Source organism: Oncorhynchus mykiss, chromosome 5, assembly GCF_013265735.2.
Source record: "Oncorhynchus mykiss isolate Arlee chromosome 5, USDA_OmykA_1.1, whole genome shotgun sequence".
Classification (NCBI taxonomy): domain Eukaryota; kingdom Metazoa; phylum Chordata; class Actinopteri; order Salmoniformes; family Salmonidae; genus Oncorhynchus; species Oncorhynchus mykiss.
The window spans coordinates 24,192,728-24,474,506 of record NC_048569.1 but is presented as its reverse complement, the minus strand read 5'-3'; the positions used below and the strand labels follow the sequence as shown (position 1 = coordinate 24,474,506).

At 42.3% G+C, this 281,779-nt stretch overlaps 2 protein-coding genes across 8 annotated transcripts; one reads left to right on the top strand and one right to left on the bottom strand.

Moving 5' to 3' along the window:
- Positions 1–901: 901 nt before the first annotated feature.
- Positions 902–20,435, bottom strand: LOC110523479 (interleukin-31 receptor subunit alpha). 3 transcript variants are annotated; one of them, XM_021602200.2, is made up of 16 exons: positions 20,270–20,435; positions 13,514–13,567; positions 12,955–13,011; positions 12,721–12,838; positions 12,411–12,562; positions 10,609–10,754; positions 10,164–10,305; positions 9,927–10,012; positions 8,580–8,784; positions 8,160–8,339; positions 7,868–7,999; positions 4,555–4,716; positions 3,220–3,363; positions 3,013–3,106; positions 2,804–2,885; positions 902–2,693 (listed from the first exon to the last, which is right to left on the bottom strand). In XM_021602200.2, the coding sequence occupies exons 1-16, from the start codon at positions 20,307–20,309 to the stop codon at positions 2,109–2,111; spliced, it is 2,379 nt and encodes a 792-aa protein (XP_021457875.2). In that variant the 5' UTR covers positions 20,310–20,435; the 3' UTR covers positions 902–2,108. The 3 variants fall into 3 exon arrangements, with proteins under 3 accessions (XP_021457875.2, XP_021457876.1, XP_036833002.1); XM_021602201.2 differs by lacking the exon at positions 20,270–20,435 and adding an exon at positions 19,347–19,853; XM_036977107.1 differs by lacking the exons at positions 4,555–4,716; positions 20,270–20,435 and adding an exon at positions 19,347–19,854.
- A 27,612-nt stretch (positions 20,436–48,047) lies between these two features.
- mast4 (microtubule associated serine/threonine kinase family member 4) lies at positions 48,048–220,100 on the top strand. 5 transcript variants are annotated; one of them, XM_036977104.1, is made up of 29 exons: positions 48,048–48,512; positions 93,993–94,140; positions 99,144–99,268; positions 140,969–141,000; positions 178,174–178,262; positions 187,274–187,343; positions 188,845–188,923; positions 190,078–190,217; positions 193,208–193,283; positions 193,619–193,828; positions 194,301–194,402; positions 194,863–194,995; positions 199,916–199,977; positions 200,064–200,155; positions 200,589–200,797; positions 201,039–201,177; positions 201,613–201,745; positions 202,003–202,168; positions 203,579–203,680; positions 204,699–204,821; positions 204,930–205,045; positions 207,623–207,744; positions 207,987–208,195; positions 208,411–208,614; positions 209,331–209,557; positions 210,815–210,937; positions 211,492–211,628; positions 213,007–213,191; positions 213,367–220,100. In XM_036977104.1, the coding sequence occupies exons 1-29, from the start codon at positions 48,276–48,278 to the stop codon at positions 217,233–217,235; spliced, it is 7,659 nt and encodes a 2,552-aa protein (XP_036832999.1). In that variant the 5' UTR covers positions 48,048–48,275; the 3' UTR covers positions 217,236–220,100. The 5 variants fall into 5 exon arrangements, with proteins under 5 accessions (XP_036832999.1, XP_036832997.1, XP_036832996.1 ...); XM_036977102.1 differs by having other exon boundaries at positions 190,060–190,217; positions 208,414–208,614; XM_036977101.1 differs by having other exon boundaries at positions 190,060–190,217.
- Positions 220,101–281,779: the final 61,679 nt, after the last annotated feature.

Sequence of the window (281,779 nt, the reverse complement as noted above, 5' to 3'; positions counted from 1 at the left end):
ACCCCATAATGTTGCTAATTTATCATTTAAAGTGAAATCACTTTTACGTAAGTATTTAGACCCTTTACGCAGTACTTTGTTGAAGCACCTTTGGCAGTGATTACAGCCTCGAGTCTTCTTGGGTATGACGTCCCAAGCGTGGCACACCTGTATTGGGGCGTTTCTCTGCAGATCCTCTCAAGCTATGTCAGGTTGGATGGGGAGCGTTGCTGCACAGCTATTTTCAGGTCTCTCCAGAGATGTTCGATCAGGTTTGGGCTCTGGCTAGATCTCTCAGGGACATTCAGAGACTTGTCCCTCCTGTGTTGTCTTAGCTGTGTACTTAGGGTCATTGTCCTGTTGGAAGGTGAACCTTTGCACCAGTCTGAGGTCTTAACTTGCTCCACAGCACTTTTCATCAAGGATCGCTCTGTACTTTGCTCTGTTCAGCTTTGCCTCGATCCTGACTAGTCTCGCTGCCTCTGAAAAACATCCACACAGTATGATGCTGCCACCACCATGCTTCATCGTAGGGATGGTGCCAGGTTTCCTCCAGACGTGAAGCTTGGCATTCAGGCCAAAGAGTTCAATCCTGGTTTCATCAGACTAGAGAATCTTGATTCTCATGGTCTTGAGTAATTTAGGTGCCTTTTGGCACACTCCAAGTGGGCTGTCGGACCTTTTACTGAGGAGTAGGTTCCGTCTGGCCACTCTACCATAAAGGCCTGATTGGTGGAGTGCTGCAGAGATGTTCGTCTTTGTGGAAGGTTCTCCTATCTCCACAGAGGAACTGTGGAGCTCTGTCAGAGTGACCATCGGGTTCTTGGTCACCTCCTTGACCAAGGCCTTTCTCCCCTAATTGCTCAGTTTGGCTGGGCGGCCAGGTCCAAACTTCTACCATTTTAATAATGATGGAGGCCACTGTTCTTGGGGACCTTCAATGCGGCAAAAAAATGTTGGTTCCTTTCCCCAGATCTGTGCCTCGTCATAGTCCTGTCTCGGAGCTCTACGGACAATTCCTTCGACCTTATGGCTTGGTCTTTCCTATGACATGCACTGTCAACTGTGGGACTTTTCTATATAGACAGGTTTGACTTTCCAAATCATGTCCAACTCGTTGAATTTATCATGGGTGGACTCTAAGTTGTAGAAACATCTGAAGGATGATTCTGGCAAACAGGATGCATCTGAGCTCAATTTTGAGTCTCGTAACAAAGGATCTGAATACTTATGTAAATTTGCAAACATGTTTTCGCTTTGTCATTTTGGGGTATTGTGTGTAGATTGCTGAGGAATTGTTTTATTTAATCAATTTTCGAATAAGGCTGTAACGTAACAAAATGTGAAGAAAGTCAGGGGGACCGAATACTTTCTGGAGGCATTGTGTGTTTTATATATCACACACACACACACACACACACACTGTAGAGAACATGTGTTCAAAAAGGTGTTGGCTCACTTTTATGTACTTGTTAAAGATGTTGGCAACTAAAGTGTGAAAATTATGAAAGAGGATATCGCAAACAATGCTTCAATGTTTTCTCTCTATTTTGTATGTTCGTCCTGAAACTGTACCTTTGACAAAGTACCTACTATATTTCAGACTATCCTAACCAAAAGAAATCCAATAAAGAGACTTTGCGTCAAATAAGTCTCAACTATACTTGTAATGCCATGTGATGGTATTTGTTTAATCCATTACCAAATCCATATGAAACATGGGGTAAAAGCCTGCTATAGATTATATTGATGTCTTTGTTAGTGAACCTGTCCAACATCAGAAATATGGACCGTCTATGTCAGTTTACATAAACTGAGAATAAAATGGTCTCTGATTCATGATTTTATTAAAAACCACAACAAAAAAACAATTGGGAAATTTCTGCTCCTCAAACAATCCCTTAATACACGTATTGATAGGATAACAGCTTTTTAAAGTTCCTGTATGTCATTGAAAGGTTTCTCATTCCAGAGTTATGACGATCCAATAATGTCCAGAACTATAAGTAGGCTAGTCAACAGGGTGACACTGATGGGAGCAGCTGGCTTTTTTACATAGATGAAAGGCCTGAGAATTGTTCCACAGCATCTGTGAGAAAGGCAGATTCTAGAATCTACAGTCAACATTCTCAAAGAACTGTGTAATACACCTCAGTTGGACTTGTGCTGCCTTGGGACAGGTGAAGGACAGTATCATGGAGGGACTGGTGTATGTAATCTGACTCTGGTCTGGTCAGGGGTGAGTCTGTGTACACTGACTGGCTTGACTGGCCATGGGGTTCCAATGTTATAGTGGCTGGAACACATTGTGTCATAGCCTGTTGGAAGAGTTCCATGGTCGTGTAATCACTCATAAAGGACAACTGTTGGCACTGGTGGGCCACCGCACTAATGGGGACAGGGTCTGTCTGTCTTGTGTCTGTGGTAGGTTTAATGGTGTCAGAAGTGGGATCTTGAGCGCTACTGTCTGTGGCTGTGTTTCTTCGGCACAAGCCCACGTTGATTTGAGGGTCTACTTTAGTGGGCTCGGTAGAGTCTGCGGTTGTCTTTGAAGGCCCTCGATTCTCCTCATGTTCTCTGAGGTGTAGACATGAGTCGGTGTTGCTATGAAGGTTGCTAACGGGAGACGTTTCTTCTCTACTGTCAACAATGTGCAGACTGGCGTCCCCCTCCTCTTCCTCTAACTTCTGTCTGTTGATGGGCTCCAGGAGTTCCTATGAGAATCAATCAATCTTTATTGTTCCAGAGGGAAAAATCTAACAGCAACATGGCATGATCTTAGACATAAATGCAATAAATCTGTCATGCGTCACAATTTTCTTACCAGCTCGCAGACCCCATCTATTTTCTGGATGGCATTGCTGTTACCAGGATTAGGGATACTTGGCCAAAGTAGTCTCTTTGCTCTGAAAGTATAACAAATGACCATGTAATATTTGAACGTTTCCATTACTTGAATTCCACTGGGCAACATTTAATAGAACAACACTAACATAAGAATACACCTTTGACTTAAAAACGTGACGACCGTACCTTTTTAACAACAAAGAGCCGAGATTAACCACAAGTAAGAGTAAAGTTGCTCCAATAACGACCCCTGCTATCATACCACCAATAGACAGGGATACTGGGGAGGGAAAGCAGGCAGCACAGGTCCTTTAAATTAATACAAAATGGCATTCCAAATGTGGGATATCAGAGATTACAATACAACCATTGATGAAAGATCAACACGCAAACCTGTTGACTTGGTTTCGAAGTATACAACTGAGCTTCTCACTCCCATTCCTGCAGCAGTGAAGGCAGACAGCTGGACTTGGTACACAGTATTGCTTTGTAGGTCCACCAACTCGTAGCTGGTTGAACCAGCATCCACAGTGATGTCTGTTACAGCGAAAACAATAGTCAAAGTCACTGAAGCATCAGAATAAATAGCAGTAAGACCACAATAATCATTTTAAGGAAGTTAAGGCTTGAGCCTTTTGGGAACTAGACATGGTAGTAAAAATATCTGATAGTGTGCAGGAAGTCTTAACTTCTAAGAATAACTACATACAGTGCATTTGAAAATATGTTAATAAATCCTCAGTCTACACACTACCCCATAATGACCATGTGAAAACAGGTTTTTAGACATTTTTGCAAATGTTTTAAAAATTAAAAACACCTAATTTACATAAGTATTCAGACCCTTTGCTAAGAGATTTGAAATTGAGCTCCGGTGCATCCTGTTTCCATTGATCATCCTTGAAATGTTTCTACAACTTGGAGTCCACCTGTGGTAAATTCAATTGATCGGACATGATTTGAAAAGGGATACAACTCTCTATATAAAGGTCCCACAGTTGACAGTGCATGTCAGAGCAAAAACCAAGTCATGAGGTTGAAGGAATTGTCTAGAGCTCCAAGACAGCATTGTGTCGGTACAGCTCTGGGGAAGGGCACCAAAAAATGTCTGCAGCATTGAAGGTCCACAAGAACACCGTAGCCTCCATCATTCTTAAATGGAAGAAGTTTGGAACCACCAAGACTCTTCCTAGAGCTGGCCATGCAGCCAAACTGAGCAATCAGGGGAGAAGGGCCTTGGTTAGGGAGGTGACCAAGAACCTGATGGTCACCCTGACAGAGCTCCAGAGTTTCTCTGTGGAGACGGGAGAACCTTCCAGAAGGACAACCATCTATGCAGCACTCCACCAATCAGGACTTTATGGTAGAGTGACCAGACGGAAGCCATTTTTCAGTAAAATACACGACAGCCCACTTGGAGTTTGCCAAAAGGCACCTAAAGGACTCTCAAGACCATGAGAAACAAGATTCTCTGTTTTTGCTTCGTCATTTTGGGGTATTGTGTGTGGATTTAATCAATTATTTTATTTAATCCATTTTAGAAATAAGACCGTAACGTAACAAAATGTGGAAAAAGTGAAGGTGTCTGAATACTTTCCGAATGCGGATATTAGCCAACTATAAAACAGTCTACACACTGTACTTTACTTTGCTTTAATTCTGTGAATACTCACTCACTGCAAGTCTCAATTGCCACCTTTTTGTGAACATCAAATTAATCAATCTTACTTTTTTCAACGTCTATCCTGTCATCCGGGCTCTTTGTGTAGTGGAGGATGTAGCCCAGCAGGAAACCTCTGGTGTCCTTCTCAGGGACTGATGTCCACTCCAGCACCATGGAGCTCTGGGTAACATTACTGCTGCTGATGTTCCCTGGGGCACTAATTGGGGCTGAGAGGAAAATACACTGAATATAATCACAATGCATTTCTGAATAATTGGTGTGTGGGTGGTTGGTTGATTGGGACATGCAGGTACTCACGGTGTCATGTACTCTATGCTCACTGTAACAAGCTAGTAAGTACATGAAATAGTTCCCTGTGTCTTTGCTTATGATATGTGTTTGTGTGATGATCAGATGTTGATTTGATGTCCCTAAATCTGAGGGTGGTGGTTTAAACCTAAACTCGCCACCCTAGGATTTACTTGGGACATATAGTTAAATGCACTAAAGAGGAACAATGGGTACATATTGAAGATGTGCATGCTCACCACCAGAATCTTTTCATGTGTCTGTTTTCAAAAGATGGAGCTAAGAACATTATCTTCGTAGTTAAGAACACTATAACTCCATGGGAAAAAATGTCACGGATTCTACAAAAAACAATATTACTTCCTAAAAAAAAAAAACCTATGGAACAACCCTTGGATAGCTTTTCAGAATTCACAGATAAGGTGGAAAAACTAAAGGCATAGAAACCGTAAATGACGTTGTAATAGGAACCGTCACCCCAGTCTGAGGTCCTGAGTGCTCTGGAGCAGGTTTTCATCAAGGATCTCTCTGTACTTTGCTCTGTTCATCTTTGCCTCAATCCTGACTAGTGTCCCAGTCCCTGCCGTCCCCACAGCATGATGCTGCCACCACCATGCTTCACCGTAGGGATGGTGCCATGTTTCCTACATATATAATGCTTTGCATTCAGGCCAAATAGTCCAATCTTGGTTTCATCAGACCAGAGAATCTTGTTTCTCATGGTCTTTGGGTCCCTTTTGGCGAACTCCAAGTGGGCTGTGATGTGCTTTCTACTGAGGAGTAGCTTCTGTCTGGCCACTCTACCATAAAGGCCTGATTGGTGGAGTGCTGCAGAGATAGTTGTCCTTCTGGAGGGTATCCCATCTCCACAGAAGAACTCTAGAGCTCTTTCAGAGTGACCATCAGGTTCTTGGTCACCTCCTTGACCAAGGCCCCTTCTCCCCTGATTGTTCAGTTTGGCCAGGCGGCCAGCTCTAGGAAGAGTCTTGGTGATTCCAAACTTCTTCCATTTAAGAATGACGGAGGCCACTGTCTTCTTGGGGACATTCAATGGTTTAAAAAATGTGTTCCACATTTTCCACACCTTCCACAGAGCTGTGCCTCGACACAATCCTGTCTCAGAGCTCTATAGGCAATTCCGTTGACCTCATGGCTTGGTTTATGCTCTGACATGCACTGTCAACTGTGGGACCTTATATAGACAGGCATGTGCCTTTCCAAATCATGTCCAATCAATTGAATTTACCACTGGTGAACTACACTCAAGTTGCAGAAACATCTCAAGGATGATCAATGGAAACAAGATCCACCTGAGCTCAATTATGAATTTCATAGCAAAGGGCCTAAATACTTACAGTACCAGTCAACATTTTGGACACACCTACTCATTCAAGAGTTTTTATTTATTTGTACTATTTTCTACGTTGTTGAATAATAGTGTAGATGTCAAAACTTTGAATTAGCACATGGAATCATTTAGTTACCAAAAAAGTATTAAAATGAAAATAGATGAGATTCTTCAAAGTAGCCACCCTTACTCTTGGAATTCTCTCAACCTGCTTCATTAGGTAGTCACCTGGAATGCATTTCAATTAACAGGTGTGCTTTGTTAAAAGTTAGTTTGTGGAATTTCTTTCCTTAATGAGTTTGAGCCAATTAGTTGTGTTGTGACAAGGTAGGTGTGGTGTACCGAAAATAGGGCAATTTGGTAAAAGACCAAGTCCCTATTATGACAAGAACAGCTCAAATAAGCAAAGAGAAACAACAGTCCATCATTACTTTAAGGACCGCCACATGAAAGGAAGACCCAGAGTTACCTCTGCTGCAGAGGATAAATTCATTAGAGTTAAATGCTCCTCAGATTGCAGCCCAAATAAATGATTCACAAAGGTCAAGTAACATACATCTCAACATCAACTATTCAGAGTAGACTGCGTGAATCAGGCCTTCATGGGCGATTTGCTGCAAAGAAACCACTACTAATGGACACCAAAAATAAGAAGAGACTTGCTTCGACTAAGAAACACGAGCAATGGACATTAGACCAGTGGAAATCTATCTTTTGGTCCGATGAGTTAAAATTTGAGATTTTTGGTTCCAACCCCCGTGTCTTTGTGAGACACAGAATAGGTGAACGGATGACCTCCGCATGTGTAATTCCCACCCTGATGCATGGAGGAGGAGGTGTGGGGGTGCTTTGCTGGTGACACTGTCAGTGATTTATTTACAATTCAAGGAAACTTAACCAGCATGGCTACCACAGAATTCTGCAGCGATACGTCATCCCATCTGGTTTGCGCTTAGTGTGCCTAGCATTTTTCAACAGGACTAATCAAATTTTATTTGTCACATCACATGCACCAAATACATATGTAGACCTTACCGTGTGTAGACCTTACTTACAAGCCCTTAACCAGCAGTTAAGGGCTTAATGACTCAAAACACACATCCCAGGTTGTGTAAGGGCTATTTTACCAAGGAGGAGAGTGATGGAGTGCTGCATCAGATGACCTGACTTCCATAATCACCCGATCTCAACCCAATTGAGATGGTTTGGGATGAGTTAGCCCGCAGATTGAAGGAAAAGCAGCCCACATGTGCTCAGCATATGTGGGAACTCCTTCAAGACTGTTGGAAAAGCATTCCAGGTGAAGCTGGTTGAGAGAATGCCAAGAGTGTGCAAAGCTGTCATCAAGGCAAAGGGTGACTACTTTGAAGAATCTCAAATAACATTTTGATTTAACACTTTTAGTTACTACATAATTCCATGTGTTATTTCATAGTTTTGATGTCTTCACTATTATTCTACAATGTAGAAAATAGTAAAAATAAATAAATAACCCTTGAATGAGTAGATGTGTCCAAACGTTTGACTGGTATTGTATGCAAATAAGGTATTTCTGTTTTTGAAATGTTTTATACATTTGCAAAAAAATCTAAAAACCTGTTTTTTGCTTTGTCATTGTGGCTGTAACCTAAGGCTGTAACCTAACAAAATGTGAAAAAAATCAAGGGGTCTGAATACTTCCTGAAGGCACTGTACATTTAAAATATGTATTTCAGACTCACATCCTTCAGTGAAGTAGGACTGGATGCTCCCGTAGGTGCTCTCGCTGTTGTTGATGAACTTCAGGTTGCAGGGCTCTTTGTCTGGCCTCGTGTGCAGAGTGAAGGTATACCTCTTATACAGCTCTAATGGCTCTTTAGTTCATACAACAACAAGAGTGGTTTTAAATGGGGAAACGTCTTTTCATCAAGGCAAACTGAAAGTACTGGTCATGATAATATGATGTATCAATCCAAATATGTGAATCCTCTGTTGTTCTCATGTTAACACAGGAGAGTGATGTATGTACCTTACCGCGCAATGGTATGACTTCATAATTGTTCTCATCCTCATAGAAGGACTTGTGAGCAGCTTTGATTCCTCTCGTCCACCACTCCACTGAGAAGCAGGAGTAGGTTTTGATCAGGTCATCCACCCAGGAGACAGTAAAGGACGTGTTGCCATTGAATGTCAGATTCAGCTTCCCATATAAGTCTGTAGAGAGAAACCAAACAACACTTCATAGTCCTTTCTCCTGCATCTGAGAGATCTCAGACATCCACTTCAAGAGACTGATACCATGCTGTTACACAGGAGAGCAACTAGTAATGCATTTCTAATGCAACAACATAACTTACTCATAATACTGCTCAAGCAAAATAGTGAATACATTCTGACGGCCATAGTCTGATTCCTATATTGGAGGATAACATAAGAGTTGATAGGTGTTTCTACCTTTGTCGTCCAGTGGCCATATAGTGCTCTGTGCTGCAGGTGAGGTCCCAGCCCCGTTGAAAGCTGTGATTTTGAGGTGGTAGGCTGAGTGAGACAGGGTCACTATGAGTAGGTGCCTGCTGGTGTTGAAGGTCTCAATAGGGTCCTCTCCTGAGGCTTTCCCCACGGAAACACTGTAGCCCTCCGCTAACTCACTGGCTGCAAACTACAGGACAATGGTAGGATCAAGCTTTATACAATACGTATTACAGCAACACCAGGATGGGCCTCAATTCGTCGGGGCATGAACTCTACAAGGTGTCGAAAGTGTGCCACAGAGATGCTGGCCCATGTTGACTCCAATGCTTCCCACAGTTGTCAAGTTTGCTGGAAGTCCTTTGGGAGGTGGACCATTTTTGATACACACAGGAAACGTATATAGGTGCGCCTGACACCACTACCATACCCTGTTTGAAAGGCACTTCTATTTTTGTCTTGCCCATTCATCTTCCGAATGGCACACATACTGTACACAATCCATGTCTCAATTGTCTCAAGGCTTAAAAATCCTTATTTAACCTGTCCCCTTCATCTACACTGATTTGAAGTGGACTTAACAAGTGACATCAATAAGGGATCATAGCTTTCATCTGGATTCACCTGGTCAGGCTGTCATGGAAAGAGTGGGTGTTCTTTTTCATTTTTATACCCCTTTTTCTCCCTCATTTTGTGGTATCCAATTGGTAGTTACAGTCTTGTCTCATCGCTGCAAAACCCATATGGACTCGGGAGAGACGAAGGTCGCGAGCCGTGCATCCTCCGAAACACGACCCAGCCAAGCCACACTGCTTCTTGACACAATGCCCGCTTAACCTGGAAGCCAGTCACATCAATGTGTCGGAGGAAATGCCGTACACCTGGCAACCGTGTCAACGGGCATGCGCCCAGCCCACCACAGGGTTCACTAAAGCGCGATGGGACAAGGACATCCCAGCCTGCCAAACCCTCCCCCAACCCGGACGACTCTGGGCCAATTGTGCCCCGCCTCATGGGCCTCCTGGTCACGGCCGGCTGCGGCAGAGCCTGGACTCAAACCAGGATCTGTAGTGGCACAGCTAGCACTGCCTTAGACCACTGCACCACTCGGGAGGCCCAGAACGGGTGTTCTTAATGTTTTGTATGCTCAGTTTATAGTGTAGTGCGATAAACTATTCACTTTGATAAATGTATACCTACATCAGTTTACTCAAATGTACTATTTTCACATTCTATTAACATTTTTCACATTGTCACAAACTTACTGTTTTCACATTTGTATTTGAAATGTTCATATTGTAAGGTTAAGTTACTCATGGGGAAATTAATTACCTTCCATTTTATGATCACTAATCTCCTCCCTTTGGTTTGTGGACGACTATCTTTTACCATCTCAATGACAGGCGTGTCAGTAAGTTCTTAGAAAACAGAAGAAAATAAATGGACACATATTTAGCTTATTTCATGTTATAAATCAGTAGAGTGGACAATTGATTAAGCCTATTTTGGTAAGACCATTGAACAGATTTCTGGATCCCAGATTATGTTTTAGGTAAAAGGTCAACTCACCGGGTGGGACTGTGAAAACCTCGCTCCAAGGGCACTGGGTACATTCGTTGTTGGCCACACACTCTATCTGCACCTCATAGGACAGTGAGGAGTTAAGATTACCCACAGTGCACCTATTTCTATCCTTGGATTGCACTGGTGGCTATAGAGAACATAAATGAGAGGTTAGGTCTGTATAACTTATTTCTCTAACGATTCTGCATTGGTCTTTTCCAGTCTTGGACTACTAGGGCTGGTTTTCCTGACACAGATTAAGCCTAACCTTAGACTAAAAAGTACTTTCAATGGATCTTCTCCATTGACTAACCTTAATCTGTGTCCGGAACTAGTGTCCGGGAAACCGGCCCCAAGAGTTTCACTATTTATGCCAGCTTGTTTCAATTCTATAATCTAGCTCTATATGAGCTGTAGGCAGTACATTTCATATCTGACTTTTGAATCCCACCTCTTTCCATTGCGGGCTGTTCAGCTCCTTGTATCTCACAGAGTAAAGAGGGATATATTTGGTCTCCTCCTTCCTCCAGGAGGCCTGGATATCCAGCTGTCTTGAATGTCGATTCAAGTGTACATTAGATGGGGGGCCGCATCGAACTGCAATTTTTAAGATAGGCTATGTGATTAATTATCATTGTAATACCGTTATACTAAACTCAGCAAAAAAAGAAACGTCCCTTTTTCAGGACCCTGTCTTTCAAAGATAATTTGTAAAAATCCAAATAACTTCACAGATCTTCGTGGTAAAAGGTTTTAACACTGCTTCCCATGCTTGTTCAATTAACCATAAACAATTAATAAACATGCACCTGTGGAATGGTCGTTAAGACACTAACAGCTTACAGACGGTAGGCAATTAAGGTCACAGTTACTAAAACGTAGGACACTAAAGAGGCCTTTATACTGACTCTGAAAAACACCAAAAGAAAGATGCCCAGGGTCCCTGCTCTTCTGCGTGAACGTGCCCTAGGCATGCTGCAAGGAGGAATGAGGACTGCAGATGTGGCCAGGGCAATAAATTGCAATGTCCGTACTGTGAGACACCTAAGACAGCGCTACAGGGAGACAGGAATGACGGCTGATTGTCCTCGCAGTGGCAGACCACGTGTAACACCACCTGCACAGGATCAGTACATCCGAACATCACACCTGTGGGACAGGTACAGGATGGCATCAACAACTGCCCGAGTTACACCAGGAATATACAATTCCTCCATCAGTGCTCAGACTGTCCGCAATAGACTGAGAGGCTGGACTGAGGGCTTGTAGGCAGGTCCTCACCAGACATCACCAGCAACAACGTTGCCTATGGGCACAAACCCACCATCGCTGGACTAGACAGGATTGGAAAAAGTGCTCTGCACTGACGAGTCGTGGTTTTGTCTCACCAGGGGTGATGGTCGGATTTGCATTTACCGTCTAAGGAATGAGCATTACACCGAGGACTGTACTCTGAAGAGAGACCGATTTGGAGGTGGAGGGTCCGTCATGGTCTGGGGTGGTGTGTCACAGCATCATTGGACTGAGCTTGCCATTGCAGGCAATCTCAGCGCTATGCGTTACAGGGAAGACATCCTTCTCCCTCATGTGGTACCATTCCTACAGGCTCATCCTGACATGACCCTCCAGCATGACAATGCCACCAGCCATACTGCTCGTTCTGTGCTTGATTTCCTGCAAGACAGGAATGTCAGTGTTCTGTCATGGCCAGCGAGGAGCCCGGATCTCAATTCCATTGAGCACATCTGGGACGTGTTGGATCGGAGGGTGAGGGCTAGGGTCATTTCCCCCAGAAATGTCCGGGAACTTGCAGGTGCCTTGGAGGAAGAGTGGGATAACATCTCACAGCAAGAACTGTCAAATCTGGTGCAGTCCATGAGGAGGAGATGCACTGCAGTACTAAATGCAGCTGGTGGCCACACCAGATACTGACTGTTACTTTTGATTTTGACCACCCCTTTGTTCAGGGACACATTATTCCATTTCTGTTAGTCACATGTCTGTGGACCTTGTTCAATTTATGTCTCAGTTGTTGAATCTTGTTTTGTTCATACAAATATTTACACAAGTTAAGTTTGCTGAAAATAAACGCAGTTGACAGTGAGTGTTTAGATGTTTAGATGTTGTATGTAACAATATAGAGGAAGGACTGGTCATATCACATATTCTGGTTGCTGTAAACCCATAGGCTGCACTACTATCACATAATGGAAGGGAAGTGATGCATGCTGGAGGTAATTAATATAAACGTACCCAATTGTTGAGGTGAACCTCTGAAAACAGTCTTTGTGCAGCTCTTCAAATCACTCTTGTCAAATACATGAGCTGTCATGTTAAACTTTTTGGACAGACGAATAGTCTGAGACGTCTCCGATATGTTTGCATGCATTCTGCTACGTGTTTTCCTGTGAAGAATATCAAATTGAATAATATTTAGTAGTTAATTAATTTGCTTTAAAAAAAAATCTCTCCTCTTCAGTCTACAGAGCACCCTAAATGCAAACAATCAAATTATATAACCTCAGAGATACATTAAATTAGCCTTGTGTTCTACACTACTTACTGTTCTATACAGAGTGTGTATCTTTGTGTTTGGTGTTTTATAGGTGTCCACACACATTTCCAGCCGATCCTACTTAAGCTCAGATGTTTACCAAAACAATCTAATTCACTGACTCCCTCTGAAAGGAAAGGTTCAAAAGAGCAAATCGATTATATTTCATTATAATAACATTTCATCAACTTCATCAACTGCAACTGAACCACAACTTGGTTTTTGGAATAGTTGTGCCATTACCTTGGGATGTGACACAGTGTCCATAACATGAAGAGATGTTCTTGCACTTACAGGTCACTGAAATGTACACTATTGTCAATACATCATGTATCCTAACATAATAAACATTTCATGATGTTACAACGGATATACTTTGTAAAATAAATCTCACATACTGAATGTGAAAATGTAAATGACAAACTTTTAAATGGTTTATGATGTTGTGCAGAGTGATGCTATAACTACGTGGCACAGAAGGAAATGGTCTAATTGTTACAGCAATACCATATAAATTGTGTAGTGCTGTTACTGTAGCCATATCCTCTGGGTGCCAACTCTGATGCCTAAAATAAGATCAGCTTTGTTGCATAACACATGCAAGGGGGTGATGGGTCAATTAAAACACGTCTTACTTTTGCCGCCATCAAAAAAGACCACTGGACATACAGTATATATTAAATGTAATATCAGATGTTTTCCTATTACCAAACCCTAATTGGTTGAGAACTTTTGTAGGAAGCGTGCACTGCAATTCTGTTGTTTTAAACTGTTTTGTCTGGAAAGGATAGTTGAAACGTACCTGGAGAAACTTGGAGAAGGGAAGAGAGTGGGATAACATATCCAAAGAGAACACCTAAACAAAGAGAGACAGCACCAGGGCTCAACATTAATGCTTGTCCCCGGGACAGGTAAAAAAAGAATGTTGGACAAGAAGAATATAAATGTAAGTTGTCTGAATGGACAAGTTAAATAAAGCACACAAAAAAGTGCACTCTTCTCCCAGTCTCTGCACTTCGTAGTTGAATGTTGGTGAGGTGTAGCCTACAATGCTCCAAGGGTTAGTGCTGTCCAGGATCCTTGGGACATCCCTACCCCAAACCCTACCGCTACTCCATTCCCTAACCCAGTGGCGTACAAACCATAATTTTTTGGGTTGGGGAACAGACAGTATTTTGCATTTTTAAGGATAATTTCTTGCAATTCTACACATATTGCCACGGGGCAGAGAGAAACATTCGCAATTTTCTAGCTAATCTCATGCTATTCTACACATTTTGCCATGCAGCTAATCTCATGCTATTCTACACATTTTGCCATGCAGCTGAGAATTTAAAAAAAGATTTACAGCTAATTTCTTGTAATTGTAAAAAAGCAAATCAATAGAGTAGCTTTTGGAGCTGACTGCCCGGGGACTAGGAGCACATAGTGTATGGAATGCTACAATGATAAGGCCTATACGTTTGATTGTTTTTTGGGGGTGGGGAGGCCTCCTGGAGGTAGGTCCTCCTGGGCCCCAGCTGTGCTAGTCCAGCCCTGCTTATTTCAATTTATTTTCTTTACTGATAGCCTATTGGAGGAGAGATTTTGCTTGCTGAATGTCAAATAGGCTACATACGTGGAAAGGAGGAGACCATATTTTCCTAAAGTAGGCATATCTTGACAAATTACAACATGTGTACCTTTCTGGACATTCTAAATTGTCAAGAATAGACCCAAACTGTTCCAAATAGTTGCATGATCAAGTCTAGGGTGTTTGCTGTAATTTCGACATGAAACAAAACAGGACGTTTGAGTGGTTATTCAAATTAATCTACATCACTGCAGAATACAGAAAATAATTGTGAACTCATTTGAGAACAAAAATACATTCCTCATTGCACTGTTATTGAAATGTTCTTGTCTAAAAATGTAGGCCTAGCCCCAATCAATAGTGGAGCTTTGTGTACCTGGGTACCACAGAGCGCATCCTGGAGGAACACACAGATCTGCTATTTTGTTCTTGCATTTGGACAGGTAAATATTTAGCCTACAGCCCTAATATTTAGCTAATGAATGGCCTAATATCTAGCTAATATTTACTTTATCTCTCCCAGCTGTTCACATGCAAAATAGGCAATTGGCTACGTAAGCCTCTCCTCAATAGGCCATTCCTCTTCTTGCGAAATACCAGGAATAGCTAAAGAACATTTCAGTTTATGTGACAAAACAAGCAATATACAATGAGTGTACAAAACATTAGGAACACTTTCCTAATATTGAGTTTGACCCCCTTTTGCCCTCAATTTGTCTGGGCATGGACTCTACAAGGTGTCGAAAGCATTCCACAGGGATGCTGGCCAATGTTCAAAGCGTAAAAATCCTTCTTTAACCTGTCTCCTGCCCTTCATCTACACTGATTGAAGTGTATTTGCCAAGTGCCATCAATAAGGGATCATAACTTTCACCTGGATTTACCTGGTCAATCTATGTCAGTAGTTCTCAACCCCAGTCCTCCAGTACCTCCAACAGAACACGTTTTTGTTGTAGTCCTGGACAAACATTCCTCATTAACTCATTGAGGGCCTGATGATTAGTTGACAAGTTGAATCAGCTTGTCCGGGGCTACAAAACAAATCTGTACTGTTGGGGGTACTCTAGGACCGGAGTTGGGAACCACTGGTCTATGTCATGGAAAGTGTTCCTAATGTTTTATACACTGTGTATAGTAGAGAATCATTGCATCATAATCGCTGTGAAATATATTTTAAATAACCAAAAATATTCTATTTTCAGCTGTTTGAATCTGGTGTACAAAACCGAAAGTAAGACAAAAGACTAAACTTAAGAATGGGAAGCATAGAAATAGCACATATCATAACAGATCTACCACTTATTCAACTTGCTATAACTCACATACTGTAATCTATGTAAATTTGGTTGGGTCGTCCAAAAAGTTACATATTGCAGCTTTAACTGTCGGGGAAAGTTGAGGAAAGAAAATGTGTTGGTGGGATAATTTTTGTCCAGTTATGATAACATTGTTGCACTGCAAATGGGCCTAGTTGCAGAGCACAGACAGAAATGAGCACAGTGAAAAAGAAGACACAAAGGAATCGACAACCATTAGAAAAACGAAAATAATTTGCAAACCTCTTGAGCAATGAGTATACGATGTGCAGGCTAAACTGCATTTGTTGTTGAATTACGACATTTAAATAGTTCCTATATTATGTTGCATTAGGCCTACATGTACATTGAAGTATTATTTGCAGCTGTCACAATGAATACACCCTTGTGTTACCACCCAGGTAGCCTAGTGGTTAGAGCGTTGGGCTAGTAACAGAGGTTGCTGGATCGAATCCCCGAGCTGACAAGGTACAAATCTGTCCTTCTGCCCCTGAGCAAGGCAGTTAACCACATGCCGAAGACATGAGTGTTGATTAAGGCAGCCCCTCTTTGATTCAGAGGGGTTGGGTTAAATGCGGAGGACACATTTCAGTTGAGTACATTCAGTTGGACAACTGACTAGGTATCCCCCTTTCCCTATTAATAGGCAGGATGCAGTACATTTCAGTCACTTGGCAGAGGCTATTATCCAGAGTGCCTTACAGTAGTACGTTTGCATACTGGTCTCCCGTGGGAATCTAACCCACAACCTTGGCGTTGCAAACACCATGCGTTACCAACTGAAACCACACGGGACCGTTGATCAGGTGATTGACAGGTGTTGGATTGTAGGGTGATAAATTATCAACTGTACTCTAGTGTAGATGCTCACCAACACTTTATAGTAATGTGGCGGCAGGTAGCCTAGTGGTTAGAGCGTTGGACTAATAACCGAAAGGTTGCAAGATTGAATCCCCGAGCTGACATGGTAACAATCTGTCCTTTCTCCCTGAACAAGGCAATTAACCCATTGTTCCTAGGATGTCATTGAAAATAAGAATCTGTTCTTAACTGCCTTGCCTAGTTAAATAAAATGTAGCCTACAGTTTATCGTTATTGGTGTTAGCTTGGATGGGTGCTGTGGATCTCCACTATCATCTGGGCTTGATCATGTGCCAAGTCTGTAATACACCCGTGTCACCTGGCGACTGGTTCAGACATAAAACATTCTCCATTCAGGCTGCAAAGGTTTCAATTTTGCCCTTAACTAAATTTAATGCTGAGAAGCCGGAAAGGAATAAGTCCTGGATGTTGTGTATTGCATTAAGCCAATCAGGTTGCAGCCGTCTGTTGTTTACTCCTGGCTGAACGCAGGGTGCAACACAAAGTAGGGCCACTCTAGATAGTGAGGTGGTTACCAGCTAGCATAATTCTCTGGTTTGTAAAGTTTGAAAAAGATGCTAGAATCCAACCTGATTCTCCACATCGTCTGCTAAAATATGCTACCCAATGTCATGCTTGATGAGTGTAGACATTTATAAGTGAAAGTGAATCATTAATGTTATAAAACACAAAGTTGAAATAAACTAGGATGGTGAACACCAAGTCTGTGTGCATGACCGGAGAGGCAATGGCATGACCACTGCTTGATAGATTGTTTACTGAGTTGCTACAGATTGTTAACGCAACGGCAGTGACTGGGCCATTGCTACAGCAGTAGCCTGTGTACCAGTTTCTTTAGCTAACCCACTCCCTGTACTCCATGTCATGTATTTGTGCCAAAGACACACTGGCCTTTCTGCCATCTACAAATATGAACATTCTATCATTAATGAGCTCAGGGAGAACAGAGGATTTGATCCAATCACACTCATAGCTATCCCCCAATCACAACGATTATGCAAATATTAGCATCCGTTTTTTGTTTGTCTAGACAAAACCAGTCTGTCAAAAGTTGGTAGCGCACCATTAAATTCTATAACTAAATAATACATATTGCAATTCCAACCATAAAACGTCTTAACAACGTGCCTAGCTAGCAGCTAAATGTTTGTTTTTAACTTTGTTATATATTCTAAGTCTATTTTTGAGGATCCATATGTTGTCATGGAAAATATTTGTTATTTCCAACAACCAATGAGCTCCACCGTAAATCCAGCTTGACTTTAAAATTGCTGAAAGGCCAGTCTCTTCAGCAATGACAAGGAGTGGAATTCTAAATGTATGAAATGTTCCACGGGTGTAAAGTGCTTCAGTAAAATTACTTTAAAGTACTAATTAAGTCGTTTTTGGGGTAACTGTACTTTACTTGACAATTTTTTTAACAACTTTTTTTTAACGACTTTTACTTCAATACATTCCTAAATAAAATTACTCCATACATTTTCCCCGACACCCAAAATTACTATTTCATTTTGAATTCTTAGGAGGACAGTTAAATGGTACAATTCACACACTTCTCTAGAGAACATCCCTGGTCATCCCTACTGCCTCTGATCTGGCGGACTCACTAAACACACATGTTTCGTTTGTAAATGATGTCTGAGTGTTGGAGTATGCCACTGGCTATCCGTAAAAAAAATTGGTGACCTCTGGTTTGCTTAATATAAGGAATTAATTTTGATACTTTAGTATATTTACGCAATGATATTTACTTTTGATACTTAAGTATATCCAAAACCAAATACTTTTAGACTTTTACTCAAGTAGTATTTTACTGGGTGTCTTTCATTTTTAGTTGAGTCATTTCCTATTAAGGTATCTTTACTTTTACTCAAGTATGACAATTGGGTACTTTTTCCACCACTGAAATGTTCAAGTGATTATCTCTAACGACCAACAAGAATTTATGTTTGAAATGTGTGCCTTTTTTTATGCAATGTGTATTTCAAAAAATATTGTCAAGTCATGAATTGTATTTGTCTAAACATCTGACTGTTGCCATGGTTACTCCATGATATCAGTCTGAAAGAAGTCACTGTAAAAAAGACGCAATAGTCTCCAAAAGCCAGAATGTTGAATAAAATTATATTTAAAAGTACTTTACCAGTTGTCCATGCTGTTGGTCCTTTTGGAAGTGGAGAGAAAATGTCCACAGGAAAGTATTATTAGCCCGACTTTTTGGGGTACCGATAAGTCTTTGTCACGTGCGAATTGAGTAAAAATAAAAACCGGAAATACAAAAGAATATACAGACCAGCATACTGAAGGTCGAGTTAAAAAACGCTTCCCTGTAGATATTTTTTTATCTGATGACCTCCAACATAGGGTCAAAATCGGTGCGTACAGGTAAAGTAAGGTGAAATTAAGTTTGTTCAACATTCTGACAGTTCAAATTACCTAGCTAAAACTACAACAACCTCATTGGCATACAGTAAATTGGAGGATGGGATACACCATACGATAGATTGGTGTCGGAGACTGTTCAGGAATGCTGAGCTACATGTTAGAAACAAGTGTGTAGAACTTTATGAATTATTGAAAGATTATATTAAACCTAAAACAAACAACCAAAAAAGCAATATGATATGATGCAAAACAACTTGACTGTATCTCAGAAACGAGAAAGTTATGTATTTTAAGCTAAAGAAAGTAAAGAGAGTGGAATGTTAGCTAAAGAGGCTGGCACTCAGACTATTACAGCACCACATTTACATGACAAAAAAAGATTACCCCAAATTCCATGATCGTCACAGCCCTACTGAAACATGAATATGTTAGTCTTACAATGTTATAGATACACATGTCTTTGTAAGGTAGCTAGCTACCTTGCTTTGAAGTAGCCCACTTGAGCCATTTGATCCCTGAATTCATTGAATGAGCTAAAGTTATACCCAGTAGCTCTCCAGATGGAGGTTTGTGTTTATGTGTTTAAACAGTTGCCTACCAGTGCAGTTATTTAACTTTGTGGAGGCACAATGGCAGGAGATTGTACATTGGATCAGCAGCCTTCCAGAGTCAATACCACATAATGCTTCATTTTTCAAAGACACCGCCAATTATTTATCAGGGAAATGGGGTTAAAAGTCATGGAAAAGTCATGAATTACATCTGTCAAAATGTGTTTGAACACTGAGAAAACCAACTATCTTGTAAAAATGTGTCAGGTAAAAAGCTTTTTTATGTCTTAAAGAGGCGGTGTTGTATTTTGAGACAGGCTTGAAGATACAAAGTTGCCAATATGTATAGAGGCCTGCATTTTTGTCTGAGGCTCTGAATGGTAATAATAATGATAATAATTCATTTTATTTTTGTAAAGTGGTACATACAACAACATTTTCAGTCACCTTTTTTGGCCCATGGTATTACAGACTTTGAAAAAATATATCAATTTACAAGATACTAGAGCTTTCGGAAAAGTAAAAAAACAATTATTCTTAACTTTAGAAAAAGTTAATGTCAAGCCCTGCCAACAGTTAGCCAAAACACACAATCGAAGATCATCATCATTCCTGGAACAAGTGACTACTTAAAATGTTATACAGTATGCTCAGTATAGTATAGTATGAGAAAACAGTTCAAATTTCCTAGCTAAAACTACAACAACCTCATTGGCATACAGTAAATTGGAGACTGGACGATGGGATACACCATACGATAGATGTATTCTTCAGAATGATTGGTGTTTGAGATTTTTTAAATTTGTAATCTGTAACATTTTCAAACATAAAATAGTGAGAAAAGTACTTACCAAAGATTAAATAGGGCAGAGGTTTATGGAGACAATGCATTGTTGCCACAGCATCCAATTCATAGTTATGTTTTATCCCTCGCCTGGTTTGCTGTCTGACAGCCACAAAAATCTGTGGGAGTTTTAAAGTGACTTCATGAAAAAACAATGTGGAACAGTAGCTTACCATTTTTCATGTGCGTTCACCACCCACACACACACACACACACACACACAGCGAGAGAGAGAGAGAGAGAGAGAGAGAGAGAATGTCTATTATCACTAACACGACTATGGCTCTACAGAAGAACAGTTTCACTTCTTGAAATTCACAATATAATATTTTCACAATATTTTTATGGATTTCGTTTTTCTTCTTCGTTTTTTCCAGTGACTGAAATTAAATATATTAAGATTGGGTTATTTTTTTATATAAAAAAATATATTTTTCCAGATAGATGAAGGAATTAAGAAATATCAACAATAAGTCCTTTAAATTACTGTACATTCATAAATACATCTAGAAATAAATCAACCGACCAATAAAAGACAGGTTCATTATAGGTTCATATCTTGAATCATATTTATCCTCTTTCAATCTATCCTTGTATTGTATTGTATATGTGCATTGCATTTTCTGCCGTTCCCACATTCTCAAAATAGTCTTAGTCTTAGCTTAATACAGTATGGTGAACCTGTTATGCTGTTATGTTATGCTTAAGTGTTTTCAATACACAGCAACTAACTGGATGAATTGACTACTCTGCTGTATTCAGAACAAATTATGGGTAGGAACTGGGTGTGACTCAGAGCAAGACAAAGAAATGCATATTAGCCTAAGTTTCAGCTATTTTAGGATTTTTCTCTCTGCTTTCAAGGAATTGTATTGACAATTCTCTGAAAGACTTAACGAATGCCCACTGTCTTTGGTAATAACACAACACTGTGTGTGGTAAAAATATCCTTCTGTGCCCCAACGAATGGTGATATTAATTAGTGAGTTGTGTAAGTGGAGGGGACACACGGGAAAGAACACCTTCCTATGAAACACATCATCTCAACTGACTGTTCAACCAGCCTTTTTCAGGATCTCAAGATCATTGTCTTAGTGTTTGAATTGTTGCCAAATTGACACACACACCCATAGACTGAACTGTCATTACAGTGAGCGCACACAGGAAGAGGCACATTCACACTTCACTGGCTTCAGTTAGCATGAAGAGACCACTACAGGAGCTCATGAGCTCAGTCATCATGTATTAGACAGTAATCTACTGGAGCATGAACACTATACACACAAAGTGGAAAGTTGAGTTATTAAACTGTTCTATATTGTTCACGTACTTCCAATTAATACCAATACAGACCTAATGTTGTCCACCCAGCCGGCTCTCTCTTAGCAATTGAGCCACGGGACGAGGTTAATGGATACTGACCTGCCATCTAAATTCTATGTACACACTGTACTTGATGGGTGTCCCTTTTTGTTTCCCTTGAAGGTCTACTTACTGTAGATCTGTTAAATTGCTAAAACATATTTTTCTGTGTGGCCATTCTTTTGCTGGCTGGTCTGGTATCTTGAAGCTTAAGCTTGAGCATGCTTGGTAGGATCAGCTATTTGTCCCACACTTGTTTCCAGTTAGTCAAAAATGAGAGATACATTTCCCTTTCATATCACACTTGTCAGTCTAACTAAACTGGGGTTTCATATAAGAGGAGATCACATACTCTGATAAGGTTCTGAGAAAATCAGCCATTTCCCTGCGTAGTGCGCTCTGCTCTCTTCATTGTGAACTCAAATACTTCTGCATTAGCTTACAGGGGAGAATGAAGTAAAGAAATTAGTCATTTTACAGTAATTACATTTTTTCCAAATGTTGTTATTGTAGCTGGTCCACACGTTTATTGTCGATTGGTGGAAGAAATAACCCTGAAAGCACAGATTTTAATAATGTCATTTAGGGTTAACATGTTTTTTTAATGTTGAACCCTGAAAATCAAATATGTTTTTAGGGTATCCAAAAATTGGGAACCCTAACCAGCAAGTATAAGATTAGAGAAGAGGACCGTCGCTGAGGTACGCTGAGGTACGCTGAGGTACTCAGTCAAGCAGGAAATGAATGAAAGAACAGAGGCAGTGTGGGCGTAGAGAGGAGGGGCTGCAACAGGATTAGTTTGCTAGCTGTTTTCAAAGTCAAATCTGTGTGACTATCTAACATTACCTGAGATTGTGTAGTTTCAATGGGTGAAGTTTTGTGTCAACTGGAGGGGTGCCCATGTGAATCAGAAGTGTCCGTTGCGACAGAGGCAGGTTGAAGTGGCCAGAGTCAGAGTAGTGCAGAAGGTGTCGTATGCTGAGGCAGTGATGAAAGTAGAGGAGGATGGGTCAAGGTGAGTGATCCTGCCAGGGCGGCAGGTAGCCTAGTGGTTAGAGCGTTGGACTAGTAACCGAAAGGTTACAAGAACAAATCCCCGAGCTGACAAGGTAAACATCTGTCGTTCTGCCCCTGAACGAGGCAGTTAACCCACTGTTCCTAGGCCGTCATTGAAAATAAAAATTTGTTCATAACTGACCTGCCTAGTTAAATACAGATAACATAATATAAATATGTGCCAGCTCAGAGGCAGGGTTGGGGAGTAACAGATTACAAAACTGTAATCTGTTACCAGCAAAAATATTGTAATCAGACACTTTTGAAAAACAACTTCTCGGATTACTTTTAAATTCAGAAAGGATGTTTGCGGAAAAACATCTTTGACACTTCTCAATAACATTAAAATCATAATTTAAAAAAGAAGCATCTGAGCGAGTCTGACCACAAGTCAGAGACCACTATGATGACGCAATGTGTTTGATCAATCGTGGGAAAAGAGCAAGAATAAGCTTTTGTCGGGTACAGTTCAAGCAATGTCTTCCAATGGTGTGACTGCTGTCGGCATCCAAATATCATCCAACTTGAGTAAACGCTTGGAGGTACGGATGACAGCAGTGGTGTAGTCTACGGCGATATGGATATCACTTATTATTGATATCTACATAGTACATTGATGTGAATCACACTGCTGCTCTCTCATTTAGCTATTTGCACCTCACAGATTGTGGTTGTGGATGGCTGTTCACACATCTAAATGTGCATTTGAACCCATTAATGTCTGAATTCAAGAAGTTTAAGATGCCTATAAATCATTGTTTTTGGACACATGCTTAAACTTGTACACTTTTGATAGACTTAAAGGGGGCAATCTGTAGTTGCCACATCCATTTTGGACATATAAATTATATATATATATATATATATATATATATATATATATATATATATATATATATATATATATATACACAGTGCCTTGCGAAAGTATTCGGCCCCCTTGAACTTTGCGACCTTTTGACACATTTCAGGCTTCAAACATAAAGATATAAAACTGTATTTTTTTGTGAAGAATCAACAACAAGTGGGACACAATCATGAAGTGGAACGACATTTATTGGATATTTCAAACTTTTTTAACAAATCAAAAACTGAAAAATTGGGCGTGCAAAATTATTCAGCCCCTTTACTTTCAGTGCAGCAAACTCTCTCCAGAAGTTCAGTGAGGATCTCTGAATGATCCAATGTTGACCTAAATGACTAATGATGATAAATACAATCCACCTGTGTGTAATCAAGTCTCCGTATAAATGCACCGGCACTGTGATAGTCTCAGAGGTCCGTTAAAAGCGCAGAGAGCATCATGAAGAACAAGGAACACACCAGGCAGGTCCGAGATACTGTTGTGAAGAAGTTTAAAGCCGGATTTGGATACAAAAAGATTTCCCAAGCTTTAAACATCCACAGGAGCACTGTGCAAGCGATAATATTGAAATGGAAGGAGTATCAGACCGCTGCAAATCTACCAAGACCTGGCCGTCCCTCTAAACTTTCAGCTCATACAAGGAGAAGACTGATCAGAGATGCAGCCAAGAGGCCCATGATCACTCTGGATGAACTGCAGAGATCTACAGCTGAGGTGGGAGCCATTTCTTAAAGATATCCAGAAAAAGTGTTGTTTAAAGTTTGCCACAAGCCACCTGGGAGACACACCAAACATGTGGAAGAAGGTGCTCTGGTCAGATGAAACCAAAATTTAACTTTTTGGCAACAATGCAAAACGTTATGTTTGGCGAAAAAGCAACACAGCTGAACACACCATCCCCACTGTCAAACATGGTGGTGGCAGCATCGTGGTTTGGGCCTGCTTTTCTTCAGCAGGGACAGGGAAGATGGTTAAAATTGATGGGAAGATGGATGGAGCCAAATACAGGACCATTCTGGAAGAAAACCTGATGGAGTCTGCAAAAGAACTGAGACTGGGACGGAGATTTGTCTTCCAACAAGACAATGATCCAAAACTTAAAGCAAAATCTACAATGGAATGGTTCAAAAATAAACATATCCAGGTGTTAGAATGGCCAAGTCAAAGTCCAGACCTGAATCCAATCGAGAATCTGTGGAAAGAACTGAAAACTGCTGTTCACAAATGCTCTCCATCCAACCTCACTGAGCTCGAGCTGTTTTGCAAGGAGGAATGGGAAAACATTTCAGTCTCTCGATGTGCAAAACTGATAGAGACATACCCCAAGCGACTTACAGCTGTAATCGCAGCAAAAGGTGGCGCTACAAAGTATTAACTTAAGGGGGCTGAATAATTTTGCACGCCCAATTTTTCCGTTTTTGATTTGTTAAAAAAGTTTGAAATATCCAATAAATGTCGTTCCACTTCATGATTGTGTCCCACTTGTTGTTGATTCTTCACAAAAAAATACAGTTTTATATCTTTATGTTTGAAGCCTGAAATGTGGCAAAAGGTCGCAAAGTTCAAGGGGGCCGAATACTTTCGCAAGGCACTGTATATATATATACAGTGGAAGTTGGAAGTTTACATACACTTAGGTTAAAACTAGTTTTTTAACCACTCCACAAATTTCATGTTAACAAACTATAGTTTTGGCAAGTCGGTTAGGACATCTACTTTGTGCATGACACAAGTCATTTTTCCAACAATTGTTTACAGACGGATTATTTCACTTATAATTCACTGTATCACATTTCCAGTGGGTCAGAAGTTTACATACACTAAGTTGACTGTGCCTTTAAACAGTTTGGAACAATCCATTAAATTATGTCATGGCTTTAGAAGCTTCTGATAGGCTAATTAACATCATTTGAGTCAATTGAAGGTGTACCTGTGGATGTATTTCAAGGTCTACCTTCAAACTCAGTGCCTCTTTGCTTGACATCATGGGAAAATCAAAAGAAATCAGCCAAGACCTCAGAAAATAAATTGTAGACCTCCACAAGTCTGGTTCATCCTTGGGAGTAATTTCCAAATGCCTGAATGTACCAAGTTTATCTGTACAAACAATAGTACACAAATATTAACACCATGGGACTACGCAGCCGTCATACAGCTCAGGAAGGAGACGCGTTCTGTCTCCTAGAGATTGACGTACTTTGGTGCGAAAAGTTCAAATCATTCCCAGAACAACAGCAAAATACCTTGTGAAGATGCTGGAGGAAACAGGTACACAATTATCTATATCCACAGTAACAAAAAAAGAACTGTTTGGCCATTATTGACCATCGCTATGTTTGGAGGAAAAAGGGGGAAGCTTGCAAACGGAAGAACACCATCCCAACCGTGAGGCACGGGGGTGGCGGCATCATGTTATGGGGGTGCTTTGCTGCAGGAGGGACTGGTGCTAATAGATGGCATCATGAGGATGGAAAATGATGTGGATATATTGAAGCAACATCTCAAGACATCAGTCAGGAAGTTAAAGCTTGGTTGCAAATGGGTCTTCCAAATGCACAATGACCCCAAGCATACTTTCAAAGTTGTGGCAAAATGGCTTAAGGACAACAAAGTCAAGGTATTGGAGTGGCCATCACAAAGCCCTGACCTCAATCCAATAGAACATTTGTGGGCAGAACTGAAAAAGTGTGTGCGAGCAAGGAGGCCTACAAAACTGACTCATTTACACCAGCTCTGGGCCAGAATTCACCCAATTTATTGTGGGAATCTTGTGGAAGGCTCCTCGAAACGTTTGACTCAAGTTAAACAATTTAAAGGCAATGCTACCTAATACTAATTGAGTGTATGTAAACTTCTGACCCACTGTGAATGTGATGAAAGAAATAAAAGCTTAAATAAATAATTATCTCTACTATTAATCTGACATTTCACATTCTTAAAATAAAGTGATGATCCTAACTGACCTAAGACAGGGAATGTTTACTACGATTAAATGTCAGGAATTGTGAAAAACTGAGCTTAAATTTATTTGGCTAATGTGTATGTAAACTTCCAACTTCAACTGTATATATTTATAAACTGGGTGGTTCGAGCCCTGAATGCTGATTAGCTGACAGACGTGGTATATCAGACCGTATACCACAGGTATGACAAAACATGTATTTTTATTGCTCTAATTACTTTGGTAAACATTTTATAATAGCAATAAGGCACCTCGGGGGTTTGTGGTATATGGCCAATATACCACGGCTAAGGGCTGTATCCAGGCACTCCTCTTTGCGTCATGCTTAAGAACAGCCCTTAGCCGTGGTATATTGGCCATATACCACACCCCCTCGGGCCTTATTGCTTAAATATATATACAGTTGAAGTTGGAAGTTTACAGGTACACATCCAATTCACTCAAATTTTGTCAATTTTAGCCTATCAAAAGCTTCTAAAGCCATAAAATCATTTTCTGGAATTTTCCAAGCTGTTTAAAGGCACAGTCAACATAGTGCATGTAAACTTCTGACCCACTGGAAATGTGATACAGTGAATTATAAGTGAAATAATCTGTCTTTAAACAATTGTTGGAAAAATGACTTGTATCATGCACAAAGTAGATGTCCTAACAGATTTGCCAAAACTATAGTTTGTTAACAAGAAATTTGTGGAGTGGTTAAAAACGAGTTTTAATGATTCCAACCTCAGTGTATGTAAACTTCCGACTTCAACTGTATATATATATATATATACACACTACCGTTCAAATGTTTGTGGTCACTTAGAAATGTCCTTGTTTTGAAAGAAAAGCACATTTTTTTGTCCATTAAAATAACATCAAATTGATTTGTTAATGACATTGTTAATGTTAGAAATGACTATTGTAGCTGGAAATTGCAGATTTTTTTATGGATGATCTTTTTATGGATTATCCATTATCAGTAACCTTCACTCCTGTGTTCCAATGGCACGTTGTGTTAGCTAATCCAAGTTTAGAATTTTAAAAGGCTAATTGATCATTGGAAAACGCTTTTGCAATTATGCTAGAAGCAATAAAGATTAAAGAAGCAATACATTATTAAAGAAGCAATAAAACTAGCCTTCTTTAGACTAGTTGAGTATCTGGAGCATCAGCATTTGTGGGTTTGATTACCCGAGGCTCAAAATAGCCAGAAACAAAGAACTTTCTTCTGAAACTCGTCAGTCTATTCTTGTTCTGAGAAATGAAGGCTATTCCATGTGAGAAATTGCCAAGAAACTGAAGATCTCGTACAACGCTCTGTACTACTCCCTTCACAGAACAGCGCAAACTGTCTCGAACCAGAATAGAAAGAGGAGTGGGAGGCCCTGGTGCACAACTGAGCAAGAGGACAAGTACATTAGTGTCTAGTTTGAGAAACAGACGCCTCGCCTCACAAGTCTTCAACTGGCAGTTTCATTAAATAGTACCCGCAAAACACCAGTCTCAAAGCCAACAGTGATGAGGGTACTCCGGGATGCTGGTCTTCTAGGTAGAGTTGCACAGAAAAAGCCATATCTCAGACTGGCTAATAAAAATAAAATATTAAGATGGGCAATAGAACACAGACACTGGACAGAAGAACAAAAAAATGTGCTTTTCTTTCAAAAACAAGGACATTTCTAAGTGACCCCAAACTTTTGAACGGTAGTGTATATATATAGTACCAGCCAAAAGTTTGGACAAACCTACTCATTCAAGGGTTGTTCTTTATTTTGACTATTTTCTACATTGAAGAATAATAGTGAATACAGCAGAACTATGAAATAAAACATATAGAATCATGTAGTAACCAAAAAATGGTTAAACAAATCAAAATATATTTTATATTTGAAATTCGTGGTATACAGAATATAGCCCTATTTGGTAAAAGACCAAGTCCATATTTTGACAAGAACAGCTCAAATCAGCAAAGAGAAACGGCAGCCCATATGTCACGTCCTGAACTTAGTTCCTTTTTTATGTCTCTGTTTTAGTTTGGTCAGGGTGTGAGTTGGGGTGGGCATTCTATGTTTTGTAGTCTAGGTTTTGTATTTCTATGTGTTTGGCCTGGTATGGTTCCCAATCAGAGGCAGCTGGCAATCGTTGTCTCTGATTGAGAACCATACTGTTCCCACCTGTGTTTGTGGGTAGTTGTTTTCTTTCTTTGTGTGTCTGCACCAGACAGAACTGTTTCATTTTGTTGTTTTTTTGTTCTAGTGTTCAGTTTCTTTATTAAATCTACCATGAACACGTATCACGCCACACCTTGGTCCTCTTCACCTTCTTCCACCTATGACAACCGTTACACCATCATTACTTTAAGACATGAAGGCCAGTCAAGCCGGAAAATGTCAAGAACTTTGAAAGTTGTGTAATGGGAATTTTAATGTTTGTGCTTTTCTTAATACTAATTTCCGTGTTCTATTCATGTCCATATTGACTTATTATGGACAGAGCATGACCTACTGAGACAGTGCCAACCCAGTTAATACATATTGAGCCCTTCAATGCATTACATATCTTTATGTATGCATATGCATTACGAATCTTAAAATAACATACATTTAATAAATATTGAAGCAGAAAGTGAATATCCAACAGAGATTGGTAATAAAAATAGAGTAACTTTTTGAAAGTATACTAAAATGAAAACAATGCCTTCCAATATGGAGATCATGTTTTGTTTTAAACCTTGCAATCGGGGGAAAGCAGAATATTGTTTGAGAGTGATTTGTTTAAGTAGTAGATTGAGAAGGTCTTCCTATTGGGAAGAAGGGAGTCCTAGTTGAAGGAAACAGATTATGGAGATAAGTGAAAGTAACAAAGTGAATGGTAATTGGCTTTCAGATAGCAAGCCAATAATGCAATATTTTAGTAATTTGAAGGAGTAAAACAGAGGGATTGAGCATTGGGACTGACATTAAATTAGAGGCTGCTCACTCTTTAAGGCCTGATCCACTGCTCTCGTGTTTAAGTCATCTATTTCTTTAGTTAGAGAACCTTCCTGTGGAACAATAGATAGCCGCCAGTACACACTGAACCCAAACAGGCTGTGAGAGATACAGTGGGGACATTTTTGACAGTTTGTACATAATTGTATGTCAACGCAACAGGTCAAAAATATGAAGATTACAAGAGAAGTCTTTACTTTAGAAGGTGCCCAATTCAGCTTTACGGGACACTATCATCTGATATGTCCTGAAGTATAAATGTGTCTGAAGTATAATCCTGTATACGCATGGGTTTATTTAGACTTCCTACCCAAAATGCAGTAAACTCGATTAATGATTAACAATTTTTAGGAATGATTAAAATGTAGCATAGTGAAAACTAAGTACATGTTTATTTTCTTCCAGGACTGATGGAATGTCCGCTACCAAGTTTATTTGTGTTTATCAATGATTCTGTATCTCTCACTTTGAAAGGCTTCCTGAGGCAGGTGCCTTGGGAGAGCAATTAAAAGTTTCCAAATCCAGCTGTTAAGGGACCTTCCAAATTAAGCAAGGCCATTTTGTTTGTGTTTACCTTACGATTTTTGCCACACACATGCCAGCACACAAACACACAACCCACCTGTTAATTAATTTTTGTTACAATTGTTAGTGATTAATACTTGATTTAGAAGTGTGGGGTCTTTTAATTTGGTTTTAGTGGGTTTTTCACGGGTTAGAAAGGATGCTGTACACAAATGAAAGTTTCTATGGTCAGATGGTTGCACACATGTAAATTCTCTTGATTAGAAGAAATTTACTGACAAACCGCAATGTTAACCTGATACACGAAATGTTTGAAATGTCTTTAAATAATGTCTGAGTTTCATTAAAACAAACACTCACTTAATAGGGCTGACTGACATCTGACCTCTGTTCTGACTTCCTGGTGATGCCTGATGACCCTCACTAGAAAGACAGCAGACATTTTATTTTATTTATGGGATATGTAAAAACAAATAAATAAGTAGAAGTTTAAAATGTATCAATAGTCATATGTGTGATTCGGACAACGAGAATGACAGAGAGAGAGAGCTGTCTCTAGTCTATTTTACCATTACCTTGTGGGATACCATTATTTCCTTATGGAGTTATCAAGAGAGAATTCAATTTGTTATTCTAATTTGTTTATTTTGATTTAACAGGCAGTGTTTTTTGTTTTTTTTTGGATGCATGAATCACAATGTGAGTTGTGTCCAAAGGGGGAACTACCGGTCTCCTGGGGCCCGTTGTTAAATGTGCAAAAGGTTTTCTTCATATGCCTGCCTGGTAAAGGAAGAAAGAGATGTTGGTAATGGGTGACAGTTACTCCAAATGAACTGACGTTTTCCCCAACCTCGAGTGTATTGCTGTTTTCTTTTCTTCGTTTTTATCTTGCTTCAATAACAAATCTCACCAGATTGGGTCTTTTATTTTTTTTATTTTACCAGGCAAGTCAGTTAAGAACAAATTCTTATTTTCAATGACTGCCTATGAACAGTGGGTTAACTGCCTGTTCAGGGGCAGAACAACAGATTTGTACCTTGTCAGCTCAGGGTTTTGAACTTGCAACCTTCTGGTTACAAGTCCAATGCTCTAACCACTAGGCTACCCTGCAGCCCCAGGTCTGCTGGATGGTCGGGATTTCTCCCTAAGGATTAGCCCTCTGACTCCCTGATCCGTAACTCACCAAGATGATAGGGTAGTATAAGCCAATTCAACTGTGTGTTATTCTAAACTAAACAGTTGTTCTGGTCTATCCTCTTTCGAGGTTATAGCGAAGGTGACCACAGATCGTATCTAGATGCATGGAAGATAATTCGGCCGAGAAAAGTGTGAACCTCAACACCACCTCTAACCGGCTGAAAATGGTGAAAATGGCAGAATGGTCCTTCACCACTTCTACCGTGAGACCTGAGTCCGAGCCAGCAACCTTTACACAGCATCGAGTCGACGCCATCAACTGCCTTTTCTCTCATGCTTTTTCTCTCAGGAGTGCAACATGGGTCAATGTGGAGTGAGCACAGAGAGAGATCCAAACCAAACTTATCTCGTGCTGCTGGTGTACTGGTAGGAAAATGGACAAAGACATAATGGACTGTAAGGTGAGAGACATTATCAAGGGCCATTCACTTTGTTTATTTGGGATATCAGGTTGATTGTGGAGGTCTGCACACTGCAAAATGTATAGTAATTTAAACTAAGAATGCATTGAAATACCAATATGTCATTACCATAAGTGATGAGAAAGGTTAGGGTCTTAAATTGAAGTGATAGAACAAACGTGAAGCACTAAGGACATCATTCCAAATTTGGTTTAGATAATTTATCAATAGTTATAATTATGATTTGGAAAGGCAAGGCTAGAGCTGTGCCCTAGAATCTACAGATCCCTTGTGTGCATTTTTGATACTCACTCCCATTTAATAGAAGTATAACCTTTATTATGATTATAGTATTACCATACTAATTGATTGTACAACCCAGAATGAAGGGTTTGAAATTAAGAAATGAGAAGAGTCACTAGATTGTAGCTTGGGCTAACCTTTCCCCAATCTCATTCTTAGCAAGGTTGGTGTGAAACTGTTATAACATGTGTTCTCTTTCTCTTCCTTGTGAAATGTTATTAACATGCTATAAGGCGATCTGCGCCTCTCTGGCTGTTAAGATTTCAGCAGCTATCATGTTTTCTGCTCCTCCAGAGGATGGTGAAACTAATGAGCTGCCAACTCTGGATGAGCCCCCGTTTCCATCTGTAGATACGGATGATGAGTAATGATTGAAGGTTGTTTTCTTTTAACAAGTTGAGGGTAAGGTAATCTAAACCCTTAAAAAACAGTTTGAATTATGTGGAACACTGAGCTGATGAGCAAGCACCAACGTTTTGAAGGTCTTAGCAGAATTGTTAAATAACAGGGTTTTATATTTTGACTAGGTTGATGTCCCAGGGACAGTTAGTGAAAAACATAGGTCAATGCAACCCAATTGTGGTAAGAAATATGGAAACAATGGTTAACATTGAGAAATGTATTCACCTCAGAAACTACAGATCCCTTGTGTGCATTTTTGATACTCACTCCCATTAATAGAAGTATAACCTTTATTATGATTATAGTATTAACATACTAATTGTATTGTACAACCCAGAATGAAGGGTTTGAAATTATGAAGTGTTTTTGTGTTGATTTCCCTTACTTTAATAGGAGTGTAGAATATTTTGATATAGAAGCTTAAATCGAAATGCTTACATACCTCTTACATTACAATTGTGACGAGGATGTCATTTAATGGTAATTTGAATGTTTGTGCTTTTCTTAATACACATTTCTGTGTTCTATTCATGTGCTGTTCTATAAACCAATTTCTATGTTCATGCAACTGGCTGACTGAACGAAACCTCACTATCAGTAGCTGCAATTTGGCAGTACGCCTAGACCTTGTTTTGAGAACGAAAGAGATCTCAGTTTCAAGGTCTCAGCTTAAAGAGAAGAAGCCTCGCGAGGTATTGGTCTGTCACGTGAATGTAACAAATGATTCACGAATTATGCTAAATCATGCAAATATAACTTGTCTGTGTATAGCCATATATAATACAACTGCTGGGACTGCCCAGGCAGAGCTCCTGATTTACATGTGTGCTATGGTGCTTTGAGTTGGTTGGAACCTCTCCATCGCGCTGACAATAAACATTGATTCATTTAAGATTGACTTACCGGGACTGTGCTTATTTATTTTTACTATTTTCTACATTATAGAATAATAGAGAAGTCATCAAAAAGTTACTGATTACAATTTTGGACAAGTAACTAGTAACTGTAACAGATTACATTCAGAAAGTTACCTACCCAACCCCGCACAGAGGGATATGCCAACGGGTGATTTATGCTTTAGTAAGGTTGATTTCTTAGCATTCATAGGAATGGTTATCAACTGTACTGTAGAAATGAAAAGTAAACCATAGAAAATAGATGTTATGGTGGCAGCTGTATTTTGGTATACAAGATTTGACTTCAGAAGAGTTACAGGGTGTGTTGAGTGGTGATGTCCCATCCTCCCAGGCCATTAGCATAGTGCAGGAGCAGATAGGGTAAAGGTAGTGGAATGGGGTAGTGGGTTTTTAATGAGTGTAGGTGGCAGTTGCATAGAAGTACCTGGGTGTATGAGATTTTACTGCAGAAGAGTTTTAAGATATTTTTTTAATGAAAATGTTTCTGAAATTGTGGTGTGTAGGTTTGGTTGGTTTTGCAATTTCTTCTTTCCCCTCTTCCTTTTTATTTTTGTATCACAAATGTAACATGATTAAACACACACACAGTAGGTGGCGGCATGCACAAAAAAAATGTGGGAACAACATGATACCAAAGATGAAGAAGAAGACCATTGCTCCAGCTAGCTAGCGTTCCCCAGGTTAGTTATAAGGGCCACCAACAAGTAACGTTAGTTAGCTAGCTACCTAGCTAGCTGCTTTACTGTTAGTCAAGACAGGGAGCTTATATTGAAAGCCACCAAGCTAAAGGCTAAAGCTAGCTATCTATCATATCAAACAGGTGTCCGTCTGTATACTTTACAAGCAGGGCCGTATTAATGCAGGGGCTTACCGGGGCTGTGCAGTAATGTCTCCCTTTTTCCACCAAAGGAAGCGCAGATAGTTTTGGTCAGTCTCAGGCACATGGAATTGGTAAAACATCTTCTCAATGTCACACATCAATGCAATAAGGTGCTGTCAAAAACACATGAGAACACCATTCAGCTTGTTCATCAAATCAGGCCCTGGAAGCAGATGGTAATTTCAACTGGTTCCCTTGTACTTTGCAATGCAATTAACTACTATGTTTAGCTTATCTGGCTTTTTAGGATGATAGACGCCATGATGAGCTGTAAACCATTTCTCGCCTTAATTTCCATCATCTACAACTTCTTTCGCGTCACCATTTTCAATGACCTCATCCATGTACTTGACACGTTCCTTAAAGCTTTCATCCTTTAACAATGGTGAGTTGTTTGTTGTCGGGTAGATTGGGTCTCTCCTTAAATGGCAAGGGTATTTCATAGTGGCCATGACTATTTTTCCTTATACCATCATTCAGCTTGTTCAGGAAGAGGATGTCATCCTGAGACACTGTCTTGCCATCTTCACCAAAGTCCTTGAAATCGTTCTCCAGAATGTGAATAGCATCTGCAGGGGTTAATGAGGGGATCTCTTTGACAATGACCCAGTGACACAGACTTGCAACGTTTGGTGTATCGAGAAAAGTCGATGAGCGCCCCTCAATGACTATTTTGAGCGCCCCACAAAATAGCCTCCAAAATCTACTCAGAAAACTGGATGTAGTCTATCACAGTGCCATCCTTTTTGTCACCAAAGCCCCATATACTACCCACCACTGTGACCTGTGTGCTCTCGTTGGCTGGCCCTCGCTTCATACTCATCGCCAAACCCACTGGATCCAGGTCATCTATAAGTATTTGCTAGGTAAAGCTCTGCCTTATCTCAGCTCACTGGTCACTATAGCAACACCCACCCTTAGCACGCGCTCCAGCAGGTATATTTCACTGGTCATCCCCAAAGCCAACACCTCCTTCGGCCGCCTTTCCTTCCAGTTCTCTGCTGCCAATGACTGGAACGAATTGCAAAAATCACTGAAGCTGGAGACTTATATCTCCCTCTAACTTTAAGCATCAGCTGTCAGAGCAGCTTACCGATCACTGTACCTGTACACAGCCAATCTGTAAATAGCACACCCTACTACCTCATCCCCATATTGTTATTTATCTTTTTGCACCCCAGTATCTCTACTTGCACATCATCATCTGCACATCTATCATTCCAGTGTTAATGCTAAAGTGTAATTATTTTGCATCTATGGCCTATTTCGCCTCTATGGTAGACTTGTTTACGTGTTGCTGTGCGTTTTGTTTCCAAACTTACTTTGCTACCTGACAACTTTACGGTTTTTATTTTTTAATTACTGTTTATATTTTTAGTTTTTCCTCACTCAACTTTTTTTTTCATTAAACTTTTTCACTCCGGATGCTTTATCTGGACATGGTTCGTCAGGATGTCCAACAGCCGAAGCAAAGCAGTAACATTAACATGATGCCTTCTAATTTCAGTCGCTGTACTCATAATATACAGGAGAACGATCGCCTTACGGCGAGGATAGCTGTGCTGCAAGCCCAGCTTCAGACGCAATCGTTAGGCAAGGGTAATTTCAGTGTAGGAAAGGATGAAACAGCGTCTGCACCACCAGTAAGTACAGATAGTAACGTTAGTACAAATCCCCTCGCAAGGTCCCCGCAGCCGGACAACTTTCTCATGGCTTCTGGAGGGAAATGCTGTAGGAATTCTCAACCGGTGTCGCTCATTCAGCCGACAGAAACTTTCAACCGGTTTTCCCAATTAAGCAGCGAGTCGGAGTCTGAGGCCGAGCCTTCTCTGGTCTCTACTCCTCCCGTTACGGGGTCTGAGACGCCGTAGCTTCCCACCATTAGCTCTGACAAATTGAAAACCCTAGTCATTGGCTACTCCATTAACTGTCGTATTAGACTTAAAACTAATCATCCAGCATACACTGTTTACCAGGGGGCAGGGCTACCGACGTTAAGGCTATTCTGAAGATGGTGCTGGCTAAAGCTAAAACTGGCGAGTGTAGAGAGTATAGAGATATTGTTATCCACTTCGGCACCAACGATGTTAGGATGAAACAGTCAGAGGTCACCAAGCACAACATAGCTTCAGCGTGTAAATCAGCTAGAAAGACGTGTCGGCATCGAGTAATTGTCTCTGGCCCCCTCCCAGTTAGGGGGAGTGATGAGCTCTACAGCAGAGTCTCACAACTCAATCGCTGGTTGAAAACTGTTTTCTGCCCCTCCCAAAAGATAGAATTTGTAGATAATTGGCCCTCTTTCTGGGACTCACCCACAAACAGGACCAAGCCTGGCCTGTTGAGGAGTGATGGGACTCCATCCTAGCTGGAGGGGTGCTCTCATCTTATCTACCAACATAGACAGGGCTCTAACTCCTGTAGCTCCACAATGAAATAGGGTGCAGGCAAGGCAGCAGGCTGTTAGCCAGCCTGTCAGCTTAGTGGAGTCTGCCACTACCACGGTCAGTGTAGTCAGCTCAGCTATCCCAATTGAGACCTTGTCTGTGCCTCGACCTAGGTTGGGCAAAACTAAACATGGTGGTGTTCGCCTTAGCAATCTCATTAGAATAAAGACCTCCTCCATTCCTGCCATTATTGAAAGAGATCATGATACCTCACATCTCAAAATAGAGCTACGTAATGTTAGATCCCTCACTTCAAAGGCAGTTATAGTCAATTAACTAATCACTGATCATAATCTTGATGTGATTGGCCTGATGAATTTACTGTGTTAAATGAGGCCTCACCTCCTGGTTACACTAGTGACCATATCCCCCGTGCATCCCGCAAAGGCGAAGGTGTTGCTAACATTTACGAGAGCAAATTTCAATTGACAAAAAACCCCCGCCGTTTTCGTCTTTTGAGCTTCTAGTCATGAAATCTATGCAGCCTAATCAATCACTTTTTATTGCTACTGTTTACAGGCCTCCTGGGCCACATACAGCATTCCTCACAGAGTTCCCTGAATTCTATTCCGACCTTGTAGTCATAGCAGATAATATTCACATTTTTGGTGATTTTAATATTCACATGGAAAAGTCCACAGACCCACTCCAAAAGGCTTTCGGGGCCATCATCGACTCAGTGGGTTTTGTCCAACATGTCTCTGTACCTACTCACTGTCACAGTCATACTCTGGACCTAGTTTTGTCCCGTGGAATAAATATTGTGGATCTTAATGTTTTTCCTCATAATCCTGGACTATCCGACCACCATTTTATTACCTTTGCAATCGCAACAAATAATCTGCTCAGACCCCAACCAAGGAGCATCAAAAGTCGTGCTATACATTCTCAGACAACCCAAAGATTCCTTGATGCCCTTACAGGCTCCCTCTGTCTACCAAAGGACGTCAGAGGACAAAAATCAGTTAACCACCTAACTGAGGAACTCAATTTAACCTTGCGCAATACCCTAGATGCAGTTGCACCCCTAAAAACTAAACTAAAAATATTTGTCATAAGAAACTAGCTCCCTGGTATACAGAAAATACCCGAGCTCTGAAGCAAGCTTCCAGAAAATTGAAATGGAAATGGCGCCACACCAAACTGGAAATCTTCCGACTAGCTTGGAAAGACAGTACCGTGCAGTATCGAAGAGCCCTCAATGCTGCTCGATCATTCTATTTTTCCAACCTCATTGAGGAAAATAAGAACAATCCGAAATTGATTTTTGATACTATCGCAAAGCTAACTAAAAAGCAGCATTCCCCAAGAGAAGATAGCTTTCACTTCAGCAGTAATAAATTCATGAACTTCTTTGAGGAAAAGATCATGATCATTAGAAAGCAAATTTCGGACTCCTCTTTAAATCTGCGTATTCCTCCAAAGCTCAGTTGTCCTGAGTCTGCACAACTCTGCTAGGACCTTGGATCAAGAGAGACACTCAAGTGTTTTAGTACTATATCTCTTGACACGATGAAAATAATCATGGCCTCTAAACCGTCAAGCTGCATACTGGACCCTATTCCAACTAAACTACTGAAAGAGCTGCTTCCTGTGCTTGGCCCTCCTATGTTGAACATAATAAACGGCTCTCTATCCACCGGATGTGTACCAAACTCACTAAAAGTGGCAGTAATAAAGCCTCTCTTGAAAAAGCCCAACGTTGACCCAGAAAATATAAAAAACTATCGGCCTATAACGAATCTTCCATTCCTCGCAAACATTTTAGAAAAAGCTGTTGCGCAGCAACTCACTGCCTTCCTGAAGACAAACAATGTATACGAAATGTTTAAGTCTGGGTTTAGACCCCATCATAGCACTGAGACTGCACTTGTGAAGGTGATATCCCTCTAGCAGTGTGGGGCTGTGCTTTGGCAAAGTGGGTGGAGTTATATCCTGCCTGTTTGGCCCTGTCCGGGGGTATCATGTTCGGATGGGGCCACAGTGTCTCCTGACCCCTTCTGTCTCAGCCTCCAGTATTTATGCTGCAGTAGTTTATGTTTCAGGGGGCTAGGGTCAGTCTGTTATATCTGGAGTACTTCTCCTGTCTTATCCGGTGTCCTGTGTGAATTTAAGTATGCTCTCTCTAATTCTCTCTTTCTCTCTTTCTTTCTTTCTCTCTCTCTCTCAGAGGACCTGAGCCCTAGGACCATGCCTCAGGACTACCTGGCATGATGACTCCTTGCTGTCCCCAGTCCACCTGGCCGTGCTGCTGCTCCAGTTTCAACTGTTCTGCCTGCGGCTATGGAACCCTGACCTGTTCAGCGGACGTGCTACCTGTCCCAGACCTGCTGTTTTCAACTCTCTAGAGACAGCAGGAGCGGTTGAGATACTCTTAATGATCGGCTTTGAAAAGCCAACTGACATTTACTCCTGAAGTGCTGACCTGTTGCACCCTCGACAACTACTGTGATAATTATTATTTGACCATGCTGGTCATTTATGAACATTTGAACATCTTGGGCATGTTTTGTTATAATCTCCACACAGCACAGCCAAAAGAGGACTGGCCACCCCTCATAGCCTGGTTCCTCTCTAGGTTTCTTCCTAGGTTTTGGCCTTTCTAGGGAGATTTTCCTAGCCACCGTGCTTCTACACCTGCATTGCTTGCTGTTTGGGGTTTTAGACTGTGTTTCTGTACAGTACTTTTGAGATATCAGCTGATGTAAGAAGGGCTATATAAATCCATTTGATTTGATTTTGATTTGATTTATTGCCTTACCTCCCTAATCTTCTACATTTGCCCAGACGGTACATAGATTTTTCTATTTTGTTATTGACTGTACGTTTGTTTATGTGTAACTCTGCGTTGTTGTTTCTGTCGCACTGCTTTGCTTTATCTTGGCCAGGTTGCAGTTGTAAATGAGAACTTGTTCTCATCTGACCTACCTGGTTAAATAAAGGTGAAATAATATTTTTATTTTTATTTTTTTAAGTACACTACAGAGTACATGTAATATCTGCATAGGTCATGTGGTTTGGTAATAAGAATGCCCCTCACCCCACAGGTGTGATTACTCCCTCTGAGGGTTTAGAGCTTTAGGTAGTCACCTCATACAAGTACTTGGGAGTATGGCTTGACGGTACACAGTCCTTCTCTCAGCACATATCAAAGCTGCAGGCTAAAGTTAAATCTAGACTTGATTTCCTCTATCGCAGGTATTCTCAAACTGGGGTACTCGCAAAGCAGTCGGGGGTACGCCAAATAAAAATGTGATTCACATTCAAATATGTATATATATTTTCAAACAGTACATTTATATTTTCCAACAGGGCTATACATTTGGGTGAGGTTTTTTCTCTCGCATGAGTAGCCTTGTTTCACTGCCAAAAATAAAATAAAATCATCTAGTGTTCAGCGAAATAACAACACAATGTCAAATACAGGTAGCCTAGTCAATAGTTAACATCTAATCACATTAACCGTTACTCTCTCGCAGGAAACCTTCACTCTTGCGCAGACATTTAGAAACGAAACATGACTATTTGAAAAATATGCCACGGGAGTTTTTTGAGCGAGAATAAAGACGACTATTGAATAGTAAGACATGTATAAAAGCAACAGATACGATTAATAAGAAGGGGCTAGAAGCTTCTTATATGGTGAGCTACCGAGTGGCTAGGACAGGCAAGCCCCATACTATTGTGAAGAATTTGATTCTTCCTGCTGCAGCAGATATGGCTGGGACAATGCTGGGGGAAAAGGCCCAAAAAACTATACAGATAATTATCTTCATCAAACAACACTGTTTCATGACGCATCAGTGACATGGCAGGATATGTTTTGAAACAATTACTGCTTTGCATACAAGCCAGTGAATTATATGCGTTACTGCTGGATGAGTCAACAGTAGCCTGAATGATCTGAATCTAGGATTACAGGGACTCTCCACAACTATATTCAGTGTGCGGTACTTACTTGTAATGATTGTGTACCTACAAAGTATGTTACCCATTCTGACAATCTAATCATTAGCTTCTGAACGCTCCATCCAAGTGAGATATCTGTTATAGGTTGTAGTTAGTTTTTATACAGGATGTAGCTATTTAAAGTGAAGTATAACTTTATAGTTGCCGATCAATTTCTATATAATTTGTTATTACTCATTACCAAGTGAAAATACTTACAAACAAAAGATGAGCTTCTACTTTAGTCTACTTGATAAAATACCTTATATTTCTAACAAAATAATAAGTATTTTTGTTGTTTGATTAATAATTTGATCTGTAGCCTATAGTAGGGTGAGTAACCTAGATTGCTCGCTAATTTAGAAAAATGGGATTGTCTTTTTAACATTACAAGTAACAATGGAAATCGACAACTGTCTCATCCATTTCTTTATTGTAAGCATTTCCCATCCTGGTGCCTGAGACCATGTGGGAATCTGTGGCAGAGAAGAGTAATTTTTGAAAATTTAGCATAACCCCAATTATCATCATCACAATGTCTATATTTTAGGCATATAGCTACGTAGGCTTAGCTAGTTGTTGTGCTATCCAGCTAGCGATAATAGTGCTTGTGTTGATACAAGTATCTGGCTAGCTAATGTTAACATTCTGGGTGTCTCACGGAATACCCTAGGGCACATTTACACTGTGAACAAGGTTCAAGGAAGATAAGATTATCGAGCCCAGCTAATGTTAACTAGCGAGTAGAGACCATAGCAAATTTGCCAGCTTTAGGTAGCTAGCTAATCAAGGTTAGAAAACTAGCTAGCTAGAGTGCAAGCTAATCCCACCCAACAACTCAACAGATTGCATGGAAAGTAAATTCTGTAGATGGTAACTAGCTAGCCTAGTTGGTATGGTAGGCCCTTTTCCCACATTTGGCATGACCACATGAAGCACCTTTGGCACTGATTACAGCCTTGAGTCTTCTTGGGAATGACCCTACAAGCTTGGCACAGCTATATTTGGGGAGTTCTCCCATTCTTCTCTGCAGATCCTTTCAAGCTCTGTCAGGTTGGATGGGGAGCGTCGCTGCACAGCTATTTTCAGGTCTCCTCCACCAAACTTTACAGTGTACATTCATGCAGGTAGTGTTCTCTTCAGGTTCAAGTCCGGGCTCTGGCTGGGCCACTCAAGGACATTCAGAGACTTGTCCCAAAGCCCCTCCTGCGTTGTCTTGGCTGTGTGCTTAGGGTTGTTGTCCTGTCGGAAGGTGAACCTTCGCCCCCAGTCTGAGGTCCTGAGAGCTCTGGAGCAGGTTTTCATCAAGGATATCTCTGTACTTTGTTCAGTTCATCTTTCCCTCGATCCTGACTAGTCTCCCAGTCCCTGACGCTGAAAACATCCCAACAGCATGATGCTGCCACCACAAGGCTTCACCATAGGGATGGTGCCAGTTTTCCTCCAGACGTGAGGCTTGGCATTCAGGCCAAAGAGTTCAATCTTGGTCTCATCAGACCAGAGAATCTTGTTTATCATGGTCTGAGAGTATTCAGGTGCCTTTTGGCACACTCCAAGCGGGCTGTTATGCGCCTTTTATTGAGGAGTGGCTTCCGTCTGATCACTCTACCATAAAGGTCTGATTGGTGGAGTGCTGCAGAGATGGTTGTCCTTCTGGAAACTTTGTTTTTGGTACCCGTCCCCAGATCTGTGCCTCGACACAATCCTGTCTCGGAGCTCTATGGACAATTCCTTCGACCTCATGGCTTGGTTTTTGCTCTGACGTGCACTGTCAACTGTGGGACCTTATATACTGTTGAAGTCGGAAGTTAACATACACCTTAGCCAAATACATATAAACTCAGTTTTTCACAATTCCTGACATTTAATCCTAGTAAAGATTCCCTGTTTTAAGTCAGTTAGGATCACCACTTTATTTTAAGAATGTGAAATGTCAGAATAATAGTAGAGAGTTTGATTTGTTTCAGTTTTTATTTATTTCATCACATTCCCAGTGGGTCAGAAGTTTACATACACTCAATTAGTATTTGGCAGCATTGCCTTTAAATTGTTTAACTTGGGTCAAACGCTTTGGATAGCCTTCCATAAGCTTCCCACAATAAGTTGGGTGAATTTTGGCCCACTTCTCCTGTCAGAGCTGGTGTAACTGAGTCAGGTTTGTAGGCCTCCTTGCTCACACACACTTTTTCAGTTCTGCCCACCCATTTTCTATAAGATTGAGGTCTTTGTGATGGCCACTCCAATACCATGACTTTGTTGTCCTTAAGCCATTTTGCCACAACTTTGGAAGTTTGCTTGGGGTCATTGTCCATTTGGAAGACCCATTTGCGACCAAGCTTTAAGTTCCTGCCTGATGTCTTGAGATTCTGCTTCAATATATCCACATAATTTTCCTACCTCATGATTCCATCTATTTTGTGAAGTGCACCAGTTCCACCTGCAGCAAAGCCCTCCCACAACATGATGCTGCCACCCCCGTGCTTCACGGTTGGAATGGTGTTCTTCTGCCTTTTTCCTCCAAACATAACGATGGTCATTATGGGCAAACAGTTCTATTTTTGTTTCATCAGACCAGAGGACATTTCTCCAAAAAGTACGATCTTTGTCCCCATGTGCAGTTGCAAACCGTAGTCTGGCTTTTTTATGGCAGTTTTGGAGCAGTGCTGAGCGGTCTTTCAGGTTATGTCGATATAGGACTCATTTTACTTTGGATATAGATACTTTGTACCTGTTTCCTCCAGCATCTTCACAAGGTCCTTTGCACTTTGCACTTTTCACACCAAAGTACGTTCATCTCTAGGAGACAGAACGCGTCTCCTTCCTGAACTGTATGACAGCTTTGTGGTCCCATGGTGTTTAAACCTGCATACTATTGTTTGTACAGATGAATGTGGTACGTTCAGGCATTTGGAAATTGCTCCCAAGGATGAACCAGAAGTGTGGAGTGTCTACAATTTATTTTCTGAGGTCTTGGCTGATTTCTTTTGATTTTCCCATGATGTCAAGTAAAGAGGCACTGAGTTTGAAGGTAGGCCTTAAAATACATCCACAGGTTCACCTCCAATTGACTCAAATGATGTCAATTAGCCCATCAGAAGCTTCTAAAGCCATGACATAATTTTCTGGAATTTTCCAAGCTGTTTAAATGCACAGTCAACTTAGTGTATGTAAACTTCTGACCCACTGGAATTGTGATACAGTGAATTATAAGTGAAATAATCTGTCTGTAAACAATTATTGGAAGAATGACTTGTGTCTTGCACAAAGTTGAGTAGTTGAAAAGCAAGTTTTATTAACGCCATTAAGACTTCAATGTCCAATCCATTGAATTAATGTTTAATGTTTATTTAATATTTTCTAAGGACATGATATTCAGGAGATTTTGCCCTTTTAATTTATTTAAAAACATATATATATTTTTTTTGAATTTTACCCCTTTTTCGTAGTATCCAATTGTTGTAGTAGCTACTATCTTGTCTCATCGCTACAACTCCCGTACGGGCTCGGGAGAGACGAAGGTTGAAAGTCAACCAACTGCCGCTGCTTCTTTATCACAGCGCACATCCAACCCGGAAGCCAGCCGCACCAATGCGCCGGAGGTAACACCGTGCACCTGGCCACCAAGGCCCAGCCCGCTACAGGAGTCGCTGGTGTGCGATGAGACAAGGACACCCCTACCGACCAAGCCTCCCTAACCCGGGCGACGCTAGGCCAATTGTGAGTCGCCCCACGGACCTCCCGGTCGCGGGCGGTTACGACAGAGCCTGGGCGCGAACCCAGGGACTCTGATGGGACAGCTGGCGCTGCAGTACAGCGCCCTTAACCACTGCGCCACCCGGGAGGCCCCTGTTTTAATTTATTTTAAGCTGTGGGGAGAAAGGCCTCTTCCCTCGAGAGTGTTTTTTGCTAGATAAAGGAAGTGGTTCTTGCAGCTGACTCCCTTTCTGCAGTGTTGGCCTCTGACTAGCATCCACCAGCATATCCTTCAGAAGCACGTTCTGAAACACAGCTTTTCCTGCGATGTTTGCAGAGGTAAGTATTCTCTGACGTTCTCACTAACTGCTACACTGAAAGAAGTGTGTTGGTGACACTATAATCTTTTGTAATTTGCGTTTAATTTAGCTGATAGTCCTTGCACATCCAACAGCACATGTGTTACACATAGGTTTATCAGCATTGGAGACAAGGACTATAGCAAGTACAGTACTTTGCTTCCTGTGGGGCATAATGCAACAACAAGCACTTTCCATGCCTGATGGTCCTTGGCAACATTTTCTGCTTTCCACCAATATAAGCCCATGGCCTTCAATCTTTTGTGGTTAAATCAGAACTAGTGGTTAAAGTTTAAAGGACACCAAAACCATGATGTCCTGTCTAATTTTGTAATGGCCAATTGACAGCAGTATTCCATTCAGAAACCAGATCATACAGACCTAGCATTACCTTAATATATAACTTACAAATGTCTGAGGTGATCACATCAGAGCCAGAGCAAAGTAGCAGTCGAGGATAAATTATCACACTTGAGGATGAAGTTCCTAACAGAAATAAAGCATGGAAAATATACAATACCTAAAATAAGAAATTGCATTTTATTCACACCAACTGACATAACTGTAACTCTCAACTCAATAGAGTTGATCGTATTTTTTTTGCACAGCTAATACAAGCAAAAACAGTAGAACAGTAAAAACAGTATCACAAAATAAAATACAAAACATCCATAAAAGCATTGATGATCGAGGGTCTCTGTACATACTAGCGTCAAGTGCTAACCAGAACAGTATTGTCCTCACTAAAGTGACTGTGAGAGGAAACTACTAGACTATTGAGACGCAGCCACAGTATGTGTCCTCAAGGTGAGGAGGTGTTGAAGGTCCCCCCGAGGGGAGGGGAAGAGGGTGAAGTCAGACAAAGATGAAGACGCCGCTCGGTTTCAGTAGTAACAGCAAACACAATAAGTCGAGCTCCGGGTGCTTACGCAGGTACGAGGCATGTTCTGCCTTCAACTCCTCCTGTAACACACAGATCAGGTCAGTTTGGAAACTTATTGGTTAGTGGTTTAAGTGTAAGGGGCTAGGTGAGAGTAGGAGGTAATGGTAGGGTATAGGGAAAGACAAATATGTCACATTTCAGTCCAGGAACTTGGAGTGCATCTGCATGTCCTCCTCTCACACCAGACACCTCTTCTCAAACACTTGCTTATCATCCCTCACCTCTGACACACAACCATGTAAATAGGGAGAACATTCCTAATAGTGTGTGTGTGTGTGTGTGTGTGTGTGTGTGTGTGTGTGTGTGTGTGTGCGTGTGTGCGTGTGTGCGTGCGTGCGTGCGTGTATTTGAGGCAGGAGCAGTAGGAGCATCATGTTGATGGGAGAGCCCACCTGCACTCAGTTGGCCACGTACCTAAACAGAAACAGGTTATGAAATCACACAAGTTACAAGTGCAAACCAGAAGATCTATGTTAAATAGACACTACTTGTCCCTATTACCCACACTGTATTTTGCACATATTCTATTGGTTGACACTACCCCCTAGTGGACAACATGATAGCACAAATGTCAACAAGCAGACCATTGAGCATTGCACCATAACACCATATTCAATATGACAAATAATAAAAGCATTTCTCCCTAACTTTCCTCTGAAAAGGGGATCACAGGTAAATGTAAAAAATAACAAGATTACAAGAGATGTTGAATGATACAATAGTTTCAATAAACACAACAACATTAATTTAAAAAAATGTGTCCTCTAAAAACTCAATATCATTGAGTTATCATCATTGCTAAGCACAAAAAGGTGTAGGACATTACAAGCCGTGGCAGTATCTTTGCCTCAGCAGTGTAAGTGTTCGCCTGCAGAAATGATTAGCATGTAAACTGGAAAATTGTATTAGGCTCTGTGCACTTTCCACATAAGAAGATATTTGGTAATGTAGCAGACAGGCAGTTTAGCAAGCCATAGTCATGGTGAACTTCAGACTTCAGACAATGTGCAGCGCACTGTATGGTGTTGTTAAAATCAGCTTATGCTCGGGGCTAAGAGACCAGACTAGGAAGGAACACAACACAGTGTAGCTAGCCTGGAATCCAAATTGAATTCAATAGTGAAACTATAGCGAAACAAACAGTGGTTTCCGTTAGGATCCCAATCTAAAGGGTAGCAAACATGGTGATTCAAATGAGTTGGATTAGTGCGCGGGGGGGGCTCCACAGGGGTGCACATTTTGTTCTGGCCCAGCACTAACACACCAAATTCCTCTTCTCATGGTCTAAGACTAAGTTGATTGTTTGAAATGTGCTTAAGTGCTGGGCTGGAACAACATATTGCCGACCTCAGTAGGTCTCAAGGACTGGAATTGGAAAGCCTATAAACAGTTGCCTTATTTGGTGATGTCATAGCTGAATCACCTTTGGACCAGTACATCAAGTAAATAAGAGAGGTCTCTATAGTACAACTGCAAATCAACTAAATTGGTATTCAGAACTAGTCTGGTCTGGCAAACAGTTGTAGTGTACAACTGTGGAACAGGGACTGAGAGAAGATAGAAAACAGACACATGCAGAGGGTAGATGACAGGTTTTAAAGCAGTGTTTCCCCATCTCTTGCGTACCAGGAACTTGTAAACTATGACTTAATTTGGGGTCAGCATTTGGTAGGTACCAGTCCCGGTTTTCAACCCTCCAGAGATTGAGATTGGACCTCTTCTTTAGAATAAGGTTTTTCAGTATTGGGGGCTTGGTGATTTGTATGGTATTTGCATAAACAAAACAGGTAGGACAGGACGGATACAGTTTCCCAGAGAGAGTTCTGTCAAAGGCTAATGACTACACCCAAATAACAGCATGTTTACCCACTTCTAGAGGCCCTGGAGCTGGTTGCATCCATCTTGTGTAAAGATTGAAAATCATGATTGCGGCAACAAGTCCTGGACATCACACATTATTACTCAATACCTCGAATTAATCAGACCCCAGTTTTTCAGTTGTTTATCACTATTTCAAACGATCCCAGTGCCCTATTCTCCTCACCAGTGTATGTGTGTGTGGGTAGCACTTAAGAGCCATCTAATTCATTTTAGTATGTGAGTCAGAAATCAGAAACAAAACACATCAGCAAACAAAGTGATAAAGTAGTTTAGCAAACAATAATAATGGGATAAAAAAGCATTGAACAATCTAAACGAAAAGCACACCCAACACAGGCCTGAGAGACTGGGGGGAGCTGGAAGTAGAAACAGCATGTGGTGGAGTTGAAAGTAGAAACCCATTGAAGGTGCACTTTCTCCCAGTCCCATAACATATCAAGGTTGAGACCCTTGGGAGAGGTCATAATAGGCCCTACAGAGTGGTCAGGTACTACCCTTGCAAGAACGGACTGCTGCTAAAATGTGGCCAAGTTCATGTCTGCGTGTCAACAGGAGCAAAACTCACAAAAGTCTATTTCATTTGATTGAGTATTACACATCGGGGCCAATGCAAGAGGCGCACAGCGGGCCAGTTCCCATGTTTTGGTAGGCGGAGTTATGAAATGAATCCAATTCCAGGCGCTTTTTGCCAGACAGATTGCACTCAGCCAACGATGAGACAGACGGCTGTGTCGTAGCCCCTGGACCTCACTGAATGGAACTTTCCAACGGTGTCCGTGCAACACCGTGCATTCAATCCTCAACATGACTTCAAAGGACAGGTGTGCAGGTAGACATTAGCCTACGCGGTGACTTTGACATGCTGGCGTGATAGGTGTCTGTAGACTACATTTAAACATTATGGAGGAACAACACTTGTTTGGAAACGACAGCGGGAGCCAGTCCTCTTCAGGGTCTGAAACCTTGTCAGAGGGAGAAGGCATACAAGAAGAGCACCAAAATGACGATGATTTCAACGGCCAACACGCTTCAGACTTCGAAACTATAAAAGCAGAAGGGAAAGAAGAAAATAGTGTGGCAGACGACGAGGTGGAAACGGGGAAGAAAGAATATGGGGAAGAAGGAGACGACGAAATGGTAAAGAGTGCGAACGTGTAATTTATCCATTAAACGTTTAAATTAGCCTATATAATGTCAATGGTTTTGGGTGAAGTGGCTTGAAGGGCAAGAGAGTGTGTGTGTGCGTGCCTGCCTGCCCTCGCAATTGATAACCATGCCTTGCTGCGTATGTGCACTGATGTGGGAAATACGAAATCAAGTTGCTTAATATTCTGCTAAAATATTATTTAGACTACAGAGGGATCTACATTACATGACCAAAAGTATGTGGACACCTGCTTGTCGAACATCTCATTACAAATTCATGGGCATTAATATGGAGCTAGTCCCCCTTTGCTGCTATAACAGCATCCATTCTTCTGGGAAGGCTTTCCACTCACTACATGTTGGAACATCACTGCGGGGACTTGCTTCCATTCATCCACAAGAACATTAGTGAGGTTGGGCACTGATGTTGGGCGATTAGGCTGGCTTGCAGTCTCAGTTCCAATTCTTCCCAAGAAGTTTGATGGGGTTGAGGTCAGGGCTCTGTGCAGGCCAGTCAAGTTCTTTCACATCGATCTTAAACCATTTTTGTATGAACTTCGCTTTGTGCACTGGGCTATTGTCATGCTGAAACAGGAAAGGGCCTAACCCAAACTGTTGCCACAAAGTTGGAAGCACAGACTCATCTAGAATGTCATTGTATGCTGTAGTGTTAATATTTCCCTTCACTGGAGCTAAGGGCCTAGCCCGAACCATGAAAATCAGCCCCAGACCATTATTCATCCTCCACCAAACGTTACAGTGGCACTATGCATTCGTGCAGGTAGTGTTCTCCTGGCATCCGCCAAACCAGACTGCCAGATGGTGAAGCGTGGTTCATCACTCCAGAGCAGTGATTCCCAACATTTTTTGGTTACTGTACCACCAACTGAGTTTTGCTCTGCCTGAAGTACCCCTTCATGTGCATTTTACTAGTAGACCTATAGTCTCATTAGTCTTCCCAAGTACCCCCTGTGAATAGGCCAAGTATTCCCAGGGGTCCTTGTACCCCTGGTTGGGAACCACTGCTCCAGAGTCCAATGGCAATGAGCTTTACACCACTCCAGCCAACGCTTGGTGTTGCACATGGTGATCTTAGGCTTGTGTGCCGCTGGTTGGACATGGAAATCCATTTCATGAAGCTCCCAACAAACAGTTTATTGTGCTTACTTTGCTTCCAGAGGCAGCTTGGAACTAGGGAGTGAGTGTTGCAACTGAGCACAGACAATTTTTAGACACGGTCCCATTCTGTGAGTTTGTGGCCTAGCACTTACAATTGACCGGCGCAGCTCTAGAAAGGCAGATATTTGACGAACTGACTTGTTGGAAAGGAGGCATCCTATGACGGTGCCATGTTGAAGGTCACTGAGCTCTTCAGTAAGGCCATTCTACTGCCAATGTTTGTCTATGGAGATTGGATGGCTGTGTGCTTGATTTTTAGCGACAGGAGTGGCTGAAATAGCCAAATCCACTAATTTGAAGGGGTGTCCACCTACTTTTGGCCATTTAGTGTCTCATTTTACGTTTATGCCGAGCTGTCCACAGTTGTCATTTTAAATTATTTTTTTGATTAGTGATACTCCCAGTAGCCTTATAGTGACACAGTAGGCTGATTGATTCATATGGTTAGCTGTCAGGGGGATATTGGAAGTCCCCAAGACAATTAGTTAGGGCAAATTGATCTCTCGCCAGTTCCTGGTGTGTTGTGTGATAACAAAGGCTACTTCATGTTTCAGTCTTTTTTTCATAGCAACCTGCAAAGCATCCCTAATGATTACTGTATATGACATGGCTCAGCTTTGGGAAAAATGTCAGCATGAAGTCGGCTGGGGATATGGACTATGTACTGAAAGGACAATTCATATTCACAACACGGAGATTCTTCCATTCAATTCTGCTCACTCGCCAGCCATGCTCAATACGCAATATGCACAAGGTCCTCAACAGCTGAGCAATATGCAATAGCCTACATTCTGAATATCCACTGCTTTGCTTTGTTGTCGTAGAGAGAAGTTATTGTTTGACGTTCCCAGGTTATCCTTTGGTGTTGGGTAAATATATCCAGGCTTTGTCGAAGGGAAGAGCACCCCCTGAGACTTTAAACATAAATCTGTAGCCTTGTGTGTGTGAGTGCTAAGGTTGGGACGATACTCATTAGTATAATGTTAAGAAAACAAAACACAAGGTGGATTAAACTTCTTTAAGAAAACAGCCCAAATGTTGGAAACATTTATTTATTTTCCATGCAATATTTTATATACACCTCAGGTTATTAAATATTACGATACTGGTATTGTCCCGGCACTAGTGTGTATGAAAAATAAGCCCTCTCTATATATTGATTGACAACCATTAGGTAAGAGTTAGACATTAAACTCCTAAGATGTGCATTGTTTGAGGAAATAGAAAATACTCTTTGCCTGAGGCTTGCCTGGCAATGATGCTACTGAGAACGAAGTGAATTAGGCAGACAAATCTCTTTTAAATAGCTTAATTGGATTGCCTTCCCAGTTCAGACTGGTTTCACTGGTTCTGATCAGCTCAATTGGTTTAGAGTTTAACCTTGCTGATCTAACCAGGGGGTGTGTTCAGGATCTGCAACATTTTAAACACTTGTCTGAGTCACCATTCACTCATTGGCTGGACAAAACTACTGTTGAATTCCAAATCGATCCTTAACCCCACCACTTAAGGGTTAAGTACTCCTGTAGATCTGAAATGACTGGATAGGTTTAAGCAATATGGCAAAATTTACACCCTGCCAATTGTAACGCAAGGTAAAGCCAATGTTGCTTAAACATATGATCCTTAAAGATCTACAGGATAGGTAGTGTAGGAGATGGGATTAGATTTTGAATATTGCATATAAGTCACCTCTAAAACCCATCTTTTGCTGCTCAGACCTCCGATCAAACAGGTGTAGGTGGAAATGGCCCCTAAGCGCTGATTCAGGGTCAGTTATATTTTTTCCCTGCCTAATGTCTAAGGCTTATATTGGGAGTAGGGTAGTCTGATAGTAGATCTGTATTTAAGGGTGACTCCTACCCAGAGCTAATTCAACTCGTCAATGCACCTTTACCCCTCTAAATCTGTCAGGTGACCACCGTTGGGGACATAGCCTAACCTCTAACCCCTGATCTGTGACTTACGTCATACCCTTAAGGGGGTTAAAGAGGGAAAGGCTTCTGGGAAGAGTGGCTTATGTGTCATCTCCTCCGGCTGGTTTTGTGTTGGACTGAGGGCCTCTATTCAAACGGAACACATGCTCTAGCGGTGTTTATGCACTCTTTGTTTACTAACAACTGCTCACGCATGCACACACACACACACACACACACACACATACTTCTTATTCTAAAAATGGGTAGCATCTATCGGAGTCTTAACTGGTAGTAGCAGGTTTTTACAGTACCCCAAAATCATTATTTTATTTGGGGAAAAGACTACTGAATGACAAAGGAAACACAAACTTTAATTGGACTCTGTGTTTATATCAGTCCAGCTGCATCTTCTTAGCAGGACTGTCTCTGTCTACACTTACCTCATGTAAACTGCGCCTGGTGGTCCGGCCAGATATGGCTACAGTAATGGATGTTTGGCATATAAGGAAAGGTCCAGGAAAAAGGAGGCTACTGTGTTGGAAAGAGTCCTGGTCAAGAAAACCCACTTCTCATTTGGAAGGAGATGTTTTGATTTGATTAAATATGGGCGGACTTGGCAGACCTTGTAGTCAGTCACAACAGGAATACTGGAATGGGAATAAAACTGATCCCGGACCTCTGCAATTATAGCGCAGACTATTTCACACAATGTCCTAAAATGAAGTGAAGGATTTGAAACATCTTGGTGGGATGATTGAGAAAAGGATGCTTTTACCTTTTGAATTTCAATACCAGATGAGCACAGTGTTAGTCAACTCTATCACAATGCCATCTGAAAGTATCCTCCTTTCAACACTAGTACTGAAATGTTTTCCGGGTGTTTACAACAGCCATGTTTTTTTCATGTCTGTTGGCTCGTTCCAGATCAGAACAGCTTGTTTTCTGCTCCTCAATCCCCCTGTATGCCTGATTTCCCTTGTGTGAGAGAAATGGACTACGTGTTGATTCTTATTTGTACACTAATCATGTTGTGGTTTTTCCTTTTGGGATTCTAATGAGTTGTGAAAGGTTAAGGAGAGGAGTGTAGCCCATCACACAGCTCTTTCCAAGTCCATCATTTTTCTCCAATCTGTCGCACTTCCAAGTGATTGTAATATTCAAGTAATGAATTGACAATGAGAGACTGGACCCAGTTTCAGAATATTCACCATGTTGTATTGAGGCTAGGAACAGCAAGTGTTTTACATCATCCAAGGTGTGCCTGATTTGTTATTCCATTGCCTTATATGTCTTATGTAATGGTCTGGGGGGTTGAACTGCATTCTTTTCTTGAATTTCACCATAAACACATGTCCTTTAAGGAAGAAACTGAGGGAAAGAGGATCAAATTGCAGGATTTAGCTTTTCTTTCACCCTAGAGATAAAGCTTAAAATGTGTTGTGTACAGAACACCAAGTTAATAATCCTTCTCACTCTCTCTCTCTCCCACTGTACATCATCAGTCCCAATTGTATCCATTTCCCCCCAAACACTGATGAACTCCTTGTTGTGATGTCATTACTGCCTGCCTGTAATTACCCAGCCCGTTGTTTTAGCAGCTAGCCAGTCGGGGCTGTCCATAAGGCACATCCAGTGTCAGTGAATGGTTAAGAGGATTAACTGTCAATCTATTTAAGAACGCCTCTGGCTCTCTATGGTGGGGGGTGATGTCATTACAGGATGGAACTTTAATTTCTGCCTTTTCATCCAATCCAACACTGGTCCAGTTCTAGTCCACACTACAGTCCTCACACACCTCACACACTGCAATGGCAGACTTTTAAAGTGATATTACAGAGGGACGGTATTAGACTATCAAAGATCATGGCCCTAAGGCGGAATTGGACCATAGGTGATTTACCTTCTTCTGAAGGTTTTAAGGTAAGACCACACTATTAATAGAACATGTATTATCTCCAATAATACATGTATAATATTGTACCTCTCTGGGTAAGACACTATATATTGGATCGGTTGGTTCCGACAGGAGTGTTTTGGTTGGTGGCTAGTGGTGCTTCTCAAGCCCTTGTTTTGTGTGGGCTGTGGGCTCTAGCTGTGTTTTTACTGTCTACAGTACACTACAGCAGTTGAATTTTAATCTGCTGCTGGGGTCTACCTAGATGTTGGCGCTTTTTGAATTATTTATGCCTTGTTATGTAATCGCAGCTTGATATCCACATTCAATTTGATGGTCTGTTAAAAGATCTGTCTAACTTAGTTTTTCAACCTACCTGGGTAAAGAGAATTTCAGATGTGTATCTGTCTGTTCTCTTTCATTCTCTTTATCATGTGGGTGTTGGTGTTGGATTGAGGCATGATATATATTATAAACTTGGTAGTTCGGGCCCTGAATGCTGATTATCTGAAAACATTTTATTTTTATGGCTCTAATTATGTTGGTAACCAGTTTATAATAGCAGTAAGGCACCTCAGGGGTTTGTGGTATATGGCCAATATACCATGACTAAGGGCTGTATCCAGGCACGCCGCGTCGAGTCATGCTTAAGGACAGCCCTTAGCTATGGTATAATGACCATATACCACACCCCTTCATCCCTTATTGCTTAATAAAAAAATTTAATAAATCCAAGATGGACTATAACTTGTTTTCCCCTCATCCTATGGTTTCGTTCAATCTAAAGTCAGATGTGACGATTACCACAACAGAAGTCTTGTCATACAAAACAAAGTTAATGATTCGTCGTCCTCAGGCAAAGAATAGAGGTAATAAAAGTGCCAGCTAGAAGAAGGTTTCCAGTCATACTGTAGCTTGCTAGCATTTGAGGACACTTGTTTTGCCTGAAGTCCTATCATTCATATGACTTTACCCATTTATTTAGAACATATGCTGCTTCCTTTATTAACCTGCACCAACAGAAGTAGCTAGCCAAGTTTGCCAGACTATCAATATTTGTTTTAACGACAGTATACAAACACTCGTTAAAGCCTTTGTCCAGACAGCAAAGTCAAGAGTGAGCTGAATAGAACTGGTAGGCTAATTAATGAAGGGATACCGGTGGAGACGTACATAAGGCCTTGTCCTGGGAAACATGTCCGGGTCACTACATGATAAGTGATGTCAGTTTGTAACTGTATAGGCCTGTGCAGTGAGAATGTACTGTTGACGTCGAGTTAAGCTCTGTGGGCCTTCTGCAGTCACATTTTACTTAGTTTTTCCTGTCCCTCACTATATTTAGTATTCACCGTCTTTGTTAGGATAATTTATTTCTAAGTAAGTAGAAGGTCATGATGTAATGGCTATTACCGGCATAGGCCTATATCCAAGTATCACATAGGCTATTGTAGCTATCTATTTTAAAAGTTTAAACATACAAAACTGACACATTTCGGGGTCTGACTCCTAGGTCGGTATTGATGTTACATATATCTTAAATAGCGTCTTGGGGCTACTGAAGCCAGTTTGGATAGGAATACGAACCCTATAGGAAAAGGTCTGTTTCTGTTCAGCATTAGATAATGTCAACACAGGAATCTGAATCCCCATTGAGAAGGAGAAGGGTGTAAGGGTTCAACGCCTGCTGAAGATCTTACTAGAGAGGACATGGAGTTCCACTGTCAATGCACCAGAGGTTACAAAGTGAACAGGGGGCCATTTGGAAGTGGAACCTCTCTTGAGGATTCCTATTGCCCAAAGGGACATTGGTTTTGTGTGACTTGAACTTATGCGTGTTGATGTTGTTTTTCAGACCAAACCTCTCTGACCTCTTAGGAGGGTGTGTCTCTTTTGCTCTCTCCTGTGTGTGTGTGTGTGTGTGTGCTTCAGCAAATAGTGGAATGGGGTGAGAGTTGAGGCAGACAGATGTTGGGTGATAAGGTCGTGAGGAACGTGGTGTGTTGTGCTGGAGACCCTGAGAAAAGAGGTCTGAATATCCTCCTCACTACTACCAGCGGGACTGTGTGGACTCCCAGGTGGTTGAGGAAGGGAGATGTACTGGAGTTGTATTCTTTATTACTAGGTTATTAATACCATATGACTGAACTGTTGCACATACACTAAGTACACACTGTGTGTGGAAGTCTTGAATGTATAGTTCACTCAACTCTTTTAGTGTTTTTGTTTATTAATCCACCAAAAAATGTGCATGTCAGCATTCAAGTTTTTCAAGATATAGCACTTTCAGCACAGAGCAATAACTGTGAATTATCTGTGTATAGTGTCAGATTATTATTTTTTTTTTTTACCTTGATGCTAGTTTTGTGACAGTAGCATTGAATTTACAGCACCAGTCAAAAGTTTGAACAGCTACTCATTAAAGGGTTTTTCTTTATTTTTACTATTTTCTACATTGTAGAATAATAGTGAAGACACACTATGAAATAACACATGAAATCATGTAGTAACCCAAAAAGTGTTAAACAAATCAGAATATATTTTAGATTCTTCAAAGTAGCCACCGTTTGCCTTTGATAGCTTTGCACACTTTTGGCATTCTCTCAACCAGCTTCATGAGGAATGCTTTTCCAACACTCTTGAAGGAGTTCCCACATGTGCCGAGTACTTGTTGGCTTCTTTTTAGTGACGCACCGATATAACATTTTTGGCCGATTCCAATATGTTCCTTGACCAAAAAAAACAATACCGATATTTAACATTTTTAAGCATTCTAGTACAGTTATAGTTAACACACACACACATGGACGCAGCGGTCTAAGGCACTGCATCTCAGTGCAAGAGGCGTCACTACAGTCCCTGGTTCGAATCCAGGCTGTATCAAATCCGGACGTGATTTGGAGTCCATTAGGGCGGCGCACAATTGACCCAGCGTTGTCCGGGTTTGGCCGGGGTAGGCCGTCACCTGTAAATAATAATTTGTTCTTAACTGACTTGCCTTGTTAAGTAAAGTTTACACACACCACACTGACCAAAAAGTTATTTTGTTGGCATATGTCCCCATTTATCAGGAAAAACATAATCAAAACCTATTTCTTTCACTTAATTGCTGTGCTGTTTCGTTGTTCAGTTGTTTCATTCTCAACCAGGATTTCTATGGAACGCCATTTGGGTCTTTGCGTGTCAAAAAAGATACATGTCAAATAACACTATTTGATGTGTCGAAAAACACCATTTGACCAACCAGGACCTGAATATGACACATCACAATTTTTCAATTTTTATTTCACCTTTATTTAACCAGGTAGGCTAGTTGAGACAAGTTCTCATTTGCAACTGCAACCTGGCCAAGATAAAGCAAAGCAGTTCAACACATACAACAACACAGAGTTATACATGGAATAAACAAAACATACAGTCAACAATACAGTTAAGTCTATATACAGCATGTGCAAATGAGGTAGGATAAGAGAGGTAAGGCAATAAATAGGCCATGGTGGCGAAGTAATTACAATATAGCAATTAAACACTAGAATGGTAGAATGTGCAAAAGATGAATGTGCAAGTAGAGCTACTGGGGTGCGAAGGAGCAAGATAAATAAATAAATACAGTATGGGGATGAGGTAGTTGGAAGGGCTATTTACAGAAGGGCTATGTACAGGTGTAGTGATCTGTGAGCTGCTCTGACAGCTGGTGCTTAAAGCTAGTGAGGTAGATCTGAGTCTCCAGCTTCAGGGATTTTTGCAGTTCATTCCAGTCCTTGGCAGCAGAGAACTGGAGGGAGAGGCGGCCAAAGGAGGAATTGGCTTTGTGGTTGACTAATAAGATATACCTGCTAGAGCGCGTGCTACAGGTGGGCGCTGCTATGGTGACCAATGAGCTGAGATAAGGTGGGGCTTTACCTAGCAGAGAATTGTAGATGACCAGGAGCCAGTGGGTTTGACGACGAGTATGAAGCGAGGGCCAGCCAACGAGAGCGTGCAGGTCGCAGTGGTGGGTAGTATATTTGGCTTTGGTGACAAAACGGATGGCACTGTGATAGACTGCATTCAATTTGTTGAGTAGAGTGCTGGAGGCTATTTTATAAATGACATCGCCGAAGTCGAGGATAGGTAGGATGGTCACTTTTACGAGGGTATGTTTGGCAGCATGGGTGAAGGGTGCTTTGCTGCGAAATAGCAAGCTGATTCTAGATTTAGTTTAGGATTGGAGATGTTTAATGTGAGTCTGGAAGGAGAGTTTACAGTCTAACCAGACACCTAGGTATTTGTAGTTGTCCACTAATTCTAAGTCAGAACCGTCCAGAGTAGTGATGCTGGACGGGCAGGCAGGTGCGGGCAGCGATCGGTTGAAGAGCATGGATTTAGTTTTACTTGCATTTAAGAGCAGTTGGAGGCCACGGAAGGAGAGTTGTATGGCATTGAAGCTCGTCTGGAGGTTTGTTAAGTGTCCAAAAGAAGGGCCAGATGTATACAGAATGGTGTCGTCTGTGTAGAGGTGGATCAAAGAATCACCAGCAGCAAGAGCGACATCATTGATGTATACAGGGAAGAGTCGGCCTGAGAATTGAACCCTGTGGCACACCCATAGACTGTCAGAGATCCGGACAACAGGCCCTCTGATTTGACACACTGAACTCCATCAGAGAAGTAGTGAACCAGGCGAGGCAATCATTTGAGAATAATAATTTAACTTGTTTATAAAAATGTTTACGTAGTTATTACACCATCACTCGTATTTCATGTCACAACGATTCATTGATACGCATACTATGATGCTGGTAAAGTTGTCTTGCGCACCTACAGTGCTAGTCATGACGAAAGCTAGCTAGCTCATGGATGCTAACAATGTTCTTTCCCCAAAACATAGCAAAACGACAATCTGTTTCAGTAGATATAGTTAGTTAGCCAGCTAACTATATACACTGCTCAAAATAAAGGGAACACTTAAACAACACACTGTAACTCCAAGTCAATCACACTTCTGTGAAATCAAACTGTCCACTTAGGAAGCAACACTGATTGACAATAAATTCCACATGCTGTTGTGCAAATGGAATAGAAAACAGGTGGAAATTATAGGCAATTAGCAAGACACCCCCAATAAAGGAGTGGTTCTGCAGGTGGTGACCACAGACCACTTCTCAGTTCCTATGCTTCCTGGCTGATGTTTTGGTCACTTTTGAATGTTGGCGGTGCTTTCACTCTAGTGGTATCATGAAACGGAGTCTACAACCCACACAAGTGGCACAGTTAGTGCAGCTCATCCAGGATGGCACATCAATGCGAGCTGTAGGCAAGGTTTGCTGTGTCTGTCAGTGTAGTGTCCAGAGCATGGAGGCGCTACCAGGAGACAGGACAGTACATCAGGAGACGTGGAGGAGGCTGTAGGAGGGCAACAACCCAGCAGCAGATGTACATGTGTCTGCTCAAACGGTCAGAAACAGACTCCACGAGGGTGGTATGAGGGCCCGACGTCCACAGGTGGGGGTTGTGCTTACAGCCTAACACCGTGCAGGACGTTTGGCATTTGCCAGAGAACACCAAGATTGGCAAATTTGCCACTGGCGCCCTGTGCTCTTCACATATGAAAGCAGGTTCACACTGAGCAGATGTGACAGAGTCTGGAGACGCCGTGGAGAACGTTCTGCTGCCTGCAACATCCTCCAGGCAGTGGGTCAGTCATGGTGTGGGGTGGCATTTCTTTGGGGGGGCTGCACAGCCCTCCATGTGCTCGCCAGAGGTAGCCTGACTGCCATTAGGTACTGAGATGAGATCCTCAGACCCCTTGGAGACCATATGCTGGTGCGGTTGGCCCTGGGTTCCTCTTAATGCAAGACAATGTGGCTGGAGTGTGTCAGCAGTTCCTGCAAGAGGAAGGCATTGATGCTATGGACTGGCCTGCCCGTTCCCCAGACCTGAATCCAATTGAGCACATCTGGGACATCATGTCTCGCTCCATCCACCAACGCACCACAGACTGTCCAGGAGTTGGCGGATGCTTTAGTCCAGGTCTGGGAGGAGATCCCTCAGGAGACCATCCGCCACCTCATCAGGAGCATGCCCAGGCGTTGTAGGGAGGTCATACAGGCACATGGAGGCCACACACACTACTGAGCCTCATTTTGACTTGTTTTAAGGACATTACATCAAAGTTGGATCAGCCTGTAGTGTGGTTTTCCACTTTAATTTTGAGTGTGACTCCAAATCCAGACCTCCATGGGTTGATAAATGATCAATGGAAATCGAATTTTTGTGTGATTTTGTTGTCAGCACATTCAACTATGTAAAGAAAAAAGTATTTCATAAGAATATTTCATTCAGATCTAGGATGTGTTATTTTAGTGTCCCCTTTATTTTTTTTGAGCAGTGTAGATAGGGTTATTTTAGATGATACCTAATTCATAAAAGTTATTTGATTAACGGTGGTCGGACCCACCTATGTTAAGCTAGACACAATAAGTATTAGCCACGATAATGGACTTTGCGGTTAGCCTTCAAAATAAGTTTGTCATTAGCAGTAATGCAAATGAATACAGATAGTGGAATTGTGCCATAATTTAATAGATTTAATTTGTTGAAATCACACTGTATAGAATTGTATTGGGGTAGTACTTATTTCACTGTAAAGCTTTACCTATGGATTGTGGATCAATGACATGGGTTATCAGTTTACTCAGTGACACCCAGAGAACATTTGCTCCGTAGCTCTTATTGCGGGACAATGAAACAGCTGTGACCCTTTCAAAATCACTTATTCCACAACTGTACACAAGCACATGGGCTTCAGTGCGGGGTAAGAGTCCAAAAAGCTACTGCAGTTTGCCTTACCACTGACTCCTGGACATCAAGGGTAACCACTTATTACATGTCGGTTGCATGTCACTTCATTGAAGATTTTTCGATGTCTAGCTGTCTTCTGGACTGCTTTGAGTTCATCGACAGACACACCTCAGAGAACTTGGCAGAAGAACTGTCGAGTTCTCGACAACTACTGTGATTATTATTATTTGACCATGCTGGTCATTTATGAGCATTTGAACATTTTGGCCATGTTCTGTTATAATCTAAAACCCGGCACAGCCAGAAGAGGACTGGCCACCCCTCATAGCCTGGTTCCTCCCTAGGCTTCCTAGGTTTTGGCCTTTCTAGGGAGTTTTTCCTAGCCACCGTGCTTCTACACCTGCATTGCTTGCTGTTTTAGGCTGTGTCACTTTGAGATATCAGCTGATGTAAGAAGGGCTATATAAATACATTTGATTTGATTTGAGTGGCCAGAGAATGGCAAGTAGATGGAAAAGTGGTCTGTTGTGTTAGCGACAATGCAGCTAACATAACCAAAGCCATGAACATTTTAAAATGGACCCATCATCCATGTCTTGCCCACATAATCAACCTGATTGTAAGAGATGCTCTGAAGGTGAAAGCAGCTGTGGAATAGGAGGAGCACAGTAGGTGCTGAAAAACTAAAGTCTACACAACGCCAGTTGGGGATGCCTGAGCTGAGGCCTAAACAAGACTGCACTACAAGGTGGAATTCAACATGTTATATGCTGAAGCGGTTTCTTGAGTCACAGGATGCCATCATCTCTCCCCTGGCCATTGTCCATGCACCTGTTGATGCACTGACCCAAGAGGAATGGGAGGTGGTGGAGGAGGTGTGCCGAGTCCTGAAACCCTTTGAGCAGGTCACTGTGGAGATCAGTAGAGGTACAGTAAGCAGTTATTAATACATCATTATTTAATCCAGTATTATATATGTATATGAGCAGTAGATGAGAATGTAGTATCAGTAGACAAAACATGAACCTGAACTAATAAGCTACTGTTCTCTCTTTTCAGTTATGTAACAGCCTCAAAAATGATACTCCTGTGTAAGGGTCGGCAGCCAATTACAGCCAGCTGCCAGAGAGAAGCAAATGTAACCACAGAGTTGATGGGCACCCTATGTTGATCAATAGACAGAAAGTTCCACATTATGGAATATAATCACGCGCTCTCAGAAACCGCTGCACTTGAGCCAAGGTTTAAGAAGTTAGCCTTCAGTGATGCCAGAGCGATTGATGAGGCACTTCAAAGAATAACCTCAGCAGCAGGGAGGGACAGCCCCAGCAGTCAGCTGGCTCAGGCACCAGGGCAATAGGAAGAAGAGGGAGCAGAAGCACCAGCCGTAGTGCCACAAATATCTGTTGTTTGGATCCTGTTCGATGAGAGAGCAGCTGGTGATGCAGCGTGAAGGAATCCCTCAGCAGATGCTATAATGGAGGTCCGATCCTATTTGGAGGAGCCCCTCCAAAGAAGTGCAGATCCTCTGAGCTGGTGTCAGAACAAGACCCCTGTCTACCCATGGTTTACTAAAGTAATGACAGGGAGACTGTGTAGTGGCCACATCGGTTCCTTCTGAGGGTCTTCTCAAAAACGGGACAAAAAATGACTGGGAGAAGAAACCGCATCAGCCCCTCGAAAGGCAGCTTGCATTTCTGAATGCAAATCTCTCATAAAAGAGATATAATAATGGCAATAAAGAAGAGAGTAAAGAGGGACCCGTTTAATATTTTAAGTCGGATGCTGCAGTTTTGCACAGGTATTTTTCTTTGATATGCTGCAATATTCTATTATTATGTTGTTCAGATTGTATTTGTTTTGAATTGTTACATTTATATGCACTTTTTTATTTACATTAAAGTTTTACTTTAAATGCACATGTGTAATAGCATCCTCCTTTTTTACATTTATTTCAATTTGTGGGATACTGCAGTTTTGCAAATTGTTATTTTTCTTTATGGTGCAACATTCTATTATGCTGTTCAGATTGTATTCATTTTGAATGGTTAGATTTATATGCACTTTGTTAATATACATTAAAGTTATACTTTTAAATGCAAATGTTTAATAGCATTTAATAGCACTTTTTCATAACAAACCAATGCATTTTTAAATACATTGTGGTTAAGGTAGAGTATATCATTTAATTAGAATTGTTTTCACACCAATCATAGTCAAACTATCACAAACTGTTTGACTTGAAAAAATACAAAACATATTTTTTTCAAAGAGCCGTTTGGGACCCAAAAGAGACGGCTCTTTTTGGTGAGCCGGCTCACTGAAAAGAGCCGGGAATGCCCATCACTAATAGGATCCCCTAGGAAACACTTTTCAACACTTTAGTTCCTACCCTTAGTGCCCACTATTATATTCTAACTATAGAATTAGAATAGTCATTTATATTTCCATGATTCCAACAGTTTTGCTCTAATTCGCAAGTCAAATCGCAATTGCAACATTTGGTTAAAAATACAAATTTGTCCTAGATTATTTGCCCATATCGTGCAGCCCTATGTGGAAATTGTGGTGGCAGTGGTGTAAAAATACCTAAGTACTACTTGAGTTGTTTTTTTGTTTCTGTACTTTACTATTTTTATTTTGACAACTTTTACATTTACTTCACTACATTCCTAAAGAAAAGACTGTACTTTTTACTCCATACATTTTCCCTGACACCTAAAAGTACTTGTTACATTTTGAATGCTTAGCAGGACAGGACAATGGTCCAATTCACTCACTTGTCAAGAGAACATCCTGCTTCTGATCTGGAGGACTCACTAAACACACATGCTTTGTTTATAAATTATGTCTGGGTGTTGGAGTGTGCCCCCGGCTATCCGTAAATCAAAAAAAGAAAATGGTGCCATGCTTAATATAAGGAATTTGAAATGATTTAATATTTTACTTTTGATACTTAAGTATATTTAAAACCAAATGGTTTTAGACTTTTACTCAAGTAGTATTTTACTGGGTGACTCACTTTTACTTGAGTCATTTTCTATTAACGTGTATTTTACTTTTATTCAAGTATGACAATTGGGTACTTTTTCCACCACTGCAATTGAATGCAGGAAATGCAGAAATGAGTGTGCTGAAATTTGTTTTGGTTTAATTGAACAGTATAACACAATCAGAATGGAGAAAGACTCATTGAAATCACGTAGAATGTATATGTTGCCACCCTAGGATCACTCACTACTCATAAAGCACCCTAGGATCACTCACTACTCAAAGCAAATGTAGGACTTCATTATTCAAAAACAAACAAATACTGTCATACTGTCCATTTTTTTATTTAAATACAGAGATATAATAATTTGGCCATATCACCTAGCCTTACTACGTTATATACAGTGCCTTGCGAAAGTATTCGGCCCCTTGAACTTTGCGGCCTTTTGCCACATTTCAGGCTTCAAACAAAGATATAAAACTGTATTTTTTTTGTGAAGAATCAACAACAAGTGGGACACAATCATGAAGTGGAACGACATTTATTGGATATTTCAAACTTTTTTAACAAATCAAAAACGGAAAAATTGGGCGTGCAAAATTATTCAGCCCCCTTAAGTTAATACTTTGTAGCGCCACCTTTTGCTGCGATTACAGCTGTAAGTCGCTTGGGGTATGTCTCTATCAGTTTTGCATATCGAGAGACTGATTTTTTTCCCATTCCTCCTTGCAAAACAGCTCGAGCTCAGTGAGGTTGGATGGAGAGCATTTGTGAACAGCAGTTTTCAGTTCTTTCCACAGATTCTCGATTGGATTCAGGTCTGGACTTTGACTTGGCCATTCTAACACCTGGATATGTTTATTTTTGAACCATTCCATTGTAGATTTTGCTTTATGTTTTGGATCATTGTCTTGTTGGAAGACAAATCTCTGTCCCAGTCTCAGGTCTTTTGCAGACTCCATCAGGTTTTCTTCCAGAATGGTCCTGTATTTGGCTCCATCCATCTTCCCATCAATTTTAACCATCTTCCCTGTCCCTGCTGAAGAAAAGCAGGCCCAAACCATGATGCTGCCACCACCATGTTTGACAGTGGGGATGGTGTGTTCAGCTGTGTTGCTTTTACGCCAAACATAACGTTTTGCATTGTTGCCAAAAAGTTCCATTTTGGTTTCATCTGACCAGAGCACCTTCTTCCACATGTTTGGTGTGTCTCCCAGATGGCTTGTGGCAAACTTTAAACGACACTTTTTATGGATATCTTTAAGGAATGTCTTTCTTCTTGCCACTCTTCCATAAAGGCCAGATTTGTGCAATATACGACTGATTGTTGTCCTATGGACAGAGTCTCCCACCTCAGCTGTAGATCTCTGCAGTTCATCCAGAGTGATCATGGGCCTCTTGGCTGCATCTCTGATCAGTCTTCTCCTTGTATGAGCTGAAAGTTTAGAGGGACGGCCAGGTCTTGGTAGATTTGCAGTGGTCTGATACTCCTTCCATTTCAATATTATCGCTTGCACAGTGCTCCTTGGGATGTTTAAAGCTTGGGAAATCTTTTTGCATCCAAATCCGGCTTTAAACTTCTTCACAACAGTATCTCGGACCTGCCTGGTGTGTTCCTTGTTCTTCATGATGCTCTCTGCGCTTTTAACGGACCTCTGAGACTATCATGGTGCAGGTGCATTTATAGGGAGACTTGATTACACACAGGTGGATTGTATTTATCATCATTAGTCTTTTAGGTCAACATTGGATCATTCAGAGATCCTCACTGAACTTCTGGAGAGAGTTTGCTGCACTGAAAGTAAAGGGGCTGAATAATTTTGCACGCCCAATTTTTCAGTTTGATTTGTTAAAAAAGTTTGAAATATCCAATAAATGTCATTCCACTTCATGATTGTGTCCCACTTGTTGTTGATTCTTCACAAAAAAATACAGTTTTATATCTTTATGTTTGAAGCCTGAAATGTGGCAAAAGGTCGCAAAGTTCAAGGGGGCCGAATACTTTCGCAAGGCACTGTATGTATGTATGTATGTATGTATGCATGGCAGAGCGGAAAGCCCTGTTGAAGTCCTGAGGATGGGGGTTACACAGGGTTGTAACACAACACCATGGTAAACACCCCTCATTCCCAGAACCTCACCCCACTACAGGGGTCATAGACTCCAGGAGATTCTCCTATGACATATGACACGTTGTTGACACGTGTGTTCATCTATGCAGTTCCGTGTCACATATGAATGTGAGGGGCGACACTCCATAAGATAAGTTATATTTTAGGCAGGTCTTAAACATGGTGACTTTTCAGTCAACAAAGACCGAAGTCCTGCAGGTAGCCTCGGTTAGAGCGTTGGGTCGGTAACCGAAAGGTCGCTGGTTTGAATACCAGAGACAAGGTGGAAAATCTGTCGCTGTGTACTTGAGAAAGGCACTTACTCCCTGAGAGTGGGGTTGTTTGGATATGAAAAATTATTTCCATTACACTCTTGTGTATAACAGGACGAATATAAGCACCCCCCTAATAATAATATTGTTGCTATTATTGTTGTAAGGAGTTCAGTGCAGCGTGCAGTTTGACCTCTAGTGCCTTTACTGCCCTTTACAAGTCTGAGTTTCCTTGTGCTGGTAAGTAGGCGTTTATTAGCTTGCATTGTGTGAAGGTAAATAAAACGGATGAGCCTGCAGTCACCGCAATGCTAGTCATCCATTTATTTTCCTTGTCCTCTGTTCAACCCAAATGTCAGCCATTGTACTGGTGGGTTGATTCATGGCATGTTCCTACTTTGAGGCACCATATATTGGTGTATCTGTCTGAGTAGCTGTCCACTTTGTCTGTGTCTTAGACCCTGTGCCACAGGGAGTGTTATTTAAGTCCTAAGTCTGTCTGAAAACCTCACTAGGAATGTTAGATGAGGCTGCACTTTGTTTCCTTTACAACAGAGGTGATGTAATAATTGTTAGAATTGTCCTGAGCATTTTACTGCAGGATAATTATTGTGTGTGTGTGTAACTGCTCTTTTATATGCTGTGCAGGATAATTACTTTCTCTTTTGTTCCATGTGTGAAATGACTCTTTGGAGTGACTATTGATATGAGTGAAGTACTTTGACATGATCCAACTAATGAAGTGAGGGAGGGGCAAAATGAAAAGCTGTGGGGAGAGTAAGAATAAATAGTTTTGGGGAGGAGGAAGTAACAATGCTCTCAGAGCGTAAAGTGCTACGATAACTTCAGCTCAATGAACAAGGTTGTCTCTTGTGCTTTATCTGATAATGTGATAAGTCTGATTTCAGAACTGCAAATCGCTTCATTACTTCAGGGCGAGAGAAGATATTGTTGATAACACTTTTCCGCTCGTGTCAGTGTTGTAGGTGAATTGCGGGCGGCAGGTAGCCTAGCGGTTAGAGCTTTGGGCCAGTAACTAAAAGGTCTCTGGTTCGGAAACCCGAGCCGACAAGGTATAAACGAGTCTCTTCCCTTGAGCAAGGCACTTAAACCCCATTTGCTTCAGGGGGGCTGTACTACTATGGCTGACCCTATAAAGCACCACATTTCACTGCATCCAGTGTATGTGGCAATAAAAAATAACATTGTGGATTAGGTTTGCCCTGGGTGTGTTGACTGCTGTGTAGGGGAACAGTTGGCTAGGGTTATAAGCTGGTCAGGAGTGGTTTAGGGGGAATCTAAGTGCTATCTGAATTTGCAAGGTGCAGACTGACGGAACCCAAGTGACTGTAGGCTAAAGCAAGTGTGTGCTGCTACATTCTTTTCACAGGTGGTTTGTCTGTTGCGTGGTCAGAGTACTGTGGGTTGGGTTATGGCTAGCCTGCAGTGTTTTCAGGGAACCATGTAAGGTTGTGCCTAGACAGTGGTTAACTTGTGGGTTAGAGAGTCTTGTCATGGCCAACCAGTAGTAGTAGCCTGTGCTGTGTGCTCTCATGTTACAGCTTCTGTGGCCTGTCAGTCTGGGGCTATTCTGGGGGTTGGGACAGCAGCAGCAGTAGACCTGGCTGGCAGCTCCTCAGGCTCACCAACTCTGTCTGACTGGCCTCAGAACAGCTATAAGCACAGGTGTATGTATTCCTGCGTTTCAGCAATATGCATGTTTGTATATGCCTGCCTGCCTCTGTGTGGCACATAGAGCTCCTCCTGTGCAGTATCAGATGGAAGATGGCTCAGACAGGGGAATGTGAGAAGGGGACACAGTCAGAGTTGCTGAAGGCTCTAATGGAGGACTCTGGTTAAAGGGTGATGTCATTTTCTGTATCCCAAATGGCACCCTAACCCCCATGGGGCTCTGGTCAAAAGTAGGGACCATGTAGGGAATAGCATGCCATATGGAACGTACACAGTAGCCCTGATGATTAATTGGTGATCTGGCCACACTGGGATTACAAGGGGCACGGAGTGGAAAATCGGTCTTTAATCACTGGCATACTCACTGGCTTACTCTTGGGATGTGTGGAATATTGAGTGGTTGAAATGCCAAGTTTTCATAGAGTTTATGGACTTTCATAGAGTGTTTTGGTTGGTCCACTCAACCAAAACAAGTAACCAAAGCAAAGACAAACCAACAAAGTATCCAAGTGCAGAGCAAGGAAAGTGTTGTCTTAGTCCTGAAACATTGGGTTAATAATTTTGATTGAAGAAGGCCTTCAGTGATCATCATTGAGGGTTTCAATGGGATGAGAATATGTTGTCTTTATTAGGCCAAGTTCCTTTTTGTTTTTAATGATAGTTATGGAATAAATCCACATTTACAAAGCTCTTTCTGAAGTGGTTTTGCCTAGTGGCTGGAAAATATTGCTGAATGGCAGGAAATGTTGCTCTTCAGCCAACCGTTTGTGCCCTTTTGCCTAGATTTTTGGGAGTAATCATCTTCTAGCAGAGTTGGGCTGTGGTTGGAGTGGTATTCTGGCCATATTACCCCCCTGGGTGTTGTCAATCTTGAAGGGAGGATGCCCTGGCTATAGAAAATATGTCCTCTTGGTTCAAGCCAATTGTGTAGTTGCGAACCATGTGTCTGAGAGTAAAAATACACCCGTTGGTGTTTGGCTGAAACAACTACTCTCACTGGCTGTCATGAACTTTAGGACAGATTCTGCTAGTGAAATGTCATGGGCAGCTTTTTTCTGTTCTCTTGTTCATCATTCAATGTGTTATTATGCACATGAGGGCTATTGCTTCATTTTGACCACTTGTAAAATCTAAGTCTAGGAATGATGAAAGTATAGTATGTGGTTTGAATGGCTCAGTGAGTTTGAACACGCTGGGAACACTAGGGGTGTATTTGTTGGATTCTGTGGCAAAATGTTTTGTCTGTTGCAAATCTTTACTTCAAAAGCAAAACATTTTGCAACAAAAAGTAATGTTTTTATATTGGACAAATTCAGGTAGGTTAACAGTCTCGTTGCAAAATGGTTTGCAACAGACAATGTTTTTCAGCTGTCTGCGACTAATAAATACACCCGAGGGTTGTGGTGGGTATGATTCCTGCATGGGCCCCACAGGCAGCACAGGATTCACTGTGTCTAAGCAACAACAACAGGAACTAATAACATCTTCCTGACAAGCAAACACTACAAATAAACAGAATTATAGCCCCTCTGACAAATATGTAATATCTAAGGGTGTAAATACATCCACTTTTTTTGCAGCAGAATATTTTTCTATGTGAAAATCACTTGTCTGGTGGTCAGATTGGTTGTGTAGAACTTGCAGTAGCCTAGATAATGGCAACATCTGAGAGAAGTTAACTTTGTCAGCCACATCGGAGCGCCTGATGATTTCTGAAGCGACTTCGCCAATACTTGAAAAAAGGTCTGCCATCGATAATGACTGTTAGATATTGTGTTGCAGTGATGTTTGATCTGAATGGTATTGGTTCTGTCTGACAGACTTCTCTTCCGTTCTGTGCAACAGAGTCAGGGTATATGCAGCAGTTTGGGCCGCCTGGCTCGTTGCGAACTGTGACTATTTCTTCTTAACAAAGACAGCCAACTTCGCCAAACGGGGGATGATTTAACAAAAAGCGCATTTGCGAAAAAAGCATAATCATTGCACGAATGTACCTAAACATCAACATCAATGCCTTTCTTAAAATCAATACACAGATGTACAGTGCCTTGCGAAAGTATTCGGCCCCCTTGAACTTTGCGACCTTTTGCCACATTTCAGGCTTCAAACATAAAGATATAAAACTGTATTTTTTTGTGAAGAATCAACAAGTGGGACACAATCATGAAGTGGAACGACATTTATTGGATATTTCAAACTTTTTTAACAAATCAAAAACTGAAAAATTGGGCGTGCAAAATTATTCAGCCCCTTTACTTTCAGTGCAGCAAACTCTCTCCAGAAGTTCAGTGAGGATCTCTGAATGATCCAATGTTGACCTATATGACTAATGATGATAAATACAATCCACCTGTGTGTAATTAAGTCTCCGTATAAATGCACCTGCACTGTGATAGTCTCAGAGGTCTGTTAAAAGCGCAGAGAGCATCATGAAGAACAAGGAACACACCAGGCAGGTCCGAGATACTGTTGTGAAGAAGTTTAAAGCCGGATTTGGATACAAAAATATTTCCCAAGCTTTAAACATCCCAAGGAGCACTGTGCAAGCGATAATATTGAAATGGAAGGAGTATCAGACCACTGCAAATCTAACAAGACCTGGCCGTCCCTCTAAACTTTCAGCTCATACAAGAAGACTGATCAGAGATGCAGCCAAGAGGCCCATGATCACTCTGGATGAACTGCAGAGATCTACAGCTGAGGTGGGAGACTCTGTCCATAGGACAACAATCAGTCGTATATTGCACAAATCTGGCCTTTATGGAAGAGTGGCAAGAAGAAAGCCATTTCTTAAAGATATCCATAAAAAGTGTCGTTTAAAGTTTGCCACAAGCCACCTGGGAGACACACCAAACATGTGGAAGAAGGTGCTCTGGTCAGATGAAACCAAAATGGAACTTTTTGGCAACAATGCAAAATGTTATGTTTGGCGTAAAAGCAACACAGCTGAACACACCATCCCCACTGTCAAACATGGTGGTGGCAGCATCATGGTTTGGGCCTGCTTTTCTTCAGCAGGGACAGGGAAGATGGTTAAAATTGATGGGAAGATGGATGGAGCCAAATACAGGACCATTCTGGAAGAAAACCTGATGGAGTCTGCAAAAGACCTGAGACTGGGACGGAGATTTGTCTTCCAACAAGACAATGATCCAAAACATAAAGCAAAATCTACAATGGAATGGTTCAAAAATAAACATATCCAGGTGTTAGAATGGCCAAGTCAAAGTCCAGACCTGAATCCAATCGAGAATCTGTGGAAAGAACTGAAAACTGCTGTTCACAAATGCTCTCCATCCAACCTCACTGAGCTCGAGCTGTTTTGCAAGGAGGAATGGGAAAAAATGTCAGTCTCTCGATGTGCAAAACTGATAGAGACATACCCCAAGCGACTTACAGCTGTAATCGCAGCAAAAGGTGGCGCTACAAAGTATTAACTTTAGGGGGCTGAATAATTTTGCACGCCCAATTTTTCAGTTTTTGATTTGTTAAAAAAGTTTGAAATATCCAAAAATGTCGTTCCACTTCATGATTGTGTCCCACTTGTTGTTGATTCTTCACAAAAAAATACAGTTTTATATCTTTATGTTTGAAGCCTGAAATGTGGCAAAAGGTTGCAAAGTTCAAGGGGGCCAAATACTTTTGCAAGGCACTGTATATATTTTTAAACCTGCATATTTAGTTAAAAGAAATTCATGTTAGCAGGCAATATTAAACTAGGGAAATTGTGTCACTTCTCTTGCATTCATTGCACGCAGAGTCAGGGTATATGCAACAGTTTGGGCAGCCTGGCTCGTTGCGAACTAATTTGCCAGATTTGTACGTAATTATGACATAACCTTGAAGGTTGTGCAATGTAACAGGAATATTTAGACTTATGGATGACACCGTTACATAAAATACAGAACGGTTCTGTATTTCACTGAAAGAATATACGTTTTATTTTCGAAATTATAGTTTCCGGATTTGACCATATTAATGACCTACGGCTCGTATTTCTGTGTTATTATGTTATAATTAAGTCTATGATTTGATATCTGATAGAGCAGTCTGTCTGAGCGGTGGTAGGCAGCAGCAGGCTCGTAAGCATTCAAGCATTGCGCTGTTTATGACTTCAAGCCTATCAACTCCTGAGATTAGGCTGGTGTAACCGATGTGAAATGGCTAGCTAGTTAGCGGGGTGTGCGCTAATAGCGTTTCAAATGTCACTGAGACTTGGAGTGGTTGTTCCCCTTGCTCTGCAAGGGCTGCGGCTTTTGTGGAGTGATGGGTAACGATGCTTTGAGGGTGGCTGTTGTCAATGTGTTCCTGGTTTGAGCCCAGGTGGGACGAGGAGAGGGACGGAAGCTATACTGTTACACTGGCAATACTATAGTGCCTATGAGAACATCCAATAGTCAAAGATTAATGAAATACAAATGGTATAGAGAGAAATAGTCCTATAATAACTACAACCTAAAACTTCTTACCTGGGAATATTGAAGACTCATGTTAAAAGGAACCACCAGCTTTCATATGTTCTCATGTTCTGAGCAAGGAACTGAAACGTTAGCTTTCTTACATGGCACATATTGCACTTTTACTTTCTTCTCCAACACTTTGTTTTTGCATTATTTAAACTAAATTGAACATGTTTCATTATTTATTTGAGGCTAAATAGATTTTATTGATGTATTATATCAAGTTAAAATAGGTGTTCATTCAGTATTGTTGTAATTGTCATTATTATAAATAAAACAATTGGCCGATTTTAATTGGTATTGGCTTTTTTTGGTCCTCTAATCGGTATTGGCGTTGAAAAATCATAATTGGTCGACCTCTACTGTCTGTAGGTCGGCTATAGCAAGTCTCTCTGCTGTTCAGTGGTTAGTGCTGTGGAGTGGTGATCATTCACTGAGAGAGCAGATATCATGAGTAAATTACTGTAAACAAACAGGCTTTTCTTCACCAGATGGTCAAGGTACTCTTGTAAGAGGAAGGCAAGAAAGTACAGTACATTAAAAAGCCTTAGAGTTAAGAAAAATAAGCACCCGAGTGTATTTTTCTATGAGAGCAGTTGATTTATTCAGGCAAGCTGAGCAAATGTCCAATGCAGACAGTCACTTCTGATAGGTGGGGGAATGGGATATGGTAGCTGCACAGACTGTCCCTTTTGCCTGTTTTAAATATGGCTCATCTCGGCTTTTACTTCTGTCTCTGTTTGTCTTTTTAGATCTCCATCCTCTGTGTGTTCAGTCTCTGGGCTCCTGGAATTGTAGTTAGAGAAAAGTGTTCTAATAAATATCTGAACGGGCAAACACAAGGACACCCGTCCGAGGAGTGCTGTGCATGCGGTCTCTCTCTGTAGGCTCAGGTGGTCAAGGTTAACGTTGGAAGTACCGGGCTGGCTCCACTGTTTGTTCTGCCATGTGCAGCATTGCTTTTCTCTGATCCCCTTTAGAGTGATTAACTGTTTCCTCTCCTGCTAGGTCAAGATGACTTTGTTTATAAAACAATCTCAGCCAACCCCTTCTGTACTGCATGTCTGCCTGTATGTCACGTCGTTCAAATCACTTTCCTTTAGTTTTTTGTATTATTGACTCGGTCTTGGCCTCTCTCCTCCTTTATTACTCTCTCCCTCTCCTTTTTCTTATTCCCCTTCTCTTCAGTCTTTGAGGTATGTCTTGGCGCTCTTATGTTCTCTGCTCTTGATATTTTTTCCTGTCTGGGCTTTAGACAAGCCATTTACTGTGTTGGGCTTTCAACAGCTAATCAGTATACTCATGTCTTCATCCGGAGAGGTGCAGCGGTCTAAGGCACTGCATAGCAGTTCTAGAGGCATCACTACAGACCCTGGTTCGATCTTGGGCTGTATTACATAGGGCGGCGCACAATAGGCCCAGTGTCGTTCTGGTTCTGGTTTGGCCAGTGTATGCCGTCATTGTAAATGAGAATTTGTTCTTAACTGACTTGCCTAGTTAAATAAAGGTTAAATAAAAACATTGGACACCGGTGAGGTCTAGAATGTTATATGCAAATAATTGCTGCAGCAGATTTCCTCTGTTAGACCTACACTTCAATAACCACCATGTGAAACTGATGGTTTGTTTGCTCATATTTGTCGGTCCACTTTGAAATGTTAATCTGGTAGATGATGTATACCACAAACCTCTATGAACAGAATCTTAAGGAATGCTACTGTTTACATTTCTAAATAGTATTATGAATTTTAAGGTTCTGTTTTATTGAGACATAGAGGGGAGACTGAGGACTGACTGAAGGGGGAAGAAATCGATAGTTACATATCGGCTATTATTTTTGACGATATTGCAATATTTTTGTGATTAAAAAAAAAAAAAAAAAAATTATGGCTGTTCCTGCACCAAAACGTCAGTACTTTTCTTTCATAGCTTGTTCTCAATATTCTTTATAAATAGGAATTTGTTTTCAGCACTTTTATTTCCATTACCGATCAAAGCTTGTTTTCTCAAGGCTCTCTTGTCCCTCTGCAGCACACACACGGTGAGCAATATGTTTGGGACAACGAATCGCAATAAAATCACAGTATGGAATCGTAGTACATACAATGCATTCAGAAAGTATTCATAACCCTTCACTTTTCCCACGTTTTGTTACTTTACAGCCTTTCTACAGCCATTCTAAAATGGATTCAGTTAATTGTTTTCTTCATCAATCTACACACAATATCTCATAATGACAAAGCTAATTCATATAAAAAAAACTTGCTATGAGACTCGAAATTGAGCTCAGGTGCATCCTGTTTCCATTGATCACCCTTGATGTTTCTACAACTTGATTGGAATCCACCTGTGGTAAATTTAATTGATTGGACATGATTTGGAAAGACACACACCAGTTTGAGGTCCCTGGAAATTTCCAGCCCTGGAAGACATACAGTACAGAAATGAGAGCCTGTACCTGGAGGTGAACCCTTCAGTGTGAACTAATGTTGTGGCAGTGTTATCCACTACTCGGGCAGGAATATGCACTCTATCAGATGGTGGTGCTTTCTTCAGCAATCCACTAATATGCTGTTGGCTACATGGTGACCCTTACGTCATCTGAGAGGTAGTCCACTAAATGCGATCCACCAACTGTCATAGGCAGACAATTCACTTCTGGCCATATAGGCTGTAAGGTTCCAGTGACCTCATCTACAGAGTTAGTCAACAGAGCTGGCCGCCTCCTCAAGCAGTTCACCCACTTCCACTCACTCCGCTTGCTCATGAAAGAAGCAGTGTCTCTGCTTTGCTGTGGCAACAAAAGACTGTTGGTACTGTCCACTGAATATGGAGGGGGGAGGAGAGGAGCCCGTGAACGATGTTGGGTGATGCATGGCTCAGAGCAGCGAGCTGCACTCGAATGCAGGCGGAATAGAATGACAGGTCAAGGGTCGTACAGACGTCAACTGTTCACTGTGTTCAAATCCCACTTGTTTTTTGAGTAGTTTTGAATACAAATGCTTCTGGGAATACTGACCTGATCTATTTTAATAACAAAAAATAAACAATGTTGACTTCCTGTAGCACAGTTTTGTATCTTTTGAGATACAGTATGTAACATCAGTAAATTACAGGTCTGTTTGGACAAACTAGATCATTTAACTTTAACTACCACCTTGACACAGAACTGCTCTATGACATGACTTTTATGACATGTGCAGATGGAAAACGTTTGACTGCTTTTCTTTCTGGATTTGTAGCTGTTTGGTCCTGGTTACTCTCTTGAGCTGAGCTACATACCACATTTTTGAGGGTCGGCCTGAGCTTGGAATTATTTGACCTCAGAGGTTATGGTTAACTTGTCCATGTCCTTAGTCCATGTCCCTCAATAACAGATTTGTCAATTACTGAACAAGACAGACAGGCAGATTGTTGACAGTTGTCATAACCCTGCAGGGTGATAAGGTTTTACCGGTAATTGTTTTAAGAAAGTAGTGTTTTATCCCTAAACTGCTTAGAAGTCACTGAGTAATGAACCGTGTCTCCTAAATTACACAGCACCCTGTTACATTTCTGTCATTCATCTCTGATTTCTCTTGAACACCTGGGCTTTCAAATAGTCCCAAATCCTTCTCACACGCTTCATGATAGGCTGGGACAGGAAAGCACCGGGTTGTGTTTATTATGCACCAAACAGAAGAAATCTGTCTGAAATAGGTAGGGACAACTTGGACTTGTCCAATAAGAAACTCCTTATTGTTTTCCATTGCAGCAGTTCATTCCAAAAGGTGCTTTGTTTTGGTTTAAATGCGTTGTTTTTAGAGTGGGCTTTTGAAGTTGTTTTGTTTATGTTGGAAAATAAAAACGTGTGAGGGATGGGTGGGATTACAGACTAGTGACATGAATGCAATTTACTGTAAACAATGTTTAATCACCTACCTGAATGTTGTAGTAGAAGTATTGCTGTTTGACATAATAGACTGGTAATTGGTTAGTTGATTGATCCTTGAGACAGCATTTCTCTTCGCTCTTCTGAGTCAGTGCAACCTGCAAAAGCATGCTCTGGATAATTTATGGGATAATGTTAAAATGACATTCTTTATTAAGTTCTTCATAGACATGAGTATGTGGGGAATTATTTATTTTTATTTTTTATTTTTGGTAAGGTTTATGTTCAGTGGGGAGAACAAGTATTTGATACACTGCCGATTTTTGCAGGTTTTCCTATTTACAAAGCATGTAGAGGTCTGTAATTTTTATCATAGGTACACTTCAACTGTGAGAGATGGAATCTAAAACAAAAACCCAGAAATTCACATTGTATGATTTTTAAGTAATTAATTTGCATTTTATTGCATGACATAAGTATTTGATCACCTACCAACCAGTAAGAATTCCGGCTCTCACAGACCTGTTAGTTTCTCTTTAAGAAGCCCTCCTGTTGTACACTAATTTCCTGTATTAACTGCACCTGTTTGAACTCGTTACCTGTATAAAAGACACCTGTCCACACACTCAATCAAACAGACTCCAACCTCTCCACAATGGCCAAGACCGGAGAGCTGTTTAAGGACATCAGGGATAGAATTGTAGACCTGCACAAGGCTGGGATGGGCTACAGGACAATAGGAAAGCAGCTTGGTGAGAAGGCAACAATTGTTGGCGCAATTATTAGAAAATGGAAGAAGTTCAAGATGATGGTCAATCACCCTCTGTCTGGGGCTCCATGCAAGATCTCACCTCGTGGGGCATCAGTGATCATGAGGAAGGTGAGGGATCAGCCCAGAACAACACGTCAGGACCTGGTCAATGACCTGAGAAAGCTGGGACCACAGTCTCAAAGAAAACCGTTAGAAACACACTACGCCGTCATGGATTAAAATCCTGCAGCGCACGCCAGGTCCCCCTGCTCAAGCCAGCGCATGTCCAGGCCCGTCTGAAGTTTGCCAATGACCATCTGGATGATCCAGAGGAGGAATGGGAGAAGGTCATGTGGTCTGATGAGACAAAAATAGAGCTTTTTGGTCTAAACTCCACTCTACATTTTTGGAGGAAGAAGGATGAGTACAACCCCAGGAACACCATCCCAACCGTGAAGCATGGAGGTGGAAACATCATTCTTTGGGAATGCTTTTCTGCAAAGGGGACAGGACGATTGCACCGTATTGAGGGGAGGATGGATGGGGACATGTATCGTGAGATCTTGAAGCATTGAAGATGGGTCATGGCTGGGTCTTCAAGAATGACAACGACCCGAAACACACAGCCAGGGCAACTAAGGAGTGGCTCCGTAAGAAGCATCTCAAGGTCCTGGAGTGGGCTAGCCAGTCTCCAGACCTGAACCTAATAGAACATCTTTGGAGGGAGCTGAAAGTCTGTATTGCCCAGCGACAGCCCCGAAACCTGAAGGATCTGGAGAAGGTCTGTATGGAGGAGTGGGCCAAAATCCCTGCTGCAGTGTGTGCAAACCTGGTCAAGAACTACAGGAAATGTATGATCTCTGTAATTGCTAACAAATGTTTCTGTACCAAATATTAAGTTCTGCTTTTCTGATTGTTGGTAGGTGATCAAATACTTATGTCATGCAATAAAATGCAAATTAATTACCTAAAAATCATACAATGTGATTTCTGGATTTTAGTTTTAGATTCCGTCTCTTACAGTTGAAGTGTACCTAAAATAAAAAATTACAGACCTCTACATGCTTTGTAAGTAGGAAACACTGCCGATTTTGCAGGTTATCAAATACTTGTCCTCCCCACTCTATGTGTGTGTACAGTTGAAGTCGGAAGCTTACATACACTTAGGTTGGAGTCATTAAAACTTGTTTTTCAACCACTCAACAAATTTCTTGTTAACTAACTATTGTTTTGGCAAGTCGGTTAGGATATCTACATTAGAGGTTGACCGATTTTAATCGTAATGGCCGATTTTAATTAGGGCTGATTTCAAGTTTTCATATCAATCGGAAATTGGTATTTTTGGACAAAAAAAAAAAAAAAAAAAAAAAAAAATATATATATATATATATATATATCTCACACACACACACACACACACACACACACACAGTGGGGCAAAAAAAGTATTTAGTCAGCCACCAATTGTGCAAGTTCTCCCACGTAAAAAGATGAGAGGCCTGTAATTTTCATCATAGGTACACTTCAACTATGACAGACAAAATGAGAAAAAAAATCGGGAAAATCCCATTGTAGGATTTTGAATGAATTTATTTGCAAATTATGGTGGAAAATGAGTATTTGGTCACCTACAAACAAGCAAGATTTCTGGCTCTCACAGACCTGTAACTTCTTCTTTAAGAGGCTCCTCTGTCCTCCACTCGTTACCTGTATTAATGGCACCAGTTTGAACTTGTTATCAGTATAAAAGACACCTGTCCACAACCTCAAACAGTCACACTCCAAACTCCACTATGGCCAAGACCAAAGAGCTGTCAAAGGACACCAGAAACAAAATTGTAGACCTGCACCAGGCTGGGAAGACTGAATCTGCAATAGGTAAGCAGCTTGGTTTGAAGGAATCAACTGTGGGAGCAGTTATTAGGAAATGGAAGACATACAAGACCACTGATAATCTCCCTCGATCTGGGGCTCCACGCAAGATCTAAACCCGTGGGGTCAAAATGATCACAAGAACGGTGAGCAAAAATCCCAGAACCACACGGGGGGACCTAGTGAATGACCTGCAGAGAGCTGGGACCAAAGTAACAAAGCCTACCATCAGTAACACACTACGCCGCCAGGGACTCAAATCCTGCAGTGCCAGACGTGTCCCCCTGCTTAAGCCAGTACATGTCTAGGCCCGTCTGAAGTTTGCTAGAGAGCATTTGGATGATCCAGAAGAAGATTGGGAGAATGTCATATGGTCAGATGAAACCAAAATAGAACTTTTTGGTAAAAACTCAACTCGTCGTGTTTGGAGGACAAAGAATGCTGAGTTGCATCCAAAGAACACCATACCTACTGTGAAGCATGGGGGTGGAAACATCATGCTTTGGGGCTGTTTTTCTGCAAAGGGACCAGGACGACTGATCCGTGTAAAGGAAAGAATGAATGGGGCCATGTATCGTGATATTTTGAGTGAAAACCTCCTTCCATCAGCAAGGGCATTGAAGATGAAAAGTGGCTGGGTCTTTCAGCATGACAATGATCCCAAACACACCGCCCGGGTAACGAAGGAGTGGCTTCGTAAGAAGCATTTCAAGGTCCTGGAGTGGCCTAGCCAGTCTCCAGATCTCAACCCCATAGAAAATCTTTGGAGGAAGTTGAAAGTCTGTTGCTCAGCAACAGCCCCAAAACATCACTGCTCTAGAGGAGATCTGCATGGAGGAATCGGCCAAATTACCAGCAACAGTGTGTGAAAATCTTGTGAAGACTTACAGAAAACATTTGACCTCTGTCATTGCCAACAAAGGGTATATAACAAAGTATTGAGAAACTTTTGTTATTGACCAAATACTTATTTTCCACCATAATTTGCAAATAAATTCATAAAAAATCCTACAATGTGATTTTCTGGATTTTTTTCCTCATTTCGTCTGTCATAGTTGAAGTGTACCTATGATGAAAATTACAGGCCTCATATTTTTAAGTGGGAGAACTTGCACAATTGGTGGCTGACTAAATACTTTTTTGCCCCACTGTATATGCAATAGTTTGGGCCACCTAATTTGCCAGAATATTACATAATTATGACATAACATTGAAGGTTGTGCAATGTAACAGGAATATTTAGACCTATGGATGCCACCCGTTAGATAAAGTACGGAACGGTTCCGTATTTCACTAAAAGAATAAACGTCTTGTTTTCGAGATGATAGTTTCCGGATTCGGCCATATTAATAACCTAAGGTTCGTATTTCTGTGTGTTATCATGTTATAATTAAGTCTATGATTTGATAGAGCTGTCTGGCTGAGCGATGGTAGGCAGCAGCAGGCTCGTAAGCATTCATTCAAACAGCACTTTCGTGCGACTGATGGCAGCAATTCTTGCATAATCAATGCTTGGACATTGTCAGAATTTGTGGGTTTTTGTTTGTCCACCTGCCTCTTGAGGATTGACCAGAAGTTCTCAATGGGATTAAGGTCTGGGGAGTTTCCTGGCTATGGACCAAAAATATCGATGTTCCCCGAGGAACTTAGTTATCACTTTTGCCTTATGGTAAGGTGCTCCATCATGCTGGAAAAGTCATTGTTCGTCACCAAACTGTTCCTGGATAGTTGGGAGAAGTTGCTCTCGGAGGATGTGTTGGTGCCATTCTTTATTCATGGCTGTGTTCTTAGGCAAAATTGTGAGTGAGCCCACTCCCTTGGCTGAGAATCTACCCCACACATGAATGGTCTCAGGATGCTTTACTGTTGTCATGACACAGGACTGATGGTAGAGCTCACCTTGTGTTCTCCGGGCAAGCTTTTTTCCAGATGCCCCAAACAATTGGAAAGGGGATTCATCCGCTCAGCAAGGAAGAAGCCACTGCTCCAAAACCACCATAAAAAAGCCTGATTACGGTTTGCAACTGCACATGTGGACTAAGATCGTACTTTTTGGAGAAATGTCCTCTGGTCTGATGAAACAAAAATAGAACTGTTTGGCCAAAGTGACCGCTATGTTTGGAGGCGAAAGGGGGAGTGCTGCAAGCCGAAGAACACCATACCAACCGTTAAGAACGGGGGTGGCAGCACCATGGTGTGGGGGTGCTTTGCTGCAGGAGGGACTGATCCACTTCACAAAATAGGTGGCATCATGAGCTAGGAAAATTCTGGATATATTGAAGCAACATCTCAAGACATCAGTCAGGACATTAGCTTGGTTGCCGGTCTTCCGAATGGACAATGACCCCAAGCATACTTCCAAAGTGGTGGCAAAATGGCTTAAGGACAACAAAGTCGAACTATTGAAATGGCCATCACAAAGCCCGAACCTCAATCCCATAGAAAATTTGTGGACAGAACTGAAAAAGCGTGTGTGAGCAAGGAGGTCTACAAACCTGACTCAGTTACACCAGATCTGTCAGGTGGAATGGGCCAAAATTCACCCAACTTTGTTGGAAGCTTGTGGAAGGCTACCTGAGACTTTGACCCAAGTTAAACAATTTAAAGGCAATGCTACCAAATACTAATTGACTGAATGTAAACTTCTGACCCACTGGGAATGTGATGAAAGAAATCAAAGCTGAAATAAATCATTCTCTGTTCTATTATTCTGTAATTTCACATTCTTAAAATAGTGGTGATCCCAACTGACCTAAGACGGAATTTTTACAATAATTAAAAGTGAGGAATATTTTAAAACGGAATTTAGATGTATTTGGCTAAGATTTATGTAAATGTCTGACTTCAACTCTATGTATGTATATTTAAAAACATACACATGACAGTATACAGCCACAAACAAACATCAACAACATCATACCTGCCCAGACCCACTTGTTCACGCCCGCTGCACCATTTTGTTTCTCTGTCGCCCACACACTTTCAACATTTAGATTATAAAACATTTGATCTTTCCATTGTTGATTTGGTTGATTTCCAGTTTTAAAATATGTTTTTTCAAGATGATTGACGAGAAAAGTATCGTCGAACCCATCGGTTATCTCACTACACCCTCATATGCATGTCTTGAAATATGCAGACCAATAGATTAGAAGTATATTTGCTTTGTAATACTTCTGAAGGCCAAATTTCTAACTCCACCCATAACTTTTGGGACTTTTATGGCATTCCCAGAAGGGATAAATTGAGTCATTGTTAGTTTTACACTGAAGACTCTGCCCTTGTGCTGTAGAATTTGTGAATTTTGTCTCTTGTATAATAAATTCAACACATTAGTTTATACTGGATAAGCGTACATTTTCATTAACTCTCATTAGTTATGCTCCAACATTCGCTTCAGCTTGTGTTCTTCTCAGTTCTTGTTAAGTCTTGGTTCCAATGGTTTGTATTGTTTTCTAAGAGATTGTCAGTTGGATAGGCTCTCCAACGTGTTGAATGGCTTACCGATCATATGAATGTCCTTTTCCGACTCAAATAGGATTCCCTCAAGATTAGCCTGATGGCCAAAAGATTTGAAAATATCCACATTGGTCAGTCAAAAATGTACTTTTAATTATGTCATGAAAATACATTAATTTCCTATTACCAAGTCATTTACAGTTTCTATGCCTTTAGTTTTCCATCTGGGCCAATGTATCAGTGAATTCTGAACAGTTATTCAAGGATTGTTCCACAGGGTTGTGTTTTTAGGGAGTGATATTAGTTCTTCTAGAGTAAGTTTCATTTTCCTACGTATTGTTATATTGTTCTTAACTATGAAGTTAATGTTCTTAGCTTTATCCTTAGAAAATAGACACTTAAAAAGATTCTGAGGATGAGCATGATGCATGTCTTCAATATGTTCCTCTTTAGTTCATTTAACTATATGTCCCAAATAAAAGCCCTGGGTTGCGAGTTGATACAATTCCAAGTCTGGAAGGTGAAACCCCCCTGACTTAGTTAGGAAGAAGTAACATTTTCAAGAATATGTCAAATTCTACGTTTTATTTGACAACATAAAGTCTGACCGAGTATACATTTTTTTAAAAGAATGTCTTCGGTGGATTGATTTGGTATTACCAAGAATAAAAATACAAACTTTAGGAGCCATGCCATTCTCAAGAGAAGTATTCTTTCTGTAAGATTTATGGCTAGATTATTCCATTTAATTAGATCAGTTTTCAGATTATGTTATGGGATAGTTATTTTTATATTTTTGTTGTCACTTATTAAGCATCCTAAGTATTTTATATTTTTTGTGTTCCACTTAAAGGATTGCTGTAGATCATGAGTTATTCTTTTTATTTTTCCTACTGCCATTAGTTCATTTTGTATCCTGAGTATTCTGAGAATATTTTTAGAAAGTGGGGCATTGAGTTTTTAATGCTGGTCAGGTATATTAGAAGTTTATTTTAAATTCATGTTTACCAATACCAATGTTTGCCTGTTACGTTTAGGTCCTGTCTAATTCTTTCTGCAAGCGGTTCAATTGCCTGTGCAAACAGGATGGAGAGAGGACATCCCTGTCTTGTGCCCCTCTCTAAAGCAAATTCATCAGATAATGTATTATTTGTCTATATTTTTGCCTTAGGACATTTATATAATATTTTTTATTACATGTATTTCATCCGGAAAGTTGAAAAGTTTTGAATAGAACGGGCCATTCAAGATTGTTGAAAACCTTTTCGGCATCAACATCCATTATTGATAAATCTGTCATGTTTTTTTGCGTATTGTATTTAACTGAAACATTTTTTTTGTAATTTTTTTTTAACCTTTATTTAACCAGGTAGGCTAGTTGAGAACAAGTTCTCATTTGCAACTGTGACCTGGCCAAGATAAAGCAAAGCAGTTTGACACATACAACACAGTTACACATGAAATAAACAAACATATAATCAGTAATACAGTAGGAAAATCTATATACAGCATGTGCAAATAAGGTAGGATAAGAGAGGTAAGGCAATAAATAGGCCATGGTGGCAAAGTAATTACAATATAGCAATTCATCACTGGAATGGTAGGATGTGCAGAGGATGAATGTGCAAGTAGAGATACTGGGGTGCAAAGGACCAAGATAAATAAATACAGTATGGGGATGAGGTAGATTGGATGGGCTATTTACAGATGAGCTATCTACAGGTGCAGTGATCTGTGAGCTGCTCTGACCGCTGGTGCTTAAAGCTAGTGAGGGAGATATGAGTCTCCAGCTTCAGAGATTTTTGCAGTTCGTTCCAGTCATTGGCAGCAGAGAACTGGAAGGAGAGGCGGCCAAACGTGGAATTGGCTTTGGGGGTGTCCAGTGAGATATACCTGCTGGAGCGCGTGCTACGGCTGGGTGCTGCTATGGTGACCAATGAGCTGAGATAAGGCGGGGCTTTACCTAGCAGAGACTTGTGGGTTTGGCGACGAGCATGAAGGGCCAGCCAACGAGCCAGCCAACGAGATCATACAGGTAGCAGTGGTGGGTAGTATATGGGGCTTTGGTGACAAAACGGATGGCACTGTGATAGACTGCATCCAATTTGTTGAGTAGAGTGTTGGAGGCTATTTTGTAAATGACATCGCTGAAGTCGAGGATCGGTAGGATGGTCAGTTTTACGAGGGTATGTTTGGCAGCATGAGTGAAGGATGCTTTGTTGCGAAATAGGAAGCCGATTCTAGATTTCATTTTGGATTGGAGATGTTTAATGTGAGTCTGGAAAGAGAGTTTACAGTCTAACCAGACACCTAGGTATTTGTAGTTGTCCACATATTCTAAACCCGAACCGTCCAGAGTAGTGATGCTGGACGGGGTGGGCAGGTGCAGGCAGCAATCGGTTGAAGAGCATGCATTTAGTTTTACTTGTATTTAAGAGCAGTTGGAGGCCACGGAAGGAGAGTTGTATGGCATTGAAGCTCGTCTGGAGTTAGTTAACACAGGTCTAACGACGGGCCAAATGTATACAGAATGGTGTCGTCTGCGTAGAGATGGATCAGAGAATCACCAGCAGTGAGAGCGACATCATTGATGTATACATAGAAGAGAGTCGGCCCGAGAATTTAACCCTGTGGCACCCCCTTAGAGACTGCCAGAGGTCCGGGGACAACAGGCCCTCCGATTTGACATACTGTACTCTATCGGAGAAGTAGTTGGTGAACCAAGAGAGGCAATCCATTTGAGAAACCAAGGCTGTATGCCAATAAGAATGTTGTGATTGACAGAGTCGAAAGCCCTAGCCAGGTCGATGAATATGGCTGCACAGTAATGTCTCTTATCGATGGCGGTTATGATATCGTTTAGGACCTTGAGCGTGGCTGAGGTGCACCCATGACCAGCTCTGAAACCAGATTGCATAGCGGAGAAGGTACAGTGAGATTCTAAATGGTCGGTAATCTGTTTGATAACTTGCCTTTCAAAGACCTTAGAAAGGCAGGGTAAAATAGATATAGGTCTGTAGCAGTTTGGGTCTAGATTGTCTCCCTTTGAAAAGGGGGATGACCGTGGCAGCTTTCCAGTCTATGGGAATCTCAGACGATACGAAAGAGAGGTTGAACAGGCTAGTGATAGGGGTTGCAACAATTTCTGCAGATAAATTTAGAGGTTCCAGATTGTCTAGCCCGGCTGATTTGTAGGGGCCAGATTTTGCAACACTTTCAGAACAACCGCTATCTGGATTTGGGTGAAGGAGAAGTGGGAGAGGTTTGGGCGAGTTGCTGTGGGGAGCGCAGGGCAGTTGACCGGGGTAGCCAGGTGGAAAGCACGGCCAGCCGTAGAAAAATGCTTATTGAAATTCTCAATTATTGTGGATTTATCGGTACTGACAGTGTTTCCTAGCCTCAGTGCAGTGGGCATCTGGGAGGAGGTGCTCTTATTCTCTGTGGACTTTAGTGTCCCAGAACTTTTTTGAGTTTATTACAGGATGCAATTTTCTGTTTGAAAAGCTAGCCTTAGGAAAGCTAACTTCCCTGAAAAGTTGCATATCACGGTGGCTATTCGATGCTAATGCAGACCGCCACAGGATGTTTTTGTGCTGGTCAAGGGCAGACAGGTCTTGAGTGAACCAAGTTCTATATCTATTCCTGGTTCTACATTTTTTGAGTGGAACATTCATATTTAACAAGTAAGGCACTTTTTTAAAGAATAACCAGCTTTCCTCTACTGACGGGATGAGTTCAATGTCATTCCAGCATACCCCGGCCAGGTCAATTAAAATTCCTGTTTGCTGATGTGTTTTAGGGAGCGTTTGACAGTGATGAGGGGTGGTCGTTTGACCGCAGACCCATTACGGTTGCAGGCAATGAGGCAGTGATCGCTGAGATCTTGGTTGAAAACAGCAGAGGTGTATTTGGAGGGTGAGTTAGTTAGGATAATATCTATGAGGGTGCCCGTGTTTATGGATTTGGGGGTTTTACCTGGTAGGTTCATAGATCATTTGTGTGAGATTGAGGGCATCAAGTTTAGATTGTAGGACTGCTGGGGTGTTAAGCATGTCCCAGTTTAGGTCACCGAGCAGCACGAGCTCAGAAGATAGATGGGGGGGCAATCAATTCACATATGGTGTCCAGGGCACAGCTGGGGACAGAGGGTGGTCTATAGCAAGCGGCAACGGTGAGAGACTTGTTTCTGGAAAGGTGAATTTTTAGAAATAGAAACTCGAATTGTTTTGGTACAGACCTGTAAGATAGCATGCAGAGTTCCATCTCTGCAGTAGATTTCAACACTGCCCCCTTTGGCAGTTCTATCTTGGCGGAAAATGTTATTGTTAGGGATGGAAATTTCAGGGTTTTTGGTGGTTTTCCTACGCCAGGATTGAGACACCCGGGTTGGCAGAATGTGCTTAAGCAGTGAATAAAGAAAACTTAGGGAGTAGGCTTCTAATGTTAACATGCATGAAACCAAGGCTTTTACGGTTACAGAAGTCAACAAATGAGAGCACCTGTGGAGTAGTAGTAAGGGTACGGCTAAAGACTATAAGAACTGGCCGTCTAGCACGTTCGGAACAGAGAGTAAACGGAGCAGGTTTCTGGGCACGATAGCATAGATTCAAGGCATAATGTACAGTCAAAGGTATGGTAGGAAGAGAGTACATTGGAGGTAAACCTAGGCATTGAGTAATGATGAGAGGGATATAGTCTCTAGAGACATTTAAATCAGGTGATTTCATTGCATATGTGGGAGGTGGAACAACATTGGTTAAGGCATATTGAGCAGGGCTTCAGGCTCTACAGTGAAATAAGACAGTAATCACTAACCAGGACTGCAATGGACAAGGCATATTGATATTAGGGAGAGGCATGCGTAGCCAAGTAATCGTATGGGTCCAGTGAGTGGTTGGGTTGGCTGGGGACACGGCGATTCAGACAGTTAGCAGGCCGGGGCTAGCATAAGGGCCTTAGATGGACGTCGCGATGGGGAGGAAGTCTGTTTTTGCCTCCTCTTGCGGTGACGTCTTGGAATTAGTAGACCAGTCTTGGAATTGGTAGGGTTCCAAGTCCAATTAGCAAAATGGGTATAGTGGTCCAAGAAACTGGCCGATGGATCAGCTAACAGTCCAATATGCTCTAGATGGCTAGCAGGCTGCGGTTAGCAGAATGGGCCTTCAGGGGACGTCGTGCCTGAGGGGCCTGTTGGGATCCGTCGGCGGATTGTCGGTATTCCAGTCGTGAAGGATCGGCAGGGTTCCGTGCCCTGTTCCGGCAGTAGAAGGGGTCCGGATATTGTAGCCGAGGAGTGGGCTTCAGGAGTAGCCCAGGAGCCATAGCCGGGAGATGGGTCTAGCATGGGCTAGCTCCAGGCTAGTTGGTGCTAGCTCCAGGACAGACATGTTAGCCAGGAGTAGTCAGCCCGGGTTGCGGTTAGCTTGCTGCGATGATCCAGTTGAAAAGGTTCAGAGTTTGCTGTAGGAATCCTAGGATATGGAGAGAAAAATAGGTCCGGTATGCTTTGGTTTGAAACGCGTTGTACCAACTGGCGAGAGCTTTCTGAGCTAAAGGTTAGCTGATGACCTCTAGCAGTGGTTAGCTGACTGATAGCTGATAGCTAGTTAGCTAGCTAGCTTCAGTTGATGTATTCCAGTTCAGAGGTAAATAGAAAAAAAACAGATCCACACCACATTGGGTGAGGCGGGTTGCAGGAGAGTATTTTGAAGTTGAGGTTTAGGAAAAATATTAAAAAGAATGTGAAGAAAAATATATAAAAATATATATACATGGGACAAGACAGACTCTGACTGCTATGCCATCTTGGATAAGAATGTTCTTGTATTTGTAAGTTAACATTTTTCATAAACCCTATTTGATTAATAAGTACGATAAGACTTTTGCTAATGAGCATTATTATTTATTTTATTTTCACAATTTATTAAACTAATGGGTCTGTAGTCACTAGGGGACTCTCCAGATTGTCCTGGTTTTAATAGAATTGAAATAACTTTTATTATTTCAAGGGAAATGGATGTTTCCGATTCAAGCTCCTGGCTATTGTCAGTCATCTTTTTCTCATACTGTAGCACAATGTATTATTATTATTATTATTATTATTATTATTATTATTATTATATAAATAGAAGTTGATCCAGTGGTCAGAATATGAATCATACACCGCCCCAATGCATTCTGGTTGTTTTATGACTCAATTTGTTTTTATTGAACTTGGTTGTACTCTGGAGCAGAAAGTCTGGCCGCAGCCCAAATATGACCTAATTTAATTTTACTGTGGTTGTTTAAAGTCCATCTGTTAAGTCTTATCTGCTTTTTCACCACTCTGCATCTGGTTAATAATCAATAGGTAATGAATAGGGGATATTTGAATACTCACAATGGCGGAATGGCACCCAAATATTATTTGTCAGCCATATTTTATACACAAAAACTGCCTGTACCTCATTGTTTGTATATGATATTGCTGCGGAATTGAATGGTAGGAATGCACATGCAGAAACAGACCTACATAACAATATATAGAAATAATCAAATATTTCAGTGATCTTTTTATTGAATCGCATTACCTTTTCAAAACTTTAACCAGATACTAAACCAGGACTCCAGCCCTGTTCCTGGAGAGCTACCCTCCTTTTAGGTTTTCGTTTCAACCCATCAAGCAGCTAATTATTAGAATCAGGTGCGCTAGATTAGGGTTGGAGTGAGAACCTAGCTCTTCAGAAACAGGATTGGAGAGCCCTTAAGTTCGGCCCATGGGCCTCCAGTTAGGGAGCACTGCCCTTCACCCTAAGGCCTAGCTGGATCAATTTGGGATTCTGTGATGTGTTATTATAAGATATTAGTTAAGGTTTACTAAAGTTCAAGTTGTCACGAAGACCTGCTGTTTTCAAAAAGTGAAATAACACAAAGGTAAACAAAGAACAGGATGGTTGTATTTGGGGAATCTAACTATTGATCCTTTGATACTACCGTTCAGGCCAATAAAGACCGTTGTCTGGCTGTGGTGGAGAGGGACGATAATTTGAGAGCACCATCTGTGTCAGTGAAGAACACTAAATACTCTATCTTTGAGACCTCTTCCTCTCCATATTGTTCTTTACATAGGTGTTACCTACAGTACACACCCGCCCATTGTCTGTTTCAAAAACAACATGCATTGAAGATTGGTGTAATATGTCAGAGCATATTCTTATGTAATCACATCATAGTTGATCTCCTATTGTATACATTCAGATATCAACACAGCCTTGTGACATGAAATTCAACCCCTTGTTTATGGGTATTACTGTACGCCTATATGCACCTAAGCTGTGTTCGAATACCCATACTAACATCCTGTATACTACATACTTAATGAGTATATACTATTAGTTCATTTTAGTATACTGTAAATGAGCTGTATCCTTTCAGTTGTGCATTCTAGCCTTTCACCTGTCTACTGGAAGTTGATGCTGTTGCTATGCAACTTTTTACTAGCTTGTTAGCATAACAAATTACTAGCTAGACATCTTACGACTTCATTTACAACGTCCATTGAGAACGCCTAACGACTATACCGCTGAGCTAAGAATGACATAAATAATCAAAACAATGAACGTTGTATAGCATATAGTTATTATACTGTTCAATGTATTAGTAGCCGAATATACCTGTACATATTGCTGAAATGATATGCTATGCGGTTTGTAAGGATAGCGTAGCTAACATATTGTCAGCAAACATAACGTGTGACTTATTTGAAAAGTCGATACTTTATTACATTGCTCAACATTTTTTAAACATTTGCCATAATTAGTTAAAGCAATGAATTTGTATCTGCTCTCGTCAGACTTCTGCTCCTTTGTCAAATAGCTCTTACACAGCCTGGAGGTGTTGGGTCATTGTCCTGTTGAAAAACACATGATAGTCCTATTAAGCGCAAACCAGATGGGATGACGTATCGCTGCAGAATTCTGTGGTAGCCATGCTGGTTAAGTTTCCTTGAATTGTAAATAAATCACTGACAGTGTCACCAGCAAAGCACCATCACACCTCCTCCATGCTTCAGGGTGGGAATTACACATGCAGAGGTCATCCGTTCAACTACTCTGCATCTTACAAAGACATGGGGGTTGGAACCAAAAATCTCACATTTTAACTCATCAGACCAAAGGACAGATTTCCACCTGTCTAATATCCATTGCTCGCGTTTCTTGGCCAAAGCAAGTCTCTTCTTATTATTGGTGTCCTTCAGCAGCAATTCCTCCATGAAGGCCTGATTCAGTCTCCTCTGAACAGTTGATGTGTGTCTGTTACTTGAACTCTGATGCACTTACTTGGGCTCCAATTTCTCAGGCTGGTAACTCAAATTAATTTATCCTCTTTAGTAGCGGTAACTCTGGGTCTTCCTTTCCTCTGGTGTTCCTCATGAGAGCCAGTTTCATCATAGCGCTTGATGGTTTTTGCGGCTGCACTTGAAGAAACTTTATAAGTTCTTGAAATGTTCCGTGTTCACTGACCTTCATGTCTTAAAGTAATGATGGACTGTTTATCTTTGCTCATTTGTGCTGTTCTTGACATAGCCCTATTTGGTAAAAGACCAAATTATTATCTTCTGTATATTACCCCTACCTTGTCACAACACAACTGAAGGAAAGAAATTCCACAAATTAACTTTTAACAAGGCACACCTTGAAACGTGTTCTAGGTGACTACCTCACGAAGCTGGTTGAGAGAATGCCAAGAGTGTTTAAAGCTGTCATTTTTTTTTTTTTTTTTTTTTTACCTTTATTTAACTAGGCAAGTCAGTTAAGAACAAATTCTTATTTTCAATGACGGCCTGGGAACAGTGGGTTAACTGCCTGTTCAGGGGCAGAACGACAGATTTGTACCTTGTCAGCTCGGGGGTTTGAACTCGCAACCTTCCGGTTACTAGTCCAACGCTCTAACCACTAGGCTACCCTGCCGCCCCCTCAAGGCAAAGGGGGGCTGCTTTGAAGAATCTCAAATATAAAATATATTTAACACTTGTTTTTGCTTACTACACGATTCCATGTGTTATTTCATAGTTTTGATGTTTTCACTATTATTCTACAATGTAGAAAATAGTACAAATAAAGAAAAACCCTTGAATGAATAGGTGTGTCCAAACTTTTGACTGGTACTGTATTTTTCAATACTGTATCAATCAATCATTAATTTGTTCATGTCATCACACAGCATACGAGTCATTCATGATTTGAAATGCAATCAAGCATTTTAGTTTTAAAATAAAGCAAGTCTTGAATAATTCGCTTTAACAGTAAATGAACTGTTCCTTTTCGGGAAATTGCATTCATGAATGAATGCGACTGTTTAGTTTTTGCGGTAATAAAGGTTTAACAATGTTTTTTTTTACAACATTCTGGTATACTTATTTATTTAGTGTTTACATTTGTTCCAAGCCGTTGGTATTGTAATCTAACAGCACCTGCTTGTCACACGGAATATGCACTCAGTGCTGGCTCCTTACCTTCTTTTTCTTCATCTCCAGTATTTTCCACAACTGTCTAATGTATTCCTCACATCTGACTCCCTTTTACCTAGGTATTTTTTACATATATAGACGCACCCTATGTGTTTTAATAAAATCAACTATATGCATTGAGCTTGTCTGATGCTTTAAGCTTACGGTTTGATGAAATACGACGAATGCCTCGGATGCCAGAGATCTACAGTGCCTTGCGAAAGTATTCGGCCCCCTTGAACTTTGCGACCTTTTGCCACATTTCAGGCTTCAAACATAAAGATATAAAACTGTATTTTTTTGTGAAGAATCAACATCAAGTGGGACACAATCATGAAGTGGAACGACATTTATTGGATATTTCAAACTTTTTTAACAAATCAAAAACTGAAAAATTGGGCGTGAAAATTATTCAGCCCCTTTACTTTCAGTGCAGCAAACTCTCTCCAGAAGTTCAGTGAGGATCTCTGAATGATCCAATGTTGACCTAAATGACTAATGATGATAAATACAATCCACCTGTGTGTAATCAAGTCTCCGTATAAATGCACCTGCACTGTGATCGTCTCAGAGGTCCGTTAAAAGCGCAGAGAGCATCATGAAGAACAAGGAACACACCAGGCAGGTCCGAGATACTGTTGTGAAGAAGTTTAAAGCCGGATTTGGATACAAAAAGATTTCCCAAGCTTTAAACATCCCAAGGAGCACTGTGCAAGCGATTAATATTGAAATGGAAGGAGTATCAGACCACTGCAAATCTACCAAGACCTGGCCATCCCTCTAAACTTTCAGCTCATACAAGGAGAAGACTGATCAGAGATGCAGCCAAGAGGCCCATGATCACTCTGGATGAACTGCAGAGATCTACAGCTGAGGTGGGAGACTCTGTCCATAGGACAACAATCAGTCGTATATTGCGCAAATCTGGCCTTTATGGAAGAGTGGCAAGAAGAAAGCCATTTCTTAAAGATATCCATAAAAAGTGTCGTTTAAAGTTTGCCACAAGCCACCTGGGAGACACACCAAACATGTGGAAGAAGGTGCTCTGGTCAGATGAAACCAAAATTGAACTTTTTGGCAACAATGCAAAACGTTATGTTTGGCGTAAAAGCAACACAGCTGAACACACCATCCCCACTGTCAAACATGGTGGTGGCAGCATCATGGTTTGGGCCTGCTTTTCTTCAGCAGGGACAGGGAAGATGGTTAAAATTGATGGGAAGATGGATGGAGCCAAATACAGGACCATTCTGGAAGAACCTGATGGAGTCTGCAAAAGACCTGAGACTGGGACAGAGATTTGTCTTCCAACAAGACAATGATCCAAAACATAAAGCAAAATCTACAATGGAATGGTTCAAAAATAAACATATCCAGGTGTTAGAATGGCCAAGTCAAAGTCCAGACCTGAATCCAATCGAGAGTCTGTGGAAAGAACTGAAAACTGCTGTTCACAAATGCTCTCCATCCAACCTCACTGAGCTCGAGCTGTTTTGCAAGGAGGAATGGGAAAAAATGTCAGTCTCTTGATGTGCAAAACTGATAGACATACCCCAAGCGACTTACAGCTGTAATCGCAGCAAAAGGTGGCGCTACAAAGTATTAACTTAAGGGGGCTGAATAATTTTGCACGCCCAATTTTTCCGTTTTTGATTTGTTAAAAAAGTTTGGAAATATCCAATAAATGTCGTTCCACTTCATGATTGTGTCCCACTTGTTGTTGTATCTTCACAAAAAATACAGTTTTATATCTTTGTTTGAAGCCTGAAATGTGGCAAAAGGTCGCAAAGTTCAAGGGGGCCGAATACTTTCGCAAGGCACTGTAGATAACCAGAAGGAACAACCTGAACCTGACCCAACTATTCTCCTCCCGCTCCTGCTGGATTTAGTAGATTCTGCCATTATTCTCCGGAAGTTGCAGGTAATAGGCTACATGAGGAGTCAGCAGCCTTTCTCATGTTGAATGTCAATTTGTCATACCATTTTTTACCGATCTGCGTGCCAGTTATGGATTTCGTATACACATTTTTGTGGAACAGTTTAATTGAATTTGTCTTCATATCTTTAAATTATTGTAATGCGGTTAATCAACTTTCTATCCAAATCCTAAATGAAAATGATACAAACCTAACTTCTGTTGCCAAGTATGTAAAAAGTCTACATGGTCGACCAAGATTTTTTTTGTGTTGTTGTCGGGGACAGCCCTACTACTTGTAGCAGTCATTATGCTATAGAAAATTAACACAGGACTCAACAGTCTCAAGCCCATCTGCTAGTGATTAGCCAGCTAATCTTTATATTTCAAGTTTAGCTAACTCGGGTCTATTTGCTTGTTAATAAGGTTGAAGAGTTGAATTGTTGTGAACACACCCTTCTGTCTGTTTCCAACTGTTTGAAAAGCATGTTAGCCTGTTCACTTTGTTCAGACGTTGAAATCAAGTGGCCTACCTTATTGAGACTGAGTTGCCAATTCCTTATTGTTTTATGCAAAGGAGACGGGACCAAAAATACAACGAGAACAAGTGGACATAAATGATCATAAAAACGAAAAATAACAAAACCTTGATTCTTGCGATACAGGCATTTGGAATATCGCTCAAAAACATATATTTGAATTAATCAAATGAATTTGATATATCACCCAGCTCTTGCCATGACCCACCAGTGTGGTTCTTGATCCACCATTTGGGATGCATTGAACTAACCTAACATCCTACTTTTCTCTCCTGCAGTTGGATAACATCCTGTACCCTCCGTCCATGCCTTTCCGCAAGTCCAGTAACCCTGAGGTGATCCACGGCCTCGCCCTCAAGTTTAAGAGGCAGCTCAGTGAGGACGGTAACAACCTCCGCAGGGGAAGCCTAGGAGGCGCTCTCACAGGTAACAATCATATCTACCCTGCAGGTGCACATACAGTACATGCACACATAGAAATGCAAGCATATACACACACACGCATATGCAAACGTGTACAAACGTGCACACACATAAACACGAGCAAGAAGATGCTTCACTCTGACCATTTCCCAGTGAATTCGATATGAACGGTGAGCCATACAATATGTTTTGTTCGGTTGTTTGGTTAGTAATGCAGTGAGGAGTGAACTGGGGCTGTACTCTGACCGGGGCACTAAGTAGGGATATCCTCTCCTGGCTGGTGTGTAATGAGTACTGGGGAGGAAGCCATTTCACTGAGAGGAAGAAAGGATCACCATTTTCCTCCCTGTCTCTGTCAGTCATCCTGTCTCCCCCAGGCTTTACAGCAAGGCACCGGATGCCATTGGGAGGGGACATGTCTTAGAACACCGGGGTCGTATTCAGCAGGGCATATTGTTGCATAACACTTTTCAACGGGAAACAGAAATCTGTGTTCTTAGTGGACAAGTTCAGGTTGTGCCTCCCAGTTTTTAAAAAAGTTTTAAAAATATTTCTCCCTACTGAACAGGACCCAGGTAGAGAAGCAGATATGTGTCCTAAATCTGTGATGAGGTAGATAACTGTTGCAGAGGGAAAAGGCATTCATGGAGATGTCCAACTAAAACAATTGGTGACTACTTATGGTAGGCAGTCTGAAAGAAACACACACACACACACACAATCCATTTACAAAATGATGTTGCATGGTTTAATAACAGGAGAGAAACAAACCCCCTACCTGAAGTATTCTCAAGGTAAGTGCTTTTGTGCTGTGAGGTCACCATTCATGGAGATGGGTGAAAATCCTCTTCAGCATAACATCTCCATCGGCCTCTTTTGAAATGCATGAGGCAAGGCCCATTTGAAAGGCAGGACATTTTGGTAACGCAAGGCTCATGCATGTGTAATGCGCCTAGGCTTACTGTAGAGTCTTGTCACACAGCGCTCAATAGCCTCTTTTCATGAGCCAGGCTATTATACTCGTGAAAAGCGATTGGGAGAGTAAAGGAGATGGAGCATATGGTTATTTTGACAGATAGGAAAGGCTAAATAGTTTGAGTTGAGTGTAAAGCATGATGCATGGACAACCACGTCACACACACTAAAGTAATAGGCAATAGGCAAACAGAACATTTTGGTTTCACCATGGTATTACCTACACTTGTTGGTTGTGATTTAGTTGAATAGCTTCTCAGGGAGGTGTTGACGCTTGTTTTGACGTTTCATTTGAACTCCTCTGTTGCTCTCGTTTCCATCGCCTCATAATTTCCAAAGTTTAGGCACCCATTTCATCCACCCATTTTATTGAATTTTGTCTTCACAGCACTGTTGAGTGCAGACAATTTTGTCAGTGCCAGCATGGCAGACAGAACCAACATAATAAGACACATTTGCTACTTCAGCCACATATTTCAAATCCCAAATTAGACAAAGGCGCTTCTCTGTAAGTGGTTGAATTCTTACTTGTCAGAGCGGTGTGCATCATGTTTGCAAGGTGTATCAAATGTGATCAGACTCTTCATTTCACCTGTCTAATTGCATCCTACTTAAAGGAATGATCGGACATTTTAGCTAGCTGTCTGAGTTGGCACGATTCGTCAGTGTTCATGTTTGGCTAGGTCTTTCTTAGGCTGTAGACTAAAGCAGATCAGGTGACGTGTTTACCAAGAATATCTAAATGCAGTGAGTGAGAAAGGGAACGTTATGCACTCTATCGCTGTCTGACTGGCTTCAATGGGCAGAGCTGGAGGGACGTAGACCATATGTTGAACAACATGGAAACATGTATTTTATTTTAGGTCATCAAATTCCAGTCCTTTTGAAGGCCACACCTGCTGACATTGTCCCCCTGGCATTTTTGTGATCAGCTAATGTTATTGATTTGCTAGAGTCCACACTCCTCCTTACCAAGGTCTCAGTCTGTGATCAAAAGGCAAGATCAAGGACCAAACCCCATCTTACACCATGGTCCCCCAGGACCAAACCCCATCTTACATCACGGTCCCCAAGGACCAAACCCTGTCTTACACCACGGTCCCCCAGGACCAAACCCTGTCCTACACCATGGTCCCCCAGGACCAAACCCCTGTCTTACACCGCGGTCCCCCAGGACCAAACCCCATCTTACACCACGGTCCCCCAGGACCAAACCCCATCTTACATCACGGTCCCCAAGGACCAAACCCTGTCTTACACCACGGTCCCCCAGGACCAAACCCTGTCCTACACCATGGTCCCCCAGGACCAAACCCCTGTCTTACACCGCGGTCCCCCAGGACCAAACCCCATCTTACATCACGGTCCTCCCCAGGACCAAACCCCATTTTACACCACGCCCCCCCAGGACCAGACCCAGTTTAAAACAGGGCCCCTCCAAGGACCAGACCCAGCTTGCACCACGGCCCCCCACCCAGGACCAAACCCCAGCTTGCACCACGGCCCCCCCAGGACCAAACCCCAGCTTGCACCACGGCCACCCCCCCAGGACAAGACCCAGCTTGCCCCCCCCCCCCCCCCCCCCAGACGAGGTGAGCGGAGTGTCTCCCTCCCTTCTACCCACTCCTCCCTTTCACTCCTCCACTCTGCCAGGACTGTTAATCCTCCAATCTTGGCCGCTGATTTGCTGTGCTTCCTTCAACAGGAAATGGAAATAAACACACACATGGAAGTCTAGAGGGGATGAGAGGGATGATGAGAGGAGCCCGGAGGGTTACACACAATTCCAGGGAGACGCTTTTCGAATTACTGCCAGGAGCGTCAATGACATAAGACCTAGTGTGACACAATAATCCAGACTACAAGGGCGCACACACACACACACGTTATTTGGGCTCGACGCTGCGTAGCCGATTCATAACGGAATAAAATGTGGTTGACGGTAATCGTACCACCTGTGGACCTACTGCCATCTAGCGACTGTTACTGGGAGAAAACACCTGTGGACCTACTGCCATCTAGCGACTGTTACTGGGAGAAAACACCTGTGGACCTACTGCCATCTAGCGACTGTTACTGGGAGAAAACACCTGTGGACCTACTGCCATCTAGCGACTGTTACTGGGAGAAAACACCTGTGGACCTACTGCCATCTAGCAACTGTTACTGGGAGAAAACACCTGTGGACCTACTGCCATCTAGCGACTGTTACTGGGAGAAAACACCTGTGGACCTACTGCCATCTAGCGACTGTTACTGGGAGAAAACACCTGTGGACCTACTGCCATCTAGCGACTGTTACTGGGAGAAAACACCTGTGGACCTACTGCCATCTAGCGACTGTTACTGGGAGAAAACACCTGTGGACCTACTGCCATCTAGCGACTGTTACTGGGAGAAAACACCTGTGGACCTACTGCCATCTAGCGACTGTTACTGGGAGAAAACACCTGTGGACCTACTGCCATCTAGCAACTGTTACTGGGAGAAAACACCTGTGGACCTACTGCCATCTAGCGACTGTTACTGGGAGAAAACACCTGTGGACCTACTGCCATCTAGCAACTGTTACTGGGAGAAAACACCTGTGGACCTACTGCCATCTAGCGACTGTTACTGGGAGAAAACACCTGTGGACCTACTGCCATCTAGCGACTGTTACTGGGAGAAAACACCTGTGGACCTACTGCCATCTAGCGACTGTTACTGGGAGAAAACACCTGTGGACCTACTGCCATCTAGCGACTGTTACTGGGAGAAAACACCTGTGGACCTACTGCCATCTAGCGACTGTTACTGGGAGAAAACACCTGTGGACCTACTGCCATCTAGCGACTGTTACTGGGAGAAAACACCTGTGGACCTACTGCCATCTAGCGACTGTTACTGGGAGAAAACACCTGTGGACCTACTGCCATCTAGCGACTGTTACTGGGAGAAAACACCTGTGGACCTACTGCCATCTAGCGACTGTTACTGGGAGAAAACACCTGTGGACCTACTGCCATCTAGCGACTGTTACTGGGAGAAAACACCTGTGGACCTACTGCCATCTAGCGACTGTTACTGGGAGAAAACACTTGGGGAAAGAAATTTATGAAAGGAGAAAATATTTCCCCTGGAAATATGTATTTATTCAGAGCTTGTTAATCTTAGGATTCTATTTATCAAACATCCCTTCAACATGCCCTTGCTCAGACACCATCTCCTCCTTTTTTATTTAATAATGTATTAATCTATGGGATTGCTTTCTTGTTTGAGGTATACTATAATATATATACACACACATATATTGTTTTATATCTCGTAAATCAGTGTAAAAGTATCCTTCCTGTATATAATCTGGGTCTTTGTGCAAGTTCAGGTATGCCTCGTGGTTGTGTAATGTTTGTAGCGTCACTGATCTCATAAGTGGATTGACTTTCACTGCTGCCTCATTTACCCCCTGTGAGCCTACTCTGTTTTAAGGAGAGGAGAAAGACCAGATGAGTTCATTTCTGTAAAGCACTGTGATAATGTCATTTGTGTTTTGTTTGACCTTGTGTTTATTATCCGTTCACATGGGAAGTGGTGTGAGTAGGCCACAGGTATCCTCGTAGTGTGACTGTATCTTTGGCTTCTAGTATTTTTTTCCACTCAAAGTAAAATCAGTAACATTTTTCTGTTTTTAAGGCTAATTTCCTACAATTCTACACATTCTACAATGTCTTATGCCATGTTCTTATGCTCTGAGTGAGACAAACCTAATGAAATCAGTGGAGCCCCATGACATTCTCGCAGACTGTCGAGTTTTTATTTGGGTCATTGTTAGTTCTCAAAGATTGTCTTGTTTAAAATAAATATAGCTCCATTATCTTTTCTACATACTTCATATCTGATTTTAGTAGTTGAAGTTTACACAGAACGTTTTGGGAGTGGTGGCAACACTGCTGCTGAATGAATATAGAGGAAACACTAGTTGTCTGTCTTGTCCTACAGGAAAAGTATCTTCTCTCTATAGATTAACTACTGTTGTGTGTCTTGTCCTATAGGAAAGTACCTGCTGCCCTATGTGTCCCCCCAGCAGGCATGGCAGACCCCCTCAGAGACCTCCAACCTGGTGCGGATGTGCTCCACCACCCTGGGGAAGTCCGCCCCCTCACTCACCTCTAGTCTGGTGAGTACTTATGGGTCATGACATCCCATGATTCCTCACTCTGTCCCCCCATGCTTTGATGTTGAGACCAGGATATTGTTAATCAGGGCTTTGATTGTTGTATTTATCAGACGTTTTTGGCATACAAGCCATTCAGCATTTCAGTACAATGAATACACAGCAACTGAATGTCAATCAGTAAAAATGTCAAACAAAATGTTATTTTACCTTCCTCTCAAGGTTCTAGTAGTAGTGATTCATTTTTTGTCAGAGCCTTAGTATTCAGGCCCTTAACGTCCCACAATCAATGCGCAGTTGAAGATGATTCCACAAAAAGAGAAAATCAAGGTGATTCTGTGAAGTGGTTTTAAAGGAGATCCGTCTGAGGTCTTGATTGTAGCAGAGATGGACTAATCCCTCAGTCTGAAATGACCTCAGTCACCAGTGACTAGTCTCACTTCGACCTTCAGCGTCAACGACCCTTTAAGTCAGATATCACCCATCTCGCCTGTGTCCTTTCAGATAACAAAATGATAGCCAGCCCAGTTTTACTTTTAATGGGAAAGGATGTCATTCCTGTCCCATTTCAAACGAGTGCGAAGTCATTGGAGGTTGAAGCTAAGCCAATTCTGTCCAGATATGAGTCACCCAGTCCAGCCCAGGGGTTTTATCTGTTTGTGTTTTCACCTGGACAAATGAAAATAAATATATATATATATACAGCCTCTACATTGCTTTCCAACGAAGGTGCATAAACGAGGGAGGAATCAGACATTTGAAATACAGTTTTCATTAACTCTTGGATACAATGGAAGTTGGGCAGAAAAATACTTACAGTATTTATTAAAGCCATGTTTCAGAGTACTTATTAAAACTATGTGTTTCAGAGTACTTATTAAAACCATGTTTCAGAGTACTTATTAAAACCATGTGTTTCAGAGTACTTATTAAAACCATGTGTTTCAGAGTACATCTTTCATTAGTGTTTTCCCAAATCATGTCATGTCATGAGATTTGCTTTCATCTGAATGTGGAGATTCAGAGAAGGCCCATCTGTGTGGATGTTTCTGTAAACCAAACAATTTATAGCATTACAGACAGCAGTTTGGATCTGAGCAAATATCGAACATGCTGAATGTTCAATAACAAACTAGATTGGTCCAAACACACCAAGACAGTCTGAAGAGGGCACGACAAAGCCTATTCCCCCTCAGGAAACCAGAAAGATTTGGCGTGGGTCCTGAGATCCTCAAAAGGTTCTACAGCTGCAACATTGAGAGCATCCTGACCGGTTGCATCACTGCCTGGTACGGCAATTGCTCAGCCTCCGACCGCAAGGCACTTCAGAGGGTAGTGCGTACGGCCCAGTACATCACTGGGGCAAAGCTGCCTGCCATCCAGGACCTCTAAACCAGGCGGTGTCAGAGGAAGGCCCTAAAAATTGTCAGACCCCAGCCACCCCAGTCATAGACTGTTCTCTCTACTACCGCATGGCAAGCGGTACCGGAGTGCCAAGTCTAGGACAAAAAGGCTTCTCAACTGTTTTTACCCCCAAGCCATAAGACTCCTAAACAGGTAACCAAATGGTTACCCGGAGTATTTGCATTGTGTGCCCCAACCCCTCTTTTACGCTGCTGCTACTCTGTTTATCGTATATGCATAGTCACTTTTAACTATACATTCATGTACATACTACCTAAATTGCCGCGACCAACCAGTGCTCCCACACGTTGGCTAACCGGGCTATCTGCATTGTGTCCCACCACCCGCCAACCCCTCTTTTTACGCTACTGCTACTCTCTGTTCATCATATATGCATAGTCCCTTTAACCATACCTACATGTACATACTACCTCAATAAGCCTGACTAACAGGTGCCTGTATATAGCCTTGCTACTCTTTTTTTCAAATATCTTTTTACTGTTTTATTTCTTTACTTACCTACACACACACACATCCCTTTTTTTCTGCGCCATTGGTTAGAGCCTGTAAGTAAGCGTTTCACTATAAGGTTGTATTCGGTGCAGGTGACAAATAAACGTTGATTTGATGTTTCTCAACACTGGGGGGCGCCAGTGTGCTGTTTAGAGTTTGCCAGCAGACACTCATTGTTTGAAGTACATGCATATCAGAGCCTTGATGAACACATGGGTCTTTGTGAATGAGATTCAATGTGCTTCTTCAATATACAGTGTTATGTGGACACATGAAAAACAAACAAGTATTCTCTGTATATTAATTGAAAGAGTATTCATACAGTATTTGAGTATTTGGCACAGGGATGTATAAACATCCTGTACACATGCCTGATCTTGTCTTTTTCCAAACACAATTTAACAAATAATCAATGAAAATAATTAAGATATTGAGTAAAAGTTCAACAGGACTTTACCCAAAGACATTGAACCCGTAAGAACCCAAAGACACAGAACCTGTAAGAACCCAAAGACACAGAACCTGTAAGAACCCAAAGACACAGAACCTGTAAGAACCCAAAGACACAGAACCTGTAAGAACCCAAAGACACAGAACCTATAAGAACCCAAAGACACAGAACCTGTAAGAACCCAAAGACACAGAACCTGTAAGAACCCAAAGACACAGAACCCACTAAAGATCTCATGGCATTTATCACCCTCGTTGCTGTGAAAAAGAATATGTTCTCAGTCAACTTACCTGGTAAAATAATTGTCAATAAAAATACGAAAGATCACAGTATGGTCAATGTTTGGTCCTCATAGTGTTTCCCAATCCTGGGTTCTGGGGACCCAACAGCTTAATTATCAGTCAATCAGTTGAATCATTTGGGTTTGTGCTGGTTTGGTAAACTGTCATAATATCAGGTCCCCATCATATCTGTTCCCCGTCATATCATGATATCAGATCCACATTAATATCAGGTCCCCAATGCGTCTGGTCTCCATGAGGTCATGCCCCCTCCCCAGAGGTGAGTGTGGAGTGGTGGGTGAAGAGCCTCCCTGGAGACTGCCACATCTTATTAGATTCTCCTCAGACCCTGTAAACAGGAGCCCAGACACCATGTAGCAAGGGCTGATTGAAATGAATGATTGCTGAGGCCAGGGTCAATGCAGCACAAACAGAAAGTCATTACACAGGGCTGAGATAGGAGCCGCCTTCTCATCTATTGTTTCTCATGGGTGGCTTATTTGTGCGTGTGCCGGTTTACGTGGTCATTTTTGTATGTGTGTATGAATATTTGTGTGCATGTTGAGGGTTGTATATCTGCATGTTAGTAGGTATGTATTTGTATAACTGTCAGTGATCTGTGTTGTCTGATTGGTGTGTAGCTTGAGGTATCAGTCCACGGCACGACTGATGGTAATGTTTATCCTTATCGGTCTGTTTGCATGCCTCTGTGTCTCCCTAGCCCCCCTGAAGAAATTAAATGCTGCTCGCCACTGCTTACACAGTCCGGTGTGGACGCGTCGAATCGCTGATGCATGGCCACATCCTAATAGCATCTTTTAGAGTGGATAGTGCTGTAGTAAATTCTCAGGTGAACGCCATCTCTAGAGTCATGGTATTATTTTGTCTGGAAACTGGGTGCATAATAAATGCTGGTGATTCATATTTGACCCTGAGAGAACAGTCTGTGTACAGTACTGTTGTCAGGGACAGTTGTTTTGTTTTTTATTTTCGTGTTTGTCAGGGACCATGCACAACTTGTTGCACCTGAGATGGCTTTCTGTGGGACTAGATGATTGTGGATCCTTGCTACAGAATTCCAGATCACAATGTCTGAAAAGTAGGAAATATTATTAACCAGGTTGCTATTGGTAAATAAAAAGTGTGCTCAATGACTTACTTGGATTTTAAGAGGTATATTAGAATATGCATTCTCAGTCGGCAGGTATCCTGAGTTTTGGGGACTTGAATCAAAGTTTAAAAACTAATCAATCTCATATGAAAAGCTGTCTTTGTTCCATCAAATGAAACATTTCCCTGCAGCACTGGGCTGTTTAGCCCCAGGGACCATGTTACACAATTTTTATATATGAAAAAACACATTAGCCTTCTCAAAATCATCTTCTGTTCTTTTGGAAGATCCTGTCAGGGCTGTCCATGTCAGCTTTATATGTATCCAATCTCTATATAGGCTTTGGCCCATGGATCTCATGCTAAATTGTAATATTCTTAGGAGAATACAAATTATCATCAGAATCATTAGAATTATTCATTCATTACGGCGGGGTTCTCAAAAGGGTCATTGGAGTTTGAAGCAGGAGTAGGAACCGGTTCAGCTAACAAAACTGGGAGAAAAAAATAATATATATATATTTATATTTATATTTGAGAAACCAAAATCGGAACCATGAACGAAAGTAATCTTTACTGTCCTGAGCAGAACAGTTATTTTAAAAGCATGGGAACCGGTCAATGTTTTATGTTCTGGGCATTTTTTCTTCAGCCCTACACAAAACGCAAACAAATGACCTATGCAAAGCCCTCACTGTCTGCCTGCCAGAAAATCTTTGCCAGTGTGTGTGCCAGGGTTTCCGTTAAGTAACGTGACCGGGAAGATTTCAATTTACCGGGCGTTGGAGAATTTTGCCGGACATTCAGAACCGACCTGGTGTAGCCAGCACCATCAGTAAATTAGGAGTATTGGCCAAATGAGCCACATTTACATGTCCTTAAACCGCCTATAACAAAAACACTTTATTTTGTTTCGATGTGTAGAATATATAAAACTTTATGGCCTATTATTTGTGTTTTCTGTTTTCCTAAAACAATACAGTATGTCAACATCACTGTTAAGCTGTCAGAGATTTGAGCACTAAATGCATCAGGGCTTTGGCTGCATAGACCTATAGGCTTAGGTGTCCACTGTATACAGTGGAATGTATCATTCCATGAGACTGACCAGGTAAATCTAGGTGAAAGCTATGATCCCTTATTGATGTTACTTGCTAAATCCATTTCAATCTGTGCAGATGAAGGGGAGGAGACAGGTTAAAGAAGGAGTTTTAAACAGTGAAACAATTGAGACATGGATTGTGGAAGTGTGCCATTTGGAGGGTGAATGGGCAATATTTGAACGTGATATGGTAGTAGGTGCCAGGCGCACTGGTTTGAGTGTGTCATAACTGAAACACAGTTTCCCGTGTGTATCAAGAATGGTCCACCACCCAAAGGACATCTAGCAACTTTACACAACTGTGGGAAGCATTGGAGACAACATGGGGGCCAGCATGCTTGTGGAGTCCATGCCCTGACAAACTGAGGCTGTTCTGAGCGCAATAAGAGACACATTCTATGTTTAAAGGCACTTAAATATTGTCTTGCCCATTCACCCTCTGAATGGCATGCAACTCAATATTAGAAAGGTGTTCTTAATGTTTTGTGCACTCTGTGTATATACAGTACCAGTCAAAAGTTTGGAAACTCCCAAGGTTTTTCTTTATTTTTATTATTTTCAGCATTGTAGAATAATAGTGAAGACATCACAACTATGAAATAACACAGGGAACCATGTAGTAACCAAAAAAGTGTTAAACAAATATATTTATATTCTTAAAAGTAGCCACCCTTTGCGTTGATTGACAGCTTTGAAAGCTCTTGGCATTCTCTCAACCAGCTTCACCTGGAATGCTTTTCCATCAGTCTTGAAGGGGTTTCCACATGCTGAGTACTGCTTTTCCTTCACTCTGCAGTCCAACTCATCCCAAACCATCTCAATTAGGTTGAGGTCGGGTGATTTTGGATGCCAGGTCATCTGATGCAGCACTCCATCACTCTCCTTGGTCAAATAGCCCTTACATAGCCTGGAGGTGTGTTGGGCCATTGTCCTGTTGAAAAACAAATGATAGTCCCATTAACCTCTCTGGGATATGTGGGGCTAGCATCCCACCTGGCCGAAAGCCAGGGAAAATGCAGAGCGCCAAATTCAAATAAATTACTAAAAAAATCAAACTTTCATTAAATCACACATGCAAGATAGCAAATTAAAGCTACACTTGTTGTGAATCCAGCCAACATGTCAGATTTCAATAAGGCTTTTCGGTGAAAGCAAACAATGCTATTATCTGAGGATAGCACCTCCGTAAACAAAGATAAATCATATTTCAACCCTGCAGGCGAGCCATATTTCAACCATGCCTTTGACGAGCTTCTTTTGTTGGCACTCCAATATGTCCCATAAACATCACAAATTGTCCTTTTGTTTGATTAATTCCATCAAAATATATATCCAAAATGTCAATTTATTTGGTGCGTTTGATCCAGAAAAACACCGATTCCAACTTGCTCAACGTGACTACAAAATATCTCAAAAGTTGCCTGTAAACTTTGCCAAAACATTTCAAACTACTTTTGTAATACAACTTGAGGTATTTAACGTAAATAATCGATACAATTGAAGACTGGATGATATATGTTCAATACAGGAAGAAAACAAACTGAAGCTAGCTTTCTGGGCACACGCCTCTATCTAACAGTACACTTCAAGTGACCCTCGTTCAAGATTGTGTAATGAAGAAGTACGACCAAGGAATAACCTCAACCAATTTCTAAAGACTGTTGTCATCCAGTGGAAGCGATAGGAACTGCAAGAAGGTCCCTTAGAAATCTGGATTCCCAATGAAAACTCATTGAAAAGAGTGACCTAAAAAAAAAAAATCTAAATGGTTTGTCTTTGGGGTTTTGCCTGCTAAATAAGTTATGTTATACTCACAGACATGATTCAAACAGTTTTAGAAACTTCAGTGTGTTTTCTATCCAAATCTACTAATACTATGCATATCTTATCTTCTGGGGATGAGTAGCAGGCAGTTGAATTTGGGCATGCATTTCATCCGGACGTGAAAATACTGCCCCCTGTCACCAAGAAGTTAACTTCAGAATTGGTGGTTCCCCTGCGGGATGGTTGAGCTAACGTAGGCTTATGCGATTAGCATGAGGTTGTACGTTACAAGAACATTTCTCAGGACATAGACTTATCTCTGATATTGGCAGAAAGCTTAAATTCTTGTTAATCTAACGGCGCTGTCCAATCTACAGTAGCTATTACAGTGAAAGAATACCATGCTATTGATTGAGAAGAGTGCACAGTTTTGAACATGGAAAGTTATTAATAAACAAATTAGGCACATTTGGGCAGTCTTGATGCAAAATTTTGAACAGAAATGCAATGGTTCATTGGATCATACTAAACTTTTTCCACATTCACTGCTGCCATCTAGTGGCCAATATCGAAATTGCACCTGGGCTGGAACACTGCATTATGGCCTTTCTCTTGCGTATCAAAATGATGGTACGAAAAAAATACAAAATTAGTTTTTTTCTTTGTATTATCTATCTATCTATGTATTATCTAGAATGCGAAGAGTTTCGAAAGCGTTCATCAAGGTGTTATGTCATAGTTTTGATGTCTTCACTATCATTCTACAATGTAGAAAATAGTAAAAATAAAGAATATCCCTTGAATGAGTGTGTCCAAACATTTGTCTGGTAGTGTGTGTTTACACATATAAACTCAGCAAAAAAAAGAAACTGCCCTTTTTCAGACCCTGTTTTTCAAAGGTAATTCGTAAAGATCCAAATAACTTCACAGATCTTCATTGTAAAGGGTTGAAACACTGTTTCCCATGCTTGTTCAATGAACCATAAATAATTCATAACGACCGTTCCAAAGGTGCATGTTTAAGACACTAACAGCTTACAGACGGTAGGCAATTAAGGTCACAGTTATGAAAACTTAGGACACTAAAGAGGCCTTTCTACTGACTCTGGAAAAACACCAAAAGAAAGATGCCCAGGGTCCCTGCTCATCTGCGTGAACATGCCTTAGGCATGCTGCAAGCAGGCAATGGGACTGCAGATGTGGCCAGGACAATAACTTGCAATGTCTGTACTGTGAGATGCCTAAGACAGCACTGCAGGGAGACAGAACGGACAGCCGATCGTCCTCGCAGTGGCAGACCACGTGTAACAACACCTGCATACGATCGCTACATCCAAACATCACACCTGCGGGACAGGTATGGGATGGCAATAACAACTGCACCAGTTACACCAGGAATGCACATTCCCTCCATCAGTGCTCAGACTGTCCTCAATAGGCTGAGAGAGGCTGGACTGAGGGCTTGTTGTAGACCTGTTGGATTAACTTTTTCAATGCTAGTGAAGGATACTATAGTTATCACATTTCACATTGGATTTATTAACTACAAAATGGTAATATGGCTTTAATTTTTTTATTCTGGTGCCGCTCGGCCAGAAAACAAAGGAACACTAAACTTTTTTTGCGTTCAAACCGGTTGAACTTTATTTTGCTTGTCGGAACAGTGCAGAACTGGGAAAAAAATGTTTCTGTTCAGAACGAAACGATTGAAGAATTATTTCTGTTCCAATCCCTGGTTCAAAGTGCTACAGTAAGTTTTAACATGAGAAGCTCAGCAAGGCGTGTCTTATGAACACTTCCCATCACTCACTCACTCACTCACTCAGATGGCCTTTGGATATCTTTGGTCACATCGAGCCCAGAACTCATTAAACCTCGCTCTTAATTACGCCAATTAGCAACAGCATTATAGAACAGTGGTCTTGTTGTCTGGTAATGGAAGGCAGCCAACACTGACAGTGCTGTACCAATGGTAGCATGTTGGTGTTTGAGACAATACAACTTGAGCAGTTTGAGATATGCTCTTGGTCTGGTGGATTAGTGTTTGAGGAGGTTGATTTTGCCTTTTTGCTTCAGTTTGAGAGATGATTGAAATGTGTGATAATGACACTGTGTTTGTGCTAATAATTAACATGTATTATCCCTACTCTCAATATTGTTGTTATTGTACAGCAGTGATTTTGGAAGGCAACTCCTCAAGCTCTTCTCTGTTTGTATTCAAGCACCTGTTTCCCAATGGATCCTAGTTGATATTCTTTCAAAGGCAGATTTCCTATCAGGAGCTGAATTTTGCATCAGCTCTGTAAAATGTTCCCTGAGCTTACCTTGAAGTATGGCTGGTAATTAACTCAATAATTTACTCATTATATCTGCAGTTTTTCCTTGGCATTCACTGGTACGGTGGTATTAGCTTTCAATATATCGTCTTCCTGAGTGTCTGTCACTTTCATTGAGCCACACTAGAAATATGTCACCTACGCTCAGTCTGGCCCGTCTTCCTCACCTCCCAGCCCCCCCAGTGCCAGCTCTACCATGATCTCCCTCTATCAACCATGCCTTGCCCCCCCCCCCCTCGCTTCGCAGGTCTGCTGTTATTGCTTTCTCGCTTTTCTCCACCTTCATGCTTTTCCGTCATGCACCCGGGTGTGCAGGTCTCCTTCCCTTTTCGCATGGCACATCCCTGTTGACCATGATTAGGTTTGACAGGAAATCAATAGGTTTCTCCTGGCCTGAAATGGAGATAAGATTGTCATAATCCTGATGTTGTGGCTGTGTGGACTGGAATTCTCCTTCATTATTGTAGTCACTGATGTCCTTTGGAGATATCGTTTCTCCTGCATTGGGTCTGCAGAGGTGATGTCAGAGCTGAGATGAGTTGTATTGGACACAGTCCAAGGTGTGCTTTGTGTACAGCAGGGATCATCAACTAGATTCAGCTATGGGCCTATTTATTTATTTATTTTTCCTTGAGCGGATGGTCAGGGGGCTTAAACGTCATTCCAAAAATGTGGATACTACTCTAACACAATTTCAAACATTGCTTACATTTGTATACGCTCACATATACTGTGTCTCTCTATGCGTGGGGATACTTTGGAACAGATTTCCAAAATGAAAATCACTGTTTTTAGTCTCAAAACATTGAGGGCTAAATAATGTCAGTATGCATCTCTGTGCTCGTATTCAAGTTGAACATAGCTACTGAATGTTTTTTAAATGAATGCTTGTATACATACAAACCCTAGCATGTCCTTTCAGTCCCATTCTCAAGGTCACCTTCCAAGGTCATGTTAAGCCCATGACCTCACATGTCCAGTAATCTTAGAATACAGTACATTACGATTATGTGACATGTTACTGTGTGTACATACATGCACAGAGGTAGGATGTAAGTGAAAACTGTCAATTTCAATGAAGTGGCTGCTGTTGAGAGGTCAGACCCCTGTCAAACTAATCTGCTGGGCATAATACAGTAGGTTCAGAAAGTATTCAGACCCCTTGACTTTTTTCACATTTTGTTATGTTACAGCCTTATTCTAAAATTGATTAAATTGTTTTTTTCCAAATTTTTCATACAATACCCCATAATGACACATATATATTTTAATTAAGAATAAATCAAATCAAAGCATATTTATTTATATAGCCCTTCGTACATCAGCTGATATCTCAAAGTGTTGTACAGAAACCCAGCCTAAAACCCCAAACAGCAAGCAATGCAGGTGTGTTGAAGCACCCTGGCTAGGAAAAACTCTCTAGAAAGGCCAAAACCTAGGAAGAAACCTAGAGGAACCAGGCTATGAGGGGTGGCCAGTTCTTTTCTGGCTGTGCCGGGTGGAGATTATAACAGAACATGGTCAAGATGTTCAAATGTTCATAAATGACCAGCATGGTCAAATAATAGGTCTGGGACAGGTAGCACGTCCGGTGAACAGGTCAGGATTCCATAGGCACAGGCAGAACAGTTGAAACTGGAGCAGCAGCACGGCCAGGTGGACTGGGGATAGCAAGGAGTCAGTGACTCAACCTACTCAAGTGACGCACCCCTCCTAGGGACGGCATGAATAAAAAACGGAAAAATCACTTTCACATTAGTGTTCAGACCCTTTACTCATTACTTGGTTGAAGCTCCTTTGGCAGCGATATAAAGCCTTGAGTCTTCTTGGGTATGACGCCACAAGATTGGCACACCTGTTTTAGGGGAGTTCTTCTCTGCAGATCCTCTCAATCTCTGTCAGGTTGGATGGGGAACGTTGCTGCTCAGCTATTTTCAGGTCTCTCCAGAGATGTTTGATCGGGTCCAATTTTGGGCTCTGGCTGGGCCACTCAAGGGTATTCGGAGACTTGTCCCGAAGCCACTCCTGTGTTGTTTTGGCTGTGTGCTTAGGGTAAATGTTCTGTTGGAAGGTGAATCTTTACCCCAGCCTTAAGTCCTGAGCGCTCTGTAGCAGGTTTTCATCAAGGATCTGTCTGTACTTTGCTCTGTTCATCTTTCCCGCGATCCTGACTAGTCTCCCTGCTGTCACTGCCATGCTTCACCGTAGGGATGGTGCCAGGTTTCCTTCAGAAGTGACGCTTGGCATTCAGGCCCAAAGAGTTCAATCTTGGTCTCATCAGACCAGAGAATCTTGGTTCTCATGGTCAGAGTACTTTAGGTACCTTTTGGCAAACTCCAATTGGGCTGTCATGTGCTTTTTACTGGTTATTGTCTTCCGTCTGGCCACTACCATAAAGGCCTGTTTGGTGGAGTGCTGCAGAGATGTTTGTCCTTCTGGAAGGTTCTCCCAGCTCCAGAGGAACTCTGGAGCTCTGTCAGAGTGACCATCGGGTTCTTGGTCACTTCCCTGACCAAGGCCCTTCTCCCCGATTGTGCTAGGAGTCTTGGTGGTTGCCAACTTCTTCCGTTTAAGAATGATGGAGGCCACTGTGTTCTTGGGACCTTCAATGCTGCAGATATTTTTTGGTACCCTTCCCCAGATCTGTGCCTCGACACAATCTTGTCTCTGAACTCTACGGACAATTCCTTCGACCTCATGGCTTGGTTTTTGCTTTGTAAAAAGGTGTGCATTTTACAAATCATGTCCGATCAAGTGAATTTACCACAGGTGGACTCAATCAAGTTGTAAACGCATCTCAAGGATGATCAATTCCAACAGGATGCACCTAAGCTCAATTTTGAGTCTCATAGCAAAGGGTCTGAATACTTACGTGAGTAAGGTGTAAAAATGTCTAAACCTGTTTTCACATTGTGAGAATGGGGTATTAAATGCGGAAGACACATTACTGTTGAATACATTCAATTGGACATCTGACTAGGTATCCCCATTTCCCTTTTATTGTGTGTAGATTGAGGTAAACATTTAATCCATTTCACAGTAAGGTTGTAACGGAACAATGTGGAAAAAGGCAAGGGATCTGAATACTTCCTGAATGCACTGTTTCTCTGTTTTGGGATTCTAAAATGATATTAATCCACATTTTGACATTGTGTTTCTGCTTGTGATAGAATGGGAAATGAAATGAAACGACAGGGAACACAGTCTGTACGGGACTCCTGTAGTAATCCCTGGCGGAATCAAACTGACATCCGTTTCATATGTGTTATACATGTATCAAATATATAGTCCTTATTTTCCTGTAACATCACGGATCCAACTGCTGACACAAATCTACATTCTTTTATTCACGAAGCATAATACAGAACGAGAAGGTTGTATGTGATTTATTGCAACCTTGAGTTGCTTTTTGTGAGGATGTTCTTGCACCACATTGTTAAAATGAGAAGAAAGGTGTTTGTGCTTTCTGCTTGGTCTTTCAATGCTCTGACGAAGGTCAAAAGGCCAACAACAAAACGATTCCAAGCATGGGCGTGTGTGGGAGTTTAATTTCATTTGAACATCTGACGCACCTCTGCTGCAGATGTGTGCGAGGGCATTTCATTTTGTTGCACCACATTGCATCTTGGACTCCGCTGTGAGGGATTGGTTCTTTAAGGTGACCAAGTCTGCTTTTCTTTCCAGCTGAGGGATTGACTATAGGGTTATAAGGTCATATATGCTCTCACTCCAAAGGACTGGCTATATACACATATGTCAGACTGAGCTTTCCCTGTAAAGGGTCTGTTTTAGTCTCTTTCTTTCCCCTCTCTTTCTCCATCTATCTTTCTCCCCCCTCTTTCTTTTTATCTTTCACTTTCTCCATCTCTTTATCTTTCTCTCTTTCTCCCCCTCCACAGGCCATGGCCCTCCTCCTCCCGCCTTAGGCCGGCAGGCGTCCTCTCGCTCCGATAAGCCCAGGCAGGGCAGAGGAGTAGCGGGGGCCTTGGGTCACTCAATCAGCTCTCACTGCAGGCTCTAAGGGCTAACTCCCGCTCAAACCCCTCTCTCTTCTCCACACTCCTACGTCCTCTCCTCCTCGCCACTCGCTGCAGGAAACGGCCTTAGCAGCCCACCTGCCGGGAGGAAATGAGACACAGAAACCCCCTGGGACTTCCTTTAGAGGCCAGCATGCGGCCAAGGGCCTCTTCCGCCCAGACCCAGTGGTAGTTGCAGTGGCTATACTCCCCACACAATGCTCTACTCTGGCTGATTTTCCAACAAGGCTTGTCCTGTAAGAGGTTGTGGAAAAGCGTATACCAGTAAAGGTTGAGTGGACGACAGATTAAACTGGTCTTACTGAATGCGTTTCCTCTGAGTCCATTGAAGGAATTGAGTTGTCACTGCCGCTGTACCCTCCTGATTTGTTTAAGTCATTTCCTGACAGTTGCATTTGAATCTCTTGCATGAGCTCAGGGTATTGTTGTGGAGATTGTCCCTTGAACTCTACATGTTTGCCTCGCCGTAGGGCCTGAAGTATTTGCTTTCACTTTGCACTGCGGGGATCGTCCCTTGCATTGAATAAGACTAATGACCTTTCGGACAGGTTTTTCCCAGCTCTTCATTCTCACTTTAAATGGAATTTCCTTAATTGTGCCCTCTAAGCAGCGGCAGACTGGGAGCAGGGAATTGGAAAAAGTAACTCGGGCATAATGCAATGTTTTAATTCCCACAGGTAATCTAGGGGGCATTGTTCAGAGTCCGAGAGGTGACGGTGCTAATCCACCTCCTGTTGAGGTTTGAAAAGTTGAAGAATGAATCCAAAACCAGTCCTGTTATTTTAGAGCTCTCTTCCCTCTCAATTATTTTCTCCCCTTATCAGGGACCACACAACTGACTTGCAATCCGGCTGCATTCAAATGCTGCTCTGGTCTACAGGCGGACAGAGAAGTGACCTGTTTGACCTTCCACGCTGTTTTTCCCCTCCTCAGCCATAGGTAGCTGATTAGCTGTCACTTGTCCGTGCTCGATAACAGAAATCATTTGAGTTTGGTGGAAGACTGTGAGAATGGATGGGGCGCCACTTAATATTCAGAGGGGAGTCACAGCAAATGGAAATGAGCGAGAGACAGAGGGGAGGGGAGGGGAGAGGTCTGTGAAATTGCCGGATGGAATTGGCGTGATGGCAATCATGAACCTACTTATTTCTCTTAATGCTAATCATTCAGAATGGGGCGACTGAAGTTGTGCCTGTGGCGGAGTGTAGCGTTGGAGAAGAGTCCCGGTTGGGTTACTTGCTGAGTGCCTGGGAACTGATATAACTTCTAATAGAGACAGCCAGGAAAGAAAAAACAGCAATGTGGAAAATGAGTGTAAATTGACAGTGGATATGCAGTTTCAGTGCCTTCAGAAAGTATTCATACCCCTTGACTTATTCCACATTTTGTTACGTCTCACCCATCTATACACAATACCCCATAATAACAAAGTTGAAAACATGTTTTTAGACATTTTAGCAAATGTATTGAAAATAAAATACAGATGTCATTTACATTCACACCAATTCACCAATTCACACGCCTCTCCCTTGCTCTCAGCCCTTGCCTCTCCCTTGCTCTCAGCCCTTTCCTCTCCCTTGCTCTCACCCCTTTCCTCTCCCTTGCTCTCAGCCCTTGCCTCTCCCTTGCTCTCACCCCTTTCCTCTCCCTTGCTCTCAGCCCTCGCCTCTCCCTTGCTCTCAGCCCTTGCCTCTCCCTTGCTCTCACCCCTTTCCTCTCCCTTGCTCTCAGCCCTTGCCTCTCCCTTGCTCTCAGCCCTTGCCTCTCCCTTGCTCTCAGCCCTTGCCTCTCCCTTGCTCTCAGCCCTTGCCTCTCCCTTGCTCTCAGCCCTTGCCTCTCCCTTGCTCTCAGCCCTTGCCTCTCCCTTGCTCTCAGCCCTTGCCTCTCCCTTGCTCTCAGCCCTTGCCTCTCCCTTGCTCTCAGCCCTTGCCTATCCCTTGCTCTCAGCCCTTGCCTATCCCTTGCTCTCAGCCCTTGCCTATCCCTTGCTCTCAGCCCTTGCCTCTCCCTTGCTCTCAGCCCTTGCCTCTCCCTTGCTCTCAGCCCTTGCCTCTCCCTTGCTCTCAGCCCTTGCCTCTCCCTTGCTCTCAGCCCTTGCCTCTCCCTTGCTCTCAGCCCTTGCCTCTCCCTTGCTCTCAGCCCTTGCCTCTCCCTTGCTCTCAGCCCTGGCCTCTCCCTTGCTCTCAGCCCTGGCCTCTCCCTTGCTCTCAGCCCTGGCCTCTCCCTTGCTCTCAGCTGCAGTCTCTGTCCTCTGGACATTCTGACCTTCAGATGCGCCCCATATCTTAGGCCCAGGGGAGAGAGAACGTTTGAATAATTACTAATTTAATAGCAGAGGCCAGTTAGCCACGGCTGCTCTCTGCAGCTGGACAGGCGGTCACGACAGGATAACAGCTGTATTGTTTGAATGGAGAGGAGGAGAGCAGGAGAACAATTCCTGGCAGGATATCCTCCTCTGCGTTACATGGTCACCTTGTGCGCCACAAAATGTGGCTGTTCCGCTCGGGGAAAGGGCTGAGGCAGAACTAGGGCCCCCAGTCGCCTCTCAGTCCCTATGCTAAATTAGATTGGTCTCCCCTTCTCTCTCCCTCTTGGTCTCCCCCCTCTGTGTCCCCCCCTGTGTGTCCCTTCTCTCTGTGTGTGTGTGTCCCTTCTGTCTGTGTGTCCGTATCCCTTCTGTCTGTGTGTCCGTCTCCTGTCTGTATGTGTGTCCCTTCTGTCTGTCTGTGTGTGTGTGTGTGTCTGTGTCCCCTTCTGTCTGTGTCCCCTTTTGTCTGTGTCCCCTTTTGTCTGTGTCCCCTTTTGTCTGTGTCCCCTTTTGTCTGTGTCCCCTTTTGTCTGTGTCCCCTTTTGTCTGTGTCCCCTTTTGTCTGTGTCCCCTTTTGTCTGTGTCCCCTTTTGTCTCTGTCCCCTTTTGTCTGTGTGTGTGTGTGTGTGTGTGTGTGTGTCCCTTCTGTGTGTGTGTGTGTGTTGTCCCCCTTCTGTGTGTGTGTGTCGTCCCCCTTCTGTCTGTGTGTGGGTCCGTGTCCCCCCTTCTGTCTGTGTGTGCGTCCGTGTCCCCCCTTCTGTCTGTGTGCGCGCCCCCTTCTGTCTGTGTGTGTTTTCCCCTTCTGTCTGTGTGTGTTTTGTCTGTGTGTGTTTTGTCTGTGTGTGTTTTGTCTGTGTGTGTTTTCCCCTTCTGTCTGTGTGTTTTCCCCTTCTGTCTGTGTGTGTTTTCCCCTTCTGTCTGTGTGTGTTTTGTCTGTGTGTGTTTTCCCCTTCTGTCTGTGTGTTTTCCCCTTCTGTCTGTGTGTGTTTTCCCCTTCTGTCTGTGTGTGTTTTCCCCTTCTGTCTGTGTGTTTTCCCCTTCTTTGCGTGTGTTTTCCCCTTCTGTCTGTGTGTGTTTTCCCCTTCTGTCTGTGTGTGTTTTCCCCTTCTGTCTGTGTGTTTTCCCCTTCTGTCTGTGTGTGTTTTCCCCTTCTGTCTATGTGTGTTTTGTCTGTGTGTGTTTTCCCCTTCTGTCTGTGTGTTTTCCCCTTCTGTCTGTGTGTTTTCCCCTTCTGTCTGTGTGTTTTCCCCTTCTGTCTGTGTGTGTTTTCCCCTTCTGTCTGTGTGTTTTCCCCTTCTGTCTGTGTGTTTTCCCCTTCTTTGCGTGTGTTTTCCCCTTCTGTCTGTGTGTTTTCCCCCTTCTGTCTGTGTGTTTTCCCCCTTCTGTCTGTGTGTTTTCCCCCTTCTGTCTGTGTGTGTTTTCCCCTTCTGTCTGTGTGTGTTTTCCCCTTCTGTCTGTGTGTGTTTTGTCTGTGTGTGTTTTCCCCTTCTGTCTGTGTGTGTTTTCCCCTTCTGTCTGTGTGTTTTCCCCTTCTGTCTGTGTGTTTTCCCCTTCTGTCTGTGTGTTTTCCCCTTCTGTCTGTGTGTTTTCCCCTTCTGTCTGTGTGTGTTTTCCCCTTCTGTCTGTGTGTGTTTTCCCCTTCTGTCTGTGTGTTTTCCCCTTCTGTCTGTGTGTTTTCCCCCTTCTGTCTGTGTGTTTTCCCCCTTCTGTCTGTGTGTTTTCCCCCTTCTGTCTGTGTGTGTTTTCCCCCTTCTGTCTGTGTGTGTTTTCCCCTTCTGTCTGTGTGTTTTCCCCTTCTGTCTGTGTGTTTTCCCCCTTCTGTCTGTGTGTTTTCCCCCTTCTGTCTGTGTGTTTTCCCCCTTCTGTCTGTGTGTTTTCCCCTTCTGTCTGTGTGTTTTCCCCTTCTTTGCGTGTGTTTTCCCCTTCTTTGCGTGTGTTTTCCCCTTCTTTGCGTGTGTTTTCCCCTTCTGTCTGTGTGTGTTTTCCCCTTCTGTCTGTGTGTGTTTTCCCCTTCTGTCTGTGTGTGTTTTCCCCTTCTGTCTGTGTGTTTTCCCCCTTCTGTCTGTGTGTTTTCCCCCTTCTGTCTGTGTGTTTTCCCCCTTCTGTCTGTGTGTTTTCCCCCTTCTGTCTGTGTGTTTTCCCCCTTCTGTCTGTGTGTTTTCCCCCTTCTGTCTGTGTGTGTTTTCCCCTTCTGTCTGTGTGTGATTTCCCCTTCTTTGCGTGTGTGTTTTCCCCTTCTTTGCGTGTGTCTCCCCCTTCTGTCTGTGTGTTCCCCCCTTCTTTGTGTCCCCCCCTTCTTTGCGTGTGTCCCCCCCTTCTTTGCGTGTGTCCCCCCCTTCTTTGCGTGTGTGTCCCCCCCTTCTTTGCGTGTGTGTCCCCCCCTTCTTTGCGTGTGTGTCCCCCCCTTCTTTGCGTGTGTCCCCCCCTTCTTTGCGTGTGTGTCCCCCCCTTCTTTGCGTGTGTGTCCCCCCCCTTCTTTGCGTGTGTCCCCCCCTTCTTTGCGTGTGTGTCCCCCCCTTCTTTGCGTGTGTGTCCCCCCCTTCTTTGCGTGTGTGTCCCCCCCTTCTTTGCGTGTGTGTCCCCCCCTTCTTTGCGTGTGTGTCCCCCCCTTCTTGCGTGTGTGTCCCCCCCTTCTTTGCGTGTGTGTCCCCCCCTTCTTTGCGTGTGTGTCCCCCCCTTCTTTGCGTGTGTGTCCCCCCCTTCTTTGCGTGTGTGTCCCCCCCTTCTTTGTGTGTGTGTCCCCCCCTTCTTTGCGTGTGTGTCCCCCCCTTCTTTGCGTGTGTGTCCTCCCCTTCTTTGCGTGTGTGTCCCCCCCTTCTTTGCGTGTGTGTCCCCCCCTTCTTTGCGTGTGTGTCCCCCCCTTCTTTGCGTGTGTGTCCCCCCCTTCTTTGCGTGTGTGTCCCCCCCTTCTTTGCGTGTGTGTCCCCCCCTTCTGTGCGTGTGTCCCCCCCTTCTGTGCGTGTGTGTCCCCCCCTTCTGTGCGTGTGTGTCCCCCCCTTCTGTGCGTGTGTGTCCCCCCCTTCTGTGCGTGTGTGTCCCCCCCTTCTGTGCGTGTGTGTCCCCCCCTTCTGTGCGTGTCCCCCCCTTCTGTGCGTGTCCCCCCCCTTCTGTGCGTGTCCCCCCCTTCTGTGCGTGTCCCCCCCTTCTGTGCGTGTCCCCCCCTTCTGTGCGTGTCCCCCCCTTCTGTGGGTGTCCCCCCCTTCTGTGCGTGTCCCCCCCTTCTGTGGGTGTCCCCCCCTTCTGTGCGTGTCCCCCCCTTCTGTGCGTGTCCCCCCCTTCTGTGCGTGTCCCCCCCTTCTGTGCGTGTCCCCCCCTTCTGTGCGTGTCCCCCCCTTCTGTGCGTGTCCCCCCCTTCTGTGCGTGTCCCCCCCTTCTGTGCGTGTCCCCCCCTTCTGTGCGTGTCCCCCCCTTCTGTGCGTGTCCCCCCCTTCTGTGCGTGTCCCCCCCTTCTGTGCGTGTCCCCCCCTTCTGTGCGTGTCCCCCCCTTCTGTGCGTGTCCCCCCCTTCTGTGCGTGTCCCCCCCTTCTGTGCGTGTCCCCCCCTTCTGTGCGTGTCCCCCCCTTCTGTGCGTGTCCCCCCCTTCTGTGCGTGTCCCCCCCTTCTGTGCGTGTCCCCCCCCTTCTGTGCGTGTGTCCCCCCCCTTCTGTGCGTGTGTCCCCCCCCTTCTGTGTGTGTGTGTCCCCCCCCTTCTGTGTGTGTGTGTCCCCCCCTTCTGTGTGTGTGTGTCCCCCCCTTCTGTGTGTGTGTGTCCCCCCCTTCTGTGTGTGTGTGTGTCCCCCTTCTGTGTGTGTGTGGCCCCCCCCTTCTGTGTGTGTGTGTGTCCCCCCTTCTGTGTGTGTGTCCCCCCTTCTGTGTGTGTGTGTGTCCCCCTTCTGTGTGTGTCCCCCCCTTCTGTGTGTGTGTCCCCCCCCTTCTGTGTGTGTCCCCCCCTTCTGTGTGTGTCCCTCCCCTTCTGTGTGTGTCCCCCCCTTCTGTGTGTGTCCCCCCCTTTTGTGTGTGTCCCCCCCTTCTGTGTGTGTGTCCCCCCCTTCTGTGTGTGTGTCCCCCCCTTCTGTGTGTGTGTCCCCCCCTTCTGTGTGTGTGTCCCCCCCTTCTGTGTGTGTGTCCCCCCCTTCTGTGTGTGTGTCCCCCCCTTCTGTGTGTGTGTCCCCCCCTTCTGTGTGTGTGTCCCCCCCTTCTGTGTGTGTGTCCCCCCCTTCTGTGTGTGTCCCCCCCCTTCTGTGTGTCCCCCCCCCCTTCTGTGTGTGGTCCCCCCTTCTGTGTGTGTGTCCCCCCCTTCTGTGTGTGTGTGTCCCCCTTCTGTGTGTGTGTCCCCCCCCTTCTGTGTGTGTGTGTCCCCCTTCTGTGTGTGTCCCCCTTCTGTGTGTCCCCCCCCCCGTCTGTGTGTGTCCCCCCCCTTCTGTGTGTGTCCGTCCCCCCTTCTGTGTGTGTGTGTGTGTGTGTGTGTCCCCTTCTGTGTGTGTGTGTCTCCCCCCCTTCTGTGTGTGTCTCCCCCCCTTCTGTGTGTGTCTCCCCCCCTTCTGTGTGTGTCTCCCCCCCTTCTGTGTGTGTCTCCCCCCCTTCTGTGTGTGTCTCCCCCCCTTCTGTGTGTGTCTCCCCCCCTTCTGTGTGTGTCTCCCCCCCTTCTGTGTGTGTCTCCCCCCCTTCTGTGTGTGTCTCCCCCCCTTGTGTGTGTCTCCCCCCCTTGTGTGTGTCTCCCCCCCTTGTGTGTGTCTCCCCCCCTTGTGTGTGTCTCCCCCCCTTGTGTGTGTCTCCCCCCCTTGTGTGTGTCTCCCCCCCTTGTGTGTGTCTCCCCCCCTTGTGTGTGTCTCCCCCCCTTGTGTGTGTCTCCCCCCCTTGTGTGTCTCCCCCCCTTGTGTGTGTCTCCCCCCCTTGTGTGTGTCTCCCCCCCTTGTGTGTGTCTCCCCCCCTTGTGTGTGTCTCCCCCCCTTGTGTGTGTCTCCCCCCCTTGTGTGTGTCTCCCCCCCTTGTGTGTGTCTCCCCCCCTTGTGTGTGTCTCCCCCCCTTGTGTGTGTCTCCCCCCCTTGTGTGTGTCTCCCCCCCTTGTGTGTGTCTCCCCCCCTTCTGTGTGTCTCCCCCCCTTCTGTGTGTCTCCCCCCCTTCTGTGTGTGTCTCCCCCCCCTTCTGTGTGTGTCTCCCCCCCTTCTGTGTGTGTCTCCCCCCCTTCTGTGTGTCTCCCCCCCTTCTGTGTGTCTCCCCCCCTTCTGTGTGTCTCCCCCCCTTCTGTGTGTCTCCCCCCCTTCTGTGTGTCTCCCCCCCTTCTGTGTGTCTCCCCCCCTTCTGTGTGTCTCCCCCCCTTCTGTGTGTGTCTCCCCCTTCTGTGTGTCCCCCCCCTTCTGTGTGTGTCCCCCTCCCTTCTGTGTGTGTCCCCCTCCCTTCTGTGTGTGTCCCCCTCCCTTCTGTGTGTGTCCCCCTCCCTTCTGTGTGTGTCCCCCTCCCTTCTGTGTGTGTCCCCCTCCCTTCTGTGTGTGTCCCCCTCCCTTCTGTGTGTGTCCCCCTCCCTTCTGTGTGTGTGTGTCCCCCCTTTCTGCGTGTGTGTGTGTGTCCTCCCCCTTCTGTCTGTCACCTGTCTCTCTCCCTTTCCCCCTCTTCTCCCTTCTCTCTCCCTTTCCCCCTCTTCTCCCTTCTCTCTCCCTTCTGTCTCTCCCCCTTTTCCCCTTCTCTCCCTTCTAGGTCTCTCCATTCTCTCTCCCTTCTGTCTCTCCTTCTCTCTTCCTCTTCTTCCCTTCCTGTTTTTCCCCTCTCCCTTTGTCTCCCCCTCTGTCGCCCTCTCTTTCACACACTAACTCACATTCACATATGCTCTCTCCCACACACTCATTCACATTCAAACATACTCTCTCTCACACATTCACACTGTCCTGAACTTCCAGAGGGGCGAGAAGAACAAGAGGGAGGTGTCAGCTGACTACCCCCCTCCAATCAGATAAGTTCTGATGTAAGTGTTTAGCAGCTGCTAAAATCAGATTTAGTGTGAGGGAGGGAGTGAGCTGGAGAGAGCGGAAGAAAGAGAGAGAGAGAGAGCGCGCAAGAGAGAGCCAGTTGTAGGCAGCCAGTCAGTGCAGCATGGCTATGTGCCGATAGGGAGGCATGAGAAGCCAGAGCTCTGTAGCATGGACGAGTCCAGCATTCTGAGGAGACGAGGGCTACAGGTAGGGAGGCATGAGAAGCCAGAGCTCTGTAGCATGGACGAGTCCAGCATTCTGAGGAGACGAGGGCTACAGGTAGGGAGATGGGAACAGATGTGTGTGACGTGGTAGTGTGTTTTTATGCGGAGCAGTGCTGCTGGACAGCAGAGCACAGTTAGGAGTTTCCTACCTTTTGTGTTAACACTTGGCGGTACCGGGTGAATAACAATTTGGCTGTGTGTGTGTGTGTCTCTGTGTGGGAGTTACTTAACTATTCACAGAACTGTGTTTTGTAGTTTTCTTAATTAGCTTACGTCTCCATACACATTGTAAGAACATTGGACAGAAATAGATTGATTTCCTCCGAGTCGATTTGATTTCTCAGTTACTTTGCTTTTGCCTTAGATTTCATGCTTTATGATATTAGTGTTAGACCCTGCCTAGGCTGCTGAAATGAATAGGCTGTAGGTTCCTAGCTATAGAGGCTGATTGATCTTGTCTGAAGTGCTGTCAACCAGCCTCTTATGCCGTATTGACTTCTTTATGATAATGGCGCAGATATGGAAGCTTGTGCTCCGCCGATGGAAGCCTTGATAAAAGTATTGGATGTGTGCAGGGCTGCTGCCATCCACAACTAATGGTTGCTTTATGGACGCGTGATTGCCGTCATCGTCCCATAACCGAATGGACACATGGTGCCAACATGGCTCACATTTCATTCCTATCCAGAACTTTATTCCAAGGTGTTTGATGTCTCTTTTTGTTTTTGTATCCACAAACACTATTGGAAAGCATCTCTTTTTTTTTGTGCTTTATATTTGTTGCCCACAACGGCAGTTTGCACAGATCAGTACTTGGTGAATAGCTCAGTCACTCCAAGTGAGAGTTGCCGGGTTAAAGGGGATTCAGAAGGGCTGTGAACTATTGTTGACTGGGATGTGAAACCTAAAGTGTGGTTTTATGGATCCTAAATTCCCAGCGAGTCATTTTATGTGCCAAGTTTTAATTGGTCTGCACTCCATAGATGAATCACAGCAGTAAAATGGCTTTTATGCTCCAACAATAATTTAATTATAAACAAAGGTAATTCATGCACGTTAGAGATTGCATTTTCCCCCTGTGCTGTTTTAATGATTTAAAATGATAGACAAAGCTAGGGACAGCATGTAAATGACCAAGTTATTGTTTTTTGTTCACTATTTAAAGTATGATGGTCTTTCCCTAGCGATTATTCACTTTTAGGAAAATCTAACAATCATTCTGAGCTTTATTTAGTTATTTTTGTTATGCTCTTAATGACTTTCTCTATAGTAGGTATTAACATTTTGTGTAATTGCCGCGTGTGTTTATCAGGAGCTCCCAAAGCCGTGATTTCCCTCACAGTAGCCAGCTAATCCCTAAACTCTTTGCTTCCGGGCATTACCTTTAAAGGACACCATTACCTCCCTCCTTGTTTATTGTTTCACACAGACATTACACCCAACGCTCTCCTTTATGAGCCCATAGAGCGCTGGTCAAAAGAAGTGCACTAGACTATAAAGGGAACAGGGTGTCATAGGACGCAGCCTAGATAGTGTTTACGTTTTGGTGAAGTGCATGGCTTTGAGCTGTATGCTGATTTATACACAGTATGTGGGCTTTGGAGTCAAGTCACCAGAAGATTGATTAATTTCTATATTGTATGCTATATTTAATGCCTTTCACTGTTATCTTGGCTTTTTTATGGAGTCTACACAAACGGAGCCAACGGAGGTCCGTTTGTGTCTCTCTCTAAGTAGTTCTACGTACAGTACCAGTCAGAAGTTTGGACACACCTACTCATTCAAGGATTTTTCTTTATTTTACTATTTTCTACATTGTAGAATAATAGTGAAGACATCACAACTATGAAATAACACATATAGAATCATGTAGTAACCAAAAAAGTGTTAACCTGTCTAGGAATGGTTCCGCTAGCGGAACCCCTCACCAACAGCCAATGAAATTGCAGGGCCCCAAATACAAATCAACAGTTATCTCATAAATCAAATTTCTCAAACATACAAATATTAGGCACCATTTTAAAGATAAAATTCTCGTCAATCCAGCCACAGTGTCTGATTTAAAAAGTGCTTTACAGCGAAAGCACCACAAACGATTGTTAGGTCACCACCAACTCACAGAAAAACACAGCCATTTTTCCAGCCAAAGAGAGGAGTCACAAAAAGCACAAATAGAGATAAAATGAATCACTAACCTTTGATGATCTTCATCAGATGACACTCATAGGACTTCATGTTACACAAAACATGTATGTTTTGTTTGGTAAAGTTCATATTTATATCCCAAAATCTTAATTTTACATTGGCGTGTTACGTTCATTAGTTCCAAAACATGCAGTGATATTGCAGAGAGCCACATGAATTCACAGAAATACTCATAAAAATGTTGATGAAAATTCAGCTATTATGCATGGAACTTTAGATACACTTCTCCTTAATGCAACCGCTGTGTCAGATTTTGAAAAAGCATAATCTGAGAATGGCGCTCAGAGCCCAAACCAGCCAGAGAAACATCCGCCATGTTGGGTAGTCAACATTATTCATAAATAGCATTATAAATATTCTCTTACCTTTGATCTTCATCAGAATGCACTCCCAGGAATCACAGTTCCACAATAAATGCTTGTTTTGTTCGATAATGTCCATTTATGTCCAATAGCTTCTTTTGTTAGAGCGTTTGGTAAACAAATCCAAAAGCGCGATCTGGTCCATTCGGACGAAACGTTCAAAAAGTTATATTACAGGTCGAAGAAACTTGTCAAACTAAGTATAGAATCAATCTTTAGGATGGTTTTATCATAAAAGTTCAATAATGTTTCAACCGGAGAATTCCATTGTCTGTTGAAAAGCAATGGAACGACAGCTACCTCTCAAGTGAAAGCGCGTGACTGAGAATGAGGCTGTAGTCAGATCCCTTAGTCAAACAGCTCCTATCCAGCCCCCCTTTACATGAGAAGCCTGAAACAAAGTTCTAAAGATGGTTGACATCTAGTGGAAGCCTTAGGAAGTGCAAAATAACCCATATCCCACTGTGTATTCGATAGGGGTGAGTTCAAAAACTACAAACCTCATATTTCCCACTTCCTGTTTGGATTTTTTTCTCAGGTTTTTGCCTGCCATATGAGTTCTGTTATACTCACAGACATCATTCAAACAGTTTTAGACACGTCAGAGTGTTTTCTATCCAATACTAATAATAATATGCATATATTAGCATCTGGGACTGAGTAGGAGGCAGTTCACTCTGGGCAAGCTAGCTAAGTGAAAATGCTGCCCTCTATCCCAAACAAGTTAAACAAATCAAGTAGCCACCCTTTGACTTGACAGCTTTGCACACTCTTGATATTCCTCACAATAACCCATAATGACAACGTGAAAACAGGTTTTTAGACATTTTTGCAAATGTATTAAAACTAAAAAACAGATTCTGTAGTATTCAGACCCTTTGCTATGAGACTCGAAATTGAGCTCTGATTAAACCTGTTTCCATTGATCATCCTTGAAATGTTTCTTCAACTTGGTTGGAGTGCACCTTTGGTAAATTGTGTTGATTGTACATGATTTGGAAAGACACACACCTATCTATTTAACCTGTCTAGGACGGAACCCACCAACGCAACAGCCAGTGAACGTGCAGGGCGCCAAATTCAAAACAACAAAAATCTCATAATTAAAATTCCTCAAGCATAAAAGTATTTTACACCATTTTAAAGATAAAATTCTCGTTAATCCAGCCACAGTGTCTGATTTCAAAAAGGATTTAAGGAGAAAGCACCACAAATTATTGTTAAGTCACCACCACCAAGCCACAGAAAAGACCCGCACAGTCTTCCCAGCCTGGTGCAGGTCTACAATTTTGTTTCTGGTGTCCTTTGACAGCTCTTTGGTCTTGGCCATAGTGGAGTTTGGAGTGTGACTGTTTGAGGTTGTGGACAGGTGTCTTTTATACTGATAACAAGTTCAAACAGGTGCCACTCCTGTAGACTGAGGAACATCTGATTTAAGTGAACTTCTGGTTGGTGGAGTTGACACATGTTAAACCATACTATTCCTTAGGTGCAGCTCACTTAATAAAAACCTCAACATTTCACCACTAACATTTTCCCAGCCTTTGGGTTGATGTGTTAGATTTTTAAGCGCTCCGCATGGTATGTGGACGTTCCCTAGTGGTTAGAGCGTCGGGCCAGTAACTGAAAGGTTGCTAGATCGAATCCCTGTGCTGACAAAGTAAAAATATGTTGTTCTTAACTGACTTGACTAGTTAAAAAAAGGTTAAATTAAATGAAGTACTGTAACTTCCTCTCTCCATCTGGAAGATAGACATGCAGACAGCCACAAATGTGTGCACTGAAAGTTTAAACCCTACTGTCAGTGAGACACTTCACACAAAGTGTGTACTTATGCCCTACTGTCACTACACACTAATCAGGTATTTATGACAGATATCAGAAATGGTCAAATATTTACATTTCACTGAATGTTTACTTGCCTACGTTATTGATCGGGTTTACTGGAATAACATGCGTACACACGGCTATACAGTAAGAAATTAGGCCTGTAAAGAGTAGAACACTTGAATGACAAGTACACATGGCCACTCATCCAGCCCGTTCTTTATACATATTAATGCCCATTTGAGTTTACTTGTCTTGTGTGAGGCTGTAACATTGAGGCATTACCTCAAGTGTGTCAATGCAGAAGTTGGATGGGTCTGTAACGACAGGGGTTCTGGAGAGAATGTGATCAGTTTATTCCAAGTCTGGATAACTGCAGTTTTCAAAGTCATGGCAATTTGCCTTGCCCAGAGTAAAGGTGATTTAAGAGCAATTGGGGTGTAATACTGCTTAAAGCCTGATTTCAACAGTAATTGTTAGCAATTTCAGGTCATTGAGACAAAAGTGACACAATGCCCTCAGATTAAAAATAGATTCTTATACCTGCTGCCAAGTTTTAGGTAAGTTTGAATTTATACAAGTAGGAAAGGCTTTAGTAAGAATATATTTGTGGAATTTTCGATAATGGGGAAAGCATGAGGAAATGTCTGTGGAATTTTAGTTTTTGCAACAAAATTAACACTGCATTTCAGTCATTGTTTCCCTGTCATCAAATCCCCTTGTGTGAATACCTTAACATACAGTGCCTTCCTGAATTATTGGCTCCCTGGGTAAATATGAACAAAAAGGCTATGTAAAATGTATAGTTTCAGCTTGATCTTACACTGGAAATACCATATGAAGCTAACATTTGAGTTAAAATTGTTCAACCCCAAAAAGTTTAGCATCAATGATTTTTTTCCAAAAACATGCATGTCACAATTATTGGCACCCCTGCATTTAGTTCTTTGTGCAGCCTCTCTTTCCTAAGATAACAGCTCTGAGTCATCTCCTATCATGTTTGATGAGGTGGGACAACACAGGAAGGGATTTGAGACCATTCATCCACACAAACTCTTCAGATCCTTCAGTCCTCGCTTGTGGACTCTCCTCTTCAGCTCACCCCAAAGGTTTTCAACAGGGTTTAGGTCAGGGGACTGGGATGGTCATTGCAAAAGCTTGATTCTATGGTCTTTGAACCGTTTTCGTGTGGATTTGGAGATATGCTTTGGATTGTTGTCCTGCTGGAAGATCCAAAGATGACCCAGTTTTAGCCTTCTGGCAGAGGCATTGTCGAATTATAGTGACAATATCATGTTATACAAATCAAAATTATAATTTATATTTGAGATTCTTCAAAGAAGCCACCCTTTACCTTGATGACAGCTTTGCACACTCTTGGCATTCTCGCTGCCAGCTTCATGAGAAATACTTTTCCAGCAGTCTTGAAGGAGTTCCCACATATGCTGAGCACTTGTTGGCTGCTTTTCCTTCACTCTGCGGTCCAACTCATCCCAAACCATCTCAATTGGGTTGAGGTCGGATGATTTTGGAGGCCAGGTCATCTGATGCAGCACTCCATCACTCTCCGTCTTGGTCAAATAGCCCTTAGACAGCCTGGAGGTGTGTTGGGTCATTGTCCTGTTAAAAAAAACTGTGATATTCCCACTAAGCGCAAACCAGATGAGATGGCATATCGCTGCAGAATGTTGTGGTAGATATGCTGGTTAAGTGTGCCTTGAATTCTAAATAAATCAGTCTCACCAGCAAAGCACCATCACACCACCACCTACATGCTTCACGGTGGGAACCACACATTCGGACAGCATCCGTTCACCTACTCACAATGACACAGCGGTTGGAACCAAAAATCAAAAATTTGGACTCATCAGACCAAAGGAGAAATTTCCACCGGTCTGATGTCCATTGCTTTTGTTTCTTGGCCCAAGAAAGCCTGATTCACGCAGTCTCCTCTGAACAGTTGATGTGTCTTACTTGACCTCTGTGAAGCATTTATTTGGGCTGCAATATCTGAGGTGGTTAACTCCTAATGAACTCACCCTCTGCAGCAGAGGAAACTCTGGGTCTTCCTTTCCTGTGGTGGTCCTCACGAGAGCCCTTTTCATCATAGGGCTTGATGGTTTTTGCGACTGCGCTTGAAGAAACTTTCAAAGTTCTTGAAATGTTCCGTATTGACTGACCTTGATGTCTTAAAGTAATGATATGGCCTGTTTCTTTGAGCTGTTCTTGCCATAATATGAACTTGGTGTTTTACCAAATAGGGATATCTTCTATATACCACCCCTGCCTTGACACAACACAACTTATTGGCTCAAATGCATTAAGAAGGAAAGAAATGCCATAAATGAACTTTTAACAAGGCACACCTGTTAATTGAAATGCATTCCAGGTGACTACCTCACGCCAAGAGTGTGCAAAGCTGTCATCAAGGCAAAGGGTGGCTACTTTGAATAATCTCAAATATAAAATATATTTTGATATGTTTAACCCTTTTTGGGTTACTACATGATTCCATGTGTGTTATTTCAAAGTTTGTCTTCACTATTATTCTACAATGTAGAAAATTGTAAAAAATAAAAACTTGAATGAGTAGGGGTGTCCGAACTATTGACTGGTAGTACATCAATTCGATTTTGTTCATAAGAATTTATAGGGGTGCCAATAATTGGCATGTTAGATTCATATGATATTTTGAGTGTAAGATATAAACAACGACATTTTTTTCCCAGCCTTTTTGTTCGTGTTTACCTAGGGTACCAATTATTCATGAGGATTCTGTACATTGTCCAGCATATTTTCCGATATGTCTTAGCCCTCTGTGCGAAGGTTAACACAGAAGCCAGCCGCACCAATGTGTACACCTGGCAACCGTATCAGGGTGGATGAGCCTGGCCCACCACAGGAGTCGCTAGAGTGCGATGGGACAAGGACAACCCTGCCGGCCAAACCCTCCCTTAATCCGGACGATATTGCGCCAATTGTGAGCCGCCTCATGGGTCCCCCGGTCGCGGCCGGCTGCAACACAGCCCGGTAATGAACCCGGATCTGTTGTGACACTGCTAGCACTGCGATGCAGTGCCTTAGACCGCTTCACCACTTGGGAGGCCTTTGAGTTGTTCATTTTATAGTTGTTTATAATTACAGTTGTAGGACCAGGCATGGGGAGTCTCTAGAGTATTAGCTGTGTTTGTTTCATTTAGCTCCTTTTTCGCATGTATTCTTAATATGAACGAATGAGGACAGGGCATTTCTGGTGAGCCAATTTCTCATGTAATTGCTTTTTTGATTGAAGGTAATTAATTATTTTTTGCATGTTACAGAATGTGTTCTGTTTTTATTTTGTTTATTTCCTATGCCATTGTAAATGTTTTGCAGTTATAAAAAATCTTAACAAATCTCTTGATAATAGTAATTTTGCATAATGTTAAGTGGCCTTGACAAGTTTTTGCTTGGTCAAATCTAACCAATTTTTCTCTTCCTCAATCATATTGCAAGAATCCGTTCTCAGATCATTCCCAGAAATTGTGTTACCAGTAGTTATACTATAGATTTAGTATTGTGTGTCACTAACCAGGTTTCCATCCAATTTGTTTATGCACGTAATAATAATAAATGTCATGACAGGCCTGATGGAAACAGCAAATTTGAAGGTAAACTTTCCAAATGTTGAATACGCTAGATAAGGTGATCTTTTTGTCGGTAAAATTAACTATGTGAGGAAAGGCTGTGGAAATGTTGATTATAATATCCATCATTTGGAAGTTAACTTGGTGACATGTTGTGTGGTCCTCCCACTACAACTTCACTGGTGAAAGTGGAAGGTGATGAGCTTTGACAAATAAAAATAATCTTTCTATTTTGTCCATAATAATGTCATGTAAGCTGTACCTGCACTGTATCGGCCAGCTGTTGGCTAGAACACACGTGCCAATACCAGAGTGGGCACATTCGCAATATAATGCAACATTTTCTGTGACAAAAACATCAGTAGAGTTGAAAATGCAACGGAAACTATTTGACTTGTATTTTTTACTCAGTACATGGGAATTTAAATGCAGAAGTTGTGTGCACTGCGTCATCATGCACAGACGTATCAGCAATAGGTCAATTTGATTTCATCTCTGGTGGGAAAATGCTAATATTTTATTTATGCAGATTTTGGAATATTCACATGAAAATCTCATCAATTGGATGGAAACCTAGCTATAGCAACTCCGATGTGTTGCCTTGGGCTTGTCTAGCACTTTCCTGTACAGGAGTAGCCTACGGCACAATCAGTTCTATCTCAATTTCATATTGCTTTCTCAGTGTCCGACTGCCTCAGTCTGTGCATGGCTATCTGGGGAAATGGCATTTGAGACTGGACTAATCTTCTCGTAGCATGTTATCTGATCATGTCAGTGTATTTGTATTCACAACGTGACATTTGCTCACACAATTGGCTTGTGCTAGGTGCACTGGTAATCCACTAGTGTGAGACTGAGTATTCCTGCCGGCCAGCCAACCTCTTTATTTCATCCACACTATCGGGTGAATGGCACTTTGCATGTATTATCAGTTGTGTGTTGATTGGATATGAGTAGAATTAACCGTGCATGAATAGCTAGTGTTTTGAGTTGGGTTATAGTTTGGCCTTGATGACACGGGATGATTAAGTGTCCTTTTAAATGGACACAAATGGATGTTCTTGGGAAAATATTGTATAATGACTCATGGGGTGTGCTGCTACTGAAGCGGGAATGACAGATTCAGACCTTGTCCATTACTGTATCTATCAGTTTCCTTAGAATTAAAATTACTTGAAGTTGCTGGATGTCAGGGCTCAGGTGACAGTCCAGTTGCCTAGGTTTTCCTTTGTGTTGAGCCAGTGTTTAAAGACTGGGCAGGAAACTTAGTTTTAATTCTTTGAACACATCCAGTAAAATATGTTATCGATACCACACCATTCAAAGTGTTAAATACCATCTTATATCCATTCTGCCAACATATTTTCCACTAGCAACATATAGTATCAATTTGAACTAACAACTTGCTTGGCTTTGTTTGAGATGCAGAGCAGGAGAGGTTCAAGAGCAGAACATATACCAAGTCTAGCTGAGAGGTTAAACCTAAATCAGTTCCTGTCCTGATGAATGAAACCTTCACACTGGACACTGGTGGAGCAGCCAATTGATACATTTATGACAGACTGCATCCCCCTTATCAGGCAAAGTGCTATAGATATCAACAAACAGATCAGTGAAATATCCCACAGTAATTGTGAGCTTTGCCATCAAGAGCGTCTCTCTCTCCATAAATAACAGGAGTTGATCCCTGTCTGAGTGAGCGGAGCATATTGGAGAACAGTTACTTATTATTTTGTGGGCTACCAGTGGTGATGGGGCCGACTGTTTTATATCTCTGAGCTAAAGCCTATGCATTTGTTCTGGGAGCTAACATGGGTTTTTAGGTCTCAGGAAAGGGTTTTCACCAAACCAGCTCAGCTTCATATGCAATCCTGGCCTTTTTAGCAAGCAAGTCATTTGAAGTGTTTGTCATGTAATTTTGTCCTGGTGCCTTCTAGCTTTGTTACTGAAAAGATGTGTACCTGAAAGGGTTAATAGTTAATAATATTCTTTGTTATGACACTTTAAACTCCTATAATAAATCATAAATATATATTCCTTCATTTAAAAGATACTATCATTGTTTCTTCATCTAAGTGTGACAAAGAGGATCTTAAAAAATGTGAGCCGATCTTTCATCTCACTCAGATCAATGAGAGATTTCCGATATGTATGAAAAACGGTTGGGCGAAATGATTAACATGGATAGGATATCACAGTTCCTTTTGAACATGATGCCTTCTTTCTTGTCAGTGGAAATATTAGACACTGGAATCACTAGTGTTTTACTCATGGTATTTACTCATCTTAACCAAAGAGATCCCTGACAGGCTTTCTGGGAGCAGACTCATCAATCAAACGTCAGGTTATATTCTACATCCACACAGAAAGCCTTTGAATCCTTCTATAATTATTCACAACATTAATTATGTGTGTTGGTATAACCACTTTGCTTATACTGGGTAATTCCAGCTGAGATGTCCGCACACTATGGCATACCAGGGAACTCCCGCAGATCGTTTTGATGTCAGCTGTCTCGTCTGTACCCCCAAAATGTCCCATTTTCAACCCTCTCCCACAAAACCTCTCTGGGTTCTTTTTTGTCATTGTTTGCTGATGAGATTAACTTTTAGAGTTGCGTTATTTTAGTGTTGTGCTGTGCTCATCTCAGTTTTTATGTGAAATACTTGGCACATTGATACAGATTGTGTGAGACACAGGCTGTCGTAGTGTAGTTATATTTGGATTGATGACATGTCACACTACCTCGCTCTCAAGAATCTAGTGGCTGAGACATATCTCATTGTGTGTAATACATTATGTTGTGATCATAAGGCATCATAAGACTTTTTATATGCATGTATAATACCTTAATGTCTAGTAGTTTAGATTTCTTGTCATGAAATTTCAACTGTTAATACTTTCTACCTATGTTATACAACGTCATAAGAACTGGTTGTTGGGAGAGAAAAAAACCCCTCGAGGCTGTGGCACTTGTCTTTTGGTGACGTCCCTTCAACCCCTTCATACAACCCCACGATCTGTGTTTAAGGAACTGGGCTTTCTCCTCTTAGTATCCTGCAAGTCAGCAGTTTACCAAGGCCAAGAAAGTGCACTTTTGATCTTGAGATGAGCGAGAAAATCAAAGGGAATTATTAATAAAGCATCACAAGAAGGTCTTTAAAGAGTCACTGCCTGCTTTGATGTCAAGTCTTGCAGTTGACGAGGTTCCCGCCAGAGGTTCCCGCCAGCGGTAATCCAGTGACATTGGGCCCTGCGGAGTATTCAACCATCTGAAGTCATCCCTGTTGCCATCAGTTGTGAATGGATTTTTCGATAGAGCACTCTTATGTACTTTCATGATCGTTTTGCTGCACGTTTCTGACCGTTTCAGGAGGGAGGTTGTTGATAAAAGTGTAGTCTCAGTCTCTGAAGTCTTCTGTCAATACATCAAGAGTATTTTTTTATTTAACTAGGCAAGTCAGTTATGAACATTCTTATTTACAATGACGGCCTAGGAACAGTGGTTTAACTGCCTTGTTCGGGGCAGAATTACAGCTTTTTACCCTGTCAACTCAGGGATTCAATCTAGCAACCTTTCGGTTACTAGTCCAATGCTGTAAGCACTAGGCTACCTGCAGCCCCAGTGTATAGGATCCTCATATACACTGCCTGTTAGCAACCACTTTTTGTTTTTGGCAGTATTTGAGGACGAAGGTTAGTCAAACATGAACTCATCTGTTTTCCTTTTCACTTTGACTAGATTGGCCATATTTTAGCCTCATTACATCATTACTCTATGGCAGCTGTAAATGGCAACATGAACACAAATGACCATGTTCGTCATCAAAACGCTGCTCGTACTTAAGCTAGAAGCAGTTTTATATTGAGAATAAAATTATGACCATAAAATTCTTCAACATAATACAAACCAATGACAAGGTTCTGAGTGAGAGGACTAACTAGTGTCTCAAGTGGCCACACATCTCTCCAAAATGTGCACAGTAATTTCAATGCACTTTATGACTTAAAGAAGAGTCTTAAGCTGTAAGGTGCTTTTTTTGAAGTATCCTAGCTGTGCCGTTGAGGAACTAGAGCAAGCACATTTGCAGTTTTGTTTGGAACACCAATCTGCAATCGCACAATTATTGTTGTTTACGTAATTCAAAAACAACCCATTATAAATCGGAATCATTTGAAAGCTTGTTCTATTGCCAACATGACTAGCTAAATTATAAAGAAGGATCTTAGTGTTAGGCTTTCACAAGGCAATTCAGAGAAACAGATTGTAATTTTGTAATCATAGAAAGGATTAGAGTGCATTAAGGTGCGTGTTCGGCGACAAATTTTTCTTCACAATAGACAAACGAGCTCATTCTGTTCAGAACAACCCAGAGTATGACATGTCATCTGGTAACTGTACATTAAACATAGTGATCATAAACGTTGACACTGTATATGACATGAGTTTTATGATATTGAAATGTGATATGCATATTTGGACTCACTGGTGTTTTTGCTTGCTTGTATGACATCAGAAGCAGTATTTATTATAATCTTTAATCTTTCAAAATACATAGTCCTCTTAATTTACTTTTCCCTCACTCAGACAAAACATTTGCAAAAAGTTGCCCCAATGAGAGGGAGGGATGGGGTGCGTGCTGTGCTCAAGTTCAGAACGGTTGTCAGTCAAAACCCATACAGAGCTGTGAAGCACAGAGCCAGCAAACCAGACCAGGGTTTGAAAAGTCAATGAGAGAATAATTTTTTATTTATTCCTTAGTTGTTCATTTTCTCGAACTCTAAAGGCATAACCCAGATTCGAGCCAATGTCTTAAATAGCTGAACATGTTATTACTCCAACCTCGTGAAAGTGACAAACTGATGTTGCCATTGTCGTCAAAAGCAACTTTATATCAAAGGAGTTCCTTTGATTTGACAGACCTGCACATGCGCATTTTGGCGCTAGATGACTGTTTGAACCGATGGCGTGCTACTGCACACGAGTTTACCTGGCCAACGTCTTCTACGAGTGTGGTTGGGGATTTCTATTGGAGAAACAGTTTCTCCATATCTTTATACCTAACCATCTTTGAGTACGTTTTGCAAGACCCTGGGGTATCGGGTTACATATCCACAACCATTGGAGGCTTGGGAGTCCCGCCTTAATTCACTGTCTGGGCTCTGTCAATTTTTGGAGAAGGGGTTTGTCACATGCACGTAGCACTGGAATGCTGATTGTCCCGCATCAAGTCCCATTGTTCTTAGACAAACACAAATGGTTTTATCGAATGAAAAAAAAATGTTTTAAACTATTTGTAGATGTGAACCCAAACTACGTTGTGGTGAATAGGTTGTTCATAGCTATGACATTTAAAAAATTAAATTTACTCTTTTTCATAGGATTTACTATGTTAGTTCATACTAGTACAAAAGTGCATACAACTCTTAGATAAATTATGAATATTTCCAAAAAGCCGAAAATGTAAGCTTTCTAGCAGTGGCATTACTAGGTACTGTTCATCGCCCTCTCATGAAAATGTTATACACGGCCATACACTTAACATTAACATGGAACAGGTGGCTCGATGAGACACGGTGGCATGACTCTCTTCACAGCTTTTTATTTATAGTAAGCCTATTGGCACAAGGTAAACAGATCCTCACTTGTGCTTTCTGAAGACTAAACCCAAAACACAGTTTGTCAAGTAGATTCACTGTATGGATGTGATATTGCTTTTCTGCAGATTATGCCTGTGGAAGGTTTTGTTTGACTGATGTGTTTATTCAGTAACACAACATCCTCTTTTGAAGTCTGTTTTTCACAGTGAGAGATGGAGGAAGCAAGAGTTAAAAACAACTATGAACTGAAAAGAGTTCTTATGCGTTCAGCCAACAGTCTGCAGCCTGCACAGCGTAGCGTGATAGCTGGCTATTTGACCCTACCAGGAGCCGAGGAAAGTCTGTAGAAAATGGATTGGCAACAGCTTACTCTTAAATTGCTCATTCTATGATATTCTGTGGACATAGCTGAGAGGCATTGGAATAATCATGGATAATATTCATGATTATTAATCATGTAAGTCTAGCAATTTGTAAAGATCTTAAAATATTTCAATATTTCAGTCCAAATAGTTTTCAGCTAGTGATTTAACATTAGGAATGTAGCAGTGGATAAGAACTTGTGGCATTGTACATCTAGCTGCCATATTCCACTGTCATACCATCTAGACATGACAAGATTTCCAATAAGGTTTTAGCTTTGACCTAGTCTACTCTTTGTCCTTCAGCAAGTGATCATTCATAGACGGACCATACCACCCTGCGTCCCTCTGCTGGCTTGTCTCAACAGTTAAGTAAGGTTGGATCTTGGTCAATTCTTGGATGGGAGACCAGGTGCAGCTGTCGGCTCTGGGTCCTTCTATTGTCAATATCTGCACCAGCCTCATCACACCCTTATCCCAGTCTCTTCAGTAAAGTCTCTCCCCAGACTCTCCACCCCCGCCTTGTCATTACTCTGTAGATGAGAGCGCAATAGAGGCGCCGCGTGACCCTAGTCTCTCTGACAGACCCCCCGCCACGAACCTAAACGTCATAGGTCATCCAATCTGACCCCAGACACAGCAGGAGCTTAGCCAATCACAGGGCAACACACAAGTCATTAATCCCCCCTCCTTTATGACATCAGTAGGAGGGATGGGAGAAGGGCAACTTCTGCATCATACTGCGCTCTCACATTAGCTACAGAAAAACCTAGCCATAATAACTTTCAACAATGTTGGATGAGAGGAATGCTGAGAAACTATGGATTAAAATGCGGTCAGTCAGTGAACTGCAGTCCAAATATCACAGCAAATTATATTAAGCGAGCGTCACAGTAAACCACTTGGTTAGGATAGTGGATGTTTTGAATGCATCTTTCATCCCTTTGGAGACTGTTGATCCTTTGTTTTACCATTTATGCTTAACAGTGATGGTTCACTCTTCATTCTGTTCAATGTCTAGGAGATTAAGGTCATGTTTTGGATCAAGTTTTTCTTCCCTTTGGAGAATTTTGATAGTTTTTCCTACTCATTCAAGCTCAACTTTGAGGGTCCATTTTGAATGACTGTTTTGTCTAGGACTTCTGAGTGGTATTATGATATCACCCATATTGCTATTGTTATGGATCACATTTCTCTTCTGTTTGGGTAATATAGGCAGTCTTTCTTACCCATCCATGTTTAACTTTGAGGGTTCACTCTTCACATGTTGTTTAGTAGGTTTTGGATCAAGTGTAACTTTCCTTTGATAGTTTTCCATTCTCACTCGTGCTCAACTTTGAGGGTTCACTCTTCACATGTTGTTTAGTAGGTTTTGGATCAAGTGTAACTTTCCTTTGATAGTTTTCCATTCTCACTCGTGCTCAACTTTGAGGTTTGACTTTGAATGTTGCCTGCTGCTGTTGCCTAGTATCAGATCAAGTTTTGTTCCCTATGGAGAATATTGATCGTTTTTCTTAGCGTGGAAGCTGCAGTCTGACTGCTATTCAGTCTGGGTGTTCTGTTATGATTACCATGTCGCACCCCGCAGTGGTTTCATGCACACTGATGTGTCTTCACACCATATGGTGTAGTCTAGCCTGCATGCTTACAGGGGTGTTTGCTTTCAGAAATAGCACCATTTGAGCTGTTTGAGTTTTGCATACTCTGTCTCACAGTATCAGGTGTGACTAAGTAGAATAAACAGGACGCAAGTCTTCAGTTTATTTCTTCAAACACAAACCAGTTAATTTTTTTTTTGTCAGTAGACAAACTTCTGTAAGGGATATAGTCATGACTTCAATGTAAAGTATTGTCACAATTCACAGTAGGCCTAAGTCTACAGTATGTACTTTGAATCTTAAGGGTAATCTGGGAGCGTGATTTGATTTGATTTGATCTCCACAGGTTTTTACCAGGATTTGTCATAGCAGTGTGTCAGTGAACCAGCTAGACCGGACAGTAGACGCCCACTGTGATTTGCTATGCTGTATTTGGTTAGAATTCACATTAGCGTTAACTCATTCCCTTCTTGTAATTAGCGATGTGAACCGCGGTCATGTTAGCCAATGAAATCGTGTCCTGGGTGCACAGGAGCCAGCACAGGGGGCAGACATTCAGCTCTAATTGATGGCAATGGGGAGGGGCTTAGTTAATTTCTGCTGACTAGAAGAACCTTTAAAGACATGTCTTTAAACACTTCTGTCTCATCTCTGACAAAGGGACTTCACTATGTATTTCTTCAACCATAGTTATTTTAGGTATTGTTGAGTATTATTGTTTAGTGCAGTGACATACTGCAGAAGGGGTTTGGAATGAAACGAGTTACAAATTGAATTGTTTGGGTTTTAGTCATGTAATTGTCATGTGTGGTAATTAAGGCTGGGAGATATGGCCTAAAAATCACATCTAGATTTTTTTCCCAAATTTATGGGCAATTCATGATGTTTTCTCGAAATAAGCCTTTTTGTACAATTTAAAGGTCAAATATTCTGCATTTCAAACAGTCAAATCATCTAAGGAATTCAGAGATTGTGAAGTTATACCTAGCATAATCCTTCCACAAATTAATCAAAATAGTTTAACCTGCTTTTTGTTGTTGCAATAGTCAACCATTTACAAAAAAAAATGAAGCTGAAATTGGGATTTTATTTTAGGAATAAGGCCTGTTTTTCTTTTGAAGCCAGGAGGAGGCTAGTGTCAGCTACATTTATGCCTTTACTAGACTATGGGGATATTTTATATATGAATGCTTCCGCTCAGTGTTTGAGATCAGTTGACACACCATGGCACTTTGAGATTTATTTTAAACTGCAAAACCCTTACGCACCCCTGCACTTTCTATACCAGGGTTGGCTGGCCTTCTATAGTCACTCGTAGGCTCAGTCACTGGTATACCTTTATTTACAAAGCCATTTTGGGTTTTACTACCATATTATTTGTGCATTTTTTTTGTTCAGAAATGTGGTGGGTACTCTCTTCGTTCGCTGGACTTTATCCTGCTAACTGTTCCAAATGTCCGAACTGAATTTGGTAAAAGGGCTTTTATGTACTCTGCGCCATCGTCTTGGAACACCTTCCAAAATACTTTTAAACTGGAAGAACTTGTCCCGATTGGTGTTTTTAAATCACTGATGAAGGATTTTGAGGCTGATTCTCTGACCTGTCAAAGTTTTTAAATTTGCTGTTTTATAGTCTTGTGAATTCAATGGTTTTTACTACGTAGATAACTTGTAGTTTTTCATGTTGTCTGTCTGTAATTTTTTTTGTAATGACTTGGTGCTGCCTATCTTGGCCAGGGCGCTCTTGAAAAATAGATTTTAATCTCAATGAACCCTTCCTGGTTAAATAAAGGTTAAATACATTTTTAAAAAGTCACTCATCTTGGTTTCAAGTCTATCTATGAAAATGTCCTTTTTTAACTAGAACCATGCATTATGCACATTTTACTAATAATAACAAACTTTTTGTAGCAGGCATTTAGGATATAGAAAATTAACACCGGTCTCATCAAACTCTCAAGTCCACTTGCTAGTGATTAGCCAGCTAATCCTTATATAAGGAACTGCCAACTTCTGAGAAATAAGGTAGGCCACTTGATTTCAACATCTGAACAAAGTGGACAGGCTAACATGCTTTTCAAACAGTTGGAGACAGACGGGGTGTTTTCATAATTAAACTGTTCAACCTTGTGAACCTTTGCCCCAGTCTGAGGGCCTGAGCGCCCTGGAGCAGGTTTTTATCAAGGACCACTCTGTACTTTGCACTGTTCATCTTTTCCTGAATCCTGACTAGTCTCCCAGTCCCTGCTGCTGAAAATCATCCCCACAGCATGACACTGCCACAACCATGCTTCACCGTAAGGATGGTGCCAGGTTTTCTCCAGACGTGACACTTGGCATTCAGGCCAGAGAGTTCAATCTTGGTTTCATCAGACCAGAGAATATTGTTTATCATGGTCTTGAGTGCCTAAAGGAAACTCCAAGCGGGCTGTCATGTGCCTTTTACTGAGGAGTGTCTTCCGTCTGGCTCTTTTACCATAAAGGCCTGATTGGTGGAGTGCTGCAGAGATGGTTGTCCTTCTGGAAGGTTCTCCCATCTCCACAGAGGAACTCTGGAGCTCTGTCAGAGTGCCCATCAGGTTCTTGGTCACCTCCCTGACTTCTCCCCCGTTTGCTCAGTTTGGTCGGGCAGTCAGCTCTAGGAAGAGTCTTGGTGGTTCCAAACTTCTTCCATTTAAGAATGATGGAGGCCACTGTTCTTGGGGATCTTCAATGCTGCAGACATTTTTTGGTACCCTTTCCCAGATCTTTTCCTCGACACAATCCTGTCTCGGAGCTCTACGGACAATTCCTTCGACCTCATTGCATGGTTTTTGCTCTGACATGCACTGTCAACTGTTGGACCTTATATAGACAGGTGTATGCCTTTCCAAATCATGTCCAATCAATTGAATGTACCACAGGTTGACTCCATATTGTAGAAACATCTCAAGGATGATCAATGGAAACAGGAAGCTCCTGAGCTCATTATCAAATATCATGGCAAAGATTCTGAATACTTATATAAAGTTTATTTATTTTTTTTTTTTAACTGTTTTTGCTTTGTCATTATGGGGTATTGTGTGTAGATTGAGGAACATTTTATTTAATCCATTTTAGAATAAGGCTGCAATGTAACAAAATGTGGAAAAAGTAAAGGGGTCTGAATACATTCCGAATGCACTGTAAATGGGAAGGTGCACACAGCACAGAGGTGTGAAGGTGAGACCAAAAATACAACATGACAACAAGAGGACATAAACGCTCATGAAAAAAAAAACTTGATTCTTGATTCCTTACAGGAATTTGGAATATCGCGCAAAAACATTAATTCGATATATCACCCAGCTCTAGTGGTAGTGGAAATTCTTGTTGTTCGGAATCTGGAAGCAATTGAATGGAAATGCCAATCGAGTCGACGCCACATGCTGTAAGTGCTCTTGAGATTAGTGCAAAAGTCCTTTATGTATGTACACCTCAGTGCAGTTCCACAGTCGCAATTCAAATGTATTCTGTTCACTTGCTCTGTGTAGTTACAGGCTGGTTTAGTTAGTAAACACATTCACCGCAGCAGTCCCTATCCAGCCATTGACCATATCAGGAAATGACAGCACCTCTTCACTGTAAATGCTCCCCTCTGCTGGTATATTAATACTATTGCATTTCCCCAAGTGCACACTGCATAGCTTGGTGTGCATTTTTGGGCAACCTCTTAACCTTTATTGCATTTATAACACATTGAGGCCTGATTTTAAAGGTGCAGTATTCAAACTGTGCATAATGATGAATACACTACTTTTATAATATATACAGATGTGGATATTTAAAGGGAATCGAGGCAGTTTCTGTCCAGTAAAGGGTATGATTTCTGTGGATTCAGCAGCCTGTAAACATATTCCGATCCATCTCAATTGATGAATGAAACATTCACATTTACGCAAATGCTTATTCTACATTTTTTCACATTGATTGACAGGTACAGTAAATACAAAGCTGGCATGGATCAACGTGCTTAATCCGCTCGGGTGGCCAATCAATTAAAGTATTGTTGTTGATCTTTCCCCCGTTGCAGGGACTGCTACGGTACAGTACAAACCCCGGTTGGAGTTTACTGTAGCTTATGTCATTGGTTTCCTGAGAAAAATATTTGTTTATGCTTGTAAGGGTCAAGCAATTAGCCATTTTTCCTCTTCTGAGGCACAGTAATTCTGTGATTTGCATATGGCCTCTGACGAGAGTGTGAATTGGTTCATTATTAACTTTGTGAACCAGTGCTTTTTATCTCGAGGGACTCAGAAACTGGGTCAGCGTCTGGAGCCAAGAAAGTGAAGTTATGCTTTGGGAGTGGATGAATGGACACTCAGACAGGGTGGTATGTCTGCATCCGTGCGCAGGTCATGGCTTTTATTGATATTTTATTTAAATGACAATGACAAATAATGCACATCCCATTTAAGTGGCCGAGGTAGCTAATAAAATAACTGATCCATCGGCTAGTCACACTGTCTGAATGTCAATCTATGACCTCTATGTAGGTCTGTCAATACAAAAGCATCCATTTAACATCCTAGTGTTTTCAGGTTGTATGTCATGCTGTTTATCAAAGATACTGTGTCAACATTTAATATATTTTGTCCTAATCTTTTTTCCTTTATTTTTTATTTACAGAAGGAGCTGAGTCTTCCAAGGAGGGGAAGTTTGTAAGTTTGAACTGGTTCTTATATTAAACGTGCAGTATTTTTGTGCAGCTCTTGCAACCTGCATACAGTGTGTGTGTGTGTTATCCATGGAGCCAAAGAAGGGAATCCTGTTCTATAGTAAAATGTTTCATTCTCATGCACCTATTTTCTGATAATCTAGATGTTTCATTTAAACAAGTAAATTAATCAGAATAAAGTCTCAATTAGAAGCAAAGCTTTTATTTAAATAGCTGACTAAGCCAACCTCATCGGACCCTCGAACTAAATTGCATTTGTAGGTACAATATTTGTAACATAACCAACCAGTGCAAAATTGGTTTCAGTACAGTGATATGTACCCTGCAGTCTATTGGCCTTTGTGAACTGATTCTAATAGAATAAGATGCATGCATCTCACTGACCCCTAGACCATTACATTGTTGAAAGATCTTCATGGGAAAAAATGACTGAAGTAATCTCCTCTATAGGGTTGATCAATAGTATAATACACTGTTTATAGACACTAGGGTTTATACATGTTATATACACTATAACAGGTATTATAATTCCCAAACCCCCAGGGGTACGTGCAATTTAGTTGGGGTTATGCCAAATAAAAAGTGTGAATTTTTATTGATTTTTATAAATACATAATCTTTTCAAACAGACATTTATATTTTCCAAAGGGGCTATACTTTTGGGTGAGGTTTTTTTCTCAGCTGAAAAGCCTTGTTTCTGAATAGCCTCGCCCATAATAAAATTAAATCTAGTGTTCAGCAAAATAACAACACAATGTCAAATACGGGTAGCCTATGCAAATAATTAACATCCAATCACATTAACCGTTACTCTCTCGCGGGAATTCCACTAACGGTCCTTAAGTAGCCAAATGTAGCTGAAAATGCTCGAAAATGTAGAATTGGTTAAAAAAAAAGTAAGACACATACCAGCTCTATTGGTAGTACTGCTACTACCAGCAGTACTACACCTGCACCTGTCGACGACACAAGTTGTTCTGCTGCCACGAGCACATCCAATGCTAGCATCAGTAATTCTACATTTTTTGTTAGCCCAGCTATCATGGACACTGACAGTTGTGAATCCGAAGAGCTACTTCCCCCTTACCCGGGAAAGCACCGAACAACAGACAGAGACATTGGAACATCGAAGAGGCGCAAATATGAGAGCTAAATTGATTTGGGGTTCACTTATATTGGGAGTAGTGCCTTTCCTCAGCCACGGTGTGTTATATGTGCAAAAGTACTATCTCACAACTTGCTGAGACCTTCACTCTTGCACAGACATTTAGAAACAAAACATGCCCTTTTTGTGTGAGAATTCAGTTGACTTTTGAGTAGTAAGACATGTATAAAAGCAACAGATACCATTAATAAGAAGGGGCTAGAAGCTTCTTATATGGTGAGCTCCCGAGCCCCATACTATTGTGGAGGACTTCTTCCTGGTGCCGCAGATATGGCTGGGACAATGCTGGGGGAAAAGGCAAAAAAAAACTATACAGACAATGTCTTCATCAAACAGCACTGTTTCACGACGCAGCAGTGACATGGCAGGATACGTTTTGAAACCATTACTGCGTCGCATACAAGCCAGTGAATTCTATGCGTTACAGCTGGATGAGTCAACAGATGTGGCGGGCCTGGCACAGCTCCTGGTATATGTCTGTTACGTTTATGGGTGGTCATCTAAGGAAGACATCCTCTTCTGGAAACCAGGACATCATGAGAGGATCTTTTTAAAGTACTGGACAGCTTTGTGACATCAAATGGACTTTGGTGGTCAAGATGTGTTGGTATCTGTAGTGATGGTGCAAAAGCCATGACAGGAAGACATAGTAGAGTGATAACGCGCGTGCCAGCAGTTGCTCCCGACGCCACTTGGGTACACTGCAGCATCCACCGAGAGGCTCTTGCTGCCAAGGGAATGCCTGACAGCTTGAAAGACGTTTTGGACACTACAGTGAAAATGGTTCATTTTGTTAAAGCAAGACCCCTGAACTCTCGTGTATTTTCTGCGTTATGCAATGATATGGGCAGCGACCATGTAACGCTTTTGCAACGTACAGAATTGCGCTGGTTATCAAGGGGCAAAGTTTTGACACATTTAAAAAAAAAAATTAGAGTAGCTTATGTCCTTTACTGACCATCATTTTCTGACTGCTAGCATGACGACGAGTTTCACACAACTGGCCTATCTGGGTGATGTTTTTTCCTCACCGGAATGATCTGAATTTAGGATTACAGGGACTCGCCTCAGCTATATTCAATGTGCGGGTCAAAATTGAGGCTATGATTAAGAAGTTGGAGCTCTTTTCTGTCTGCATTAACATGGACAACACACAGGCCTTTCCATCATTGTATGTTTTTTGTGTGCAAATGAACGCTTCCGGACAATGTCAAATGTGATATAGCAAAGCATCAGGGTGAGCTGTGTGCGCAATTACGCAGGTACTTTCCCGAAACGAATTACACAAACTGGATTCGTTATCCCTTTCATACCCTGCCTTCAGTCCACTTACCAATATCTGAACAAAAGAGCCACATCGAAATTGCAACAAGCGGATCTGTGAAAATTGAATTAAATCAGAAGCCACTGCCAGATTTATGGGCTCAGAATAGGGTTGCGCTGTTAAGACACTGATGCCCTTTGCAACCATGTACCTATGTGAGAGTGGATTCTCGGCCCTCACTAGCATAAAAACTAAATACAGGCACAGACTGCGTGGAAAATGATTTTAGACTGAGACTCTCCAATACAACCCAACATTGCAGAGTTATGTGCATCCTTTCAAGCACACCCTTCTCAATAACCAGTGGGGAGTTATTCACAATTTTTTTATGAACAAATAAGGTTCAATATGTAAGATGGCTGAATAAAGGGCAAAATTATTGATTATATTATTTGTGCCCTGGTCCTATAAGAGTCTCACTTCCCACGAGCCGGGTTGTGACACTCGCACTCATTCTTATTTTTAATAAATGTATTGAATAGTGTGTGTGTGTGTGTGTGTGTGTGTGTTTTGCACGCTTACAATGATGTCAAAACACAACATTTGAGAGTGTGCTGACTCTGGTGCTAGAGGGGGTACGCAGCTGAAGGTTGAATGTTTGAAGGGGTACGGGACTATGAAAAGTTTGGGAACAACTGCACTATAGAATAGGGTCTATAGACGCTAGAGGGGCTAGAGAGACGCTCAAGGGGATATTATGGTGTCTGTTGGAGGTGATGCATGTGCCTTAGATGGCACATGTTTAATTAATTACTGAAAATATTGTGACCTTTTGGTAGAGAGGCAGGCCTTAACCACACGATATATGGAGTAGGATGAATCTGCCCCTTAGTGTTTCCTCCCCCTAATGGTTACGGTAAGGAGTCAAGCAGGATAAGCTGAAGCTAGATCTGTGCCTGAGGGCAACTTTTACCTGGAGATTGTCCCTGAAAGGGATCCAGATAGGATTAAGTCAGGTGCTCTGTCTGCCTGCCTCAGGCTAGGGCAAAGAAACAGCAGGAGCACTATAGGATTACAGGTGAATGGTGTTGACTGTATTTGCAACAGGACCTGATCTGGTTACGAATGCCGATAAAGCCTCAATATAAAGTGGGATTTGAAAACACAAAAGGCGTCACCCAGCTATTTGTTTCATTTATGAATATCACAGTCCAACAGGTTTAGTCCTTCTCAGCTAAAGGCATCCTGTGTATTTCATGCCTATTCTGATGGGCTTGTGTGGCAGGTTTCAGTGTGACATGGATTATGATGGGGGAATGATTTGACTGCAGAGGGGAGACAAGGAGATGATCCACCAATATGTGTCAGGGGACCGCTTTCGAAAGCGCACGCAGTGTCTTTGGACCCAAGGGGCCTCTATTGCCTCTGGTGTCCATGGTGATTGGCTTTGACATCATATTGGCCTCTTTTTTTTCCCTTAATGTTGTATTGAAGAATGTCAGCGTTGTCCCATTTATGGAACATCTGGCATTTGTTGGGTGATAAAATGTACGTTACTGAATAAGATGGTCTACCTTTAATCGATGCTTGAGTTGAACCCTTGGCTAAAATGTATTTTCTATTCCTGTCTGACTTCGAGAAATACTTGAAAATGTTATGAGTTGATGCACTCAAACAAAGCTAGGATTCAATCTCAATGGAAAGTGAGGAAGGGCATTTCAACACTTCCTTGTTGTGGTGGTTTTGATTTATAGGTTTGATTCCTAAAAGAGACGTCAATGTATCACTTAGACGAAAGTCTGACTTGCAGTGCATTCGGAAAGTATTCAGACCCCTTCCCTTTTTCCAAATTTTCTTACATTACAGCCTTACTCTAAAAAGTTATAAATAAATAAAAATTCCTCAACAATCTACACGCAATACCCTATAATGACAAAGTGAAAAACAGGTTTTTAGAAATGTTCGCAAATTTACTCAAATAAAAAACATATACCTTATTTACATAAGTATTCAGACCCTTTGCAATGAGACTCGAAATTGAGCTCAGGTTAATCCTGTTTCCATTGATCATCCTTGATGTTTCTTCAACTTGATTTGATTCCACCTGTGGTAAATTCAATTGATTTGACCAGATTTGGAAAGGTGTGTCAGTGCATGTCAGAGCAAAAACCAAGCCATGAAGTCAAAGGAATTGTTCGTAGAGCTCTGAGACAGGATTGTGACGAGGCACAGATCTGGAGAAGTGTACCAAAATAATTGTCGCATTGAAGGTCCCCAGGAACACAGTGGCCTCCGTCATTCTTAAATGGAAGAAGTTTTGAACCACCGAAGCCTCATCCTAGAGCGGGCCGCTTGGCCAAACTGAGCAATCGGGGGAGGTCAGGGAGGTGACCAGGAACCCAATGGTCACTCATCAGAGTTCCAGAGTTCGTCTGTGGAGATGGTTGTCCTTCTGGAATGTTCTCCCATCTCTGCAGCACACACCAATTTGGCCTTTATGTTAGTGGCCAGATAGAAGGCACTCTTCAGTAAAAGAGTTTGCAAAAATGCACCTAAAGGACTCTGACCATGATAAACAAGATTCTCTGTTCTGATGAAACCAAGATTGAACGCTTCGGTCTAAATGCGAAGCGTCACGTCTGGAGGAAACCTGGCATCATCCCTACGGTGAAGCATGGTGGTGGCAGCAACATTCTGTTGGGGTGTTTTTCAGCGACAGGGACTTGGAGTCAAGTCAGGATCGATGGAAAGATGATTGGCGAAAAGTACAGAGATTCTTGATGAACACCTGCTCCAGAGCTCTCAGGACCTAAGACTGGGGTGAAGGTTCACCTTCCAAGAGGATCGGCAGAGAAGAATGGGAGAAATTCCCCAAGGACAAGTGTTCCATGCTTGTACCAAAGAAGACTCGAGGCAGTAATTGCTGCCAAAGGTGCTTTAACAAAGTAGAGTAAAGGGTCTGTATACTTATGTAAATGTGATATTTCCAGGGGGGTTTAAATATAAATTTGCAAACATTTCTTCACCTGTTTTTGCTCTGTCATTATGGGGCATTGTGTATAGATTGAGGGGGGAAAACTATGTATTCAATTTTAGAATAAGGCTGTAACGTAACAAAATTTGGAAAAAGTCAAGGGGTCTGAATACTTTCCAAATACACTATGTGTTCGTAGCTCCAGTTTGTGTTAAGCCCATTGAGAGTAGTGCGCTGGGTAATGTTACAGCCATTGGCCCGGTTTACTTCTGTGTCTAGAGTTTCGGAAAACACTTCAGTGTCATTTGACAACTGGCTACTTCACAAACTCCTGGGTGCTTGGGTCAACTACTGCCCCGCTATCCTCTCTCCCATTCTTTGTATTCGTAGGCAGCCACTTCCTGTATTTGTTCCATACAGCAAATATAGGCCAGCTACACCTATTTGTTAAAGGTACAATGGAGAGAAAGTAGGGTAGAGCAACACAGAAAATCTGAGGGGGAAGATCAATATCACTTTACTCTTTTGGAGTTAAAAATGAGAGCGTGTATTTCAATAATGCTTTATTGATGCATATGTCCAGCATTAACAAATAGTATTTCAATAAATCTCGTTGGTGATTTATGACATGTCCAATATGACAAATCTATCATGTGTATGGTTGTCTGTCTCCAGTCATCGGTTGTGTTGACAGCGTCTCTGTGGGGGCCAGAACACAGCCGAGAATGAACACCTGACAAAAGCAAAGTTCATCAACTCAGCAGAACAATCAGATGGCTGTTTGAGAATAACAGTGACTCATGTTCATTGGACATGGAAGAAATGTGATACTTACTGTAAGAGAGCCACGGAGAAGAGGTGAAAAAGAGGAGCACAGACATTCCAATTAACTGAAGTAGAAGAAAGCAAAAACTATATTCCCGGATGGAATATTGCTGTCATTTCATTTAAACATGTTTTAAGACAAGTGAATGTATTTTGTCCTTTTTCCTTTTGCCCCTTTCTGTTTTTCTGCATCTATATCAATTAGAGGTCAACCAATTAAATGTTTCAACGCCGATACCGATTAATTGGCCTTATTTATTTTTAATAATGACAATTACAACAATACTGAATGAACAATGAACACTTTTATTTTAACTTAATATAATACATCAATAAAATCAATTTAGCCTCAAATAAATATTGAAACATGATTCATTTGTTTTAAATAATGCAAAAACAAAGTGTTGGAGAAGAAAGTAAAAGTGCAATATGTGCTATGTAAGAAAGCTAACGTTTAAGTTCCTTGCTCAGAACATGAGAACATTTGAAAGCTGGTGGTTCCTTTTAACATGAGTCTTCAATATTCCCAGGTAAGAAGTTTTAGGTTGTAGTTATTATAGGAATTATAGGACTATTTCTCTCTATACCATTTGTATTACACATACCTTTGACTATTGGATGTTCTTATAGGCATTTTAGTATTGCCAGTGTAACAGTATAGCTTCCATTCCTCTCCTCGCCGCTACCTGGGCTCGAACCAGGAACACATTGACAACAGCCACCCTCAAAACATCGTTACCCATCGCTCCACAAAAGCTGCAAGGGGAACAACTACTTCAAGGTCTCAGAGCTAGTGATGTCACCGATTGAAGCGCTATTAGCGTGCACCCCGCTAACTAGCTTGACATTTCACATCGGTTACACCAGCCTCATCTCGGGAGTTGATAGGCTTGAAGTCATAAACAGCTTAAAGCACAGCGAAGAGCTGCTGGCAAATGCACGAAAGTGCTGTTTGAATGAATGCTTACGAGCCTGCTGCTGCCTACCATCGCTCAGACTGCTCTATCAAATATCAAATCATAGACTTAAGAAATGGTCTTCACACAGTTCGCAACCAACCAGGCGGCCCAAACTGCTGCATATACTCTGACTCTGCTTGCACTGAACGCAAGAGAAGTGACACAATTTCCCTAGTTAAAATAAATGTTAGCAGGCAATATTAACTACATTTGCAGGTTCAAAAATATAAACTTGTTTATTGATTTTAAAGAAAGGCATTGATGTTTATAGTTAAGTTCACATTGGTGCAACGACAGTACTTTTTTGCGAATGCGCTTGTTAAATCATCACCCGTTTGGTGACGTAGGCGGTGATTCGATGATAAATTAACAGGCACCACATCGATTATATGCAACTCAGGACAAGCTAGATAAACTGGTAATATCATCAACCATGTGTAGTTAACTAGTGATTATGTTAAGATTGATTGTTTTTTTTTTATAAGGTAAGTTTAATGCTAGCTAGCAACTTACCTTGGCTTCTTGCTGCACTCCTGTAACAGGTAGTCAGCCTGCCACGCAATGTCCTCTTGGAGTGCAATGTAATCGGCCACAATCGGTGTCCAAAAATACAGATTGTTATAAACTCGAAATCGGCCCTAATTAATCGGCCATTCCGATTAATCGGTCGACCTCTAATATCAATGGTGTATGTTTGCTCATATGTTGTTCATTGTCTTTTTTGTGAACCTGTTAATTTCCTCCATGTAATCAACTGTCACCCAAAGTGTCAGTTACTTCCAAAAGAGCCATGATCTAAACTCTGAATAAACCAGATTGTTCATTTGAGTAAGTGTTCAGGCTGCAGTTGTAGAGTCGCTATGTTATGTTGCTACGCTACAAAATGAATGAGTGGATCTTGGCGTGGCTGTTGGTTTGAGGTATGCCTGCCCTAGTTCTAATGTACTAGAGGTACATACCTTGTCATGTCCCAGTTACTGCCTGCTCTCCCCGCCTGCCTGCTCTACTGCTGCAGTCGATGCAATGCTCAGTCATCTACAAAAGCGCTTTTTTCCTAAAACCTGGCTCCCAGTAATAAACAATTGATAGGTTTTCTGAAGAGAGGCAACATTAGTGCATTATCTGTCTGTCTGCTTCACTCTGCACTCTGTGATAGGCTGTTTGGAAGGAGTCCTGGAAACAGTTGACTGCACTGTTGGCCGGCACTTTTTCCACTCTTCAATCTATATTGAATGTGCTTCCAGAGAAACATTTGAGACTACAGACTGCTTGACTGCATAGCCTGTAGCCTATATACAGTACATTAATGTATTTCACAGCTATTTAAAGACCCAATTCCCTGTGTACTTTGATGTGACTGAAAGTCTCTCCTTGGCTGTTTTCTAATTGATCCTCCAGTATATTATCATCATGATAGACTATCAATAATGTAGTTATTGACTCGACGTATGTTATGTAGAGTACACCGTGATTATTTAGCAATATATATTGTACAACAGTAAAAGGCAGATGATGCACGTCAGGGTGTGTTTTATCGGTGAATAAGCACTTGCCCCAGAGGTGTACTAAAGCACTGCAGGGGTGGTGGGGGGCAGGAGGATGAGGGTAGTGGGGGATCTTCCCACTATATTATTAGCCTTCTGAGGCATGCTCTTGCGCCTTCCCCCAAAATGACTGCTCATTTCTTCCATTGCTTTATTCTGGATGTTGGAAATCCACAGGTAGGAATGACAAATGTAGGGTGCACATTTTCTAGTATGACATGGTTTTGAATGGAGGAGATATGGAAATGAATGTAGCCCTGCAGTGACATTGTGTGCTGTGAGGACACCCTGCGATGTCAGGACCAGTCATGATGACGTGATGGAAAGGATAGACTGCATAGAGGATGAGAAGGATGGACAGCATACTGTATAGCATGGCAAGAAGGATAGACAGAATATAGGATGAATACATTCTGAGCTATGTTGCTGTAGTGAATCACCAGTCAGTGGAAGAAAGGGGTGGAGGAGACACGAATGAGTGAGCGTGAGCTTTTGCAAAGTAGAGGGGAGGGTGTGTGTGAAGGGAGGGGAAAAGGGGGTATTGTGCTGCCTCTGTGCTCCCCCACCCTCCCTGCCACCTCAGGCTGACGATCTCCTCTGACAACCACAAGGTGGAACGTGGTGGAAGGACCCGAAACAAGCTGCAGTGTTGTTGCCGTTTCCCCTCTTCTTTCCCCTCCTCCCCCTCATTTTGTTGTTGGAGGAGAGGGTTAGGCTAGCCCCATTCCTCTATGGGGGTGACTGGCTCTGGCTCTTTGTCAGTTCAGTGCAGGGTAGAGGATAAGCGGGGTGGCTCTGTGGCTGAGTGGTGTGAATATATCATGTGCACAATAGAGCGGGCGAGCACAGTTCAGCCATGAAAGCCCAGCGGGAGAGGCTGAGGATTCCAGGACTGACATTGGAGTGAGTATTTTTTCTTTCTTTTCTGCTCCACACTGCAGCAGACAGCTTCATTGGCCCCTGCTGCTGCACCTTTTGTTGTTGTTATTTCTCTGTAGCTACAACAAGCGTTGTGGAGCGTTTAGCATTATGCAGCATTGCCACATACAGCTTCAGTACTGTAGCAGCGTACGCAGCAGGATGTGTGATGTCAAATCCTCTGCATTGATTTAGCGACAGGGACTGTGTGTGTGCGTGTCGAGCAGAGGACTGCCGCACAACCTCTGTTTGGTTGTGACGACACACTGACACACACAAACACACTCAGACATACTCACATATACCGAAACACGCCACTAAATCATTGTGACAGTGTGACTATTAAATGGCATGCATTTGTGAGGCATGATCGTTAAGTTGATTGGCAGTAGAGTAGTCTTATACCCAAGGCCTTGTTGGCTAATGGCTCCTGCCTACTACCAGTCACAGTAATCTGCTCAGCAGACAACACAGGCTCTGTTATGGCCCTGTTGTTTTCCTATTGCACATCACACAGATTAGTTCTTAGTGTAATGACCCATGAAGGCGGTGGCTCTCTGGTCACCAAGGCACATGTTTGTTTGCGTCCTCCGAGGCTTAAGCAAGTGCAGGTATTGCTCTGTAGGCATATACGTTGCCTACTCATTTAATTTAGATCCAGTTCAGTGTCATTACTGACAGGAAAGTCTATATGGTTTGATTTTCAATTCATCAGCTCTATGGAACAATACCAGTGTTTAATCATGGACAACTGATACTGTTGAGATACTATTATTTTCTAATCATTATAGATTGTGTCTACTAACTGCTATGATAGCAGGCAAAAGTCTGTCAGATTTTTCTATTTGGATAACTCAGTTAACACTGGTTTGGAGGGCTAAAATATATCTATCACATGTAAAGTGAAGACCTTTAACAAGTGAGCTTTCTTTCCTTGCCAGTGAAGTTACTGTAAAGGAGTAGAATCAAATCACATTTTATTTGTCACATGCGTCAAATACAACAGGTGTAGAACTTACCGTGAAATGCTTACATACAAGCCCTTAACCAACAGTGCAGTTCAAGAAATAGAGTTAATAAAATATTTTGTAAATCAACTAAATCTAATCAATGAAAAAGTAACACAAGAAGGCCTACGTTACATGATTTGCCTTCTCATAGCATTTATGAATTCCTCCGATTTCAAGGAGGAGTTGGTTTCATTGTGTACCTGTTTCAGGTTTCACTCTCCACCTGTGTGGATAGTTTGGACCCTTTCTATTATAATCGCTTAAACCAATCAAACCTCAAAGACCAAACCGTTTCTAATCCTCTAAGAAGTTAAACCTGTGTTGTGTGGGTAGACAAGTACCTTGGTAACCTATTTCCAGAACACCATTTTGTTTCATTTCAAAGGGGACCATTTGTTATGCTGTGCTGCTGTGATAAATGTATGTCAGCTAGCTAGGAGAACAGGGTATGTGTCTGCATACATCAGCCCAAATCCCCTCAGGCCTTCTAAGTCAGAGTAACCATTGTCCTGTGCAAATTTAGTGTGCTAAAGGAATCACTATTTACAAAACTTACATTTAACTTCCAGCCTCACGCCCCGAAGCTTGAGCCCGACACCCACAAGTCCTTGCAGCCCGCTCAGCCCGCTGCACGCGTTTCATTTTTGGAGGTAAGCGTTACAAGCTCTTTTTCGACCATCAAGGCCATTTTGTTTTTTGGGGTTGAGGAACAAATCGTGCTGGATTGTGAATGGTTGATTCGAAATTGCATGCAATCATCTCTTTATTCTGACAGAAGTCTGTTTTTGGATTTCTCTCTGAAATATGCTGCTTTTGGAGCAGCTTTGATGGAAGACACAGTGCTTATATGTGACCCACCACCTGGATTTGGTCCCATGTAGCAAAATTTAAAATGGTGTTTTAAAAAAAAAAAAATTACATTGGATGAAAGTAGAGGCTGAGCTAGAAAATGGTATATCATACACTACAGTTGAGGAACAATGGGAAAGTAATTCTGCTTTGAAAGTTAAACTTGAAACTCCACATTTGAGAAAATGGCCCGTGAATGTTTTGGTACACCTACTGGAGAGCTCTTCTTTGTCTCCACCCATTCAGCGTCGGTCACAGTGTAAGGAAACAACCAAAGATTTCAAGAATAAAAGTGGTGAAATGAGTAAATAAAAGTGGTAGTAAATATACACTTGATCTAGCCCTTGGCCTATATCCTAATCTGACTATGATGCAGGTCATGTGGTTCTTCACATTTACCGTCTCATTAAACACACACTATATCAAATAAAATCCAAGTGTGTTTCTCACATGCACAGGATACAGAAGCTGTTAACGGTAACAGTTACATTGTAGTGGTTGCTTGCATAGTGGAGTCTTTTGTTTAGACGTAGCTAGCTAGCTACAGTCACCCAACTCAGAATTCCAGCTTGGGAACTCTGACTCTTTCTATAGCTTCGACTTTCCGACCTGAAGATAACTGACGTCATTATTTGACCCTGTTTTTTTCCAGAATTACCAGTTGTTTTGAACGAGTGTGTGGGGTGTGTACTTTTTCAGAAAGGCACTGCATGTTCGAGCCATGGGCAATTGGACATTCCCCAAACGTTATAATAAGATTACCTTACCATCGCATGATATGGCCTGTTAATGACTTTGCCACAGGCAGCAGGTAGCCTAGCAGTTAAGAGCGTTTGGCCATTAACCGAAAGGTCGCTGGTTCAAATCCCTGAACCAACCAGGTGAAGAATTTGCAAAGCAGTTAACCATAATTGTTCCTGTAAGTCGCTCTGGATAAGAGCGTCTGCTAATTGGCTAAAATGTAAATGATAGGTAAACAAAGGAACAGGAAAATAGCCTAAGCTTCACATGGATTCAGCATCAAGGACATCGATCGGAATTCCCACATTTTGACAGTTATGTCCAACAGATGAAAGTGAAAGATGCAGTTTTTTTTTTACAAGATGATAAAACAATAAGCAGTCTATTGTTAAATAGTTTGTTCCTAAACAGACTTCCTATCGTCACTGACACTTTTCATTCAATGTGCATCGCTTAAGCAAGCCAAACTTTTCACAGAAGCTTCATGGACAAAAACAATGTCCAATGTAAAGAAACAACGGGAATGTCTGACTGTTTTGCTTCTTGTGATATAATTTTTTTATAAAACATTTTATAGATTCCACTCCATGGTGAATGAAGTTTCTGATGAACTCCACCCAACGATTACATCGTTTCACCCATGGTCAATACTTCTAAAATGTAAATTCTGAAATGCTTACCTTGTACCTAAGTTTGTCCTCGGTAGTTGCGTGCCTTTCTTTGTTTGCTGAAATCCATACTTCAACAAGATGGCATCTCAGCGCAGATGCGCATATGCCAATTGAATCTCAACAAGGAAATTGTATTTGATTATTGATTATCTGTAGTGGAGTTTAGTCAGCTATTGATTAGGCTACTGTGTGCCTCCGCTGGAAAAATTTATACCCTAACCAATTGCATTACTACTAAGACCAGCTTTTGGAAAATATCAGAGCGCTGGCTTTATCAAGTCGAAATTCCCAAAGAGTGTGTGTTTGACACTAGAGCTGGCTTTAACGCCAGCTGAAAATAGAGCCCCATGTATATCACTAGTTGGCTGTACCTGGGCCAAAATTTGGGTATTTCTCAGCCTATACTGTAGCTTGGCCTCAATCTTCTTTTTAAATGATAAGCCTACATGTTTTCGTGATACAAATAGAATCACAATGCATGTCGTATCGGCACCCAAGTATCACGATATAATCATATCATAAGGTCCCTGGCAATCCCCAGCCCTAGTCAATAGCAGAATTTACTCTTATAGAAACTACCCAGTCTGTGAGCCCGTGCTTCACACTACTATGGCTGATGCATGTCAGCACTTCAAAGGGACTCTGAATCATCTGGGGAAGTGACGGAGGGGGACATGGCTGTCTCCCTGAGTGTTCCCCTTAACTTTTCTCTCTCTTGATGTCCTTGTTTTCTCTCCTCTTCGCTTTTCACACTAATAATGGCGGAGATAGATCACTCTGTCCTCTTCAAATCAAACTTTATTTGCCACATACAACAAGTGTAGACTTTACCGTGAAATGCTTACTTACAAGTCCTTAACCAACAGAGCAGTTCAAGAAGAAGAAAATATTACCAAGTAGGCTAAAATAAAAAGTAGTAATAAAAAGTAACACAATAAGAATTACAATACGAGGCTATATACAGGGGGCACCGGTACCGAGTCAGTGTATAGGGGTACAGGCTAGTTGAGGTAACCTGTACATGTAGGTGGGGGCCAAGTGACTATGCATAGGTAACAAATGAACAGCGAGATGCAGCAGTGTACAAGAGATGGGGGGCTGTCAATGTAAATAGTCCGGTGATGATTTTTATGAATTGTTCAGCAGTCTAATGGCTTGTGGGTAGAAGCTGTTGAGCAGCCTTTTGGTCCTAGACTTGACGCTCTGGTATCGCTTGTCGTGCGGTAGCAGAAAAAACAGTCTAACTCTTCACTGTCTCTTGATGTGTAGCCTGGCGAGCTGCCCTGAATCAGCCTTTTGTTCCTGGGGTAGGTTCCTCTGGTTTTGTATATTCAACTGGGTCATTGAGCCCGATTCCTCGTTTTGATGCATTATACTTTCTGGTTCACCATTTGTTGCTAGGTAGTTAACGTTAACTATCGCTAGTTGTCTGTACCTGTGCCACAACTTCAGTATTTATCCTCCTATAGCTTGGCCACAATCTTCTTTTTAAATGGTAAGCCAGCATGTTTTCAGCACTGAGCAAAACTTGTTGTTATTATGGCTCTCTCTTGTCCCTCTGCAGCAGACATCTCATGAGCAGTATGTTTGGAACATCGAATCACAATAACATTGCAGTATCGAATCGTGATAAATATAGACTCGCAATGCATATCGTATCAGCACCTAAGTATCGTGATAATAATGTATTGTGATGTCTCTGGCCAAACCCAGCCCTAGTCAATAGTTTCTATATGAGTATATTCTGGTCAGTGAGCCTGTGCTGCTTGCTACTCTGGCTGATTCTTGTCAAGACTTCAAAGGGAGTCTGTATCATCTGGAGAAGTGACCGAGTAGGAGGGGGACATGGCTGTCTCCCAGATTGTTCCCCTTCAATTTTCTCTCTCTTCGCTCTTTTCCTAAGTCCTTATTTTCTCTCCTCTCGGCACACTAATGCTGTCAGAGATAGCAGGTCACACGGTCCTCTTCACTGTATCTTGTTGTCGCCTGCCGAGCTGCCCTGAATCAGCCTTTTGTTCCTGGAGTAGGTTCCTCTGGTTTCACACATTCAGCAGGGTCATTGAGCCCGACCCCTCCTTTTGTTGTACTAACCATTCTGGTTCATTAATGTTTCCAGAATCCCTAGTCTTCTCCCCTCTTTCACCAATTTATTTGGGATGGGAAGGACAGGACAAAGGGGAAAGGAGTTCATCCTTTCTGAGAAACATGTTTGTTTGATTGATAGGCTACCGGGCCTCATTTATAAACGTTCCGTACGTACATAATATTGTCCAACATTTTCCTGATAAAGTTGGCATTGATAAAAACGTTCCTTACCGCCATGCAATATTCAAACCATACGTATGCACGTTTTGATGACACGCCCAAGCATACATAAAGGAAAACATCGCCTCATAGCAAGATGCAGCCATATGACGTTAGTAAGAAGAGTGAAAATCTGTGGGGTTTTTTAGAATCCAAAATTGTAAATAAGAATGTTTTTTTTAACAGACTTGCCTAGTTAAATAAAATAATAATTAGACATGAGAATACATGCCCTATCCATTTCATTTTCATAACCATTGCAGAGTAAATTCCTCACCTTTTCTGGCCATTATGCGGTCCCAAAGTAGCCATACAAATGACCATGCACATCACTCATTTAATTGGGCCTAGTAAATGGATAAGCTATGTATTTTAGGTTTTTCTGTACAAGATCTCATTGGCAGCCCAGTTTATAATAGTCTAATTTAAAAGATGAACAGGCAGTTATTTTATATTGAAGAATGTACTTCAGACCCTTTGACTTTTTCCATATTTTGTTACGTTACAGCCTATTTTAAGATATATTGAATTGTTTTCCCCCCCTCATCAATCTACACACAATACTCCATAATGACAAAGCAGAAACAGGTTTTTAGAAATGTTTGAACGTTTATTTTAAAAAGAAAACGGAACACATTTACATAAGTATTCAGACCTTTTACTCAGTACTTTGTTGAAGCACCTTTGGTAAAGATTACAGCCTCGATTATTTTGGGGTATGACGCTAAAAGCTTGGCACACCTGTATTTGGGGAGTTTCTCCCATTCTTCTAAGCAGATCCTCTCAAGCTCTGTCAGGTTGGATGGGGAGCATCGCTATTTTCAGGTCTCTTTAGAGATGTATGATTGTGTTCAAGTCCGGGCTCTCGCTGGGCCACTCAAGGGATTTCAAATACATTTTACTGAGTTTTTGCTTCCGTCTGGCCACTCTACCATAAAGGCCTGATTGGTGGAGTGCTGCGGAGATTGTTGTCCTTCTGTGGAAGGTTCTTCCATCTCCACAGAGCAACTCTGGCACTCTGTCAGAGTGACCATGGGGTTCTTGGTCACTTCCCTGACCAAGGCCCTTCTCCCCTGATTGCTCAGTTTGGCCGGGCGGCCAGCTCTAAGAAGAGTCTTGGTGTTTCCAAACTTCTTCCATTTAAGGATGGAGGCCACTGTGTTCTTGGGGACCTTCAAATGCTGAAGACATTTTTTGGTACCCTTCCCCAGATCTGTTCAATGACACAATCCTGTCTCGGAACTCTACGGACAATTCCTTCAACCCCATTACTTGGTTTTTGCTCTGATGTGCACTGTCAACTGTGGGACCTTGTATAGACAGGTGTGCGCCTTTCCAAATCATGTCCAATCAATTGAATTTACCACAGGTGGACTCCAATCAAGTTGCTACTTATGTAAATAAGGTATTTCTGTTTTTAATTGTTATATTAATTAGCAATCACTGTTTTCGCTTTGTAAATATGGGGTATTGTGTGTAGATTGAGGAAATGTTTTCATTTAATCCATTTTAGGATAAGGCTGTAAAGTAAAAATGTGGAAAAAGTCAAGGGGTCTGAATACTTTCCATATGATAGGTGCAGTGAAATGTGGTGTTTTACAGGGTCAGCCATTGTAGTACGGCACCCTTGGAGCGTATTAGGGTAAAGTGCGTTGCTCAAGGGCCCATTGGCACATTTTTAACCTTGTCGGCTTGGGTATTCGAACCAGCAACCTTTCGGTTACTGGCCCAAGGCTACCTGCCATCACTACTGTAGGTACTGATATAAAAAATGTGTAGGCTTAGACAATGTGTCAGAATTTGCGAAAAGTCGAGCGTATTAAGTTTTTTGAGGTAAAGTCAATGCAGACATTGTTGAATTGAAATGTTCTGCTGGCGGGTTCACAACAATTGGCCATTGTTTTTTTATTTTGTTAATTGTCACAGTACTTTGCCAAATACAGTATAAGTTACTGCAAAATATAAAAATATTCTGCCAAATACCAAAAACATTTGATAAAATGTACCATTGCTCTTTCTTTTAGAAACTGCCGTTGCCTAATTCCAATAGTTCCAAATTATACAGCAAATTAAGGGTGTTATTGTCACCATAAAAGGTGAATGGTGTGTGTTTTTCAAGCTAATGATATTTCACTCGCGCACAGTTTTAGTACAGGTCTGATTTTATAACGGGAAACATGGTGTACATATATGGTGTACGCCAAGTTTATTAATCAATATTTTTATACTTACGTATTTTTAGCAATGATCCACATAAATATTTACATAAATATGTACCTTACTTTTATAAAAGAGGCCCCAGATTTTAATTAGTGAAGTGCAAGAGTAACCATTCTAAATTTCGGAAATGATTCTTATTTTGGATAAATAAATGTAACAAACTGTGATGACAAGGCACATGTATGCGTCAGCTTGATGCTCATGTTACTGCTGTAGTGTAAATGTGTTTGTGGTTACTGTTGGTGATGTTTGGAGGGGAATGTTGTCAGTAATACCGTTTGTGTAGTGTCTGTCAGGAATATTCTTTAGATAATATGCTATACTTCCTATAAGCCATTGGCAGGGCATGTGTTTACGCCAGACATACTTTCAGTTGTCAATATACAGACAGTATGAAAGACAAAGTCCTTGACAACCAAGCGTTCATCAATGAGTAGCACAACGCCCCCTCACATCACCTCTGACCAACTTGTGCTGCTAACTACACTTACATTTCTGTTGAGAGGAGCAGAAGCCTAGTTCAAGTGAATCAATTTCACAAAGATTGCAGCATTTGTGCAATACAGTATTATTGTTGTAATATTCCTAGTTGAAACTAGAAAACCTCTTAATTGAGAATAAATAGGAAAGTGAGGATCTCCAAAATCATCACATCATTGATGCTATTTTATTCTATCTGCATTTTGCTTTTCCTATCAAAAATTTTGGCATGTTTGTTTATATGAAATTTGACTCTGTAATTGACCTTTCCTTGAATGGGTATCATAAGTATGCCCTGTGTTTACTGTTTTTAGTGTCACATTGTGAGTAACCAATGGGAAGGTCTTCACTGACAAGTATGGTGAACACCTCAGACATTAGCATGCTTGTTAGATTTCTCAAGTTTGTTTACCCTGTCAGCAGGACATTGTCACTTTGTACATTTATTTTACAGTATTGTCTTGTTTCGATTTTTTTCTACTAGTGGTCATGCTTACCTGTTCAGTAGACACGACGTTGCTTAACTCAGAAATAAAATCTTGCCTGTTTGGTCAGATACTTGCTCTGTCAATGAGAGATTACCCTTTAAGTAACAAAAGACAAATCAGTCGCTACATTAGCTTGCCAATGCTAACCAGTCAATGAGCAAATTATATGACGACTCGCTAGGCTAACCAGCAAGGGCAGGCTGGGTATCCATCAGCTAATCCATTTTAAGTACAAATCCTTTTGAAGTCAAGTGTCTGGTGTGAGTCATCCCCTATGTGTAATATTAGCCATCAGGACAATAATGTTTCACAGTGATTCCAGAGAACAGAGTGAACTTTAATCAGGATTAATGAATTAGGAGAGATTAGTCTACTCGGCTAATTGCTGTGCTGCACAGAATGTATAATTTTCCCTAAAATATTTGCAGCCCATTACTGTAAATCAAGGGCAAGAGAATTAGCACGTCAGGTCACCACCTATAGGTGGTGCTGTTATAAGAGGTCTCACTTAGAGACATGAAACTTTGTATGTGGAGACTTAAATTTGTATGTAGTTGTCTTTCCTAATGCTGAACACATTTGCCTCAAGGACCCATAAGGTCTGTCAGGATAGACTTTCCTCCTTGGAAATGTGGAAATTCTTTGAAAAACCTATTTTATTTGCCCACTTATATCCTTTGTAAATCCACTCCACAAAGTCCTGTCAACTGTCAACATTTCTTAGGTTCAGGAAAGACATTACTGTGTTTGGCATTGATATCTAAAAAAAAAAAATGGAAAACTATTAACAATTTACCTTTTTGACTCTAACGCTAATGCTTAAAATAATTATTAAAATAACGTATTCTCATGGACTAAAAGCCAGATTTATAAAAAAAAATGATCTTTGGACTCTTAGTCCATGAAGAGTTCGGAAAAAGAACGTTGATGCTTTCAAAGATGCCACACTATACCAGTAGGAGCACATATGTTAAAATATGCTTCAAATTCTTATTCTTCCCGAGTAGCGTAGTGGTCTACGGCAGTGCAAGATGCGTCACTACAGACCTGGGTAAGATCCCGGGCTGTATCACAACCAGCTGTGATTGGGAGTCCCATAGGGCGGTGCACAATCGTCCCAGCGTCATCCAGGTTAGGGGAGGGTTTGGCTGGGGGGGGGGGGCTTTACTTGGCTCATCGCACTCTAGCGACTCCTTGTGGCGGGCCGGGCGCCTTCAGGCTGACCCTGGTCGTCAGGTGAACGGTGTTTCCTCCTACACATTGGTTCGGCTGGCTTCCAGGTTAAGGTTAAGCGGGCGGGTGTCAAGAAGTGCGGTTTGGCAGGTCATGTTTCGGAGAATGCGTGACTCGACCTTCACCTCCAAAGCCCGTTGGGGAGTTGCAGCGATGAGACAAGATCGAGATTGGGGAGAAAAGGGGGTAAAATACACAAATGTAATCACATGGTACATGTCTTAGCTTCTCTCAAACTATGTTAAGAGACTGGTCAAAAGATGGCTAAGTTATTGACAAATAAAAAATATTTTGTTTACATTTAACCACTGTAAATCCACTCCACAGGGGCCTATTAACGTGCTCTCGTAGACATCCGTAATATTAACCACACTGAATGAATATCTGAATATCTCAAAAACAACTATTAACAACCCAGCTATTAACAACCCTTTCTTCGCATATGTAACACTAATGTTCAAAATCATCTGCAACCATCTTCTCCTCATGACCATAAGTCAGATTCATTTCAGATGTTGTATTTAGACTCATTAAATCCGTCTTTAATAAACAAGGTAATGCTTTCACTGATTGCACATAAAGGAAGAGCCTACATGATAGTGCTTTCTTCAGTCTCTGGTGGCACAGCCTTAGACCACTGCAGATTTTGAGTTTAAGATTTTGTAATTGACGCTGTAATTTCAGGTCAACACCAAGCAGAATTTAGCAACATTCCTATACATTTAGAATTGTGTTAATAAAATTATAATTCAGTTGTGTATATTAGATTGTATAACCAGCAGTTACGAATGCCACCATCAGACACCAGTCAGCATATCTGTCTAAGTGGACCCAAACTGTTACAGACCTATATCCATCCTGCCCTGCCTATCTAAGGTCTTCGAAAGCCAAGTCAACAAACAGGTCACTGACCATCTCGAATCCCACTGTACCTTCTCCGCTGTGCAATCTGGTTTCCGAGCCGGTCACGGGTGCACCTCGGTCACGGGTGCACCTCAGCCACGCTCAAGGTACTAAACGATATCATAACCGCTATCGATAAAAGACAGTACTGTGCAGCCATCTTCATCGACCTTGCCAAGGCTTTCGACTCTGTCAATCACCATATTCTTATCGGCAGACTCAGTAGCCTCAGTTTTTCTGATGACTGCCTTGCCTGGTTCACCAACTACTTTGCAGACAGAGTTCAGTGTGTCAAATCGGAGGGCATGCTGTCCGGTCCTCTGGCAGTCTCTATGGGGGTGCCACAGGGTTCAATTCTCGGGCCGACTCTTTTCTCTGTATATATCAATGATGTTGCTCTTGCTGCGGGCGATTCCCTCATCCACCTCTACGCAGACGACGCCATTCTGTATACTTCCGGCCCGTCCTTGGAAACTGTGCTATCTAACCTCCAAACGAGCTTCAATGCCATACAACACTCCTTCCGTGGCCTCCAACTGCTCTTAAACGCTAGTAAAACCAAATGCATGCTTTTCAACCGTTCGCTGCCTGCACCCGCACGCCCGACTAGCATCACCACCCTGGATGGTTCCGACCTAGAATATGTGGACATCTATAAGTACATAGGTGTCTGGCTAGACTGTAAACTCTCCTTCCAGACTCATATCAAACATCTCCAATCTAAAATCAAATCTAGAGTCGGCTTTCTATTCCGCAACAAAGCCTCCTTCACTCACGCCGCCAAACTTACCCTAGTAAAACTGACTATCCTACCAATCCTCGACTTCGGCGATGTCATCTACAAAATAGCTTCCAACACTCTACTCAGCAAACTGGATGCAGTTTATCACAGTGCCATCCGTTTTGTTACTAAAGCACCTTATACCACCCACCACTGCGACCTGTATGCTCTAGTCGGCTGGCCCTCGCTACATATTCGTCGCCAGACCCACTGGCTCCAGGTCATCTACAAGTCCATGCTAGGTAAAGCTCCGCCTTATCTCAGTTCACTGGTCACGATGGCAACACCCACCCGTAGCACGCGCTCCAGCAGGTGTATCTCACTGATTATCCCTAAAGCCAACACCTCATTTGGCCGCCTTTCCTTCCAGTTCTCTGCTGCCTGTGACTGGAACGAATTGCAAAAATCGCTGAAGTTGGAGACTTATCTCCCTCACCAACTTCAAACATCTGCTATCTGAGCAGCTAACCGATCGCTGCAGCTGTACATAGTCTATCGGTAAATAGCCGACCCAATATTACCTACCTCATCCCTATACTGTTTATATTTATTTACTTTTCTGCTCTTTTGCACACCGATATCTCTACCTGTACATGACCATCTGATCATTTATCACTCCAGTGTTAATCTGCAAAATTGTAATTATTCGCCTACCTCCTCATGCCTTTTTTCACACAATGTATATAGACTCTCTTTTTTTTCTACTGTGTTATTGACTTGTTAATTGTTTACTCCATGTGTAACTCTGTTGTCTGTTCACACTGCTATGCTTTATCTTGGTCAGGTCGCAGTTGCAAATTAGAACTTTTTCTCAACTAGCCTACCTGGTTAAATAAAGGTGAAATAAAAAATATATAAAAAAAGTCCATGACAGGCCGCAGAAACATGTATTAACCAATAGAAGTCCTTGCGCAATGAATGCGCTTCCAATGAAGTTTGACTTCAAATGTATCTTCGGACTAGTCTGCACAGCTCCATCTAATAACAACTAATGTACCGGTAAAAGTGTTTGCCTTTGAAATCACCCTCACTTATCTGGAGCCCAGAAGCAGAGCTAAACCATAATTAGAGTAGGGATGTGCCTGTCACATGGCTCTACTGGGACACAGAAAGGGGGGCTGAGAGTCCTGCACTGCTACCTGACGTTAGCATCATTGCTTCACAATTTAGGAGCGTGTTATATCACAGGTCCGGACAAGGAACCCTGGGTTTTTACAGACCATGTGACCTTGTTATCAAGTGAGCCTGAGTTTTTACAGACCATGTGACCTTGTTATCAAGTGAGCCTGAGTTTTTACAGACCATGTGACCTTGTTATCAAGTGAGCCTGAGTTTTTACAGACCATGTGACCTTGTTATCATCAAGGGACCCTGAGTTTTTAGACCATGTGACCTTACCATTCAGGGACTCTGGGTTTTTACAGACAGTGTGACCTTGTTTTTACAGATCATGTGACTTTTTCTTGGCCAGGTCATATGATTGTACGATAGAACCATAGCAAGTCTCCGTGCAATGCAGACAGAAGACCATCTACAGCTAGATAGAGCCAGGATTTCTTCCTGGTCAGGTAACGTGGTTTCAGGAAAGACTCATTGGTTGTACTTCGGCCACTTTTGGAGTACTAAATCAGTGAGTAGTCAATGCATGTGTCCCGTAATTGGTTCCCATCCTTTTTCCTTGACTGGGTGTCAATGAGTGTTAGTGTTTCCCCTCAGGGAGAGGTATCTCACCAGGCTCCTCAGGTGGAGGCACACTGTGTAACAGGAACCTGACTGAGATCACTGTTGACGCCATGCTATCTCCTGTTGATCGTATGGCTGCATGCCTCTCCTCTTACCCAGCTGCCTGCCCAGCCCCCTTTTAACACACACAGGCAGGCTGATCTCAGCCAAATTCAACAGCCAACTGTCAAGAATGTGTGCTTAAGACCGGCCAGCCCATGGGACGTTCTGGAGGGGTGCCAGATTGTGAAAGCTGTGAATGCACCGCAATGTCTGCTGATGATGCAGCGCCACACTAACCCCTCCCCCTGCCTGGGACGCGGAGTGGTAGATGCCGCCTGTTACATGATATGGAGCATGTTGAGCTGGTAGAGAAGGAGCAGGTTGAGTGAGTGTATGGGATACAGATATACACAGACAGGAAAAGCAAAAGTATGCTGTTATAAGGTGTCCCTGTCGTAGAGGCTTATAACCACCTGATGTTAAAGTGTTGGCAATCCCTGGAGTACTTTTTCTTTTTGGGTTTTGGGACAGCAGTTAAAGGACGCTGCAGTGTCTGCTCTGCCAGTGTGTGTGTATGCCGCAGCTGGCTGCAGATGTGCCCGTACAGCAGAGTAAGTTTGCAGCCTTGGAGGAGGAGGGTGTCTGTTTGAGTAGGGGTGCTTGTCGCTGGGACTGTTGTAGGGGATGGGTCGCCCCCCACCCCCATGTCACTGACACCCGGCGCTTCTCTTCGCCGTGTCTTCTGAGACCCCACGTCCCGCTTCCTGGAGGAGGCTGGCATGACTTTGGCACAATGTCGGACTCCAGTCTGTGGACGGTGCTCTCCAACTTTACCATGCCACACTTTCTCAGCGGGGCCATGCTCAGACGATCCAAAAGGTAACCTTGATGACAAACCGTATGTTTTGTTCAGTGAGTGTATGTTTGGTTCTTCTGTCATATGTAGGCTACTTGGGACTCAGCAGACAGTCTTTTGAAGAATTCAGAGTTTGGTAGAGAACCAAGCCTATTCTTTCTTCTACCTTTTGAATTGGACAGACCATGGAAGGACTGTGGACCAGGGAAGGTGAATGTGTTGTTGCCTTGTTGGGGTCATCTTGAGATGTTTTGTGATGATGTTAACGCAGCACCGTAAGTTGGGTGTTGCTGCTTCCCTATTGTGTATGATTGAGCCTTGTGGTGCTGTAACGCTGGGGGAATGTTTGATTCCTATCAAGGCAGTATCTTGTGGGCCATGCACTCTATAGAGGATGTTTACCGACACAGTATGATTACCACGTACCCTTAAATTGGAATAAAGGAGTGTCGACTCTTAGGAATATTATTTGAGATTATCACAGATTCCTATGAATCTGTTTCTATCTGGTACCTCATTAGAAAATAAGCCAAATATATAATTGTTTTTTCAGACTCTTCCCATGAATACTGTAGGTGTGTCTTTAAGATTGTCTTTGGAGTTTAAGTTTCATACAATCACCTTTCATAGTACTGTGACAGTATATCACTGTAGCACTGCATCGTCCAGAGGACGAGTTATATAGCGCTCTTCCTCACATCCCAGTTCTTTGTGTAAACTAGTGCATTTGGTCCAGTCCCTCTGAAACTCATAATATTTATAATCCACGGCATGACCTATTTTATATTAAAGAACAGCTTAATATGAAATGGATGTCCTCGCTGCTCTGTATTTTCAGGACATGCTGTACTATGCCATGTAATCTATTCCTTTCATCTGCAAATCACCAGGGGTCTTTTTCTGTATAAGAACATTGATTGGGAGTAACTGAAACAAATTAAGAGAGGCTGTAGTTGATTGTAGCCTAAATGGGCAGGGTCAAAGCTCACCAATAGCTGGTTAGTGTTTTGAGTGAATAAGCATGTATATATCAGTGATAACTGATTTGATTATGTGGAGAACAGATGGGCTGTTGTCCCATGTGAGCAGTGGTGGAAAAATTACCCCATTTTCTTGAGTCAGAGTAAAGACACCTTAATAGAGAATGACTCAAGTAAAAGTCACCCAGTAAAATACTACGTGAGTCAAAGTCTAAAAATATTTATTTTAAGATTCATATTTCCTATGTGTGCCATATTTCTCATGCCATTTGTCAGATATTTGGTTTTAAATATACTTACAGTAAGTATTTTGGGCTCCCAAGTGGGGCAGCAGTCTAAAGCACTACATCTCAGTGCAAGAGGTGTCACTACAGTCCCTGGCTCGAATCCAGGCTGAATCACATCCGGCTGTGATTTGGAGTCCCATAGGGCGGCGCACAATTGGCTTAGCATTGTCTCTGTTTTGTTATATTTCTATCTGTGATGCCACTTGAACCATTCAGCCATCTGAAGAAGTGCCTGATGTTTGGTATTTGTGTTGTGACATTATCCATTCTTTCTAATACAACAATATGATGACCATTTTTGAAGTAGAATCTTTCAGGCTAAAAGGACATGTAATATGGGAATATATTTGTTACGTATTACGTTTTAACAATTTCAACAGAATACTTTCTGTGAAAGCAGTAATCCCCAATGACCAAAATATGACTCATTGTGCATTAGTGTCAGATACTTTAGCTGGGGAGGAAGAGCACATAATCTCTACCCCCCCCCCCCCCCTTCTTTTTCCTGTCTGTTTCTTTCTTGCTCTTTCTGTGTGCCTGTCTGTTGGATATTGGGGTGACGTCAGCTCACCTGACATCTCTTGACAAGGAAGGAAAGCTCAAAGATGTAAAAAAAACAAGAGGAATCATGACTTCTTGTTGCTGTCATGGGTCAAGATAAGAGATACTTTTGATTTGCTCAGATTGGAAAGCAGTGTTGTAAATTATTGGCTATTTGAATGCCTTGCTGAACTAGAAGCTAGTAAACAAGCCATAATCGAAGACATTTTTACTTGATTTACAACATGAAAAGTATTGTACTGTAATGTTTCATTCGCCAGGAAATGAATGTAATAGAATGCACGAACAGCAGAGATTTTATATTTCCACACAATTTGTCTCAACAGAGTTTCCTTTGTTGCCTCGATCAAACAAGACCGAACCTTTATTTTAACTAGGCAAGTCGGTTAAGAACAAATTATTGTTTACACTGACGGCCTACCAAAAGGCCTCCTGTGGGGACGGGGGCTGGGATTAAAAATAAAACAAATAAAATACAAATATAGGACAGAACACACATCACGACAAGAGACAACACTACATAAAGAGAGACCTAAAGATGACAAGATAGCAAGGCAGCAACACATGACGACAACATGGTAGCGACACAACATGGCAGCAGCACAACATGGTACAAACATTATTGGGCACAGACAACCACACAAAGGGCAAGAACATTAACCTGGCTTGAATCCATTTACCTTTTTTACACAACAGACGGTGGTTTGTTTGATAAAAACGCTCTATTCCATTGCCAGAGAGACTGATTGCTTGCTAGCTATGTGCTGATTTCACATGGTGCACAATAATGGCTGTGAATGAGGCGGAGAGGTTTTGCATATCACTGAGACTGGCAAACCTTGCTAGGCACAGCACACAAGCAGGACTGGCCTACTTTCTCTGTATCGTCTTTGCCCTGGGCTCCTTGATTCCCAGTATAAAGCATCATTAGACAATCACGTTTTGCTTTCTCCACCCCCTCTTAATCTGTCATGAGTTGTATACTGTACCACAGGATAAATAACACTGATGAAGGCTGTCCTGCTAAAATGTGTTGTGTTTTAGAGAAGGGCTTTTCTGTCAATGTCCGTTTGTACACCGAGAGTGACACTCTCTCATACAGCCTAACCTGTACTGTGTTGGCAGTTTACACTGAACAATAAACTAACTAGCTAACTAATGTTGTTGCCTGGCCCTGTAAGTATAAGGCAACGGGGAAGTGATTTTGCCCTCTACCTCTCCAGTTAAACGGCCTGTTGTGATGGCTTTTTGGGTGTAACATGTCTCTATGAGAATGGGGACATGGTGAGGGAGTAGATTTGAGCAGTAGTGTAATGACAATACTACGTTTGTATTACTATTCTTGTGTGGACCGACCCTTGACATTAGACCTGTCTTTTTGGAAAGGAAGGGAAAGGGGGATACCTAGTCAGTTGTACAACTGAATGCATTCAACTGAAAAGTGTCTTTTGCATTTAACCTAACCCCTCTGAATCAGAGCGGTGCATGGGGCTGCCTTAATCGACATCCATATCTTCGGCGCCCGGGGAACAGTGGGTTAACTGCCACATTTTTACCTTGTCAGCTCGGGGATTCGATCCAGCAACCTTTCGGTTACAGGCCCAGCACTCTAACCACTAGGCTACCTTTGTGTGTGCGTGTACCTGTCTAGAGAAGGGCCGTTGAGTGAGGAAGTGAGTGCGACTCATTGTGTCCACTGGGCAGAAGTGTGGTACTCTCCTGGTCTAATCCTGCACTGACGGGGCATAAATAGCCTGGGTTAAACTCTCCTGGTCTAATCCTACACTGACGGGGCATAAATAGCCTGGGTTAAACTCTCCTGGTCTAATCCTACACTGACGGGGCATAAATAGCCTGGGTTAAACTCTCCTGGTCTAATCCTACACTGACGGGGCATAAATAGCCTGGGTTAAACTCTCCTGGTCTAATCCTGCACTGACGGGGCATAAATAGCCTGGGTTAAACTCTCCTGGTCTAATCCTGCACTGACGGGGCATAAATAGCCTGGGTTAAACCTTATCCTCTTGGACTCACCACCTGCATAGTGGATATTATTCAGCTGGCGATCATGATGAATGTTTCGGCTCCCCTGATTGACGTTTCACAATGTCCCTGTCCACCAGCTTGAACATCTGTTATCTGAAGCAGTTTATAGTCGTTTGGCAGACAGGTAGGTGCCCCCAGAGCAAACATGATTTACCTCCTGACGGACCAGGAGTTTCCATTGCTTACACAAGTGGAGAGAATACCTTTGAGTTTGAGATAGGGGTAACACCAACTAGAAATACAGTGCACTTTGAAAGTATTCAGACTGCTTCACTTTTTCCAAATTGTGTAATGTTACAGCCTTATTCTGAATTGATTACATTTATTGATATTTATTTTTTTATTTTCAAACCAGTTTTTGCTTTGTCATTGAGATATTCTGTGTAGTTTGAGGGACATTTTTATTTTACAGCAACTTTAGAATAAGGCTATAACGTAACAATGTGTAAAGTGGTCTGAATACTTTCAGAATGTACTGTGTGTGGCATCATACTGTATATTCATCTTAAACCCCTCCATAGTTAATGTATCTACCTAATGCTTTTCCACCGAAGTCTGAACAAGTATATTGTGTTATGTGGTTATAATGCATTGTAAGACTTAAAATAAAATATATGCTAACTTAATGGCAACTGTTTGACTAGCTCAAATCATAGTTTGTGAGGAATCCCTTTTTTCATAATTCCTATTCATTTCACATTTGAAGATATCTGTACAAGACGGCCCCTTTTTCCTTATTGTCATGATTAACCCTAATAGATGATTTGGCTTGTTTGTTAGAAGACATCCTCTGTCCGCCATGACTGTCACACTGTTCGCACTGTGCAAGCAATCCCATTATTGTTCCGTGTCACTGAAATCCAATTGTCTTCTGGTATAATATGACAAAAAAGCATACTATGCAGGCCTCTGTCCAAGCAAACAGCCATCTCCTATGGATGATGTCATTTTGGAAAACAGTTCAGTGAGTTCTCTAAGCTGACAACTAAATGTAGGATTCTGCTGATTAATAACATATGGCTATTGATTCACTAAAATGCATATTCCACCAAAAGCATCCCTTTTGATAAGTTGTGAAGACGTGGATGTCGACGAAGGCAGCCCCTCTATGATACAGAGGGGTTGGGTTAAATGTGGAAGACACATTTCAGTTGAAGGCATTGTTGTACAACTGACTAGGTATCCCCCTTTCCCTTGAAAGGAGAGACAATGATCCCTCTCATTTGCAAAGAGATGGGATATGATAATATTCATAAATGGGGAATCAGGGTTCGATTCCGGAGAGGAAGCCTGAGAAACAGCTTCCACATCCTAGGAGGGCAGCAGGCCCACTCCTGACTCCTGAGGTAGTGATGAAAAATAACAATACAATACAATACTCTTTAGAGGCCCTGTAATTGAAATAAGTACGCTTGAAATCCTTTAATGAGGATCCATTGGTGGGCAAATTTGATGCCAGCTGCTGCGGTAATTCCATGTTCAATAGTGTATCTTAAAGTTGCTGCAGTTAAAAAGCTAGTAGTTGGATCTCGGGTATAAGCTGACGGTCTGCCGCGAGTTGAGCTACGGCCTTTCTCAGCACCTATACACTTAACTGAGTGTCCCTTGGGGTCTTAAAGTGTTCAAAGCAGACCTTTGCCTGAATACCACAGCTAGGAATAATGGAGAAAGACTGGTTCTATTTTGTTATTGTTTTCTTCTGAACTGGGCCAGTGGTTGAGGGACTGCCGGGGGTATCATTTTGTGCCGCTTGAGGTGAAATTCTTGGACTGGCGCAAGAATGTTTTCATTAATCAAGAATGAAAGTCAGCGGTTTAAAGACTTTCAGATACCGTTGTAGTTCCCACCATAAGCAATGCCAACTAGCGATCCGGCGGCTTTATTCCCATGACCCGCCGGGCAGTGTCCGAGAAACCAGATTCTGGGGAGTATTGTTGCAATGCTGAAACTTACAGGAATTAAAGGAAGGGCACCAGTGGAGCCTCAGCATTAATTTGACTCAGGAAACCTCGCCCGGACATGAAAAGATTTGACAGCTCTTTCTCGATTCTGTGGGTGATGGTGTTTTTTGTTAATTCCTATAACGGACATGACAATTTAATCACCTTTAAACTAGTTATGCGGCCAGAGCGGTCGGCGTCCAACTTCTTTGCGGGACAAGTAGCGTTCAGCCACACGAGATTGAGCAATAACAGGTCTGTGATGCCTGGGGCTGCACGTGCGCCACACTGAGCCTTCGCCGAGAGGCGTGGGTAATCCGCTAAAGCCTACTTGTGATAGGGTTTGGGTATTGCAATTATTTCCCATGAGCGAGGAATTCCCAGTAAGTGTGTATTATAAACACGTTAAGTCCCTGCCCTTTGTACACACCACCCTTCGCTACTACCGATTGGATGGTTCAGTCCTTGGATTGGTTTCCGTAGGTGAACCTGTGGAAAGATCATTAACGGGTTGCCAGCTGTGCTCCAAAACAAAATTATGCTGTGGGCTAGGTAGTTATAGGGTGCTCATGCCCCCTGCCTTTCTCTTGGTGCGGGATTCTGTGCCAGGAAGGGGCTTCGGCTCTCGCCCAAGCTCGGTTCCCTGCATCTCCCCATGTCGCCTGTGTTATGCCTGACCGGCTCTCCCCCTTTCTGCACGGCCTGTGGGTAGGTGCGTCGGCTATATCTGAGGGGGATTGGGTGCCGCCTCGGTCTCCCATAGCCTATAGAATATTCACATACTGTATTTAGGCAAGTTGGAGTTGGCCAACTCACATTATATAGTTAGTGCCTTTGTAACAGTGTTTTGCGACGTTAATAAAAAACACACAACATAGAAAGTTTATTTTATTTATTATTAGTAACTAATCATTATTTAAACTTCAAGACATGCCACCAGGGGTCTCTTCACAGTCCCGAAGTCAAAAACAGAGTCCGGGAAATGTACTAAATGACTACATGAAACTCTCTTCCACATCGGGTAACTTCAAGCTAGTAGGATAATCTTCTTTTTTTTTAAACACATAAACCACCTCACGTTACAACACGGGCTGTGAAGAGACACACTGTAATATTGTACATTTTATATTGTAAATGGGTATATTGCAATGTGTTGCTTTGTTCCTGTTTGGACCCTAGGAAGAATATCGGCTGCCTTGGCAACAGCTAATGGCAATCCTAATAAAATACTAAATACTAGTAATCTACTGTACTCTGAGTGTTCTTTGAAAATAACAAGGTTTTCCAGTTCCTACGTTTCTGTTCTTATAAAACCTGTACTTTGGAGCCATGACAACCATGATCCTGAGATTCTGAGCTTTTTTCCTTTTTCTTCAATTTCTGAGATTTGAGGCTGAATAGAATCTGTTCAGAGTTAGATTAGTCATTACACTGTCATCTAGCAGCACTAAGGCTTCATCCCATCTCTGCAGAGACATATTCTTTGGCTGCCTTCCAAATCTTCTACTACTAGCCACTTGCCGTAGGCACTTCTATAGATCTCAAATTGTTGGATTGGATTATTCACCTAGTCTATATCGGAGGGTAAGATGGAGATATTGCTTCTACCAATCTACCGATCTACAGTTGAAGTCGGACGTTTACATACACTTAGGTTGTAGTCATTAAAACTCGTTTTTCAACAACTCCACAAATGTCTTGCTAACGAACTATAGTTTTGGCAAGTCAGTTAGGACATCTACTTTGCATGGCACAAATCATTTTTCAGACAATTGTTTACAGACAGATTATTTCACTTATATTTCACTGTCACAATTCCAGTGGGTCAGAAGTTTACATACACTAAGTTGACTGTGCCTTTAAACAGCTTCCAGTAAATGATGTCATGGCTTTAGAAGCTTCTGATAGGCTAATTGACATCATTTGAGTCAATTGGAGGTGTACCTGTGGATGTATTTCAAGGCCTACCTTCAAACTCAGTGCCTCATTGCTTGACATCATGGGAAAATCAAAAGAAATCAGCCAAGACCAAAAAAAAATACTGTAGACCTCCACCAAGTCTGGTTCATCCTTGTTAGCAATTTCCAAACGGCTGAAGGTACCACGTTCATCTGTGCAAACAATAGTATGCATGTATAAACACCTTGGGACCACGCAGCCGTCATACCAATCAAGAAGGAGACTGGTTCTGTATCCTAGAGATGAACGTACTTTGGTGCTAAAAGTTCAAAATCAATCCCAGAACAACAGCAAGGGACCTTGTGAAGATGCTGGAAGAAACAGGTTCAAAAGTATCTATATCTACAGTAAAACAAGTCCTATATCAACATAACCTGAAAGGCCGCTCAGCAAGGAAGAAGCCACTGCTTCAAAACCTCCATAAAAAAGCCAGACTACAGTTTTCAACTACACGTTGGGACAAAGAGCATACTTTTTGGAGAAATATCCTTTGGTCTGATGAAACAAAAATAGAGCTGTTTGACCATAATGACAATCGTTATGCTTAGAGGAGAAAGGGGAGGCTTGCATGCCGAACAACACCATCCCAACTGTGAATGCACGAGGGTGGTAGCATGTGGTGGGGGTGCTTTGCTGCAGGAGGGACTGGTGCACTTCACAAAATAGATGGCATCATCAAGTAGGAAAATGATGTGGATATATTGAAGCAACATCTCAAGACATCAGTCAGGAAGTTAAAGCTTGGTCGCAAATGGGTCTTCCAAATGGACAATGACCCCAAGCATACTTCCAAAGTGGTGGCAAAATGGCTTAAGAACAACAAAGTCAAGGTATTGGAGTGGCCATCACAAAGCCCTGACCTTAAACCTATAGAACATTTGTGAGCAGAACTGAAAAAGTGTGTGCGAGCAAGGAGTTCTACAAACCTGACCCTGTTACACCAGCTCTGTCAGGAGTAATGGGCCAAAATTCACCCAACTTATTGTGGGAAGCTTGTGGAAGGCTATCCAGAACGTGTGACCCAAGTTAAACAATTTAAAGGCAATGCTACCAAATACTAATTGAGTGTATGTAAACTTCTGACCCACTGGGAATGTGATGAAAGAAATAAAAGCTGAAATAAATAATTATCTACTATTATTCTGACATTTCACATTCTTAAAATGAAGTGGTGATCCTAACTGACCTAAAACAGGGAATTTCTACTAGGATTAAATGTCAGGAATTGTGAAAAACTGAGTTTAAATATACTTAGTTAAGGTGTATGTAAACTTCCGACTTCAACTGTATGTAAAGTTTTAGGGGCTAAGGGCCAATTTGGAACTCCATAATACAGTGCCTTGCGAAAGTATTCGCCCCCCTTGAACTTTGCGACCTTTTGCCACATTTCAGGCTTCAAACATAAAGATATAAAACTGTATTTTTTTGTGAAGTATCAACAACAAGTGGGACACAATCATGAAGTGGAACGACATTTATTGGATATTTCAAATTTTTTAACAAATCAAAAACGGAAAAATTGGGCGTGCAAAATTATTCAGCCCCCTTAAGTTAATACTTTGTAGTGCCACCTTTTGCTGCGATTACAGCTGTAAGTCGCTTGGGGTATGTCTATCAGTTTTGCACATCGAGAGACTGAATTTTTTTCCCATTCCTCCTTGCAAAACAGCTCGAGCTCAGTGAGGTTGGATGGAGAGCATTTGTGAACAGCAGTTTTCAGTTCTTTCCACAGATTCTCGATTGGATTCAGGTCTGGACTTTGACTTGGCCATTCTAACACCTGGATATGTTTATTTTTGAACCATTCCATTGTAGATTTTGCTTTATGTTTTGGATCATTGTCTTGTTGGAAGACAAATCTCCGTCCCAGTCTCAGGTCTTTTGCAGACTCCATCAGGTTTTCTTCCAGAATGGTCCTGTATTTGGCTCCATCCATCTTCCCATAAATTTTAACCATCTTCCCTGTCCCTGCTGAAGAAAACCAGGCCCAAACCATGATGCTGCCACCACCATGTTTGACAGTGGGGATGGTGTGTTCAGGGTGATGAGCTGTGTTGCTTTTACGCCAAACATAACGTTTTGCATTGTTGCCAAAAAGTTCAATTTTGGTTTCATCTGACCAGAGCACCTTCTTCCACATGTTTGGTGTGTCTCCCAGGTGGCTTGTGGCAAACTTTAAACAACACTTTTTATGGACATCTTTAAGAAATGGCTTTCTTCTTGCCACTCTTCCATAAAGGCCAGATTTGTGCAATATACAACTGATTGTTGTCCTATGGACAGAGTCTCCCACCTCAGCTGTAGATCTCTGCAGTTCATCCAGAGTGATCATGGGCCTCTTGGCTGCATCTCTGATCAGTCTTCTCCTTGTATGAGCTGAAAGTTTAGAGGGATGGCCAGGTCTTGGTAGATTTGCAGTGGTCTGATACTCCTTCAATTTCAATATTATCGCTTGCACAGTGCTCCTTGGGATGTTTAAAGCTTGGGAAATCTTTTTGTATCCAAATCCGGCTTTAAACTTCTTCACAACAGTATCTTGGACCTGCCTGGTGTGTTCCTTGTTCTTCATGATGCTCTCTGCGCTTTTAACGGACCTCTGAGACTATCACAGTGCAGGTGCATTTATACGGAGACTTGATTACACACAGGTGGATTGTATTTATCATCATTAGTCATTTAGGTCAACATTGGATCATTCAGAGATCCTCACTGAACTTCTGGAGAGAGTTTGCTGCACTGAAAGTAAAGGGGCTGAATAATTTTGCACGCCCAATTTTTCAGTTTTTCATTTGTTAAAAAAGTTTGAAATATCCAATAAATGTCGTTCCACTTCATGATTGTGTCCCACTTGTTGTTGATTCTTGACAAAAAAATACAGTTTTATATCTTTATGTTTGAAGCCTGAAATGTGGCAGAAGGTCGCAAAGTTCAAGGGGGCCGAATACTTTCGCAAGGCACTGTATACTGAACAAAATATTAACTCAACATGTAAAGCGTTGGTCCCATTGTTCATGAGCTGAAATAACATTTCCCAGACATTTTCCATACACACAAAAAGTTTATCTCAAATGTTGTGCACAAATTTGTTTACATCCCTGTGAGTGCGATGCACAGTCATGTGAAATCTATAGATTAGGACCTAATGAATTCATTTTAATTGACTGATTTCCTTATGAACTCTAACTCAGTAAAATCTTTGAAGTTGTTGCGTTTTTTGGTTGTATATGTTCAGTTTATGTTCTCTGAAGATTGAAACATGGTATATTCCCAAATGCATTTTCTCCTGAGATTGAGTCATGGAGCAATTGTTCCTTCAAACCTTTTCCTGTGTAAATGACTGAACTCTCCTGTTGTGATTCAAAATATCCCACCCTTATGAGTCACAATAAAAACATGAATTAATTACTAATGTGAGTAATATCAAAGTCATCAGATGTTGCGATTACAAAATACACAATAGGCATCCCAATTGTTCTACTCGGTAGCAGTAGGCTAAAGTGCTTTGTCAGAATGGATTGAGGCTAGTGTTACGTCTTCACGAGCTAAGCCCGGCTAAATAAGAGGATCTGCTTTGTCAGCACTTAGCGTGACATTAGATAGCTACTGTACCCGGCACCGGTCTGTCCTTCATTTCCTCCTGAGGCTGTCACCCAAGCAAGATGCTCTTTAAGGGACACTTTTTATGGATATGATTTAATAATATATATATTTTTCACTTCTCTTATTGATCGCTGTAAAGGGATTTTAATGTTTTCCAAACTGCTATAGAAATCAAATGTTTTATTAGTACCACTGTTACACCTGGACTGAGGAGTTGGAAGCGTCCATGTGTTTTAATGGAGAATATGAACATTGTTGGAACTGAGGAGAGCATAGTTTGAATACCTAGAGTGAATGGGATGCAGGATTCTGGCAACCATAAGTGGTACAGATTGTGGAAACGTTGCAGAGGACGGTACGCCAGGCCAAAGAAAATGTACTAACAGTTGTTTATGAAATATTTGTAGGCCTATATTTACTGTCATGCTATTGAAGAGCAATTTTTTTTTTTTTTGTCGCCTGACGACTCAGACTTTTTCAGCTGCTCTATCGTAGGCTACATACTTCAGTCTGAGACAGCCAGTAGTTTTTTTGTGGTGATGTTAAAATGAGGGGTGTTGTACAAAACAAAGTCTTGAGCGATTGGATCATCTCTAACCAATCAGAGTATATCCAAGCCAATGACGAATTTTCGAAATGCTGCTTTAACGACATGTATTCTGGCTCTGGCCAAACCTGTCGGTTTCTGGGACTGATCAGACAGATCATTCCATTCCCGAAAATTGTTGGGGTGGTACTCAGATCCAGACTCCTTGAGGAGAAGAAACTATCATTGTCCGTGGGCATGGCGTAGCGTAGCGTTTGGCCGGAGCAAGGAGTTTGGGTAGCCAGGCAACGATTTTTGCTGTTCAATGTTTATTTGGTGAGCAATGTGCATATTAGTCAAAGTCCAGTTTGATTTGTCTAGTGATTCAGGGAGTGGCTACAATAGTTTTCATTGACAACTCACTGCTTCCTTTTTTCATTGAGTAAACAGAACAATCCATCTTTTAAAACTATTGTTAACTAGACCAATTACACTTTTTTGTCTTCACTGAATATGCAAATTGTGTTTCTCAAATAGAAACAGCACTTACCTCTTTCTACATGTGTCCTTGTTAACTGAATTTGCTCACTACCACCAGTGCAGTATTTTTAGCTTCCTCCGGGTGTAGAATCAGGTCTTGAGTGCTGTGTTTAATAATCCACAGAAAAGGCCCATCCTCGGGCTAATCAGAGGTGCTAATGAGGACTATTATCATTAATCAGTTACAGTACTCATGTTGCTGAGACGCCCTGGTCGTTGAGTGCTGGGGGATTTATATGATGTTTAATGGATCCTGCTGGTTGGGGCCTGCTTGGGCAGGATTGGCCTATAGGAGATATCTGGTGGGTCACATTGGCTTTATAGGAGAGATCTGGTGGAAGATATAGAAGATCTGGTGGTACCTTTTGGGGCAGATTGGCCTATAGAATAGATCTGGGCCTCTAGAATCGAATTATGTGGAATTGCAAAGCTCCAGGTAGAAGTTCCTACGGGTGTAGGGTCACCTTATTCTGCTCCAGTACTAGCCTTCCCCTGGGGAAGAATGGCATCTAGGGCAACTTCATGGTACTCCAAGTGCTAACCTATATGAATGCAAGAATGTGGAAAAAAAGGTTGAAACGAGTTTCCATGTCTTTGCACTGGAAGTCATTTTTGTGGATGTGAGTGATGTATAAGTGAACTATGTGCAGTGGAATGTGTAGTGCATGTTAAGTAGCTATGATTACATCTGGCATGTTTACTTAGATAATAAAGCACTGTGAGTGACTGGCTGGCTGTCTGACTGGCTAGCTTTGTCTCGCTCTCCCTGTTTAGCTGTCTAACCTCTTACTGTCTGTGTTTTCATAGCTGCAGGACGAGCAACAGAAAAAGCCTAATAGGAAGTAGTCAGTCTTCAGTGCTTCCGCGACCTCACTCCCCCCTCTCATCACATACAGGTAAGTTGTGTGTGTGTGTGCCCACCACATTTGTACAGGTATCTGTTTTGATGTGTGTGAAGTGCCCCAATGAGTGACAGACATAATTAATGTTGTTGTGCTTGCTCTCATGCGAAGTGGCTTTGGTTGGCCAGTGTTCTATCCCTGAATGAAGGCCATTGTCTGTGGGTAAATGAAGAAGAGGTCTGGAAAAACCATGTCTGAAGTGCAGTCTCTTTGTGGTTCATTAACCACCCACAAGATCATCCTCAGTCTCTCTGTAAACCTTTACCACAACAACACACAAGTGTCTCAAATGTTAGCAACCTGTCTTCAACAGCAAAAATACTTTTTCATTGTCAACGTTTAGTGCTACTGCCTTTCTAAAGACTAGTCTCTGATGCCACGGTTTAAAAGGGTGAGTGTGCTGTGCTATCGGAGCAAGGACATTGGAGCCAGCTGTGATTGTGATTGTAATGGATCCTGAAGTGGCGGGCCTCAGGAAGGAAATGCACAGGAGCGCAAAGAGGGGAGGGTGGACTTCATTTATTCCAGCTTGGGCGTTTTATTTCCTGACAGGCCAATCACTGATAATGGCCCTCCATTTGCGCCGTCAGACTTTCTAACCTTGCTAGAGAACTCGGTCCTTAAATATGAACTATGTAAGAAATAGTGACGGTAATAACAATGTTGAACTTTGGGAGAACTTCACTGGCTGGCACAGACGTATTGCAGGTGCATGTACATTCGGTAAGAGCATTGTTTCCAGTTCTCATGTTAGGAGTACAGTAGGTTTTAGTTACTGTACATTGTTGCAGCCTGTCGCAGTTGTTTTGGCATTTGGTTGATAGCCAAGCTGGAGAGTGTCAACATTACCCACTGTAAATTTACATTTTGTTCACTGTTCTTTTCTTCATGAAAATAGCTATTTTCTTCCTATTAAGAACGTTGGATCATTAGTGATTGTTTTTCACATATGATTTCTAAATGGTATTTAATTTAGATTTAAATCTGCTCGGTATACTCTATTACGACTGCTGCTGTTTATCAAAGCAATCCCAGTGTCTTTTCTCTAAACACAAGATTCATCAGTATTATCCTGTGTCTACATTGCTATTAAAATTGGACTAAATCCGATTCATGTCGAAGAATGGACTTGACCTATTTTGGGTAACAGACATATACAACACAATGTACAATGTGGACCCAGAGGATATCACTTGAAAGTCTTAATTAAAACACTTGTTTCCAAAGTGGTCCTCAATGGTAAAAACAATAACACATATAATGATTAAAAGGAAAGACAAAAATGACAAACAACCATAAATACATTCATTTATATTGACATCCTAAAAAGTGTCACTGTTCACTGCACTTCTCCCTAACCTTAAAAATCAACCATATTCATTTCACATTAAAACAATCCTTCAAATAAATACACCTGACCAGCAGTAGGGGGCACACGGGGCAGTGTAGTGGTTTCTCTTACTTAGACAACCGTATCCAAATGAAAACCTTTGCCTGCTTTTTAAAGCTAATTTTACTTTTTCTTTGCTTGATCTCCAAGGGAAGGCTATTCCATAGACCAGTTATTCCCTAACTGGGGTACACGCGCAATGCCGTTGGGGTACGCCAAATAAAAATATGATCCACATTTTTTTTTTAAAATAACAATGTGTATATTTAAAAATGTTTTTTCCAAACAGTCCATTTATATTTTCCAACGGGGCTATACATTTGGGTGAGTTTTTTTTTTCTCCCCTAGTAGCCTCGTTTCACTGCCAAAAATGTAATTTAACGATCTAGTGTTTAGCAAAATAAAAACACAATGTCAAATACAGGTAGCCAGTCAAATAATTAACATCCAATCACATTAACCGTTACTCTCTCGCGGGAATTCCACTAACGGTCCATAAGTAGCCAAATGTAGCTGCTGCTCATTCCGTTTGCTCGAAAATGTATAATTTGCATACAAGTTGTTCTGCTGCCACGAGCACATCCAATGCTAGCATCAGTAATTCTACATTTGTTGTTAGCCCAACTGGCATGGACACTGACAGTTGTGAATCTGATGCAGCCAAATATGATGAACTACATTTGGGGTTCACTTCTATTGGGAGTAGTGCCTTTCCTCAGCCACGATGTGTTATATGTGCAAAAGTACTATCTCACAACTCGATGAGACCTTCACTAGGACATTTAGAATCAATAACATGCGAATTTGAAAAATAAGCCACGGGAGGTTTTTGAGCGTGATTTAAGACTTTCAAGTAGTAAGACATGTATAAAAGCAACAGATACCATTAATAAGAAGGGTCTAGCAGCGTCTTATATGGTGAGCTACCAAGTGGCTAGGACAGGCAAGCCCCATACTATTGTGGAGGACTTAATTATTCCTGCTGCCGCGAATATGGCTGGGACAATGCTGGGGGAAAAGGCCCAAAAAAACTATACAGACAATGTCTTCACACTGTTTCACGATGCATCAGTGACATGGCAGGAGATGTTTTGAAACAATTACTGCTTCGCATACAACCAGTGAATTCTATCTGTTACAGCTGGATGAGTCAACAGACGTGGCAGGCCTGGCACAGCTCCTGGTATATGTCCGTTACGTTTATGGGGGGTCAATTAAGGAAGACATCCTCTTCTGCAAACCACTGGAAACCAGGACAAGAGGACAGGATATGTTTAAAGTACTGGACAGCTTTGTGACATCCATGGTGGTCAAGATGTGTTGGTATCTGTACTGATGGCGCAAAAGCCATGACAGGGAGACATAGTGGAGTGATAACGCGCGTGCCAGCAGTTGCTCCCAACGCCACTTGGGTACACTGCAGCATCCACCGAGAGGCTCTTGCTGCCCATGGATTTCCTGACAGCTTGAAAGACGTTTTGGACACTACAGTGAAAATTGTTAACTTTGTAAAGGCCCCTGAACTCTTGTGTATTTTCTGCATTATTGCAACAAGCGGTTCTGTGAAAATTGAATTTAATGAGAAGCCACTGCCAGATTTCTGGGTAGGGCTGCGCTCGGAGTTTCTTGCCTTGGCAAATCGCGCTGTTAAGACACTGATGCTCTTTGTAACCAGGTACCTATTTGAGAGTGGATTCTCGGCCCTCACTAGCATGAAAACTAAATACAGGCAGACTGTGTGGAACATTTTAGACTGAGACTCTCTCCAATACAACCCAACATTGCAGAGTTATCTGCATCCATTCAAGCACACCCTTCTCATTAACATGTGGGGAGTTATTCACCATTTTTGATGAACAAATAAGGTTTTATATGTAAGATGTCTAAATAAGAGCAAAATTATTCATGATTATATTATTTGTGCCCTGGTCCTATAAGAGCTCATTGTCACTTCCCACGAGCCGGGTTGTGACGTCAAACTCATTCTTATGTTTAATAAATGTGTGTGTGTGGCAGGCTTACCCTGGTGCTAGAGGGAGTATGCAGCTGGATGTTGACTTTTTGAAGGGGTACGGGACTATAAAAGTTTGGGAACCACTGCCATAGACAAATGCCTGTATGGAAAAACGTGCTCTTCGCAGTACTGTGTACTCTTGGGATTTTACAAGACCTAACACTAGCTCTGGTATTGGGACGGTGTTGGTTATAGACCCTATCAATGTGGTTTTTCATCTAACCTGGGGCACGATCATTTAAGATGTCAAACATATGATTTAAGTTGGTTGGTCCACTCTGGATTCCAAAGGCAACAAGCCCCCCTCCTGGAACTCCTGTACCCTTATGTGGGTCATTAGGGGGGACATTCAGCAAATACCTGATAACATTATTTTGCATGACCTGCATTCTCTTCATCTTTTTGATAGCCCACTATACCAAGTAGAGCAGGCATAATCAAAATGACACAATCAAGGTTGAGAATCAGTTTCAAACCTCTTGATACTAGCCATCCCGGATCCGGGATCGTAAATACAGCCTCAAGCCCATTACCATAACGCAACGTTAACTATTCATGAAAATCGCAAATGAAATGAAATAAATATGCTAGCTCTCAAGCTTAGCCTTTTGTTAACAACACTGTCATCTCAGATTTTCAAAATATGCTTTTCAACCATAGCAAAACAAGCATTTGTGTAAGAGTATTGATAGCTAGCGTAGCATTTAGCGTAGCATTCAGCGGGCAACATTTTCACAAAAACACAAAGCATTCAATATAAAATCATTTACCTTTGAAGAACTTCGGATGTTTTCAATGAGGAGACTCTCAGTTAGATAGCAAATGTTCAGTTTTTCCAAAAAGATTCTTTGTGTAGGAGAAATCGCTCCGTTTTGTTCATCGCGTTTGGCTACCAAAAAAACCTGAAAATTCAGTCATCAAAACGCCAAACTTTTTTCCAAATTACCTCCATAATATCGACGGAAACATGGCAAACGTTGTTTAGAATCAATCCTCATGGTGTTTTTCACATCTCTTCGATGATATATCGTTCGTGGAAGTCTGCTTTCTCCTCTGAATCACATGGAAGAATACTTGCACCTGGAGATTACGCACCAATTTCAACGCAGGACACCAGGCGGACACCTGGTAAATGTGGTCTCTTATGGTCAATCTTCCAATGATATGCCTACAAATACGTCACAATGCTGCAAACACCTTGGGGAAACGACAGAAAGTGTAGGCTCATTCCTTGCGCATTCACAGCCATATAAGGAGACAATGGAAAACAGCGCCTCAAATTTTGCTCACTTCCTGTTTGAAGTTTCATCTTGGTTTCGCCTGTAGCATCAGTTCTGTGGCACTCACAGATAATATCTTTGCAGTTTTGGAAACGTCAGAGTGGTTTCTTTCCAAAGCTATACACTATATTCAATCGCCTATCGTTATCTTGTCAGCTAAGCAATCTACGTTTTGTACCAAATAAAATCAATATATATATATGATGCTCTCTGCGCTTTTAACGGACCTCTGAGACTATCACAGTGCAGGTGCATTTATACGGAGACTTGATTACACACAGGTGGATTGTATTTATCATCATTAGTCATTTAGGTCAACATTGGATCATTCAGAGATCCTCACTGAACTTCTGGAGAGAGTTTGCTGCACTGAAAGTAAAGGGGCTGAATAATTTTGCACGCCCAATTTTTCAGTTTTTGATTTGTTAAAAAAGTTTGAAATATCCAATAAATGTCGTTCCACTTCATGATTGTGTCCCACTTGTTGTTGATTCTTCACAAAAAAAATACAGTTTTATATCTTTGTTTGACGCCTGAAATGTGGCAAAATGTCACAAAGTTCAAGGGGGCCGAATACTTTCGCAAGGCACTGTATATACACTGCTCAAAAAAATAAAGGGAACACTTAAACAACACAATGTAACTCCAAGTCAATCACACTTCTGTGAAATCAAACTGTCCACTTAGGAAGCAACACTGATTGACAATAAATGTCACATGCTGTTGTGCAAATGGAATAGACAACAGGTGGAAATTATAGGCATTTAGCAAGACACCCCCAATAAAGGAGTGGTTCTGCAGGTGGGGACCACAGACCACTTCTCAGTTCCTATGCTTCCTGGCTGATGTTTTGGTCACTTTTGAATGCTGGCGGTGCTTTCACTCTAGTGGTAGCATGAGACGGAGTCTACAACCCACACCTGTGGCTCAGGTAGTGCAGCTCATCCAGGATGGCACATCAATGCGAGCTGTGGCAAGAAGGTTTGCTGTGTCTGTCAATGTAGTATCCAGAGCATGGAGGCGCTACCAGGAGACAGGCCAGTACATCAGGAGACGTGGAGGAGGCCATAGGAGGGCAACACCCCAGCAGCAGGACCGCTACCGCCGCCTTTGTGCAAGGAGGAGCAGGAGGAGCACTGCCAGAGCCCTGCAACATGACCTCCAGCAGGCCACAAATGTGCATGTGTCTGCTCAAACGGTCAGAAACAGACTCCATGAGGGTGGTATGAGGGCCCAATGTCCACAGGTGGGGGTTGTGCTTACAGCCCAACACCGTGCAGGACGTGTGTCATTTGCCAGAGAACACCAAGATTGGCAAATTCGCCACTGGCGCCCTGTGCTCTTCACATATGAAAGCAGGTTCACACTGAGCAGATGTGACAGAGTCTGGAGACGCCGTGGAGAACGTTCTGCTGCCTGCAACATCCTCCAACATGACCGGTTTGGCGGTGGGTCAGTCATGGTGTGGGGTGGCATTTCTTTGGGGGGCCGCACAGCCCTCCATGTGCTCGCCAGAGGTAGCCTGACTGTCATTAGGTACTGAGATGAGATCCTCAGACCCCTTGGAGACCATATGCTGGTGCGGTTGACCCTGGGTTCCTCCTAATGCCTGACAATGCTAGACCTCATGTGGCTGGAGTGTGTCAGCAGTTCCTGCAAGAGGAAGGCATTGATGCTATGGACTGGCCCGCCCGTTCCCCAGACCTGAATACAATTGAGCACATCTGGGACATCATGTCTCGCTCCATCCACCAATGACACGTTGCACCACAGACTGTCCAGGAGTTGGCAGATGCTTTAGTCCAGGTCTGGGAAGAGATCCCTCAGGAGACCATCCGCCACCTCATCAGGAGCATGCCCAGGCGTTGTAGGGAGGTCATACAGGCACGTGGAGGCCACACACACTACTGAGCCTCATTTTGACTTGTTTTAAGGACATTACATCACAGTTGGATCAGCCTGTAGTGTGGTTTTCCACTTTAATTTTGAGTGTGACTCTACATCCAGACCTCCATGGGTTGATAAATTTGATTTCCATTGATAATTTTGGTTTGGTTTTGTTGTCAGCACATTCAACTATGTAAAGAAAAAAGTATTTAATAAGAATATTTCATTCATTCAGATCTAGGACGTGTTATTTTAGTGTTCCCTTTTTATTTTTTTGAGCAGTGTATATAAAAGAATATGAACTTTTAAAGTGAGATTTTCACTGGATAGTTACCATGTGTTCCTTTTCCTCAGGTGTGTTCTATCCCATCCTGGTGATGTACTTATCTATGCTCATCAGCTATAATTAAATTACACCACAAACAGGTGACATCGCCATGTAAACAGCCTCTCTCTGTTCCTCAGTACCACCATTGTTCCCCGAGTATTGCATAGCCTTCTCGCTATCATCAGATTTGTCTCAGGGGTTGCCATCGCTGCCCTTAGTTTATTAACTGTTTACTCCAGCCTTTGGCTACAGAGTTAATTGTGGTTAATTAAAGTTGGACCAAGGGTTAGTTCTTCACCTTATTGCTGAGGGAACACAAGGCCTAGTTGCTGCCGTTGGGGAAAGCCCCGTAGTTTGACGTGTTCAATATCCTGAGGCAGGACCACAGAACAGTAGGCATGTGGGTAATAAGTGGATGCTGTCCATATGGATGGTGAGATTGAGAGATAGAGGGATCATTTGGAGGCCCTCCCTGGTAGAGGATGCTTCAGGCTCCACTATAGGACTTCAAGTTCTGCAATAAAACCCCAAGACCCCAAATATTAGCAACTGTTAGCTAAGGGCTAACTAACATCTTATGGACTGTTGTAAATGTCTTTTATAGCCAGATGTCTTCACCCAGACTGTCTTTGTTTGAATAACGCCATTGTGTTAACATAGCTATTTAGACTACGGTATTAGCCTAAAGGCTACTCTTACAGTAGCTGATAACTCCACCGATAACTGATATACAATTAATAGGATTAGAAAAGGGGGATTTTCTCTTGCTTTTCTGAACATTTGCGGCCATTCGCATGTCATTGTCACAATGTATGAAATAAAAATTTGAAGCATAGTTATTGGACAATTGCTCTTTTGGATGGCAATTTATGAAAATTCAGTGGTGTTAAAATACTTTAAAGTACACTTAAGTCGTTTTTGGGGATATCTGTACTTTACTTTACTTTACTATTTATATTTTTGACAACTTTTACTTTTACTCCATTCCTAAAGAAAATATTGTACTTTTTACTCTATACATTTTTTTCCTGACAACCCAAAGTACGTGTTACATTTTGAATGCTAAGCATGACAGGAAAATTGTAAAATTCACTCTCTTCTCAAGATAACACGTGGTCACCCCTACTGCCTATGGTCTGGGGGACTCAATAAACACAAAGGCATCTTTTGTAAATAATCTCTGAGCTGTGCCCCTGGCTAAAAACAATAAAATGGTGCCGTCTGCATTGCTTAATATATGGAATTTGAAATGATTTACACTTTTACTTCTACATTTGATACTTAAGTGTAATTACATTTATTTTTGATTCTGAAGTAGATTTAGCAATAAAATGCTTATGGGCAGGCTTTATTTATTTCCAGGAAGTAATTTATACTAGATCTTTGTGGTTATCTGAAAAATGACATGAGAATGTGGCATACATAGGAAATATGAATCTTAAAAGAAACATTTTTAGACTTTTACTCAAGTAGTATTTTACTGGGTAACTTTTACTTGGGTAACTTTTAAGGTATCTATACTTTTAGTCAAGTATGACAATTAGGTACTTTTCCCACCACTGGAAATACTTTCATTTCCCTGCTGTAAAACATATCGACAAGTTTTGCCCCCCCCCAAAAAAAACACACAAAAAAACATTTGTTGGGCTCTTTTTTTTTCTTCTTTCTTTTGTGCCATGACTCATGTGTTTCTCCTGATTAATCCAAGCCGATGAGCTGCAATGTGGAAGTTTATGATTATGTAATTACTGCTTCAAGCAGGTCAGTCCCATTTGAGAGACAGTCCCATTTCAGTCTTCCTAGATTAAGCTCCTTCAGATAAGAGCCAATGAAACACAATAAAATCTAAAATTCTGTGTAAAGTACAATAGCTGAGAGTAAATTGATGAAGAAATGTGTCATCTATGCTGACTTATTACACTTTCTTATTTAAAGAAAAAAGACCAAGTCCTAATATAGGTTTGGTATGGGTTTGATTCTATGCTGATGGCTCAGTATTATTATTTCCAAGATTCATTTAAAATGCTTTTGTCTCAAGTTTCTGGAATGTTGTCTTTAATAACTTGTAATCTCCTCTTGTTTCTCTGCTTCCTCTCTGAATAACAGGAACGAGTCCTCAAGACAGCCCCAGAAACTTCTCTCCTAGTGCCTCAGCCCACTTCTCATTTGCACGAAGGTATTAGTAAAAGTCAATGCCAGTTGAACCTTTTATCCGTAACTCTACTCAACTAGCATACCAATAGTCTGCAATAAAATGCTTATGGGCAGGTTTTATTGTTTTAAGAAAGTAGTAAAGTTGTAGTACTTTATCTTGGTGGTTATCTGACAAATTGAATGAGAATTGAGGCATACATAGGAAATATGAATCTTAAAAGAAACATTTATCCTTTTTTAAACAACGAAGCCAAATTGTGGTGCTATTATTGTCTGCCGCAGACAGGCAACGGTTCTTTTGAGAAGCGAAGGCAGGATCTCACTGTGTTCTGACAGGCTCTCTATACAGAGATTGAAATCACAGGCAGGTTCAAGGGTTCAGTCTTTTACCATCATCAGACTCAGACTCAAACTCCTTGTGTTTTCTGAAGTGCTTTTCTCCACGTCTTCACAAAAAGCCTGAAATCTTTTTTGTTCAACCTTCACTCAACACGACTTTTAACAGCTTATTTATTGCTATGATTCCGTCAGTGCCACAGACCAGACATGTCATGTCAGGACTCTGTTTTGTCATGTAAACATCATAGCTCTTCTTCCTGTTACTCATGTCTAAGAATACACACAACGTCATTTTAACTCACATGTCCGTTCGTGCATGTGTATAAATACACAACGTCATTGTTACCTTGCCATTATACCTGAATCATGAAAATTCTGTTTGATGTGTTTCTAGATGTCCCTACATTTTATCCCCACACGTTATTCCTCTGCGTTTGTATCAATGTTCAGTGTTATTGGTTAGTGCAACAGAAGACATCTCACTACTCGGTAGGTTGGGGCGGCAGGGTATGTTGGGGTGGCAGGGTAGGTTGGGGTGGCAGGGTAGCCTAGTGGTTAGAGCGTTGGACTAGTAACCGAAAGGTTGCAAGATCGAATCTCCGACCTGACAAGGTTAAAATCTGTTGTTTTGCCCCTGAACAAGGCAGTTAACCCACTTTTCCTAGGCCGTCATTGAAAATAAGAATTTGTTCTTGACTGACTTGCCTAGTTAAATAAAGGTCAAATAAAAAAGATGTGGGTGGCAGGTAGCGTAGATCAAGGAAACTGTGTCCTGTGTGGGTTTGATTCTCACGGGGGACCTGTACGACAATGTGTGCATTCACTACTGTATGTCACTCTGGATAAAAGTGTCTGCTAAATGACTCAAGTGTAATCCACGGTAAATGCTGCAGTAGGCTATTGAAAAGCAGTCTTTCCTACCCATTCTTCCGGAAAGCTAAAGGTTGCAAATGACCTAACTCTGCACATAGGTCAAAGGTCATCCAGAACGTTGTGCATTTGTAGTGTAGGTATGTTATTCAAAATCCTGGAGCTTTGAGTAGTCTTGTTTTGAATATCATTCATAGTTATTTTTATATTTTGTTAACTACAGTTCTCATATTACTGATTTAGTTATTTATGGTTTCTGAGTTTATGATGACGTCTGTCTGTCTCTTTCTATCTCTGTCTGTGTGTTTGAGCAGGACTGATGGACGACGCTGGTCTTTGGCCTCTCTGCCTTCCTCTGGCTATGGCACCAACACACCCAGCTCCACTGTTTCTGTATGTACCATACCACTCAATTTGTTAAAGGCCATGAAAACAAAATATATTATGTGTTAGCTAGATTTTTTTTTTTAAAAAGCAATGCCAAAAAGGTTGTTTAACCTAACTTTTTCACATACTGATGGAAAACCCTTTCAATCTAAAAATACATATACTGTACCAGATCACTGGATATTCAAGAATTGTTCAAATAAAGATGTTTCAATGTGAAATGATCGTCTGATGGGCATCCTCTAGTCTGTACTTCAGTCACCTGTGCTGTACTGTGCTGTACTGTACTGTACTGTGCTGTACTGTGCTGTACTGTGCTGTAATGTAGGCTACTGGTAGTCAGAGATGATTGGTGCCATTCTCCCGCTAGTGTCTCGCAGGCTGACACATACCACCAGACGCTGTATTTAGGGCCAGCAGATTTGTTTTGGACTAAATATGGCCCTGGCACACAGCTAGGCCACCCACACACACACAAACACACACACACACAAACACATAACTCTGCTCTGTTTACTGACAAACTCAAATCACACAGGCAGGCGATGGTCAACTCTCTGACACACACACACACACACACACACACACACACACAAACAGGCCCCATGGCAGACTACACAAAGTAAACAAGCCGTCACACACAAAGTAATGGGTTGTTTGTTAACGGCCATGTTTTTTGAGGACCATCAATTAGAGCTGATAAATACTTAACATGTTGCCGGAGGCTGGTGAGGGCGACCGGTTAGGGGGAACTACCATAGAGCGGGATTAACACCAGCAACTGTGTTGTTTGTCCAGGCTATGTTTACAGTTTAGTTTAAATTGAATCCCTATTTGGATTGGATTTGAGAACAATGTAATGAGAAGAAATGGGAATGTTCACAGTAATTTGTTAGCTTTCATCTACTGTACCGTCGCAACCATTTTGGCACCCATAAGTTTGTCCTTCATTTTCAAAACACTGTAAAAGGGCATCAATACCGTAATGAACATTTACCCAATCACATAAACACAACAGTCAGAACAAACATGCTACTCTCCTGGTATCTGTCATTCTCTCGTGCAAAAACATTCATCAAAGCATTAGCCTCTCCTTTTTATCTTTTCTTTTCTCGTTCAATGTATATTCATTTCATTTCCAGTCGTCCTGTTCATCACAGGAGAAGCTGCACCAGCTACCCTTCCAGCCCACCCCGGATGAGCTGCACTTTCTCTCCAAGCACTTCTGCACCGAGAGCATCGCCGGGGACGACCGACGGAGGGGGACAGCGCCAATGCGACCCCGCTCGCGCAGTCTCAGGTATGTACGGAGGCACGATATCTAAGGAAGTCTCAAAGTTTTTCTCGCCTGAGGTAGAGTATCTCATGGTATGCTGTAGACCACACTATCTACCTAGAGAGTTTCCATCTGTATTTTTCGTAGCTGTCTACATTCCACCGCAGAGCGAAGTTGGCACTGAAACCGCACTCAATAAGCTGTATTCCGCCATAAGAAAACAGGAAAACGCTCATACGGGGGCGGCGCTCCAGGTGGCCAGTGACTTTAATACAGGGAAACTTAAATCAGTTTTACCACTACAGGACTGTTTTGCTAGCACAGACTGGAATATGTTCCAGGATTCTTCCGATGGCATTGAGGAGTACACCACATCAGTCACTGGCTTCATCAATAAGTGCATTGAGGACGTCGCCCCCACAGTTACCGTATGTACATACCCCAACCAGAAGCCATGGATTACAGGCAACATTCGCACCGAGCTAAAGGGTAGAGCTGCTGCTTTCAAGGAGCGGGACTCTAACCCAGAAGCTTATAAGAAATCCCACTATGCTCTGCGACGAACCATCAAACAAGCAAAGCGTCAATACAGGACTAAGATCGAATCGTACTACAGCGGCTCCATAACTCGTTGGATGTGGCAGGGCTTGCAAACTATTACAGACTACAAAAGGAAGCCCTACCAAGAGCTGCCCAGTGTCACAAGCCTACCAGACGAGCTAAATAACTTCTATGCTCGCTTCGAGGCAAGTAACACTGAAACATACATGAGAGCACCAGCTCGTCCGGTTGACTGTGTGATCACGCGCTCCGCAGCCGATGTGAGTAAGACCTTTAAACAGTTCAACATTCACAAGGTCGCAGGGCCTTCACTGACAGTTTCAACCTCTCCCTGTCTGAGTCTGTAATACCAACATGTTTCAAGCAGACCACCATAGTGTTCTTGGGCACAGAGACTAAGGTAACCTGCCTAAATGACTACTGACCCGTAGCTCTCACGTCTGTAGCCATGAAATGCTTTGAAAAGCTGGTCATGACTTACATCAACACCATTATCCCAGAAACCCTAGACCCACTCCAATTTGCATACCGCACCAACAGATCCACAGATGATGCAATCTATTGCACTCCACAATGCCCTTTCCCACCTGGACAAAAGGAACACCTATGTGAGAATGCTATTCATTGACTACAGCTCAGTGTTCAACAGCATAGTGTCCTCAAAGCTCATCACTAAGCTAAGGACCCTGGGACAAAACACCTCCCTCTGCAACTGGATCCTAGACTTACTGACGTGCTGCCACCAGGTGGTAAGGGTAGGTAACAACACATCTGCCACGCTGATGCTCAACATGGGGGCCCCTCAGGAATGTGTGCTCAGTCCCCTCCTGTACTCCCTGTTTACTCATGACTGCGCGGCCAGGCGCGACTCCAACACCAAGTTTGCTGATGACACAACAGTGGTAGGCCTGATCAACAAGAGCAATGAGGAAGCCTACAGGGAGGAGGTCAGAGACCTGACCGTGTGGTGCAAGGACAACAACCTCTCCCTCAACGTGATCAAGACAAAGGAGATTATTGTGGATTACAGGAAAAGGATCCTCAAAAGGTTTAACAGCACCATCGAGAGCATCACTGCCTGGTATGGCAACTGCTCGGTCTCCGACCACAAGGCACTGCAGGGGGTAGTGTGTACGGCCCAGTACATCACCGGGGCCAAGCTATACCTATATACCAGGCGGTGTCAGGAAGGCCTTAAAAATTGTCAGACTCCAGCCACCCTAGTCATGGACTGTTCTCTCTGCTACCGCACGGCAAGCAGTACCGGAGTGATAAATCTAGGTCCAAGAGGCTTCTGAACAGCTTCTTCCCACAAGCCATAAGACTCCTGAACAGCTAATCAAATGGCTACCCAGACTATTTGCACCCCCACCACGCTGCTGCTTCTCTCTGTTATTATCTATGCATAGCCACTTTAATAACCCTACCTGCATGTACATATTTCCTCAATTACCTCGTCACTGGTGCCCCCGCACATTGACACATTGACTCTGAACCTGTATATAGCCCCGCTATTATTTACTGCTGCTCTTGAATTATTTGTTTTTCTTATCTCTGAGTTTTAAGAAAATGCCCCAAAAAAAGTGTGTTAAGGGCTTGTAAGTAATCATTTCACTATAAGGTCTACTACACCTGTTGTATTCGGCACATTTGACCAATAAAATTTGTTTTGATTTCGTGTTTGCCAAAAGACCATGAGAAACCAGATGATCTTGTCTGATATTGAACTCCTTGGCCTGAATGCTAAGCATCATGTCTGGAGGAAACCTGGCACCATCCCTACGGTGGAGCATGGTGGTGGCAGCATGCTGTGTTGATGTTTTTCAGCAGCAGGGACTGGGAGACTAGTCAGGATTGAGGGAAAAATGAACAGAGAAAAGTACAAGGATCCTTCATGAAAACCTGCTCCAGAGCATTCAGGACCTCAGACTGGGGTGATTGTTCACCTTCCAACAGGACAGTGACCCTAAGCACACAGCCAAGGCAACGCTGGAGTGGCTTTGGGCAAGTATCTGAATGTCTTTGAGTGGCCCAGCCAGAGCCTGGACTTGAAACCTCGATTTGAACATCTCTGCAGAGAACAGAAAATAGCTGTGCTGCAATGCTCCCCATCCAGCCTGACAGAGCTTAAGGTGCTTCAACAAAGTACTGAGTAAAGGGTTTGAATACTTATGTCAATGTGATATTTCAGTTTTTATTTTTTTATAACTGTGCAAACATTTCTAAAAACCTGTTTTTGCTTTGTCAATATGGGGTACTGTGTGTAGATTAATGAAAAAAATCAATTTAATACATTTTAGAGTAAGGATGTAAAGCAACCAAATGTGGAAAAAGTCAAGGCGTCTGAATACTTTCCGAAAGCACTGTATATCAATGCATTTTTTTGCTGTAAGATACAGTATGTGTTGTAATATAAGTACTGATCTTTCCTTTATATTCTTATTTGTTTGCAGCCCTGGAAGATCCCCATCCTGTTGTGATCATGAGATTATTATGATGAACCATGTCTACAAGGAACGCTTTCCTAAGGTGAGGGGCCTTGTCGCCTGTCATTTGGTATCAAAACAAAATGCCAATGTCTTACATAAGGTTTATTACACAGTGACAAAATAGTTGCTCTTTTTTAGCCACTTCTAAACTTTTTACCCTCTCTGACCACTTTTGCCACCCCTTTCTACCACCTTTAAACCTTTTTACCCTCTCTCTCTCTCTCTCTCTCTCTCGTTCTCTCTCTCTCTCTCTCTCTCTCTCTCGTTCTCTCTCTCTCTCTCTCTCTCGTTCTCTCTCTCTCTCGTCCTCTCTCGTCCTCTCTCGTCCTCTCTCGTCCTCTCCTTCTAACCTTTTCCACCCCTCCATGTCTCAAGGCCACGGCCCAGATGGAGGAGAGGATCCAGGAGATCATCCGGACCAGCTCCCCGGAGAGCGTGCTGCCGCTGGCGGACGGTGTGCTGGGGTTTGCCCACCATCAGATCATCGAGCTGGTCCGCGACTGCCTGGAGAAGAGCCGCCTGGGCCACGTCACCTCGCGCTACTTCTGTGAGCTCACCGACAAGCTGGAGAAGCTATTCCAGGAGGTGGGTGACCCTACTGGTGCAGCTCAGTAATGTTAAGTGGTTACCTTTCCTTGTGTCGTCTACTCCGATATTAATCATCTGGCATAATGAAGGAAAGTAGACGAGGAAAGAAAGCAATAGAGAGTAGTGTGGTGCCACCTGCCCCACTTTAAAATACATGAACCTTTTACCATAGTAATAAGCACAGTGTAATTACAATATCGGTACACATTACTGCATAGGACTTTGATACAATCAAACAGATTCTTTCACCAAAATTATTTGATTTACAGTGCTCTCTTACCGCTACGGTATTCAAAGTCATTTTTTAAGTGAGGTATTCTGTATTGCTCAGTGTCCTCTCCCCTCATGCAGGCTTTCTATGATAATCCCTCCCTCTTACTTAATGGTACTTCCAGTCCCGAGCACTGATCAGCTCACAGGTCTGTATAAAATGTTGAGCGAGTGTGTTCTGTTGTGTGTGTGTGTATAGTCCACGTCCCGGTCGGAGAGCCAGGAGGTGAACTTCATCAAAGAGCTGGTAAAGAAGATCCTCATTGTCATCGCCAGGCCAGCGCGCCTCCTGGAATGCCTGGTATGTCTCGCCTGATTGTCACTAGTTAGCTACCAAGCACATGGCAATGACTTCTCACTCACACATATTACAAAAATTATACTAGGGCCAGGAGTTTTTCCTGACCATGTGGGGTGACTAGTCAAATCTCTGGGCATTAATACTAAATATGACTTATTTCTGTCCCACGGCTAATCAGAACTACACAAATGACCACGTAGCTCTATCTAAACTAGGTTTCAATTATGTGAGTCATTTGACAGACATCTCATCCATGTCTCTGTTGTATAAAGACGAGGCTTGCGACCTGGTGACGAGCCATACAGATGCATCCTCCTCGCACTCCTGCTATTGATTGATTGTTACATTATCAACCCAGAGAAAAGCCAACAGCACTCAGACAATGCCTATTGAAACTTAAAACTAAGAGTTCCAGAAGTGTTGTAGTGAAACCTGTGTCCCTGTGTTGTCCTCTCCTCAGGAGTTTGATCCAGAGGAGTTCTACCATCTGTTGGAGGCTGCCGAGGGTCACGCCAAAGAGGGCCAGGGCATCAAGACTGACATCCCCCGCTACATCATCAGCCAGTTGGGGCTCACACGGGACCCCCTGGAAGGTATGCCAGGTTTGACCTTTTAGGAGTTGGGCAGGTAGACAGTGCCTAAACCAACATGAGTGGAGGTGCAGCCAAACATCACACATTCAGATTGAAAAGAGTGCTTTCTGCTGAAAGCTGCATGGGGCTGTGAACTCATTCCAGTGGTGGCCTGCTTTATTCAAGTAATCAAGAAGTTTCTGAGTATGTAGAAAATAACTTATTTCGTGATGTGAAACCTAAGATGTGCTAGCCTTGATATTCATGCGCTACAGATGACACTGGCTACGTTCCAATTTTTCACCCGTATCACAAAGTGTACACACTCCCTCATTGATTTAAAAGGAATGGACTGGTGTGAGGAATATGGTGGAAACTCCCTCAAGCCACGCTTGCACCAATCCAATATTTTGCAGTCATGGAAATCCTGGACTTTTAAAATTGTGTTTTCCAGGCGGGGAAAAGTTTAAGAAAATGATCAAATCTAAAACGTTTTGGATAAGTCATGGAAATATATCAAATAGTTAATCTTGATGTACATTTTTTAGGCACAGTTAAAAACATTTTTTTTTTAAATATCAACATATAAGCCAGGATCGGAATGCACTTTAGTGCGTCCGTGATTGCGCACATCACCTGCATGTGTGCGAGAGGAGTGGGCCGTTGCTCAAGGAGAGAGAGACAGTTGGACATTGCAGCGGCAGGCAGGTAGGCCTATAAAATATGATAGAGAACAGACTAATAGCTAGGTAGCCAATTCAAAACATATATTGTACCCTGTAATTAACTGTTTAACTATTATTAACATGATTGTTTGCATATCCCTAAAACTTTCCACCAACACTCGTGAATAAGGTCATACAAAATTGATTTACTTTCTTGAACAATTCATTTAAACAGTTATTTTTGACTGAACAAATGATTCATTTCACCATTGTATTAGTTGGGATTCCGTTCAATCTCGATGAATCCAAATAAGTTTGAATCGCAAACAGTTATTTTTTTTATGTAGCCTTTCTTTTGGATTATGTGGTTTCAAAACTTGTTTTGTAGATACTTCCAGTTTATTTGGGCATCCAATGTATGGGACATTGCAACGAGCCTGACGTGAATGATATACTGCTTTCCCGCGAACAGGCCCAGATCCCCATCATTTGCATGAAGAGAAGGTGACGAAAAAGGGGCCAGAGGGCAGGCTGCCTTCTGGGAGTTCGTAGGCGATCGAAGAAACTCCCACTTCCTTCCATTTTGCTAGCAAACGTGCAATCTTTGGAAAATAAAATCGATGACCTAGGCGGAAGATTAAACTACCAAGGGGACATTCAAAACTGTAATCTTTTTTATTTTTTTATTTTACCCCTTTTTCTCCCCAATTTCGTGGTATCCAATTGTTGTAGCTACTATCTTGTCTCATTGCTACAACTCCCGTACGGGCTCGGGAGAGACGAAGGTTGAATGTCATGCGTCCTCCGATACACGACCCAACCAGCCGTACTGCTTCTTAACACAGCGCGCATCCAACCCGGAAGCCAGCCGCACCAATGTGTCGGAGGCTACACCGGGAAAACGCTCACCCAGAGGCGGCTCTCCTAGTAGCCGGGGACTTTAATGCAGGGAAACTTAAATCTGTTTCACCAAATTTCTATCAGCGTGTTAAATATGCAACCAGAGGGAAAAAAGCTCTGGACCACCTTTACTCTACACACAGACGTGTACAAAGCTCTCCCTCGCCCTCCATTTGGCAAATCTGACCATAATTATATCCTCCTGATTCCTGCTGGCAAGCAAAAATTAAAGCAGGAAGCACCGTGATTCAATCAATAAAAAAGTGGTTAGATGAAGCAGCTTCTACCGCCAAGCCTTAAGACTCCAGAACATCTAATCAAATGGCTACCCAGACTATTTGCATTGCCCTCCCCCTTCTTTTACACCGCTGCTACTCTGTTATCATCTATGCATAGTCACTTTAACTCTACCGACGTATACATATTACCTCAACAAACCGGTGCCCCCGCACATTGACTCTGTACCAGTACCTCCGTGTATAGTCTCGCTGTTATTTTACTGCTGCTCTTTAATTACTTGTTACTTTTATTTTTTACTCATATTTTTTTAAACTGCCATGTCGGTTAGGGGCTCGTAAGTTGTATTCGGCGCATGTGACTAATAACATTTTAATTGATTTTGATTTGAAATGTGGTTTGTTAGAGAGGACTGGAATAAAAGCCTGCACATGAGCTCTCCTGGAGGATGGTTGACCACCCTTGATTACATAACATTACAACCAAGTATATTTTATGCCTTTTGAAATAATTAGCTCATTCAATATATCAAAAATAGAAAATATATATTTTAAAAAATAGCTGAAAACCGGACAGGGCCATGAATTGGAGATTGTATACATGAGTGAAAAATGCCCATTAAGTCAAATCCAAATCACCAATCCTATTCAAATCCTAAATAACAGCTGAAAATGATAAGGATTCCATCATAACCGTCCTCACTGATACCAGAGAGGATGCTCTCACTCGTAGGCTCTGTTGCTGAGGAGTTTGTTCATCTCAAAGTCCATCTCGCAGGGCTTTCGTCTGGCTTTCGTCTGGATCGCAGGGCCGCGTTCAGACTGATCGAGTGTGTAATCATTAGTCCAACAGTTGCGTTCCGTTTGCTTCTGTTTAAGAAATGTTTTTAAACAGAATTGGCGGTCTGAGTACACCCCTGATTACACGCAAACAGTTCTCTTTCAGAGCCACGTACAAACAGCTCGGTGGAGTCCTCCTTGCATCTACGTGCTCTCCTCCTCTCACCTTTTGCCTTTGCTTGTGGACTTCAATGCACGACACATCAGCTGTCTGTGACCATGCGAAAAACCTTTCAAACCACACATAGCCTATATCATTGTCACCATATGTTAGTAAACCTGCTAAAATCATGCAGTACAATCAGTAAGCAGTATAGCAGTTACACCAGCGGGCTCCGTTGACAATCAAATTAATTTTTCAAAAGCTTACCTTGACTTGGAAGAGTTCCTTGTGATGGATAGTCATAGCCAGCTAGCTAACATAGCATTTATCTGTTTGAGCTGGGTGTTTGAGTAGGCTAAACTAGCTAGTTGCATTTGCTAGCTAAGTAAGTGAAAGTAAAAAAATATATAAATTATATGTAAATATAGCAAGCACTTTCTTGCTCCTCCATTTAAGAAATTATTTTGTTCCCAGATTGTTTCTCTTTGAGTCAACTACTCACCACATTTTATGCACTGCAGTGCTAGCTAGATGTAGCTGATGCTTTCAGTACTAGATTAAATCTCTGACCCTTTGATTGGGTGGACAACATGTCAGGTCATGCTTCAAGAGCTCTGATAGGTTGGAGGATGTCTATTGGAAGTTGCCATAATTACTGTGTAAGTCTATGGAAGGTGGTGAGAACCATGAGCCTCCTAGATTTTGTATTGAAGTCAATGTACCCAGAGTAGGGTGGAAGCTTGCTGTCCTCCGGTTTCACCATGGTGCTACCCTACAGAGTGCTGTTGAGGCTACTGTCGACCTTCATTTTTTTTAATCAATTATTCAATGAGGTGAATAGATTGTATTGTATATCATCCCATCACTTCTCACACTTTGTTCTCAAAGCACCTGTCAACACTACATTGATGACCTGATGAGAATATAAGCATAAGATTTCTGATCGTGAATCTACTTCACCCAACCAGTTTCATCAGAACACTACAGCCTAAATTGGTTTCTTAATCTCGTTTCAGTGGAGGAGAGGAATCATCGGCAAATAATTTATTACATTTTAATTAACGTTAACGTCCTCGTGAAACTCCCTCCGTAATGTACTGAGAGAAAATAATATAATTGAAATAAATCCTAATTATGTTTTCGATATTGGTGTTTAACGTTTTGAAAGCATTGCTGGAGCAGAATTCTTTTTTTAGATAAGATGAATTACTTGTATTACTACTACAGAAGAACTAGTACTAGAAGTACCAGCTACCCAATTACCAAAATATTGTCAGCATTACAGCTAACTTTTCTAGCAAGGCTAATATAACTAGCAAGGCTAATATAACTAGCAAGGCTAATATAACTAGCAAGGCTAATATGACTAGCAAGGCTAATATGACTAGCAAGGCTAATATAACTAGCTAGGCTAATATAACTAGCAAGGCTAATATGACAAGAATAGAGAAGTTCTATGATGGTGGCGTAGAGTGATGTCCTGTACTGAACTGACTGCCATCCTAATGTGCCTCTCCTCTCTCCACTCAAACCCCAGCGTTCATTCTGACTAATTGGGAACAAATGGTCTCCCTATAGAGCTGAAACAGATCGACACAGACTGGCTCACTAACCTCCGTCCTCATTGGCCAATGTCTCTTGACTCATTTCCCCTGGGCCTATCCTGTGTTTTTTTCTTGCCCAGTAGCCTGGAGCGCTGGAAGCAGCCTCCTAGGCAGGGACAGATGCTAAGTTACATTAGAAATGTGTTTAGTGTCACTGTTGGGATGACCGAACAACCCACTCCTGATTCGCTAGCTCCTGCTGTTCATACAGTGCTGATGGGAGGGGATGCACACACACATGCATGTGCATGCCCGAATGTACACGCAAGAGACACACGCACACACAGGAGTGTTCTGAAGTTGTGGTTTTCTTATTGGATGTCCGACATGTGTTTGTGTTGCTGCCTCTTCTGGTTTCCATGTAATTTCCCCTCCTGTAGGATTTCTCAGACTCCGCTCAACAGACTGTTTCTTAACTGCCAAATAAAGTGTGTTAATATACAGTACTCTCTATAGGCTTTGACTAAATGTTGGAGTATATAGAAGACATCTGGATCCAAAGGGCACTGTTTTGTGTCTGAAGGTGAAAATGCTGAAATGGCGAAGTTGAATGAAATGCTGACATGTTGTTTCTCTCGGTCCTGCTCCTCTAGAAATTGCTCAGATGACCAGTTATGATAGTGGGATAGCTGAAACACCCGAGACAGATGACTCTGTGAGTATTCAGCATATTTTATTCAAGTTTTTAGTTGCAGGTTATTATTTCAGTAGAATAAAGTTTCTCTCCTCTTGTCCTCCCAGTCCCAGAGTCTGAACGCGGCCCTGCGATCCAGACGAAAGCCCTGCGAGATGGACTTTGAGATGAACAAACTCATCAGCAACGGAGCCTACGGGTGAGAGCATCTTCTCTGGTATCAGTGAGGACGGTTATGATGGAATTCTGATCTGTTTCAGCTGTTATTTAGTGTTTGAATGGGATATGTGATTTGGGTTTATACAAAGGACATTTTTCACTTATGTTTACCATCTCCAATTCATGGCCCTGTCCTGTTTTCTTCCTAAGCCATGATCTAAGGTGTGTTTCCTGAGTTAATTAAGCAATTAATCTCCCATCATGCTTAGGGTCATGTATAAATGCCAAGGCACATTGAAGCTGTTCTGCTGACTCGTGGCCCAACACCCTATTAAGACACTTTGTTGGTGTTTTCTTTATTTTGGCAGTTACCTGCATATGACTAACAATGTCATTCTCTGACCGAGCAATATATGCTTGATTTACCTCAGCCTGAACAGTGTGTCTGATGTATTGTCTTCTCACTGTAACAGGGCTGTGTATCTGGTGCGCCACAAGGAGACCAAGCAGCGCTTTGCCATGAAGAAGATCAACAAACAGAACCTGATGCTGAGGAACCAGATCCAGCAGGCATTTGTGGAAAGAGACATCCTGACCTTCGCTGAGAACCCCTTCGTGGTCTCAATGTTCTGCTCCTTCGAAACACGACGACACCTCTGCATGGTCATGGAGTATGTGGAAGGTAGGCAGCCATTTATTTTTTTCTTTTCTTTCTTACCAAAACTGTGGAAGACCGGAGGCTCACCAGGGGGATAAACTGCTCTAGAAATACTGGTTAATGTTGTTCAGCCCTATTATTTACCAAAAGTATTACCAATTTTGGGTAGGGATTAATCATATGTTGAATGTACTTCATTGTAGTATATAGTATTTTAATGTCAGAATTAACTCGGTAAGACAATTCTGTGTCTGTATGCCATTAGGCGGTGACTGTGCCAACCTGTTAAAGAACATGGGCCCCCTGCCTGTGGACATGGCCAAGATGTACTTTGCTGAGACGGTGCTGGCTCTGGAGTACCTCCACAACTATGGCATCGTCCACAGGGACCTTAAACCAGACAAGTCAGTCTCTAATATCACTATAGTATAGTCGGCTACTATCACTGGGAATGTGTATAGATATAGTCTAATCTCAGATCTGTTAGTGCTGTTAGTGCTGCTTAGCCTGGTAAGACAACACATGTCATAGTAGTTGGCAAGACTGCATGAACAGATCTGGTTAGACACCCTTCAGACTGCTGATCTTTACGTTTTTAAAATAGTCAGTCACTTTGGTCATTGATGTCTATCAATCACATTTATTTTATGAAGCCCTTTATACATGAGCAATTGTCACAAAGTGCTTTACAGATACCCAGCCTAAAATCCCAAAGAGCAAGCAAAGCAGATGCAGAGGCACAAATGTCACTCATTTACTTATTATATTCTGAGCCAGATTTGGAGATCTATCTTCATTGGTATCTATGTGATGCTCGTGTCTTTCTCCCCTACCCTCAGTCTGTTGGTGACCTCCATGGGCCACATCAAGCTGACAGACTTTGGGCTGTCCAAGGTGGGCCTGATGAACATGACCACTAACCTGTATGAGGGACACATAGAGAAGGACGCCCGAGAGTTCTCTGATAAACAGGTACAGTGTGTAGAGATGGATTGGCATTCTACCTACAGTATAGGCCAGTCTTTCTCACTCATTTATAGTTTCTCATAATTAAAACAAGCAAGCAGAGAGAACATGACCGTTACGGTATCCGGTTTGAACACTGTTTGACGTGCTCAGACTGAATACCTACAGCTTGTGATTGTTTATCAAATATGACACAGTTTCAAGCCTCAACGCTTCACCAAAACGTACTACTAGTACCTGTTGCCTTCTGTCTGTGTGTGTAGGTGTGTGGGACCCCAGAGTACATCGCTCCAGAGGTGATCCTTAGACAGGGTTATGGGAAACCAGTGGACTGGTGGGCCATGGGCATCATACTCTATGAGTTCCTGGTGGGTTGCGTACCCTTCTTTGGAGACACACCAGAAGAACTGTTCGGACAGGTCATCAGTGGTCAGTCTCACTTCTCTCTTTTTGAGTTGACATTTAGGGCGAATCCTAAATTCCAATTATGTTGAAATTTCACTTAACATTGACAACAATGCATTACTAAGTAGGAGAAAAATCTGAAGGTCTTTATCCCCAGTGAATGGGAAAGATTGGCAATATCTAACTAAATAGAATGGAATTGGATGGTGCCAATCTTTCCCATTTATTTGGGATCAAGGCATGTTATGCACAAAACCAATTGTGTGGGATGTGGCTTACATTAAAACTAAAGACATTTCTCAAGTTCAAATGTATGATAACTTCCTTATGGCTGTTGTGTTCAAGCCTTTTTACATTTACAGCACATTATGATAATTAAAGGAACAAGACTTTAAAAAATGACAGCAGTGGAAGTTGTTAGAGAGAAGTCAATACAGGGAACGTCAGAGAGCCCCCTCTATCTATCCTATGAAATTGAATGGTGTGCTTTGACAGATTTGGTGTGCTCTATATTGTGCCAAATTCCTTATGGCCATTGTTTTCTAGCCATTTTAAATGTATAGCACAGACATGGTGTATTCGCCTACTTATTATATGCAACAAATAAGATTTTTTTTTTTTAAATGTCAGCATGTGATGTTCTTTGTAAACTGATCCTTTACACATAAGCTCGATCTATCCTATGTTAATTAATGTGGTGCCATGACAGATTTGGTGTGCTCTCCATCATACTAGACCATAGAGACCCAGTGTTAATTAAAGGGCTCTGAACACACTGAGCTGAATGCCACGCTGCTCAGGCCTGAGGGCCACCATGCATATTCATGCCCCACTCCCAAATTTGATTAAAATGGGGGCCTCATGGCGCCAAAGAGACAACCGTGGCATGGCACAGAATCTACTGGTTTGGTATACACTGGTATTTCTCAACTGTTGCTAGCGGTCTACACTGGTCAAACACACATGAACAGACTCACACACATACACACAAACATGCAGACACAATCATTTTTTCAGACCTGGATAACACATTATTTTAGTACTGGAGAACAGACACTGATGAATTGAATTTCTCATCCTTGAGGTAGTGAAGGTTGTCAATAATAAACAATATGACCTTTGTCTAAGGAAGTGCACAATAGCATGCATTAATCAGATTATAATTGTGGGACTGTTAAAACTGTGGCTCACAGCTAACTCAGTATGTGTTGTCTATGGGATATTGCTAGCTGCTAGCTAACTCAGTATGTGTTGTCTCATGGATATTGCTAACTGCTAGCTAACTCAGTATGTGTTGTCTATGGGATATTGCTAGCTGCTAGCTAACTCAGTATTTGTTATCTCATGGATATTGCTAACTGCTAGTTAATGCAGTATATGTTGTTTCTGGGATATTACTAAGTGCTAACGAACTGAGTATGTGTTGTTTCCCAGATGAGATCAACTGGCCGGAGGGAGAGGACGCTCCCCCTGCTGACTCCCAGGAACTGATCACCCTCCTACTCAGACAGAACCCCCTGGAGAGGATGGGCACAGGTAGTCAAGTCACAAGTTGTGCACAACACATGCCACACACAAATACAATTTTCACACTACCGAGCCAAGCCAAGCTGTACTGGGCTGGCCTGGTTTCACATTCACCATAGTTGATGGAACCGTGCTGGGAAGGACCATGTGTAAAGAACCTACAGTTCTGGCACATTTATGTGGGTTACTTTTAGTTTGTTGAAACTCAGCACCTTTTTACTGTCAAGAGGTTTTACAACCAGTTATGACCTACCAGGGAGCATTCTCTCTCCTCAGATAAAATATTCCAGGTACAGACAGTGCTATATTCCCATAACTGTCCATGTGGCTTCTCATCACAGCGCATTATTTAAACATACAGAGGGAGAAATTGGGTCAACCAAATAGGCGGAACAGTTTATCACATAACAATACTGCCTTGTAAATGGGCCCCCTCAGGAATGTCGACCTGGGCAAGGTCACGCATCATCAGCGTCTGCGGATCGTAAACATTGTCCCTGACCGGAGACCACGGGCCGCCCACTGTTTGACTACGTCTAAATGGCACCCTATTCCCTATATCGCCCATAGGGCTCTGGTCAAAGGTAGTGCAGCATAGGGAATAGTGGGCCATTTAGGATGTAAATTTAGTCTCCTGCGTAGCAGATTCAATCTAATCAGGTTACACGGGACTGCATTCATCAGAGCCTATCCCCTGGGTCGAGTCGAACCATTCAGCAGGCGGTCCTCCGTCCCTTCCTCAAAGGTCACCGGCAGGAAATTGCACTGCATAATTTATGACCGGTGATACGACTTTTGGGTGCCAGCCAATGATAAAGCGAGGAAGAAATGTTAGCGTCTGCACTTCTTCCTTTTGTGTTGGGGCATTGCCACCGCTGTCCAATGTCAACCTTTATCTTGGACGGAGCGGAAGTGTTTGAGTGCGTTTGTAGTGCTTGCATTCACTAGTCTTTTGTGTGCAAGATATCTGTGTATCTCTGAGTGTCTCTGTGTTCTTAATGTGTACTGCATGTCCTTCCATCCTTAGGTGGTGCATATGAGGTGAAGCACCACCAGTTCTTCCACACTCTGGACTGGGACAGTCTGCTGAGACAGAAGGCTGAGTTCATCCCTCAGCTGGAGTCAGAGGACGACACCAGCTACTTTGACAGTGAGTTTACTTCCTGCTCTCAAAATGTACACTAACCTATACTATAGAATACAGCCACTTCAAAAGTGAAAGTTAGTAAAGATGGTAACTAATGTTTTATCCCTACAGCTCGATCGGATAGGTACCATCACTTGGAGACAGAGGAAGAAGAGGAGGATACCAATGATGAAGACTTCAACGTGGAGCTACGTCAGTTCTCGTCCTGCTCTCACAGATTCTCCAAGGTGGATTGTCTTTCTCTTTGTACCTCTCTCTCTGTCTACCCCCCCCCACACACACACACACACACACACACACACACACTCAACACCCCTCTCGTTCTCTCTCTATCTATCCCCCCCCACTCTACCCGCCCCTCCTCTCAGTCTTGATAAATTACAAAAGATTCGCTCAAGGCATTACTGCTTACTCACTTCCATATTACTCCTTATGATTGAAAAACAATGGTGGATCAATGAGGTAGTTACCCTCAACAGAAAATATATGTAGTTCATACAAATATCTGCAGCTTTCAATGAAAACCCAACATGATAGATTTTTGGTCCATCACATTCTTTGCGTCTTTCCCCCCAACCCCCCTGCAGCATGTTATGTAGAGCTCGGCTTTGCATACATTTTCTGCTGCAAATCAGATCTATTTTGGTAGAACTTAGAACACAATGCAAACACACACACACAGACTTGCACACATTGTTGTGCTGCATTGCAGTACGCTCTGCCTCTGAAAATAATGCACAAAGTGCCTTCTAAGGCAGAAGAATGTCTCAGAGAAACCGTTTTTATTCAGTTACCTACCTAGATCTTTCTGACTGTTTGTTACCCACCAGTTTTTTGTGCACAGCCTGATAATCTAACCTGTGGCTAACCAGTGGCTGCTGCCACTATTTTGGAACCACTGGTTGTGGTTTCTATGGTATCAGACTCTGTGTCCCAATACTAAACGGATATATTGATGATAGTAATGGTGTTTAGATGTAGTAATCTTGTCCTCTATGAGGAAAGACTGTAAAGTCTCTGTGTCTGTCCCTGCATGGTGTCCAGGTATGTAGCCCTTTACACTCGTACCCATATACGGGTTGAAAATTGCACATTTGGGCACTGATAAATGACTAAATTGGACACAGTGGAAGTATAGTAACATGCTATAAATTAGGGCTGTGACAATACCAGTATCAAAGTATTTTTTTTCTTGGCAAAAATGAAAACGCAAAGCAGTTCAAACTCTTTGGTCCTTTAAAAACCTGCTGTATGTAAAATATTGTGTGCTTATAGTTTGGAAAATAAATACATGTGACTCTGGATGACAACATAATGTTTGTTTCCAACATTAGTGCTGTTTTCCTGAAGAAGTCAAATCCGCTTTGTGTTTTGTTTCTTTGCCACGATACTAACGAGTATCGCGATACTGGTATCATCCTGGCCCTACTATACATAACTTCTGGCCCTACTATACATAACTTCTGGCCCTACTATACATAACTTCTGGCCCTACTATACATAACTTCTGGCCCTACTATACATAACTTCTGGCCCTACTATACATAACTTCTGGCTCAGTGCTTCACAGCTCTGTATGGGTTTTGACTGACAACCGTTCTGAACTTGAGCACAGCACGCACCCCATCCCTCCCTCTCATTGGGGCAACTTTTGCAAATGTTTTGTTGTCTGAGTGAAGAGTTTAAGAGGACTATGTATTTTGAAAGATGTTGAGGATTATAATAAATACCTTTGATGTCATACAAGCAAGCCAAACACATATTGAGTCTAAATGTGCACTTTACATTTCCATATAACTCGTCATATACAGTGTCAACGTTTATGATCATTATGTTTGATGTACAGTTACAAGATGACATGTCATACCCTGAGTTTATCTGAACAGGAGCCTATGATTGTCGATTAAGAAAATTCACCGCGGCACACGCACCTGAATGCGCTCATGACTCATTTCTATGCACACCAAAATTACGATCTGTTTCTCTGAATTGCACCGTGAAGCCTAAAACTGTAATATCATATTTTATAACTTAGCTAGTCATGTTGGCAAGAGAACAGGCTTTCAAATTGCACAATTTCTAATGGATCATTGTGTGATGGCGGGGATGCAGGGTTGAGTCCCAAATAAAGTAACTACAAGTACACTTGCTCTAGTTCAGGTGTCAAACTCATTCCATGGAGGGCTGAGTGTCTGCATGTTTACGCTCCTCCCTTGTACATGATTGATGAATTATGGTCACTAATTGGTAGAGAACTCCCCTCGCCTGATTGTCTAGGTCTTAATTGAAAGGAGAGACAAACAATCTTCAGACACTAGGCCCTCTATGGAATGAGTTTGACACCCCTGCTCTAAATCCTCAACAATACAGCTAAGAGAGAGTAATAAACACCTTATAGTTTGTCATCCTTGAGTCATAAAGTGCATCGAAATTACTTGGCACACTTTGAAGACGTGTGACACCAGTCCTCACATCAAACCCTTGTAATTTCTGTGTCTTATGTTGCAACTTCCCCAATTATCAAGGAATATTCTCATGTTACTGAATGTATTCTCAGATTTCATTATCAACAAATGCAGCAAAAAAGTACAGTAAATGTAAAATGAACAGTGTAATGTTTGTATTCAGTCTTGTCAGGTGAACTGTTGTCCTCAATTTTGGAGTAATAATTTCCCCATAATCTCCAAACTGTTCCCTTTCAATTGCTACCATTGTTATGCAACATTTCAATTTAGCCCCATCCATATAGGCCAATTCCCACGAGTGTAAAGGGTTAACTGTTTGTCTGTCTGTGTGGTGTGTAGGTGTACAGCAGCTTGGACCTGTCCCGTGGCCAGCTGGATGGGAAAGGAGAGCCTGAGGAGAAGAAGAGTGAGAGCCCTCTGACTGTAGACTCTCTGAGCTGGACACCAGAGTTCACTGAAATGTACGCCTCACAACATCCCTTCTGCTATACTCAAACTATCTATTGTTTTCACACACTTTTGGTATTATTTAAGTTCCCCCACTATTACAGGGTCTCAGAATACCTTAAGACAAAGATGGCAGTGCATAACCTGCTTATATTAACATTTTGTCAGTACAACATCTATAATAGTTAGCTAGTATGTCCTGAATGTTTTTTCTGATGGGGGTTGATATTTATCCATTCCTCCTTTCTCCCCCCAGGCCCTCCCTCACTCAATCCTCAGACACAGAGAGCCCCAGCATGGGCCCTCGCCCGCCCGGCCTGCTCCCCAAGTTCGCCATCTCGGCTGAGGACGGAGACGAGGAGTCCCTGGCCCTAAGGGAACCCACCAAACTGGCCTTCTCCATAGAAGAGGATGAGGCTGACGCAACCACCCCCGGAAGCACCCACAGCGGGGCTACTCTCTCTGGTATGGAGGCCTCAAGCACTGGTTAAAGCTTGTAGAAGATGTAGGGATAGTGTTAAAGAATTGTCATCATGTTGGCTGTTGACTGGTTCAGCTGATATTCAAGAAAAGTAATGATACGGTTATCACGTGGAGTTGTTTCAATGTTTTTAATGTGCCTGACTGTAAGTAAAAAAAAAAAAAATGATGGGACATTGTACCTGTTCTTCTTTGGTCAGTAGGTAGTTTCTCTGAGCACCTGGACCTGCATCCCTCCAGAGGGGAGGGCTTAGACAGCCCTGACTCCTCCTCCAAGACCCCCGTGGACCACGGAGGCCAGCATGGCGGCCTGCGGCCCGATAGACATGGGGAGAAGCATGGTGTTGTTGCCAAAGTCCCCAAGTCTGTTTCAGCCAGTGCCCTCTCCCTCATGATCCCTGGAGGTGAGTCAGACGATACACACACCCTACCCCTGCGATCTCCAGCATTTCGATTTAAGGATGGTTAAAGAGCAGAGTGTGAGAGAGATAAGAGGCCATTAGATCTGTGTGAAATTGGCCCGGCACGGCTGCTGCTGGGAAGAAGCTACTGTTTATGGAGTGGCTGTGTATGCAGTAGCACAGAAGAGGAGCCTGTAACTGAGGTAGTAGCTGAGAAAAACACCCCCTAAGGGTAAATCCCTCATGTCGCACTCCCAGCAGGGGCACAGTGATTCCAGGCTGTATAGGAACAGCTGGCTATTGAGGGGAGAGCTACAGGAAGACAGATCAATAGAAATGACAATGACAATTGAATGCGTGTCTGTGTTTTAACCTTTAAATTAACCTCCACTGGGTATTTTGGTTTGAAGAATTGGAAAATTCATCATATAACATTTGCATAAAAATTGATGGTGTGCTATATAAAAATGTCTATGGCAACATTTATTTTGCTCTCACAATGTATCTGGCACATTCCCAGATTAGTCCCTTGATTGTATCACAATGACCACATTATTTTCCCAAGTAATAATGCCCTTCATTAATGTGTCTCTTAGTGGTACAGATATCATTAGAATTGTGTTTCTCATTGTTCCAGATATCTGAAAGGCCGACTTTGTGATATTTACAGACGTTTTTAGTCATTTCAAATGACAATTTATATTTGTCTCTTGTTCCAGATATCTTCGGGGTGTCCCCACTGGCCAGCCCCATATCCCCCTACTCTCTCTCCTCTGACCCTTCCTCTCGTGACTCCTCACCCAGCCGAGACTCCTCCCTCGGCGTCATCAACCCTAGGCATCCAATCATCATCCACAGCTCGGGGAAGAAATTTGGCTTTACGCTGCGGGCCATCCCGGTGTACGCATGCGATCGTGATGTCTACACTGTCTACCACACAGTCTGGGTAAGAACTTTACTTTGATTTACTGACTGTCTATGAGGAAATGTTTTTGCAGTGTCATGTACACGTTTAAATACAAAACAAATTCACAATACAACTTTCATAACTGTTATATACCCATAAAAATAGAATAGCCTGCTGGCCTTACTGGGTCGATAGGAACATTAGCCCGAGCTGTTTCGGAGGGATATCACACCTGGCACAAATTATTGTCTAGTTCCGTTTTTTTGCCAGGGGGTGAAAGATTTGTAAAACAGAGTGGGTTTAGTACAGTCAACCTTAAAAGATCCCAGTTCTTTGAGAAAGTACAATCTCAGGTCTGTACATTTACTCCACTGAAGCTTGTTGTCCAAGAGGACACTCAGATATTTGTACTCCTCTACAATTTCTATGTTCTGACCTCTGATATTTGTTGCTGAGGTAGGTGTTGTACGCTTCCTGAAGTCTATGCACATCTCTTTGGTCTTATTGGTATTGAGGACCAAGTGTGATTCACACCACTCTACAAAGTCATTTAGGACCGGGCCATGGTGTTCCTCGTCATCATGCAACAGGCTGATCAAGGCAGTGTCATCAGCGAACTTAACGAGGTGTCTGTCAGGATTGGAACTAGTACAACTATTAGTGTACAAGATGTACAGGAGTGGGGACTAAACACATCCCTGAGGAGAGCCTTTGTTGGTGGTGCGTATGTCCGACAGGTGGGGGACCTACTTTGATCCGCTGTGACTTCTGGCTCAGGAAGTCCAACAGCCACAAAACCAGCCCCCCAATCTAAGGAGGTCCCTTATGAGTCTCTGTGCCAGAATGTAAGGCTAGATTGTGTTGGAAGGCAGAAGAGAAGTTAACATACAGAACCCTGGCATGGAATTTTTGGCACCTTCTAGATGTCTATTGACCATGTTGAGAGTAAGAATGGCATCATCAACTCCTCTGCTGGGCTGATTTTCAAACTGAAATGGGTCGAGGAGCTTCTGGGTGGCACTGGGAATCTGACTTTTCACAGCCTCGTGTTTGATCATGTTCAAACAAGCACAGTCAAATATCTAATGAAGCACTGGTAAAATAGTACATTTCTGTTGGTACAACAAGTGGTCACTTTCATCTGTGTTATTAGATATTGAATAATAGGTTGAGTGGCTGGATTCAATTAAACCTGCACCATGGGAAAACAATGTTTTTGTTATTGTACTGCAATGTTTCATTACGGAGTGATTAATAGATACAGTAGCTAATAGTGTGTTTCTGTGTGTTGTTCAGAGTGTGGAGGACCCGGGTCCGGCCCACAAGGCAGGGCTGAAAGCTGGTGACCTCATCACTCATGTGAATGGAGAGACGGTCCACGGCCTGGTCCACACTGAGGTGGTGGAACTGCTGCTCAAGGTCAGAGAACATTAGATATAAAGTTTCATCAGATATAACTGCTAGTTATAATATAACAATTGTCCACCATTACATCCACAAAAGGTTATGATGTAATCGCGTAAGGTATCTGGAGTTTGTAACTTGATACTCTCATTATGGAGCTCATATATTTAAGCAATAAGTCCAGAGGGGGTGTGGTATATGGCCAATATACCCCGGCTAAGGGCTGTTCTTAGGCACAATGCAACGCTGTGTATATATATATGGTATATTGGCCATATATCACAAACCCCCGAGGTGCCTTGTTACTATTATAAACTAGTTACCAACGTAATTAGAGCAGTTAAAATAAAGGTGTTGTCGTACCTGTGGTATACGGTCTGATATACCACGGCTGTCAGCCAATCAGCATTCAGGGCTCGAACCACCCAGTTTATAATAGACTGTTTATCTAGTGGTAATTGAATTTACAGTCGAGCCCACTTTTTTAACTCTGTTTGTAACTTCATACAATGGAGCTAATTCATTTTGGGTCAGTTTATCTTATGGATCTCTGTATTTGCTTCCTCCAGAGTGGCAGTAGGGTAGCCATCTCCACCACTGCGTTTGAGAACACCTTCATCAAAACAGGGCCTGCCAGGAGGAACAGCTACAGGAGTAAGATGGTCCGACGCACCAAGAAGCCCAAGAAGGAGAAGACGCAAGAAAGGCAAGACATTTGTGTTTGGTTTAGTGTTATTTTCTATACGAGAAACCATTTTGTTATTAGATATGAACTATATCTAATAGTTAACAACACTATCAACAAGGCAGGCCCTACAGGCCCTAGTTGTGTCTTGTCGCACCTTGACTACTATTCAGTCGTGTGGTCAGGTGCCACAAAAAAGGACTTATGAAAATTGCAATTGGCTCAGAACAGGGCATAACTGCTGGCCCTTGGATGTACACAGAGAGCTAATAATAATATGCATGTCAATCTCTCCTGCCTCAAAGTGGAGGAGACATTTACTTCATCACTACCTGTATTTATGAGAGGCACTGTATTAACATGTTGAATGCACCGAGCTGTCTGTCTAAACTACTGGCACACAGCTCGGACACCCATGCATACCACACAAGAGATGCCACGAGGTCTCTTCACTGTACCCAAGTCCAGAACAGATTATGGGAGGCGCACAGTACTACATAGAGCCATGACTACATAGAACTCTATTCCACATCAAGTAACTGATGCAAGCAGTATAATTAGATTTAAAAATACTGATTAAAAAAACACCTTATGGAACAGTGGGGACTGTGAAGCAACACAACCGTAGGCACAGACACATGCATACACACACACACGATAACATACGCACTATACACACATACACATGGATTTAGTACTGTAGATATGTGTTAGTGGTGGAGTAGGCGCCTGAGGGCACACACTGTGTTGTGAAATCTGTGAATATATTGTAATGTTTTTTTTTTGATTGTATAAACTGCCTTAATTTTGCAGGACCCCAGCAGCTAATGGGGCTCCATAATAAATACAAATTAACTAAACCTCTGTAAGTCTGCTCTGTAGAGGTTGCTAGTAAATTTGAACAGTTTACATGTCCAGATGATGTCATATACAGTATAACCACAGGGTGTAGCTGTGGCTCCTTGCAACGGTGCTAAAACTCTGTCACTTCTTGACAATGTCAACCCTCGTCACGTGTCAGTCTTAAGTTTTTAATTTCAAAGATCTTCCTCTGGCTGTTCTTTTTCTTTCGCTGAATTGATTACTCAGGAATAGTATGTACATTGTTTACCACCATTTTTGAAGAACAATGATCATAGATATCACAACACTACACATCTATTTTCTACCTACAAAAATTGCATTTTCGATGGAACGTTCTTGCTTGGCCCTATAGTGGTGGACTGATTCAGTGTCTTCTCTCTTTGCGCTATTTGCCAGAACGCATCTATAGTAATAACACCATTTGAAGTATAATTCTCTTAGATTAGACTCGAGTCAAGACCACAAATCGAATGTAGGGAGTGCCTGGGCCTCATAGTGATAGACCGACCGTGTCTTCTCTCCTCTTTCCCCACAGGCGGCGGTCTGTTTTCAGGCGTTTCGCCATGCAGCCCTCCCCTCTGCTCCACACCAGCCGTAGTTTCTCCTCCTTCAACCGCTCCCTGTCCTCTGGGGAGAGTCTCCCAGGTTCCCCTACTCACAGCATGTCTCCCCGCTCCCCCACTGCAGCTTTCCGACCCACCCCTGACTTCAATCAGTCAGGTGAGAGTGACCGTCTTTCATTTACATTTTATGGAATAAAATAGATTTTAATCAATAAAATACATGTGGTGTGTCTCAGTAAAACAATCAATGTTTGTTAAATTAGGATGAATTTACAATATTTAAAACTATGAAATATTATAGTTGAAGAATGTCCTTCCCTCTGTGTTTCCAGGTGGCAACTCCTCTCAGAGTAGCTCTCCCAGCTCCAGCGCTCCAAACTCCCCCGCAGGCTCCGGCCACATCCGTCCCAGCACCCTCCACGGCCTGGGCCCCAAACTGACTGGCCAGAGGCTCCGACAGGGCCGTCGCAAGTCTGTCGGTAGCATTCCCCTCTCCCCTCTGGCCCGCACCCCATCCCCGACCCCCCAGCCCACCTCCCCGCAGCGCTCACCCTCTCCTTTACTAAGCCATGGGTCCATGGGGATCTCCAAGACCACCCAGGCCTTCCCAGTCAAGATGCACTCGCCCCCTACCATTGTCCGCCACATGACACGTCCCAAAAGCGCAGAGCCTCCCCGTTCGCCGCTCCTTAAGCGGGTGCAGTCGGAGGAGAAGCTGTCGCCCTCCTACACGGGCGACAAGAAGCACATGTGTTCTAGGAAGCACAACCTGGAGGTGACCCAGGAAGAGGCCCAGGGAGAAGAGTTGATGCCTGGGGACAGGGACCACCACACCCTGCAGAGTGTGGAGGAGATGTCCTGCGAGCCTCCGGCCATCACCCGGGTCCGGCCGGCAGAGCAGGGCTGCCTCAAGAGGCCTGTTGGACGCAAGGTGGGCCGCCAGGAGTCTATGGAGGAGCTGGACAAGGAGAAACTGAAAGCCAAGGTGGTGATGAAAAGACAGGACTGGTCAGAGAGGCGAGAGTCCCTGCAGAAGCAGGACGCACTACAGGAGTCTGATATGTCTGGTGCTGAAGGAGGAAGAAGCCAGGGCTCAGAGACAGTCTCACTGGAAGGCAAAGCTGCCAGCACCACTGTAAAAGATGTCCTGTACAAGAAGCTGAACACTCGGGCCAGTGAAGGCAGCCCTGAACCACTAGTGGGCAATAGCTCTGACTCGCCACTGTGCTCCATCCACCCTGACTGGAGCCCCCAGAAGACTGAGTGGCAGTTGTCCAGGCAGAGCAAGGAGGGTGGTAAGCCAGACAGGCTTGACTTCAAGGCCCCCAACATAGAGTTTGCCCGGAAGAGGCAGTCATTCGAGGAGCGAGAAGACTGCATGTGCCGACTCTCTCCCGTCATTCATGAGAGCCTCCATTTTGGCTCCACCCGGTCCAAGAGTCTTCAGCTGGACTCGGCCCTGGCTCTAGACCACGTCAAGGGTACCATGGGTAGCGTCCACTCCAGCCCTGAGGGCCTGAACCCCAAGATATTTGCTGGGAGAGGAGAGGGAAGCGCCGTGGAGAAACTCCAGCTCATCTCCTCCAGTGAAGGCTCCCTCAGGAAGACCTCCTCAGAGTACAAGCTGGAGGGGCGTTTGGTCTCCTCCCTCAAACCCCTGGAGGGCACCCTAGACATTGGCCTGCTCTCCGGGCCAAGGGTGTCTAAAACAGATATCTGCCTCTCTAAGATGTCTGACGGTGATATGGACTCGATAGGGACGCCCATGTGGCTGCAAAGCCCAGTTGAGCGGCAGGTGTTGATTCCCCTGCTAAAACCATCTGACAAGCAGAAGAGCCCCCCCACCAGTACACTAAGCCCTGGAGCTGTTGTGGCCCTTAGCAGTCCAATTCCCACCAACGAGGAGGCTAGTATTTCCAACACTGGGCTTAAATGCAGTAGCAGTGGTGAGAAGCCACACGACAGACCTAGTCACCATGAACCCCCAATGGCTATCTCCAAGGCGGAGGTCTCAGACTTTGGGGGGAAACAAGAGAGCAGGTCCAGTATGATAACTCACGATCATAGGGCATTCCGCCACAGTGCCCACTTCTCCAACTGTGGGAAGACGCCCTCCATACGGGAGGTCAGCAACGAAGACCAGGAGGAGGAGGTGGAGCCACCTCAAGAGACCCCAGCCCCCGCACAGCAAAACAACACCGATATCTCCAAGACATCAGATACAGTTGTCGTTCCAAAGACGGAGAATCCCAAAAATACTGCAGCATCCTTCCCTGCCTCAAAGGTAGAGGTTCAAGCAACTGCCCCTCATGCAGCTGTACCAGTGAAGCAAAGTTCAGATTGTCAGTCAGGTCCCAGTTACCTGCAGAGCAATAAGAAACAAAGACCAGCTGAGAGTACAAGTAGCATCACTACAGTTGTTCAATATAATTTAGAGCAGACTTCATACCTGTCAAAGCAGCAGATGGTATACAGCAGTCCCTCGACAGTGACCACTACACAAACGTCCATCCCTGCTCCAATCTCTAGTCTTGGAGATATGAACCGAACAAGTGGTCAAATGTCCCCAAGACAGGACGCCATAGGGAAAACCCAAAACTCTGACAAGGTTCAAAGCAACAGGCCAGTACTAAACAAGGACAGTGAACCGGTCAGTGTGTCTGCTGTTGAGGAGCTCAAAGCTGCAAACGCAGCAAGAGAGAAAATGGCCGAAGTCAGAGAGACAAGTCCTAAAGTGGATGTAAAATGTGTCTTATCTAAAGGCATTTTGGACACTGCAACTGCTAAAACAGAAGCAACACAGAGGTGTGATCAATGTGAAGATGCTTGTCCCATTGGCAGTCAGGTAGCTATTAGTAGTGTAGCAAAGCAAATTAGACAAGGTCCCACTTCACCAAAGACAAAGGGTAGCATTGCAAAGACTGGAGAGCGAGAGAAGCCAAATTTAACACACCGTCTTGCTGAAAAAACTTGGGTCAAAGGGGCTCTTGAGGCAGAAATCAGAGTCTCTAAAAAGCAAACTGCTGATGTGAATACCAAAGAGACGAGTCCTGTGCTGATAGTGAAACAGTCACCACCAAGTCCTGCTTCAACAAATCAAACAACCATCAATCCCCAAACTAAGCCAAGATCTGAGGAAGAGAGGGAGAGGTATGAAGTGAGAACTCCCACCCCAGTCGTCAAAGTAAGCCTGGATTCAAAACAGCAAGAAACTACAGTCTCAATGCTCAAAGAAATCCCAGACTCAAAGCAGGAAGAACCCCTCATCAAAACCTTGGTTCAAAGCCACATTGTCAAAGAAAGTTTAGACTCCAAACTAAACAAATCTTCGTGCCAAACTCCTGTCCCAACCCCAGTTGTCAGACACCACTCTGACCCAAAACAGAAAGAACCAGAACTCCACACCTTTGCCCCAACCCCAGCCCAAGTCATCAAAGATAACCTGGACTCAAAACAAAAATCACCCCCTCACAAAACCTCTGCCTCAACCTCAATGAATTCAAAACAAAAGGAAATCACTACTTCAACTGTTGTTAAACAAATCATAGAGTCCAAACAGAAATCCCCCCCTCACAAATATCTTGCCCCAACTGCAACCCCAGTAATGAAAGAGCCAGCGCCGGTCCTTGCTGCACCCCGACAGCAGGCCCAAAAAGAGCCTCTGACCGAAGCCAGCGCTCCCTCCCAGTCTACCCCTGTACCAGTCCTGCTGGCCCTAGCCATGAGAAGAGAAGCACACCCACCCAACGGTGGAGCTCTCTCAGGCAGGGCCAGCGGCAGCACCGGACAGGAGGCTGTGGTCCAGACCTCCAGGGAGGATCAGAGGAGACCGAGGGTAGAGGCTCCCAGGTCAGAGGGCCTTAGATCAGACTCTCATAGGTGTCTGGGTGGGATGGATACCACAGGGCCAACACCCACCTCCACCAGCAACAGCACCCCCCAGGCCAAACACAGTAAAGCTGAATCCAGGGTCACTAACTCTGATAAACAGGTAGCCTGCACCCGAAAAGAACAGGCTGACAAGAAGAAAAGGGAGTCTGGTCAAGAGGCAGCCTCTACACAGAAAAACACCAAGAGAGAGACTTTGAGAGTGGCTACCGTGGTGAAAGAGGGTTCAGACAAAGATTCGGCCCGACACAAGCAAACCAAGGAGTCGCCACGCGGCCCCGCAAACAAAGGAAATGCGGAATTTAAAAAATAAAACAGCAGCCACCCTTACTTTTGCAGTATGTCCAAGATAAGACCAGGCAGACATTTTAGTTATTCATAGTGTCATCATACCTTATTTTTTTGAGAACCGGGGAAGCTGTTACTTCAGTGTTTATATGGCGTGAGAGAGGTGTGTTATCCTGAGAGAGAGTGTGTGTATGTAGTGGCGTAAGCGTATTTTTGGGCGATACTGTAAATGTGTAATGTTTTTGGACTGAATGTAGACAATGATTTGCTGCTCATTTGTGGTCCTCTGCTGTGTGAAGAAAAAAAGTGTCAAATTTGTATCCTGTGATTGTTTGGAGGTTTTATTTTTTAATCGACAGCAGAGTGCAATGTGCAATCAAAATGTCAGTGGGCAGTAAGGAGTAGCCTTTTCCAAGGTTTTGAATTGCACTCTGGGTTTAGAGTTCTGGGTTAAGAGCACCTCAAATTGAAGGTAGCAGACTTTCGATGCGTGTAGACTGAACTATTTCACTCCCACTCAAAAAGCTTTGTGAGGTGAAAATACAGTAGTCATGGCACATCATCCAATGAACCATTTTAGTTGTGTGACAGTGATGCAGATCATTCACTGGCAAGTGTCATACAGAAGTCAAATATCACCAAAAGTTTGTTTAGATACTTTGTCACTTTTTTTTATTATTACCTAGAGGTGAAGTGTGTTTTTTTGTTTTGGGTAGCGGTGCACAGCAGGATTGCACTATGTCCTGTGCTTCTCACCTAGAACTATTTCATATGGAATCATCTTACGGTTCTGGAATCATATTTAGTGGAAGGGGCCTTAGAGTTAAGGGAGAATTTAAAAAAAACTTGCTGTTCTTAGCAGGTTATGGTGTAATTCACATTCCTTTCACATCTCTACATTTCTAAACCTTTGATTTTTATGCAATTGTGTACATAAGTATGACTAAACTAACTGTAAAAAATTGGGATACATGGGCTTAAGTGAATGTGTTTGTTTTGTATAGATATATATATTTTGCAATGTCATGTTTGTATACTCAATGATATGTCATTTCAGAATAATGTTCCGCTTGATAATTCTGTGGTCTAGAATAAGCTAATGTAATGTCTATGTATATCTATCAAAAATACAACCTCTCTCTAACAGTCATTTTAACACATTCTGATATGTTCAGAATTTTACTTCAAGCTTACATGGGGAAATGTGCTTTTCCTCAAATGTAGTGTTGAAAATTAAACAAAAAACTGTGAGAGGGGCAAGTGGTTCCCAAGAATGCGTTCAATCGTAATTTTGTCGTGAAGATGTATGAAGAATTGTAATGACCGTGTAAAATTGAGATGCTGAGCCCAGGAGAAAATATTAATGTATGTTATTATGACAATGTGTAGAATGCAAGCTCCAATGAGTTAGAATTGTTGGTTTATTCTAAGTATGTTTGCCACACTATGGAAGGGATTTCTCAGTCCATTTTTAAGGAGGTGTCTGCATCTATTGGGTGTTGTTTTCCAGTTCTGTTTATATTTGTACGGACAGACATTCATACAATGTGAAATGTATTTTCGGGTATGGTAAATTTAAAAAGGGCTTCAATTCAAGTCAACGTCAAGCAAATGTATTGAGAATGTCAGGGTTGCAAGAGATTAGATTTCAGTTACAGTACTGAAGTTGTGTTCTAGCCTTGTATTGTTTGTCATTTTCGTTCTTCGCCAGACTTTTCTTTTTCCATAAGTGATGCAGTAGTCTACATTTATGTACCAGATCGGCCAGATGAAACTGTGCCCAGTTAAATGTCTAGCTAACAATAGGCTTGAAAGGACGGATTTTGTAAAAATCAAAATGCACTAATATACAAATCTTAGTTCATATACATAAATGTCATTATTCTAGACAGTTGATGTTTAGATGATGATACTAGCTTTGTGTATCAGAAAAAGGTTGATTTATTTTACGCTGACATAGAGATGTCCTGTAGTTCAGCCTTTTGATTGCATACCCTAAATATCAAACAAAGTAGGTTTGTAATTATGCGATACAATATTAACTCTAATGTAGGATATGTCATAACAAACAATCTACTGTATCTTAGGGAGGCAAACAAAAAATACTATGTAAACTGGACATAATATATTTACATAAATTGCATACTGTACCCAAGAAGGCACATTAGTAGACAAATAAGATTGATTGTAGAGATGTTTTAAATGTGTTAAGCCGAATCTGAAGTTTCACTATTCTCATTAGTTATTGTAAATGTATTGTCAAACATTTGGGCAAAAGAGAAATGTACCTTTAATATTAGACACCTTTCCCCTCCTAGTTGTAGTAGTTGGGGGAGAGTAAAATAAGAATGATTGGGATGAAAATGTCTTACGGAGCTCATCTTGTCCCCTGTCAAACAGACTCTGGATACAGACATGAATGACGGCGCATATATTTGTCTCCATGCCCTTTTGTTTCTGACGATTGACATTTAAATCCTTTAAAAAAAGCACATTGAATGTTTGTTTACAAATTCTTCATGGATGTATATTTTGTATATTGTGTAATTGATTTGCCAAATCTGTGTACTACATCACAGGAAATATGTTTGATAGTAGTGTGTGATTCTCACCTACCCAGCCACCCAGTTGTGCTGTTAGACTGTCTGTTTCAACATCCGTCGGGTCCCTCATGGTCCTGCTTGTTTTCTTTTTTCCTTTGTGTGAAACTAGCATTAGATGAACTTGCTTACTATGTTTTGTCTTTTAGGATCTGTGCAATAAAACTGTTTGAGTTTTGGTATTATGCCCAAGGAAACCTCTATGGATGTCATAGCTGTTGTATATTAAAACAGATATTTATACTTCTAAAGTTGCATAACACTGAGAATAAAAAGCATGATAAAACTCATTTTTTCTTTTTATTGATTTAATGAAATTATCATAAATGCAAAAAAAAAAATGCTTTGTGATGTAGAGATTATGAAGAGCTACATTAAAATGGCAAATGCCTGGCCTTGTATTTAACTTTGGAAAGTTCAGCTGTAAGGCATGTGATTGAACTACCCTGATTGTTAGTCGGTGAACTGTCCCCTTAAGATCATCTATAAATGCTGAGACATCTGCAACCGCTTTCTTTGGAGGTGAAGTTTAGGGTTGGGCTAGGGTTAGGGTTAGGGTTAGGGTTAGGGTTGGGCTAGGGTTATTGGAACGTTAGTTGAACTGATACCATCTGCAGTTGACTATATCCTGATAACCTGTCACCTTTCAAAGCAGTTTGTATCCTCTGTATTTCTTCCTTAATGATGACAAATGCAATTGGTAAAATTGCCATTGACATAAGTCCAAATGCTAACATGCCTGCGACAAAACACAATTCAAAATGCACATCTGATAACCTTTCCTTTGAACCAAAACATTGTCCTATCAATGTTCATCACTTTATTGGCATTGCTCTGAATCCAACCAATTCATTGAATATTGGAACAGTTGCATGCCAAAGGGTTGTCACTCAGGTAAATTTTGCTCTTTTCTGTTAAAGATTTGACAGAGTCTAAGTCAACCATTTCTATCTGATTCATGGCTAAATTTAGCAGGACATTATTCAGTGTGGATAATGCATTCATACTGGCTACAACTAGTTTAGTACCACTAAGATCTGCATACGCCAGGTTGGTGAGGTAGCGAAATGCATTCTTAACAGATACGATGTCACACACTGCCAAAACCAGCCTCTATAGAAGAGGAACATGTATAAACATCTCACCATTAGAAACAATCCTGTCCTTAAAGGAACCACCCCTCAAATTGAGACTCTCCAGGCTTATCAGAACTTCCAGAAGGTTCCAGTGGACACTGAAGTCACCAAACTTCCATGAGATATTTAGCCTTCGGAGAGGACCACCTGCTGCAGTGTGGTTAATGCGGGTGACTTTCAAATGACTGCAGTCCAATTCTATCAACCCTGACATCTTGTTGAATGGCTGGTTCCCCCACTTCATGGAAGTTGCTGGGAAGTTGTAGCTGGACTTCAGAGCACTGAGCTCCGCCCTTTTAGCAAACTACTTTGACTCAAGTCAAGCTGCTCCAGCTTGGTGGCATTCCTCTGGCAGCTCTCTTTAAAGTCCACCCCGAAGGTCAGCTTTTGGGCCTAGTTGCCCTTCACAGACAGAACAGTCAGCTGGGGAAGCGAGGCGGTGTTGGTCTGACACAGGTCGTTAAAGCTCTTCTGGTTCTGGATGAGGTGGGTAAGAGATGCCATCTTGGCAATGGAGGCCGGCAGGGAGTGGAGATGAGACCTGGTGAGGTCCAGCTTCTGAAGGCGTCATCCATCAGATCTGGGAAGTGCTGTATTTAGAGGCTCAGTTCATTCACAGTGGTGTTACAGAAAGTGTAAAGGGACTCAGCCCGCATGGTGGCAGGTGGGCTGTCCTCTTAGACCCCCAGAGAGAGAATGTTGGTCTGAACTCCTCAATCCGGCTAAGATTATTGAAATGTCTCCTTTGCTTAGACAGTCACTGAAATCTAGGCTGTTGAAGTGACAGGCCTTTGGTTTAATGTACACAATGATGTTGCCTTCGAAGCTGACGTCGAAGGCTGGCATTCTTCAGTACGGCCACCTCTGCAGCTGATATATTCTGGAGAGAATTCATTGGAAGATTGAGTGTCATCATTTTTTACCAGTTGAACTGGTCTAGATCATGTAAGGAGTATGTCATTGTCACCAAGGTCCAGTGTCTCTAAAGATGTGAGGAATTTCAGATCATCCATTGATGTCAGAGTTAAACTAAGATGTTTCAAGGATTTAGCTCCTACAAAAGCATCATCCAACAAAAACATTAACTAGTTTCCTATCAAGAGTCTCTAGGTCTTGGTGGTGCAAGACATCCTCAAATATCTAGTTTATTTTGCATTTGTAATTAAGAGTGAAACAACTTTCTGTTAATTTTCTAATTTAAAGTGATAATCCAGGACTACAACTTTATTTTATGTACAGCTCAAACCCTGTATTTAGTCCTTTTAAAGTGTTACAGGAAGTAACCAACCTGGTTAGATTCATTGAGACAAGCTCCTTCAGCCTAACAAAAGTGGTGTTGTTAATGGCTGGCAGGTAGTTAAAGCTGAAATCCAGAGTCTTGGTGGAGCTGGGAAGCTCATCAGGGATGCCAGGTAAGCCTTGACCAGAGATATCATAGCCCTCTGCCTCATCAATTTGAAACTAAAAATGAAATGACTTTCCTGATATTCTATTAATGTCTATAATGACTGCATATATTTTTTATGCATTTGTATTACAGCAAAGTACTAAACAGTTATCATTGCTAAGTTTTAATAAGCATGTATAAGGGCTTATTGACAAAAGTTTATACTGCATATAATTAACATGAGGGTTGCTCAATCTCTAAATCTTGAATAAACTTTAAAATTGTAATTACGAGCATCTGCAAATGTGCTAAATAAATAGTAATATCACAATTTACCAGTTAAGACTTTCTACGGTGAGGAATAACCTTACTTATAGAAATGTGCAAACATATAATCCACTGTCCATTCATGATGGCACTGAATCTAAATTAAATAAGTAAGCTTTTTTCATTTGAGGACTTAGACAAATAACAGAACATACAACTGAAACCTGGAAGTATGAATAAAAAACAGAGAACCACACCTTCCCCTGTGCAACAATGTGTTTTATTGGCTGATCAGATCATCAGACATTCTATATTCTTTATTGCCATGCCAAATCCTCAGTCAGATGCTGACAACAACCTTACAAATTACACCTAGCGAGTGTTTGGGACTACAAGGTTATTTCTGCAGAAAGATGATTCTGAGATAATTGGCTTTAAAGTTCCGAAGCCTCAATCGTTTGAATGGTGTCAGCAATTTTATTTTTATTTTTTAACTTAACTTAATTAATTGGGGTATTTAAGTGCTAATGCCCTCGAAGCCCGTGTTCAGGAGATATACTGTATTGGCACGGTGTTTGGCCAGGTCGGCAAACGTGCCAATGTATCCTCCAAACACCGGCTTTGAGGGGATTATCACTTTTATACAAGGGGTTACCAACATATTCAAATAATGATTGACATATTTTCATTAACGTTGTTTTGATGAATTTATTCATACTATTTCATCCTTCCACAGATATAGGCCCGACACAAATCTAAGGTTGCTACCCAAACCGGCTGGACGTTCGTTCCATTGTGTTCCATTGCCATACTGGCTGACAGCGTTGTTATCCCTGGCTTGCTAGCTAGCCAGCTACGGCTAACGTACATTCACGTCAAAAAGCGCAACCAGAATAACAAAAGTAGCTGCATTTTGTATAAGCTGTTTTGTATAGACATTTATTTGGATACATTAGCTAATGAGGCATGATTTCGGCTGGCATAGAAAATGTGCTCACTCGTCAGGACACTGATGTTCGGAGGAGCATTCAACATTAAAGCTACTTTTTGTGAAAAGGTAGCTTTATTTTGTTAAATGTTCTGTCAACTCAATTTTGACAAATGCAGATAGAAACTTATAGTCCCAAATTCTCGATAGGCGTAAAGGGAAATGCAACACTGCGATGGGTGTATCCTGTCACTCCTAGGGAATGATCTGTGTATGAGCCCAGAGCAGTCGGCACACTACAACTGGAACCAAGGCCACACCAAGGGATTGAGAAGAACAAATGCTTTGAGTTTGTCATTTCTCACTAACAGTGGGAGCTCTGCCATACGAGAGGCTGTCCCTAGCAAAGGACAAGTGACAGTGTATAGTGGCTCTGCCATTTGGGATGGACACCAGATTTATCTCAACTTTTCAGGTCAGTTGTAAATTAATATGCAATCACTATTTCACGTGCTACTTGTTCATTTGAATGTTCCTGTGGACAAAAATAAAATACATGTTTCCCCTTTATTTAGTCCCTTCTTACAATGAAATAAGCAGGTATTAAAGGTAGTCTGCACATGGGTTCGCTTCAAACTGCTCACAGCGTTGTAGCCAGGGTCAAAAACAGCAGAGAATTTGAGCAACCACTCACATAACGCAATTTCTCTGGACCCTTACGATGTCGGAACTACCCCTCCCTCCATTTATTCCGAACCAGTCTATTTGATCTGACATTGGTGGAGTGCTGCAGAGATGGTTGTTCTTCTGGAAGGTTCTCCCATCTCCAAGAGGAACTCTGGAGCTACATCAGAGTGACTATTGGGTTCTTGGTCACCTCCCTGACCAAGGCCTTCTCCCCCGGAAGAGCTGAGTAATCTTCCTTCATTTAAGAGAGGCCATTGTGTTCTTGGGGACCTTCAATGCTGTAGAAATGTTTTGGTACCCTTCCCCAGATCTGTGCCTCGACACAATCCTGTCTCAGCTCTACGGACAATTCGCTTGGTGTTTGCACTGATATGCACTATCAACTATGGGACCTTGTATAAACAGGTGTGTGCCTTTCCAAATCATGTCCAATCAATTGAATTTACCACAGGTGGACTCTAATCAAGTTGTAGAAACATCTCAAGGATGATCAATGGAAACAGGATGCAGCTGAGCTCAATTCCGAGTCTCATAGCAGAGGGTCTGAATACTTCCAAAAACCTCTTTTTGCTTTGTCATTATGGGGTATTGTGTGTAGATTGATGAGGGGGAAGAAAACAAATGAATAAATGTTATAATAAAGATTTAACGTCACAAAATCTAGAAAAAGTCAAGGGACTGAATACTTTCCAAATGCTCTGTCCAGTATGTGATACGTATTAATGCCAAAATAACATGCAAACAGGCAACAAAGAAAGTATTACATATATACCGTACCAGTCAAACGCTTGGACACACCTACTCATTCAAGGGTTTTTCTTTCTTTTTACTGCTTTCTACATTGTAGAATAATAGTGAAGATATCAAGAATATGAAAGAACACATGCAATGGAGTAAACAAAAAAGTGTTAAACAAATATATTATATTTGAGATTCTTCAAAGTAGCCACCCTTTGCCTTGATGACAGCTTTGCCCACTTTTGGCATTCTCTCAACCAGTTTCATGATGTAGTCACCTGGAATGCATTTCAATTAACAGGTGTGCTAAACAGGTGTGGCTCCAAACAGGTGGGGCTCTGCGCTCTTAGTGGTTGCAGGAATTGACCCACTATGGTGTTTACTTTCTGCATCTACGTAATATCACTGAGTCTACCTTTAAAATAAAAAGGGACTAGGCCAATTACCAATTGGTATCATAATCTGATTTTATGTGATTTACTCAACATTGTTTTTAAATTTTTAGATCTACAACTGATAGGGTGGCTACTAAAATATTTTAATCTGATAGCTTTCTAACTACAGTTCCTCTGAGTTGACAGAGCCAGAGTTAGTTTGAAACCAAAATGGCTGCCATCCCATCTTCAGACCACTGAGGACAGAATTTCTCTACCACATTAGTATCTCACTTTACAATAAGTCAGCATAGCTACAGAATACATTTAAGTTTTGGTAAGGCATAACTGCAGTCCTTAGTTTACCATTGTCTTTAATGTGTCATGAGACTTGATATTAACGTCAAATACTTGTGGATGTGGCATATATCCTCGAACAACAGGGGGCACTGTCAGGCCATCTTTACGCAGGTGGGTTGCAATGAAATGAATGCTCATCTGTTATGCAACAACTCTATCCAATTGAGAGATAAAGAAGACACACATTATAATCTCTGTATAAATAGATATAAATCTTTGGGTGATTAGGATACCACCCTGAATAAGCTGCATATTCGACAGAGAGACCAAAGATTAGTGGCCAGTCACTCAATCCCAAATCCAAATGGGATTCTGATGTGCTCAGAGGGAATTTAAAATGTTAAAGATGCTGAATACACATTAATATTGCATATATAATACACCACACAATGCAATCTGTGATACAAACAATGTTATGTATTACTGCATGAGATGTACTGTATTTCCTGAATACAATACAGCAGCAAGATTTGATTCACAGCACTAGGCCATGTAATAATACTTTGATCTCTTCGTGCAGCAGAAGTAGGCCCAGTATAGAAACGTACTGAATTATGCCCACTCCAGATTACATACAAACACAATTCAATCCTGTGACCTCTGTCTCCATTCAATAACCCTTGCTGCATCATCTGTGTAATTACAGTACAGTCGTGATCAGGCAGATGTAGCCTACTGGCACCCACCACCCTCACTGAGTCATTAACAAACAGCCAGGCAGGCACAGACAAAACTAATCACTTCAGGGATATTTAAAAAAGGGGTTCTGATAAAATAGGGCGGAATAAAAGGATATCGGGTTTGGGTATTGAGGTCGGCCAGCCAGCCGTGGTAAAACTGTCATAGTAGTGGGGATGTCGTGGACAATGGAGAAGAAGTCAAAGTTCTCCCATGGCAGGGTTTAGCACAAAGCGCAGACAGCAGGGCTATTCTGACCGACATCACTCAATTAGACATCAATGGACACTGGCCGCAGCATGTGGAACAGCCAGGCCCTTAATCTCCCCCAAATGTAAATAATCTTTACAGCCCCTCTGACTAAAACAGTGAAAGAGGTGTAGGAAGGTGGAAAAGGGGGCTTGTGGGTGAGAATAGAATATAATTGTGTATTGTCTTCAGATAGACTAATGACTACTCCCCCCCCCCTCCCCCCTCGTGTGCATTGAGAAAGAGGGCATACAGGTAAATAAGGGGATATTATGATTGCTACTCTGCATTGGTTGGGAGCTGAGGTTAGGAGTATATTGCCAGGAGTAGAAATTTCCCACAGCCCAGAGAAGTTTGTTTGGGTTTGTGTAATCACCAAGGTTACTTTAGGCAGTTTGTTATTCAGTTAGACTAGACTTGGGTATCTTCGCTGTATGTATCCTGGGTTCCCCTTGAGTTTCTCTTTAGCGTTATAGTTGTTTGTATTGCCTATTTATGACAGTTATTTATAGTTACAGGGAGGTCTTATTTTCAGTGGAAGCCTTGGCCGGCTTTTTACTTTTCCATGTGGCCCACTGGCCTTTGTTTGACATGTTATCCGTCTCTATCGTATAACCACAGTTATGTTAGTCAACAAGCTAGGCAGCAGCATGAAATTGGAACTGTTCACCAATTTACACAATGGGCAAAATGAGGTACAGTACAGGAGAGTGCAGACGGAGGGAGATGGGGTACAGGAGAGTGCAGACGGAGGGAGATGGGGTACAGGAGAGTGCAGACGGAGGGAGATGGGGTACAGGAGAGTGCAGACGGAGGGAGATGGGGTACAGGAGAGTGCAGACGGAGGGGGATGGGGTACAGGAGAGTGCAGACGGAGGGGGATGGGGTACAGGAGAGTGCAGACGGAGGGAGATGGGTTACAGGAGAGTGCAGACGGAGGGAGATGGGGTACAGGAGAGTGCAGATGGCGGGAGATGGGGTACAGGAGAGTGCAGACGGAGGGGGATGGGGTACAGGAGAGTGCAGATGGCGGGAGATGGGGTACAGGAGAGTGCAGACGGAGGGAGATGGGGTACGGTACAGGAGAGTGCAGACGGAGGGGGATGGGGTACAGGAGAGTGCAGACGGAGGGAGATGGGGTACGGTACAGGAGAGTGCAGACGGAGGGGGATGGGGTACGGTACAGGAGAGTGCAGACGGAGGGAGATGGGGTACAGGAGAGTGCAGACGGAGGGAGATGGGGTACAGGAGAGTGCAGACGGAGGGGGATGGGGTACAGGTTAGTGCAGACGGAGGGGGATGGGGTACGGTACAGGAGAGTGCAGACGGAGGGGGATGGGGAACGGTACAGGAGAGTGCAGACGGAGGGGGATGGGGAACGGTACAGGAGAGTGCAGACGGAGGGAGATGGGGTACGGTACAGGAGAGTGCAGATGGAGGGAGATGGGGTACGGTACAGGAGAGTGCAGACGGAGGGGGATGGGATACGGTACAGGAGAGTGCAGACGGAGGGGGATGGGGTACGGTACAGGAGAGTGCAGACGGAGGGAGATGGGGTACGGTACAGGAGAGTGCAGACGGAGGGGGAATGGGGTACAGGAGAGTGCAGACGGAAGGGGATGGGGTACGGTACAGGAGAGTGCAGACGGAGGGAGATGGGGTATGGTACAGGAGAGTGCAGACGGAGGGGGATGGGGTACGGTACAGGAGAGTGCAGACGGAGGGAGATGAGGTACGGTACAGGAGAGTGCAGACGGAGGGGGATGGGGTACGGTACAGGAGAGTGCAGACGGAGGGGGAATGGGGTACAGGAGAGTGCAGACGGAAGGGGATGGGGTACGGTACAGGAGAGTGCAGACGGAGGGAGATGGGGTATGGTACAGGAGAGTGCAGACGGAGGGGGATGGGGTACGGTACAGGAGAGTGCAGACGGAGGGAGATGGGGTACGGTACAGGAGAGTGCAGACGGAGGGAGATGGGGTACGGTACAGGAGAGTGCAGACGGAGGGAGATGGGGTACGGTACAGGAGAGTGCAGACGGAGGGGGATGGGGTACGGTACAGGAGAGTGCAGACGGAGGGAGATGAGGTACGGTACAGGAGAGTGCAGACGGAGGGAGATGGGGTATGGTACAGGAGAGTGCAGACGGAAGGGGATGGGGTACGGTACAGGAGAGTGCAGACGGAGGGAGATGAGGTACGGTACAGGAGAGTGCAGACGGAGGGAGATGGGGTATGGTACAGGAGAGTGCAGACGGAAGGGGATGGGGTACGGTACAGGAGAGTGCAGACGGAGGGGGATGGGGTACGGTACAGGAGAGTGCAGACGGAGGGGGATGGGGTACGGTACAGGAGAGTGCAGACGGAGGGGGATGGGGTACGGTACAGGAGAGTGCAGACGGAGGGAGATGAGGTACGGTACAGGAGAGTGCAGACGGAGGGGGATGGGGTACGGTACAGGAGAGTGCAGACGGAGGGAGATGGGGTACGGTACAGGAGAGTGCAGACGGAGGGGGATGGGGTACGGTACAGGAGAGTGCAGACGGAGGAGAGATGGGGTACGGTACAGGAGAGTGCAGACGGAGGGGGATGGGGTACGGTACAGGAGAGTGCAGACGGAGGGAGATGAGGTACGGTACAGGAGAGTGCAGACGGAGGGGGATGGGGTACGGTACAGGAGAGTGCAGACGGAGGGAGATGGGGTACGGTACAGGAGAGTGCAGACGGAGGGGGATGGGGTACGGTACAGGAGAGTGCAGACGGAGGAGAGATGGGGTACAGGAGAGTGCAGACGGAGGGGGATGGGGTACGGTACAGGAGAGTGCAGACGGAGGGGGGATGGGGTACAGGAGAGTCTGGAAGGTGAATGATGGAGATGGACAGTATCTTGATGGGACTTCTCGTTGATGTAATACATGGCCAGCGTGACAGCAGGCGTTGGAGGCAGGAGTGGAAGGCATTGTTTACTGAGGCTTGTTTATGTCATTCATTTAAGAAAGAGGCTGATCTCAATTCTATCCATGTGACCTGCATTGTGTTGTTAACAATAAGGTGTGGATTTAAAAGGAGACAAGCACTGAACATGTAGGTGCAAGCAAGTGCACACACACATGCGCATGCACACACAGTAGTATCCCACAATCTGTCCTGGTGAACAATAGCAGCTCAAAGAAAAGGTTCTAAGCACTGCAGCCTTCTCTTTATTTAATAATGTGGTTGAGTTGAGCCTTTTGAGCAGCTATACTCATGCATTTGTATAACCCTGTACTATTTATATATTATGTTTTCTGTATGTCTACATGCTACAATGCAAATTGCCCTTTCAAGATCATGAAGACTATAAGATTGTAGTCAATGTGAACGACCCCATGCCATTGTCTACATTCTAAATCAATTAGGATAAAACCATCAAAAGGCAGCATTGCTTAATGAAGCATTAGACTGCTCCAGTAGAAGTGTTGGTGTGGTGTGGAATGCTAGTTGACTCTGTCTGCATGCCTCTGACACAGTTCCTCTGGAGGCATGCAATATGAGAGGAGGATAAATCCTCTCTGGCTTCTATTCACTTCTGCCATTGGACGTAGGTCAGGTACATTTTGTTACTTGGGAATCCGCCAAGCCCTAGCCCCAACCCCCATATTCTGCATGTTGCAATTAATACTGCCTAGGCTTTAGACAGAAAGAACCCAGGCTGGCCTTTCACACAAAAGGAGGATAAGCTATGTAGTCTATATAATTATATAGGAGTAAGCTTACTCTGTTAGATAAATAGTTTTATGAATAAAAGGTGGGTGAGAAAACGCATTAGAAGAGAGAAGTCCCTCTGCATTGCATTCTGTGTGTGTGTGTGTGTTGTGTGTGTGTGTATTTGTACTTGTGTCCTGGGGGAGTTCCCGTTGCGCCGTAAGTGCTCAAGATTCTTACACAGAAATGGCAAAGAGTCCAGAGGTTGGAGTTTACAATCCATCCGTTAGCGCTAGTGTTTGCTTAGGGATTTTGTACTGGCAGCTTTTCATTTGTTCAGTTTTTCCCCTTCCCCAGTAACCCTGAACATGGTGGCTTTGAAAACATACAGTGTATATACAGTGCATTCGGAAAGTATTCAGACACCTTGACTTTTTAGCATTTTGATATGTTGGACTTATTCTAAAATGGATAACATACTTTTTATTTCTCATCAATCTACACACAATACCCCATTTTTGCTAATTTATTACAAATAAAAACTTAAATATTACATTTACATAAGTATTCAGACCCTTTACTCAGTACTTTGTTGAAGCAGCTTTGGCAGCGATTACAGCCTCAAGTAGCGTCATACACAAGAAGACAAGTTTGGACATCTGTATTTGGAGAGTTTCTCCCATTATTCTCTGCAGATCCTCAAGCTCTGTTAGGTTGGATGGGGAGCATCGCTGCACAACTATTTTCAAATCAAATCAAATCAAATTTTATTTGTCACATACACATGGTTAGCAGATGTTAATGCGAGTGTAGCGAAATGCTTGTGCTTCTAGTTCCGACAATGCAGTAATAACAAGTAATCTAACTAACAATTCCAAAACTACTGTCTTGTACACAGTGTAAGGGGATAAAGAATATGATAAAGAATATGTACATAAGGATATATGAATGAGTGACTAGTCAGGTCTCTCCAGCGATGTAAGATCGGGTTCAAGTCCGGGCTCTGGCTGGGCCACTCAAGGACATTCAGAGACTTGTCCCAAAGCCTCATGGGTTGTCTTGGCTATGTGCTTAGGGTCTTAGTCCTATTGGAAGGTGAACCGCCGCCCCAGTCTGAGGTGAGTGTTCAGGAGCAGGTTTTCATCAAGGATCTGTCTGTACTTTGCTCCGTTCATCTTTTCCTCGATCCTGACTAATCTCCCTGTCCCTGCCGCTAAAAAACAGCCCCACAGCATGATGCTGCCACCACCATGCTTCACCGTAGGGATAGTGCCAGGTTTCATCCAGACATGACGCTTGACATTCAGGCCATCTTGGTTTCATCAGACATGAGAATCTTGTTTCTCATGGTCTGAAAGTCCGTAAGGTGCCTTTTAGGCAAACTCCAAGCGGGCTGCCATGTGCCTTTTACTGAGGAGTGGCTTCCGTCTGGCCACTCTAGCATAAAGGCCTGATTGGTGGAGTGCTGCACAGATGGTTGTCTGGAAGGTCTCCCATCTCCACAGAGGAACTCCATCGGGTTCTTGGTCACCTCCCTGACCAAGGCCCTTCTCCCACAATTGCTCGGTTTGGCTGGGCGGATAGCTCTAGGAAGAGTCTCGGTGATTCCGAACTTCTTCCTACAATGTGATTTTCTGGAATTGTTTTTCTCATTTTGTCTGTCATAGTTGAAGTGTACCTATGATGAAAATTACAGGCCTCTCTCATCTTTGTAAGAGGGAGAATTTGCACAATTGGTGGCTGACTAAATAATTTTTTGCCCCACTGTATATGTAAACCAATTCGCACCCTATCCACATCGACGAGACAGTAGTGAAGGTGGAAAGTTTTACGTTTTTTGGCGTATACATCACAGACAAACTGTCCACCCACACAGTGCCTCTTCAACTTCAGGAGGCTGAAGAAATCTGGCTTGTCACCTAAAACCCTTACAAACTTTTACAGATGCACAATTGAGAGCATCCTGTCTGGTTGCTGCCTGGTACAGCAACTGCACCGCCCTCATCTGCAAGGCTCTCCAGAGGGTGGTGCGGTCTGCACAGCGCATCACCGGGGGCAAACTACCTGCCCTCCAGGACACCTACAGCACCCAATGTCACAGAAAGGCCAAAAAGATCATCAAAGACAACAACCACCTGAGCCACTGCCTGTTCACCCCGCTACCATCCAGAAGGTGAGGTCAATACAGGTGCATCAAGCTGGGACCGAGAGACTAAAAACAGCTTCTATCTCAAGGCCATCACACTGTTAAACAGCAATCATTAACTCAGAGAGGCTGCTGCCTACATACAGACTCAAATCATTGGCCACTTTAATGAATGGATCACTAGTCACTTTAAATAATGCCAATTTAATAATGCTTACATATTTTACATTCCTCATCTCATATGTATCTACTGTATAGTATACCATCTATTGAATTTTGCCTATGCTGCTCTGCCATCACTCATCCATATATTTATATGTACTTATTCCATCCCTTTAGATGTGTGTGCATTAGGTAGTTGTGGAATTGTTAGATTACTTGTTAGATATTTCTGCACTGTCGGAACTAGAAGCACAAGCATTTCGCTACACTCGCGTTAACATCTGCTAACCCTGTGTTTGTGACCAATCAAATTTGATTTGATTTGAGAACCCAATTCCATCCCTGGTCTTTACATAGGCTAGAGGAGGACTTTAAAAGGGAAGTAGGAAAATTCTTAAGAATGCACTCTTTTGGAACAGTTCTTATTCTTAGAATATCCTTATTTCCCTTTTCACAAAATGTGATTTATTTGTATGTTTACAGTAGCCTATCTCCACATTTTCTGAAAAGTATTTATCAAACTCGTGAATACAAGTGTAGATAGAGTTTATTAGCCACAAGGACGCAGATGTAATTGCAGGGCACAGTGAAAATATTATGCTCAACAGAGCAAGCCAAATTAAAAACTAAAATATATATATATTTTTTTAAATATATACAGATTTACAACTGTGGGGGCAGGATATGAGTCTGTTGGGGAATGTCCATAGGGGGAGCAGCAGGGGTGGGAGTGAGAAGTGAATGAAAGTAAAAATTATAATAATACAATGTCACCAGATGAAGTCTCATGACACTGCATAACATTGCAACATAACCCGTGACAACACGGTGTCACTTGAGTGGTCTTGTGCAAAAAGTGCACCAATGGAAAAGGCATGTGGTTAGTGTTGATCTCATGGTTTGGCCAGATCATCAGAGAGTGATTCACTCTCACTGAGTGTCCATTTTGCACTGTCATCATCATGTCTCAGGGAAAGACTTGTAGAGTTCAACCATCACATGAAAATGTTTTGCTTCTAGGTAATAAGTGAGTCATGGACACACAATGACATAATTGTCATTATGATACAGTATAGTTTTTGTTGTTATTGGCTTTGTGATATGGCTTTTTTTCCCCATAGTTGCCTTAAAGGCTTAATGCAGCTGTTTTTATCTCAATATCAAATAATTTCTCTGTAATAATTAATTGCCTCACTGTGATTGTTTTCAATTAAAAAGGTAAAAAATAAACAAAAATAGCATCAACCGAGTCAGTTATTATACAGCCAATACTTGAGCTGGAATTCTTCACTCCCCTTCAAGAAGTGTTGTATGGCAAAGTTCAAAAGGGCATGGTGGCTTATAGTGGCACCCAATCAGTATCACCAGGGTTGTATTCATTAAGCATCAAATGGAAGAAAACAGACAAACCGGGAGGGACTAACTAGTGGTGTGTGTCTATTTAACAGCTGGTGCGCAATGTCTAATATTAAGGAAGTCTCGAGGTTTGCTCACCTGAGATACCTCATAATAAGCACCTCATGATAAGCTGTAGACCACACTATCTACCAATAATATTTTCATCTATTTTTCGTAGCCGTCTATTTACCACCAAAAACCAATGCTGGCACTAAGACCGCACTCCACGAGCTGTTTAAGGCCATAAGCAAAATGCTCATGCAGAAGTGGCACTCCTACCGAACAGAGAATTTAATGCATGCAAACTTAAATCTGTTTTAGCTCTTTTCTATCAGCATGTCACGTGCAACCAGAGGAAAAACAAATGATATCCTCCTGATTCAACCTTACAACTAAAAAACGAATGTCATTGAGGAGTATACCACCTCAGTCACTGGCTTCATCAATAAGTGCATCGACTACGTCATCCCCACAGTGACTGTACAACCAGAAGCCATGGATTACAGGCAATATCTGCAACGAGCTAAATGTTAGAGCTGCCGCTTTCAAAGAACGAGACACTAATCCGAACACTTATAAGAAGCAGAACACCATAGTTCTTGTGCCCAAGAAAGCGAAGATAACCTGCCTAAATGACTACCGTCGATAGCACTCACGTCGGTAGCCATGAAGTGCTTTGATAGGCTGGTCATGGCTCACATCAACATCATCATCCCGGAAACCATAGACCCACTCCAATTTGCATACCGCCCCAACAGATCCACAGATGACACAATTTCAATTGCACTCCACACTGCCCTCTCCTACAGTACCTGCACAAAAATAACACTTATGTGAGAATGCTGTTCATTGACTACAGCTCAGCGTTCAACACCATAGTGCCCACAAAGCTTATCACTAAGCTAAGGACCCTGGGACTAAACATCTCCCTCTGCAACTGGATCCTGGACTTCCTGACGGGCCGCCCACAGGTAGTGAGGGTAGGCTACAACACATCTGCCACGCTGATCCTCAACATGGTGGCCCTTCGGATGCATGCTTAGTCCCTTCCTGTACTCCCTGCTACCCATGACTGCATGGCCAAGCACGACTTCAACACCATCAGTAAGTTTGCTGACAACACAACCATGGTAGACCTGATCACCAACAACGACGAGACAGCCTATAGGGAGAAGGTGGGAGAACTGGCCGTGTGGTGCCAGGACAATAACCTCTCCCTCAATGTGAACAAGTCAAAGGAGCTGATCGTGGAGTACAGGAAAAGGAGGGCCGAACACGCACCCATTCACATCAATGGGGCTGTAGTGGAGTGGGTCGAGAGTTTCAAGTTCCTTGGTGTCCACATCACCAACAAACTATCCACAAAGTGGTCCAAATACATCAAGACAGTTGTGAAGAGGGCACGACAATACCTTTTCCCCCTCAAGAGACTGAAAAGATATGGCATGGGTCCCCAGATGCTCAAAAAGTTGTACAGCTGCACCATCCTGACCGGTTGTATCACCGCCTGGTATGGCAACTGCTTGGCATCCGACCGTAGGTTGCTACAGAGGGTAGTGCGTACGGTCCAGTACATCACTGGGGCCAAGATTCCTGAAATCCAGGACCTATATACTAGGCGGTGTCAGAGGAAGCCCCAAAAAATTGTCCAAGACTCCAGTCACTCAAATCATAGACTGTTATCTCTGCAGCCGCATGGCAAGCGGTACCGGAGCGCCAAGTCTAGGTCCAAAAGGCTCCTTAACAGCTTCTACCCCCAAGCCATAAGACTGCTGAACAATTAATCAAATGGCCACCCCGACTATTTGCATTGACACCCCTCCCCCTTGTTTGTTTTTACACTGCTGCAACTCACTGTTTATTATCTATGCGTTGTCACTTTACCACTACCTACATGTACAAATTACCTCGACGAACCTGTACCCCTGCAATTTGACTCGGTACCGGTACTCTACCCTGTATATATCCTCGTTGTTATTTTGTGTTACATTTTAACATTTTTTTTTTGTTTATTTAGTCAATATTTTCTTAATTCCATTTAATTTTTTTGTAAAAAAAAACTTTTCCTCTCCCCAATTTGGTGATATCCAATTACGATCTTGTCTCATCGCTGCAACTTCCCAACGTGCTCAGGAGAGGCGAAGGTTGAGTTATGCGTCCTCTGAAACCTGACCCGCAAACCGCTTCTTAACAACCGCCTGCTTAACCCGGAAGCCAGTTGCACCAATGTGTCGGAAGATTCACCATTCAACTGACGACCGAGGTCAGCCTGCAGGAGCCCGGCCCGCCACAAGGAGTTGCTAGAGCGCGATGAGCTAAGTAAAGCGCCCCCCCTCCCCTAACAAGGACGACGCTATGGCCAATTGTCCCACCACCCTATCGGACAGCCAGTTGTGACACAGCCTGGCATTGAACCTGGGTCTGTAGGGACTGCACCACTAAGTAGGCCCCTTTAATGATATTTTCTAAAAATGTGATTGTTGTTTAAGGGCTTGTAAGTATGCATTTCACGGTAAGGTTGTACCTGTTGTATTCGGCTCATGTGACAAATAACATTACATTTGATTCATCCCCATGATGTGCATTTTTATGAGAACACAGAAAATACAGGACTAATTTAAATCGAATTTACGTTCATGTAACAGATATTGCATAAATGTACAAAAGTTCAAATGGCACACATAGTGTTGCACATAGGAGCTCAGTCTATCCAAAGCAGTGCAAATCCTCGATGGATGGATAGATGGATTAGTAAACTTGTGAAAGCCTTCCGGAATGTGCTCTACTTCTCCATGTGAGCTGGTCGGGGTGTTTAGAGGCTCTACTGACTGACGCTGGCTCTCCCACTGAGAGAGGCCTTTGTGGCCATTGGAAAGGTAAAACGACTGGCTTTCCTCCCTGTTGCTTTCAACCACCAGCTCCTTTTCTAGATTTAAGTTTGCCAGTTCAGGAAATGAAAGCAAAGGTCAACTTTAGCCCCAAAGCATATTATGCTCTCTTTCTGGTGTTATACCTGATATGCCCCTTTCATTTTAAATCACCACTGATGGCTAAAAACACTGTAGGTTTCTTCTCTATTGCTTTCACCCACTATTTCCTTTCAGATCAGTATTGCGTTGACTGTATTGCGTTGAATCTTGTGAAGGTGGAAGTGAAATGAGAGAGAATCGGGGGAGTGGCGGAAAGGAGAATGTAAAAGTATTGTGCTTTCTGGATGACTGTGTCTGTGAACTGGTGGGCTTGAGTATGGGGAAACAACTGAGGCAGGAGGAGGGAGAAAATCCCTCTTTCAGACATGGGGCCAAGGCGTGGGCTCAGGAGACTGACACGGCTCTGATGTGGTCCCACAGAGGCTCGCATTAGCGGTCTGTCAGAAAGGGATTTAAGGCCTGGGGCTAAGCACAGATCAGCCAGCCATTCCCTCGCCTCGGGGGCTGCTGGCCTGCCTGCCTGGGACTCCAGGGCTCAGCCTCCACTGTGGGAGTGCATAGCATTAGAATCAGCTCGAATCAAATCAAATCAAGTTTATTTGTCATGTGCACCCGAATACAACAGGTAGACCTTACAGTGAAATGTTTACTTACAGGCTCTAACCAATAGTACAAAAGAGGTGTTAGGTGAACAATAGGTAAGTAAAGAAATAAAACAACAGTAAAAAGACAGGTTATATACAGTAGCGAGGCTATAAAAGTAGCGAGGCTACATACAGACACCGGTTAGTCAGGCTGATTGAGGTAGTAACTGACTATGCATATATGATGAACAGAGAATAACAGTAACGTAAAAGAGGGGTTGGCGGGGGTTGGGTGGTGGGACAGTCAGGATGCTCTCAATATTGCAGCTGTAGAACCCTTTGAGGATCTTGGGACCCAAGTCTTTTTAGTTTCCTGAGGGGGAATAGGCTTTATCGTGCCCTCTTCACGACTGTCTTGGTGTGTTTGGACCATTCTAGTTTGTTGTTGATGTGGACACCACGGAACTTGAAGCTCTCAACTTGTTCCACTACAGCCCCGTCGATGAGAATGGGGACGTGCTCGGTCCTCCTTTTCCTGTAGTCCACAATCATCTCCTTAGTCTTGGTTACATTGAGGGACATTACATTGCTCTTATTCTGGCACCACACAGCGAGGTCTCTGACCTCCTCCCTATAGTCTGTCTCGTCGCTGTCTGTGATCAGGCCTACCACTGTTGTGTCGTCTGCAAACTTAATGATCGTGCCTGGCCATGCAGTCGTGGGTGAAGAGGGAGTACAAGAGGGGACTGAGCACGCAACCCTGTGGAGCTCCAGTGTTGAGAATCAGCGTAGCAGATGTGTTGCTACCTACCCTCACCACCTGGGGGCGGCCCGTCAGGAAGTCCAGGATCCAGTTGCAGAGGGGGGTGTTTAGTCCCAGGATCCTTAGCTTAGTGATGAACTTTGAGGGTACTATGGTGTTGAACTCTGAGTTGTAGTCAATGAATAGCATTCTCACATAAGTGTTCCTTTTGTCCAGGTGGGAAAGGGCAGTGTGGAGTGCAATAGAGATTGCATCATCTGTGGATCTGTTTGGGCGGTATGCAAATTGGAGTGGTTCTAGGGTTTCTGGGATAATGGTGTTGTGAGCCATTACCATCCTTTCAAACCAATTCATAGCTACGGACATGAGTGCTACGGGTCTGTAGTCATTTAGGCAGGTTGCCTTTGTGATCTTGGGCACAGGGACTATGGTGGTCTGCTTGAAACATGTTGGTAATCCATCTGGCCCCGCAGCCTTGTGTATGTTGACCTGTTTAAAGGTCTTATTCATGTTGGCTACCGAGAGCGTGACACAGTCGTCCGGAACAGCTGATGCTCTCAGGGCTGCAGCATTACCTGACTGAGACACAGAATAGGGCATAGCATGTCTAGCATGCAGGTTTTAAAGGGATATTGGAGCAGAGACACATGCGTACACTACTTAGAAACCCTAGCTGGCAACCAATATACAGTACACTGAGTGTACAAAACATGACAGACTGACCAGGTGAATCCAGGTGAAAGCTATGATCCCTTATTGATGTCACTTGTTAAATCCACTTCAATCAGTGTAGACAGGAAGGAAGGAGACAGGTTAAAGAATGATTTTTAAGCCTTGAGACAATTGATACATGGATTCTGTGCCATCCCGAGGGATGAATGAGCATTGCAAATGTGCCTTTGATCGTTGTATGCTAGTAGGTGCCAGGCGCACCGGTTTGAGTGTGTGAAGAACTGCAACGCTGCTGGGGTTTTCACGCTCAACAGTTTCCCGTGTGTATCAAGAATGGTCCAACAGAAACATCCATCCGTCCAGCAAAAGGGGTGAAACTCAATATTAGGAAGGTGTTCTTAATGTTTTGTACACTAAGTGTAATGTACAGTCAGGTCCATAATTATTGGCACCGTTGAAAAAGATGAGTGAAAAGGACTAAATAAAACAAATAAAACATATACCGAGCTATATTGTATGTAAAAAAAAACATCTACAAAAGTTAGGGGGAAAAATGATTTGCAATGCTCTAGCATCCTCCCCTTGCAAGGATAACAACATTTTTCTAAAATGTTTTATGGGATTGGAGAACACAGATCTTAGACCATTCATCCATACTGAATCTTACCAGATCCTTGATATCCTTTGTCTGCTCTTATGGACTGGTTCCTTCAATTCAAACCACTTTTTCAATGGGATTCAAGTCCGGAGACTGAGATGGTCATTGCAAATTGTTGATTTTGTTATCAATTAACCATTTCTTTGTGAATTTTGATTATTTCTTAGGGATATTGTTATCTACTTGTGGCCAATTGCCCTGGTACTTGGTAAAATTCATGATGCCGTTGAACTTAACAAGGACCCCAGGACCAATGGAAGCAAAATAGCCCCATAACATCAAAGATCCACCAACATATTTTACTGTAGGTATGAGGCACTTTTCTGCGTTTTTCAACGCCAACCCACCACTGGTGTGCGTGGCCAAAGAGCTCTTTTTTTCATGTAATCTGACCATTGCACCACCTGGAGTTTGATAAACAGCATTGGCACTTGGATTAGAACTGGTGCTATGGTCAGATGACATGAATCTAGAGCTCTTTGGGCACACACCAGTGGTGAGTTTGGCATCAAAAAACAGAAGCATCAATGATTGAACAGATCATGGACAGAACACCATAGATCTTTCAGGGTATGAGGCCACAGTGTCGTAAGAACTGTCTCTATGCCAGTGAAAGTTCCCCTGCTTTTCAAGTGCACGAACAACACCTATTTACTTCTGTTTACTTTGAACTGCTCACTGAGCTACTGTCAATGTAATGAAGATGAGTAACAGTTAGCATGGAATGGAAAAAGATATGTATTCCACAAAAATAAAATTTGAGCCGATAACACTTAGCCAACATGTAGGCCTATATGCAGCTTATTTAATTTATGATGCATACTCTTAGTTTAGGTTCAGGCAGAGTATAATACATTAGAAAAATATTATAGAAATTCGGGATGTCAGCTCTTCAGAGACTTGTGAGGCCCTCAAATTAGACCATATTTTGCAGTCTTGTCCTTCCACCATGTAGGTGTCACGACTTCCGCCGAAGTCGGGTCCTCTCCATGTTCTGGCGATGCTCGGCGGTCAGCGTTGCCGGGCTTTTAGCCATCGTCGATCCACTTTTCATTTTCCAATTGTTTTGTCTTGTTTTTCCAAACACCTGGTTTCAATTCCCTCATTTACTTGTTGAGTATTTAACCCTCTGTTCCCCCCATGTCTTTGTGTGGGATTGTTTATTGTAGTGCTTGTGCACGTTCCCTGTGAGCGCACGACAGGTTATTTTTGTTCCTTTAGCTTGATGTTCTGGATGCCGTTTGGTTTTCCTTAATAAATCTCTGGTTATTACCCAGTTCTGCTCTCCTGCGCCTGACTTCTCTGCTGCCAATTACGCACCCCGCTACAGTAGGACCATAATAACTGGATGGATGTGGACCAAACTTGATAAAATTATATTTCCTTGAACACGCTTGGTTTTTCCCCCTATTCATTCACTCTATATCCCTGCATCAGGGGAATAGTAGGGGCAAGAGCTGTATTATGTAAACACATTCCCAACATGCACTGCAGCACTGCCCATCCACAGCTGGATGTCGGGGCTTGCGTAAGAGGCCATGGTCAGTGCTGGGCACTGCATGTCATCTGGCCGCACCACAGCGATCTCTTCCAAATCCGCTTCTTCCTCTCCGTTCATCCCTCTCACTCACTCACCAACAGAAATCCCATAGCACCCACACCACGGACAATGGATTAGTATAGGTTGCAGCAGGATTGAGGTTGACCTAGATTGCTGAAAACTTGGCAAATTTTCCAGACCGGGGTTGAATTCATGAAATGTGTTGAGAGTGGATGTGTCATGATGGTTATGTGCAGATAATCATTGAGATACCAAATCTGTGTAAAACCGTTTGACCTCTTCACTTTGTATTCTTGGTGGGATATTTTGGGGAATTATCTTTATTGAATTAGATGTTGAGAGGAGCTGTTGACATTAGTGCCTGCAGGTTAGAATATCAGATTCTCAAAGATGACTTTCCTGTCGGCTCTATACTTCCAGCTCCAAGTTATTCCTCACTAAATATAAAAGACAAACAAGTCCTGGTACAAAGCTGTTCATGGCCAATGACAACTTGATATATGGACCTTTTCATCTAAAAGAACTTGGACACAAACACTGTTAAGACTTGCTGCAGTTCAAGGCCTGCTTTCCCCCCAGATGGCGCAGTAGTAAGACATTTTTGTTTTTGTCCCATGTAAATATTCAGTGTTTTTTTTTTTTTTTTGCATACATTTCATTATATTTCAATAGCTTTTTCCATTTTCTAATTAAAGACAGTTGAAGTCGAAAGTTTACATACACCTTAGCCAAACACATTTAAACTAAGTTTTTCACAATTCCTGCCGTTTAATCCTAGTAAAAATTCCATATCTTAGGTCAGTTAGGATCACCACTTTATTTTAAGAATGTGAAATGTCAGAATAATAGTAGAGAGTAGAGAGAATTATTTATTTCAGCTTTTGTTTCTTTCATCACATTCCCAGTGGGTCGGAAGTTGACATATACTCAATTAGTATTTGGCAGCATTGCCTTTCAATTGTTTAACTTGGGTCAATCGTTTCGGGGAGCCTTCCACAAGCTTGCCACAATAAGGCCCATTCCTCCTGACAGAGCTGGTGTTACTGAGTCAGGTTTGTAGAACTCCTTACTTGCACATACGCTTTTTCAGTTCTGTCCACAAATTTTCTATGGGATTAAGGTCAGGGCTTTGTGATGGCCACTCCAACCACAATGCACTAGACGACCAGTTCTTATAGCCTTTAGCCGTACCCTCATCCTACTCCTCCTCTGTTCCTCTAGTGATGTAAAGGTTAACCCAGGCCCTGTGTGTCCCCAGGCACTCTCATTTGCTGACTTCTGCAACTGTAAAAGGATTGGGTTCATGCATGTTAACGTCAGAAGCCTCCTCCCTAAGTTTGCTTTATTCACTGCTTTATCAGTTCTGTTAAACTCACAGACAATATTCTGACCGTTTTGGAAACTTTAGAGTGTTTTCTATCCTAATCTGACAATTATATACATATTCTACATTCTGGGCCTGAGAAATAGGCAGTTACATTTGAGTATGTTTTTCATCCAAACATCAAAATACTGCCCCCTACACTCAAGAGGTTAAAAGTGCTTTCCTCACCATCTTAAATAAGCATGCCCCTTTCAAAAAATGTAGAACTAAGAACAGATATAGCCATTGGTTCATTTCAGACTTGACTGCCCTTGACCAGCACAAAAACACCCTGTGGCGTACTGCACTAGCATCGAATAGTCCCCGCGATATGCAACTTTTCAGGGAAGTCAGGAACCAATACACACAGTCAGTTGGGAAGCAAAGCCTAGCTTTTTCAAACAGAAATGTGCATCCTGCAGCACTAATTCCAAAAAGTTTTGGGACACTGTAAAGTCCATGGAGAATAAGAGTACCTCCTCTCAGTTGCCCACTGCACTGAGACTAGGAATCACTGTCACCACTGATAAATCCACGATAATCGAGAATTTCAATAAGCTTTTCTCTACGGTTGGCCATACCCAACACAGGCCAACAGCTCTGCACCCCCCACAGCAACTGCCCCAAGCCCCCCCTCCACTTCTCCTTCACCCAAATCCAGACAGCTGATGTTCTGAAAGAGCTGCAAAATCTGGATCCCTGCAAATTAGCTGGGCTAGACAGTCTGGACCCTTTCTTCCTAAAATGATCCGCGACCATTGTTGCAAACCCTATTACTAGTCTGTTCAACCTCTCTTTCGTATCGTCTGAAATTTATAAAGATTGGAAAGCAGCTGCGGTCATCCCCCTCTTCAAAGGGGGAGACACTCTAGACCCAAACTGTTACAGACCTATATCCATCCTGCTCTGCCTTATCTCAGCTTATTGCCTTACCTCCTTACTTCATTTGCACACACTGTATACAGATTTTTAAATTGTGTTATTGACTGTACGTTTGTTTATTCCATGTGTAACTCTGTGTTGTTGTTTTTGTCACACTGCTTTGCTTTATCTTGGCCAGGTCGCAGTTGTAAATGAGAACTGGCCTATCTTTTTAAATAAAGGTGAAATAAAATAAAAAGGCTGATCTGTGCGTACATGTTCCTCTGTCTATCTGTCTTTGATTCAGACGTGGCTGTTATGTTGAAGCCCCAAGGAACCACTTTCTGATCTGTTCTCTTTGATGCTGAGGCAGGGACATAATTGGCATACCATCTAGGAGACTACATGGCAGAGGGCACACTTTCTAGACCCCCTCCCGCACACACTCTCTTTCTCGCTCATGTTTTTGATGGCTACAACTACATACTGTAAGTCAGGTCTGGGTTCAAATAGTATTTGTTTTCATATAAAGTCTTTGAACATTTTATTGAGCTTGTCTGGAAGCGGTTGGGTGGGGTTTCCACTTTTGGGACAAATCTATATTTATTTAACTTGGAAAATCAGTTAAGAAAAAAATATTATTTACAATGACGGCCTACCAAAAGGCAAAAGGCCTCCTGCGGGGACGTGTGCTGGGATTAAAAATAAAAATATAGGACAAAAAACACATCACAACAAGAGAGACACCACAACACTACATAAAGAGAGACCTAAGACAACAACATAGCATGGCAGCAAGACATGACAACATAGCATGGTAGCAACACCACATGACAACAACATGGGAGCAACACAACATGGCAGCAATTCCATTGGTCTAATTCCACCAGGCAAGCTCAATGAAGCTCAGCTTAAGTATTTGAAAGAAAACAAATATTATTTGAACCCAGGTCTGCATACTGTAGAGGCATTTGTGTAGAAATGTGCATGACAACGATTGAACTGTGCATAATTATGTTTCCATCAACCAAGTATTGCGTTCACACCTTAGCCCAGGCTAAGAGCCTCCTTAGCCCTGCGCTAAGGAAGAATTTAACCTAGGGCTAAGCGAGTGTCACGTGGAAGGGACACCGTCTCTGACACTTGTTGGATGTGGCAGGGCTTGCAAACCATTAGACTACAAAGGGAAGCACAGCCGAGAACTACCCAGTGACACGAGCCTACCAGACGAGCTAAACTACTTCTATGCTCGCTTCGAGGCAAATAACACTGAAACATGCATGAGAGCACCAACAGTTCCGGAAGATTGTGTGATCACGCTCTCCGCAGCCAATGTGAGTAAGACTTTTAAACAGGTCAACATTCACAAGGCTGCAGGGACAAACGGGTTACCAGGACGTGTACTGCGAGCATGCGCTGACCAACTGGCGCTGACATTTTCAACCTCTCTCTTTCCGAGTCTGTAATACCAAAATGTTTTAAGCAGACCACCATAGTCCCTGTGCCCAAGAACACTAAGATAACCTGCCTAAATGTCTATCGACCCGTAGCACTCACATCTGTAGCCATGAAGTGCTTTGAAAGGCTGGTCTTGGCTCACATCAACACCATCATCCCAGAAACCCTAGACCCACTCCAATTTGCATACCGCCCCAACAGATCCACAGATGATGCAATCTCTAATGCTATTCATTGACTACAGCTCAGTGTTCAACACCATAGTGTTCTCAAAGCTCATTACTAAGTTAAGGACCCTGGGACTAAACACCTCCCTCTGCAACTGGATCCTGGACTTCCTGACGGGCCCCCAGGTTGTAAGGGCAGATAACAACACACCTGCCACGCTGATCCTCCGACTTTGTGCGTGCTATGATCATCGGTGCCAGGCACGCCGGAACCAGTATCTCAAAATCGGTCACCTTCCTAGGCTTTTCATGCAAGACAGTGTCTATTGTTTACCGAGAATGGTGAGACAAACAAAAAACATCCAGTCAGCGGCAGTCCTGTGGGCGAAAACAGCTTGTTGATGAGAGGTAAAAGGAGAATGACAAGAATTGTGCAAGCTAACAGGTGAGTCACAAACAGACAAGTAACGGTGCAGTACAACAGTGGTGTGCAGAAAAGCATCCCGGAATGCACAACTTGTCGATCCTTGTCACGGATGGGCTATTGCAGCAGACGACCACACTGGGTTCCACTCTTACCAGCTAAAAACAAGAAGAAGAAGCTCCAGTGGGCACACGATCACCAAACATTGCCTGAAACATGACAGCGTGTTCAGTTTACTTGAATGGCCTGCGCAGTCCCCAGACCTCAACCAAAAAGAGCATGTTTTGGATGAGATGGAACAGGCTGTTCGCAGCATGAACTTACTGCCGTCCAATCTACAGCAACTGCGGGATGCCATTGCGTTAGCATGTACCAACATCCCTGTGGAATGTTTCCGACACCTTGTATAATTCCCCGAATAATTCAGGCTGTTCTGGAGGTAAAGAGGGGTCCGACCCAGTACTAGATGATGGGTGACCTCGAGAGGCACATGTGATCTACTGTATTTTCAGATACACTATTATAGTAGTACAGTTTTTCACAGTACTTACCTTTGTTATACATTTTTTGTCAGGCAGTGTTGCACAACAACTGAAATCCTCCATAACTCTACCTGATCACTGAGGTGTAGGTGCTGAACCTGCCCTGGCATGATAATGCATAAAGGTGATGCCTTAACGATTACAGGCAGGCACTGATTAGTGGGTAAGCCACTTAGTTCGGTAAGTGGGGTTAAGTGCCCAGTTCTATAATCAGAATACAGTGGATTTACCTCTCTCGGTCTGTCAGGCTCCTGGCTGCCTACAGATGAAGGGTTGGTAGGTTTGTAAATGATTCACCCTGTCAAATCGAGCTGTGCTTCGAATTGATACAGTTATTATGTATCTGCAGGATTGGAAGTCGGGTTTGATTTGACTGTGTTGCCTGGCAGGGACTTGGGTGAGCTGAAGGATGTGAACCACTTGACAATGAGGGATGATGACAAAGCATTACATATTTTTCGCTTATAGGGGGAGGGATCAATGTCGTATGCCAGTGCTAGGCGTTGCCATAGCTGTTGTGTTCTTTACTTGGCAAAACAAACAAACATAGGTTGCACCCAGGAAGTATGTATTACTTTACCAGTACGACTCTTCGGAAGTTACAATCCCACAATGGCTAGTGTACATCTATGTCTCAGGTGCAGGTAGAAAAAATGACATATACACTTGTTCTTTGGCTCCTCACCATCCCATCCAGATATTTGGTCAGGCCATAACACCCGTGACACCACCCATAACTGTTCAACCACAGTTCAATCGAGGAAAGGTTAAACTGAATGACAACAGAGACAGAATACAATATGGAATGTTATTGAATAGTTTGGGGTAGGCCTCGTCGCAGAGGAATGCTCCTCAGAGCCAGATGCTGATGACAGGGTGCCCTATGCTGGGAGAACGGGGATCCGATGACAGGCCTTCAGTTGGTGGTGGTCGGGAGGTGGATGTTGCTGGGGGGGTTTTCATGATAAAAAAAGAAATGGACTGGAGCTAAGCACAGGCAAAATCCCAGAGGAAAACCTGGTTCTGTCTGCTTTCCACTAGACACTGGGAGATGAATTCACCTTTCAGCAGGAAAATAAGGCACATTTACACTGGAGTTGCTTACCAAGAAGACAGTGAATGTTCCTGAGTGGTTTAGTTACAGTTTTTACTTAAATTTACTTGAAATTTTATGGCAAAACCTGAATGTTTGTCTAGCAACAACGAATTTGAAAAATGGCCAAAATGTTGCATAATCTAGGTGTGGAAAGCTCATTATGGGGTATTGTGTGTAAATTGGGGGTAAAAAAAAATATATATATATAGTTAATCCATTTTGAATTCAGGTTGTAACACAACAAAATGTGGAATAAGTCAAGGGGTATGAATACTTTCTGAAGGCCCTGTAAATACTTGCTATGCTGATGAGTGAGATAGGAAGCGATGTGAATCATATGAGTTTACTTGATGAATGAAAGTGACGATCCATTCAGACCAGTCTTACTGACTGAACTTTCGTAAATACATTTCAATCCACTAGCCATTCCATCTGTCTGTCTATCTGTCTGTCTAACTGCCCATTTGAAAAGCTGCCTATTCATTGTAGAGTAGTACACTTGGAGGATAACTTTTTTTTTTGCTGAGCCCGTGATTAACACTTAATTCTATATGCTGTTCTTTAATCTTAATCCCTTTAGTTTACATCTCACATAATCTGAAGATTACAGTTTTCACATGTTCAGGTTTTGACGGCATGTGAACGAGAGCATATACATGATGCAACATAATGTAACATATTAATGTATAGGTAAATGACTAAATAAAGGAAACGCCCACATAAAGTGTCTGGAGCTCTATTGGAAAGATTCCGACACCATTCCTCCATGAGAAATTGCATAATTTGGTGTTTTGTTTATGGTGGGGAAAATGTTGTCTCAGGTGCTGCTCCAGAATCTCCCATAAGTGTTCAATTGGGTTGAGATCTGGTGACTTGAGACACACACATCATAAAAACTTGACTGCATCACCTGGTAGAGGTTTGGAGCACCAGAACTTTTAATGTGCATGGGTCGAGTTCTAGTGACCAGTTGGGAACCGCAGTAACCATAAAACACAAGGAGGCAACAATTTGTAGTGGTGCGTGGGTTTCAATAGGAACCAAAGATGCTTTACCTTCAGAATGTGCTTTCCGTCGCACACATCTTTCACAGGCCAAGGTCCAAGCCAACAGATCTTTCCATCTGGAGCCCAATAGAAGCTTCAGCGCTGTGCAAACAATGTTTTGGCCACTCCTTCCATGATATGCACTCCAAGTAGGCCAACAATCCTATAGGGGGACAAAGATTTAGTGGTACACCTCATGTGCTGGAGTCCATGATGCTTTGAACGAGGACTCCATCCAGCTCTAGCCGAGACCATTGCTGAATGAGGCGACGCACAGTCTCCTGCTCTCTTTTGTCACAGGTGGGCTTTGCTCCTCTGGCAACGTGGTGCCATAGCTGTCTGATTATGGGGTCTCTTTCCTGTTGTTCCTCCCAGTATTCTTGGTCCTATTCCATGTGGACACTTTGTACCATGGTGACCCCTGTGTCTGATGAACACAGGAGCTAGAAGTGGTTACTTTTCTGTGGAGACATTCTAGAAAGCAAATGTATTTCAAATCAAAGCAGTAATTTGAAAGTTCGGCTGCCCAGCGCTGCTCTACATCTCCCAATTGTGCTGTTAACGCTGTGAACTTTGAGCCCCACAACTAGTCCTTACATTTCTCTGTTACAGCCCATTTAAGTGCTAAGAGTTCCAGTTTAAAGGCTCTATAGTTGACATCCCTTCACTCTGCAAGGGACAGGCTTCCACTGGCGTATGCTATAATTTGCTCTTTGCCATCTTCAACTTGCTCCTAGACCCATATTGCTTGCATCAGGGTACAGTCTGAAAGGTAGTTTGAAATCTGCAAGGACAAGGGCTTGTACCAGCTTCTCTTTTAGAGTATGGAAGGCATGTTCACACTGCTCACTCCACTATATGGGCACAATTTGCCTTTTTCCTTTTGCTGCACCAACTAGGAGATAATTGAGTAGCTGGGCCAGGCTTGCAAGCCAGGTATGAACCTATGGTAATAACCAGCGAATCTGAGGAAGGACCACACTTGTGTTACCATCTGAGGGACACTGGCAATCTTCTCTGGATCGGGAGCAATTCTGTTTGACAATGTTTGCCAAAGAAGTACATCTGGCAGGGCACAGTTTCAAGACAAATTTCTTCAGCCTTTCAAACACTACCTCCAGGTCACGTAAGTGTGTCACCTAAGTCTTCTGAATACACAATGACATTGTCTAGGTAGACCAAAGTGGTCTCGTCTGCCAAGTTACCCAAACAGCTTTGCATTAGTCTTTGGAAGGTTGCAGGGGCGTTGCATAACCCAAAGGGAATGCGTTCTCACTCACACACTTTTGTGAGTGTGATCAGTGATTCCTCAATTCTGGGTGGGTTTATGTGGGTGGGTTTATGAGTTACATTATTACATTTCCGAGAATCAACACAAAGTTTCTCTTTCTGAATAAGACAATCAGTGCTGCCCAGGGGCTTGTGCTTTTGCTTACTACACCAGGTTTTAGCATGGTCCTTAAGAGACTACGAATCTCCTGGTACATGGTGGGGGGTATGGGCCTGTACCGTTATTGTATCAGGGCTGCAGTACCTGTTGGGATGGTCTGTCGTACTACTCCCGTCCGTCCGAAGTCCTCTTCATGTGCCACAAACACGCCCTCCCCCACTTATTTTCAATGACGGCCTAGGAACAGTGGGTTAACTGCCTTGTTCAGGGGCAGAACGACAGATTTGTACCTTGTCAGCTGGGGGATTTGAACTTGCAACCTTTCGGTTACTAGAACAATGCTCTAACCAGTTTCAGAACATGGGTTTGGTAGGGGTTCAACCAGAACACACTGAGCTCTCTAAGTTGGAGGGGGCTCTGGACCATATACCACCACTCTGGCTAGGGATACTCAGGGGGTGCCGATACCTTGGTCTCAGTGTCCCTTTATGTGTGGGGTTGTGGTGGCCCAGATCTCTCAGCAGTCCTCAAATGCGGCTTGCCACGTCACCTTGGCTGAGGGGTTAGTGGATGTTGCCAATCATTAATTTTGAACCTGTGAATCAGAGGAGAGCATCCCAACATGATGCAATGATGTTCATGCCTAGAATAAGTCATGTATCATTGTTTTGGGGTTCACTCCTTGAAATCACAATCCCTTTGTCCTTCAACACAAGCTCTCCAACTTTTACCTCTGCTACTACATAGCCAACGTAAGGAATTTGTTACCCATTTTCCACAGTTTGTGTCAGCCAGCCAAGACCCTCTTTGGGGCCAACATCCTGTTCTGGAACAAGTTGGTTAAAACAAGCCTCTGTCATAAGGGTAACTTGGGGCCCAGTGTCCATTAAAAATGTCCCTTGTCTCACGTTAATGGAGAGTTCAACATAGGTGCATGTCGCAACTAGATTAGGCCGATCTGGTGGAGCTCTTTGACCCATCTCCAGTCACCTGTCACGTGGTTGAATTTACTAGTGTAAAGCTGTCTGGGCTGTTCAGTTACAGCACTGCTTGACCATGTGTCCACTTATCCCACATCTGCGGCAGATCGGTCTCACTGGTATGTGGGTGGTTGCTGGGAGGGTTGAGGTCCTTGTCTAGGCCCCCAAATGTATTCCTGTGTGTCGTGTCTGTCAATGAGGGGTTAGGCTGCGTGTTCTCCAGTGTTTCCTTTATTTTGGCAGTTACAGTACCTGTATCATAAGTATGAACTCAATATGATATTAAAATAGCTATTATTGTGTCTGAAATATGTGTCTGAAATACTATTGTGTCTGAAATATGTGTGTCTGAAATACTATTGTGTCTGAAATATGTGCATACATAATCTTTCATGGAAATCATCTTATCAGAGCGGATGTTAAAGTTTACATTATGAAGTCATATCTCAGCGGTTTTGTTCTGAATAAATGATTACGATTGAACTATATAAGACAAAATAAACCCTTTACTCAAGAGACAAATAATGTTTCTGTACAACACAAAAATCCTTTATGAATCATGTTTTTTACTTTTGCTTTGAATAATATGCTTGGAAAGAGGATACATCACAAAGAGCAAAAAGTATGTACAAGAAATATATAAAACACAGTGGTTTGGAGTTTCTTATAATATGGATGGAGTTTACTCATATACAAGCAGCAATATTATGACATGCATTTGCACTCGCAGCACGAAACTAGGCTACTTAAGCAGCAGTGAATTGTCAGTCACCAGTTGAGCCCTGCTATCATGGGCTAGCAGGTGTATCACTGCATTGTGGACTATGTGTCAATTGCAGTGAGCTGGCGAAGAAATGCTTTAGGTTCACTGGAATGTGTGGGAGAAAGGATGTTTTCTGAAGTTTTCCAGTCATCCACCTGCATTTTAATGCGAAACGTTTAGTTGGTACACATTTTGGCATCACTGTCTTCAAACCACATGTGCATACTGCATCATGGAAGCATGTACAATGTCTTCTATTACTTCATAGTGCATTATAGTTACTTAATATATTTTTCATTATAAACCAACACATATTATATCAGCCTATGAAAATGCAAAAATGCCTATAATGCGTTCACAATACTTCAATTCTGCCTTAAACAAATGTGGAGACAAATACTCTCAGTTCACCACACTGTGGTGTGTGGAAGTCAACTCCTTTGGTATAGTCACATGTGGTGTAATATTACCTGAGACCTGAATGCCTAGGCTTTGGCACTGTGGGATATTCAACACCTGGTTGGGTCACATATACACTGGGCGTCCTGCTAAATGCATTTTGTGAGATTAGACACCCGGTCTGTCACATTATACACCAAGCGTCCTGCTAAATGCATTGTATGCAGTGGCATGTATTCATGGATGCCAAGGGAAGCCAGGCTTCCCCCAAAAAATGACCAAGAGAAAAAGAAAAAAAACTTCCATCTCTCTGTTTTTCATAAAATGTCATTCAATTGGCAAAAGGCTGAACGAAATAGCGCCCTTCTGTGTCAGTATGTGCAGCGTATCTATCTGATGCTCTCCGGTCAGAAAGAGTAGGATATTGTTACAGCCCCCCGTAGCATTGAATGCAAGGGAAGCCAACGAGCATTTGGCCTCCCCTGATTAAAATAAATAATAGACAATCAGCATTGAGCTAAACTGAGTGAGCTCAGCTGTGAATGGTCCTGGCCCATCAAAAAAAGTGTCATGGGAAGCCAGTTTGGATTTGGCTTCAGATCAATCTCATCACTAGCCAAAACGACATTATTGACAGAAAAAAAACTTGACTTATTGTATGTTGTTGTGTTGTCCTTCGGTGGCTAGCTAGCTAGTTAAAATCGTCCCTTTCCTAAATTAGCCATGGAGGGAGATAGGGATATGGATTTGTGGTGTCACTTAATTCTCCGTACTGGCCAATGATTATAAAGGTGATTCTGATCCAACCATAACATGTATGCACACAGGGTTGGGGAGTAACAGATTATGTAATCCACATGTAATGGATTACAAAAAAATTAACTAATCCGTTACATTATCAGCAAAAATATTGTAATCCGATTACCGATACTTAAAAATAAAATAAAAATTACTTCTAGGATTACTTTCAAATTTAGAAGGAATGTTTGCAGAAAAAAAGCATGTTGTTGAAACAATTGCCTGTTTCATTAATTACCTTTCATTTTAACGTTAGTCATTAATTGCTACTTTGATCTTCCCGCCTGAGCAACATACATGGTCACAAATAAATGGTATGGCTCACCAACGCAATGCATTTTTTGGATTGCGTTTCAAAGAACAATGTGTTCAAAGATGAAAAGGGCGGGAATGTAACAGTTCAATGCAAACTGTTTGGCCACGGTAAAGCTGCTGTCGACATCAAGAGACTCGACTTTGAACCTGAAGAAACACGATTGGCAGGCGTGGTGCGTTAGCTTGCTTAGCTAGCTAGTCTCTAGAGACAGACATGTTGCCTTCACAATGTTACCAATGTTCCAGCATAGGTCGGAGATTTCGGAGAGTACTAGCTAGCTAGTTAGTCAGATTTCTAGCTAGCTAGCCTGTTTAGTTTGCTAATTTGTTTGCTCTGGTTGCTCAGGTTGCTCTGTCGGTTGTTAGTTACTGTAGTTAGCAAGATATTATAGCAAGTATGCTATTGTGCTAATTTGTTAACAATTCCGATAATTAAATCTATTTTAACTAAGATAAATCAGTTGTAGATAGTTGGGTGAGATTCCCTGGGCTACATAGCCTAGCTAGCTAGCTAAATCAAAAGTTTAAAAAAACTTTTGAAAGCTACTTGCACTCTGTAACCCAACATAATAAGATGCTCACTGTCAGGGTTGTTGCTAACTTAGCTAGCTATCTATGGTTTCAGGGTAATATGCTACCCAAATCAATAAAGCTACAATGCAGTTTTCCTGCTGTTAAATTTCTTTTTCAACCCAAATAAATGTCTGTATTATTCAATCATAACTCAAAGTATAATACTGTATTAGTCCATTTAAAAAAATATATATTATAGTATTTCTATACAAACAATATAAACCACCATAGACATCCTTGCATCCAGAGCTTTGTCCATATCTGTGTAGTTACATGTTCCTACCCCAGCCCTATATTTATCAGACAGGGGCAGGCTATAAAAAGAGAAACATATTTTTCAAAAGGGTGGACAAAAGTTGGGTAAAGCTACAACCCTTAAATGTAAACAATAACAAGGTGCTCACTCCCCTATTATTTTACTTGTACTGCAGTGTCATAGTTAAGTAATTACATTTGGTTTATTCAGAGGATGCATAACAATCAATGGAAGACCCTGAGCAGGAAAAGGCAGCCAGACGACATGGAGGAGTGCAGAGATGCACTAGTAGAGGTGCCTAAATTCTGCAAGCTAGTAGAAGGAATCAGTGGTGGAAGAAAGGTCATGTGTAGAATGAATTGAAAGGGAATTTGAGTCCATGAAAGAAGCTCCCTCCACCAAACTACAGAGTGTAGTAAGTCTGCACCACAGCAGACATCTGGGCCATATTCACAAAACCTTCTTATGAAGAAATGTATTATTTACTGCCATTTCTTCCTTAATAACTATAGATTGAAGAAGAAAGTTAAGCAAAGTTGTTATTCATCAAAACATGTATTGGAAATGTTATTGTGCTATTTCTTATGTATCTCCTTAAGCAAAAAGTTAAGTAGAAATTAGATTCTTGAAAATAAAGTTGTTGGAAATGTTCTTAATTCCAAGATGGCTAAACCCTTGTCTTAAACTCGGGCAATGAGAGAAAAAGCTCATGAAAGCAATTGAACATGTTTACTTCACTCTCAAACTTCATCTGAAAGTTTCAGTATTGATCATTTTGAACCAAAGAAAAACATTTCTGAACAATAGTCTTTGTAAGATATATGCTAACATGATTGTCATTGCTAGCTAAAACGGTTGCCTAGCAACAAACATCTTAAGAAGATTTGTAAGAAGATATAGTTGAGGAATTGCACTTACGAACTGTCTTATGGACTTCTTTTTTCTTCTTCAAGAAACATACGTTTTTGCGTAAGAAGTGTTTTGTGAATCTGGGCCTTTGTCTGCCGTAAATAGAATCTTCTACGGGAAGACATGCCGGTGATTCGAGGAGGACACCTTGAAGAGGAAGTCACCTGCTTTGGCTTGTGCGAGACTGAGAGGACATCATACCTACGATGTGATTGCTGCCAAGTTAAGTGAAATACATGCAGACTTTAAAATTCAGCACAATGGAAGCAACTTTGTAAAGGCATTCTGGGAGTTCAGTGGAAATTAAGAGGAGCAAGATGAGATGGATGATGGAGTGAGGTTTGATGATGTTGGTGCGGTTCTTGAGGAGGTACAGTAGTGAGTGCATACTTTTTTTGTACTGGTGTCCTGTGGGATAAGTGTTTAGCACCATCCATGTCCTGCACATTGTGTTTGTGCCCATGTTTTTAGACAGGTGTACATGATTAAAAGACGCATTGTGGTCTGACTGTGATCAGATCTTAGGTGTAAATGGACAAAATCAGGATGAAGGACACATGTTAGTGGCAGGTATACAGGGCTTAAATACATTTTTTGTCACAAAGTTTTGTGATGTGTTCTAATGTGTCTCTGCTTACTGGCTCAAACATCCTGCTGCAATAAATGTTAAATTGGTAATAATATTTTTTTTCTTATGTGTTTTACACGTTAAGTAACTGAAAGTAATCTAATTACGTTACTGAGTTTAGGTAATCCAAAAATTAAGTTAATGACTACAATTTCAGACAGGTAACTAGTAACAGTAACGGATTACATTTAAAAAGTAACCTACCCAACCCTGTAGCTACAATACATGTAGTATGCTAATGTTAAGTAGCTGGCCTGGCGTATCATTGCCCAAGAAAGGAAGTTAGGTGAGCGAGCAAGTATTTTAGTCAGGTAGGACAGCAACAACTAAAAGTGTGTGCTGTATGACAAAATCATGCAATGTTTAGGCAACATGAAAGAGGAGGATAGCATTGGCATTTCTCTACAAATAGGGTGAGTCAACATGTTTCTACTTGCGCACACACACACACACACAGAAATCAGTAACATGGACAGCCACATCATATGTAGCTTATGTTGATTGGACAAACTGTTTTGGTAACTTTTAGTTGTCACTGTATTAGACTAAGCAGAGGTGATTAGATTATGTTGAAGTTGAAATGGTGCTGGAATAGTGGAGGAAGCTCCTGTTTTCTTTGTTACTTGTAGTAACTCTCAGTAGTTCTAAGTCAAGAGTTGTTTAGTAGTCCGAAAATGTGGGAAACGTTACCTTGCTTGACCATGCTGTAGGTCATGTAACTGTTTGTTACATGCAATATGTTTTGTGGACTTCACAGGACAGGTGTTGCTCTCCGGTTTTGTAATGAAACAAACGTTTGGTTGAAATTATTTATTGTCTTCTTATTGTCTTGGCCTTAGACCTATATATCACGGTGTCAATGCATATGAACTAACAGGTTATAGAGCATACAATGCAATTATCACAACACACAGGTTGTAATATGGCTGCTTTTTCTGGATTGGCTTCCCCGATTTTTTACTGCTACTGATTGTCTCAGGTTTGATTGAGTTAATTCCTCTTAGTTAATGCCTGGGAAAAGTAGTCCAAGCATGCTTTGGCAGCTTTCCCACTTGGAGGTGGCCATTGGTGACACACTGGAGCTTTTGAATCTGGCAGGTAAATTCTGCCAGGAGATGGCAATGTTTCAAATAGGCCTAGTTTGTGCATCACTATCACTAGCTTTCTCTCATAGAGATAGAGAGAGGGCTCTAGTCCCCAAAAGTCTGTTTAAGCATGGGCAGTGCCATTGAGGACTTTCACCATTTTGAAGTAGTCAACTGGGTTAAGGAATAATCACATAATTCCATTCAGGTCACCAGGAGGGATCAGCCAATGAATTATTCTTGTGTGGAAACATTCTATAACTGTAGGTGGCAGTAAATTGCAACCTTGGCTTTATACCTGTTCAAACAACACACTCTAGGTGGCAGTATGCACCCTTACAGTTTGTTTATCAACTCAGAAGTAGAAGAAGAAGATGGAGATGCCTCAATGGCACTGCCCGTGCTCTCACAGAAGCCTTAATGGGACAGATACAATGATGCGATGTCTATGAGTCTGAGTCTCTAGACAGATGGGTTACCTCCCATAATGTACCAATCTTCCAGCATACACATCTGTACATGTACCTGCGTCAGTTGGGACAGAGAGGAGGAGTCGAAACAGGGAAGTGCGTCACTTCTTTATCTGGTGACGTTATCGGCTTAAACACTTGTTACCCTGGCGTAAACAGCCCCGCCGGACACAAAGTAGTGGCTAGCTAGCGAGATGGTGGAGGTTATTTCACAATTGGCTAGTTTACATGATCTACCTTCACTAAAACCAAGGCAAAAGCTTTGCTTGCAAACTTTGGTTTGAATCGCAACGTTCTGAGATGTCTGCCTACAAGCTAAATAAAGAGTTGTCTTTTTTGTTGTTGAAATGTCTGAGAATCCAACATCCTCCCCAGACCTAGTGCTGTTACTCTAGGTCTGGGATATCCAAAAGGACTAGTTATCACTTGTTAACAGGAAAGAAATAGAACCTACTACACACACAAAGACTACTTTCTGTCCCTAACAATAAAACTAAATATAATAAAAATAGAAATGTTTTAATCAAACTCAAACTGAATCCAATCTAGCAAATCAAAACGGAAAGAATGAACTAAATTTATGTCAAATAAAAATCTATAAACACAAAACTATAATAACCTTGTTCCCTGATTATAGGCTTGGACAATAACCTGCTTGGTGGAGCCGTGCTCTGCTCTGCTCGCCCTCTCATTTCAACTGGCTTACCCTCTGTGCCGGATCGCTGGAGGTTCTGATCTATCCGTCCATGTCGTTATCATATTGAGGGCAAATACTCTATCTGATAGAAAATGTATCAAATGGAACCGTAAATGAGAAATCCTTAGTCTGTGTGTTTGGGTGGTTTGTTTGGAGGGGGTGGTTGCGACTGCACTAATGTTGCCGTAAATTTATGTTGAACATAAATGTGTGAATTTTCATTATGTTTGACAGTTCAATAGTTCACTCCAAAATCTAAGTTTGCCAAACATTTTCAGACCTCCATAATGGTCTGATGTTGAAATAAGTCCACATCCAATGCCATCTGTTGTGTCGATCCAGCTCTATAACTCAATCCCAAATGAATGGGAAAGATGGGCACCATACAATTTCCTAATTTTATGTTTCCCATCTCTCCCATTCATTTGCAGTTCGCAGGATCTACAGAACAGATGGCATGGGAGGTGGAGCGTGGACTCATCTCGACATTAGACCACTGTGGTCTAAACATTTTCAGACAAACGTTGATTTTGAAGCCAAATATTACTTTAAATGACCACTTTGGTGATCTGAAAAACGTGACACAAAGTTACATTTTTGGAGCGATGTCCTTTTAATTGTTCTGTGCTCCTAAACTCAGGGATAATACAGATAGTTTCCTGTTCTGGGTGCTTGGCAGACAGGGTACAATTCAAATGTAAATAAAAAGATGAAGCACAAAACAGGAAGCCATGCATCAGAGGCATCAGTGTATAATCCAGCCTGCAATAGAAAAATTATAGAGCGGAAAGATACAGTAACTGCCATTTGGCCACAGTATCTAAACGTCCTCAAACGAACAATACATTTATAGGTTTTAATGTTTGAAATGTATATCTCTAAATAGGGGGATAAGAACAACACATTTTCTCTGTTTATAAGGGTCCCGTAGAAGTTGCAATTTGCCTGGAAGATGTTTCAGTTTGAAAGAGATAAATAATTAACTCCCAACTGAAGAAACGGGTAACCTGAATGGAGATGCAATTGCTACAATTTGCATTAACAGATAGACATATTTTGACAGATGCTATGTCCTCTGATCCGACATCACAAGGACAAGGAAATGCTTGATGCTGTACAGGCAAAATTGTTAGTGTCCGAGAATTCTTAGAATTGTAGGTTCTAGAATTACAATTGAGGAGTCTATATTGATGAGAATGTTTTAGACTGGGTTGTTGTGTTGCAGAAAAAGACATTGGAATGTATTCATATTGACCTTCTCACAAGGTCTCAAAGCACTTTGTTGTATGGAGGTAGCTATACTCACTCACTAACATGTAGCACACACCTGGGTGATGCACCCACACTCACCACACATCATCTGGAGGAGTGGAGATTGATTGTGTTGAAGAAGCTAAGGCTGTAGGGTATAGCCAGTGATACAGTAGAATGGTATCACTATGCTAAAAACTGTCATCATCAGAGCTAATCATGTCAAGCCATGTTTGTTGTCTTTGCTCAGGCTCTCTTTCTCTCTCAGCCCTCAGAGAAGAGCTCCGACCCTCAAGGAAGAGCTCCGACCCTCAGGGAAGAGCTCCGAACCTCAGGGAAGAGTTCCGACCCTCAGGGAAGAGCTCCGACCCTCAGGGAAGAGCTCCGACCCGCAGGGAAGAGCTCCAAGCCTCATGGAAGGGCTCCAAGCCTCATGGAAGGGAACCAACCCTGTTTCTCTCTGTATTTCCCTGCTTCCCCTGGTATTCTTCTCCACAGTCCTCAGGGTTCTTATAAACTCCCTCCGAGAGACATTGGGCCTTAGATGGGACCCACATGAGGCCTTGGGGTGCGTGCTCAGCCCCCTCCTGTACACCCTGCTCACCTATGACTGCGTGGCCACGCACGCCTCCAACTCAATCATCACGTTTACAGACGACACAACAGAAGTAGGCCTGATTACCAACAATGACGAGACAGCCTTCAGGGAGGTGGTGAGGGCCCTGGCGGAGTGATGCCAGGAAAATAACCGCTTCCTCAAATCAAATTGCATTGGTCACATACTGTACACATGGTTAGCAGATGTTCTTGTGAGTGTAGTGACATAGGCAAGATGCAATGGATAGTCTAAAATACAGTACATACATATGAGATGAGTGATGCAAGGTATGTAAACATTATTAGAGTGGCATTATTTAAAGTGACTAGTGATCCATTTATTAAAGTGGCCAATGATTTCAAGTCTGTATGTAGGCAGCAGCCTCTCTGTGTTAGTGATGGCTGTTTAACAGTCTGATGGACTTGAGAAAGAAGCTGTTTTTCAGTCTCTCGGTCCCAGCTTTGATGCACCTGTACTGACCTCGCCTTCTGGATGGTAGTGGGGTGAACAGGCAGTGGCTCGGGTGGTTGTTGTCCATGATGATCTTTTTTGTCTTCCTGTGACATTGGGTGCTGTTCAGTGGCTTCCGAAAGTATTCACCCCCCTTGGCATTTTTCCTATTTTGTTGCCTTACAACCTGGAAATAAAATTGATTTTTGGGGGGGTTTGTATCATTTGATTTACACAACATGCCTACCACTTTGAAGAAGCAAAATATTTTTTGTGAAACAAAAAAGAAATAAGACAAAAAAACAGAACTTGAGTGTGCGTAACTATTCACCCCCCCAGTCAATACTTTGTAGAGCCACCTTTTTCAGCAATTACAGCTGCAAGTCTTTTGGGGTATGTCTCTATAAGCTTGACACATCTAGCCACTGGGATCTTTGCCCATTATTCAAAGCAAAACTAAACCAGCACCTTCAAGTTGGATGGGTTCCGCTGGTGTACAGCAATCTTTAAGTCATACCACAGATTCTCAATTGAATTGTGGTCTGGGCTTTGACTAGGCCATTCCAAGACATTTAAATGTTTCCCCTTAAACGACTTGATTGTTGCTTTAGCAGTATGCTTAGGGTCATCCTCCTGCTGGAAGGTGAACATCCATCCCAGTCTCAAATCTCTGGAAGACTGAAACAGGTTTCCCTCAAGAATTTCCCTGTATTTAGCGCCATCCATCATTCCTTCAATTCTTAGCAGTTTCCCAGTCCCTGCCAATTAAAAACATCCCTACAGCATGATCCTGCCACCACCATGCTTCACTGTGGGGATGTTGTCTCGGGGTGATGAGAGGTGTTGGATTTGCACCAGACATAGCTTTTCCTTGATGGTCAAAAAGCAACATTTTTGTCTCATCTGATCAGAAATAAAGAGTATCTTCTTTATTTTTGGGGGGTCTCCCACATGTCTTTTGGTGAGCACCAAACGTGTTTGCTTATTTTCTTCTTTATGCGATGGCTTTTTTTCTGGCCACTCTTCCGTAAAGCCCAGCTCTCAGCCCAGGCTTAAAGTGGACAGATACTCCAATCTCCTCTGTGGAGCTTTACAGCTCCTTCAAGGTTATCTTTGGTCTCTTTGTTGCCTCTCTGATTAATGCCTTCCTTGCCTGGACCGTGAGTTTCGGTGGGCGGCCTTCTCTTTGCAGGTTTGTTGTGGTGCCATATTTTTTTCCATTTTTAAATAATAGATTTAATGGTGCTCCATGGGATGTTCAAAGTTTCTGATATTTTTTTTATAACCCAACCCTGATCTGTACTTCTCCACAACTTTGGCCCTGACCTGTTTGGAGAGCTCCTTGGTCTTCATGGTGCGTGCTTGGTGGTGCGCCTTTCTTAGTGGTGTTGCAGACTCTGGGACCTTTCAGAACAGGTTATATACTGAGATCATGTGACAGATCATATGACACTTAGATTGCACACAGGTGGACTTTATTTAACTAATTATGTGACTAGGTCGTGGTTGTTATCGTTTGGGACCGTACCGTATATGGATCGCATGGATTAGTAGCAACATTGGTGTGAAGCTTTGACATACAAGCCAACAAAACATCAGATGGCCAGACAGTACAACTGCAAGCCTGAAGTCAACAGCTAAGATCTCTCTTTCTCTCTCTCTCTCTTTTCTTTTTATTTTCTGTCGTTCTAGTGCTTTACACTGCAGCAGACTTTCTATTTTCAAATGCACTTCCCGTTGATGTTCATTAGCACTGGACTATTATTGCCCTGCCAGAAGTATTTGGATGGACATTTTAGTTAAAAGGGAGGTTGTTTGCAAGTTGTGTATTGTTATTTGAACTGTATTGAGGTGGTGTGTACTAATGACATGTGGCTGAGCAGATTGTGGACATTTTTAAGGCCTTTGTTGTGTCTATGAACACCCCCCACATTCATACCCTCTGCACTCTTCCACTGGAAGATAATACAGATTATTACAAATTCTCTGATGACTGGGTTCTTTCTTGTATGAAGTCGCTGTTCAATTGCTCTGCCATTATTACTATTGTATGAGGTATTCTTGGTGGGGTTACCCCTGTGCGGTGACGTGGGTTTTATATGGTTGGTATTCTCTTTTCTCTCCACTGGCTATCTGGTAAACAGGCTACACGCTAGGCAGTCTCTTCTGCTGATGTGTGTGGGTCTGGTAGTGGTACTCTCTCTATTCTACTCTTCCTTTCGAAATGGTTACTACCTGCCTGGTGCCCAAACAAAATATTTATCTCTAATAAATACCGCTACAAGCTTAATGATGAGCTTGGAGGGTACTATGGTGTTGAAAGCTGAGCTGTAGTCAATGAACAGCATTCTTACATAGGTTTTCTTCTTGTCCAGATAGGGCAGTGTACAGTGTGATGGCGATTGCATCGTCTGGACCTATTGGGGCGGTAAGCAAATTGAAGTGGGTCTAGGATGACAGGTAATGTGGAGGTGATTTGATACTTGACTAGTCACTCAAAGCACTTCATGATGACAGAAGTGTGTGTTATTTCTGATAGTCATTTCTGTTGCCTTCTTGGGTACAAGAACAATGGTGGCCATCTTGAAGCATGTGGGAACAGCAGACTGGGATAGGGAGAGATTGAATATGTCCATAAACACTCCAGCCAGCTGGTCTGCGCATGCTCTGAGGACGTGGCTAGGGCTGCCGTCTGCGCTGGCAGCCTTGTGAGGGTTAACACGTTTAAATGGCTTACTCATGTCGGCCACGGAGAAGTAGAGCCCACAGTACTTGGTAGCGGGCCGCGAAGCAGGCAAAGAAGGTGTTTAGTTTGCCTGTAAGCAAGATGTCGGTGTCTGTGACGTGGCTGTTTCACATTTGTAGTCCGTGATTGTCTGTAGACCCTGCCACATATCTCATGTGTCTGAGCTGTTGAATTGCGACTCCACTTTGTCTCTATACTGACATTTTGCTTGTTTGATTGCCTTGCAGAGGGAATAACTACACTGTTTGTATTCGGCCATATTCCCAGTCACCTTTCCATGGTTAAATGTGGTGGTTCGCGCATTCAGTTTTGCGTGAATGCCGCCATCTATCAACGGTTTCTAGTTAGGATAGGTTTTAATAGTCACAGTAGGTACAACATCTCCAATACACTTCATTATAAACTCACTCACCGAATCAGCGTATAAATTGATATTATTCTCTGAGGCTACCCGGAACATGTCCCAGTCCGCGTGATCAAAATAATCTTGAAGTGTGGATTCTGATTGGTCAGACCAGCGGTGAATAGCCCTTAGCACAGGTACATCCTGTTAAAGTTTCTGCCTATAAGAAGGGAGGAGCAACACGGAGTCGTGGTCAGATTTGCAGAAAGGAGGGCGGAGGAGGGCCTTGTATGCATCACGGAAGTTAGAGTAGCAGTGATCCAGTGTTTTACTAGCGCGTGTGCTACAGTCAATATGCTAATAGATTTTAGGAAGCATTGTTCTCAAATTTGAATTTTTGAAATCCCCAGCTACAATACAGCCTCAGGATATATGGTTTCCAGTTTGCATAAAGTCCAGTGAAGTTCCTTGAGGGCCGTCATGGTATCAGCTTGAGGGGGGGATATACGCGGCTGTGACAATAACCGAGGAGCGTTCCCTTGGGAGATAATACGGTCGGCATTTGATTTTGAGGAATTCTAGGTCAGGTGAACAAAAGGACTTGAGTTCCTGTATGTTGTTATAATTAACAAACATGAAACATACACCGCTTCTTCATCCCGGAGAGATTTGTATTCCTGTCGGTGCGACTCACAAAGAATCCATGTGGCTGTAATGACTTCGACAGCATATTCCGAGAGAGACATGTTTCCGTGAAACAGATTATGTTACAATCCTTGATGTCTCTCTGGAAAGCAACCCATACCCTAATTTCGTCTACCTTGTTATCTAGAGACTGGACATAAGCGAGTAATATACTTGGAAGCATTGGGTGGTGTGCGCACCTCCAAAGTCTGACCAAAAGAACGCTCCATCTGCTTCTTCTCCAGCGGCGTTGTTTTGGGTCAACGTCTGGAATCAGTTCAAATGTCCTGGGTGGTTCAGATAAAGGATCCGCTTGGGGAAAGTCGTATTCCTGGTCGTAGCGCTGGTAAGTTGACGTTGCTCTGATATCCAATAGTTCAGCTTGGCCCCTAAGACCCTCACAAACTTATACAGATGCACAACTGAGAGCACCCTGTCGGGCTGTATCACCGCATGGTACAGCAATTGCTCCGCCCACAACTGCAGGGCTCTCCAGAGGGTGGAGACGCATCACCAACACATCACCGGGGGCACACTACCTGCCCTCCAGGACACCTACAGCACCCGATGTCACAGGAAGGCCAAAAATGACATCAACCATCCAAGCCACAGCCTGTTCACCCCGCTATCATCCAGAAGGCGAGGTCAGTACAGCTGCATCAAAGCTGGGACAGAGAGACAATCGCTGTTTTTCAATCTCAAGTCCATCAGACTGTTAAATAGCCATCACTAGCTAGTTACCACCTGGTTACTCAACCCTCACGCCCAATACTCACGCCCAATTTTTCAGTTTTTGAAATGTTAAAAAAGTTGGAAATATCCAATAAATGTCGTTCCACTTCATGATTGTGTCCCTCTTGTTGTTGATTCTTCACAAAAAAATACAGTTTTATATCTTTATGTTTGAAGCCTGAAATGTGGCAAAAGGTCGCAAAGTTCAAGGGGGCCGAATACTTTCGCAAGGCACTGTATGTTTGAATTCCATTATTTTACTTTTAGATTTGTGTGTATTGTTGTGAATTGTTAGATATTACTGTGCTGTTGGCGCTAGGAACACAAGTATTTCACTACACCCTCAATAACATCTGCTAAATATGTTGATGTGACCAAAACAATTTGATTTGATTTTGATTTTATATGAAGCTGCAGCCAAAAGGCCTTCATAAGCTTACCAATCTCTAAAAATAAGCCTTGGCTAATATAGGATGTAGAACTGCTATTCACACAGCATACTCTGCGTCTCTGTTGCCTGGTTACAATGGAGGCCCACCATTAGTGAATGTGCACAAAGCCATATTTGGAATGTGTGAAGTGAATGTATGCAGCCACACGCAAACAAAGCCCATACTATTTTCTATAAGCATCATAAATAGGGTGGCGCAGTGGTCAAGGGGGTTGTACTGCAGCGCCAGCTGTGCCATCAGAGTCCCTGGGTTGCCAGGTGCACGGTGTAGCCTCCGACACATTGGTGCGGCTGGCTTCCGGGTTGGATGCGCGCTGTGTTAAGAAGCAGTACGGCTGGTTGGGTTGTGTATCGGAGGACGCATGACATTCAACCTTCGTCTCTCCCGAGCCCGTACGGGAGTTGTAGCAATGAGACAAGATAGTAGCTACTACAATTGGATACCACGAAATTGGGGAGAAAAAAGGGGTAAAAAAATACAAATATAAAAAAAGCATCATAAATATTCAGATTTGTTTGGAAGCTGTAGTATGCCAGATGTTCAGATTGTCTTCAAATGGGAACACATGATACAGATAATATCATATTGCCAACATAACCAATAGTGCTGTAAAAAGGGCAGCATGTCTCTTCAGGCTGCAGAGAATGGAACTAACGTCATGGGAGCATAGCATTGTCCACCAACATCAAGCACCAATACTGACAACGGCAGGCGTTGCATGTACAGTAACATTTCCCGTTAAACACACTCTGTTCCATTTCCACAAGCCCCAAAGTCTTGCATGGTCAAAAGCATGCTGAGCAAGTAATTGGTATCATGTTCTGGACACAGGTGGACTGGTGCTGCTGGATAGAAGATAGTATGAAGAAAAACAGATGGCATTTTTTATAATATATTTGTTCTGTGATTGGTCGCCCATGCTGCATGGCAGGTTCACGCAGGGTTCAGGCCTTTTCCCTCTCACTGAAATAGACAGCACAGCAATAAGCCTCCTTGCCTGGAATTAACCCTTTTGAAAGCACCTGAGAGTTTAGGAGATGCTAATTGTTGGCAACTCCGAATGTCCCTCGACTCGATGCTTTGCATTTGGCACCGAAAGTACTCATACGCATATGTAATGCATCAGAGGTGGATTCAAGGTTTCAGCACTGCTGTGTGCCTAAATCTTTAATTTTGGATTGATGTCGGAGTGTGGCAAATTCTTACTTCTCAGCATGGTGCTATGCCAACTCACTGGCTCATTCTCAAAGGAAGTACACAACATGAACAAAATTATGTGGACACCTGCTTGTCGAACATCTCATTCCAAAATCATGGGCAACACTTACACTTACAGAGCTTGTGTGGACGTTTCCACTTCACAATAACAGCACTTAGGTTGACTGGGGCAGCTCTAGCAGGGCAGAAATTTGACGAACTGACTTTCTATGACGGTGCCACATTGAAAGTCACTAAGGTCTTCAGTAAGGCCATTCTACTGCCAATGTTTGTCGGTGGAGATTGCATGGCTGTGTGCAACGGGTGTGGCTGAAATCGCCGAATCCACTAATTTGAAGGGGTGTCCACATACTTTTGTATATGTAATGTTGTTTTCTAATGCATGTGTCAGTCATCAGTGATTTCATCAGAAATCAGTTCTTATTTCTTTCATCACTTAACCGTTAACAAATGTAACTGCAACCTACATGTAATGGATTCTACCTTCTATTTCTTTGAACATGCCATGTCTGAACCCGTCACTATCTTTCAACACAATAGCCTGGTCACTTCCATAAAAAAAAATATTTGCCTACAGTGTAAGGCAGCAAAGCGACTTAGACAATTTACCTCGTCGTTAGACAGTTGGGCTAAATCGAGTACAGTATTAGTCAGGGGTCAGCGAGTTGAGGCATGTGGATGTGGCTTAACTGCTATGAAATTAGTGATTTTTGCATCCCTTCGATTTTTTAAAAGTAGAAATTGTGCTCCAATATTGAAGCCTGTTTAAATTAAATGAAGCTCCCTTTAATATACGTAAACCACATGGAGAATTCAATTAATACGATTTTCCAAATGAATCAAATGTTTTGACATGTCCCTTCTGTGCACCCGCTGTGAATTGTAGGAAGATTTAGACCCAACAATTCTACAAGCTTTTACCATCATTGTAAAGCCCTACTTATTTTGTTGCTTTGAGAGTCATTTCTGACAATTATCATTTACTTCATGGTATGTGTGATTCATTTACATCTGTCCCTCATTTTAAAGTCAACCCTGTTATGTGATCTGAGCTCTCGTTTTTACTATGGTGAAACTATTTATTTGAAAATATTTTTTTCATAAACATTGAACATTTAGTAGTCAAATCATAGTGTCTGGTTCTACTATTTAGGTATTTTTCTTGTGCTTTGTGGTGGAAAACTGAGCGGGTCGAGCATGACACGTCAACCCTGTTACCCATAGAAAGACAGGCTAGAATAACACGTCAACCCTGTTACCCATGGATAGACAGGCTAGAATAACACGTCAACCCTGTTACCCATGGATAGACAGGCTAGAATAACACGTCAACCCTGTTACCCATAGATGGATAGGCTAGAATAACACGTCAACCCTGTTACCCATAGATAGACAGGCTAGAATAACACGTCAACCCTGTTACCCATGGATAGACAGGCTAGAATAACACGTCAACCCTGTTACCCATAGATAGACAGGCTAGAATAACACGTCAACCCTGTTACCCATAGATAGACAGGCTAGAATAACACGTCAACCCTGTTACCCATAGATAGACAGGCTAGAATAACACGTCAACCCTGTTACCCATGGATAGACAGGCTAGAATAACACGTCAACCCTGTTACCCATGGATAGACAGGCTAGAATAACACGTCAACCCTGTTACCCATGGATAGACAGGCTAGAATAACACGTCAACCCTGTTACCCATGGATAGACAGGCTAGAATAACACGTCAACCCTGTTACCCATGGATAGACAGGCTAGAATAACACGTCAACCCTGTTACCCATAGACTGGCTAGAATAACACGTCAACCCTGTTACCCATAGACTGGCTAGCCATTTTTTTACATATTTTTTTTTTTGCGTTCAGTTGCCTCCCTGTTGCACACAAGTTTCCATTCCCCTTGTCACAAAGCGATTTATGGCTGATTTAAGATGAAATTGTCAACCCTGTTACGGTCAATCCTATAACGGTCAATCCTGTTACTTTATTTGGCACTCAATATGCAACTCTTATTTTTTTCCTCTTGAGATGGAAAAACGTGATTTTATGAAGTTACACATATGCTCTTTATGACAGCATGTTAAAATGAGGTGAAATCTAACTTTTGGGGGGACTAAGTTACACTTTTCAAAAGGCACCAAAAATGTAAACCAGGTAAGCACCGTTTAACCAGTTACCTCTTGTTTCAACTGATTTCTAGGTCATTTCTATTCAAAGCATCTATTGGCATAACCACTGTCTCCTTTGTGTCTTTGTTTGATTTATTACAGTGCCTTGCGAAAGTATTCGGCCCCCTTGAACTTTGCGACCTTTTGCCACATTTCAGGCTTCAAACATAAAGATATAAAACTGTATTTTTTTGTGAAGAATCAACAACAAGTGGGACACAATCATGAAGTGGAACGACATTTATTGGATATTTCAAACTTTTTTAACAAATCAAAAACTGAAAAATTGGGCGTGCAAAATTATTCAGCCCCCTTAAGTTAATACTTTGTAGCGCCACCTTTTGCTGCGATTACAGCTGTAAGTCGCTTGGGGTATGTCTCTATCAGTTTTGCACATCGAGAGACTGACATTTTTTCCCATTCCTCCTTGCAAAACAGCTCGAGCTCAGTGAGGTTGGATGGAGAGCATTTGTGAACAGCAGTTTTCAGTTCTTTCCACAGATTCTCGATTGGATTCAGGTCTGGACTTTGACTTGGCCATTCTAACACCTGGATATGTTTATTTTTGAACCATTCCATTGTAGATTTTGCTTTATGTTTTGGATCATTGTCTTGTTGGAAGATAAATCTCCGTCCCAGTCTCAGGTCTTTTGCAGACTCCATCAGGTTTTCTTCCAGAATGGTCCTGTATTTGGCTCCATCCATCTTCCCATCAATTTGAACCATCTTTCCTGTCCCTGCTGAAGAAAAGCAGGCCCAAACCATGATGCTGCCACCACCATGTTTGACAGTGGGGATGGTGTGTTCAGCTGTGTTGCTTTTACGCCAAACATAACGTTTTGCATTGTTGCCAAAAAGTTCAATTTTGGTTTCATCTGACCAGAGCACCTTCTTCCACATGTTTGGTGTGTCTCCCAGGTGGCTTGTTGCAAACTTTAAACGACACTTTTTATGGATATCTTTAAGAAATGGCTTTCTTCTTGCCACTCTTCCATAAAGGCCAGATTTGTGCAATATACGACTGATTGTTGTCCTATGGACAGAGTCTCCCACCTCAGCTGTAGATCTCTGCAGTTCATCCAGAGTGATCATGGGCCTCTTGGCTGCATCTCTGATCAGTCTTCTCCTTGTATGAGCTGAAAGTTTAGAGGGACGGCCAGGTCTTGGTAGATTTGCAGTGGTCTGATACTCTTCCATTTCAATATTATCGCTTGCACAGTGCTCCTTGGGATGTTTAAAGCTTGGGAAATCTTTTTGTATCCAAATCCGGCTTTAAACTTCTTCACAACAGTATCTCGGACCTGCCTGGTGTGTTCCTTGTTCTTCATGATGCTCTCTGCGCTTTTAACGGACCTCTGAGACTATCACAGTGCAGGTGCATTTATACGGAGACTTGATTACACACAGGTGGATTGTATTTATCATCATTAGTCATTTAGGTCAACATTGGATCATTCAGAGATCCTCACTGAACTTCTGGAGAGAGTTTGCTGCACTGAAAGTAAAGGGGCTGAATAATTTTGCACGCCCAATTTTTCAGTTTTTGATTTGTTAAAAAAGTTTTAAATATCCAATAAATGTCGTTCCACTTCATGATTGTGTCCCACTTGTTGTTGATTCTTCACAAAAAAATACAGTTTTATATCTTTATGTTTGAAGCCTGAAATGTGGCAAAAGGTCGCAAAGTTCAAGGGGGCCGAATACTTTCGCAAGGCACTGTAACTACATTACTAAAACACAGATTATTATTAGTATATTTAATATTAGAATCTGTTATGCTGTAAATGGCAATCCCAAGTTATTGGAAAACGTGCAGTTAGGCTTTTTCAAAACTGTCAGGCCGTGTGCGTGTCAACCAGTGATCAGTTAATGAAATGAAACTGCACGTGGGGGACCTGAGAAGGCGGCCAGGGTTACGCAGAATTCTTCATCCCCACTATATTTATGACCCTCCTCTGCAGCTGCCTCCACTTCTGCGAATCTGAGAGATTCAATTACTCTCCGTCACAGGAACGCCGCCTCATATCTATGATTTACCAGTACATGCACATCGAGCCACATATCCTCCGCACACTATAAAGACAAGTCATTTCCTTTAAAGCAGATTTCAATCAGAGAGCTTACCTGATGCAGTCAAGCATTCGCTCCCTTGATATCGCTCTCGAGCCCCTATCCAATATATTCTATCTAATACAAAAATGCACATCAATGCAGACTATATTGTTTTACCATTTCCTCCTGGTGATGTACTGTATGTTTGTTGTATGGTCTATGCTGAGAGACATTCATTTGGAATGTGGATTGACTACTTTAAATAACACTTGAGATTCACATTAAATGAAATACTCTGCCACTAACTGTGGACACTTCAAATCTGCGATGGCTTTCGTAAATATAGCATCATGTCATTTATTTGTACATATGAATGAGTTGGGCTCCTGTGATGTACTTATCGTGTGGCTGTTTTCACTGTCTGTCTCTGTCTGGGCATGTCTCACATAGTAAATAAGAGGTGTGGTATGCACGCAAGTGTATGCACGTGAGCATGTGCTTGCTGTTGGAACAGATGTGGCAGCATTGTTATTGACCATAAAAACTGTAGATTAGTGCACTATAGCTCACAGGTAATTGATCCATGCTCGTGCCTGTACTGCCCCATCACTCTCACTGGTTGTCTTGCCTCTGGAGAAAAGTCACACCACCCACATACTGAGCCAGAAAACTTGGCTCGCTGATACAAAACACAAAGCAGGACATCAGATACACATTTTCAGTTAGACCTCAAAACAATACAAAGGCAGGTTTCCTGATCTGCACTGTGGCTGATTTAGATAACATTAACTGATAACCTGGAAAAGACAATATGTCACAATCAATTGTTATGTACAGGTAACTGCCAAAATAAAGGGAACACTTGCGTAAATGTATTTTGAAGCAGGTGATTCTACAAAGGTGTGTTTCCTGAGGTAATTAAGCAATTCAAACATCCCATCATAAAAAAATACCCATTTGCTAATTATTTTGGCTGCCGTGGCTGGAAGACAGGATCTCTGTGACTTTGAAAGAGTGGTCTCAAAGGAGCATAGGGGGTTTAAAGAGTGTGTGTGTGTGTGTGTGTGTGTGGTTGTGTGTCTAAGTCACCAGATCTCAACGCAATTGAACACTTATGGGAGATTCTGGAGCGGCTCCTGAGACTGTTTTCCACCACCATCAACAAAACAAAATTATGGCATTTCTCGTGGAAGAATGGTGTCACCTCCCTCCAATATAGTTAGAGACACTTGTAGAATCTATGCCAAGGCGCATTGAAGCTGTTCTGGCAGCTCTGGTGGCTCATGGTGGCCCAACACCCTATTAAGACACTTCATGGATTATTAGAAACAATTCCACTGTTATGTAACTTTCCATAAATGTGGCTTTTGGAAGTTCTAGTGAAATTAGTATCTGCAATGAAATGTTAGAATAGCGTGCTCTGGTCAAGAACTTTAAAAGTGATGGGCCATTTGAAAATGTGAAGTCTATTTGTGATCCTGTTGTGTGTTCTCTTGTTAAAACTGAGCTGTGCACACTTCCGAGTGGGGAAAACATTGGGAAATGTGAAGTATTAGGGCATCTGTGATACAGAAGAGTAAAATACAGATGTAGGATCTTAATTTGAGCTAGTTTGCAAAGGCAGGGACATAATCCTGCAGCAACAGGAAATGTGATTTTTCTTTTAATGTTGATTATAATTAATGGATTTTTGTTTTGTAGGTGTTGTTAAAACATTTTTGGGGGACAAATCAAGTCTGACATTTTTAAGTGGAAATTACAAACTTTAGAAGCCTTTTTAAACATTGAATACACTACACTGTACAGGTTTGCATTTCCTGCTGTGCATTCTCAGTAACAAAAGTGATCAAATTAATATCTTAGATTTGTAATCAGTTGACAGCAAAAACAGATGTTGATTCCCAATGGGTTCCCCAACATATACAGAAGCCTGTCTATGACGGATGTGTGTTTAACCAACCGAACAGGACACTGTCATTTCACTGACCAGTTTGTGAACTATAACCGTCTTTTATTCAGTATAGAACACCAACAGCAACACATGATTTTAGTAAATAACAGAGCTTAAACAGACTGATGCACAAGAAGGTGACATGCACGGTTGACCACAGCATTTGCCGTTTGTTGTCATGACTACCTAACCAATCAATTCCATCAATTAGCGGCTGTCTTTCAGTCATAACCAAACAACAAATATATTCCATCATCAATCAACAATGGGTATGTCAAGTTTGACACTTATTGAATGAACTCAAGGTCGCAAGGTTTTGAAAAGCACCACTTGTTTGATTTCAGAAGCTTTTGTGACAGATTGCGAGGAGGACTGTTATATTTCTTTAATGGATGACTCATCCTGCCCCTTCACTGGTTGACAAGAACATGGTGTATTGGTGTTTACCCAATGTTCCCAAGGGACCTTGTTTTCCTTGAACAAAAGTGAGGAGAAAGAGAGGCACACATAGGCAGGCACACACACACACACTTCAAGTCGTCTTAGAAGGAAAAGGCCAAACAGATGAGGCTGATGCACCCCTAATCTCTCCTCGTGCACACATCCATTTTGTTATCAACAATGGATCTGTAGGTAATTGGAGAAGGTAGAGGAGAGAAACACTGCTTCAAGTGTTATCTGGCTGGCAGCAGGGTGAACAAATATATAGGAAATTAAGTTGGGCTGGGGGCCAAAGCCATTCAGTTGCTGTGTTAATCTGATTTGTCCAGCAGCATCCCTCACTATTGCGAGGAGCAAAGTTTATTTGATTTTATCACTAATAACATTTCCTGCTGTGGCTTCCAGGACGGGCCATGGGGAATTGATTACAGACTTTCCCACTGGGCCTTTTGTGGAGATGGAAGAAGATATAAGTGTAGAAGGCTCTGGAAAATATAAATTGGCCAAAGTCAGTGAGAACGCTAAGTACTAATTATATGTAGTCCTTTATCTTTTCCACTTAATTGCATGTTTTCTATTTCTTCAATATTCCACTAGTGGAAAGAAGAGTGCATTACCTTGAGAGAGAGAAGAGTCCTAAATCTAAATGCTAGAACTTCTCACAGTTACAAGCTGTGGGGTTTCCTCTTGAGAATGCATAGGAAGGGCTTACCCAGAAACAATTATGTATAAACAACAAGGGATGTGTTTCTCGGATGACAATGTTTATTATGGGAGAAGTACAATCACTTGAGATTGATAGTGAAACAGAAGACACTGAATGCTCTTAATGTCAACACAGCTGTAAAACTGCAGACCAAATTGTTGTAAATTACAGATAATTAAGTCTTATCAAGATGTAGCTATATTTGGATTTAGTGTCTAGCATTCAATTCCTAAAAGAGACAGAGTTTGCGCAAATGATACTGGAAAGTATAATTAAAGCCTGGATTAAATTAGGTCAAGCATTAAACGGCAGGGTAGCCTAGTGGTTAGAGTGTTGGACTAGTAACCGAAAGGTTTGCAAGTTCATGTCCCCGAGCTGACAAGGTACAAATCTGTCGTTCTGTTCTGTTCCCTGAACAGGCAGTTAATCCACTGTTCCTAGACCATCATTGAAAATAAGAATTTGTTCTTAACTGACTTGCCTAGTTAAAAAAAATAAAAAATAAACAGCGATAGCAGATGTTTTGGCTGTGTCAGAGGTGGAACTGCATTGGAGCCATCAAATTGATGAGCAGCTACACTTGATCTCACATTCCAGTGTTCAAACTTGTAAACAAGGCTGCATGGGGATTTCTGTTAATGCGACTCCGTGCAGCCAATGGCATGTCCACTTTAGGTATAATGCCGGGAGCCACTTTTGGATTGGACAGCTCTAATGCTGTTCCCTCTCCGACACCTTAAAACAACCGCAATGCGAATGTTGGCTAAAGGGGATCTGATTGATAAGAGCCCTAAATTTCAACATTAAACCAATCTTATTTTCAAGTTCCTCCTGAAAATGTAAATGACAACATCATATCACCTGAGCCTTCAACATCAACAAACAGTCACCAACTAAGCCTCTATGGCCTTGCTAGTTGCCTAGGAAACTGGGAAACACTTTCTGAGTTGAATGATTGATGTCTCAGGAGCTAGCTAGAGACTGTTCCTTGGTTCTCTGAATCCCCATTTATACCTGGTTCTAACTATCGTCATTTGTCCTGATCTTGTCCATTGGGGCACAATCAAAAGATATAGTGTGATCAGATCATTCTGCTCACCTTCAGAGGTAGTCAGACACGCATTGTGTTTGGATATCTTACAAGTCGTTTTGCCCCTGAACAAGGCAGTTAACCCACAATTTCCTAGGCCGTCATTGAAAATAAGAACTTGTTCTTAACTGACTTGCCTAAATAAATACAGGTAAAATAAAAGTGTAGACAGATCTGGATAGAGAAACTATTTACAGTAAATCATCATTATTCCTCCCTCTAAAATCATTGACAGGTGGCACCTTTGACTGATTACATCAATATGTGTCTGACAATAAATAAATATTATTTTGAAGGAATAGCTGTGAAATAATTTGCTTAAAGGAAGGGACCAGGAAATCTGGTCACAATGCAGACACATTGGGCAGATAACAGACACATTTTAATACCATATGTAGACACATTTCTGAAAATCAGAATGTAGACAATGTGATCAGGACAAAGGACCCATGTTTAGCACCAGGTATAAATGGGTCTTGAGACATGCACATGTAGGAGCTTAATTTGAGCCATTTTGCTACAGCAGGAAAATAATTTAAATACATTTTTCGTAAGGGGAAATCACAAACTTCCGACTTCTTTTTAAACCTAAAATACACTACAGTACAAGTTTAAAATGTCCTGCATTGCAGGAAAGTTCTTCTGCAACAGGGTGCTCACATTAATATCCTGCATCTGTACCCAGGATGGAACTGGGTCCTTGTGTCAAAAGTATGTGGACACCCCTTCAAATTAGTGGATTCGGCTATTTCAGCCACACCTGTTGCTGACAGTAGTATAAAATCGAACACACAGCCATGCGATCTCCATAGACAAACATCGGCAGTAGAATGGCCCATACAGAAGGGCTTAGTGACTTTCAACATAGCACCATCATGGGATGCCATCTTTTCAACAAGTCAGTTTGTCAAATTTCTTCCCTGGTAGAGCTGCCCCGGTCAACTGTAACTACTGTTATTGTCAAGTGAAAACATAGAAGCAACAATGGCTCAGCTGCAAAGTGGTAGGCCACACAAGCTCACAGAACGTGAGCGTCAAGTGCTGAAGTGCGGCAGCGCGTAAAAATCGTCTGTCCTCGGTTGCAACATTCACTACCAAGTTCCAAACTGCTCAGCACAAGAACTGTTCGTCAGGAGCTTCATGAAATTGATTTCTGTGGCCGATCAGCCGCACAAAAGCCTAAGGTCACCATAAGGTCACCATATGCAACGCCAAGCGTTGGCTGGAGTGGTGTAAAGCTCTCCACCAGTGGACTCTGGAGCAGTGGAAAAGCATTCTCTGGAGTGATGAATCACGCTTCACCATCTGGCAGTCCGACAGACGAATATGGGTTTGGCGGATACCAGGAGAACGCTACATGCCCCAATGCATAGTGCCAACTGTAAAGTTTGTTGGAGGAGGAATAATGGTCTGTTTTTCATGGTTTGGGCTAGGCCCCTTAGTTCCAGTGAAGGGAACTCTTAATGCTACAGCATACAATGACATTCTAGACGATTCTGTGCTTCAACTTTGTGGCAATAGTTTGGGGAAGGCCGTTTCCTGTCTCAGCATGACAATGCCGCCGTGCACAGAGCAAATTCCATACAGAAATTGTTTGGTTGGTGTGGAAGATCTTGACTGGCCTGCACAGAACTCTTACCTCAACCCCATCAAGCACCTTTTAGGATGTATTGGAACGCTGACTGCGAGCCAGGCCTAATTGCCCAACATCAGTGCCCAACCTCACTAATGCTCTTGTGGCTGAATGGAAGCAAGTCCGGGCAAAAGCCTTTCCAGAAGAGTGGAGGCTGTTACACTGTAGCTGCAAAGGGGGACCGTATTGATGCCCATGCTTTTGGAATGAGATGTTCGATGAGCAGGTGTCCACATACCTTTGACTATGTAGTGTAACTGCTCCCACTGTTAAATCTTGTGTATTTGTTCTGATTGGTTCAGTGCCCGAATGATTGTATTCTGATCATAATGTTGATGCTGTCAACCCACGATAACTGCTCCTGTTATTAAACCTTACACTCATTCATTTGTATACGTGCCTCAATTCAGTAAGTGGGTTTTAAGAAAATGTTATATAATTTTATATAAGTTACATAGTCGGCTTCTGATTTAGTATGCAATGGCTTGACACTGCATTCTATATGTACCCCTACTATTAAACCTTAATGTCGAGTGAGTGTATTTTTTTTAAGGTTAAGGTGTATGATGTGCCTGAACTATGTGGGTTTTAAGCACATTTCATATATATAATTAATATACATTCAACTCCTGATTCTTACAATAATATAGATTGGCTTGGAACTACAGCGAATGTATACACTCAACAGGAGCATGCATCAAGAAAATAAACAGGATGAATACGATGGAAACAACTGGGGACCTGCTGCACTGCAATTAAACAGTTTACACAATAATGTACTTACACATAATTGGACTGTATATAATGTGACATCCTTCCAGAGACCATTCAACAGTTGGCAAACAAGATGAACCAGTACTGCACCACTACACTACCAGCCTCATTCCTTATGAATCAGGGTCATCATCACATCACCTTTTGAAGTATATCATGACCATTTCCTCGTGTGAATTCAAGTGTTTGTTCATTAGCATCAGATACAGCACCACAGATGTTATACTCCCCTCCAGCATCATTACAATACAGACCTAGGAAGTCCCTATGCAAGTGTTTGACATCTTTAGTGTGTGCTGTGTGCACTTCATCTGATGAGCAACCCATGCATCAGTCTTACATACATTTATAGAAACTCCCATTGAGTTCACCCATTAATTACGATTTGGAAGGATGAGCATGGCAGGAAATGAATTACATATGTAATCAAGCTAAGAGGCTAAAAAGGCTGTTCCTGCACCAATGACTGCGGTAGAGAGCATGGCGCATGTGGTGCACTTCCAGTAACAGTGTGTGGGCAGACAGGAACATGGAGTGATTGGTATACCGTGAGGTATCAGTGCAAACACAATGTATTTTACGTGTACTTTAATGAGGCCTACATAAAAACTAAGGAAACATACTATTTCAACTAATGTATATTTCAACTAATGTATATTTCAACTAATGTCCAAACCATAGCAGGTCATTTAAGGTGTTAATATTATTGGAATCAATACATGTTATGAATGTACTCTATCGTAAATGAATCATGCAATCTTACTTAAACCCAGGAAAACATTAGCTAGAGAAAGTATTCACACCCCTTGACATTTTCCACATTTGGTTGTTACAGACGGAATTGAAAATGAAATAGAGATTTTTTTTATCACTGGCATACGTGCAATACCCCATAATGTCAAAGTGCAATTATGTTTTAATAATGTTTTACAAATGAATTAATAAAAAATGAAAAGCTTAAATATCTTGAGTCAATAAGTATTCAACCCCTTTATGGTAAGCCTAAACTAGTGTTTTTAACATGTGTTTAACAAGTCATATAATAAGTTGCATGTACTCACTGTGTGCAATAGTATTTAACATGACGACATTGAATTTTCCATGAGTGGCCTAGTTACAGTTTTGACTTAAATCGGTATGTAAATCTATGGCAAGATTCTAAAATAGCTGTTTTGCAATGATCAACATCCAGAATAATGTTTTAAGAATAATGTGAAAATATTGTAAGAAATTATCCCAGCTGTAGTCGCTGCCAGAAGTGATTCTAATTTATTCAGGGGTGGAAATACTTATGTAAATGAAATATTTCTGTATTTCATTTTTAATGAATTAGCAAAAATAGTCTAAAAACATGTTTTCACTTTTTCATCATGGGGTATTTCTTGTAGATGGTTTATTTGTTTTATTTTTTATCCATCTTTAATTCAGACTAACACAACAAAATGTGGAATAAGTCAAGGGCCATGAAAAGTTTCTGAAGGCACTGTACATCGAGCTAAAGGGATAGGAGTTATGAGTTATAACTGCTTTGAGTTTTAATGAGTTCATCCTCACATTAGCTCTAAGTGCAGAAACACAAGTCACATGCGTGAGATTAGAATAGTGATACACTGAAGAACTAATAACATTCCAAGCACTTTATCCTCCAAGACACCTCTGGAATAAAATGTATTCCATCTTCTTGACTGCATTAGCACACATGGATATGGCTGCACTCTCTTCATTTGACAGGGATTAAGACACAAAGAAAGACGACATTTTCTTCTGGCAGCAGACTTCTACTGAGATCTAATTCGGATGCCAGGGGGAAGCTGCATTCTGCAGGGCAGCCCTGCAACTTCTCACTCCTATCATTTTCCAGGAGACTGAAAAAAATACTTGGGGTCATAGCCATAAATGTAAATGATCCACCCTGCGATATAGCGCTTTACAGCCCTAATATTGCATGTCAACACGTGCTCAATCCAATCCAATGGGTTTATTTTAGGGTCACACACACTAAAGATACCAAACCTGTCCGTCAAGAAGCAGGTCACAGGCTGTAGGCTATAGCCAGCTAGGCAGTGAGTTATGAGGAACAGGAAATGTTTCGTGAGTGCATTCTCAATGCTTTATTCAACCTTTATTTTGACAGGGAGTCCAAAGTCTCTTTCACAGATGAGTCCTGTATACACACAAATTCACATCAGGACACATCAATATATAGTATAGACATCAATATATGCATCACTATACACATCAGTATTCACATCAATACACAAAAAGCAAAACACATTCTTCAGTATAAAGGTCCTCAATCAGCCACTGGAGATATTCCACAACACACTGGGCACACCACTTCTTTTCAATGTGGATAGTTGGGTAGTATTTTCTTGAGACATTGGTCAATGAGATTACAGCCTAAATTATATTTACCCACTCAAAAAGAAAGCCAAAAGTTAGTTGAATTTTCAACGCTTTCAACCATCTTAACCACAACCAAATTCCAATGGAAAACCAATTAAAAAAACTGTCTGATTATGTTTATTTAGTTATCACCCAAAGGTTTATCACATTCACTGCGCTTACAACCACTTGCAACTTTCAACTAAGAATACAATATCAGATATTTTGTTTATTTAAACAGATTAGTAATGTGTTGTCACTGTGCTTCATCTAATTGCAGAACCAAATGACCTGGATTGCAGTTGTGAGATTACATAAAAAGCACGTTGCAAGAAATCAATGCTGTTTGAGATTTTGCATAGATTATTACAGCAATTGTGAAGATCTCTACAGACCTGCAATGACCTACGAATGCTATCTTAAACTTGCACGCTTTAAATATTTGCATATGAAGAAATGTACAGTTACAGTAACCTCAAAATGTGGCCATGGATGTGTTACTCATTTTAAGGTTGAAATGTTTGTAGGCTATTTACTGTATTACGAAAGTAATATTAAATTGTTTGACAACTCAACCAAATATCAACATTGAAGAAGATCTCTACTGCTTAGATAGTTCCATCTCATCCACTGGCTTAATCCTATTCTTTAACCTTTATTTTGACGTGAATCCAACATATCATTTGATAACATGTCAACAAGTTAATAGGCATTTTATTTATATTTAAAAAGTGAGCTTGAATTGTGTTTGGTTGTAAACGCAACCAAATATCAACATTTGAAAGAGATGTATCTTCTGCTTGGATAGTTCCATCTGTACCACTGACTTAGTCTGGCTTTAATTCCAGTTTGTCCTCAAATGAATGATTGGTTTCACGTCTCGATCTTAACCAATAATACAAGTTGAAGAATAGGACTAAATCAAAATAAATCAATCTTTAAATGAACTTTAATTATATTCTTTAACATAGATTTTTGGTTGAGATGGAGACATGAATCCAACATATCAATTATTAATTTGTAGACAAACTTGAATTAAGGCCAGACTAAGTCAGAGCTTAAAACCCTAGGCCTATTATATTCTCATTTGTTTTGTTGAATTCTGAGTTGAATTGAAACAATAGCTGTTCATGACTTTGCAAATGCTATATAGGCCTAATAGCATCATTGATGATATATGAGTGATAAAGTATGGTCACATTTCATTGCTCAGTTAAACCTACCTGTTGGAATGACTTCAACAGCAACAGTGAATTTCTGTAGTTTTTAAGATATCTGTCATGGCGTTGCCCTCTTTGGGTACAGCGAGCACGCCTCCCTCTGCACCAGCCCTTTTTAATTTTAAAATTTTAATTTGACCCCCTTTTCTCCCCAATTTCGTTGTATCCAATTGTTAGTAGTTACTATCTTGTCTCATCGCTACGTACGGGCTCTGGAGAGACGAAGGTCGAAAGCCATGCGTCCTCTGAAACACAACCCAACCAAGCCGCACTGCTTCTTAACACAGCATCCAACCCGGAAGCCAGCCGCACCAATGTGTCGGAGGAAAGTTAACAATAAAGCACGCGGGGGTTTATGCAGTAGGGCTTTATAATCAAAGAGTGCAATGCATCGATCTACCAGACTTCAAAGAGGACAAGCCTACTTTCTGATACAGAATGCAGTGATGTGTAGGCTACTGAACCTATGGCTGTGAATAAAGTGCAGTGCACTATGATAAACGGTATCCAATGGCTTCAATAGGCTACAGTGTGGCAGCTGCATTCATATAGACAAAATTGCCATAGTCTATAACCGGTATGAATGTCAACTGAATTCTATGTTTAAAGGCATAACCTATAAAAGTAGCCCATGTTTAATTTCTTAACTAATTCATTAACATGATTTTTTAAATATAGCTTTTCCTCAATCCAGATACCCAGATATTTAGGCCTATAAGTCGGGTCACAATCAATGAGGGCACCATCCAATGTACCAGGGTTTCCGTTAGGAAAATGTGGAACCGGACAACGTGACCAGGAAGAAGTAAGTTTATCCAAGCACCGTGATAGTGATTCTGACCCAGAGTTCAGAAACACTATTGTATTTTCCATGTTGCGGATGCTTTTATTCAAAGAGACGTATAGTCATGCGTTCAGATGGAATTGAATCCACGACCCTTGGCGTTGCAAGCGCCATGCTCTACCGACTGAGCCACACAGGACCACATGAAAACAATGTGATCTCTGCTGAAATAGAATAGTAGCATACCAAACTCAACTGACGTCCTCACAAGTCCACAATCTCATTTACATGCAGGTTGCTATTTATTGGGATGAATCTTGTCCTGGAGGCAGAGCTGAGCGATGTCCACTAGATGAGCCAGCTGCGAAGTTAAAATAGGCTATGTATCATAAAAATGCATGAAAACAAAAATGTGCTTTTTGGTCTCAATTTAAGGTTGGGGTTAGGCATAAGGTTCGCAGTGTGGTTAATGTGGTTAAGGTTAAGAAAAGCATCCCAAAAGAATGATGTTTCCACCACCATGCTTCACGGTTGGGATGGTGTTCTTGGGGTTGTACTCATCAAAGTACAAAGTATTAACTTTGGGGGGCTGAATAATTTTGCACGCCCAATTTTTCAGTTTTTGATTTGTTAAAAAAGTTTGAAATATCCAATAAATGTCATTCCACTTCATGATTGTGTCCCACTTGTTGTTGATT

Coding starts and splice junctions, on each gene's coding strand:
- LOC110523479 (XM_021602201.2), bottom strand. CDS start 19,392: ATGAATTCAGGGATCAAATGGCTCAAGTGGGCTACTTCAAAGCAAG. Junction 10,306..10,608: donor ACAGCCCGCAATGGAAAGAG/GTGGGATTCAAA, acceptor TGTTCTCTATAG/CCACCAGTGCAATCCAAGGA. Junction 8,000..8,159: donor TGAAGTCATACCATTGCGCG/GTAAGGTACATA, acceptor TATGAACTAAAG/AGCCATTAGAGCTGTATAAG.
- mast4 (XM_036977101.1), top strand. CDS start 48,276: ATGGAGGAACAACACTTGTTTGGAAACGACAGCGGGAGCCAGTCCTCT. Junction 200,798..201,038: donor GGTCATGGAGTATGTGGAAG/GTAGGCAGCCAT, acceptor GTATGCCATTAG/GCGGTGACTGTGCCAACCTG. Junction 208,196..208,410: donor CAGCGGGGCTACTCTCTCTG/GTATGGAGGCCT, acceptor TTCTTTGGTCAG/TAGGTAGTTTCTCTGAGCAC.